Below are 257,101 nucleotides of genomic sequence, written 5' to 3' on the forward strand. Positions count from 1 at the left end.
ACTTCAAAAAAGGAGGAGGTTCTCAATTCGACCCGTATGTTTTTTTTTTTTTTTTTTTTTCTATGTTTGTTACGCGATAACTCCGCCAATTATGAACCGATTTGAACAAATCTTTTTTCAGCGTATAGGTAATACCTCAAGGGTGGTCCCATTTAAATCCCAACTAATATTATAAATGCGAAAGTAACTCTGTCTGTCTGTCTGTCTGTCTGTCTGTCTGTCTGTCTGTCTGTCTGTTACGCTTTCCCGCTTAAACCTCGCAACCGATTTTGATGAAATTTGGCATAGAGATAGTTTGAGTCCCGGGAAAGAACATAGGATAGTTTTTATCCCGGTTTTTGAAACAGGGACGCGCGCGATAAAGTTTTTCTGTGACAGACAAAATTCCACGCGGGCGAAGCCGCAGGCGGAAAGCTAGTTTAATAATAAAAAAAACAACCCCCAAGGGTGGAAAATTGGGGATGAACTTTTTTATACGCAATATCTCCGCCGATTATAAACCAATTTGAACGATTATTTTTTTGTTGAATAGGTATTATCAAAAGGGTGGTTTCATGCGAATTTGAAGAAAATATTTCACCCCCAACGGTGGAAAATTGGGGATGAACTTTTTTATACGCAATATCTCCGCCGATTATGAACCAATTTTTTTTGGTCTCAGTGTACTGCCTACCTTCAGTGGAAACATCAAGGTAATAATTAGTTAACTAAAAAGCAAGAAATAAGTAAAATTTTATAAAAAAAAATAAAACCGACTCCAAAAAACCTACACTAAAACGTAGAAAAATAATTACTAATTACCTACTTATTTATTAGGACGAATTATTAATATTTATGTAGGTATACCATGATTGATACTTTTGGAGTCGGTGCAGGCAAACTTTACATGTTTCATAATCTTGGCACCGACTCCAGAAGTATCAATCATGGTATACCTACATAAATATTAATAATTCGTCCTAATAAATAAGTAGGTAATTAGTAATTATTTTTCTACGTTTTAGTGTAGGTTTTTTGGAGTCGGTTTTATTTTTTTTTATAAAATTTTACTTATTAAATAACTTACCCGCTGTTTTATGTAGATTCTCGAATCTGCATGTTACGCGAACCTGGAACAAATACATAATAGTTATTTAATACTGACGGTATCGGCTATCGGATGAATGAGGATTATTTATTTGCCTTCCACTTTGCTTTTCTGTGCAATAAAATAAAATACTTTTATGAGTTCCGTATCTCAAAAGAGAAAAAATCTTTTATAGGATTACTTCGTTGTTCTTAACTATCAAAAGCTTATTTCTTAGGCTGAGTTGCACCACCTAACCACCTTTTATTATTTATTATAATTTTTTATTATTATAGTAATGTGTGTGAATACGGGCGTTAAACTTATGACCAATTTTTATATGAGTACCTAACCCACTCGTCGTTTCAGCCGAAAGACGTCCACTGCTGGACAAAGGCCTCCCCCAAGGATTTCCACAAAGACCGGTCCTGCGCCGCTTGCATCCAGGTACTTCCCGCGACCTTCACCAGATCGTCGGTCCACCTAGTGGGAGGCCTGCCCACGCTACGTCTTCCAGCTCGTGGTCGCCACTCAAGAACTTTCCTGCCCCAGCGGCCATCAGCTCGTCGAGGCTATGTGCCCCGCCCACTGCCACTTGATTTTAGCGATTCTGCGGGCTATGTCAGTCACTCTGGTTCTCCTACGGATCTCCTCATTTCTGATTCGATCACTCACCCACTCAATAGACGTTAATGTGTGTGCTTGTGCGTGCAGTATCGACATAACAAAGTTTGAAAGCGCTCTGATGCACTATTTGATAAAGCGACTGCCATGCAACCGTTCTTTTTTATCGCAAATCCAATTTGTCTCTGTTATTAATTATAAATAATTTAATTACTCACTCTTTTTTATTATGTAAAGGAAAGAACGTCATTAGTAAATAATAGGATCTCTAACTTCTTAACACATTTTAATTGTTTGTTGTTCAGAAGATAGGTACTTACTTACTATTGTAATAAGGATAATTGAATTGTTATTGCCCATAACGTCTTAACGTCATAACTCTGTGATTTCCTAATAACTTGGTGTTTTTTATCCTAATTATCTTCCAACCTTGATAAAGGTCGTAATTTTAGGATTGAATTAGTTGGACTTATTATACAAAAAAACCATCCGCGTAGTTTAATCGATACAATTTAGTTGTCATAGCTGTATAGATGACCCACGCTGAACTGTCCCGCCAAACTCAATGACAGGGGGGCGCTACTATCGTTCAACTATATGGTTTCCAACATGGCAAAAATCGGAACTACCGATCCGGTATTGACGGTGGCGCCCCACTGTCAATGTCATGCATAGGACAGTTCAGTATTTTGGAACTATAGTTGTATTGATATTTTGAACGTCACTGGCTTTGTCAATGCCGCGTCGGCTTATGACGGTGCATAATCGGTCGCACTATGGCAAGACCGCATGCATTTCCATTCTGGGCAGCCTGGCCGCCGGCGCCGCTCGCTCGGGCCTGGGAGAAGTAGAAACTGCGAAAAATACTCAAATGATTAAGGATAAACCAACCGGTTTCTTTATAAGACGATAATTTAATACCTAGTTATGTCAGGAAACCGTAATGATGTGCTGCTGTGGTGGGCTTAGTCTTTTCGAGGTTGAGAGTAAGTACGAACGAGGTAGCGGCTGTTCCAGGAAAATAATATGGCTTAACTTGTGTGGATTTGTAATTTGTCTAGTACATACTTAGGTACTTACTTCCCAAATTCCTAATGGTAATACGCGTACCTCCTACGCAACATACGGTTCTGAGCACATCATCGCATCTTGAAAAAATAACACAGCCCACGATTTCATAACACATTTTAATGCTACAATAATAATGTATTAAACTAACTATATTTTTATACCTATCTAACATACAAATATGAACAGCAATCTGATGTAAAATAAAACCGAGGATTTCCGCTTATTCTCCCAATCCCGTGATAAGGATATCCGTCTGTCAACTGCCGAAGTCAGATATAAAGCGAACGCGGGCGAAATCATAAACGCGCCTATTTGCATAACTTTGGAATAACATGTCGCTACTATCGTTACTAAAAGGGACGCCTGTGTTTAGACGCACGTTTCCAATATGATATCACTTACATTAACACCTTTTTTAGAACTTTTATACGAAATAGTTAACTACTTACTATTTCTAAGGTGTGCAATTAAAGTTAAACGTTTTTGCAGAAATACCTAACTCCCACGCTCAAAGCAAGTTAACTGCACCCAAAAAGTCTAACAATAGACGTTTGCAAATCTAGAGACAAAAATGATTATCATAACGAGGTCTAGGCCAGTCCACGGTCTACAACGGAAATGCCAGGCCCACGCTCTGCGCCTGCTCACTGTCAAAGTTGACATTCTAAAAGTCATTGTATTGGATACACTTTTACGGAGATTCCTGAGAAAGTTTTGTAACAGCTTAAGGGTACGTATCGATATAATAGCCTGCTACCTCGTCAATATATTTCTAACACTTCCTAAAGGGATTGTCGGTCAAGTTTTACACTAATTGTAAATTACTCTCGGCGGGTTGTTTAACATTAGCCCGTGAAAGATATAAAACTTTCTCCATGCCTATTTCACAGTATACATAATGTAGATGCACAAGTTCGGTCCCGCCTTAACAATTACATGTAATACATTATACACGATACTTGTTCTTGTGTACTTGCCCGCAACAATACGCCAACAGTGATAAGAAACGGTGTAGCGCTCACATTACAAACCAAAGTAGTGTTTCGTCAAATTATATGTGGCGATCGTCCGGACAAATCACCCTAGAGTTAATAATAGTTATTTGCTTAGTTTTTCTCGTTTCTAGAGCATTAAAATCAACTGAATTGTGCCAACCAAATATTATGAAGCGAAGCTTTGTTGTCTTTAAGTTAAACAGTAACAAACAGCGAAACGAAACGAGATTATAATAATACTGCTTAGTGAGGTATTGCTGGGTGTTGGTAAATAGGTAGGATCTACCTACTACTTTAACTTTGTGAGAGCGTAGGCAAACCGCGCCGCGCCGGTGGCATTATACGAGCTTAGGTTAATTAAACATGCAGTAAAAACTACGTAATTATTGTTCAACGTTCAACTCATAAATTGGCTATATCATAAGATTCAATTTATATCCCGAAATACAGTGACAAATAAGTACAGCGAAATGATTATTAGCTTCAGAAATCAGTCTTACTTAAGCTTTCAGAAAAATAAGTGAGTGTTAAAATAAGATGCCCTAACTCCACCACTTAAACATAAAATTTCGCCTGCCATTAAAAAAAAATATTGTGCTTTTGAGCAGAGATAAGTCAGCCCCAAAACTCGGTGATAAAGTTGATGTTTTGTCGCAAAAAATAATCGAGAGTCTTATCAATAACATAAAGTGTTTCAGTATCGCTCGAGAAAGTGTTGCTTGTGACTTGCAAAAATTGACCGACACGCGGATCTTGGCGTAAGATCGTTTGGCCGTCTCTAACAAATAATAGTGGCGTATATATTACAAACCTATTTCTATTTCTGTAGTGATGATCAGGCGCTTGAGATTTAAGAACCCATGCGACTGGAGTGGTCACTACCATTCCGATCATTCTAAAGACGTTTCATACCTAAACATTACAATAGTAATTTCGTAAATAAGTTACTCTTTAAATATTCCATAAAATCTACTGTTTCATTAATGAGCTTTTGGATGTATACTCAGTTTATTTTTGAGGTGAGGTGGCCTTTAGACCGTGCCGTGTCTTTTTTACCTCATGCCAAAAGTACTAGGAGGTGAGTGTTAATTTTAATTAATGTGAATATGCGACAATAATGATAACCATCTTTATAGCTCTCCCTAATGGAGACTTTTACCTTTAATACAGAAGAAAGGCAAACACAGTAAAGCAATTGGAGGTGGCTCAGCTCGTGCTGACATTAAGGCAGTAATTTGCAAATGTGCTGACTCGTGACCCGAATTCAGGCCACATGTGCGTAGAAAAGTTTGCAATGTGAGAGTGAGTAGCTAGTGTATTCTGAAATAGACAAATAATATGATCGGTTAATCAAGTTTAAAGCCGACCATGTATAAAATTCAGAGAGAAATGGAAAAGTAAATCGAGCAATGATCGTACTTCGAAACTTATTTTATGCTTCATAAAGTACCTAATGAAGTACCGATCCTGAAAACTGCAGGTACGCCCTTAGCTACAAGTAGCTTCTTGAGATTATTAAGGTAATTGACGGTGCAGTTAATGAGAAACGTTCTCGTCTTCTTGTGTTACCTGTACTTACATTAATTAGAGAAAATACGTCTGATAGTTCAAGACAATCGAACATTCCAGTCTTTAGTGCTTCGATCAACAAAACCAAGTAGATATCGGGTCAGCGCAAAAATGTGTCTCGGGAAATAACAGCGCACTTGAGAAGTGAGTTCTTATTTAATTAACGCCAACTCACAGTTAACGGGGTCTACCTACCTACATGGGAATTTTAAAGACTATAAAATATCAAATTAAATTGATGCCAGACGAAAAAAGAGATTAATCACAATAAAAGAACTCACTTTTCAAGTGCGCTCTTATTTTCCGAGATGTAATTTTTGTGCTGACTCGATATCTGTAGTTGGTGTGATCGAAGCTTGTGATATGAGAAGTTAAAACAAAACACTTCAGTGCTGCAGCAGTGTTTTTTTTCCATTTTCAAATAAATTGTCTTCGAAAAGTCGGTTTGTTGTCACGTAGGCGATTCCCGACCCGCGTCTTAACTGTTATACCAGCTAAAGTATTTACGAGCGCGGCGGTGCGTAGGATAGCCTGCCTGCCGCCTACTTTATTACAAAACTCTGACACCTATACACAAATTCCATTTCAATCGGTTCATTTATTTGGAAATACGATTCGTGATTTGTTGATCTACGAAGTTTGCGAGAGAATGGATAGGATTTGAACAAAATTTTAATTCACTGCATTTCTTTATTTTTTGACCATCCTTACATATCAACCTAAACTATGAAAGGTTCATATCTACTACTACACATACGAGTTCGTACTAAGTAGTTTTTTATGTATGAAAAACAATTTTGTGCCCCAATAAATCAGCAAACTTCCGTTTAATATATACAGTTTGTACATAAAGTAGATCTTCCTGAAGATATTGAATTATTTGGGAAAACTTACGTCTCACTTGGCAATATCATATTGGCAAACTTACAAAAAATCATATTCCTTATTTAGTTACATTTACCTACATCCGGAAAAAAGAGTCACATATTTTCACGTACCCAGAAACCCCGATAAAAGGACCGATACAAATTCAATCACACCTTTATTTGCGACCGACCGACACAGAGACTGCCGTGTGCCGTTAACCCTTAAATTGGCACTCATTGAACCCTTGCTTCAAAAATGGTCAAATTTGGGATTTAGGTATTGTTTTGATAGATTTAGAAAAAAATATTTACTTTTTGAAAAAAATTCAATTAGTATAGAAGTTATGACATGTCACTCAAAACGGACATTGCCAATTATTTAGCATTACAACCATGTCACTTAGGGCGGACATTGCCAGTTTAGAAAAACAAACGTAAAACAACTTTTCTTAATAACAATACAGGAATCCCTGATAATCATCCTCTGGCTAATCCAGCGCCTTTTGCAATCCATCTGGACTATTTATTGTTGATTTTACATAAATTTATCAAAAAATACCCTGACATATAAAAAACAGAAAGTGGCTGCCTGATTTATCAACATAAATCCCAAACCGGTGGGTATAAAGACACAAAGTTTGGCATGTAGGTTCCTTATTAGGGTCTAGGGGTGTTATCAGAAAGGATTTTTTCAAAATTACCCCCTAAGGGGGTGAAATGGGGGTCCAAAGTTTGTAGGGCGAAACAAAATTAGTTACACTATTCAATTCGAAACTTTACAGGATACATTCCTATCGATAAATGAATAAACACATGTTTCAGGTTATTTCAGAATTCAACCCCTAAAAGGGGGAAATTGGGTAAAAATGTCTAAAAATCAACATGAGTATTTATTACTGATACATGGCATTGTCCGTTTTAAGTGACATAACATTTGTAACCTTGAAATGAATGGAAAAAAATCGATAATTTTTTACAGTTTTGGCAATAACCGTCAGTTTTATTCGTTAATATTCTAAAATCAATCAATAAAGCACAAGAACAAGTGTAATACCTACAGTATTGCCACATTTATCAAGAGTGAAAACTTGACATTGCTATTGCATTTATTCAACTGTCTTTATTTTTAAAACTCGCGGCTTTTTATTGAACTACAGCCCCGTGTTTCACATAGAATATCATGCTTTTTATAAAATATGCCTTGAAAGTCGATAAATTGCTTTAATTTAGATTCTGTAAGCAATTATTTAACATGTCCTTTAAAACGGACAAAAACAATTTAAGGGTTAATAGTACCTATCTATCTCAGTCTATTTACATACATTTTCGTAAAGTTTCACAATCCAGTCGCGTCAAAGCCCTTGTTTGCAAAAATACTGACTTACGCAAAGGAAATTTTCATGTGAAAGTCTCTAAAACTCAGCTAAAAGTAGCTAGGAGCTCCTAAACGAGATGACATAATGAAATGAAAAATATTTCAATCCTCTTTCACTAACATATATATCAGAAATAAGGAGCAACATTAAAATCGTATCAGATAACTCGAGCGTACATCCGACGTTAACTCCTAGATATGAAGCTAATAAGTTCACAACGTCGCACAGCAATTTCACCCTTAATGCACTTTACCCATTTTTTCTCTAAGTAATGACTCAGCTCCGTTTTCTTATGTAGCATGCCTATTATTGCCTATTTGTAGACCTTTTAATTACATAAACTTCTCATTTCCTGCTTCTGTCTTAAGAGATTATTATCTAGCGGCATGATACATGTAAGAAATAAGAGCAATAATGTCAGTCTAGCTACGATCACAAAGTTATCGCTGTGAAATGTTTGAAAAAACGAGAATCGAAGTTAAAACGTATCGCAGGACTGCAGCTTTGCAGGAAAACAAATCAAGCTTTTCCACGTTTTCGTTTTTCTTTGGGTTTGTATTTCTCCACACAGCGCTGTGATTGTTTTTGATTAAAGAGGATTCGATTTTCATACTGATTCTTGCATGTGAAAAGAAAATTTTAACTCAAAGGGGCTGTAACTGAAAGCTTGATTGGTACAAACAAAGTAACAATTTGGAGTTTGATGAATCTGAAATTTTACACGTACGCGGCACATCAAAGATACTAGATATCTTGTTACATAAACATAGTCTGATATCTTTCAGAATTTTCATTAATCATGAAGTTAGGGTTATATGAACTGATCAGATACGAGTATTATGCTTTCAGTCAGTGCTTTCTGGGAAATATTTTTTGTTGTTGAAAATCAGCGAATTAAATATTTAAAAAATCGAAATAGACTAATGCCCGCCCACTGAGATGTTGGAGGCTGGAGCTTAAAAACCTGGAAGCTAGCTTACGTTTACCTTTATTTAAAAAAAATGCTATTAGACATATTATTATGCGCCAAAGCACACTGTGCGCCGCACCGCTTGTGTGCCAAGGATATGAGAATTTCTACGTAAGACGACCCAGCGACACCGCTCAGGCGTCGCACCGTCGCCGCGTCGCAACGCATCGTGTGCTTTGGATCTTAGCTTAATTAAGTATCACACTGGGACCACTTTTGTCGGTGTCTGTACGAGTGCGCGCATATCCTGTGATCGTGACTGGCGGTGGTCGTGATCGATGCGTCTCTACAACTATAGTGTTCGTTGTATCGATGTGGCAGAATCGAGTTAGAGCTAGAGAACTTGCGTAATGCTCCTTATGCCGTCAAATATTTCTAAGCTAGCCTCTAGCTGGTTGAAAATACGTGAGAGAAAAAAATTAAGCAGTTTTTAGGTCAAATTTTGGAAAAAATTAAATTTAAACAAAAATATCAATTATAAAAAAGTAGCTCACTTAGGGTCAAATGGGTACTTGTATTCTCAAAATGATCTTACCAATACACTCACGAAGTTTGTCTAACCTTCCGCCAATCACCCTGTAAGTTTAAACTCGTAACTCAAAGGTGACTGACTGACATAGGATCTATCAACGCACAGCCCAAACCACTGGACGGATCGGGCTGAAATTTGGCATGCAGGTAGATGTTAAGACGTAGGCATCCGCTAAGAAAGGATTTTACGAAACTCCACCCCTAAGGGGGTTAAACGGGATCCACGCGTACGAAGTCGCAGGCGGCCGCAAGGTCGTAGATTTATATGTATTTTCCCGATATATCGTAAAAACATTCATGCATTTTCCACGCTTTGTGATTTCACGAGAAAACACAATATTCTGATCGATCATAATAATTTTCATTAGAACTATTGAACCAAAACTAACAAGTACGAGTATACTAGGAAGTCTGCAATTCGCTGAAAGCATTCCAGTCGCGTTTCACAAAATAATAATCATATTCGCGACGTAATTAATGAACAATTTGGTTACCGATGTCCAATTTAATTAAAATAATCTGAGCTTATATTCTACGAATTGGTTTTTCATTACAAATTAAAAATTACCTATATTGATAATATTGCACAATGATGGACACAGGCTTATAGGCTCGGAAAATTTATTGAAGTATTTACATTCCATTCCTGGTAATTATTTACTGATACTTGATGTTTAACCTGCAATTAATATTGCACCATACTATAATAATCTTACTTATCCTTATCAAGCTGTCTGGTTGTATTATTCAGTTTAATGACGCAACAAAATTATTGAAGCTCGTTTGTTTTAATACAAATGTTTTATTTTTATAACTTGAAAATAACTATCTAGAAAAGTTTCCATGGGGTTTAGTACCCATCTAATGCCATAGGACTCTATTACTAAAGGCTTTGGCTTTTCTTGTAAGATTATAATATTTTTAATAATGACAGTAAAAACTTCAACCTTGTACGATGGTACACTTCTTCTTCACTACATCTATACAGGGTGTCCCGTAATGTAACGTCAAGCCGGAACTGGGTGTTGAGGCAAGTTGTGCTGGTTATCAGAAAAATATAAAAAAAAATCTATGTGGCATATTTTCAAAATAATAGGCATTTAAAAAAAATCTAAAAATTGTACTCCAGGTGACGGTCCTTTTACTCGTGTTGCCACAAATCTTCACTTTTTCTAAATTTTTTTTTTGTTATGTATCCCTGAATAATGCTTCTCTAAATTGTTATCAAAATTACAAAACCAGCTGCTCCAGCTTGGATGAAAAAAATACATTATTCCCAAAAAAAATTTCAAAATAAAAATTTTGCCTAGTTTAAACTGACTGTAATGAAAAAAAAATGTACTACGTGAGTGTGGCAAGTGACGTCATAATTTGGCGCATTTAGTAAGGATTCCAAAATGGTATAACACTTGGTAAATTTTTGCTGTAATTGTCGACAATTTTTGTTTTTTTGGAAATAATCCCGTTTTTAACTTTATCTACCTTGGTTAAAAATTATTATTCTAATGTGCCCAAAATTCAAGTTTCTGTGACTGACTACCGTGAAGTCAGTCACAGAAACTTTTGTCACTTTTGTGACAGCAATTAGTAGTTGACATACTGTGACAAAAGTAACCCGTGCGCGCGCGCCTTTACTACCTGCTCTGCCAGCACTTGTACTTGGTAACAGGGATATGTTGAAGTTGATGAAGTTTCGGTTATGGATACGGTTACGGATATTAGAATAATATTATACCGGTTTCGGATACGGTCACGGATATGAAATCATTTCAGATTATCCGAAAGTTTCGGATAATTTCGGTTACGGAATTATTAGAATTTCAAAAATGTAGGTATAATACTTACAAATAGCAAAATGCTGCTTGAGCGTGACCCACATAGCTACTTTATGTACCAACTAAGACGACACCTATGTATGATAAAGGTAAAACAGGCTGGCATATTAGATGGTGCCAGCGAATGCCAGACAAGTTGGTAACAAATATTAAGATTTAAGGTACAATTCCAAGACGGGCCGCAGACCGCAAACTGCAACCGCAAACTGCAAAACTATGAAATCGGCAGCGCGGCATTGCAGCTGCGGCGTGTATACTGCAGATTTCATAGAGTTTTGCATTTTGGAATGGTACCCTTAGACTCCGCCTTTATCCGAAACTATCCGTAACTTTTGAATCAGTTTCGGTTACGGTTATGGATATTTTTTTATTTCGGATATCCGATAGTTTCGGTTACGGTTACGGATATCCATAGCATCCCTGCTTGGTAAGATGGCCCTCTCCGTCCCGCTCATACCTTTCAAAATGGCTTCTCCACCTCACTTAAGCCAGAAACTTGAATTTTGGGCCCATTAGAATAATATTTTTAACCAAGATAGATAAAGTTAGAAACGGGATTATTTCCAATAAACAAAAATTGTCGACAATGAGGATCATTTCGATTTTTAGCTGTGAATGCAGATTTATAGGGCTAAGAAATCCTTATTACACAGTGCAAAAATTTTTGTTCTACGACAAAAATTTACGAAGTTATGGCCAAATTACTAAAAAAGTTCACTGACCGCCCGGCGCGGGGACGATGACGTCATTATATCCGATCCGAACGCTGCCGACGTACTGCGTGGATAGAAAATATTTTTTTCTAGCCAAATTATCAGTTTTAGAGAAAAACTTGTAATGACATTTATTCATCAGAATAAAGTAAGCTATCGATAGGTAATTTTTAAAAATAGAAATTGTGAAAAATAACGCAAAAAATCCATACGCTCATACGATTCAATGGCACGCAGAGACGCGATTGGGGTCTCCGCGGTAGTATATTTGGCGATTTATTCAAATAAAGTGTTCATAAGTGTTGTTAGAGTCATAAATATCTTCTTCCAAGTAAAATATAAAAATGTATAAGTATTAATTTATTTACTTCTAACAATAAGGTATGGTAAGGTGTGCCGTGTGGTGACGGCAGAGTAGAATACATTTGTCACCAACCCCTACTCTTCCCGCGGGTGTCGTAAGAGGCGACTTAGGGACTACACATCAAACAGAGAATGGGCAGCAGCGCTCTCTGAAAAACATCAATCTTTTAAACTGCGATCTCCAACCCGCCTGCCTAGCGTGGAGATTATGGCAAAACCCTCCACTATAGTGGAGGAGGCTCATAGTCCAGCAGTGGACTGTAAAGGGCTGTTGATGATGATGATGAACAATAAGGTATAGCTGAGGCAGATACACTCTGCCTAGGCTACAAGACATTGCTATGAAAATCATTTCGATGTACACGCAATACCTTCCTGTTATTTAGTTTTTCTGAGTTAAACCTACGCACCTACCTATCTATTCGCCGTTCCCATGGGCGGGCCAGCTGCTGCAGGAAAGGACAGCCGCTCCGTGCTGGAAATCTATTTAATCTTAGCCTAGAAGCTGGGTATGACTACCCCGCCCCTCTCCTCTCCCCAGGTCATAAGCTGGGCATGACTTCCCCCTCGGCCAGAAGTTCGGTATGATTTACCCCCCCCCCCACCCGGCCCGAAACTGGGTATTACTTGACCCCTCCCCCTCCCCCAGGCCATAAGCTGGGTAAGGCTAGCCCCTCCCCCCAGCCCATAGAAACTGGTTATGACTTGACCCCTCCCCCCCCTCTCCCCAAGCCAGAAGCTGGGTAAGGCTAGCCCCTTCCCCCAGTCCATAAGCATAAGCTAGGTATGACTCTCCCTCGGCCGGAAGCTGGGTATTACTTACCCCCTGAAGCTGGGTAAGGCTTGCCCCTCCCCCCAGGCTATAAGCTGGGTATGACTTATCCCCCCCCCCCCCCCAGGCCAGAAACTGGGTATTAGCATCATATTATGTATTATTATGTTTAATACAAACAATCATTAAGTTACACTCACCCCAACCGCGTCTCCGCATTGCATCGAATCCTATGAAAATGTGGTTTTTGGACATAGCAATACTTATTTTTCACAATTTTTATTTTTAAAAATTACTGGTCAATAGGTTACTTTATTTTGAAGAATAAATGTTATTAAGTTTTTTTCTAAAACTGATAGTTTAGCCGGAAAAAAATATTTTCCATCCCAATAGTACGCCGGCTGCGCTCGATTCGGATATAATGACGTCACGCGGCCTTGCGTACGTTGACTTTTAGCGGCAAAAACGGCCTATGTTTATTACTTAATATCTTCGTAAGTAATGGTCCGATTTGGATAATTCAAAAAGATATATCTTTCTTATGTCTTAAAGATTAACGTAGATACTAGTTTTATTGAATTTTCTACAACAGTACTGATCCTCATTACAGCAAGATTTTACAAATTGTTATACCATTTTGGAATCCTTACTAAATGCGCCAAATTATGACGTCACTTGCCACACTCGCGTAGTACAATTTTTTTTCAGTACAGTCAGTTTAAACTAGGAAAAGTTTTATTTTGTAATTTTTTTTGGGAATAATGTATTTTTTTCATCCAAGTTGGAGCAGCTGGTTTTGTAATTTTGATAACAATTTAGAGAAGCATTATTCAGGGTTACATAACAAAAAAAAAATTTGGAAAAAGTGAAGATTTGTGGCAACACGAGAAAAGACCGTCACCGGGAGTAGAATTTTTGGTTTTTTTTTAAATGCCTATTATTTTAACAAAATGCCACATAGATTTTTTTTATATTTTTCTGATAACCAGCATAACTTGCCTCAACATCCAGTTCCGGCTTGACGTTACATTACGGGACACCCTGTATACAACGTGTCCCAAAATTCAAGGATAACCCGACGCCACTGGATGGACATAGTCATGACTACTTTAGGAAAAATAAAGAAAAAAATCTATCTCAATTATTTTTTAACTTACACAATAAATTATGAAATTCGACGAAAATTGACACCCCTTATGATATTTTACATTACCACGATCACAATTTTTCGAATATTCCTGTTTTTCTGTTTATATCGGCAACTTAAGTAAGTAGTGCTGCTGTTCACCCCAACTCTTAAAACCCCCAGAATCTTTGCAGTTTTTACACAAAAGTTAATCAAAATAATATGTTATTTCCTTAAAATTTTGAACGATTTTTTTGTAAAAAAAAAGTATGAACACTACTGCGGCAAGTTTTTTATAAAGTTGACGCAACTATCCAAGATTACAAAATGGTATAATAATCTACGAAACCTAGTCGCAAAAAACCATTACCATTTTTACAAGCACTTCGCTTGTTAGTTAGTATGGGATAAATCTTGCAACTCGGTCATTCTCACGATCAGGCGTTCTCAGCCTAATTACCATATCATTTTTGAAAATTGGCTTAATTGACTTAAATGCATTTAAATATAAAACACATGAAAAGTACAAATTTAACAATCTTAAAGGCGTCAAATTATTCAAAGCGGTTTTCGCGTAAATGAGATCCAAAAATTTTATGGTCACGGTAATTAGATAAGGCTTATACTTAATCTAACGGTAATTAGAAAAGATATGTAAAATAGTAAAAAAAACATCTTGCATTGATAAATTTGTACACAAATATATAGCGTCATAAAAAACGCTGTAGGTACACTTAATAACCCTTTGCAAAAATAAAAACATTAATTTCTATTATTTATTGTATCAAGATATTTTCAGTATACTGCAAGAATCGAGGCTATAACAGGAACACTTAGTTTCAACAAGAAGGGGCTACGGGTCACATTTCAAATGAGAGCATTTAGCTGAATCAGAATCTTAATCATCATTTATTTGATTTAAATGTGGTACAAACGATAATTTAACGTACAGATAATGGATCAGGAAGTCTGACAAATTAGACTTTTCGGATATGCATATATTGAAAAAGTAATTAATGATACAAGTGATTTTTCCTCTTTTTAATCTTTCTGCGATCAGCTATCACCCATCATCAGATTAAATTGAATTTGTAATAATGACAGTTCCAGCTCTGCATATCCCATGATTTGTCATTCAGATTGATGCTATTCGCTTTCTCCTGAGCCTGAATGCAGAATTCTCAGAATTTAGAAGGGATGCAGCAAATAGATTTCATGACGGTCTAGCCTTTGTTTGTAAGCTTTACAGGAATTTTCTACACCCTATTTGACGTTTGGTATCACTTCAGTGGACTTTGTAAACCAAGGTGCACAGCTCAAGATTTTTAATACTTTATTTTTAAAACGTTAAAGTATTTCTACATTTGCGAGGCTGGGTCGATGCCATATGTCTACATGGGTCTTAGGATGCATTTGTATATAGTTTGTTCTCCAAGCTTCTTCTGCCCAGTATCCATTGCATATCACAAAGTTTTTTCTATGCATAACAAAGCAGTTAGGATGCAGTCTAGGATGGTACAAAGTGAATATACACTCTTGTCTTGAAAAGTCCCATTATCTGTTGATTTGTTCCTTTTTGTTCTTAATGTGATCACGCCAGGTAAGTGTTACTGTTGGACAATCTCATCTTCTTAGGGCAAAGGTAATATGGATCGATTTTAATGGTATTATATTAAAATTAATTAATGATTTAACATGTAAATATCAATGATATTAATAGTAAAAATAAGTATCTGGTACGAGACATGTTTCACGCAGGGGTGACATCTCCTGGCCATCAAGAAGCCCCGATTTCACTCCAGCTAACTTCTTTTTGTGGGGTTACCTTAGGGGTTAAAATATACTCTAAAATCCAACAACCATGCAGCAGCTGAAGCTGAACATTAGTCATGAAATCGAATCTATTTCGAGGTTACTCTAACGAAAGCTTTTCAAAATTTTGATGTCAGATTCGAAGAAGAAGTCCGTAAAGTTGTTATGCAAAAGTCTAGGTATATTTCATATTTTATCATCATACTTATTCAATCGTGAGTGCAATTTGTAGGTAATAATTTCATACAACGGTGATTATGAATATATGGTAATTAGTACATGGAAATTATAAAACGATAGTTTTTCTTCAAAATTTCCAAAATCTGCAGCGTATGCAAATACTGTCTTACTACAATGTATGAAGGCCAAAGTACTGATTCTATTTAAATTAACAACGTGGATCTACCTTCAAAAATCGAGTATAAAAATAAGGACATGGTAAGTAGAAAAATTGAAAACCAAAGATATGGTAATTATACTCTTACGCAATTCATCGACGGTACGCCAACGCAATAGACGTCTACTTGCTAACAGGTCTTAGAACTAACTAAGGGCTCGCGCTGCGCGCGTAAATGATGTGTCAAATATTATTATTTAGGCTTGTGTGCCCAAAAACAGAAAACGTCACGGGAATTAGGACTTTCGCTCGGACAAGCAGTTTTTTAATTCTAATTATTTACAGAATGGTTCTATTGAATAGATATTTTGCTATGCATAAGACAATCTTTTGTACTCTTTAAAATGTTGAATGGAGTGAACCAAATCTACACGACATAAAAATTACAGCCAACTTTTAACATTAAGTCGGTGTGCGGACGCGTAACGGTAATTAGAGAACAGAGGTTCATGAAATTAATTAAGTCACAAATACTTAAAATAGAGGCCTATGATTTAATGCACAACTGGATAGGGTTGTTAAGTAACATATAAAAATACTTGCATGTCTCTAATTTGTCATTTTAAACGATTTAACAGCCCGGACACGCAAAAACTAGCTCATCTGAGAATGGCCGAACTGAATTTAAAACCAGTTCTCCTCACCTGATTGAGCTGAAATTTGTATTTACGATGTAAGATTTGTAGGTACGATGAAAATGCAATATTCATACTTTTTTTTTACAAAACAATGAGTCAAAGTGGAGTGAAAGTAAAAATCGTTCAAAATTTTAAGGAAATAACATATTTTGATTAACTTTTGTGTAAAAACTGCAAGGATTCTGGGGGTTTTAAGAGTTGGGGTGGACAGCAACACTACTTAAGTTGCCGATACAAACAAAAAAACAGAAATATTTGAAAAATGGCGGTCGTGGTAATGTAAAATATCATAAGGGGTGTCAATTTTCGAAGATGTTCGTAATTTATTGTGTAACTTAAAAAATAATTGAGATAGATTTTTTTCCTTATTTTTCCTAAAGTAGTCATTACTATGTCTATCCTGCGGCGCCGGCTTATCCTTGAATTTTGGGACACGTTGTATATGTCGCAGGCAAATTGTATGATTCCGCATTTTACAAACGGCGTCGTCAATTCACAAACGCTCGCTGTTCTATGAAATGCCGAAGGCAAAATGTAAATTGCCTTGGCACTTTATAATATGCCAAAACATTTGATAGCCAATTCAATCGCTGTTTACAAAATGCCGCGGCAAATTGAAGTATTTAGTTCTTTTTCTCACCACGCGAGGCGCTGCTAATCAAAACAAGAAAAATGGCGTCGGATAGTGGTGTTGTGATACAGAAAACAGTCCAAATTCTACGTATTCAAAGGACTTTTCACAAAAAAAGACCTTTACTATACTTAGTGAATTAAGAAAATTATACGATTCACAAATAGGAGCAGTGAAAAAGCTATGGAAAAATAAAATAGTTTTTGAGGTTATTCGGCACGTAAAACACGCTAAGGTGACAATGGAATCTGGTGCTCGGAGGACTGCTGCGGAATATATTGGTATAAAAAATATTGTGTTATGTCTTCTAGACTTCTTCTTGGTATAATTAATATGTAAGACTTATCTAAAGGACTGACTATCGAAACTTATTTAATGTCATATTTTTATGTACCTACCTATAGGTACGTCAATAGTTTAAATTAGTCTAGTGTTGTTTTTGTTACGAAAATATTTTAATTACTTTAGGAGTAACAGTATTTTAGGTTTGTCTTACTTGAATAGATACCTACCTGATTTCTGAAATTATGTCTGATTTGTCCAACATGTGTTTTATGATGGTCACCCTATTGCAACAATCATAGTCGAAATTTTATCAATTGAACGAGTTGCCAATTTGCCTTCGGCATTTCATAGAACAGCGAGCGTTTGTAAATTGACGACGCCGTTTGTAAAATGCGGAATCATACAATTTGCCTGCGACATATACAGTGTGTCCGGGCTTGTAGTGATCAAACTTTAAGGGCGTAATCTATGGACAATTTTATCGATGAAAATACTTCAAATTTGGGGCCTGACCCATTTCTCGAAAAATTACATCGAATTAAGTTTTTAATTTTTGGTTTACACCTCTTCTTTAAAAAACAAGTGAAAGCGTAGGTATCTTAACATTAATAGCCAAATATTTTATATCATGCGATAGCCAATAAAATTATCTACTAGTAGAAGAAGAAAGCAGACAAAAGTTTCGTACATTTTATGGGAGTAAGAATGGATTTAATTAGAAAAATACATTACTTTTTTCACTTCTTTTTCAGTTATTTTCCAACACAAGAAAAACCAGGTCGTTAAGGTATGTTTTATTTGCATTTTATTATTAGCATTTGAGCTATTATACAAAACGAATGTAAATTTATTAGTCTACGTTTATTAGTTTCGACGTAATTGTTGAACAAAGATACCCCTTCCCAGCGGTTTCCATAGCGCACGCGACATGCGAAAATACACTGCCTGAAAGAATCACACAACCTGTTCCGATTACTATGGAAACCGCTGGGAAGGGGTATCTTTGTTCAACAATTACGTCAAAACTAATAGACGTAGACTAATAAATTTACATTCGTTTTGTAGAATAGCTCAAATACTAAAAATACAATGTAAATAAAACATACCTTAACGACCTGGTTTTTCTTGTGTTGGAAAATAACTGAAAAAGAAGTGAAAAAAGTAATGTATTTTTCTAATTAAATCCATTCCTACTCCCATAAAATGTATGAAACTTGTGTCTGTTTTCTTCTTCTACTAATAGATAATTTTATTGGCTATCGCATGATATAAAATATTTGCCTATTAACGTTAAGCTACCCACGCTTTCACTTGTTTTTTAAAGAAGAGGTGAAAACTAAAAATTAAAAACTTAAATCGATGTAATTTTTCGAGAAATGGGTCAGGCCCCAAATTTGAAGTATTTTTATCGATAAAATTGTCCATAGATTACGCCTTTAAAGTTTGATCACTACATGCCCGGACAAACTGTATAAAAGAAAGTCGTGTTAGTTACACCACTTATAACTCAAGAACGGCTGAACCGATTTAGCTGAAAATTGTCAGGGAGGTAGTTTAGAGCCAGGAGAAGGACATAGGATACTTTTTATCCCGTTCGAAATAAAAAAAAAAAAGTCTTTATTTATTGCCATTAAGGCGGAACAAAGTTCGCCGGGTCAGCTAGTAGTATAAATAAATCAGTACATAGTATAAAATAAAGTCGCTTCCCTGTCTGTCTGTGTCTATGTATGCATAAATCTTTAAAACTACACAACGGATTTTGATGCTTTTTTTTATGTGATAGGAGGCAAACGACGTTTTTTAACTACTTAGCGCCCCGTGCGAAACCGGAGCGCGTCGCTAGTATCCAATAAGTAAACTTTTTAGCGGTTAAGATTAAATACGTATTCAAAGTTACATAGGTTGGTAAGGTATATGAAACCTCGTTAGTGTTGAAATTTATTTCTGTAAGGAAAATACAAGAAACTTTCCCGACTTTCAGTGTTCACCAGGCTTCAATAAAACGTGACGCGTCTCTAAAGTCGCTACAAACTTGGTAACATTTGTATTTTTGTAACGAAGCCATATAAATTCAGAATAAAAGCCTCTTGGAAACTTCGTTGTTACCGTTACAGTTATCGTTTTCTTTGAAACGTTCGTATTTTGAAGGTCTTCTGTTCGTACCTCATTTCTAAATTCGTTCTTGGAATCTCTACGTTTCTTACTATTGCAGGATAATGTTTGCTTTACGTTATTGCTAGGTAGCTACTCTGTTGTCGATATACGTGCGATGAATACATAAACAAACAACACATGAACATTGTTATTATGCTGAACCAAAACACGAATCTCGGTGATTTGTCTTACGACATCAAAAACATTTGCCTCATAACTATCTCTAATACTTCAATATCATCCATATAATGATTGTAATAAAATGACACCTAAAACACCTTTGTGAAAGATAAAAACAAAGAAGTGCTGTGTCGGCATGAATATGAAAAAAAAAACGCATTGAAGAGTAAAGTGAGCTTTAGCGAAAAGCAAGCATTTTTCATTTCACTTTTCTGTTTAGAATAGAATAGAATAGGCATCTTTATTGTCATGAATCTGACGTATATGTGATACATTTGCGGCATAAAATTTTACTACTCATTAAAAAGGTATTATATTTATAGGTAACAATAATACCTACGAGTAAGTACATGAATTACCTAGAATCGCCAATTAAAGCAACTTTATCTTTAATCGAAAGTTGTTCACATTAAGTTTATAAAGGCATCCTAGAGTGGCGCAATAGCACGATAGCTAGCATAGCTATCTGGTTAAATCAAGAGATGCTATCCTAATGGCTGTTAATTATAAAAATATATGAGACGCTGAGCAGACTTAACTAGTTTTATACTTCGATTCACTATTGTTTGTAATGTATAAACTCATAAAAGTCATTTATTTTTACTAGAAGGCTTTTAAAAAGCACTTTCACACGTCACTGTATTAATTTATAGAAAATTATGTGGACTAGATTTCAGCGAGATGATTCGGCGATACTCGTTCTATTAAAGATCTGAATTTAAATTAGGTACATTAAAAAGCTTTATGTGGGTATATATATACCCACTATGGCATATACATATGATCTTTGAATACTGAAAGAACTTTGTACCTTCATTATTAAGTGTCATTAGAGTTCTGTCGACAGCATCTATATATTTTTGTCGCATAATCGTATCTATTTCTTTTTCTCTTTATTTGGGACAACAAACAAACAATCTATTACAACTACACAAGTGGTATCTGCTGTGCCGTTGCTGTACAAGTCACTGGTATGCCTGTGCAAGTAATTATTTTTATTTCAAGCTATGACATCGTTGTCAGGCAACAAGATGACCGGCAGTATCTAATTAAGATAGTACAACAATTTGGTGCGTCTCGTCCTTGTAACATATACGCGGTGGATCAATTGAGTTGGCTCTGTCGGTTATTAGCATAAAACATGTAGATGTCACGATGCGTGCTAGCAAAGCCCTCATATAAAGTTCCTCAAGTCTCTACTTTGACTCTATTTATCTCACTAAAGAATTTGCCAGGCTGAGTATAGATAATTATGGCAAAACGACATTCACAAGATCTGATTTGAAAGTACATATTATATAGTTTTGAGTATGCATGTGAAGTATAGTCATCATCATCATCAGCAGGTAGGTCGTAATACCAGGCCTACACTACCCATACGAGTTAGGGAGGCCATTCGCTATTTGTCTTTTAGTCGCCTTTATCGACATTTACAGGACAAGTGGGAATGATTCTATTAAACTATACCGGAACAACACGGCAACTTATGTTAAAAGAATAAAGACGAATTATCCTAAAGATTTCATAATCAAACTAATACACAGCAAAAATGGGTATGGGATGGGGGCTTGAGAGCGAAACTACATTCAAGGACTGCTCCGTTATACTCGGCACTTAAAGACAAAAGCATCTATAGATATTATCGGTATAGTTTTGCAAATGTCTATAGCATCACGTTCGCTCCGCCCCCGTCAGCTCACGAAGTAGGGTCATGTCGCCTTTTCGCGTCCAACCTACTCTACCTACCGATTTATGTATAGCTCGAACGCTGTCGTCTGCTGGACTTTTGCGGTGCGGTGAATCCACTCCTAACACAGGATAATGAATGCTACTTTAAACGCCACGCACTCTTGTAGCAGAGTTTTGGGCTGACACTGTGTAAGTTTGTTGTTGACATGACAAGAAAAAGACGATACACTTAGCCTGATAAGATTAATGGTACTATTAGTAATTTGTGTACAAGTTTTTTTCAAATTCGTTTGGATGCAAATTTAAAATGGACGAAAACAGGCGATAGGACCCTAGCCGTGTACCGTGCGTGTGCGTGTAGTGCTCATATCAAATACGATTTATTACAGTCGGAGCACGTCGTGATCGATTGTTCGCCGCCGAAACCGCCGGAAGGATGCCGCGGGGCGTGGGCTGCATCGCGCATCGACTAACCCTTTGAATAACAGGACTGCCTGACATCCAAATAACATAAACAGCTGCAGTTTTCTTGTTTTAAAAGATATTTTTGCTTTTTTGGACCGATTTCAGCCTTTGGGAGGCTTGGGTAAGCCGACTAAAATGAGACTCAAACTCTACATTTCACAAAAAAGATATGATGGGTATTTATTGATGCATTTTTCTTTGAAAAAGCACACCATTTTGCCTATGCAAGTGTACTACGTCTTGGCGAATCAAGAGATGATGAAAATGTACGTGAAAAATCAAAGTGATGCTCTCTGACTTCGCATAGAGAGTATCTATGTATTCCGGTCACATCATGACTAGAGCGTCATGATGTGACCGGAATCCGGATATTACGCACAACGTGTTTAGTAATAATAGACATCTGAACTATAAATCAGTGAATCTAGGTAATTATCCTTCTACATACCGACCTCTACTATAATTTCGACCAAGACTTCTCAGGGAATAAACACTATACTTAAAGCTGCGACATTTAAAGTACCTACTTTAATTGATATTAAACGCCGCGTCGATATTAAACTGGAACATCTGCGATTAGTATTATATGCCAACGATCACGATACAACCCGGGTATTTATTAGGACAACGTGAAATAACAAGTTTTATCTACGACGCGACGTTACCCATTGAAAAAGGCACGATAAAGGCCAAGCCCGGCCTCTAGACTCCTATGGGAACGTAAACATATGGTTATAGCTTTATGAATCGGCTGTCCGCTGCGTAATGGCGACGCAAATGAGCAGCGTATCGGCGTTCCATCTGCACGATTATAAACAGGTAACCGAGCGGTATACCGAGTGTGGAATCTGACGCATTAGTGCAATATTCTTTTTGTTTATGATGTAGGTACCGCCAGAAATGTCGTGAAAGTGTGTGCGTCGCGATAGATAATTTTATTACGGTCGGGACGACCACACGCATGCTCTCAAGTTCGCCGAACCCACACGCTTTTAGCTGTGCGTAAGCATTTCGACAGCAGTTTCTTGATGTGGAGAATATATTGGATCGCAGGCATACATTGTCATGTAACTATCGTTACCTCATTTCACACAATGGAGCAGCCGGAGATTGTGATAAGGCATGATTGCCAAGTCAGTCGCGCCGTCGCGCGGTGAACGATACGATCATACGATCGTCGCCTTGCCGACCTATTTTATCAATCATGTAATGATGCATGTAATTTTAATTTCGGTAAGTTAATGAAAGGAAATCTCTCTTGAGTGCAGATTTGGTACTTATGAATGTCAAAAAAAAAACTAAGTAACTCTACATCAATGTTTAAGTCCTACATAAGTACGAGTATCTGAAAAAATGGCCGCTCTATTTCCATGTAAACCTTTTTTATGGTATCATAATTTATTCAGACAAAGGCTGAGATGTGACAAGTGGCAAGCACCTACGCCATTTTTATTGGTGTTTTCGGTTTATTCGTTACTTTTGCGGTTTGCCAAGCTGAAAATTTATAAGCTTCAACACGATTGGACGACGATTTTCTAGTCTGATCAGACATGTGTTTACAAGTGATGTCAGACATTAACTCGCCATGATGCTGTGTGTTGTTATAAATAAAAATAATGACCCATTAACCTTTGAGGCCTAATGCGGCAACTTAGAAGTTGTTTCCTAAAGAAACATGGTTAACTTTGTGTATTAAATAATGCTTGTTTTATGCATATTTGTGAGTCTGAGTTATAAAACCGTCGTAAGAGTTTGGATGTCTTGTCACAGCTTATAGTTGCATTAAGGACGAAGCACACTTATCAACCCAGAAACGGATCGTAACCGTATCAATCAATCAACTCGAGGCGGTCAGTATTCTTTGTATGAAACTCCGCACTGCAACGCACACTAACACCTGTATTCACAAACATTACTATGAGGTCCCAGAAACCTATTCAGAGACAATACTTGAGTGGGTGTAACCCAATCACAGGGCTCTTATCAACGCTGTGCGTTCGACTTCGCATAACGTTACTGCTTCTCATAAACAAGTGTCGTATAAGAATACGGGTGTAATTATCCGCACCGTGACGTAAACGCCTCGCCTCGCTTCGCATTGCCTCGCTTCGCCTCGCGACGAAAGGTTGAACCCTTTCCAGGTTGATAAGTGTGCTATGACCTTTAAGACGGAGGGCTCCCGCCGGTCCGCCCACTCTGCGCGGGCGCCGGCCCTTTCACAGTCCGTAGAGCAGCGGGAGCTGGCTCCCAGAGTTGAGTTTACATGCTCACTCCTATAAATAATGCTTCTTACATTAAACCAAATTTAATGTAAGAAGCATATTTGGTAGAAGTTGGTACAATGACGTTTCTTCTTAGGCTTTATATCAGACTAGCTTTTATTTTAAAGCGAGCTTTTGTGACTATTTTTCTGACAAAACACTTGGATATGTTAAAACTTTGTGACGTTTACTCTGTATAAATCTGTGGTAATGTAAAAATCGTTTGGTTTCAATTCAAATGCCACTGCAAACGTCTGAAAGAACTAGTTACATTCAGGTAGAGCCAATTTATTAACTCATCAAACAGGATGAAGGTATTTAGTAATTAATTTTCAGCGTATTTTTGAATTTGTGCAGACATTTCCGGGCAGATTCGCCTAACTTTTAGACTAAACAAAGTTCGGCAGATCTGGATCCGGCGTAAATGTGCAAGAGCAAACTCCGCAGTCCGCACCAGGGATGTTATGGATATGAAGTTTCGGTTATGGATACGGTTACGGATATTAGAATAATATTATACCGGTTTCGGTTATAGTTACGGATATGAAATCATTTCGGACTATCCGTAAGTTTCGGATAATTTCATTTTTTTTTTAAATTCAAATACCAAGATGCTGCGCGAATCGCGATCCACAAAGCCACTTTAATTATGTACTATGACGGCATCTATGATAAAGGTAAAACAGGCGGGGATATCAGATGGTGCCAGAGAAAGCAGACAAGTAACAAATTTAAAAAAATATTTAGACTCCGCCTATATCCGAAACTATCCGAAACTTTTGAATCGGTTTCGGTTACGGATTTTTTTTTATTTCGGATACCTGATAGTTTCGGTTACGGTTACGCATATCCATAAAATCCCTGCTCTGCACGCGTAACCTCAGGAAGAACCAACTTATAATAACCGACAAAATACTCAGAGTGGAACTATTCCAGCAAATCCAAAACTTTGCATATGTGAGCAAAGTAATACAAACTTGTGACAACCATTAAGAAGTTTTGAATGTCTGAGGGAAGAGTCCTTTTGTTTCAAGATTGATTTCGACTGCCATTTTACAGCACTCATAATATTAAAAACGTTTAACGCATCAGCAGAGTAATGAATTTCGTAAACAAACCATGTTTTCACGTAAACCAACCGTTTCAGTAACATTAAAATATTTGTTTACACGCAGAAAACAAACACCCCCAAAACACTGCCACCTCAAAATATTACACAGTTATTTCATTTCAAAATGACAAAATGATATGCGGCCAGACGAATGAATGCTGTATTCCACGATGAAATCAATACCTTTCGGCGGCGTTAATTTTAAAATAAAGTTCATTTGTACTTAAATTGTAAAACCCGCATTTATACCATTAAAACTTTTTGCCCGCAAATCCTGCATGGAACGTGGAACGTCGGTCGGCTTGGTGTGGCTTATCGAGCGCCCGGTGTATTTATACTGGTATACATGTATTATCCCAGGATAAAGCCATAAAGGTATGGATTTTTCGCTATTCTGCAACTGCATTGTCTCGTCCGTTGTAGATCTACGATTCAGTTATTCGAAATCACGTCTACTCGGTGCGATCTATTAATAATACAGAATTGATTTTATGGATCGAGATTTGTTGTTTCTAAACTGTTTACCTTCTCACTTAGCCGAACCGATCTGTAGGCAAATTTTGTGCGTACAAATAAGTTCAGTGGTCGGGTAAACAAGTGGCGTGTACTAAGTTTATGAATGTTTAATGAGAGAACGAACTTCCTTCACGACGCAGTAAATTTATGGCGGCACCTCTGCCGCCCCCGCGCACGACTTAACATTTAATTTATTTAAATTCTTATAAATTTTGCTGGATATCATACGGGAAAATTTACCTTCGACGGGATTCGAATGAACGGTTTATACTTGTGGACTCCGAGGATGCTCTTTCTAAATTACGTCTAGAAAAGTGACTAGTTGCCTCACCTCAACCGCTACTTTCATACCAACCTATCTTATATTTGGAAACATTTATTGTTTTTGATTCAAGTATTTTTTTAAGTACACGCATGAAAACACTAATCCCACACATAAAAACCAACACTTTACACATCCAAACACAAATTTACCACATTATTACACACTTAGTAAATAACAAGATACAATTTTTACACACCAAAACACTTATTTACACAAACACTAATGAGCTATATTTAAAAAATTTAATAACAAATAACCTTGTAACTTTGGACATATTTTTGCACACACTCTGGTCTATAACTTATTCAAAATCAAATCATGCTTTTATACCAGTTGCATTCAAGCTGATCTTCGGTATAGCCTTAGTTTTTTGCGGATCGATAAAAATATTTATAATATGCTGGGTCATCTTGCATCTCAGTTTCCACCACATTTCTTCTTTGATATTTAATGTATGTGATGAAAGTTCTATTAATCGTAACAGGCCTTGAACAAATGACGAACAATATATCTGAGGATATTGATAATATTACTGTGGCGACAGCTCATCTTTGTGACACTGACTCATGCAGTAAAATAATTAAGGCAAAAGGTAATCATTCTTTAAACATTATCACTCAAAATATTCGTAGTATTTACAGGAATTTCAATGACTTTTGTGCTCACCTTGCCAGGCTTGATTTTGAAAATGATGTCATTGTTTTGACGGAATGCTGGCTTAGTGAACACAAATTGCCACCGACTCTTGATAACTATAAATGTTACTATTCTAAAAAATATTTGAACCAAAATGATGGAATTGTTATATACATAAAGGAAGATCTCAGATGTACTGTTGAAGAACCAGACCCGATTGGTGCTAACTTCATGGTGCTAAATATTGTCCCAGATATTGTCATAGTTTGTACTTATAGGTCACCATCTATATATAACACTGATGGTTTTCTTCAATCGCTAGAAAACATAATTATGCCATTACGTGCAGATAATATTGTCTTGATAGGCGATGTTAACATTGATATAAAGATAGGTAGCAGCGATAGAAATAGCTCCTCATATCTTAATCTTTCCGCTGAGCTTGGTCTACTTCCGGGACATTCCTTTCCAACAAGATTAAATAACTGCCTAGATCACATATTGATAAAATCCCGTATGTCAGCAACAGTAATTGTAATTAATTCCACAATAACTGATCACGCCTCAATTATACTCAATTTAGATAGGGAAAAATCTAAAATGTCTTTTAATCCTTACTCCATTAAATGTAACCTCGTGGATGCCTTAGATCATCTTAAACAGGTGGATTTCTCATTTGTAACATCATTCTCAAGTGTTGAAGAGATTGCACAATCATTTGTCGATAAGCTTTCTTTTGCTGTAACTAGTAATACGAGGGAAATTAGAATCCCTAGAAGAAAAAGAACTATAAAGCCCTGGATCACCCCGGGTTTGCTTAGATGCATCAAACATCGTGATAAACTACATGAAAGGGCCAGGGCCCATCCTAGTAGCACCGAAGCGGAAACCTGCTATAAGCGATACAGAAATTTCTGTAACTCGCTCATTAAGAAAGTCAAAACCCAATACGACAGATCTTTGATCTATACCGCTAAGAATAATAAACAAACCTGGTCTGCTATCAAATCAATTATTGACGCACCTAACAAAAAATCAAATCCTGACGAACTTTTACGCCTGTCTGATGACCCCGATAAATCTGTTAGTTGTGTCAATGGTTTCTTTGCAAGCATTGGTAAGGATTTGGCTGATAAAATTGCACGCCCGAAGGATACTGGAGATTTAACTTCTTTTAGAGCTTCATTTTTGGCCAATTCTATGGGAATGTTACCACCTGATGAAGCTGAAACTGAATCAATCATTTTAAATCTAAAGACTGACTGTGCGGTGGGGTATGATTCAATTCCTAATAAATTCTTAAAAATGGCAAAGGATATTATTATTCCACCACTTACTATTGTTCTGAGATTGTGCTTCGATCATGGTGTCTTCCCCAGAGCCTTTAAGAAAGCGCTTATTACACCAGTCCACAAGGGTGGGAGTCGAGACAGTGTTACGAATTATAGGCCAATATCAGTACTTACCTCATTGTCAAAAATTCTTGAAACTATGTTAAATAGGAGATTAATGTCGTTTTTGGAAAATAACAGAATTTTATCAGATTGTCAATTTGGATTCAGGCCTAAAAAAAGTACGGAAGATGCTGTGCGTACACTTGTAGATTTTGTTTCTCATAATTTGGATTGCAAACGTAAGTGTATTGGTATATTCCTGGACCTCGCCAAGGCTTTCGACACTGTTTCGATTCCTGGGCTTGTGGACAAGCTAGAGCGGATTGGAATAAGAGGTAACGCGCTTTCTATTTACTCTAGTTTCCTTCGTGACCGTGTCCAGCAGGTCAAGATAGGAAGATATATCAGCAGGGAAGAGTATGTGTCCTATGGAGTCCCGCAAGGTAGTATCCTGGGTCCGAGTCTATTCTTGATATACATCAATGATCTATGCCAAATGTCGCTTGATTCTGGCAAAGTCATCACATACGCTGATGACACGGCACTTGTGTTTCATGGATTGACTTGGGACGAGGTGCGGGGTAGGGCTGAGGTTGGGTTGCGCAAGGTGATTGAATGGCTTAATCGAAACTTGCTAACACTAAATCTTTCCAAAACTACCTTCTTACAATTTTCAGCCTCTAAGGTGCAATCTAGTGATTTAGTCATCAAAGCTCATTCTTGTGACGTTAAATTTGAGAATTCGTGCACATGCCTTTCTATTGTAAAATCCTCTTCCATTAAATACCTCGGTGTTTTACTAGATTACCGACTTAACTGGCAACAACATATTGAGCTACTTACATCACGTACTCGAAAACTCATTTGGGTTTTCAAGAGGCTAAGGTATGCGGCCAATTTAGACCTTTTGCGAAAAGTGTACTTTGCATTAGCACAATCAGTTCTTGGCTATTGTATTGTCGTTTGGGGAGGCGCCTGCAAATCTCACATGATCCAAATTGAAAGAGCACAGAGATCCTTGCTAAAAACAATGACTTTTAGCCCCTTCAGATTTTCGACTGTTGCCTTGTATCAAAAGTGTTCTGTCCTAACTGTAAGGCAACTATTCTTTTTGCGGACTATTACCAGACAACATCAATTCACTCCATACATCGCTGAGAGAACTAGTGGGAGGCGTGTAATCAAGAATGTAATTGAAGTGCCCAAGTGTCGAACTGCATTGGCCAGTCGACAAAGTTACTTTCTATCCATTTATTTATATAATCAAGCCAACAAACTTCTGAACTTTTATCCTGGTACTGTATATGAATGCAAAATTAAAGTAACAAACTGGCTGCTTACGCTTGACTACCAAAAGACTGAGGAACTTTTAAAAGTACGTTTTTAGCTCACACAGAAATAATTTGCTCTTACACACACACACACACACACCACACACACACACACACACACACACACACACACACACACACACACACACACACACCACACACACACACACACACACACACACCACACACACACGCACACTCACACCGATACACCTCAAACTCATACACCTCACAATGTACTATTTTATCAGTTTTTTTGTTTGTGAACATTGTTTAAGATTCAATCTTTATTAACACTTTTAATTTTTCTTTGTTTATGATCTGTGGAAGAGGGCGCTGATCTTCTGAGATACAGGTATTCTATACCTAGTTCGGAAATCAGAGTTCTTTTAAAGTCTCTGTATTATGTTACAATTAATAAAGAAATTTATTATTATTATTATTTATATCTTATTACTAAAAGATAAAATGGCTAATATTTTTATTATATAGAGAGCCTTCGAGCAGATGGCTTAATAAGAGCATTTTAAAAAAGCTATGTAAAAAAGTACAGGTTATTTTTTCTGATAGTTTGTTATACCTTTAGTTTGCTGATCAAAATTATTAAATAAACCTCTTTTGCCAACAAATTAGCAGGTTAATTGAAAGAGATGAATTTAATTTATGCAAACAAAGCGCGCGTTGTTTGAGGCCATTAGCGATGCGAAACCGCAGGTAGCGGCAAACCGCGACAAACATCGGTGCAGCGGCGCTAGTTTACAACGTTATCCGAATTTTTGAATGTTTCCATCCCTCTCACGCAAAGTTACAAGCATCATGAACGTGGCTGCGGGCACACAATACGAAACCATTGTCCAGCGTGTGACCAGCAGCGTGATAGTACACGCACGCGGACCAGATTCGCACGCGTGCCGAAATCCGCATCACAGGAAAAGGCACTAAGTGGCAGCGACATATTATAGACTCGCAACTGCAAACGTAAATTAGGGATTATGCCTATATGGTGTTGCGGTGACGCATACGTCAGATGGCATGCTGTGGTGAACAATCCGCGGTCGCCTTTATACTTAGCTAGGCTATGTATAGCGGTCGAAGTGAATACCTTCGGTTACCAAGACATTCCTAGGGCGTTCGACCTGTCGAGGCTGTCGCTGCAATAAGCCATAATCCGTCGCACCACTAATTGGAACACGCGAATGGTTTTAGTGAGTAAACTTAGCAACAGATGGCCGGTAGCGTTTTCACTTGTCTAGGGAGACCTTCGTAACTTATTGTCCCCACGGCGCGTATAGCATATCCTTCGCGTTAAAAATATAGGTATGGCTTCTGACTGAAACCAAAGGTTGCAATTTGCGTAAATACTTAAGCTTTAATTACAAACTCAAGTCGGTCATGCTTCATAGGCACTTACAGCAGCCAACATTTAGTTCCTTAACAATTAAGGTCAACTTATGCAACCGATTTTGGTTTTATTGTGCGTTGCAATTTGGCACTTTTTGTTTTACCCGTACAAACCGGTTTCTGCAAAACAATAGCGTTCAATTATTTAACTAGGTATCCGTTTTATTACGTGATTGTAAATGTCGCGCTCTTATTTTTAATTAGCGCGGTGAGATGTTTTGACTGGGCTTATTAATTAAATTATATTGCAGTTAGGACACAATCGTTTCAATCATTTCGTCATACTGTTACAAAATATTTATGTCATTGATTTCATGGACGAGACACCAATTTAGGTTAGAGATAAAAATAAATGTGAATCAGTAACATGGGAAATATTTATTTTAGTGTTAATCCAGAAACCTGGAAACGCTTTCATGAGCTTTCACGGATCTTAAATGATTATCTTGGTTGGTTACCTTTGAAATAGGGCTTAATATTGCCGCAATGTTGTCCATTAACGTGTTAACAGGAGCTTTGGTGGAAACCTAATAGCGCATGCACCGGACAATCTTGGCGCAATCCGTGCAGTAAGTGGGTTTGACTCTAGTGATGTACAAGTACAATGTTCGAACTTCGAGGCCTCCGAGTCCTTTTGTGTAGAGCTCGGTGTCGTTTACAGGGCTCTCGCCTCGTTTGTACGAAGCTCAACTACTTGGGAGTCTTTTTCAGAGCTCGAGCCTTTTTGAGAGCTAGATCGATTTTCCAATCGCGCTAGTCTTTTTCTGCGCTCTAGCTGTAATGGGCTGCTGACGAAGGATAATAAATAGAGGAAGAGCACAATAGATTAAGCATCTACGATGCTCTTTATGACATATTCATCGCTTAATTCTAACTTTGGATTTTATTGAAGCCTGGCGTTCATTTTAAACTCGAGCTCGTCTGAGGGCTTAAAACTTATAAAAATAATAAATACCTATCCTTGGACATTTTACACTACGCTTCTAGTCCCAAACTAATCCCAAGCTTGTACTATGGGTACTAGACAACGGATATAAACTCTTTAAGATTAAAGCTCTTTAAGATAGGTTCCCGCTCTTTTGAAGACTGGAACTCTTTTCAAACCTCTAGACATCGTGTCTCGATAAGGTTGGCGTGTTCGAGCCTACCGATCTCACGGAGTTCTGCCAATCCGCCTCGATTCTTCAAAAGTAAAACTCATCGCCTCGAGATTTGTACATCACTAGTTGGTTCGCAATCATCCCACTTGCGTTATTGATTGACAGGGGCGGGCATTAGCGCCGTGTGCCCCGCACTCTGCCCTTCGATCGCAAGTCAAGCTAATAATCAATGTATAATCTTATGTAGTTATAACAAGGGTTATTTTGCTACGAAATTGTATAGTTTGATGTGCTGTCGCATGTACACTCAACTAAGCTGGGTCGAGTGTCTCTTAGCATAAGGGTTTAATGCCACTGTCAAATATTGGGCAAATGTAACTAAAGATAGTGTACTACACACAGTTATGTAGATTTTGTTAGTTAGGCACTTAAACTAAAAGCTGTAAGCCTTAAAATCCGAGATGGAATTGGAAAAAATTACGTTCTTGTACGTATTATTATTACATACCTAGCCAATGTTTAATTTATAGGGAAACAGGTTTTTAAGATTTCCATGTTAATTCCATTGAAAGTCCTAAGTATTTATGTAAGTACCTACGACCTACGTAACCTATTTTATGAATGAAATATTCCATTGAAGAATGGGATATGTACAGGATGCCAGCCGTCAAGCAAATCAATACTTGATCGTAATTGTGATAGGTACTAATTCTTTTCGTGGAAACGTCCATTCGCGCTCATGTCTTTTCGCTCAAGTGTCCATGCGCGCAAATGTCTTTCGCGCTAGTGTCTTTCGCGCTCATGTCTTTTCGTTAATAGTCTAAATGCTGTCAGTGTTCTACTAACACTTTTCACATAAGAAGCATCTTGAGCTTTTTCTTCCTCCAAAGTCTTAACCAACTTATTCACTTTCGATTTTCCAATTAGGAATCCACTCGTAGTTAACTGCTAGGTAAGCCAGTTATTAGAGGGCGCTTATCGCGTCAGTCGTTGGTACGTCTGCCGGCCCCGTTGCACGGTCGTCGCCCTTGGCTATCGCGGGCAAACTAGCTTATCTCCCATTATAGGTAGGTACATGTTATGTAATGAATGAGGTATATTGGTTCTAAACTTCTAATTCGGTACACTAGGCCCAGTTTTTTGATTCATAGTTAAAATAACTAATTGTAAAATTTTGTTACTAATGGTTAAATATTAACAAAATGTAAACTAATAGTGAAAAAATGTACTAAAACTAACCATAGTAACCATAGTTCGAAAAACATTTTTTTCTGATATTTAACCACTTGTCATTTCACATCTGTCAAATTTGACTATTGGTTATTTTAACCACGAATCAAAAAACTGGGCCTAAGATCCTTTTACTTTACATTCATAATTCCTTTAGAGTAAATTGTATTGACCATCAGTGGACTTCATACTCGAAATTTCTTCCAAGCCAAGGTCCTCTCGGATACTGAAGTAATGTATGTGAGTATCACAACAACCCATCTGGCCAGCAGCGTGGATAGTGTAGGCCAAATCCTTTTGTTTCCAGTGCAGTAGAGACACAATGACTGACTAAAATTATATTTGAGTAACGTAATAGAGGTAAGTCTATATTATATCGAACTCCTCCTATACTCTTTTGATTTAATTAATAATGACAGTTAGCTATCCGTCGGCACTACTCAACCTTTACTGCTTGGTTTTCATTGGAAGCCAAGCTACAGATCCTGGCTATTCAGAAGTTACAGTGGTGGGAAAGTGTGGTCGGATAAATCCCGTAACGTTATAATAGAAAAACTCACACAATTTTTCTTCACGTTTATTTTAACACCAAACCCGTATAACAACATACCTACCTATAACTCATTTTATAGATCAAACGCATAGTGTCTCCATTTCTACAGAAGCCAATCGTAAGAACAGCGAGCGACATAGTGTAGATAATGAAAAGGAAGAATTAATTGATGTGCCCTAGATACCTTTTCATTGCGTCATTTATTATAACTAAGTAGGTATCACTTGTAATGGACTTACGACTATAGTAATGAGATCATTCATGACTATAATGAGATATCATTCATATTTGACATAATCGGAATTACCTAAGTTGATTGGCTCTTTTTAACCCTGATATTGTTTTTTACTAGGAAACGGGACAAACTAGCCCGTTAGACGCTTTTTTTCTAGTTTGTTTTGGATAAATAAGTAAACCTATAACCAGATGAGTCAGAAATAAAATATTTCTTATGTGTCTATTGAAATTATGTATTACTCTTCATATAACTTTACCCTGCTTTAATTTGGGTTTAGGTGAAGTACGATGCCGAAACAATTGATTGAAATTAATTTACTTGGTGACAATGATTAAGATTAACTTAATTTATGCAAATTAAGTAGGTTGTAATAATTATTAAATAATTAGTCACTTGGGGTTTTAGATAGATATTATTAGTAAATTCCAAACAATTAAACTCCTAATTTGTCAAAACAATAAGCGCAAATGCGGTTATTATTGTGTTATTGTTCCAATTCAATCTTGATTTTTCCTTAATTAATTTTATTAAAATAATTAAAACAGACCATTTTAATTAATTAATTATAATATCCTTACACAAGTTTAACTAAAACAACCTAATATCTCATTATGTAGAGTCTTTTTTTGCAATTTCCCTTTTTGTAAGTGGTTATTAAATATGAAATACCTTTACTTTTTCGGGGAATCAATTTCTTTTTCATATTTTTTCAGGTGCTGGTGCAATGACACTGAAAATAAGTACAAAATGTTTTTTGAATAGGCCACTATTTCCATTGAATGATTTTTTTTTGGAGCGGTTTTAGGGTTGATATCGAATCCTAGATTTTGCGGGCTGCCTCAACTTTTTGTGAAAATAAAGGTTTCGAATAAAAACAGTTTTTAGTTTATATTCTACTCCGTTCCGAGTCGAAATAAAAAATGAACGGTTCTCTAAATTCAAACCTTATTTTGCTATGAATATTTATGGACTATTCTCAGTTCTCATGAATGTTTTTCTTTTCGTAGGATAAGCATAATATAAAGTAGAATAGATACCTAATCGTAGGTACTTACATTTTCTTTTCAAGTAAAGCCCATTTCTATTTAAACAATCGGATTGTTTTCTATACTTTATTACAGTACCGTCTAATCTACCATATTACGCAATGAAGTACTATGATGTACTATAATCCATTACGTTTAAATTATGCATAAAACACTATTCTCTACCAACAATGACAGTCCTGGGCAACCCTGGCGTAAAGTAAGCCGTGATAATCCCGAACTGCGGGCACAGGCACACCACGTCCATTTTTGCAGAAATCCGTAGAAACCACCGATATATCGGATTTATTCCATCTATCTGAGCATGCACTAGTTCAATTGGATTTTTGTAACAAGCTTCTCTAGGGATCGCTTCTCACCTCTATCATCACAACAGATATTTTTTAATATCACGAATACCTACGTTGGGAACTGCCAAATTTAAGCTCTAACAAGCTCCGGGACCTGGGTGAACAGATCTGGAAATTAATTTCAAAGGACATTGTCAGAAACGGCCTTAGATTCCTGGGCACAGCAGTAAAGTATCAAAATTAATCTCTTACTTTTTGAATACATAAATATTAATTAGATTGTAATGGACACTTGAGGATTAGAAAATGAAATAATAAAAGTCTTTTATATGTATTCCATAATACTATGACGACATCCGGACATTTTAGGGCGTGGCCTGCTCCATATCCTATGAAGTTCCATAATTTGTGTCGATAAAATCTGTGTAAAATCGGCACAAGGCAATGCCGTACTTCATTGTTAGGAATCCAAGTAATAGTGATGTTGACTGCGGTCATCATAGACAATAAGATACCGATCTTGTAAATAAAATAAATCGTCCAAATTGCTACAGTATGACTAGATTTTAATTAAAAGTTAAAAATATATTGCACGATACTACAAGAAGCTATCTAATGTGTCCAACTGGTCTAAAAGGTCATGAATAAAATAAAAAGAATTGAAAAATCCAATGCCGCTTAAAGTGAGAGAAATGTCTAAAGTTCTAATAGAATTGAAAGTTTTATTCGCTCAAAATGCTTATAACAATAATTGGTAATAAATTTCAAATATTAAGTACCTTTATAATGTATCGATAGAACCAAAATGATGTCCTCTCAGCTTGGAAAGGGAAAACCCAGGATTGGGGGAGCGCTCCAGGCAATTTTCAGAACATTTCATAGGTGGTAGTAAATAATATTTATTTTATTATTAAAATTGAATATTTTTATATTGATCAAATTGCCATATACCTTTCGATTCAAATACCGAATATTTTTCAATCGATAAAAATTATCGAGAATTGTTAATAATATTCAATTAAAAGTTGTTCAATCCCTAGTCATGCATAGACTAAGACGGTAACCATGGAGATAGTTAGTTTGGTAAGTCACGTGTTAAATGTCAAGAGTGGAAAGTAAACATAGGATTCATGTTATTTATTTACGTGCAAAATGTAAGTAAGTAAATCATAAAAGTGGAACGCCGAGCTATTTCCAAAACCCGTCCAATATTATAATACAATTTGGCTGCGACAACTACAATTCAGAACATCTCCCAAATCGATGTGCATACAATATTATAATACAATACTAGTAAGTAAGTAGACCGTTCATTGTGGAAAACCTTGGGGGAGGCCTTTGTCCAGCAGTGGACGTCATTTGGCTGAAACGAAGAAGTAAGAGGTTATGATAACAATATTGCTAACAATACGTTTATAGAATTGGTCCGCCAGGAATAATTGTTCTTACATAAAGATTTGTGTCATTTAGAACCTAGAAAGTATTTTTTCGGCACTGTTGATCTAACGGCGAACAATGTATGGAGAACGAACATTGTCCTTTGGAAACAACAAAACAAAATAAAATTTTAAACAATTCGAAACAGTGGGTCAAACTCAAGTTGCGAGTTTTGTACCCCAGACAAAGTATTGGGTATCCTTCGGTTTTATTTCGTTTGGTATTGGCCCTCTGGGAGTACTTACGTTTCTATTGACACGAGCACGCCTACCTGTTGCCGGGAAGTTGATATTTGATTTACTGTTCGAATTTAATTTGTGGTATTGAAGACATACACGGAAAGCGCGAAGTACCTACGAAAGTGCAAAAGAACGCAGCGCCTACGCTCGCGGGCGTGGTGCAACCGCGTTCGGCCACCGCACTAAAAATAGAAGTCCATAAAAATAGCACCGATTCTATGAACTTCCGTTTACAGCTAGGGGAAACTACCATTTTTGAAGTTTTTGCATGCCTCGGGTATTTTTAAAACTGGTGAAGGGAGTTTGGTTGTTCAAATTTAGTGTTCCGCTGATGTGTTTGTTCAACGTTTGTCGAAAAGGAAAAGGATGCCACCACTGTGTGCTTGAGCGGATTACGGAGCAAGCCGTACACAATGAGTTTCTGATTCTTTTATGTCAACTCTTGGATGTTTATGAAGACGAGGTATTTTATACTGAAATCGATAGAGTAATGCAAATATAATTAGGAAATTACTTATTTAACCAATTTTTCATTTTCCTTTAAACATGCAAATAAATCAATTAAGCGCTCTATCCCGTAAGTGCACCTAACAATATTGGCTTTTATAAGACGGAGTAGGAATTGTAGTGGTTCTATCCTAGATTTTAAAAGTAAGAACTATCGTAAAGACTAAGTAGGTACCTAGATACCTAACACTCCGACAATGCAACCGGTAATGGCGTTTCCGTGTAGATCAAACTCTATGAAAGGACCATTTTTGTGAACTGTAGTCCGAAGTTTACTGGTTTTATACGGACAAAGAACTGTTATAAAAAGCCAGTTCATTACGTGTTATTGTCACAGTGACTGCTACTCGTTCCCAAAACGCAAACAATCGTGGTTGGTAGTCGTGTTTGGTGATACGGGCTCGAAATTAGACAATAGATACAAATAACATTATCAACCTAGGTGCTCCAAACTTTCTATGTCTGTCCTGTGGTAGACTGTTTTGGTCCTGTATTTGGCTAACAGTTCCTAAGGTTTAGTACATTGCCTATCTTCTGTCATAGATTGCTCAATGATGTTGAATAGGACCACTGAAAAGATTCTGATACTGCCTTCGGTAATATATGTATTTAGTGTGAAAAACTCACTTTAGCAAGCACTCACTTGAACGAAATGTACCAAGTTAAGGTACGTAACAGTCACATTGATATTCTACTCAGATAAGTACCTGTTCATGGTGTAGATTATTCATAATTGAGTCCGTAATGAATGGATATGAATATACAAGTAATAGTAATTGATGGAAGATTGATCAAAAGTAGGTTAAATAGTTGGTAAGAAATTCTAGTTTGAAATAAAAGACGCTTCTGATTTATGGGCAGTATGATCATGTGACAGTACTGGTTTGATCTTCAACTGACTGCAAAACTGGGTTGAATTGTTACAGGTAATTTCGTTTCGATTTATAATTCTGCATAGTTAATCTACTAAGGCTGAGTTGCATCACCTAACTTTAACCGTGACTATAACCACCGGTTGGTTTTGTGTGGAGTTTGACAGATTTTTGACGTTTGTTAAAGTCAAAATAAGATGGTGCAACCCAGCCTAAGGGTGGATAGTGAAGGGTGGCAGAATAAATCGTCAGTTATTCGACATTTTGACATATTTCCCATACTGAAACTATTAATGTGCCTTTTATCGGGCCTTAGGCCCGATTCGACCAAACTTTTATCCGAGAATAACTTTTGGTACATTGACAGTTTCAGTACGGGAAATAATTATCCCATCAAAAACAATACTTGTCAAAAAAACCAAGTCTCGCAACTCAGTTGTTCTACGGTAAAAAGTTGTGAGATCCATGTAATACCAAGTCCAGGCCAGGAAATCTTTAACGTTTTACATAAATATATTGACTTGGCCATCGCACTAAATAATTTAATTTACACGTGTTTTCATGCGATGGCCAAGTCAATATATTTATGTAAAACGTTAAAGATTTCCTGGCCTGGACTTGGTATTACATGGATCTCACAACTTTTTACCGTAGAACAACTGAGTTGCGAGACTTGGTTTTTTTGACAAGTATTGTTTTTGATGGGATCTCATTTCTTTTTGTATTTTGTAGACAGCAGTTATGTATCTAGAAAACTGGACCGAAATTGAAAAATTTTACTCGACTTGGCGGTTGCACTACCGTGCCCCCAAATATCATTTCTTTTTGTATTTTGTAGACAGCAGTTATGTATCTAGAAAACTGGACCGAAATTGAAAAATTTTACTCGACTTGGCGGTTGCACTACCGTGCCCCCAAATATTTTAGTTTTTCCTTGATTCATACACCAAACACTACTTATATTCCAAATTTGAAGCTTCTAGGTCTGCTAGAAGTGCCTTAGAGTTTTGATGATCGGTGAGTCAGTGAGTCAGTGAGTCAGTGAGTCAGTGAGTCAGTCAGTGAGTGACAAAATTAAGTAACTTTGACCCGTTATAATTCTTAAACTACTGGTTCAAATTGAATGAAATTTTAAATATACCGTGTCTTTACAATGCCTGCATAGCTAATGAAAATTCAGCCTTCTAGTTTTATCCACAACGAAGTTACAGGCGGTCGAAAATGGCCTGAATTGCTTCGAGAAAAGGATGGTACGGCCGTGCCGCTTTTTTGCTCGACTTGGTGGGGGCACTGCCGTGCCCCCAGATTTATGTCAAAATGACAAGTTTATTCTGAGATTAATATAATATTGTTTGGTCCAAACCACCCTAAAGAGGTAAGAAATCTCATGGATGACCACATCTCATGCGAACGGCTCGACCAAATTGGCCGATCGTACTAATTGGCAGGTTTAATAAGTAATAAATAATATTATTAGTATTCATAAAAATAAGAGCGTTGTAAAACATTTTTATGATAGAGTTTACATACAGGGTGGAATTTTGTAATGCCACCTGGAGGGAAAGTACTCTTAATACTGTAGATAGAAAATTTTACTGAAAGAAAACATTCCTTTATTTTTGAAAAGAAAGAGAACTGCATTCATAGATTTTCGAATTTTTTTCGAAAATTCACTACTATACCATACAATTTTCTGGAAATAATTAAGATGATTTAAGATTTCATGGGTTTCCTTTTATTTGATTTATCAAGTTTGTTGGACAGATTTAATTTTAATACTTAGGTAACCCTAAAGATCGATGCAATAAAAATACAGGGTGTAACTTTTAACAGATTTTAGTTGGTTCGATTCCCGGGTGTAGCAAGCAAATTTTTGAAAATCTAAATGCAGTTCTATTTCTTTTCAAAAATAAAGGAATGTTTTCTTTGAGATTTTTTTTATATCTACAATATTAAGAGTACTTTCCCTCCAGGTGGCATTACAAAATTCCACCCTGTATACATAGCCTGAACAAGATTAAAACAGAATGTTTCAGGCAAATTTTAAATCAAAGAAAGTTCTCGAATGATTTACCTACAGTAAAAGTCGAAAAGGGTGATGGTTTCTCAGGGAAAACTTTCAACGACTGTCGGATCAACTAGACTGAAACGAATTGAGCCAGCTAAGTAATATCTGAAACGAATGGCTGAAGTCCGCACGGATTTTCGCTCTCACGCACATACAGGGTGGAAACGATAAGTGATCTCACTCGATTATTTCTAAACTATACAAGATATCGAAAAACTGGTTATGGATCCTGAAAGAGCTTCACGAGCTCTTTCAAAAGGTATCAGTAATAGGTTACAGAATTAACTGGATCTATCCGAAAATTCAATGTTTTCAGGCTCCATACTAAATGTATGCCAGCCACACAATATTGGAAGTGTTAATTTTTTTTATTCAATAATAAACACTTGAATTGAACTCCAAATTGCATTCTTATTTAAAATTATTCATGAAAAACATTGGTTTTAGGCTTTAATTGCTATAATATTATCAAGACATGAGTGCCATGACTGTGGCAGTACTAAATGTATGGAAGCTGGAAACATTGAATTTTCGGACAGATCCGATTTATTTTGTAACCTATTATTAGTACCCTTGGATAGAGCTTCTGAAGCACTTTCAGGATCAGTAACCAGGTTTTGGATATCTTGTATAGTTTTTAATATTATGTGATTTTTCTAAATGTATGGAAGCCGGAAACATTGAATTTTCGGATAGATCCAGTTTATTTGGTAGCCTATTATTGGTACCGTTGGATAGAGCTCGTAAAGCACTTTCAGGATCAGTAACCAGTTTTTGGATATCTTGTATAGTTTAGAAATAATCGAGTGAGATCACTTATCGTTTCCACCCTGTATACATATCCCCATTCCAGCTTTTCTTCAAGAATACACCGTAATGAGTCAGCGAGGTGTGGCGGGTCCGGAAGCGCTTCCTGTACGTCGATGCGCCGTCGCAGCGATAATCCGCTGCTAATAAGGAAGTCTTAGGGGAGACCGGGGAGAGTTGTAACAGAGAATTGTCATAAACTCAATTTCTCTGAACCGATAACGCGGTCAAGTTAACTGCGCACCTCGCTGGATTGCAATTCTCCTTCGCACTCATTCGCGCATCTCCCCGCGTTCGCCCCGTCTCGAACCGAGCGTCAATGTGACGTCACGGCCTCCGGGTGCGCAGATAACCGAGTTGAAATACTGTTTATGGCACTAGCAACTTAGCAAATTCATTGCTCTTTCTACACTCCAGTTTGCGAGAAATTGACAGCTCGCTGTCATAGGCGCAGAGAAATCTTTGTGACAACTCACCTCTGTTACAACTCTCCTCGGTCTCCCCTACTCTCCACCACTCCACGGGGAATCTGGACTTTCTACGGATGTGTTAACTTATTTAGGATCGGGAGACAGATGTAATTATCTACAGGAAATCGCGAGTATTGTTACGGAAAACTTAGGTGTGTTATTGAAACGATTTCTCGCATTTTGATTGGCATTTTCATCGTTTTCTTTGAGATATTAGACATAATAAATAATTACAATAATAACCACTCTAAGCTGTAATCTGATAAAAAATCTTAGTCTTCTGAGAAAATAGCAATGTCATTGCGTAGTACTTAGGTACATCTGTCTACTTAGGTTACCTATCTTATAAGTAGGTCCAGTCAACTACGAGGGCTTTGTTACATATCGAAAAAGTATTATCCTTTGCAAGTATAAGAGTAAAAGTATCTTTATGATAGTCGCGTGACATAACATTCTCCATCTCTACGTGCCTGATGAAGTATGCATACCTTATGATACATCTCCAATCTCCATGTGTCTGTTGGTTGACGTGTACGTAGGCAGTTATTCCCAAGTAATCGCTCGGTAACCGCCACTCAGCCGCCAGAAATTGGTATCGTACGGCGCCGCCAATATCCGTCGCGCACCACACACGAATCGCTAACCGCTCCGGACGGACGGTGGCGAGCGAATTTACCCTAAATTCAGGTACTGTAACTCGCCGAAATGCATTTACAATTTTCTTCTTCTTCTTCTTCTTCTTCTTATTCTTATTCGTTTCATTCTTGGCCGAACGTGGTAACTTTGAATTTTAGAACCCTTATAACTTAATTAATACCTAACTCATTAAGTTCCTTATAAGTTATTAATGTTGACCTGGGGGAATTATTTATCTCGTAATTTAATTGAGAATGTAGAGCCATCGACCGAAAAATCTTATCCGTCTAAATAATTCTCGTAAATTAGGATTTTTAACTGTTTAATTATTTTTATAATCGATCATAATGCTTTACTTTTGATGGTAATTTAATTACTTTCTCAGACAAAAGACAAATCTGCTCGGCCAGTCAGTACAGATGGAGTACGTAAGTGTAGACGAAAAATCGATGAGAAAAAGGACCTTTGCTTCTATTTTTTATTTGATCAGAAAAAGCATCGATTTATGGAATTGCACGTAATGCTTTAGTTAATTTGCCTCAATAGCTGTGCACACGTCGCAAGTAGCACGCAGCGTCCTCGCGAGTAACTTTGTATCAACCAACGAGGTTTATCGTTTACCCAGCGCTCGCCTTAAGTGGTGTGCGCTGTCATCGAGTTTAATATCATAACTAGTGTTGCCTGAAGTCCCACTTTTGGCGGGATATCGTTTTTAGCCGTGCTAGAAGGCGTCTCGCTAACATAAGTGGGACGCTGAAAATACTGCTTTCTCAACAATTATTTTTTTACATAACAAAAGGCGAACTTAATTAAATAATCTTCCAGTATAAAGTAAGTACCTTTTTATGAGGGCCCGTTCATTTAATAGAAGTTTTTCTGAAGGATTGATTTACGTAGGCGACAGAAGGAGGGTTATAACTTTATACGTGTGTCCCGATTTTTTAAAGGGGCCTGGCAACGCTAATCATAACCCACTTCGTGCTGATGAGCAAAACAACTCGCACGCGTCCGAAGCGCGCGCGCACGTGGCCCGAAGGTGATACACTCGTGTGACTCCTTTCTTGTCAGCGAAAATTCTTGTGTCCAAATAAGAAGGTAACCCTATACAATGAATCTCACATTCTAGCGGACTTAATTTGTATATTTGTACATCTGCAATGTATCAAACATACCATCTACTTACATGACCCGACGAGCTTTTACCACCATGATCAGCAGTGGACGTCCTATGGCTGAAAATGATGATGATGACTCAACGGTACATACCTACGACCTCAATTTCAGTGTACTATACGAGTAATTTACACAAAATAATAACTTAAAAGTTAACGGTAATAAACTTACCTATTTACTCGTTTAGTTTTAGATATAAATCGCCAAATGTACGATTTTGAGGTAACTAATTGTATTCAGTCACGAAATATCAAAGCTAATGAGGATGATCATTCTAGCGAATAATGGCATTGAAACTCGTTTTATTTTTCTTCAGTATTAGAGAAAATGTCTATGAATTGGAACCCTATGTGCGAAGCCCCAAAGTAATAAATGTCGCGCTCTATTCGGGATCTAATGTAAATAGACACACAGCGGTCAGTGATAGAACTAGGATTACAGCAGCCGTCGCCGGACGGTCTTAAGCCAATATGATTGATGGGATCTCCTGCGTTATTCCAACTGACTTGTGCTCCAACACAGAACTATGCATGGCATGTATAGGGAAATGTATGGTTATCTGTATAACGATAACTTGTTTGCTTGTCACTGTTGACAAGCAAACAAATAGAGCGTCGGCATGAAATTGATGTCACCCGTTCCATTTGATTCATGCTCTCTACGAGTACATGCTCGCTGCAAGCCGTGCCGATGTTTCGTACTCAAAACCGAAACTAATATCCGTTCACGAATACATTTTCGGTAAGCATTGCGAAATTATGTTTAAAACTGTGCATAACAACCATTACTTTAATGTCTTGTCATTTGTCAGAGTATTATAAAATACTTGTTAAAAATATTACAACACGAAATGGGAGGACGAAGAGACAGCGGTGGTGATAAATGACAATATAGATAGGTAGGGTAAGTGTGCTAGTTTTCGTCCAATTATCGGAGTTGCCAACTTTGTAATGCGAAATGAATATCTTAAAATACCCTTACTCAAATGTATCATATGTCATTTTAGTCCTTATATAGTCTACTTTACGTTAATATTATATGACAATAAGTAAATACCACGGGTTTTTTTATAAAAAATATTTTATGCAAAAGAGGCGATTTCACTAGTTTTCGTCCAAAAAAATCAGTTTTCGTCCTAGTGTACGCTAGTTTTCGACCACTGTGCAGAAAAAAGGGTGCAGTTGAATTATTAACTTAAAACCAATTCTACAATACAGTAACTATGGATTGTGGTATATCATTTGAAAGGTAATTTTGTTAGCTTTCAAATGATATCAAAAAGATTTAAATAAGTTTCTTACCTAAATTTAGGAAAATATTGCAATAGGTCGAAGGACAAATGGACCAAAACTAATCTACAGGAATAGCTAATTTTGGTATTCGTCCACCCCAGTGCTTGCTCATGACGTCATGGACGAAAACACAACAACGTTTAAAGCTGTTTTTTGTTTTCGTCCACATCTTTTTAACGGTTTTTATGGGTTTATCACTGTTAAAAAGTGGACGTAAACTAAAATGTTTAATGTAATAGCAATAAAGATCATATTGGAAGAAAAAACATTTTATTTTGTAGGTCCATTGAAGTAAAATGATTATTAAAAATATTAACTAGGTGTCAGGGTTTCCGTCCACGTGGACGAAAACCAAAATCTTGCAAAATTGTTATGCTAGTATTAGTCCACTTAATTATCTAAGATTTCTATACAAAAACTTCATTAAACCCTTAAAATAGTGTTTATTATGCTAATAATTAGACATACGTCCCAAAAACATAACGTAAAGTAGCTAAAACAGTAATTTAACATACCATGAAAGTTCCCTACCGGCACGTTTTTTTTTTCTAACTTGACGACGTTTTCCATTCACCTGTGTGCAGCAGCAACTTCCGTAGATTTTTTTGGAGTTATTACTTGTCAAATTACATTTTCATGCAGGCAGAACTGTTACTTAGATATTATAGATTGTAACAAGTCCAAACTTGCACGGAAAGTTAGGTTTGTATTCTAATTTTCCGTATTTATTTGTGGCAAGTCGGTCAAATGGACGAAAACAGGAGCTGGACGGAAAACCGGCGCAATTACCCTATTACAGGAGTGCTTTTGCAAAATCAATCACTATCTTGTTGCAAATGTCCGCAGGTGGCCAGCGGTGATGACCAGTTTGCATATCATTACGACAATCGACGAAGGAAGGGTAGGTAGCCACTTAGATGTGTACAGTGGAGTGGGGAATATAGCGTTGCTTCTTCGCACTGTTATGGATATATTCGCGTCGAGTGCCGGGTCGTGGCCATCAATCATCGCTGACGTTTTAACACACGTTAAATGTGCCCATTTCCGGTGCGTGCGTCTGCTATTGTCGATACGCGGGTCAGGAGTTGACCTTTTGGTTCGGATATCGATAAGTGAGGCGCCGCGGCCGGTGCCATCGCTAATGTCCTCTACGTTTACAAACACTGCAGTCGTTCTGCGTCATTTCGGTGCCGTGTTGTGGCGAGCTCACACGAGAATTCGGACGTTTTTTAAACAATAATGTAACTTGTACGACAGAAGATACGATATATTTAAACTTATCCAGCAGCAGCATGATTATTTGTGCATTCAGGAAAGTAACTGAATCGCCCTTTAACTCAACGACTCTACAGCCTTGGTTAAATAAATGAAGTAATACATACTACTCGTAGAAGCGTTTACCGAACCAATCAGATCTCGGAATTGTGCTGCTGAGTGCTTTTCACTTAACTAACTAATGGCGTATTTGCGTTGAAATCGCGATAAATAAGGCAATTTCCGCGTCAAATAGTTGTTGAGGTTGCTTATTATTAAATCGAAGTCCAATCCAATCCTCTTCGTTTCGCTGGGGCGGGCGGAAGTCGGTCGCATGGCGCGGAGCCGTACGGCTCCCCCCGGCCGCTTTCCTAGGGCTGCCGTAACAAAATTGAAAGTTGAAAGCCGAAGCGGAGCGTTCCCTAATAAGCTCAGTCATTGCATTTATAACTAGAAAAAAATAAAAGAAAAGCTGGGTTGCATCAGTGATTTGAAAGGTTTCTAATAGCTCGGAGAGAACATAAAAAAGCCTTTAAAAGTATTTCCACAATTGTTGCACAGGATATCTAGATTTATTATTTTCTTGTTGAGTTTAGTAAAAAGGTTTTTCTGAGGATAAGTATTCTCAATGAGAATTTAATACCACCCTTGCATTTTAGTGCGCTTGTAGAAACACAACACAAATTAAAGTATCAAGCATTATCAAATCAAGTTTGCTCTGCTAACTTAGGCAAGTATGTAGCAAATCGCAATGTATCTCTATATTTTTGCATAGAGCTTTGACAGAGCCCAGTAAGTACGGGCTATCCGAAAATTTGGGCGGAGGGTAGCCCTGTGGTAGTGACGCGCCTAGCTCCATCTCCCCGAGGTGAATGAACGTCTTAAACAGCGGATTTCTATTACGCATATTGGGCACTAGGCGATTAAGTAAATGTAAGCAACACGTGCCGTTTAGGCTCGGGCCGAATGAGCGTAATTTGCGTCGCGTTTTTTTTGCGTAATTCACGATGCATTTGGTCTTAAAAGTTTCGTTAAGGGAACGCGAGCGACGTAAGACCTAATGTCGATTCAAAAATTAAGTAAACTTACAATTTAGTAAAGTAACCTACGTTGTTACGCCGAGGGCATTAATTAAATGCTATGTGTTTTATTATGGGAAAGTAAGGAATTATTTCCTTATTTTCCAGGTAATGCCTGATGATGATAATTAATTACCTATTAAATAATACTTAGATAGTTTTTTAATTATTAATAATAAAATAATTTAGAAACAAAAAAAATCAAAATCGAATATTATAAAAATTTTAAAAAGCGGTAACGTACTCAAGAAAACAGAAAACTAATCAATAAGTAGTCGATATGTAAATTACCAGGTATTTATACTCTTTAAATTATCTTACATGAACGAACTTGACTGATAAATCGCGTAGTTATGGTGTCTTCGATGGTGCGATTACCAAAATTACCCAATCTTTTTGGTTTGCGTGAAGTAACGGAGGGGGCACTCCCTGGCCCACAGGGGCACGGCGGTGACTCATCCGAATGTCAGCTGTAATAAATTCTCTTTCTAACGAATCATTCGTGTTCCGCCTTTGCTCCTATCTCCCCAACCCCATAGATTTGGCTTAAGCGTTACGTTACACATTCTCGCATTGAGAATGGATTATTTCATTGTCATTATCGAATGGATTAAAAACACTTACCTACTAGTTTGTGTTATTTATAAATTTATTATAAAATACTGAGCTATCGAAGTGATTTTTGTTAATTTCAAGGATGTATTATCAAATGAATTAATAATAACAGAAGGTTTTTCTAAGCAAAAGTTAACTGTGTGAATTTAAACACAAGTATAAAATCTATTGCTAAAATACCTAGTACCTACCTGATTTTTTTTATGTTATTTGTAAATTCATGCACGTTCGACGACACAATAATTATTTAAAAAAAAAACTACTTCAAGGACTTTAAAATAAAACAAAATTAGTGTAAAACATAATAATTAATTACATCCAAATACCCCTTTTGTTATCCATTTCATTATGATCTAAAATTAAATATCCTTAAAATTATTGAAGCGTACTTATTACATAATATTTATTTGCTTATACAAATGGGTAATTATCGTTAGTTATGTAGTAAACCAGTGCGAATGTGCGATGATACGGCGCGGCGTGGTCGCGGTCTGCGCCCCGTGTCAGGTTCCCTGTATCACATACGGCTTTTCACGGACAAACGTATATTATACGTAAAGATTTCTACTTGGCAGTTAGCACCACAGATCACAGAAACTACAGGGAGATGTGACAAGGGGGCGGGGCCGGTGTCGCGGCAATATGCCCAAAAACATAACACATTGCTTGTGAAAGCAATGATGACAGCAGCGACGTCATAATGTAAACAGTTTACATTGCTTGCGTAGTACCTACTAAAGAATAATCGAACGTTGAGTACTGATACCGCAGTAGATAATGAGCACGTATTTTGATTTTGTGTGTGTGAATTTCTAATGCGACACTGAGTTTTGAACTCAGCGCATTAGTTGGCATCTTTATGGTTAGCACGTTTGCCGACGAACCGGACACGGTTGGACAATGTGGTGAATATGCAGAAGCTAGCGGAACTATTTGACATACGCACTACATGTGACTACAATCACCCTTGATAGAGTTGAAAGACTTGAAAACCAAGACAAAAAATACAGTCGAATTGAGAACCTACAGCTTTTTTGAACTCGGTTAAAATTAAGACAGAAAAAGATCCGAAATGTAACTCTATTACCAATCTATCTGATATAGAGAAAAATAATTTTATTTGTAAGAAACAGCGGTGAAAATGCTGAAGCTAGCGGAACTATTCCACATAGGTACGTAATACATTATTATCTTAAGACAATTTTTTTAAAGAACTTATCGTATAATTAAGTAGTATTCCATCTATTTGAAGCTAATCTTACTTTTCGCCTTCAAAACTTTTGAAGGTGTTTAATCCGGCGCCCTATTGGAAGAACTTTCCACAAACTACGTTGGACACCTAACTTTAACAACAAACTTTACGCCAACTGCTATCTATCAATGGTTCCTAATCCTGGTAAAACTGTAAGACCTGTCTCTATTTACTAAAAAAAAAGTTAGGCGTTACAAGAAAATGCACACCACGTTTTACTTTAGTTTATCATCAAATCTATTGATTCATTAAAATTATAATTTGATTTTTTATCATGCAATTAGAAATATTAATTTATTGGACTCGCCGCAGTCTAAAAATTATGTAACATTTTATTCCGCAATTACTTGGCAGGCTCTTATGCACTTTCAGTGACTTCAGATCAATTATTGTTCTACTTTTATATTACGCGTTATTGCCATGTACCCGTTGCTAAATTGCTATTAATGAGTGAGCTAATAATACTGCGTTGGTGCGAGTAAATTTAGCTTATCACACGACTGCAGCTCGACGACGGAGACTCACTTAAACTGTCTAACTCGGTTCAATTTCAAAGTTTCTAGTTCTGTCCCAATTCTATATCTGTAGTTAAATGAAGACGGATTGCTGACGCCCGAGCGGGGTTTATTAGATACCAACTCGAATCATGCTCGAATCATATCACGCTTCACACTCGCCTCGGGCTAATTCATTTAAATGTAATGAATTCGAGCCTAGTACGAACTGGAGGCTCAAACTCAACTCGAATTCAGTTCGAAATGAATACTTAAGTACGTGGAATCCTTAATCCTAATCAGTTTTAGTGAAATTAACAATCTTCTGAAAGACCAGCTAAATAAGATTACTTTTCAGTTAATTAATCTTAGTCGTAATGATGTCAGAAGTTAAAAGTGCCAAAGGCGATTTCAGAGAAGGGTGCACTTGGAATTTTTAATTAAGTATCATCTATCTTTTCGAGGATAATATAATTTAATTATATTCCAATATCTCTTGAGATGAAAATCTAAAAGCATTTTTAATGAAAGTGTAATAATTTATTGGTAAGTAGCTCTAGCAATTGTTTTTATGGCTACTCAAATTCAGCGGCCCGACTGCTGAGTTGCTCAATGTAACTATAGGTACTAGGTAGAGTTCTCAAGGTTGTACATTGTACAGTGTACACCCAGGTGGATTGGCTTTAGTAGGTCCTAGCCTACGCCGGGTCTCAAAGGTGGCAGGAAATTGCGTAGTAGTTATAGCCAATTAAACGAGCCGTTGAACTCTTAGATTAAAATGACATACTGCATCTCAACGAGAGACCGAAGGCGCCAATGGGTAGGTGTACTAAACTGTGGGCGTACGTTCGCGATAAATCTTATCGTAAAAGGAAAATACATTTTCGATGCAGGCAGATACTCGAAATAAATGCTATGTTGTAGGTAGATGCCGTCAGTGTTGTCTATTTTCCTTTTATACGTAGAAAAGACTTCTCTAAGAAACTGATCGATAAGATAATACAAAGAACGCTAGACTCATTGTGTGTCCTAATATAACATTCTTTCTTCGATGTTGATATCCGATATAATGAAAAATGATATCATCTTCGGCCCTAATGGGCTTAATACATTCCGAGAAATGGATTACCTAGATCAAATTCACTATTCCATTAATTGAGGAAAATGAGTTGTTGCTTTAGGTAAGTAAAAGAGATAATTATCGGATAGCCTCGTTAAATCCTATGACTGGTGTATGTGTGTCATGATTACCAACATCGTTGACGTTTTTTGCATGCTTGTGTTTCGTAATTTGCCTATTCAGTTTTTACATGTCGTTTTATCTGTACCGTGAGATGAATACCAAATTAATTGGTAAGTAAAGTTTTGAAACTGCTTTGGATTTCGTCCCCTCAAAGGATCCGAGTCTGATAGAACCGTGATTATTTATTTACTAACTCTGCAACTAGCGTTAAAGGCAGAAAAAAAATATAATTCAAAATATTTCCAAAAGTTAGAAAAACTAAGAAGAAACCTCAGTACCTAACTCACCTAACTGTTCGTGTAGTCATATTATGTATCTTAAAGATCCAACGCGTATCTTTATAATTCATGTCAAAGTACACTAGTGGCAAAAGATAAATAGGAATACCTACCCTAGTAGAGTAGCGTTGGTACATAAGCATTAGGTTATTTGTCTATTGTATGGTAGAGCTTATTTCTTTTACTAATTTTTACCAATGTCCGACCTCTTGAAAAACGTTGCTTGCAGCGTCAGAAAATAAAGTTTTATTTTCCACGTTTACGCTAAATTCCTTGTAACTAGCCGTAACCAGCACATATTTTTAATACAAGTCTATCTGATTTCCATACTTGACGTTGTAACAAATTCCTAATTGCTGTAACTAGCAATTTACAACCCAGCAGTGATGTCAAATTGCATGTCGAATTTCCTATTCGTCGATTGAATGTTGCCGCAACCATTAACTCTACCTTTTGTTTTATTTGACGACTGCCGCAGATCTTTGCTGATTAAAGTTAAGGCTTGCACCACCTTAACTTTAACCATAACTGTAATTGTAACCGGTGTTCTTGTATGGAGTTCGTCAGACTTTTGACATAATTTGTTTATTAATGAAAGATTGTGCAACTCATGGTTAGAGTTGCTACGATTAAAAATACTTCATGGGGGCTTTTTTGTTAAAAAAATTACAGATTTATTAGTGACTGTAACACTTATTATTACTCTGTGCTGTAACATCTAGCTAACACAAAAATCATCTCAATATCATAAAAACAATTGAAAATCAGTGACACAATAAAGCCGAGAAGCGACAATGATTGCATCAGTTTGTGGAGGTTATTTTTTACCCGACAGCGTGCCGCAAAGGGAAATTATGTGTTTTCAGCCTATGTATGTAGTCAATAAGAATTTTAAATCGAACCTTTTCCTATTATGGGGTCCCGACTGTTAAAGTCAATTAAATACGAGTATTACTTACTTAACAGATATCTAGATTACTAGAGCGTAGCTATTTATTGTTCTGTTTTTATTCTAAGTTCATTTTTATCCGTTCCGATTGAATCCAAACCGGGAACATCGATGCAGCAAGGCACAGGTGCAGTCCTTGCATAATCTGGCCCACACTCCACCTCCCACCTCGATTCCTTGATAACGAGTTGGAGGTTCGAAAATTGCGCTATTTGTAAAAATCCCACGCTGAAATTGCGAGGAGCTCGAGGGAACATTGCGAATTATTCGAATACTTATTACTCAGTTCTGTTATTGTACAGATGACGAGCGACGATGAGATATCAGCGTACCTAACCATTTTGTGGCATCTAAATGTAGTTGAAATAAGCAGAATTTTGCGACGGAAATGTGTGTATTTTTGAATAATAGTTAGGTATGCATTTTATCTGGGGGCACGGCAGTGCCCCCACCAAGTCGAGCAAAAAAGCGGCACGGCCGTACCATCCTTTTCTCGAAGCAATTCAGGCCATTTTCGACCGCCTGTAACTTCGTTGTGGATAAAACTAGAAGGCTGAATTTTCATTAGCTATGCAGGCATTGTAAAGACACGGTATATTTAAAATTTCATTCAATTTGAACCAGTAGTTTAAGAATTATAACGGGTCAAAGTTACTTAATTTTGTCACTCACTGACTGACTCACTGACTGACTCACCGATCATCAAAATTCTAAGGCACTTCTAGCAGACCTAGAAGCTTCAAATTTGGAATATAAGTAGTGTTAGGTGTATGAATCAAGGAAAAACTAAAATATTTGGGGGCACGGTAGTGCAACCGCCAAGTCGAGTAAAATTTTTCAATTTCGGTCCAGTTTTCTAGATACATAACTGCTGTCTACAAAATACAAAAAGAAATGAGATTTGGGGGCACGGTAGTGCAACCGCCAAGTCGAGTAAAATTTTTCAATTTCGGTCCAGTTTTCTAGATACATAACTACTGTCTACAAAATACAAAAAGAAATGAGATCCCATCAAAAACAATACTTGTCAAAAAAACCAAGTCTCGCAACTCAGTTGTTCTACGGTAAAAAGTTGTGAGATCCATGTAATACCAAGTCCAGGCCAGGAAATCTTTAACGTTTTACATAAATATATTGACTTGGCCATCGCATGAAAACACGTGTAAATTAAATTATTTAGTGCGATGGCCAAGTCAATAATTTATGTAAAACGTTAAAGATTTCCTGGCCTGGACTTGGTATTACATGGATCTCACAACTTTTTACCGTAGAACAACTGAGTTGCGAGACTTGGTTTTTTTGACAAGTATTGTTTTTGATGGGATAGAATTGTCTTCAAAGCTTTATGTAAGGTTTATTTCCCTCTACACCGTCGTTAAAGTATTCATTTACTGGACTAGAAAAAGTAGTCTTGAAGGTACCTACAAGATCTTTTGGCCCATACCTTTTAAAAATCCTATTATCTATACTGCTTAATGAACATTGTTTAATATTATGGCTAGGGCTCGTTCTCTTGCATTGCAAGTAGGTAGGTAAAGTAGAGATTTGAGAAAGTTATAATCTCATAGGCTACGATCTGCGATAAGTTCGTGGCTCTACATAATATATGGGGCACGTGTGTCGTATGTTCGTAACAGATGTAATCAAAAATAAATTACGTATATTATGTATATGTATAAAGGACTTGCGATTCTACTGTAGCGAATAAATAAGATTTTCTGAGAATACAGAGGTGAAATACGTTATAATTAGAAAAAAATATTACGTTTTTGTAACAAAGATAGAGAATAACATAATATAAATAGAAAACAATACCCAGAAATGATAGAATACAAAATAAGGATCTATTTATCACGAGTAAATAAGAAATATGATTTTCGGATCTACTAGGCTCCTACGTAGTAAACGCCATTCGGATGTTATTAGAAAAAATACATACTCGTACGTTCTGGTAATAGAGCTAAATAATAACATAAATAGAGAACAATACGCAGAAAAGATAAAATAGAAATAAGGTACAATCCGTAGAATATGTAGAAAATAACTTACATTATATTTTTGGTTTCTTAGCCTTACTCGATAGGTAACTTATAAAATAGGGACAAATCGTAGTTAAGTGAGAACTTTTTTTCTAAACATAACTCAATACAACACTGAGAAAGTAATTAGAACCACCTTCGTGATATGATCTAGATAGATAATAGTCTTGCGTAATTTAACCTTTAGCTAACTAACATGTACAGTTTTATCACAACTTATAGCTCTACTTAACTACCTAATTAAAGTTGTTATTAACCGTGTTTACATAATAAACACAATTAAGAAGTGAATAACAAGTAATCAATTATAAACTAAGTAGGTACTCGTATGCAGGAATACGTACGTTTTGGCTTCACGAAAGTATATTAAAATATATTTTTTTGTAAAACTAACAGTTAATAATCCTTTTTAAGACATTAATACATGGATTCTAGTATAAATACATAATTTTAAATAGTCTAATAAGATTCATATTAGAACGCATGCAATGTTTTTCATTGTAGAGTTTCCGATGAAGATAAGTTTTGTTTACCGAGTAACTTTTATTCACATCCCAACACTGGGGCGTGATAATTGAAATAAAGTTCCGTAACAATTAAGAACACTTACCGATTAGCGCCAGCGATCTTGCTTTGTAGTAACGAGTTCGTCAAACAATTCCGTTTCAGTCTATAAACACTCCGAAAATCTTAGCTCTACCATCCAATAACAAAGTTAATTTCACTGGTGGAATGTGTTGAGAGTCAGAGAGGTGTCTTTTGTTTTTAAAAGTAAGCGACGCACATTCCGTGCACAACCATAATATCGCGTTCGCGTCCGATATGGTTGTCCCTAGGGCGAAGTCTGGGAGTCCGCGCCGGCCGCGCTCCGCCGGTATGGTACCGCGACGAGTGCCACAAACTCGTGTTGTAGGCGGAAGTGTACAGCACAGCTTGCAGCGGCAACACGCTCGGAATTCCTGACGACGCCATCTAGCGGAACGGTGCTCAAACTTTTCTTACGGTGCTGTTTAAAGCAAGGTGCCGATAAACTCCTCAACCCTTGAGTCAAAAATATTGATTTTTGGGGTTTACAGGGGTCTTACGTGTGTTTTTAAGCTGCTAATGTTTATAAAATTTGCAAATTGAGTTTGTTTAACGCTATCTTTAAAGAAATGGTGTGTCAACAGCTCTCTACCATCACGAATCTTTTTCCACGAATGTCTTTATTAATTGAATATCTAGAGCTACCTATATTAAATGCATTAATATGTAACTTTTATTGTTATCTTGTTATTATTCGTGAAAATATTTTTACATTTAGTTTTTGCATGCAAAGTGACATCTATAGCATATTGTTCTTATTAACTGCTTGCAATTATAGCCGCGAGAAAAACCAGCAATGTTTTCATGACAATTAGTTGACCTTTACTTACAACAGATGGAGCTAGTAGTTCCGTTGTTAATATTCACCCAGCTGACTCTACATAGTAAAGTTTTTTTAACGCAATCTTTAGGTAAATAGTGCTTGTTAACAAAGTGAAAAAAGTCATGTCCCGAGTGCAGACGAACAAAAAACACAAACTTTGCGTAACCCAGAGACTGATCGACTCTACCTAGTTTCTTGAATTACATGCGCTACTATTGGAAAGGAAATGAGACTAATAGTGGTGTCACCGTAAAATTGTGAATTCCGTCAGATTATAATCTGACGTAGTTAAATTACAATCTAACCTAACCTAACCCACTGTTAGTTTACAATCTAACGCGTTATATTATAAACTGACAGAGTTCACAATTTCACGTTGACAGTGGAACCACCACCGAGGCACTGCGCGCGGTCTGTAGCAGTAACAATGGTTTCCGACTTCTGAACCATTTTCATACGATTTCATATAAGCCATAATATAAGTAGAGTCTCTATGGTCACCAAGTCGTGATCTGTGGTAAGAATTTGCGGTCTGCGGTTGCAGGCTTTAAGTAGAGTAACTAATTAGTAAATCTGTGGCTATAGTCTATCTACTATACCTACTAAACTTTTGTAAGTGATGTTATAGGTAACCAAGCAATTTTTCTGAGACTTCACTTTTAACGTGGCTTTTTCAAGGAAAATTTTCTTGACGCTCAACGTAATATTTTAAGCTAAGCCACTGCTTAGCCATCTTATCGCAAATTGTGTTGGTTCAGTCAATAACTTCCAGTTTTAAAGGTACCACTAATATAAACTTGGTACGAGGATGCTTAATAAGTAGGTACAGTCAGCGTCAAAAAGTTCGTGACACCCAAAGTGACCAAAAACTTGATAACAGAACCTTATTAAATATTTTCTTTCTTTTTTTCTTATTCCAGTAACAAAGACTTGTTGGAAACTTATTGGCTACTTTGGGTGTCACGAACCATTTGACTCTGACTGTACCTGTAAGGTGAAAGTAGAGGCTATAACAATACAGGCTATTCGCAATACAATATACATAGTTTATAAGTTTAAAATAAACAATGCATTGTTACTGTTTCATGTTGAATCGCACAGTGTGAACATGTAAATCGAATGTTATATGACGAAGCACGCGCATACAGAAAACTACAATATTACTACAACTGTAGACAATAATAAATTGTCTGCAAAGTTCCTATAAACACCTTGGTGTACAATTTAAATATTTAAGTTGTGGCTTCGAATAAATGCAAAGAATGTTAAGCAAAACGCGTTCGGTATCAAGTTTATAATAATCATACAATAACGTTCGCAAATGGTAGAGAAAAACACATGACGATAACTCATCGAAGGAAACAGATTTAGGCTGGGTTGCAACATCTTACTTTAACTTTGACGATCGTCAAAAATCTGTCAAACTCCTTACAAAAACCACCGGTTATCATTATAGTCACGGTTAAGTTACGTGGTGTAACTCAGCCTTTAGACAGTGAAGTGAAGGTTGCATCATCATAAGTCTGTCAAACTTCATACAAAAACATGTTATAATTATGTATTAAGGCTTAAAGTCTTAAAGCCAAGTCTGCACTTAGCTAAAACATGGTTAACACAATGTAATTTACCATCCTAGTCTTCGTACTCTCCAGACTAAAGTTCAGCCGCAGGCGTAGATCCAAGCATTATTAACTACGTTACGAATTAAATTTGCAAAACTTTGTCACGTACTGCAACCTCATTCAATAATTCCTCAGACGTAAACTACTAACTTCCAGTAATCTTGTACACTTGTATCCCAAGATAGAAATGCTAGATGGTTATTATAGAATGCCAACTGTTGAATAAATTACATTTTTGGCGCTAAGTAATCAGTTATACAGGGGCAGCGCAAGACCGGTCGTTATGGAAAGCTTTGGGGGTGGCCTTTGTCCAGCAGTGGACGTCATTTGGCTGAAATTTTCAGCCAATTGTAACTCAAATATATTTTTTTAGATTTTAATGTTTGTTACTTCGTTACATTTTGACCTACAGTTTACGGCTTTATGGGAATGGCCAGTGGGTTTTGTGGGACTCTTCCCGCCTACCCACTAAAGGCGGGGCCTACCCACTAAAACCCGACGGTTTCCACCAGAGCCCAAAGTAACGGAGCCGCGAATTATTGTCCTAGTTGGACATTCGTCCGCAGCTCCGCCTCAGGCTAGAGGAGCGAGCCTCTCTGGCTTCGAGGGAACCCCCAATCCCCTCCTCCAGTTGTTTTTATAGAGGTTTTCTCCTCGCGGCCCTGGTACAACAGGACCCCCGGCCCGCAGTAGCGGGTTACGGTCTGCTCCATGCCGCTGCTCAGTCAGCTCTGCTGATCAGAGAAGTACCGAGAGCGGCCCTCGAAAGAATGAGCGCGGGCAAACGCCCCGCCAGCCCCCACCTGTGGGGGTTTTTAAAGATGTCCCCTGCATCGTGGCCCGGGCAAATGCCTCAACGGCCCCCGGCCCGCTCAATTGTGGGTTACGGGTTGCCGAGACCTGCCGCGCAGGTGAGAAATTAGCCGCCCGCGTGAACATTGCCCGCGTGAACAACGCGGACGTTGCCCAGGATGCACCACGAGGAGGTCCCTCACCATCGCACCCCACCTACAGTTTACCTATCGTCAGCTTTCTAATGAAGTTTATCTCTTAATGCGTAGCTGATTGCGATCAACGCCAAAGATCAACTCTTACTTTAGCTGATGGAAAAAAGTATGCATTCATACTGATGATTTGAAGCAGCAAATCGAACGCACAGCGTTGAATAGAGCTCTGTGAGACTGTGATTGGTTTGTGTGTCACCCTGTGAGACCTCATAGTAATGTTTGTGAATACGGGCGTTAGAATGTTTGCACAAAACTGGACAGGTAAATACATAGTCACGAGAAAAAATTTATAATAAACTTACGTTTTACTACTAGAGGAGAATTTATTAAAGTGTTTTTAATGCTTGTGCCTATGACTGTACAGTAGTCAAGATTAAAAATAAAATAAATAATATAGATGATCGCTGAAATGGTTCAGTATTGGTTTCAGTTGATTAAAATGATATTCAACTCTACATTCAAATCTTGTTAGCTAACTTTTTGTAAGAAACATTCTTATATTTTGCGATTGTTATTTTTTATTTGTGTAATATTCCTTATTGTACCTAATTACATATTCATATCGTAGGAAGAGCCTATAAATGCATAAAATACTAGGTAATAATAGTAAACAAAGGAAATACTAAGTAGGAAGTTTATAGAAATACAATTTGTGTTGTGGAGGTATACGAGCACGGTGCCATGAAGCAACATCCTTCATTTGTTTTAAAAAGAAACGAAAATGTTGCGATAGCTCAATTGATGATAGAGACTGTATAAAAACCGTTAAAGTACGAGTACCTACTTGCACTTGAAACAATGTTAAATATTATGCAGTTTTCATGACGCTTAAGTATACCTACCACTTAAGGTTTAGTTTCATTTGAACTAGCAACTAAGTATCAATGTAAGGTAAGAGTTATAACTTTGAGTACGTTCCTAGATTGAAAACTGCAAAATTGCACCTCCTGAAAAAAAATTAGACGCTTGACAACTTTTAGGCTGAATTGCACCACCTAACTTTAACGGTAACCACAATGATAACCGGTGCTTTTTGTATGGAGTTTGACAGATTTTTGACTTTTATTAAAGTTAAAGCAAAATGGTGCAACCCAGCTTAAGTTAATACAGATAAAAAGTGACTTGTGAATTTAGTGTACCTGTAAGAGCTTTAACCTCAACAAATATTTAACTGACTACGTTTAGTTTCGTGTTTTGTGCTGTTAGTTTTAAATGTTCAAATATTTGTGATGACAACTTACCTAGGCTATGAGAGGAGTACCAAGTGGAAATGGTATGTAACGTCGGCTAAAACGTAAGATGAGCGCTAATTATTGCATGATATGTTTTTCTATCAAACTTAATATTACTGTTCCTAACTTAGACATTAGGTTACTCACTAAGTTTGTAATTGCTATCACAACCTTTTTTAGTCGATCAAGATCGAGCGAGATGAGCAGATGTACCGCGAAAAGTTAATCCAGTCGACAAACTAATACCTACTTAGGCCCCGATTGCGCTCATAAAACTCATAAAACTCATTTATTTTTGCAAATAGGCTTTTCAAAAGCACTTTTACACGTCTCAATATTAACCCTACCACTGCTTCAGAATCTAATTCTAATTCTAATTATGTAATCGCTCAAATTCGTCTATTTCTCCATTTGCGTTTCATCTCCAGTTGAGCGTGAATTGCGCTCCAATTTCGTTACAGCTGAAGTACATACATAAAGTTCGGTTTCACGGTAAAGTTCACGTACTAACAAAGTCGAAACTACAGATTTTACATTAAAAGTCCGAGCACCTTATTTTTGCAATGTTCCCGAATTTGACTTGCGTTTGAGAAAAAGTTCTGTCAGCGTTTTCGTTAAAGTGCAATTGCGCTCCGTTTACGTTTCAGCTTCATTTGAACTAGCTGTCAAAACGATACCGCGATACGATTTATCAAAAAATCTGATTTTCGTTCGTCGTCCAATCGCGTTACAATTGAAAATTTTTAGCGCGATCGGGGCCCTACTCATATCATTTAATGAGGAAAAACGTCATTTCTATTTCCGTACGCATTTTGTTTTATTAGATTAGAAGTTACCCTGCGTTAGAGTAGGCGCACACCGTTGATTTTTCGTCGGCCGATAGTTTAGTCGGGTTGGGCAGTGGCGGATTTACGCCGCTAGTAGGCCATTCAATTTTTGCCGCCCCTACCTACTGACTTTTGAAATTGAATACGTTAGTTTAATCCCGTTATTAGTATGATTGTGAACTTAATGATATTTCTCTCAGTTACTAGATTATTATTGCAACCCGCTATGTAATGAAGAGTTTAATGTTGACCTAAAAACAGCAGTATGTACTAAATCCTAAGGTTAATTAATCCTAAGGTGGGCAAAGGCATGACTTAAAAATACCTACACTATATGAACACAGACAAAATAATGTGTGGTCAGTAAACATTGTTTTTGGTAAATATTTTTTATTGGACTTAACAGTTTAAAAACAATACAAACAATTTCTATTAAAATACATATAACATGTTAACAATTCAGTTAATGGTGACAGACAATGAGATCAAATAAGTTTTACATTATTTTCTTGCGAGATTTTAAATTTGCAAAATCATTATTTATATCGACGTATGAAATCTTTTTCATAAGTTTTAACTCTATGCACAAAAGAGATAAAGCATTAATAGGCTAGAAGAATTAGATTTTAAATCGGAAATAATTCCTACAAAAGATTTTATTGCTTTAATGGCTTCATTGGTTGCCCATTAAGACTCTCCTAGGTTTTCGACTTCGACGGAGTTGTGCTTAAGTGGTGGGGGCCCCCGAAAGGGGCGCTTTTTAGGTTAGGTTAGGTTAGGTTAGGCTTTACCGCGTAAAGGACTTACACTATCGAAAAGTGGTCTTCCTGACGGTTGAAGGGCATTTAATCTTGCATTAAATAAGACCAAATTCATATGTTTTGGACAAACCGTTCTCGTGCAAATGTTCGGCAAAGTAGAAAATATGTGTATAATTAATGACCCTCTCCACGTCCAATGGCTCGTTACCCGTAGGATCCCAAGCCTTGTAAAGGGTCGCGTTAACCAGCGTATCCCTGTCAAGGCTCACGAGTTGGATTCGCTTATCCTTGTTCGTCCCAGCCGTTCCTTAACTGCGGTTGCTGCACCTCTTCCTAGCACTCTCCTGAACGACTCTGTGTTACCTAATGTGGCTGCCACTCTTCCTTGTATCCTCCTGCTCCTATTCTTAATGTAACACCACAAAAAATAATTTTCTGGAGTGAGAACATGTGCTTCAACATGTCTCTTACCATCTAAATGCTCTCAGTTGAAGTGTGACACGTAGCCCCATCTTGATGAAACCAAGTGCTCCGGTCATAACCTTGCAAATCTTGCAGCTTTGAAATCAAAAAGCTTTTCAGCCTACCAGTATAGCGCTCTCAAAAATTAATCATCCTTTCAATGCAGCAAACCAATTAAGCAGTGGTGAAATCTCACTGCCTCTAAGAAGCGCTAATCTCATTCCAGCAGACTTCTTTTTGTGGGGTTACCTTATGAGCAGAGTATACTCTAATAATCCAAAAACTCTGCAGCATTCATCCATCCTAAATCCATTTTGAGGTAACTCTAAGGGCTCCTGCACACGACGCTGCCACCGCGCCGCCGCGTGGTGCTAGGCTCCGAAGATCCTGTTAAGAGTATTTATTTTATTTTTATTGAAAGGCTATTGGAATATTTTAAAATTCATGATCACATAAGTACCTAAGTATATATACATATAACAGTGCGTTTATTAATCGTTTATTTATATATGGATTGTGTTGTGTAGGTATACGTATAATTTTTTTTTTCCTGTAAAAAAAAATTTGCTAAATTTGCCGCCCCTCTAAATCTGCCGCCCTAGGCACTGGCCTACTTGGCCTATTGGTAAATCCGCCACTGGGTTGGGCTCTGAGTGCGCACACTGATTCAACTAAACAGTTGAATCGGGCGTGGGTGCGCAGACCATCGATTTAAAATCGGGCCGATTGCTTCATTCGATAGAGAGCTGTTGAAGAGATCAGTCGCGTGGAACGTTTCCTAGACATATTTTTTTTATACTTAACTAACTCATGCCTGCGGCTTCACCTGCATGAAATTCTGTTTGATACAACAAAGAAAAAAAGTTAAATAAAAATCAGCTCAAAATACATTTTTTTTTTCAATATTAGTAGGACATAAAAGGGAATTATCATGAAAAAGTGAAATCGAGAGTAATTACTACTTACATCAATTAATTAGTAATAAATTAGTTCGGTAATGTTTTATAATGACGACCTTTCCCGCCAAAAACGCGGAGCAAACTGAAGCTATCGGCCGAGTTGGATGACGAAAAATCTGTCAGTGTGCGCGCGCGTAAGGAGCGCGTACTGATCAAGCTATCGACCGATAGTTGGACGATACTTTAGTTGGAAGGCAGTTGGGAATCGCATTCAACTATTTAGTCGGGCAAATCGAATCGGCGTAGTGTGCGCACTCCCATACATGCCCATACTGATCAACTGCCGGACTAAACTATCGGCCGACGAAAAATCAACGGTGTGCGCCTACTCTTATGGACACAGCGTAAGTAATAAACATAAAAAGATAAATATCTTAAATGAATGACAAAAACACACATTTTGGCAAATTAAGTCGTAACTAAGTGCTAAAAACAAGATTATAATAATATCAAGTTACCTAATAATGGGGAATTGCGTGAACCTCAAAAACATTCAGAACATTTGAGAAACAAAGTTATAAAACTAATAATACTTAATTGGATTAATATTTATAGCTTGGTCAACAAGGTCCTTAAAAGTTTACCTTTTAGGGACGATTCATTGAAAACGGGTGGAAAGTTCTCAATTTTCGTACCGAAGGTTACCAATTTTCGCTACATTCTGACCAATTTCTAATTCATTCTAACTTTTGTTTCTAAACTTCATGTATAACTTCTAAGTATTAATATATTAATTTGCAGTTCAAACGCTGTTGCAACGTCGATGAGTTAATAGAAGTAATTTTGTACTTTTTGTAGCAATTTTAGTAGTAGGTAGGTACATAATTAGGTGTAATGACTATGATGCTTTATCAAAATTAATGATAGGCCCTATTTACGACTCTTGGGAGTTCAATAATTTAGGAATCAAAAACTACTCGTAAGCGAATTTGCTTATTAACAATTTCTAATTAAAAACTCGGTAGGTAGAGGTATCTACTTAACTTCTCTTAACTGAACTTAATCCTATTGAGGTAGGCAAATAAGAGATCTTGCTCGGTTTATTAATGAATTCATAAAATTTACTGTCACAAGCTGAACTCCACCTTGTGTTATTCTTCTGTGTAGTCATTTTCTCTTGTAGCCCATTTCGACGCCTTTGAAGTCGCTGGCACAGCAAGTTCCGTACCTAAGTAGTTTTACCATAGTAGGTTCTAAGACATTCATATAACGTAAATAGAAATAAATGTTGATATTCTTTAGATGCGACTCTATTGTTAGGTATCGAATACTAATCAGTCGCGTGGTATCACTTCCGGAAAACACGTCCAATAGTTTACTTGAAACGCAACTTTACTTCCAGCACGGAATGTCATTGATACTTGACTCATCATCATCTGTTTACTCTGTTTCCTTCACCTAAGAATCAAAAGCTGGAAAAGTAGAGTTGGTTTATTTACATCTATCTTAATCGGTGACAGGACTATCTTAAACATTGAAGGTGGACCCAGATACTGGAAGAGAAAGTATTTAAAAATACAATCCAGTGACCTGGCCCGTGTGCCAAGCTAAAAGTGGGCCAAGTCACTGGAAGACTCCCTTCGTTGGTTAGGTTTTTATTCTGTAGGTATCTAGTAGTAGATTTTGGATACCCAGAAGTTGTAGAGATAGGAACGAGAGGTGGGATTAATAGTCCCGCTAAGGAACCTTTTGGAAACAGAAATCGACTCGCTAAATGTAGGATGCCCATTGCCCATACGTAATAAGTAGGTAATATATGTACCTACTTACGTACTTTCAGATACTAGAAATTACTGCCAATGTTTAAATATCTTTGGACATGTATTAAAATGAGTAAAGGAAATGCTTAGCGCGATATGAATCGACATAAATTCGTAAACCCATAAAAACCATAATCAATACGCAATATCTACGTAGACCTCACTATCGCAATAGGTACCTACTATCACGAGTAGTAAGTATGATCACGTCACTAAATAGTGTTAGTAAGATTGAAGTATACTACCATGTTCATTTCATTACGTGATATGGAAAACAAATCGAAAAAAATCTTATTTTATACGCTGTTTACGAGGTACAGTGTGTTAAATTGCCTTTGTGTTAGTACACTGATTGAATTGGAGGCACGTATAAAGAAACGGAATTCAAAACTTGATTAAAGTTGAGTAAAATTCTGTCCTGAAACTGGTTTAATTGAAAAAAATCTTTGCTTGAGATTGTTTTGTGTTTTATGTGTTGTTTAGTAGTGTCTAATGGCCTTAGCGTGTATGTCATTGTTTAGGGTACCTCTCTAATACATATAAAAATCAGTTTACACCTACTGATGTAAGTAATTTAGATCAAGTATTTCAGTAAATGCCTTGAAGCGTTGCATATTCGAGGTTACGATGGCACTTGATGGATATCGATAAAATATGCAGACAGTGATTGATCGTAGCCCATCGCATAATGTATCGAGTAGCACTAATAAATCTGTATTTATTTATTAGATATTGATGATGATGATCCATCCGACCGATTTCGGCCATGGCGACCACTCCGACTCCTAGCTGTCTTGGCGGCGCTGGTGTGCCCGAAGATGGCTTACGTAGCCTATTTTCGCGGTAAAATCCCTCGCACATTGAGGGCATCTGAGCCTTGAGGGTACCTATAAAATTAGTACTATGATAAATGAAGTACCAACCGGCCAATCTGGTAATCATTATCTGGCCTATATTCAGCAGTGGACTTCTTTTGTCTGAAATGATGATGGTGATGTTTGAAGTCTGATCTTGAAACAATAAGGATGTTTCCTGTGTAATAAAACAACAATTTGAATTAGTCCGACAGCTCTTATCAAAAAATACTCGACAAGTATTTTTAACGTTTTCAAACTAATGAAATTAAAAAAAAAATTGTTCTTAAGAAGAGGCCCGCGACGTCAAAAAGTGCTAAAGTGTAGCACTTTTTGACGTCACACGGAACTTCAACACATTAACTTCGTAATTACTTGTTTGTTTGAAAAATAAAAATATACGTTTTCAATATTTTTTGATAATATAAATTGACGTTTAAAAGTTTTTTTAGGAAACTAGCCTATTTTGGTAACCGATATGGTATGATGATATTTTTTCATAGGTGGTATTTGTTGATTTATTCAGCATCTTACCTACATAACGAACGTTCTACTCGTATAAAACATTTGATTGAATATTGCTCATAGTTGATAATATCATCGGTCATCACAGTACCGTCGGAAATCGTTACGTACGCATTATTTATTCATTTCCACTATCGTAGCATTCCAAGGTTTATCTGTATTGCTTGGCATTGTCCTTTCATGTCGTTTTTAACCGACTTGGCATTGGAGGGTTATGTTTTTATCAGCATTAAGTATGTGCTTATTATGATATGGGTCGATTTGAATGTGGCGAACACCAGAAGTTAACAGGCGGTGGGACACTTTCCAAATGGGCCCTCTTCTAAGGCGACTTTTTGTCGCGCGTTTCGTACTTCAGCATCATCGTTACTACTAACGCGCGTTAGTCGCATTAGCAACGCACTACAGAAGTGCGACTGCATCGCTACAAAAAGTCGCCGTGGGCGAGGGCCCTTAATTATAAAAATAATAAATACTTTCATTTTTACTGACTGACTGTCCATCCAAGTTGTATTAGGAATTTAAGACCACAGGTAACTTATTAGGGTGTATTTCATTTGGTAAGTACTGGAAAAATTACTACCGATACAAAATGGATTGTTATTTTTGCAGCTATATGTCTAGCGCTTAACTCAGTCAGTCATTGATAAATTATGACGTGACAGAGCATACAAGTCTGAAGTCTCGCTGACATTTGACGTTCCAAAAACACCATCCCCCGCCGCGCCGCTCCTATAGTTCCGTAGATAGCAGGTGATAAGAAATACGCACGCAAGGTCGCGGGCTAAGTGGCTATCTTAAAAGAAAGTCAGGCTTTTGACCCATATCCCTACTTGTAATTCTGGTTTGACTTTACAGTCAAACCAGAATTACAGATCCAGAGTTACCTCTGGTATCAACACCGTTATAAGATCGTATTTACATAGACTGCAGATTCAGATTAGAATAACGGTCTGAATAATATTCGATTGAAGCTTCTTCTAAACTGGAAGAACGGCTTTTGTCGACACCTGGTAAGGTTTTTTGACCCCTTTATCGACCTACCCACTCACTTAGCTCGTGAACAATAATCATTTGTCAGGGAGTAACTATGCTGATACTCGGAGATTAATGATTCTTAATTCAGATATACTAACAGTAACAAAATAATAAATAAACGAAAATTACGGTCCCCACGATCAGTAAATGGATCGATTGACACACTACTACAAACAAGTATGGATTGCTAGGTATATCACTCAAATTAAATGATACCTAACAAGAAGATTTTCATAATCTATTTTACGTACGAGTAATACTTCTTAGTGCAAGTCTAAATAAACGATGGAACTTTCCAATCATGGTATGGATGATAGACGATTAGTAAGGTCTTAGTGAAAAACTTGTACTTACTAATAACTAGGATTTTTTTCAGGGCAGACATCTTATTATTTTCTTTTGTATGTACCTATGTATTAAGAAATCGTTCTTGATTTTATCGTGTTAAATAAAACACAATATTTGTTTAAAACATGATTTACACTTTGTTTTGTATTTAGCAGTTTTTTAACTGTCCAAACCTTGAGTCTGCATTGTAAAAATTCTTGGTCACCCTAGCAAAGGAACACTGTAGGGCGACTCTATGCGTTTTTACCTTGACATTATACTGTTTACCATCGATTCACCCTTGATATGTTTACTCCGGATCCATATAGTCAGGGAAGGAGGCGGCTTTCGACATAATTATGGTAAGACCGTCAAGTTAACAATAGATTGTGCACACGAGTTTAACGCTTCTATTATGCAAACGCATGCAGAGCATGCCAGTAAACAATTATTTAGATTTGCTTTAGACTGCACTCTAAACGTAACATAACCTTCTTGAGTAGAGTTCAAGTATGGTTCAAGTGTCAAATCTCTTCTAAACTCCCGAAGGTGTCAGAAGAATAGGGATTTATTTTGAAACTAGCTTTCCGCCTGCGGCTTCGCCCGCGTCGAATTTTGTCTGTCACAGAAAAATTTTATCGCGCGCGTCTCTGTTTCAAAAACCGGGATAAAAACTATCCTATGTCCTTTCCCGGGACAGACAGACAGACAGACAGACCGACAGACATACAGACAGACAGAGTTACTTTCGCATTTATAATATTAGTATAGATAGCGGTACTCGCGACTTCGTACTCGTGAAAATAATTTGAATAATATATCCCGTTTTTGCAACATTTTTCTTTACTGCTCCGCCCCTATTGGCTGTAGGGTGATGATATAGCCTAAAGCCTTCCTCGATCCTAAATTGGCTATCCAACAAAAGAATATTTTTCAAATCGGACAGAATACATAATATCCAGTAGTTTTTATTAGCGCGTTCAAGCAAAGAAACACAAAAACTCTTCAACTTTATAATATTAGTAAGTATAGATTCACGCAAGTAGCTACTCGTAGTCGTAACAGAACAAGCCTTTTTGGTCTAAATACTGAAATTTAATCAATCACACGTTGAAATTAAATCATGGTTCGAGCGTCCGCAGTTCGCACGTAAAACTGGCTAATCGTATCTAATGTGTTTTCCTATGATAGGTTTTGACTTATGCAATCATCGCGTCGTCGTGTCGTGTTAATCGTAATTACATATAACTACCTACTGCAAAAATATGACAATGGGTATCTTCTAATTTATTTCTATTGTTATTTTTTATAACATAAATTACCTAATATGGGTTTTGGTATCAAAGTCAAAGCAGTTTAATTTCGGTGAAATTTCAAAAAGATCTCCAGTATGGCAGAGCATCTCTTCAAAAGATGTGTGGGATAGTCAGTTATAAGTCATTATTATCATTATCATTACTCATTACACAGGTAAGTAGTATAAATAAAAATCGATTTCCTGTCTGTCCCTACTTATGTAATGCTTAAAACTATGCAACGGATTTTGATGCGGTTTTTATAGATAGAGTGATTCAAGAGGTAGGTTTATAAGTATACTTAGCATCCGTACGAAGTCGGGGCGAGTCGCTAGTATTGTATACTACACATCCAACAATACTTAGTCCTACTTCGTAAAAGGGAGGAAGCATTTCTCTTAGTATGACGAGCGAATTTAAGGCACTAGAACTATGATGAATCCGGTCTATATCAGTATGTTTGGACAGGTCAGGAAAATCTATATTTCGCTGACCTCTATTAATGGTCCGGTCATTGCACTTTACTTCGAAAAACGACATTAATCCAGTTTACTGGAAAACCGGTATCCCGGAAAACTGTTGGTAACATTATTTGGATTTCACGTGAAAACCATCCGGCTATCGAAAAGCTATCATGAGTTTGATATGAAAATTGTTAGCGTTACGTGGTTGCATTAATAAATTGTATGTAGTTTCATATTACGTTGTTATTTAATGTTCGTAATAATTTTCAAATGTTTAATAAGAATATAAGTCACGGCAAAACATTTAACATGCCTTACTGTAGGTATATTGGAATTATTGTCAAAGTCAACCATATCATAAATCTTATTTATAAACATAATTCATTTAAAAGACGTCCTATTAAATTTGTAATAGCTAATTTTCAGCCAACCGTGCCAATCATAAATAAGTAACTTTTGTCCGCGGTTTCGCCCACCTGAAATTTCAGTTGTCACAGAAATAGTAGCCTATGGCGCACCGCTCAGGAATAATGTTGCTTTCTATAGGTCGATTCATCCACAAAGACGCGCCCCACCAATTTTAGGTCGAGGGAAGCGTGGGGTGCGGGGAGTTTGATCCGAGCAATCCGAACGTCATTATTGTAGTGTGCGTGTGCACTGTGCACTCATTGATATAATTTAGCGTGTACCGATAACACTCAAACATTCGCGGAAGAATGGTGCAGCGCGTCTTCGTGGATGAAACGATCTTAAGTATACGCGCAAACATACACATTTTCATAATTAGTTCAGTACATAGGGGAGACCTAGGAGAGTTGTGACAGAGGTGAGTTGTGACAAGGACGATTTCTCCTTACTTAATATAGTTAGGAAGCTGGAAAAAATGCTTGTTTGTCGCTTTTAAGACGCTCTTCTTGACTAAGTACCTGCGGGCGGCGCACGAGGCACGGTTTCGTAAATATGACGTCTGTGTACTAAAAAATGCGAAAAGTAAGTTTTTCGTCAAAATTTTATTTCAATTTAAATCATGTTTTAGTATATGTGCAGTGTTGTGTTATTTTTTCTCAAATTTCATGGTTTTTCAGGTCTCAAAATGTAGCACTGATATTTTGTGTGCGCATCGTGTTTAGAAAATAAAAATTATTATACGAACCAAGTCGTCATTTTAAACACCTAGGAGAGTTGTGACAGCCTGTCACAACTCTCCTAGCTTATTCAATTTTTCTGATGGGCCATTTCCACAATGTTTTTAGATGTTTTTTTGTGTGTTAGTAGGTTCATAATTTGTTTAATTGCCTGCTGCTACTTTTTTGATTCTGAGTACCTAATAACTATACATGAATGCCATATAGAGGAACTGCTTGCTGGAGTCGAAATATAGGACCTGGCTTATGAAGTGATTAGGTTAAAAACGGTTAAAGTTTAAGATACGCTGCGACCTCTTTCAATCTAAACTTGTCAAGATATATTAAGAAGAAATAGGCTTATCAAGTAAACCCAGAAGGCGAAGCTCCTTCTATGGATTATACCACCGCGACTATTTTATTTTTACAAAAGAGGAAGAAAATATATTAAGTGACTATATTAGCTAAAAATATAATTTAAAAAATCCAGTGTCGTGGGAGAAAAATGAAAGCTGGAGAAATGTGGCTCAATCTGTGTAACGATATCCTATAACTGTTTGTTTTAATTGTTACTAAAGGATGATTAAAGTACTTTTTGCTAAAAAATCATATTTGATTGAGTATTATGGTATTTTTATATCTAATAGATGAAATACAATGCTGTCACAACTCACCTCGGTACCTGTCACAACTTACCTCGGTGCTAGGAGAGTTGTGACAGAGGGAGTGGTCTAAGATTTTGGTGATTTTCTTAGAAACCCTAATACTTTAGTTAACTTTGGTGATTGTTTTGAAAACAGAAGGAACGGCGCTACATTAATTTGTATGATTCATAGCTGTAGAATGTTTTTTGAGCGAGATATGGCCCCTAAAGTAAAAATTGTCACAACTCTCCTAGGTCTCCCCTACCTACATACATATATAATAAGCAGACTTACAAACTTTATTACTTTATACTAATAGTGGGTATAGTAGTGCTAAAATTCATACAATCCCGCTGGTCGTAACGCTCGTCAGTTGGCGGTTGGGTACCTACGGAGTGATAAATGATAAATTTAATTTCGCTTATTTATAATATCTAATACGAAGTTTTGTGCATTATGATACACCATTTGGATCGGGTTTCATCAACGACGGTTTTGACACGAGGAAAAGGAAGGTACTTACCAGTAATTCCACGGCATAAATACTGATATAACTGAAAACCATTCCAAAAGACTATGGCAAACTTGTGAATACCTGTTAATAACTATTACTTTTACATCACCCTGGATACGGTTTGGTGGTCAGGTCAAATGAACGCACCTGTCCTGTGCGTTCTTTGCTCGTGCGCGCACAGCTAGCAGATCGCATCAATACAAATGTATAGAGACCGACATTGTTGTTCATGAAGCGGGCTGTGTTCACTTTGATCAGACCGCAGACCTCAGAACGAATCTAGTATCCAACACATTAACGCCTGTATTCACAAACGATGCTTGCTTAAGTGAAGCAGCAAATCGAACGCACAGCGTTGAATAGAGCTCTGTGATTGGTTCATGTGTCACCCTGTGCGTCCACGCGCACTGCAAGACCTCATAGTAATGTTTGTGAATACGGGCATAAGGCCTTGTCCAGGAGGGCGAATTCGCCGCGAATGTCTTCGCGCGAACACGAGCGTATGTATGCGATTTACGCGCGAATTTTGTGGAAGTATTTGTAAGTACGCGGGAAGACATTCGCGGCAAATTCGCCCTCCTGGACAAGGCCTAAGTTGTTGCTGTTAGTGTAAGGCCTTGTCCAGGACAGCAAATTCGCCGCGAATCCCACACGCGTAGAATCATACGCGCGTTGGCGAGATACTAGCAGCCAATACATTGCGTCCACAAGGCACGCGCGAGTTGAAAATTGGCGCGTAGATCGCGTCATACAATACACGCTCGTGTTCGTGCGAAGACATTCGCATCGAATTCGCCCTCCTGGACAAGGCCTAAGTATCGATTAAACATAGCTGGGCATTAACTCGTTAATCCGTTAATCGTTAATTAACGAAGTTAACATTTCTATTAACGGATTAACTTTTAAGTTAACTTAAAAAAATGTTAACGGACTCGTTAACTTCCGTTAAATTATCCTAAGTCCGTTAATCGTTAATCCAGAACCTACTATTTACCAAAAGCACGACACACGTTCTGACAAGTATGTTCGGGCTTTCAGAACTTCCAGAACCCAAAACAACAGTTTTTGTAACCATATCACTAACGACACTTGTTAGTATGTGTGGGACAACTCTTGCAACTGAATTTAAGACCAGTTTTCCTCTATCGATTGAGCTGATGTAAGTACGATGACAATGCAATGTTATGGTACCATTGAGCTGGTCTGATGATGGAGTCATGAGGTGGCCATAGGAACTCCTAAATAAAACGGCGGCATCGCATCGAATTTGGGTTCGTTGGATTTGTCTTTTCGAGCACTTTAGATGATGCCCAGGGTCCTGATGATGGAGTCGGGAGGTGGCCATAGGAATTCCTAAACGAAATGGTGGAAACTTATCGAGTTTGAGTTTGCTGGATTTGTCTTTTCGAGCACTTTGATGCTAAATTGTATTGTAATTGAACCAAGGCTCTGAGATTGAGATACTACCACAGAATAATAATAAGTATAATAATAAGTACTACGTACAGAAGTTTTACTTCGCGAAGGTATTTAAAAAAATGTATGCTCAATGTCATTAACAATATGGTGCAATTTAGCCTGTCTCAAGAGTCAAGCACCATTTTGTTGACAAACGTCAGTGATCGGCTCTGAAGCTATAGGGCTGACTTCGGTAAAATAATGTGACGTGAGGTGCCAAACTGCGGAAAATGGCGGAGGAAAGACATGATTTAGCATGAATTATCATGAATAATATTAACTGCTTATATACCTCTCAGTGTCTTGAGGCAACTTAAAAAAGTACATTCTGTGTTTTTATTATTATTTAGGCAGTTAAATACTGCACAGTATTTAGTACACCATTTTCTTTATTTTCTTCCATCATACACAAGAATACGCGTGCGTGAGTCAATGTTCGCTCGTATGTGAGGCCTTGTCGAATAGTATCCTGTAGGTGAGCCATCGTGCGTGTTTTGTTTTCGATGTAAACTCGCGGAGATGAACAGGCCTGATACTACTAAAAAGTTTAAAATAAAATTATAACTTTTTTAAAAACAAGTTTTTATTCTGAAATGCAGTTGTACTGAAACGAAAAAAATAATTGTACTTATGCAAGGTTCAAATAATTTCGAAAGCTTGTAGCGCAAACAAAAAAAAATTGGCCAAGTGCGTGTCGTGCCACGCGCAGTGTAGGGTTCCGTAGTGGTCCGTCGTTACCACAGTATATTTCAGAATGGGGTTACCACAGTATATTTGGGGCGGGTCACTGTCTATGCTTTAATAGTTGCGTTGCCTAACTTGCACTTTGCTTCTGCTTTGCTGCTTGTCTAGTATAGATGCTGGCCTTCCTTATCCGCATCACTGCGGGTGAGGAGGCGAATGGTCTTGAGGGAGAGCGCAACGGTCGTGAAGATCCTCAAGGCAAGACTGAAGGATTGTCCTGCACGTGGTTGCCGCCCTGCTATTGGTCTAATTCCTTATGAAATAGACGTAACGGAAACCTTCTGTCGGAGTACCGCCGGGATGTCGAGGTCATGTCCTTGCGTGTCTATCATCAAAAAGACGATGGTAGATGGTAGAATGACCTCCTGCACCTAGGTCACACCCTGAGGGTCCATTCTCAGGGGGCAGGCCTGATGCCACCGGGATGCAGAAATCGGGCAGCTCATCTTGAAGGGTGCTGGGGAGCCAATGGCGTGGTATACCCCCAAGAAAAAGCGCTGTAACCTGATGATAGATGAGTCATAGCAACGAACTTTTATAGGGACCGCTGCTGAAACAAAAGTCCTAAGCTACCGAATCAATGGCGGTATAACCATTAACCAACCAGAGGTTGAGGAGGCGCGGGCGGCCTTGGATGGACACAGAAAGGACCCAACCGAACAGTGGCGGTATAACCACAACCGGCTACCACAAGCCATGCGATGGAAAATCTGAGCAAAAAGTGTGGCAGTGGTGCTAGGGGAGGCATCACGGGTTTCAAAAATATCCCCAAAAACCAACATGAGCGCAAAGGCAAAAATTGATTTACCCCAGGAGGGTACCAGCAAGGCTGGAGAATCCCTCCCTGAGCATCGCTCAGGCTGCCCTACGTATTCTGGGGGGGGCAAGCAATTGCGTGTTGGAGGAGCTGCAGGAGGCAGCAGGGGCCAGACCAAATTGGGAGGGCCAAAGGTCCCGAAAGGGATAAAGGCACCGAAAGGTGAAGTGGAGGGCGCACCAGGTGCAGGGAGTGGGGTGGCACCGTCGGGGAATGCTCCCCACATGGGGCGGGCACCTAAGCGGAGCGCTGAGAACCCACGGGGTCTCGTTGTGCGAAGCGAGGGCGGCCTGAACCAGGGGGGCGGCTCTGGCAGTGTGGCTCCACACAGTGCACCACCCGAGCAGCGACTGCCTGATGTGCGTGAGGCGCTAGGGCCGCAGGGTAACACCAGTGGCACTGCGCTTAATGCAGCGGAGGGCGGCGATCTGCAGGGGAGAAGGAGGCGCAAAAAGCGGTCGGGATGCCAAAGGAGGGTGAAGGCTGAGTTGCGGAGGCAACAGGCTGAGGACGCCACCTCAACGGCAGACCGGATTAAAAGGGCGAGGGAGATCAGCGGAGAGAGCCAAGTGTTGGTCAGCGCCAAGCGTGCTAAGACTGAGGAAACTCAGTCCTATGCCGCGGCTCTGAACATCTATAAGATGGCGATCACCGCTAAGGACTTTCCAGGGACCTGGCTAGGCGAGGAGGAGTATCTGGCGCTTCAGGGTATCATTTTTGATAAACTGGAGATCACGCCGGATCCCATCCCCGTCGTCAGCATGGGAAACCTGAAGTCAGGAGCGATTCTCTTCAGGTGTGAGGGGGAGAGCTCAATGAAGTGGCTTCGCACACTTGATGGCACTGCCGTCAATGGTGTGGAGCTTAGGGTGGTGGATGCTAAGAACCTCCCAAAGCCGGTGAAGATGGCCTGGAAATCCAGGAACGTCACGAGGCAGGACACAGGGCGGGTCATGAGGTTGCTGCAGAGGTTGCATCCGAGCCTGAAGACCTCGAACTGGAGCATTGTTGGCTCCACTGTAGAGGGGATGACGGTCAGGAGAATCGTCCTGATGGACGAGGCCTCTGCGGCGTACATCAAAGACCGCCAGTACATCCTGAACACTGGGATTGACCGGAGCATCTTCAAGCTTCTCGAGTACGATGTAAGGCGTGGGGATGAACCGGTCAGTGCCAGTGTGACGGCTGAACAGCGTGGGGATGCGGTGGCGGTCCCGGAAGACTGCCCGCGGACAGAGGAGCAGGCCTTGGAACCAATAGCGGGACCTAGTGCGAGTGAAGGGCTATCCGGAGGGACTGGGGGTGCGGGGGAGAAGCTGGTGGTAGATGAACCTGCTGCCGCTCTGTCTCCCGCATCCATAGGCTCGCTGGAGGCCATAGCTGACCTGGACCTGGGACGGTCCTCGCCGCTGGAGTATGATATCTCCGCGGATGAGGAGACCGAGCTCGGGGACAGAATTTGACGTCTGCAGCTCTCTTCGGGGGTTTAAGGTGCGTTCAAATTAATCTGCATCACTGCAAAGCGGCGACTGCCATCATGGCACGAGAGCTCAAGGTCAAAAGATATGATATCGCCTTAATCCAAGAGCCCTACCTGTACAAAGGTGAGGTGAAAGGACTCGGCGGCACAGGTGGAATATTAATATATAATTGTTCTACTAATGATACGAGGACTTGCATTTATGTCAGAAATGGGATAAGTGCGATTCCTCTATCCAGGTTTTCTTACAGGGATCTCACAGCAGTGAAGATCCAAAGGGAGGGGGATTTGCGAGGAGTGATAGTGGCATCGGCATATCTCCCATATGAAAAGGCAGATCCTGTGTCAAGGCAAATGCAGGATCTGATACAACACGGCAACCAAGAAGATCTGGAAACCATCATTGGCTGCGATGCGAATGCTCATCATGTTGTGTGGGGCAGCTCAAACAACAACGCCAGAGGAGAGAGGTTACTGGATTTTCTGGTGAGTTCTGAAACACATATTATTAACAAGGGTAACAAACCTACATTCTTCAATGCCCGGAGGGCAGAGGTGATTGACCTGACGCTTGCATGTAAGAAGGCAGTCCGGAAAATCACTAACTGGTATGTTTCGGACGAGATATCATTGTCTGACCATAACTATATATGCTTTAAGTATAATGCTCCTATAAGAAAAGACGCAATTAAAAGAAGGAATCCCAGGAACACTGATTGGGAAGACTTCAAACGGGACCTAAGGACGGAACTTAGTGAACCAAAATGCAAACTCAACTCTGTGCTTGAAATAGAGTTTGACGCTGATCGAATTACCAATGCCTTGAAGACTGCCTGGAGGGATAACTGCCCGGAACGCGAGGCGGGATCGAAGAAACTTCCATGGTGGACCAAGGAAATAGCCCTCTTACGAAGGGAGACAAGAAAGGCATTCAATATAGCAAGAGCTAGGAATGACTTTACAGAGTATAGAAGAGCACTGACGGAGTATAGCAAAGCGGTGCGAAAGGCAAAGAGGAAGGCATGGAGGGATCATTGTGAGATGATCAACTCAGTTCCCGAGGGCATGAGACTAACAAAGGCCATGTCAACAACCAAAGCGAACCCACTCACTACAGTATGGAGTGAGAGGGGGGGATATACGGAAGCAGGCAAAGATACGTTGAAAACAATGATAGCAACGCACTTTCCTGAATCACAGGTCCTAAACGATGATCAAGATCCAATCAGCGTGGAGGAACAAAATAGAACAACAAACAAGCTCGACTGGGTTACGGCTAAGAGAGTAGTGGATGAGACTAAGGTGAGATGGGCAATCGGGAGCTTTGAACCATACAAGGCACCAGGCCCAGATTCGATCTACCCAATTCTCTTGCAGCAAGGAATCTCCATTCTGACTCCTCATCTATGCAGGTTATACAAGGCCTGCATAGCATTTGGATACATACCTAAGGTATGGAGAGAAGTCAAAGTGATCTTTATACCTAAACCAGGTAGACCGGATTACAACGACCCTAAGGCATATAGGCCAATAAGTCTACAATCTTTTCTTCTCAAATCGCTTGAAAAACTTGTAGATAAGTACATAAGACAAGGACCACTAAAAAGATTTCCTCTACATGAGCTTCAATGTGCATACCAGGCAGGGAAATCTACAGAAACTGCGCTACACTATGTAACCGGCAGGGCGGAGGCGGCTCTTGAGAGTAGGGAGGTTACTGTTGGGACATTTGTCGACATAGAGGGGGCATTTGACCGCACTACCTTCTGCTCTATAGGAGCTGCTGCTTCTGACCACGGGGTACCACTACCTCTATGCCGGTGGATAGACTGTATGCTTAAAGGCAGGATTATTCAATCAGAACTGCAAGGAGAGTGCATGAGTGTAAGGACTGTCAAGGGCTGCCCGCAAGGGGGGGTACTCTCACCCTTGCTATGGAGCCTGGTCGTGGACTCACTACTTGTGAAACTAAACAAAGGACCACTCTACACGGTTGGATATGCAGATGATTTGGTAATTATGGTAAGGGGCAAGTTCCCAACTATTGTGACAGACATCATGCAAAGAGCCCTCAACACACTGGAAGAGTGGTGTGACAAAAACCACCTCTCGGTGAATCCGGGAAAAACGAATGCTATTGCATTTACAAAAATGAGAAATACAACAGGGCTAGGACATCTCTACCTTTATGGTAAGCAAATAACCTGGACCAATGAAGTGAAATATCTAGGGGTAATCCTAGATAAGGAACTTACATGGCGTAAACACCAAGATACGGTCATAGCTAAGGCTATGAGAGTGCTGGGAATGTGTCGTGGTGCATACGGGAAGGCATGGGGACTTAGTCCCAGAGTGATGAGGTGGATCTATATAACTATGGTGAGACCAATAATACTTTATGGCAGCATTGTCTGGTGGCCTAGAATTAGGTTACAGACGTGCAGAACGGCACTGGGCAAATTGCAAAGAACTGCATGCCTAGCAATAACGAGTGCGTTTAGAACTACGCCAACTGCAGCATTGGAAATTATTCTGGGATTGCCCCCACTGCACTTGGCGCTAGAAGTAGATGCAAGGAAGGCGCTGCACAGACTGAAGGGGGCGGGACTTTGGAGTACATCCAAACCTTGCACCAAGCACACAAGGATGGGGAGTGATCCTCAATTAGATGCAATAATGGACATGGGTTGTGATACAATGCAGCCTAGGTACATGTTTAGCAAGGATTTTAAAGTGTCTATACCAACAAGGGAAGACTGGAAAAGAGGACTAAAACGTCAACAAGACAGCCTGATCTGGTATACTGATGGCTCCAAGATGAACTCAGGAACAGGAGCGGGCGTCTACTCCAAACAATCTGAGCACAGTGAAAGCTTAAGGAGGTTTGCAACAGTGTTTCAAGCTGAAACCTATGCTATAATCATGTGCGCAGTAAGGAATATAGAACAGGCGCATAAAAAGCGTGACATTTACATATTAAGTGACAGTCAGGCAGCTCTCAAAGCCATTGCCTCAGTGAGGGTTGGATCCAGACTCGTTTTGGAGGCAATCTTGGCACTGAATAAACTTGGAAGGCACAACAGGGTGACCCTCATGTGGGTACCTGGACATACTGGAATCGAAGGCAATGAGAGAGCCGACAGTCTAGCGAGACAAGGGTCAGAGGCGGCACCTATTGGGCCAGAGCCGATAGTGCCCTTATCTATAAGCACTGTACACATGGCCATGAGGCAATATACATCCAGGAAGCACAGAGCTGAATGGGAAAGCTCCAACGGCATGAGCCACTCCAAACTATTCCTAGTTGGAAACACAAGATCATGGGAAAAGCTCATACTCAATGGAAACAGAAGGCAAGCCCGAGTGATTACGGGTGCGCTAACAGGACACTACACTACAAACCACATGCTCCACAAAATGGGCCTAACTACGGATGACAGCTGTCGAGCATGTGGAGAACATGCGGAGTCCATGAAACACCTACTCTGCGAATGTGACGCGCTAGCTAGAACTAGAATGGGTCTCCTGGGGTCGGCTTATCCGACGCCAGAAGAATATAGGTCCTTCTCACCCAAGCACTTGATCCACTATATGGATAGGATCTTTGTGGATGAGGGGGGATAAAGGTATAGGGAAGCACAAAAGATCCCAATGGGTCGACGTGCACTGCGCCCATGCGCGGCCCTAAAATAAGATAAGATATTTCAGAAGCAAGCAATTACTTCATCTACAGTCACTTTTTATATTTTCTTCTAAGGAATTTTCACTAGTTAACAAATTTTGTAATACATGAGTTAAATGATTATTTATTTATTTATTGATAAAGGTACACCAACAGCAATACACATTTAAGACATTATTATTACTCTCAAACTAATTGATGTATCTTAACCGCTATAGTTTTCCTTGAAAGTTCATGAATAGCAGTATTATCACGAATTTTTCCAGATTTTTCAAGCCAACATTACAGTTTAGTTTTTAGATGGGGGGGGGGGACGCCCTACTCGAACAAAAATTGGCACTTTAAACTTTAATAATTTGCAAACAGATCCCTAAATGGAAAAAAGTCTTAGGAACCCCTAAGCCATTTTAAAAGACCTATCCAACGATACCCCACACGATGGGGTCGAAGATGAAAAAAAAAATCATCCCAACTTTACATGTAATTTTTTTTTACAAAATTTTACTCAACCGTTTTGTCGGCGTGATTAATATACATATCTGTACAAAATTACAGCTCCCTAGTGCCAATAGTTTCCAAGCAAAACCTCGGACAGACAGACAGTCAGACAAATCGAAACTATGAGGGTTCCTTGTCAGGACTACGGAACCCTAAAAAAGAGGAATAAATTCCATGCGTGATACAAGCTTTCGAAATTATTTGAACCTTGCGTACCTACAATTATTTTTTTCGTTTTATTATCATGTGTTAACGGATTAACGATTAACGTTAACTTGCGTTAAATCTTGTGAAATGTAACGTTTTAACGTTTAACGAAGTTAATTTTTTTATTAACGGTTTAACGATTAACGAAGTTAACTATTTGATTAACGGTGCCCAGCTATGCGATTAAATAAATTGAATTAAATTGCAAAGCAATTAGACGAACAGTGATGGTATTAATACTGACACCCAAAATTGGGTTCCAGTAAATGGAGTACCTAGAGATAATAAAGTTTGTGTTATTTATTTTCATCAAAATGTCAGTCTCTTGGTACAAAACTACGTATTACATTACTTCATTGCAGCAAGTAACTTTACTATACCTATCTAGTTGCATTTTCAAAAAGTCACATCATATTGTTATACCTACTGTAAATTCGCATATAAACTCTTTTTGTTTGTTTGTTGCATCATAAAACCATTCTGCTGAAAACCGCTGAAGCAATTTATTGAAATAGATTGAATTGGTTGGACATACGAGAGGTTACATTTAGCCGCAACAAAAATTAAGGGGTGAAATACCAATCGAAGTTTAAATGGAAATATTGATTTGAAATTTAAAGGTGGTTTAAACGCTAGACTTGCTAACTGTATTTTTTTTTGTATACAATTTACAGTAAGTATCTTATAGGTAGATACACAGAATAGAATAGAATAGAATACCTATCATAACAAACGTTTAACTACTTATTTCAGAGAGTTCATAATACCATGTATTTTCCATCAAATCATGCTCACATTAATGAAAAACATTTATTATTATCACACGACATTCCACTGTAACTGCAAAGATATTACAGCAAAGCATGTTCATAGTTCATCTTGCAGTGATTTTTAATTTAAAATTAACTACTTAATAAAAATCTCAAACTTAAAATATGACCACAGCAATATCAATTTCAATCAGACTATTTGGGTCTCAGCAGCCATGTACAGTAGGTACAGACTACAGTACGTCAAGTTACTCTGTAGCAAAATATGTATGTTATGTACTATGTATGTATGTAGTTGCAATAGGTGCTACTGTACCTACAAAACCTTTACGCCCGTATTCACAAACATTACTATGAAGTCTCGTATACACGTAACGAACCAATCACAGAGCTCTATGCAACGCTGTGCGTTCGATTAGCTCATAGAGATATAGAGAGATGCCAACGCGCGCTGAGTTCGAAACCCAGTGTCGCGTTAGAAATTGTCACACACAAAGTAACTAAAAATGTGCTCATTATTCACTGCGGTGTCAGTACTCAACGTTCGAATAATCTTTAGTACTATGCAAGCAATGTACCTAAACTGTTTCATTATGACGTCTGCAGCAATGTGTTCTGTTTTTGGGCATATTGCTGAGACACCGGCCCCGCCCCCTTGGCACATCTCCCTTTAGTTTCTGTGATCTGTGGATTAGCTGCTTCACTTAAGCAAGCATCGTTTGTGAATACGGGCGTTATTGAGTGGCGATAGTGTAGATAGTTCTTTAGGGAAAGTTGTAGTTATTTAGAGCGGCTGCTTCAGCCCATATTAATAAAGTTCACATAAAATAGAACTTGTTAGGGCGGGTGAGGACGACTTCGGATGACCTTATCGGGACATTCCACTTAACTATAGTGTCAAACCAGTCAAACATATGTGTTTTAATTAGAAAACTCCCACTAAGGACTGTGGTAGCCCGTTATTACGGCAATTGAGTGGAAATAATCAATCTACAAATACGAGTAGTAGAGGCTAAGGTTAACTGAGTACAAGCGTTTTTGTATACATATATGTATAGTTGGTAATGTCACTTCACTGATGATGATATAAAATTGATATAATGACACTGAATATTTCTAACGAACTCTATAATATTGAAGCAAGATACTAAATACGGAACATTTTGTCTTCTATTTATAAAACAAACTAGAGATGAAACGGATAGTTGTTTGGCCGGATACCGGATACTGGATATCCGGCCAACTGCCAGGCCGGATAGCCGGATATCCGGCGGCCGGATAGTTGGCCCATTGTCTCGTTGCATATCGTGACAAGTTTAGCGCCGCACAGGCACGGTAATATTATCATACAGTATTGTAACTTCATATAAACGGACGAAACGCGAGCTTTCCTTCGAAATTCAAATCTCGGTATGCGCTCGAAATGCAAAAGTCGGGGGTGTCGCGAATGTGCCACAGTAATAAACGGACGATGTGTTGTTTTTGAAACAGTAAGCGCTGTTTTTTTTATAAAAATATTTACAACTACCTATTTATACAGGGTGTTATGTAAATAGGTTTATAAGCTGACACTAGCCCATGTAAACATATTATGCATATAAATGGTATGGTGAAGTCAGTGAAATATAAAATCAGATTTGTATGAAAATTAAAATTATTAAAATGATGATATCAATTTTCTGACTTCACTATACCATTTATGCACATGTTAACATGGGCTAGTGTCGGCTTATAAACCCATTTACCTAACAGCCTGTACAATAATCAAGCATTTTGTACACCTCAGTCAAGGCGCATACATTTTACGATCGCATAAGTTTTATTTCTAAATCTTAACTTAGGTATATAATGTCAGATTTTGCCACTTGTCTAGGGGGCAGATCAATTCGGGTGATTTCGGTTGCTATCGTGAGTAGCTATGTGATTGAATAGCGAAAATTAAATTACCTAGTTTACTTGCTGCGTAATCTGACTGAACTGCATGCATCATGTCACCAGACCATCAGTGAAAAAAAGATTACCTTTTTTATTTGGCAATATTTCGACATTAACAGATGTTTACTATTTATGTATTCGTCATTAGAGTGAATAGCCCAGAAAAAGTAATTAGTTTTTTTAAAGTCCTAAGGCCTTATATGGCTTTTTTGTAACTTTTTGGACTTTAAATAAAAGCCGTCATTATTATAAGCCATTTTATTGATATTTACCTCAAAGATTACCTAATGTATTTCATTTTGTTAATAGGATATTGTCGTAGTTTTTTAATATCCGGTATCCGGCCGGATAGTGAGTTACTATCCGGTATCCGGCCGGATAGTAAATTTAGGCCGGATATCCGGCCTACCGGATAGTTACCGGATATCCGTTTCATCTCTAAAACAAACCCATTCGTAAACCAAAATGGTTCCACGTATAATATTGGCAGTGGTAGGGTTACTGAGGTACAGTTACACTGCGAGGTTTTAAAAGCTTTTTTGCTGAAAAAAATTAACATTAGCAAAATAAGTGGTAAACTTAAGTAAAATATAAGGTTCGATGTTTAGAATTAACATTTTAGTAAAAATTACAATTACCATTAGACTTTTCCATATATCGCAACTTTCCCTGTACTAAAATGTTTAATATAATGTACCTAGTTGTAAAAATAAAAGAAACCCGTATTTGTCGATAAAATAGTTTATTGTTAGAATGAAATTTATTGTTACTTATTGTGCAATTAAAAACGAAATAAAGAGATACGTGATTGTGGGGACCTTTTAGCAGCACGTTATGAAGTAAACGAGGTTAGGATTTGCCACACTGGATGTGTTCTGCGGTCTGCGGTCAGGTCACAAAGTGAACGCAGCCCGAATCATGTATGAACAATGAACCGACAATGGTCGGTCAGGGCAATCATCGGTTCGGGCAAAACAATCTGTCAGTTTACACTAAGAGCGCTTTCACATTAGGGCGTTAGTAGCGCGACTGCAGCGCGGCAGCGGCATATTAATAATGTGAAGGCATGCATCCGCTGTCTGTCACATAGTATGAAATTTTTGGCAGCGCGTCTGTCGCGCAATTTTGTATCCATAATTTATGTAGCGCTGCAGTTTCGCGACATATTATGTATGGATACGAGTCGCGCTACTGCAGCGCGACTTAGAGGCGCTACAGTCGCGCGACAATAACGTCTATTATGTGAAAGCGCTTTAAAAGCTTCGTATTTTTTTTTGCTTTATGTTAATCTTTTACAATAATTTGTGTTAGCTAATAGTTTTTGTTTATAAATTCAGTGTTGTTAAGCTTCGAGAGGTGTTTTTGGCCTGGTGAAGTGTTATTGTATTTAAAATTTAAGTTATTATAGGTACTGTAAGGTATTATTTTTATAGTGTAACTGTTTAATATGTGTATTGCGTTCTTTGCGGGCACTACCGCACGGTCAGATCGCATCAATACAAAATGTATAGAGAATTAGAGACCAACAATGTTCATATATGATGCGGACTGCGTTCACTTTGACCTGACCTCTAACTGCAGAACGTATCCAGTGTGGCAAATCCTTAAAGGTATTACGTATTTACTCTACCTTTTTAAATTAAGGGGCAATATTCGTTGCCTTACTGAATTGCGTACCCAAAAAATAAAGCGTATTATAATCCCAATAGAAGCAAAAAAGGTATGAAGAAATATTCTCGTAGTGAATAAATTTTCGCTTTCATAGTTGGGTGAACATAATCTACAATATACAAATAACGATGTGTCTGTTGCGTAGCTTTAAAGCTACTAATACTTTTTTTATTTTTAACTACTAGCTTTTGCCCACGGCTTCGCCCGCGTGAAATTTAGCTTGTCACATATTGTTATTAATAGCCTATAATAAAATGTTATTTTGATGTATATAAACATAAACAATAATACTGTAAAGTTGCATCAAAATCCATTCAGTAGTTACGAAGGCAATGTTTACTCACACAGCACATACTCGACTACTCGTATTTACAAGCACTACGAGTATGTCACTAACTTTGACTTTGAGCTTATGTACTTAGTAAAACGGTTATGGAGAATATTCAACATAGATCATTACTAGAATAGCCGTAGACAAGTATCAACAACGAGCAAACTAGTACTTACATAAATTGATGAATAAAATGCAAATGGTACTTAATTTGGATTTTAGAACCATTTTTTTTAGTTAACACTAAACCAATAAAATAAATAATTCCAGAGAGAACAGTTTTAAGTTAATTCTAGCTCTAAAATAGTTAACTCTCAAAATAATAAACAGTTTTCTTTGTTACGTGGTAGTGATGAAGCCTGTAGCCCAAGGCACAGGATTTTCCTAGTTTGGGTACCAGTTTACCATATAAAGTACCATAGCATAGTAGTATATAAATATACTTATGTATTTAATAAATATTAGTAATAAGTTTGTTTTATATAGGAGAAAATAAATTTTATTATTAATTTTAATATGTATTGTATTGTATACTATAGATTTAATGAAAATTATGTAAGATATAATCCTCTTTAAACAACATTTTTGTCCTGAATATTCAATTGACTTAACTATATCGATGGTGAAAGTATCAATTAATGTAAGGGACATTTTGGCCAAAATGAGTTATATATACCAACGGATTCAGAATTTTCGGCTCTATCGATTGGTATACTTGAAATGTTGATATCTTTAAAAAAATGTCCCTTACCTTAAACATTTTTAGTCGTCTGAATACGACTTTTGGGGAAATAAATGATTTAAAGGACGGAAATTCCTTTTAATAATACAATTCAGCCCTTACCCTAAACTGTTGGTTTTAACTTTTGAACTCATTGAACCTTACTTCATTTTAAACTTTTTGATTTATAATAATTAGGCCCTTACGTTAATATGCTTGTAGGATATCAATTACTTTTTTTGGTGGTGATATGCATTTAATGCCTCCTACTCCTACTACACTTATGAACACTAAGTTGTCTTGTCTCTATCTTTTTTCTGTTCATTTTTACGCAGTTGGGTTTTTGACCGAGGGGCTGAAGGCTCTTCAGAAGCTGTTCAATTCCGTCATCCTCGAAGGAAAAACGCCTACGGTATGGCACAGAAGTGTGGTGATACTCTTCTTCAAAAAAGGCGACAAAACCTTGTTGAAGAATTATAGACCCATCTCACTTCTGAGCCATGTCTACAAGCTGTTTTCGAGAGTCATTACGAATCGTCTCGCTCGTAAGCTCGATGACTTCCAGCCTCTCAAACAAGCCGGTTTCCGAAAAGGCTTTAGTACACCACATACATACGCCACGGCAGATTATACAGAAGACCGAGGAGTATAGTCAGTCACTTTGCCTGGCGTTTGTGGACTATGAGAAAGCTTCGATCGAGACCTGGGCAGTACCTACTACAGTTTCTCCAACGGTGTCAAATTGACTATATCGATACATCGAAGTGTTGAAAGGCTTGTACGAAAACGACACAATGTCGTTCCGTCTTCAGGATCAAGACTCGAAACCAGTTGCAGCAGCAGACAGGGGGAACTGAAAACTCCGAAACTGTTCACCACCTGGAGAACTGCTTCTGGACTGGAACGGATTCGGCATAAATATCAACGGTGAGTAAATAACCCACCTTCGATTCGCACTCTAAAGGTTGGATACTCTACACTCGGCAGTTGTTGACAATTATATATACCTAGTACAAACAGTCCAGTTAGGCTGGTTATAGTGTCACGCGGACCGTCCAGTGCGGATCCGCTCCACACAGCCGATCTGTAAACTTCGAGGAAGCGTTTTAGAGTAATGCGGTCCGCAGGAATCGCTCGCTCCCTAGCAGTTCATACAGATTGGCTGTGCGGAGCGATCCGCACTGACGATCCGCGTGACACTAAAACCAGCCTTAGGTAGGTCCAACTTCGAGGAAGAGGTCAATCGTCGAATCCAACTCGGCTGGCAACGTTCAGGAAGCTTCGCGATATTCTCACGTCTGAAATATCGCACTGTCTCAAGACAAAAGTCTTTGATAACTTATGGATCTGAGACGGTCGCTTACTGTGGGCCTCATAAGAAGACTCAAGGTCAAAGGCGATGGAGCGTGCTATGCTCGTAGTGATTGAACCAGAAATGACGTGATCCGCAGGAGAACCAAAGTGACTGACATAGTCCGCAGAATCGCTAAAATCAAGTGGCAGTGAGTGGAGCTCGTAGCTTGCAAAGCTGATGGCCGCTGGGGCAGAAAAATTCTTGAGTGGCGACCACGAGCTGGAAGACGTAATGTGCTGCAGACCTCCACTAGGTCGACCGACGATCTGGTGAAGGTAGTAGGAGGTGCCTGGATGCGGGCGGCGCAGGACCGGTTGTTGTGGAAATCCTTGGGGGAAGACCTTTGTCCAGCAGTGGACGTCATTCGGCTAAAACGAACGAACGATGATTGAAAAAAAAACCTAACTGCGTAAAAATGAACAGAAAAAGATAGAAACAAGACAACTTGTTCACAAATGCAGACGTACGCATCATCAGTGACTAAATGTTTTGTTGGTGATGTGTATTTGATGCCTCCAACTGCATTTGTGAACACTAAGTTGTCTTGTTTCTATCTCTTCTCTTCGTTTTGTTAATGAAAACTCGAATGCAACCTCTACTTACATCAGGTTTCAATGTTAAAATTGTCAAGTTACAATAATATTACTGTCGTATTTATTCTTAAATGTACCTTACAACATACATGACATTCCATACTGTGAAATTTCAACATTGTAAGGTACAGTCAAGCTCGTTTCTTTAATGTAAGGGACGTGCTATCTTTTAAACTACCCGTTTTTCGAAAATTTAGCGTTTATATTATGAAAGAACAGAAAATTCTAAGAAACTTTGCCATACAAACTATTTAAATCGTAACATCACATAAAAAGATATTGAGGTATAAAGAAAAAAAAAATCGTTTTTTGGCTCTCCTGAAAAGTCGTGTTTTGTCCCTTACAGTAATTGATATTTCCACCATCGATATGTATATTTGACATAAGGTCGTGTCCCCTAGATGGGGTAGAAGGCGTCCACAACAGTCCTCCATCGCGTTCAGTCTTGAGCTTCGCGTTTGATCTCGCTCCAAGTCTTGCCGATTTTCTTCCGAAAATTCAATTAGCCAAAGCATATTGGTAGCGACATGTTTTGACAACTTGTAATTAGTTTGATGAAATCGACCGCGGAAGTTCCGATCTTACAACAAACGAAAGAAGAAAGCGAGTCATTCAAAACGTGGTTAAATAATAACAAACTGTTAGTTAAAACAATGCGAAGTACAGTTGACATTCGTGGCAGTAGAGGCGTCCGATATACTTACTTACCTACTGAAAATAATATTTCACCGAGTGTCCTACATTTAAACAGTGTCAGTATGTTTTCAAGACATCTTCGTTACGGTCTTTCAATATTTATATGTGCCTAAGTATGGTTTAGCACTAACAATAAGATTCTTGACTTTTTAAACATATTTCGATTTGAGTAAACAATTTTAAAAACCACTGAAGCGGTTACAACAAATTAAAGTATAATAAGTTATTAGCTACTGAAACATGCATTTTATTTTAAATAATATGTTAAATTTTGTAAGTAAAAAAATATTCTGACTGCTAACAACTCGATCGATAAGTCCAAAAAAGTTTTATACTTAATAGTCATAGGTAATTAAATCAGTGAAGTTTTTAAATAGCCAACCCCCAAAACATATAATTTTTAATTTATTAAAGTCTGTTTCAATATTAGGTATCTATATTTAAAAACTTAATTTTTTCTGCTCCACTAAAAACAAAAAGTACTAGAAGTACTGGAATATTATTAAAGTAAAAAGTTTCCTAACGGGTGAATCTTTCACCAACCCGGCAGAGTTCTTGACCCTAAACACCCTTTAGATAACGAAGTTTCAGCGGCTGAACGGCCGCGCCGGCAGCGGGTCGCCCGTAGCGGCTCCTTCCTGGAGCTCTTCGACGGGGAATTGCTTCCCCTACTCGGAGGGCTCGTCACTCCGCAGTAGGGGAAGCATATAAAAGTAAGCGCCGGGTGGGCGCGCGACTCAGTCGCACCGCGGTCGACGACGCAGCAGCGACCCGCACGGCAAAGGTGAGCGCTCGCGGTACTCCCGAAACTGATCACGGTCGACCTGTTAATTGTTGGTTATCCGGCGTGCTACGACGGTGCCGGCGGCGCCGACTCCTCGCCCGACAGCCGCTCGCGACGCCCGCGCCTCGCATGCCGACCGCTTAGGCTCGTACACACAACTCAACACTACCCCGGGTTCAATGAGGTCAGTACACAACTTTTCACATTTTCTTCCGCATGTTATGCTGCATATTGCGAGCTGATTACGCTTCACACTATTTCTTAGCCTTTTACAAATCCAAATGGTGAATTTCGCGCGCCCAAGTCCTTTCTAAGTTTTATTCCGCTTTTCTGTTTTTATTTCATTTATGGTGTCGTGTTGTAAATTATAGTGAGTGTTAACAATTTTAAATCAAGCATTAACAAGTGAAAACTGAGTTTACAGTAAACTAAGCTTTCAAGATCAAATTAAAAGTGACTTCATCGTGTTATTTACTTCGCTCTAAGTTAAAAAAATATAAACATGTACGCAATTAGATTCGCTTCACAACCATATCGTGAAATAATTAAATTTAAAATGACTTTTATCACGTTAGAAGAGTGATAATAACATGGGACATGCTAACTGGTTGTTTTGTTAGATAGATAAAGTTTATTCCAAACACGACGCAGCTCGGCGCCCTTCTTTAATATATGATAACGTATGTTTTCTGTTAATTCTCTCTCTCGTAAAGTACGCGAACGTGATATCGTGTTTCTTAAAGGGATAACAATTTTCACGTGATCCCGGGTTTATGCGATTACTTACACCTCTGTAAGCAGATCGCTCGCTACGCGCCCTAATTATCATTTCAATCAAAGTACTTTGCGTTCGAGAGGTGCTAACTCCTGCTTTATAAAAACCAGTTTCTCCCCAAATATTTTTCTTGTACTTGTGAACTGATCCTAAATTGCGTGCCAATGTGAATAGGTTTATGACGTAGAGAATAAAAAGTTACGAGTTACTATTTATAGGAAAATTGATTGAAAGCCACTGTTTCTTTGATATTACGAGAGCTATGCAATAATGTTAACACAAATGCACAATGTCTAAATATCAATTTCAAGTAACTTTGATTTTGAAGTAATTAGTTAGTTCACAATTTATGCAAAAAATATTGTCTTGTTTAGGTACTCTAAACATGACGTGATACAAGTTATCAAATATTTTTTAATAATGTTGTAGCTAAGTGATACTCCTATTTGCGATTATAAGACCGACAAAATGTAACATTATTCAAGATAGTTATGTATCTAAAAATAATGATTCAAATGTCAAAACGTGACTAATTGGTTATCGATAATTATTTATTTATACTTAAATTTAATTTTGATAGTACACGAAGATAACATTACTACGAATATCTTACGTCAGTATCTAAATGCTTTTTGTGGGTAGCAGTTACTTTTATGAATCGACAAAATATTTATTGAAAGTGAAGACCACTACTCGCACTATAAACACGCGCTGGCGATATAAAATAAATCAGTAAAGAATTTTATAGACATGGAGCCTTTATTCGAGCAGCGATGATAAAATCTTATTCAATGAAAATGTCATCGTTGTTGGTTATCGATACACTCAAGGTCAATAAAAATTACGTACCGAAATAAATCCGATGGAGATGTTATTTTCATTTCGCCACTTGAAGAATACGTCCTTGCACGATAAATTGCAAACAAGCTACTCTATGTTGTTACTCCTGAGTCAGTAATGCCTCTCTATTCGATCATAAAAATGTCTATATTTTCTAAAAGCAGTTCCATCATCGTAAAATCGTTGGTTGTAAAGGAGCTGTCATATAAACCAGTGAATCCGCGGAGTGGGATGCATACCTGTCTGATTTAAAGAAGGTGGTTTACAGTTAGTGTGGAACTGTGCTCTCTAATCCATTCAATTCGATTGAGGTCAATAGTTCCGTTTTAATGTCGCAAATATCCTACATCTCGAAGTCAGGTCAACTTTAGATTTTAGATAATACGGTATTAGGTATGTTTTATCCAAATAAACAAGATACCGTTCGTTTGGCAAACTTTTAAAATGTATTCGAGGAGGTTTGAAGAAACGCATCTTCGGATCGAGTTGCAGCGATGCACTACTTTAATAGTAAGGACGAAAGAGGCCTAGATTGCAGTGTGAGGGAGTGCCGGCAAGCTCAAAGAACCCACACAATAAATTGATAAGTAACCACGGTTTAATAGTAATTGTTTCTGCTCTACATGTTAGTTCAGATCGCACTTTTGCCATACATCTCTACATTTGGATCTCATGTCAAGTTAATAAACTTGCTAAAGATTATATTTTTAGTATAAATATATTTATTACCTATGGTGGAACGCAGAAATTATCATTCGTATTTGTATAGACGCAATTCCTTTCTATACAGGGTATACAATAAAAAAGTGCTCATCATAAAAAATATTACAGCGTTTTCTGTCATTCAGCTACTCTGGTGACTTTCTAGTTTGTAACAATAATATTCTCAACCTTGCCAAATGATAGTCTCGAACACTAGGGCAAAAATTATGCAATATGTTGTAGGTACACCTTAAAAGTGAGCCCTTAAGCATTTTGGTAAAGCATATATTATAATTTAAAAAACATATGTATCTTAATCTACACATAGTACGTGGTTTTTATTGAGTACCTACTTTGAATAAGCTCAGTTTTATTCAAACAATTAAAGTCAATAGTCTGAATTCACTGAATACTAAAGAGCCTATTGCTCTTTCTAGTTAACGTTAACGTATTAAATTTTAATATGTAGAATGTTATCAACGAAGAAAAAGGACGTCGCCATTCTTCATACACCCTGTATAGAATGCAATTAAGTGATGTTGTGAAGATTAGCTGATTGTCTAAGTATTATGCATTCCACATGTCAATACTAACCGCAATTAAATTGCCACACGTAATATAAACCGGTTTATTGTATCTAATTTATATTGCAGAGAAATTCTCGAGTAAAATTAAGTAAGGCGCAGTTTTTTGATCCGTAGTTAACATTACCAATTAGCAATACTACGGATCAAAAACTGGGCCTAAGTATTTGAAGTAAATCGATCCACAATTCCACATCCTTAGTTAATGCAATCACTTTTCAATTTAAGTTATTTTGGCACCCAACTATTAGGTTTTGGACTTAACTTAACTTTTAACTTCCAATAGTTATTTTATTAATTAAAATTAAATCTGCAACAACAGTTCGTCCGAAATATGATTAATTTATATGATAGTGAACACTTTTTAATTAACAATTAATTAAAAATGACTTAAGCTTAACAGTATTCCATTGCACACAAAAATTGATTTTGAAAAATATTATTCAGAAATTTTGGTTATCACCAAATTTTTTATTAAATATTCGTATGCATACTTATCTATTTAAAATATTAGCTTACACTAAAATTTAACAATTACAAAACTGTAATGTAATTAAGTTAACGCTTTACATAAGTATAAGTAAAGTCATTAATAAAATTGCGTGATACTTAATAATGATTAAAACTTTCCCAACTCACAATCGTAACAAGGTACAAATATTTTCAATAAATAACTATTTCAAAGATATGTTAAACAAATGTTTGTAGTCATATACTATGTGTGAAACGAATTAATTTCATACATCTCAATATTCACATTAATTTCAGTCGTGTCGGGATTAAATTTCCGAGGTAAGATTTTAATATTCAATATTCAAGATACAATGTTTGTGTATGGAATTACATTAGAATGTTATCTTTATTGGAATCTTTATCATGTGACTTTATATTAAAATGGGAAATATTTCAATATGTTTCCATCTTATTTTACTTTATAAGGACTTTTAGATCGACACGCAAAAGGTGCCTGTATTTTGATTGCCTGTGTTACAAGTAAAGTAGCTATTTATTAATATGTTCAAACCAAACTATTTTATTTATGATCTTTTAGAATCAGATTTTTATTACAAATTACATTTCTTTATTCGTTATTAATCAAAATCGCACAGCGTGCTATATTGAGAGGGCTATGCTCGGTGTTTCTTTATGAGATCGAATCAGAAATGAGGGGATCCGTAAACGAACTAAAGTCGCTGACATAACCCAACGGATTAGCAAGCTGAAGTGGCAATGGGCAGGGCACATAGTACGCAGAACTGACGGCTGATGGGGCAGCAAGGTTCTGGAGTGGAGGCCTCGTACCTCGTACCTCGTACACAAGGTGGACCGACGACCTCATAAAGGTAGCGGGAAGGCGCTGGATGCGAGCCGCCACCAACCGGACATTGTGAAAATCATTGAGGGAGGCCTATGTTCAGCAGTGGACGTCCTGTGGCTGAAAATGCTGATGATGATTCGTTATTATCATAGATGAAACACAAGTTGAAACATTAGCATACTGGGACAACTCTTAAAGGCGTGCGAAAATGCATTAGTTTTTATAATTGAGAATTAAGTGAAGTTTCCATTTTCTAAAATGGTGACATTGCATTGTATGCCCGTCTATATCATTGAAAAAGTTGTAGTCTTAACCAATCACAAGTCCCTACAACTTTTGACGCTAGTTGCAAGTACTTTAAGGCTAAGTTGCACCACCATATTTTAACCGTAACAATAACAATAATCGGTGTTTTTTGTATGGACTTTGACAGATTTTTGACGTATGTCAAAGTCACAGTAAGATGGTGCAACTCAGCCTGAGATTGGTTATGGGTTTTGGCGGCAACAGATAAAATTGACCAGGTTTCTATAATAATTGTCTGACTTTGGCCTTGTATCATTGATGGCGTTATTTCAACAATTCTACGATCGAAGATTTTGAGCAGCTCTATAGACAGCATGGAAGCACAACCAATGATTCATGTGTATCGGCGAAATGAGAGCCCTAAAACAACACCACTAGAAACGAATATCGCTCAAACTCTACATTAGCGGTAGTTACAGACGATGTGTCTGCTTCAATTGAACAATATTGTCGATCGCTTGACACTTAAATGTGATTTACAGTCCTATTTATGAAATTTGAATCGCAACATGCATTAGTATTAATGTTCTTGTATGAAACGCAAATAGATCTAAATCAAACACTGTTTTGGACAAGATTTACGAGTATCAAGAAGCAAAATACTAGTTTTTATTTCCGTTAAATTCCTGTTACTGCGATCAGATTGCAAAACTCAACAATGAGTTTGTCCGATGCTCAGGAGTTGAATATAGTAGGTAGGTATTTTCTTGGAAAATTTCGTACATTTTCCTATATTTTCTTTTAATATTAATTAATAATAGTTTAATAATAATGTTAACAAGTCGAATAATTGCTAAAATGGTTCTGCTGCTATAAATTAATTTATTTTAGTGATTTCTATGACCAATACGAAGGTATGTAGCAAAGTAAACTAAAATTTTTTCACAATCCAATAATTGAATCCATTGGAATACAAACTGAGTCGAATTCATTTTATAAAACAACATTAACATTGCACCTGTTATACTTAATTATCGATATTTTTTCTCGTTATTAAAATTCATGAATCATTCAGTCCGTCGTTATTCAATAAATAAATTAATTCAGTCCAGTGCTTAAGTAATTCATTACTTAAACATTCATTAGAAACCATTTTAGCCAATGATAATTTAATTAATTGAGCTTTTTTCAGACTTCGATAATACATACTATTACTAGATTAAAAAATATGACTCAGTGACTTATTCATGTGATTTGAAGATATTTTTGATAAATATTTCAAATCACGTAGAAAAATGCGAGAAAATAACAATAGCGTTCATGTCGATCTCATCAAACGAACGAGTGTTAGTCGATCAGTCTTCGCGCACGCATCCTCCTAGACAAAGTTACATTCGCTACAGTTTTAATTTCAAAATCGCTTCACGGAGCGAAGTAACTACAGAAAACATCGAAGCGAAGCGATTGCAGACATGCAAATTGTCACATTTGTAACTTTGTCATAGGAATCTGCTCTCTAGCTTTCAATCTATTAATTAACTGTGGATACGTTATCAACAACGTAAACTGGGTTGCACCATGTTACGTTAACGACAACAAACGTCCAAAGTCTGTCAAACTCCATACCAAGTCAAGTTACGGTTTAAAGTTAAGGTAGTGATATATCTAAGTTATCATACAGCCTTTAGTAGGTAGTGTAGGTAGAGAAGTCTATTATCACATCACAGATCGCAGTTAAACGCAGTTGTAGTAGATACTTATTCACAAGAAACATGAATCCCTTGATTTATATTAACACATACAATGTTGTCCTTACGTAAAATTACGACGTTTCGCACTGTGTGATTCACGTCTCGCACAATTGTGATCTTCCTTATTAATGGAGGGTAAAATTAATTGAGTCTTAGGCTGGGTTGCACCATCTTACTTTAACTTTAACAATCGTCAAAAATCTGTCAAACTCCATACAAAAAGCACCGGTTATCGATAAAGTTACCGTTAAAGTTAGGTGGTGCAACTCAGCCTTAATCTTCCCCGGTCATGGCCGCTGAACTCACCTGTGTTGCCAATAACCGTGAATCACGTGTCACTTAACCCTCCCTTGGTATGGTAGATTTTACATACGTAGTAACTTATGTTGTGGATTGGGCGGTCCTCCAAGCAAATTCTAACAATATGGATAAGTTTTCAAACTCCAGAATCAAAATATTTTATAAAGGTACCTAAACACAAAATTGTCGTTACTTTTTGGTATATTTTTAACTAACAAAAAAATATTCAATTTTTCTCCTAAAATATTAAATTTTATCATATGTATAGCATATATCAGAACCTAATAACTTTTAATACTGTATGTATATCATCCATTTGTTCAAAATTTTTTTTTTTTTCAACATACAAATAAATTCAGTTGCCAGAATGTGCTAATTTTACGAGATTACTTGAAATAGCAGCTGAGCTCAATAATTTAAAATATAGATTTCCTTTTTTAACCGACTTCAAAAAAGGAGGAGGTTATATGTTCGACTGTATGTATTTTTTTTTTCTATGTATGTTCACCGATTACTCCGTCAATTGTGGACCGATTTTCAAAATTCTTTTTTTGTTCGATAGGGTACACTTCTGAGGTGGTCCCATTGTCACCAAGTCAGGATCTGATGATGGGATCCTAGGGAAATCAAGGGCAACCCTCAAATTTTATAGGCACGTATATCGTTTTTTAAACTTTTTCTTAAGTTATTCAAGTATTTGCTCCTGGAAATCATCATCTCGTATTGATGAGCTGATGATAGAAGGTAAAACTCCTTAATGTTTAGGAGTTGGAGGATAATTATTTTAATTTTATAGATAAGTATAGTTTCTAAAGTTATTCAAGTGTTTACATCAGATATTCATCATCTCATCATGATGAATTGGTCATGGTAGGTACAACTCCTTAATGCTTTGGAGTTGGAGGATAATTCTTTAAATATTATAAGTACAAATTTAGACCAACAGTTGTATTCTTTCATGTTTTTAAGGTGGGCTGACGGTTTAAGGTCTTTTTAGGTTTCCTATATGGTAACCTGTATTTTGTAGGGAATATTATTTACACTAGACATGAAGAATATGGTGTCAATGTACTGCCTACCTTCAGTGGTAACATCAAGGTAATAACTAGTTAACTAAAAAGCAAGAAATAAGTAAAATTTTATTAAAAAAAATAAAACCGACTCCAAAAAACCTACACTAAAAAGTAGAAAAATAATTACTAATTTCCTACTTATTACCATGATTGATACTTTTGGAGTCGGTGCAGGCAAACTTTACATGTTTCATAATCTTGGCACCGACTCCAGAAGTATCAATCATGGTAATAAGTAGGAAATTAGTAATTATTTTTCTACTTTTTAGTGTAGGTTTTTTGGAGTCGGTTTTTCTCTAAAATATAACGCTTGGAGCCAATAAGAAGCCTCCACTATTCAAAGGGTTAATATTTTCCCCTGATAAAACTAACTACGAAATGTACTGAACGACTCTACGGTAGAGTGCGTTTAATTCTCACTCTACTACGTATTTGGACGTTGTTCTCTGCGCCCGTCATATATTGTGATTGCTATAGTTTGTTCAGTAATTTTCAGTAACTCGTTTAACTTAACCTTTTAGGAGCAAAGTTCAGTGTCAAGAGACACATTATTTTGTTATTTTTAATGTTGGAACGGTTTTGATGTGATGTGATTTAGCCCTCTTTTTACGCGTTAGATAATTAATCCATTATTAGGCTAGGCTAAAGGATTCTTGTAGTAAGTAAAATAAAATTAACTTGTAGTTTACGTATACATATTTATTTACTATTCAAAAATGGCATGCATAAATCGCAACACCATGTATCATCATCATCACATCATCATTTCAGCCATAGGACGTCCACTATTGAACATAGGCATCCCCCAATGATTTCCACAAAGGCCGGTTGATAGCGGCCTGCATCCAGCGCCTTCCTGCTACCTTTGTGAGGTCGTCGGCCACCTTGTAACCTTAATCGAAACTAGAAAAACGATAAATAATTACATAGTCTGTTATGTTTTGGAAAATCATCGTGTGAAATACTATTTATAATGTCGACTATTTTGTCAAAAAATACTACAATTTAGTATTCAAGAACCATAATATTAAACAAAAGTGCCGTGGACATGCTAGAGTAAGCATTAAAATGGGCTATGCATTTCATGTTTACAAAAAAACGACGCTGAAAAAGTATAAAACAAGATTTTCAGAATACTAAACTGAACAAAGTTGCTAATGTAGTTGCATAGTAATTTTCATGTTTGGAAAACCGCAGTCACACGTTGTCAAAGTGCTACGGTAGGTAGGTATACATATGTAACGTGTGACTACGCCTTTCCAAACATGAAAATTACTATGCAACTACATTAGCAACTTTGTTCAGTTTAGTATTCTGAAAATCTTGTTTTATACTTTTTCAGCGTCGTTTTTTGTCGTAGTTGGGTTTTAGTTTTTTTACTTTTTATTATTTGTACTATTTTGGTGATAAAGTGTATTTGTGAAAACAAAAGTTAAATTGATGAACTAATAAGTAGTAAAGAAGCTATGAACGAAAAGATGTGAATTATATGCAATTAGCCCATGAATACAGGTAAAGTCACAAGCAAATGCTAGTAATATATATATATTCAAAATGTACAAGTAAAGCGCTTTCAAATGATACCAAACACGGCATATTTATCTTAACTTTATTTTTTTACTCTGTATGTTTTGTCCGCTAGAGGGCGCCACATTAGATTTTGTGAAACCCCATATAGCCTATAACCAGCGGACAATTAAGACGCTTCTAATGATATGTCATTTGTCGAATTCTGATAAGTAGTTTAGAAGTTACGAGGGTACACATGAACTTACATACATACATACATACATACATACATACATACATAGCCTGTCAAAATCATAACCCTCCTTTTGCTTTGCCGTAGTCGGGTAAAAAGAAACTGATATAATTTACCTAAAACTAAACATACCTACTTACTGATGAGATCTCTGCCTGCGCTAAGTCCTTCAACTTTACATAAGGTAGGTACACCTATTTCCGTAACTAAACGCCGAAAATGACATGGTTGCGGTCAACACGCAAAATAACCTAAGTAATTAACTTTTGCAAATTCTCCCTTCGAAATAGAGTAGGCAATAGCCATGCAATTTTCGTTACTAAAGTAAAGTTGCAAATAAGTACTAATTACAGGCCTAAGTAAATTCAACGGTTAACTGCTAAATGCCTTATATTTTCGACCTTCACGTATGCTAAATTTAAATCGGTTTTTAGTGGATGTATAAAACAAAATTGCGAGTGCAGTAAACTAGGGCTCTCAAACAAGGTAAACTGATCGTCCCGATGCGTGTGCAGGCGCATCAAGTGCATTTAAGATCCACTTACAGCGAAGGAAACGTCGTACATGTTTCGAAGTAAAGTAGGAAACTACTCATTTAAAATCACCCTATTACTGATATTAGAAAACGTGTCTGGTCACGACCAGCCATTTATGTCACATCGATGTTTTCTTACACGTTTAACCGGACCCACCACAGTAATAGATTGGCTCTTTAATTAGCTGGTACAAATTTAGTACTTTTTCCCCTTCAGTATGTCAGCGAATCCTGTCTGCTCTATTGTTGTCCGAAATAATCAGTGGATATTGCATTATGCACAGTGCAATGACCGAGAAACACGATTCTTTGAAGGACCAATAGAATAGATCGTACTTCCTTTTACGTGCTTGCTAGTGGGACGTACTTTCACGCCTTTAGTCCGCAGCGGATCTGAGTAACAACTGACAACGCCAATTTTAAGGCTGAGTTGCACCATCCTACTTTAACTTTGACAAACGTCAAACTCCATACAGAAAGCATCGGTTATGTTGTTTTTACGGTTAAAGTAAGGTGGTACAACTCAGCTTAAGTTAGTCATTATGTGACAACATTAACGTCAGTGTTTTGTTGCAGTGGGGACGCAGAGTACATATCCACGAACTTCAACATGAGGAACAACGTCAAGTAAGTGACTCACGATTCATGTTTTTAAACATTTACGTTAAATTAAGAACATACAAAGTCATAAGCCAACCTACAAAGCTGTCATTTAAGTAGGTGCTAGTCCGAGTTACAATTGTATTTCAACTTTGATTCCGTTTTAATTTGCTATTTTTTTAATTATTACTGAAAATTTAATCCTTTTTCAAAATGTTATGAATTCTTGAATAAAATGCTCTCGGTTGAAAGAAGATTTAAGTATCGCAAGAAAATTCAATGGCACAAAAGTATTAAAGTTGGATTTTTAAGAGTTTGTGGGATATGATGTTCAACCACAATAAGGAAGCTAGATGTTAGTGCTTCCTTCCGAGCGGGTGTTATGCTCGGGGACCAAGGTCCAATTTACACCATCTTGGTTTGTCTATATATATTTGGCAGGATATAAAACTCCGTCACCGCGATGCAGGTTTGTATGAGCGGCGGAGTGTGCCATAGTGAAGTAGTGACAGCGCCATCTGTTGGTCACTAGTTTGTAGTGGCGTCGCCACACCACTCCCCCCGGAAGAACCGGAGGTGGATGACGTCAGGATGAGCTCAGCAGTCTGTGCGTGATGAGCTTACAAGTGCCAGTGTGCTCAAGTCTTCGGTGAGTCGAGACGAGCAGGTTGCGGTGCTCTATCCACGGTGAGTCGGGATAGTGAGCGGAGGCGTCTTCGATGGTCGGGCGTGGAGCTGGGCCAGAGCTGTACCCGTGACCAGTGAAGTGACGGTTGCTTGCTGCCGAGGAACCAGGAAGGTCGGTTGCGATCTGCGATGGTCCCTGAAGGCTGGATGCTGGCTTGTTGAAGACTGGAGCTGATGACGGAGTGGCGGAGATGGTGAGGATGGCGGAGGCTGATGCCGAAGATGGTGGTGATGGAGAAGGTTGCGTCTCACATCACGTCGGGGTCACCAATGAGGGATATGATGTTCAACCACAATAAGGAAGCTAGATGTTAGTGCTTCCTTCCGAGCGGGTGTTATGCTCGGGGACCAAGGTCCAATTTACACCATCTTGGTTTGTCTATATATATTTGGCAGGATATAAAACTCCGTCACCGCGATGCAGGTTTGTATGAGCGGCGGAGTGTGCCATAGTGAAGTAGTGACAGCGCCATCTGTTGGTCACTAGTTTGTAGTGGCGTCGCCACAAGTTAATTACAAAAGTTGAAACGAGCAACCATTTAATCAAATATTATGCCAAAAAAATCAAAGTAAGTTTACCTGAACTTGACTGCACTAATGCGCAAAACACTCGTACGTAGGTACGTACGTATAACTCTGATCGACGTATGACGTATGTACGTATGAAATGACTCTACAATACCTCAGAGAAATGTTTCAGTATTAGGTATGTGTCAACTTCACATAATATCTATCTATAACTTATACATGAAGTAAATCAGAAACTGAAGATTTTCCATGATACCTCAAGTGATTCACTTTTTAAAAAGGACCTTTTGAAAATGGAATAATACTTTTTTGCACAATTTCATTCGGCCGAAAACTTTAACAACCGCAAACGCATTAACTCATTGATAGCTCGTTATCGACGATTAATAATAAAACAATTGATTTTAATGTGTGTTCTGTTTTATGAGATCCGGGCTTATCCCGACCGCATCAACTTACTCGTAACATTAGTGCAGTCAAATACCGCGCTAGGCTAGTGCACTGATTAAAAGCATTGAAATGAGTTGTAAATATTATTATTTTTATTCCAATTACATAATGTAAATTCCTCATTTTCTATACATATTTTAATTATCCCGCTCCCACGTGATAAGGTTGCGTGTCATGTGCGTGACGAATCGCCTGAAATCACGCCTCTGCGCTTGGCAACGTGTGCTCGTCACTTTTAGATTTGATTATTTTATTCATACGCCAACGACCCGCCCTGCCTTCGCGCAGGTGTAATTTGAATGTTTTATGATACACATTAACCTTCCCCTAAAAATGTTTTGATTATTATAGTGAAAATAGTTCGATACCGGTAGAGGCAAAGTTTTAGGTTTTAAAGTCGGTAGTATTTTGTCAGAATGGATTTTGATTCTAACGTGTGCGTTGGTAGCGTTTCGTAGCGTAGTGTAGTAGTTTCGCGTTGCGTAGCGTTTGTCGTAGACATCGGACATCGCGTTTCGTTGACGAGAATGACGTATCTTTTCATTTTGTCTGACTTGGAATACCCGCAGACTACCGACTTTTAGTTGACCGAAAGTTGGAACGACTTCCAATTGTATGAGGAATCGGCCGGTGTAGTGTGTGTACTTCCATATACGTCCTATTAACAGCCCGACCCAACTATCGGCCGACAAAAAGTCGGTGGTCTGCATGCCAACGCCACCAGTCAAATGCTACCGGTTATACAGTGACATCGGCTTCCAGGGCCCCGATTACGCTAAAACTCATCTTCAACGTGCCCGGACGTCAGCTGTTTTGACAAATCCGTATCGCAGAATCGAAGAAATCGATGAAGCGCGTCTGTATTGGAGACGTTAACAATTGGCGTAATCGGGGCACAGGACCAATCCGTCACCCACACCAGTAACGGCACCGGTACTTGAGCAGATGAATTTGATTAGAGAATTACGATACTTGATTGTTGCTTTATTTCCCTAACTTTTGGTAATGGTGCAAATAAGTACTTATTTTATAAAGTTTGCCCTTAATAATCAAAGACTCATTTCTTTACTAGACTATTAATAAACCTTAAATTGGTTGATAACCTGTTGACTATACTACGTTTACAACAGGCTTCGTGATTTTTAGCACATCAGATCACAAAATAAACAAATTATTAAAGAATCTACAGGTGGGTTTCATTATTGCAAGAAAAGAGCTTGGTTAAATAGTTACAATTAGAAGATAATTTTTCCTTCTAATTAAATAACATAAGCGGGAATTTTTCTAAAATACTTTCTGCGACAAAATTAATTTCAAGGTAGCATACTTAGGTGGTGAGTCATTGATTAAAATTCTTGATTCAAACTTTTTTTTTATGGCGTGTAGTATGTGACATTATAGGAGAATAACGAGTAGAATAATTAAGCATTTTTTTAATTAAGTATTATCTACATTTCAAGATCAATTACCGCGCATAGAACTTATTCGTGTGTAGGTATAACAGTAGAACAGCAAATTGGCAAAATATCCTCGTGTACAAGAAATATCATACTTAGCGCCTTAACCGCATTTGTCCTGCCCTAATAAGGTACACACACACGTACAAATCATTAGCACTTTTTTATTAACCATAAGTACAATATCTTGCGTCATTGTTTTTGTAACGTCGCCAGCCGACGTGTAATATTTTGTAAATGATCCCCTTTAATGAAATGAAAACAGAATACCGGGTTTATAATCATAATATTATCTATTTTCGGTTATTCGACGAAGGCTTTTACCTCTATCGATGCTTTGATTTATAATTACCTAGTACCCTTATTCAACAAAGTCCTACAATATGAACATTGAACAACGACTTGTAATACAAGAAATTAAATAATTACTTTCTTGAAATTCGACGTGTAATTAAAATTAAACATAATTAAAATCATGATAAGATTTTATCAATTTCCAACTATATCGAAATGATATTAGGTAGGTACTCAGAAATTAGCCCGCCTTTGAACCAGGTTAGTCAGTATGTTGTAATTACAATAGTTTTATTCAAATGGTACGAAGTATTACGAAGTTATACGAGTATTATAGTCGACAGTTTGTTGTTTGATGCTCCGTCCGAAAAAATGACACTGAAGTAACAAAATAATAAAATGGATTGAGAATATTAAGAACTCTCTGATTTATACCTACTGTAGACTGAAAGGTCCAAAGAAAATTGGATTTATCTAAATAAATAACGCGCACATTTACAAATAACAAACACGAGAGAATATCACTATTCAAGTCTTGTGATATGTAAAGCTGTGGTAGGTATCCGTTGAAATCCGATAGTGTTCCGTAATAAGTAGGCTCTACCATACTATGATTAAACGTACGCATCATGGATACGAGGTTTTGTTTTTCTTAGCAGGTCTTTAACCTTTAACCGACGACGTGATTTTTTTGTCACGCCGTCTGCGACGTGCGGTCTGTGGGACCGCTATACTGTTTATTCAAAAAGTAATATTTTTTTGTATAAAAGTATATTGGTTTTATATTTTTTGAGAACATTATAGTATTACAAATAAACATACGTATAATTTACGAGGAATCAATGTATTTTTTTTATTTAAATATGGCTAAAACTTTTTTGACCCTTAATTTCATTGAAATTACACTAGAGCTCAATAATACCTATATAACTTGTAAATTTTAATCAAAGCAAGAAAAACTATACTCCTTCCTTAATATAGTGAACATAATGAATAAAATAAAAATAAATGACACGTAAATTACATGCACAAAAAAAAATTTACGTAGGGTAAACATCAGGCAAAATCAGGACATTTTTTTTACCGCATGCCAAGCATTTTCGGAATGCATAGGTAACACCTGTAAGATAATTTCGTTTTCAATTTAGGTGGACTAAAATATACGTCTTTTTTGCAGCTGGTGCAATGACATCAGGCTGATTTGGCATGTCAGAGCCTAGAATACATGTCACTGTTTGCTTTACCACCTGTTTCGCGGTATTTTTTTACAGACTACCATCTTTTACATAATATTATGTTCAAATATCAATATATCATTAGAAAATGTCTTTTCCTAGGTTGTGGTGGCCCAGGATCCATCATTTTTACGAAAAATTAGTCGTCTAAAACAAAAACGCCAGTTTCAGTATGGTACAAAAATGTCACGTAGTCTGCGACGTGCGGTCCCACAGACCGCTGTTGAACTTTAAATCGAATTATCTTATTAAAACTGCCCTCGTCGATGTAACCACTACCTGTAATGGCGTTTGGGCAACTAAACTCGAAGGTACTGAGACGCTCGGGACACGGGAGTAAGTAGAACATTGCAATCCAGAAATTTCAAAAACCGGAGCGGTCTGTGAGACCGCACCTCGTCGGTTAAAGGTTAAGTTACTTTAATAGTTTGAAAAGCGATTCAGACAATAATGATGATCATGACATAAAATCCTTTACCGTGTGTTTTCATGGCCTTGCAGCACGCAGCAATGTGAACGTCTACATAACCTGCGTACTTATATTGACCTAGACTTAGCGAGTCTATGTATTATTCTACTCAACCACACACTCCGAATAAGTACGATTCGTAAATCACATCACAATGCAGGCTTCGCAAGTGTTAATAGTACTGATAAGTTATCTAAACATCTTGCCGTCAGAGGCAGCATGATCGTAGTTGTTTTCCTTATAACGTAGAAATGAGTAGCCGAGCAAAAAGTGACGTTTATATTTATGCTCGCGCGGAACAAAAAATACAATATTATTTTGTTCAGTATACTATTTACCTACTTTACTACCGCGCGTTGCGAGCTCGAAAAAAATCATTTTACCAACACATAATGTAAATAAAACAAGTATAGATAATTGAGAATCAGTCGCGTTTTTCTTTAAAATGGCTGACAATGTTCATCTCAAAATAATACTTTGCTGATGCAAGGGATATTTTCATTTACGATGAGTAGGTATTACGAGAACAATTTAGATGCTATTACTTTAATCATTATATCCCCTATGTTCAAACTGTGGTAAATTGGTGTTTCCCACACAGTTTAATTAGTTAATTATTTTATTGCCTTAATATTGACTCATTCTTTAATACGAGTAAGTACCTATACTGTATTTGCCGCTACTTTTTGGGCGCCTAATAGAAGCGGTTGTTCACACACCGTAACTTTAACGAATTGTTTAGTGTTCGTTTATTCTAAGTCATAATATTTTATAATGAATTGCCTGTAATGTTATACCCACTTGATGTTTGCTCGTTTGGATATAAAACTGCTATTAAATGAGGTATTATTGAAGTAGGCAACGATTCTTCTTAACTACTTAGTTGGTAGAGGTACCAAAGGTCACGCAAACAAGTTCTAAAGTTCTGATGGGTTAATAACCATAAACATGGCAAAACGAGAGATAATTCATAGATAGATAGATACTAGATCGCCATAAAGAGTACTTATTAGATAAAGCTCTTAATTAGTCTCTAAAAATGTAGTCTATAAAGCAAGTTTAAACATGGGTTCTGACATGTCCACTAAAAACTCCATAAAATGCTTGTAGCGCTCAAGGTGTATCTACTGGTAATATTATAGAAAAAAATAAGATTAAAATTAATTTAATTTATGTGATAAATACCTAAGTAGTATTACATAATATTTTGTGGTGATACACCAGGAGAGAAAAGGCACACGCACACACAAACCTCATGTTTTGTTTATTTTTTCTCTAAAAATTATACATACATACCTAATAGAACATTTTACGAATGCAGTATTTGTATGCGAATGCGTGCTCACGAGTACTATGATAAGAGGTTTGCCATTTTCAGCTTACTAGGCATAGAGTTTTCGCAATAGGCTCTATAAATAAATAAATTTATGTTGTATAAGTAATATTCAGATAAATAAAAAGTATAATTCGTGTTTACCTACTGTCACCATCTGTAATCCTACTTTGAAATCAAATGTCTCAAAGTTCCAATACGAAATTGCTATGACAGTTCAATCTCTGATATAATAAAATCTTCATTTTTAAAAGTATATTAGAACTGGCTAGAAATAAGAAAGTGCTTGTAGCGCTAGTTACATAAGAAACTATTTTAAGTCAGCCCTCCCTTACTTTACTTACTTTGTATACAAGTAAAATGTAATCAGACTCATGGCACGAATGGGTGTATCTACAGTGTGAGTCACGTTAAAGTGTACATATGAAAATAGATGAAACTATACCTTAGTTCTTTAGAAATTTCCCTAAATGTAAACAAATATGGCCAACTGACATTGACGAATTTTTAGTCTATGTCAGTTGATCTACTAGTGATGCGACAAAATCTCTCGTTAATCGCAATTCTGTAAATGTCATGTACGGACGGACTGCAACAGACGATTATTAGATTTTCAAAGATCGTTTGTATTAATTATTAATATCAATCCCTCTTCTGATTGATGTTGAGATCAGTAATGGACATGGCGCACAATTTTTGTTGAAGATGCCAAAAAAAACTACAAAAAATTAGAATGAATACTGTATTTTTATTTTTTTGATATCTTTAAAAATGACTGAAATATTCAAGCTCAAAGTGCACTCTTCCGCTCGGAACGATTTTCCGCGCGGATTTTGAAAATGTGACGTAGTAACATGAAAAGCAGCATGCAAGATATTATCTGTGTACAATGGTTAGAATGGTTAGTAGGGGAGCCGAAGCGGGGATTTCGGGACTTACTAAAGAGTGGCAGACTAACATACAAGGAAATACTTTGTACCTGGTTGATTACCTCTAAGTATGAATTTTTGATATAAAACGGCATTAGTTCTTATGCCTCTCACCCAAAAAATACCTCAATTAAGCCCAAATTTGAGACCGCAGCCAAACTTTGAGTGACGATGGAAACTAGCCTAGATGGAGGTCACATGAAATTGAACTTCTGCTTCTTCATTGATAAAGACTTATCATTTACCATACCTTATCATTTTGTATTCCATTTTCAAGTCACTTTTTTTTCGCTCACTGTTTAATCAAAACGTGGGATTTTTTGAATCTCAGGTCTTTTGAACGCACATCTGAACGATGTCTGGTTTTAATTTCTTCAGTTACTCCGTGACCATGGCGCTTGCAACAGTGCCGAAATATTGGAAACTCAAAACTAAGGTACATGGTAGCAATCCCGTCAGTAATATAATAGGAAAATGTCTTGAAAAATAAGTAAATCGTATATTACTTTATGTAACTAATTTTATTATGTATCATACTTATAACTAATCACTTCATTCAGAACTAGAAAACGATTCCAAGGATTCCACTTTTCTTCAATAGATGATCAAGATAAAGAGTTATTTATTATAAATTGCTCTTCCACCATTTCAATTATTCTATCTTACATCTTACTTGATGAAATCTTTTTCAATTTTATTTACATGGTCATAACATTTTCACCATTCCTCTGCACCAATTTATGAGGTACACCTGAAACCCCCGATAAAGCAGCTATTTTAAGAATAATATTTAAAAAAACCCTCCTTCTGACGCAGTTAGGTAATAAACTAAATGTATCCAATTTCACTCCAACTTACTGTCAACTCAACGACGCGCTTTAAAATCAAAGATTGACTTTGAATTATGCCTTATTTTCCAACACACATTGAAAACAATGTAACTTGCTTGAGCTTTTTCGACTTTTTCACAAAAATAACAAATAGGCATGAAGAGATTACAAAATTTCTGCAGCGACTGACAGTTCACTTGATTTACGTTGACAGGTGACAATAAAGCCATAGACATTTGCCATATGAAAGACACACTTTTCCAATATTTTTGTTTGCCATGAGATTCTGGTACACCTATACCTATCATTTAATGAAAAGATAAACAAAATTTTTTCAGCACAACGAAAATCTGCTTTGGCGCGTAGCAATGCAACGTGACAACTACAGTTCGGACTTCTTTATGCGTCCACTACACATAATAAAATACGAACTATCGCACATTTTTTCTTTTTAATTCTAATTCAGTAAAAAATGTTTTTGAAACCTTCATTCAAAATTCAAAAGTTATTATCATATGACAGAACTTATGACCAGACTATGTACATTGAATAAAATATTTTTCTTTTTATCATCAAGCTTAGCAGTCTAATAAGTTACTATGACACTCAAGTTAATCCACATTCAGCACCATAGCCTCCCCTTCTACAAGGCCCTCTACAAATGTCAAAACGTCACTTAACCCTTTTAGCACCAGTTCTTTTGTTTTTGAGAAGATGTACCTACCCAATTTTTAAATCAATTTAATTATAGTCCAGTCGTTTGGTACAAATTAACGTGATTACCTGGAAAGTGTTCCGTGAGTTTTGAAAATTGGTGATTAAAATAGATTTCGCTATGCTCTCTGTTAGTCTGTTAGTTAAGTGTGATTGCCGCGCTCGTTGCGAAATTGGAAAAATGCTGCCTTAGAGAAGATTTTTGATATTTACATTCTTTCCTATTTCGTCGTTCCAAATGACGTTCACTGCTGGACAAAGGCGAGAGGCCTTTGGGTTTTCCATAGGTTTTTCATAATGAACAGTCCTGCGCTGCCCGCATTCAGGTTCTTCCCGCGACCTTTACCAGATCGTCGGTCCATCTAGTAGGAGGCCTGCCCACGCTACGTCTTGCAGCCCGTGGTCGCCACTCAAGAAAATTTCTGCCCCAATGGCCATCGTCTCTACGAGCTATGTGTCCCCACTGCCATTTGATTTTAGCAATTCTGCGTGCTATGTCGGTCACTTTGGTTCTCCTGCGGATCTCCTCATTTCTGATTCGATCACGCAGGGAAACCCCGAGCATAGCCCGCTCCATTACCCTTTGGGTGACCTTGAGCCTTCTTATGAGGCCCATAGTAAGCGACCACGTTTCAGAACCTTAAACTTTCCTATTTATTTCACTACTATCTTTTGCCTGCGGCTTCACCCGCGTGAAATTTAGTATCAGATCGGCATAAATTATAGCCTATATGTTAATCTGGGTTACAAACAATAATATTGTACAGTTTCAACAAAATCCGTTGAGCACTTTTTGCGTCAAAGAGTAACAAACCTGAGACACAGGAATCTTCCTAGTTCAGGTATCAACCCACCAACATTCTTACTTTTTGTTTTTCCTAATTGTTTGTTATCATAATATTACCTATCTGTTATGTTGGTGAGAAATAAACATTACTTTACTTTATTTTAAACTTCCAGACATCCAAACTTTCGCATTTATAATAATAGTAGGATACAATTATGTAATGTAGAAACAAACAAGACAAAAAAAATATATACTTCAGCAACGCGAATTTTTTTATACTTCAGCATATTTAGGACACCCGGCAGCGTGTCCTGCCATGATCAAAGAAAAAAGAACTCGCAATTTAGCAGGTACATTAATTTGACTGTTTCACAACTCTAAATCTATTTCACTTACATTACATGATCACATTTATCAAAGCTGTCTATGTCCCAAAAATTATAAAATGAAAAAAGTAGCTGTCAAAAACCTTTTTTAAGGCGGATTTTTTTCAATAAGGCGGGCGCGCGCGCGGCTATAAACGAGGTCACAAAATTCGGAAAGAACATAGCGAAATCTATTTATTCACCAATTTTCAAAAATTCCGGAAAACTTTCCAATAAAATTAACAAATAACTGGACTATTTACTCGTTATTGAGCACAGAGACACAAACTTGGTTATTTTAGTGCATAAATGTAAAAATGGCTTCATAGTGCACAAAATTGGCAATAGGTGGCATTAATAATGGTTACTTTTATAGCGCATAGTTTGAAATGTGATTGAACGATGACAACTAACAACAGTTGTCAGTTAGGTAAAATTTTATTTTACTTGGAAAAAGACAAAAAGTGGTAAATGGGTTAACGTGCGGGGGCTGCAAAATCATGTTGTGACGTCACGCGCGAATATTGGAAATTTTTGAAAATTTTAAAAAGTCCGTAAACTTCTCGAGGCTCTATCTTCGGTAATACTGGATGGATTGAGGTGAAATAAAAACTAGTGTAATGTGTGTGATCTAAACTTTAAATTAAGTCATAATTTAACTTAATATTACAACTTATGCGTGTTGTCCATTATACTGTGGGTCTAGACAAAGTGCACAATAAAATCATAAACCAGTTGAAAAGTGGTCGAAAGGCCTTTTCTATGTGACACTCGTCTGTATAATAAAGCTGAATTAAAAGACTTCTTCGCAAAGTGTGTCGTTGCATTCAATGAAGAAAAAATACTTTGTTGAATATAACCTCGTTTATATTTTATTTTAAATTAATATTATCAAAGTAATTGGTAATTGAAATAATTGAATACTTGAAATAAAATCGATAAAATTTACAGATTATTATCTATGAATATTGTCTATGACTTACAGATTTTCCAGAGATAGGACCTAAATTTAAACGTCAAATGTCGATTTGACATTTTAACATGAAGCACAAATTTTCACCATCCAAATATTTTGTTAAAATATTTATTTTCAATGTTAGATTTCATATTTGTTTCATCATGAGAATAAAGTTGGTTTCATGAGCTTGTGAAATAATGTGTATGATATTAAGAAAACGTGAGTATTATAGTGTAATTGTGTGCAGAAGTGTTTGTTTACATCGATGGAAATTTCTAAAGAATTTAGGATTAGACCTATTTTTATCGACAAAAAAGAGGTCAAAAATTTTTTGAGATTTTTTTATAATTTTTTATAGAATTTTTTTTTCTTCCAATTACTTATTGTAAAGAAAACGTAATAACTTTTAAACTAAGCAGTATATCCTGATAAAATAAAAACAGTAATAATGCTAAATAACAGGCGATACTAAAAAAATACATAAAATACACAAAAAAGGCCAACAAATAATAAAAAATGATACTTTTCGAAAAAAATCTGCTTAAAAATTCGTGTTTTTTTGGTTATTTCATAAATTTCCCAAAAAAATGCAACTATAACAGGTGGTTTTTCCTATTTTGTATTATTCTCTATCGTATTACCTTTGTAAAACCAAAAATCGCATGTCTCTATCCCTACCACAACATTTGCTATGATAGTTTGAACAAAGGCCTACCACAACATTATTCTCCGCTACAGGTAGGGACAATTTTAATTTTACCTAAAATGCTTATTTTGCTTAGAAATCTTTTGTTTTTATTTGAAATCTAACTTGTCTTTATCAAAATTACAAATCTGGAGCCATTTTCAGTTTCGTTGTTAACGAAGCGTTGAATGGCGCGCCCGGAGAGGCTTAGTTTAAACGATCATAGCAAATGTGGTGATAGGGATAGAGACATGCGATTTTTGGTTTTACAAAGGTAATACGATAGAGAATAATTCAAAGTAATAAAAACTACCTTTTATACGGGCATTTTTTGGAGAAATTTATCAAATAACCAAAAAAACACGAATTTTTAAGCAGATTTTTTTCAAAAAGTATCATTTTTTATTATTTGTTGGCATTTTCTGAGTATTTTATGTATTTTTTTAGTATCGTCTGTTGTTTAGTATTATTACTGTTTTTATTTTATCAGGATATACCTCTTAGTTTAAAAGTTATTACGTTTTCTTTACAATAAGTACTTGAAAGAAAAAAAATTCTATAAAAAATTAAAAAAAAATCTCAAAAAATTTTTGACTTCTTTTTTGTCGATAAAAATAGGTCTAGTTTCATCTATTTTCATATGTACACTTTAACGTGACTCACACTGTATATGTCTTACTTTACGACTGCTGATTTTGTCAGCTACTTACTTAAATTCATAGGTAAGACTCTCTAGGATAACTTTATATAACAATAAGTAGGCGATTGGCACCTTAGCCTTGATTCTGTTATGAATTAACTCTCGCACACGCACTCTACAATCAAGCGAAATTAATACTTTCAAGATGTCTCCAACAATTTATATGTACTCGTAAGTACCTAATTGGTGAGATGACACCATACACCATTAATTTCAGAGTACCAGCAATAAAACGAACGCATTAAATTTAACGTCTAAGATCTGGTTAATTTTAACAGTATTGTATAGTAACTCGAAAACTGCAGTATATTGGGGTAGTGAAGCATATGGCAGGAATCGCACTTAAGCTGAATAACGGAGCACCGGGATGTTTTTAGTGGTTATACCTTGTTCTTCTGACTTGGTGAGCCCCACATAACCTATCCTGTACCCGCAGGGTAGGTATGTAATTTTATTGTGCCTACCTTTAAGATGCGATATTCTGAAAAAATATCAATTTAGGGTACCTATCTGTACACAGCAGCGACCGAAGGCTCTCAAATTGAACATTTTAAGGAATATGGCCGGTAAATAGTGGCCGATAATGGACCATCACATTGTATCCGATTAAGTCGATAACTGTTGTCGTTCCAAAGTCGTTTGGCTCTTAAGTATGCCATATGGAAAGGAGGGGTAATTTGACTGGCGTTCAACGTCAAATTAAACATCTTTTTATTATAGTTTCGGAGGAAAATTGATAAATATGATCTGATAAAATTAAGGTATGACAGAAGCTCTTCGATGAACGCATTATTCAAGAAAAGCCGGGCGAGGAAAGTTCTAAGTGCAAGTTAATGTCAAGAGAGTTCAGCAATGGATTTATTTGGTAGAAATTAATGACTTTTAGGTAAAGAATGACACTTTTAAATGATGACCCACCTAAAAATAACACGACAAATGAATTCTTTAATTTGTGCCAGTGAAAAGTCTCACATTTTTGACACAACAATGATATCAAAGATCATATTCGACTCGAACGATGACCTTCGTACTCGACTGGTTTTTATTGTTGTTTTTTAAGTACACAAAAACAAAACAATGAACTCCTATCTATAGTTAGTGGTTTTTTTTTCGCTAAATTGGATTCTGAGTGACGAGCCGTAATATAAAAAATTACTTATCTCTTTTTCTATTATAATGTTACAGAAGTTATTAAGTGAACGTTTATTAAAACTTGTTATTTTTTCAACGTAATCTTTAAAAACAGAAACTTCGTATGGTAACGTGATTTGATCATAAAAATTTAATACTTACGTCCTCCTATTATAATAAAGCTAGTTCACTTAAGTGCATATTCTATACTATCGGATTATTTTAATGGAAACTATGAATTCTCTATTTACAGGTTAATAAAGAATTATGTACATTTGCCTACTTACTATTCCCAGCTGAAATAAACTATATTTACTATACAAAATAGAAAATAGTATTGGTGAAGAATCAAGTTAATCTTTGAGTTTAATTAATTATTCGCCATGGGCAATGCAGTTGGTAACAGTTCCCGTGATGGAGTTACAGTAAAGGCCTGATCATGCTCCGAACAATGTTCGTTCGCAGATGTTCGCCGATCTTTTTTTTGCATTTCCACTTAAACTTGGAATTACTTATTTATTATTCTGTGGTATTACGTGGACGTATTTCCCTCATTATTTCGCAGGTGTCTGCTTATGAGTATTGGCACTTAGCAAATACTTTTTGGTAAAGTCTACGACAAATCTTTGTTATTATCCATTTAAACATCCAATTCAATTGTTTTGTGCTTGTGTGATAATTTTAGCTATAATTTAACCTAGGCAATAAATGACATTTTAATAGTTTCATTGTTATGATTTTCTTTATCTTTGCTGACTTAATGATCGTCAAGGAAGGTATCCGTAGTCTAGTGATTGAAAAATTCGCTTGTCTCGATAAAAAAAATAAGGAAAAAATACATATTTCGTAGGTCGAAGGGCCGATACACGTCAGCTTTTAAGGTCTAAGAAATAATAAACCAACAATAACCTTTAAGGAAAAGAAGAAGCCTACTATAGATCTGTTTAATCTAGGTACCTACGGAACAGTGTCCACGCAAGGCCTCGCCTTGGAAGATGTTCATTCCTAATCAGTATCAAACACAAACGCCGGTTTGTGAATAATTTAGCATAAATAATCAACACCGCTATCCTCGTATATCAACTACTATTGTTGACAGTAAAATGATTGCTCAGTTCATTCAACTCTGAAGCTTATGTGCAATCGTATAACGGTGAAGCTGCCACTATTGTCCTGTCGTAATCCAGTCCTGAGACGTACCGTTCGAAACCGGTTTTGGCGGTCACGGGTCTCATTTTTTCTATCGGTGCTTTATCGGTATATGACCATGTGTCCTCATTTTTTCCAAACACCTTTAAGATCGAATATACAGGGTGTTAGGTAAATGGGTATATGAGCCGACACTAGTCCATGTTAACATGGGCATATAAATGGTATGGTGAAGTCAGAAATTTGATATCATCATTTTTTTTTAAATTTTCATACAAAATAAATTTTATAAAATCCGATTTGTATGAAAATTAAAATAATTAAAATGAAGTTAACAATTTTCTGACTTCACCATACCATTTATATGCCCATGTTAACATGGGCTAGTGTCGGCTCATATACCCATTTACCTAACACCCTGTATAATTTTTATTATCCTGTTCTATAGACTGTGCTTCTACTAAACACTAACTGGAGTACGTTTGACCAGTAGGTCTAAGAAAACGACGATGATAATATTTGATTTGATACGACGCAGAAAAAATTGTATTGTGTTACAGACAAAAGCGAGCTGCGAAGTACGTGAAAACAATTGACAGCTTTTTTTCCTTTTTTTCTTTTTTTTATAAAAAAAATATCGAATCAGCCAGTATGCTGAGCATGGAGGTATTAAACATACCCCCCCACTTGAAATCACTTAGGGATTTCAAAAAAAAGTAAATTAAACCTCTTCAAGAGGAAAAGAAGAAATAATAAAACACTGCACGCATTCTTACAGGGACAGTGAAAATTAAATTATATTGCACTCTAGCAACAACTTAAAAGTCGCAAGAATAAGCACCTGCATTAAAACAAAATGAACGAATTAATTAGTTAAGAAACAAAAATAAAACTTCCCTAGAACTATATACATAATACACCTCAAAGCGGGAAAAAAACCTTTGAGTTTCGTTAAGATACCGTTTCGCTCCTATGAAATTTCTACCGCAGTCACTGATTATGAGCCTGCACAGTCCACGGCGTGAAACAACCTATCAAGGGCTGCTATAAAGGCTGGAGTCGACAAGTCAGTAACAACCTCCAAATGAACAGCCTTAACTGCCAAGCAGACCATAATGCAAACGTAAGCCTTATAAGTGCGAGCGTTACGTCTAGTGCTTTCTTTGACAGTGAAAGGTCCGGCGAAATCTATTCCAATATTTTGAAAACAACGAGCTGGTTGTACTCTCGGGCCTAGAAGGTCTCCCATTAAGGGGTGTGCTGGTAATTGCTTGATCTTGAAGCATTGTGACACATTTCGCAAGTCTGGATCTTATCATGTTGCGAATACCAAGAATCCAGTATTTTCTTTGTTCCAATTCTGAAAGACACGCGGCCCACAGTGTAAGTATACCCGGTGGTAGTGATCAATAATTAGCTTCGACAAATGACAGTGCTTCGGAAGCAGAAATGAGTGAATCGCTGTTAATGGAAGCTGCGCATTAAGCAAACGCCCCCCCACACGCAGTAATCCAGCTTCATCAATGAATGGACTGAGCTTGAGCAGCGATTTGTTACATCTGGAACTGGAGTTGGTAGCGAAAGAGTCCAGAACTGCAGAAAAATGGCGTCTCTGTTCATTATGAATAAGAACAACCAGTGAGTTCTCAAGTTCCGTGGTAGTCAAATCCGTGTTATGTTCACGGTCGTCCCTTTTCTTTTTCAAGTTGCCGATGAACCGAAGGCACCATGCTAGAACTCGCTGAGAATGTAAAAAAGATGAAGATCTTTCCACAAGCTCGCTAATCGCATCAACATTAGTTTCCTTTGACGCAGTTAAGGTATGAGAAGCCGCCGGTTTCAATTCGGGTACAATATCTGGAGGGCTGATATCCGTTTGCACGGGCCACAACGATTTCTCAGTCGCAAGCCAAGCAGGACCATGCCACCAAACTTGGTGAGAAACAAGCTGGGAACAGCGAAATCCACGGCTGCATAAATCCGCAGGGTTATCATGCGTTGCTACGTGCTTCCAGTTATCAACACTGAGATCATCCGTAATTTTTACGACTCTGTGAGCAACGAACATTTTCAATTTGTGTGGTGCTGTATTCAACCATGTAGTTGAGTGAACTACTTGCCGAGGTATACTGATACTAGATAAATTTGTCAGTTTTCGTACGAAATCTTTCCATTTCTGTAACATTTCAGTAGAAACTGGTTCGTCCCAGTCCAGTTGTAGACGCCACAGTTCTTGTATAAACATCTTGGCCAATAGTACCACTGGCGTTAGCCATCCGAGTGGATCATAAATTCTTGCCACACTCGAGAGAACAATCCGCTTGGTACAAGCCGGGTTCATTTCTGAATGAGTGTAAGTAAACTTGTCATTGAGTGGGTCCCACTGAATGCCCAGAGTTTTGAGTGTACATTGATTTTCTTTATCACAAAACGCTTTAGGTGTTTGACAATGATCAGCTGGAAGATGTGAAAGAAAATCAAGAGAATTACTGCTCCATTTACGCAGCTCAAATTTTCCACAATCGAGTAAGTTTATTAGCTCGTCTTTTATTTCTAAGGCAACGTCCACCGACGGAGCTGTCACCACGATATCATCCATAAAGGTGTCTTTGAGCAATGCAGTTGCTGCACGAGGCCATTGCTCACCATGATCCTGAGCCAACTGATGAAGTGTACGAATAGCCAGATAAGGTGAGCTACTCACACCGTAAGTCACAGTGTTTAATTCAAATTCACTCACAGTCTCTTCCGGTGAGTCTCTCCAGAATATATGTTGATATTGTCTGTCCTCGGGACGCAGATCAATATTTCTGTACATCTTAGATATGTCAGCTGTAAAAACTATACCATCCAGCCGAAGTGCTGTGATAATATCAACAATGTCATTCTGTAGTTTCGGTCCAGTATAAACAATGTCATTTAATGATTTTCCATTTCCAGTCTTCGCGCTAGCATCAAAGACTACACGGAGTTTTGTGCTGCTGCTCTCCGGGCGAATCACACAATGATGTGGTATGATGTTTCCATTCGCACCTGAAGGTGAATCCACTAAAGTCATGTGTCCCAAATCAGAATACTCTTGCATGAACTGAACATAGTCAGCTTTCAACTGTTGGTGACGAATAAGTCGCTTTTCCAAATTATGCAAGCGAGACATAGACATTTGATGCGAATCACCCAATTCTTCAAGTGGATCCTTAAGCATTATAGGCACCACATAACGACCATCTGAGTTTCGCCTTACAAGATCAGAAAACATGTTTTCACACTTCACGTCTTCTGGGTTAACAATCTTTACTATAGGAGGTTCTTCAACTTCCCAGAAACGCTTGACTACATTGTCTAGGGCAAGTGTAGAAGCGAAGAGAGAGGTGGTTGAAGTTGGTGGTCGACAAGAAAGATCCAATTTTCCACTGATCACCCATCCGAATACGCTGTGAAGAGCTACTGGCAAGTCAGAGCCAAAAAACAAACGTTGGCCATCATAGATGTTATTAAATAACTCTGCTCCGAGCAACAGATCAATTTCTGCAGGTCTATCAAACTGATTATCAGCTAACACCAAGTGTCTAAAAGAATCTCGAACGTGTGAAGGTACTTGCGCTGTTGGCATTTTATTTGTAATGGTATCCATTACGATTGGTGAGATTTCAAACCGAGGTTCTTCAGATAAACAGGGGTGGATAACGCATGACGTCACACCTTTCACCTGGTGTACAGTATTTTGTCCTAGTCCAGCAACTGTAATTCTACAGCGCCGCAATGGCAAGCCAAGCCGCTGAGCGCACGAAGAAGTCATGAAACAATCTTGGGCTCCACTATCGATAAGGGCTCGAACCTTAATCACACCGCTGGGACCACGAGCTTGAACAACACATGTGCCTAAAATCACTTGCGATTGGCCATGAGTTACATGAGCACTAGCATTCACTGCATTCACTGAAGTATCAGTGTTAGGTAACTGCTTGACAGTCAAAGAGGTACTGGGGCAAGCAGTCACATCCTCATGAAGTAATGTGTGATGACGTTGCTTGCATTTTGAACAATTTGATTTAGAAAAACAATTATCTACCTGATGGTTCAGGCGTAAACAATTGCTGCAAAGGTTTTTTCTTTTAATAAAACTTAATTTATCAATGGTTGACATTCCATGAAAAACTGGACATTTGTAAATAGAATGATGAGAATAACCACAACATGAACAGTCAGGGAATTTATTTGATGCTGAATACACCCCTGTGTTCAAGTCTGGTTCGGAATTACAATCCTCCCCGTGATCATCAGAAGTCAAATACGGCCCTGTGCATGAGTTCGACCCTGTCTCTGAACACAATCCCGACTCAATAGGAAAAGAGGAAGATTTTTGATTATAATTTGTTTTAGGTTTTGCACCCTGGCCCTGCTTAGAATTTGAGTTTTGAAAATTGTTTGTTTTGGTAGAACGACCGCAGGCTTCTAAAATTTTGATGTAATTTAACAAAAATGTTTTTAAGTCTTCAAACTCAGGTACTATATTTCCAACCTTAAAGTTTTCACTCTCAAAACGCTCACGGGTTTGAGAATCTAATTTCTTGGATGCAAGATAGAATAAAATAAATTCACCCAAATTTGAAATTTTCATTGCTTTTAAAGCATTAACAGATTCTACTAGCAAGTTAGTTAACTTTTGCAATTCACTGAAACTATTTGTTTTCAATGGTGTGAAATTAAATATTTTTTCCAAGTAATTGACAGCTAAAATTCTTTTGTTATCATATCTTTCAATCAATGCATTGAAGACAATTTCATAATTATCAGCAATTACTGGTATGCTTTTAACCGTTGACAATGCAGATCCAGTGAGACAAGAAAGCAAATAATGATATTTCTCAATAGTACTGAGGTTTGCGTTTTCATGAATTAAAGAAAGATATGTGTCATAAAATGTTCGCCATAACTCAAGATTGCCATCGAATTTTGGTAGGTCGATTTTTGGCAAACGAACCTGAGGACATTGTTTTGGTGACGCGAGGTCACTGACCTTACTCACAGCCGCGGCAGAATTTGACACTAACGACGGCAACACCTCGTCAGCCACCGAAACAACGGAATAATACAACAAATCAAATGATTCTACCTTCTTGTAATCAATTTGTGTGTCTGGATTAATTGTTAAAATTAACCGGTTTATTTCGTCTGTAATTTCGACAAATTCAGTTCGAATAGCATCTATGCGCTTGAAACGACTTTTAAATATCGCAAGTGTGCTCCTGTCTGTGGTAATATGTTGAGATAAATCGTACAATATTTGAATCTCACGAAATACATACTCCCGACGAGTATTCAGTAAAGTTAACTTTGAATCATCATCCATTTTGGATATTGCCTATACGACAAAATGTTAAGTTATCAACGATGGAAATGAGTGTGAAATGACGAGTTATTATTACGATTTTACGATATAATTGACAAGTAAAACTGTGTTTGCTTGAGTCAACGTTTAAATAACGTAAAAGTAAAACAATAAAGATTGAATTGATCATGAATATTACCAATACGACATAATGTTCAAGTTTTCAACGATGAAAATTAGTGTGAAATGACGAGTTATTATTACGATTTTACGATATAATTGACAAGTAAAACTGTGTTTGCTTGAGTCAACGTTTAAATAACGTAAAAGTAATACAATAACGATTGAATTGATCATGAATATTGACAATACGACCTAATGTTCAAGTTTTCAACGATGAAAATGAGTTTGAAAAGACGAGTTATTTATTACGATTTTACGAAATAATTTAATTGACAAGTAAAACTGTGTTTGCTTGAGTCAACGTTTAAATAACGTAAAAGTAATACAATAAAGTTTGAATTTTCGACTTACGAAATTAACAATGGCGTGCTAAAAAGTGCTACCTGGAAATTTTAGAGTTTTCGATGAGCGTTTTTTATTGACTGTAAAATCCAAAGAGCTATTCGTGCTCGAAATGACCACAAAAAATATGGAGTACGTTTGACCAGTAGGTCTAAGAAAACGACGATGATAATATTTGATTTGATACGACGCAGAAAAAATTGTATTGTGTTACAGACAAAAGCGAGCTGCGAAGTACGTGAAAACAATTGACAGCTTTTTTTCCTTTTTTTCTTTTTTTTATAAAAAAAATATCGAATCAGCCAGTATGCTGAGCATGGAGGTATTAAACACTAACCATAGCAAAATAAATCTCTTCCTTAATGGTTTAACCACGTTTTATCTATGCGTTATCAGTACAGACAGAGATTGGTTGATAAGATTCGCGTAACCAATCATAGCAGTTAACTAAGCTGACCAAACAATTAACTCAGTTCAGAAACCCACGTTTAGAGAAGACAAGTGAACGTTTGAATTGAACCACTGTGAGTACGTACTTCTTTTGTCATCCAAACATGATTTTTGGCTCTTAATATAAATACAATGGAATTCAAAAGTAAGAGTGAGCACACAAATCACTTAACTTTGGCGCATACCACCGTTTGTTTGCGATTAAAAAGGATCATGAACCTCAATGAAGACAATGAACTTGTGTCAAACCGGTCTTGTGAGATGAGAGAAAAAACAGCTTTAATAGGTTGCGCTGAGAGTTATTATAGTTGCATAACAGCTATTGCGTACGCGCATAGCCGTGAAACTGGTTCGATTAATAATCATGCACGTTGGATTATGGTGCGGGAGTTAAATACTACGCTGTTTTATTTCAGCATCCTTTATAAGCTGTCAGGGAAAAACTAGAGTTATAGCGGTTGCACAAAAACTGTTGTAATATCCTATGCATAGGTAGTCGTAAGGCTAGACGTAAGGAAAAATTAAATGCTTAAATTTAAAAGAACTTTAAGCTGACTCAGATTCCAAAGGAGGAACGCATTGTTCAAATATTATTCCATTCGTAGTACTTGCACGTCGCTCTACATAAAGGAAACCATACATAATCATCAAACCAAAATACTTTCTTGACGCTGATTGATTTAACACAAAAAAGTTGCACGGTTATTTCACGGAATGTACTGTGCTTAACATTATGTACGAGGCAGAATACGCCTCGTATTGAGGCAAAAACCGAACCTGCAACAGATTATGGAATGCTGAAGCAGCCGCGTTCACCGAAGGTTTTCGACCCTCATCATAGCTTCGGCGAGGTAGTTCTACGAATCGCTACATATCGTTGATCGCTACACGAGTACTTGTTCATATTATTATGTATTGCATACTCTATAGAGGTTAATAAACTTACGTTGAACACCTGACTATTTTACTAATAGCGGCTGAATATTGTTTAATTATAAAATAATTAAGCATTGTTATTTCTTAAAGGGATTTTCTAACAAAACTTTCATAACATCGTAATCACAAATCAATACTTTAGCTTCCACACAACGAAGAGACTTGCATTTTTGTATGGATTATTTGATTATTTTCCTGATTCCCACAGTGAAAGTTTCAACAGTAGCCGACTCTGTAAATTACAGAAGTCGGGGTACACTCGGTTAGCAATTAAGGAAATGTTAGCCTTATGTGACAACAGCCTATTCATTTCCACCACTGCATTTCCAGTAAAAGCCAGGAACTATAACCTCTAATCAGCTGTCCTTCTAGGTTATTGTCTTGAAAGAGAACCCCGGCCAACTAACAAATGTAGAATTCCGTAACAATTTTACAAGATTATAGATAGCTGTGCCCGTGACTTCGTACGCGTGAAAATTGCTTGAATAATATTTCCCGTTTTTGCAGCATTTTTCTTTACTGCTCCTTCCTTGGACTACCCTACACAAAAAGATTTTTCAAATCGGACCAGTAGTTCCTGAAATTAGGGCGTTCAACCAAATAAACAGCTATATAATGCAAATATTTAGTAGGTAGGTATCAACTACCTACTTTAAATATAGTAACCAACTTAAATCGAACTGACATTTCCTAGGTATTTCGGTTCATCAAATGTAGATTATTGACAAGTAGACGGACAGCAATAGCATATTACTTAGGTACTTATTTAATAATATCTCGTTGGCACCTTTTCTTTATGGAACCCTAAAAGATTTAAATATTGTAATATTTAAGGTTTTCAAACGATGATTCACCAATCCATTCTACGTCATCGTGTTGACACGGAATCAATATAAACTTTTTGATTTAGAATATTGGCACAACATTTTTACCAATAAATATTTCGATGTAGGGTATTTTGGAGACGGATCAACAAGTAAAGATGTAGTAAACATACGAGTATAAAATTTGAAATTTGATTGCAATTTATCTTGTGAACGCAATAACGTAAAACACAATTTGATGTGTCCATTAGGTGTGAACGTGCTTCGCGATGTTACGAAATATAAATTGAGTTTGCTCACGAGGATCCTCCACACCTTGAATTTCAATTTGGAACCCTTTATCTCTATTCTGCTTATTTGGCTTTATTTGCCATTAATTTTGATTTGTGTTTAAACGATAAGCATAAATAAACATGCACCTTAAGTAGAACTAGCTGTGTCCGCGAATTTGTACGAGTAAAAATAGTTTGAATAAAATTTCCCGTTTTTGCAACATTTTCTCCTCCGGTGATGTTATACAGCCTAAATAAAGCCTTCTCGTTAATGGGCTATCCAATACAAAAATATTTTTTCAAATCGGACCAGTGTTCTTGAGATTAGCGCGTTCAAGTAAACTAGAAAATTACTCTTTAGCTTTATAATATTAGTATAGATGTAGGCAGTTACCTTAAGCGGCAAATATAACTTATTGATTTAATAAATACACGGTCCTATTCTATTAGTTGTTTTCCTTTTATATCACGACTTTTCTGATCAAATACAGCCTCCCCTTCGGAACCGAAATAGAAACAAATATTTTCTTATGGTTAAATAAGGGATATGTTATTTTTATGTAACATGATGGATGTTGGAATGATAGGAAAATTATTTGTATTGAAGCAGCAAAATAGGTCTGTTTGTGAAAGTTATGTACCTACCAACTACGATTGGCGCCTAAAATTGGTGCTTATATTTTAAATTAAGCATAACATATTATGCCTACTTCTTAAGGCACATTTTGTATTTGTGTTTAACTGTTTACTAATACTTATTTTAATCGCGAAAGATGATTTAACTCATTTGTACAAAAACTAGGCTTTAAATACCTATACTAGTTAGGCGTAGCGTAGTTATTTTTTATTGAAATCATCTACGCATATGGTTGCCAGGTCCAAAATCACAAAAGCCGGACTTTGTGCTTCATTTGGCCGGACATTTTACCCTAAAAGCCGGACATGTGACGGGGGGGGGGGGGTGAAATTAGTGTCTGCTTATGAGTGAGTACTATCATCATCGGTTGCTAACCAACATCCCGATGCGTGCGCTTCATATGATTCTGTGGCTCGACTTAAAAAGCCTAACAAAAGCCAGACAGGCCGGACAAGGCAATATTTGGCCGGACAAGTCCCTAAAAAGCCAAACATGTCCGGCTAAAGCCGGACGCCTGGCAACCTATCTACGCAGTCGACAGTCCCGGCCAAAAGCTAAATAGTATAATAATAATATTAAAAAGAGATAAAGTTAGTAAGTTTGAAATAAAGGTCAAAAATCTGTCAAACTCAATACAAAAAACATCGGTTATCGTTAAAGTTGCCGTCAAAGTTAGGTGGTGCAACTCAGCCTAAATCAATTTCGAAAATTCTTTCACCTTTAAAAGCTTTACTTAATATCTATCCCAGAATAGCTTCGCTTCTGTGGCAAATCGAAATTCACGCGGGTGCAGGCAATAAACACATAATACACGTAATGTTACGATTGCAACTAATTGCAAGTATTAACCAACACGTGCATAACGATATTACATATTCATTGCCCGCGAGTAGGTATTAACATGTTCATTCTGATAAAACGATAGCATCATAAAAAAGTCTGAAACTGTTAACGTGTTAGTTAACGCTACGTGGTTGGAGCAGGATGACATTAAGGAAATTTCCGTTTAACTTGATTTAACACTTTAGCGGGTAACTCGATTGATAGGTAATAGGTATAACCAGTTCGAACACACGCGCTAGCTACGAGTAACACTGTTACGTAGAGCACATCTGACTGATAATATTTGTTGCAATATAACACTTAATACAACTAAATAGAGTGACAGCGTGATTTTAGATGTGCGTACTCCTCACGTGTATCATAATTTATGTACGGTAACGTCTAAAGTCGTAAAAATACAGGATGAAGTTCACGAACAAATAAAAGAAATACTTGTAGGCATAATAAATCTAACCTTTTTTTTCTTTCATAGAAATAAGTTATGATGACCAATTAGTTTCATTTAAGGTATTATTAAAATTACTTGTACATAATTTAACTAAGCAATTTTATTTTATTTTAGTAAGCTTGCAGAGTAAACTTTTTAATACTTTCAGGAGCTAGTAACTTATTATTCTGTGCTAGTACTGAAAAGTTGCAGCGCAAAAAACGTCGAGTTAACAAGATTAGAGCGTCGCAGGTTCAATTAACATGTTTACACGCATTTTTTTACCTTTTTTCGTAGTTTTTCGTTAAAATAATATGGTGATGGGATAACTACTTACCTCTAAAGTTTACTCGTAGTGGTAATTTGGATTAAACATTTGCGCAATAATTTATTTATAATGTTATCAAGCTGATAATTTCAGATTGAAAAAATGTGTTTAAAGTTGTACCTCTTTATTTTTTGGTTTTGATATAAAAAATGGGGTTAAAAATTTCATTACTTTTTACGGCTTTTATAATATTAATTTTACGAAACATATTGTTTCATCGAACATATTTCTTAACTTAGCCGAGTATTTATGTGCGTTGCATAATAACAAATAAAACAATAACGATATTACCTACTCATAATAATTACAATGTTTTTCTAGCTCGGGAAAACTAATCACGGTTAAAATCGGTAGAGCCCGCTCGTTAATTCTTCGAGGTGTTGAAGGTAGTTGTCGAAGTTCCACTCGAATTCACTCGAACTAATCTATCTTGATCGATCATACTTGGGGAGCTGTAGTTGCTCGTTACGTAGCTAATGTGAATGAAAGGCGTTCGCCGCGAGACGCTTGGGTGTCGTAGGAGGGACATAGTAAAATCAAACAGTAAATCAACTTCATTTAAAACCTTCATTTCGCACAAATACAAATCGTGATCTATCAGATTTAGATCTTTTTAAGACACTTCAGCTGTCGTTACGTAGTTGAAAATGTATGTGAAAGGCAAACAATGTCTTTAACTCGTTCGATTAGCTATCGAAGGTTTTGGTTACGCTCGCACACGCACGTTTTTTATGTCCAAAAAGGGGCAATCGTAGAGGTTCTGCTTTTCCTTTTACTATGGCAGAGGTGGGCAAGATTGACTCATGACAACCGTGAAGTTCAATACATTGATCCGCCAGTCTTATTTTTCAATTTTCAGTCGATCGTAACAACGGAAGTGTAATTACATAATAATATCGTCTAGACATACGTGTACGTTTTTTTAATCTTCTTTCATCATACTTATATTTTAGTCTTCATTATACCCACAGAGATAATAAATACTATTGGACGAATTGACGAACTAATATTATTTTTAGAACCATCAATTCTCCGATCGGTCGACTCATGTTCTTGTTCATGGATGGTCGAGTTGACGAACCACTCATTTTTGTCGTGATAGGTTTGCTTTTGCTATTTCTTTTTTGCTTCGATTAATAGCTTTTCAGGTGTTTTTTTTTTCACACTTTGAATTACCTAACATTACTAAGTAGGTACTTATATGGTAATAGTACAACTATGTTTATTTAGCAAAACGTCTTGCCGTTAATTGATAGATTTTAATCACAATTTTATTACAACGCAACAAAACCTACCTAACCTATGAAACCTACAAAATGTAAAATTCATGAACGTTTACTTTTTAATCCCAGTTAATTTGAATTCAAGCTGAAAAAACAATACTGACCCGTCGGGAATTAACTCTCTAATCCCTTTCATGAGTAGGTAATTAATTTAGCAATTTTCATTGTATGGGGAATGGACACTTTTTAAACCTGTATCCAATCCAATGAAACATTGGTGTGACATATTTTGATTTTATGTATTTTCACACACATGAGTACACCATACATGATTTTTTCTATACTTGAAACAAAAAGACTTTCACTTGAAGTGAAAACTTTTATGGAAAGATTTTTTAAAATTATATTTGAACTCTGGTCCCTTGGGGAAAGTTGTTGCATTTGAGCACTAGAAGCAATCATTTTTGGTTTCTAGTTTAAAAATTACTCCCTGTACAAGGGCCAATAGACCTGAAGTTTCTAATGTGATATTTTACTTTCGCCGCAAACCCCTTTTTGTAACTTGCCAGCGTTCAAAACCTATAACCACTTTCTGTTTTACTATCGCGATAAAATAATTAAAGCCACTGAAAGAAGTCTACTGGAGGTATCATCTTGTCTCGTAATTAAATGGATTGGACACAGTCCAAAAAACTTTTCGCCGTTAATCAATTGGGAAGTATTATTGTTTACGCGACTAACTCGATCGGCAGCCCTCGAGGTCGCAACTGCCCAAAGTCAAGGAAATTGTCGATGATTGGAAGATTTTTATGAGAGTGCTCTGTTGTTATTGTTTGCGAAGTAAATTATTGTTATTATAAGAGCTAATATTGAGATTGAAGGCTGTGACGTGAAAAAACGTCTGCAAACAGCAAATTTTGCTTTTTAGCTGCAGAAGTCAAGCTTGTATGCTTGTAATTCAGCAATGTCAGGCGAATCTGTGTTGATTCTTAATTATTTAACTACACATCTGAATTCATGCTTCGGGATGTGAAGGAAAATGTGTGTTTAACTTTTTAATTCTAATAGTGTTTTGTAGCAATGTTAGCAATGTTTATTTGTGTTAGTAATGGATAAAAATTAACCTCAATTTCCTAATAACCATAAATTATTATGTTGTTAGCCGACAGTAACGCCGGCAGTATTGGAAATAAGTTGTAAAACTTGTAGTCTTGCAAAATTGGCACGCTGATGTAAAAGGTTTATAAAGGAAACTAATTTGCATGTAATTTATATTGTTGCTATACTTAAATCTTACTTAAAAATAAACATACAAACACACACACACATGTTTGCCCTCGCAAACTCACTCTTGCGACCTGAAATTTGAACACTAATTAATACCTATCGTATAACAAGATATTATTTTATTTTATTTAATAAAAAAGTGTAGCACAGTGGCTTGCGTTCAGCCGAAAATAGCGCTTGTTAGAAATTGTTAGCAAAATGGCGATCGAGTATGCTAAACAAGCACCTATACAACATAGGTGTCACAGACAGCCCACTGTGCAGGGGGTGCACGGAGGCAGAGGAAACACCGCAGCATGTGCTCATGGAGTGCAGTAGCGTGGAAGAACAACGGGCTCAATTTCTTCGATCACCATCGTCGCTACAGGAGGCCTGCAGCAGCCTAGACGGGCTGCTCGCCTTCTGGGGGGATCTGGGGTGGTTGGAGTAGGAAGATCAACCACAAATCGCGCACAATGGCCCAATCAGGAGGCTAAGTGCGGTATTCGATTGCCCTGCAAAACTAACTAACTAACTAACTATGGCGATCGCTATGGCAGCCGCTGAAAATTTAGCATGTTTTCAGGCTAGAAGAATACGTTTGCTAAACTTCAAAAGTGACGTTTTCCCATACATTTTTTTGACAGTGACAGTACTTACCGCTAAAATGACACTATTTTACTTGCTAGCGCTATTTTCGGCCATACGCCCCCAGTGTGACTTCCCACGGAAATTCAACACACCATGACTTGTAATTTACATGTTTGATTGACAAACAAAAATATTCGTGTCCAATATTTTTAACGGACTGAGTAAATGGTTTTTTTAGCAAATGTTTGGGCATCGGACTGTCAATTTTAGATGCAGCCAGTTCGTTCACACTACAATTATTGTGATGAATCCACTCTTAAAATATATTTAGCCTAATAACTTATGTGTCTTCGTTTGTTTTTCGTTTGTTATATTCCTTTGCTCTACTGACACGTGGAGGAAACTGCATCCCTAAGTGGGCGCGGAAACAGAAGGAAATGAGATCGGCACAGACCACTTCATTCATAGACAGGCCTCTACAATAATAATTATGTAACATAGAGTTCAGTATTTTTTTTTGTTTGTTTTAACTTTCTTAAACAGCTCTCGCCACAGTGCCGTAAGTTAACCGGTTTAACTAGATTTTTATGACCGGCTCTAATACAAGTGATCCTGAAAAATTTATATTTTTATTCATCAGTTTACAAGAACTCTATGTAAAAGAGTATCACGGAAGAGACAACATTTGACTGTTTCATTTGAGCCGCTCTATCTCTTCGGACGTCTGTGGCAATTCATACCTTACGATACTAGGATTATGTATAGCAACAGAATAATAATAAGTACTACGTACAGAAGTTTTACTTCGCCAAGGTATTTAAAAAAATGTATGCTCAATGTCAATAACAATATGGTGTAATTTAGCCTGTCACAAGAGTCAAGCACCATTTTGTTGACAAACGTCAGTGATCGGCACTGCGCCGAAGCTATAGGGCTGACTTCGGTAAAATGATGTGACGTGAGGTGCCAAACTGCGGAAAATGGCGGAGGAAATACATGATTTAGCACATTTAGCATGAATTATCATGAATAATATTAACTACTTATTTACCTCTCAGTGTCTTGAGGCAACTTAAAAAAGTACATTCTGTGTTTTTATTATTATTTAAGCAGTTAAATACTGCACAGTATTTAGTACACCATTTTCTTTATTTTCCTTCCATCATACACAAGAATACGCGTGCGTGAGTCAATGTTCGCTCGTATGTGAGGCCTTATCGAATAGTATCCTGTAGGTGGGCCATCGTGCGTGTTTTGTTTTCGATGTAAACTCGCGGAGATGAACAGGCCTGGTATAGCCCTCAAAAGACATAAGTTTTGGAAATATTTCATTGCTCGAGTGAAATTATCGGCCTTCAGAATCATTATCATTAAATATAATAAACGAGTCAAGAGCGTTACAAACGGAGCATTCCATTTTCATTTCCATTCTTATTATAATTATTTATTATGGCCTAGATTTAATTTAATATATTATTTCTAATGCATACCAACAATATTTATAACCTTTATATATTTATGACCTTTTGGATAGTAACACTTATTAGATAGAAAATATTAACACGATCGAAAGATGTATTTATGTACCAATATAATACATGTAGACATTAACAAAAATAGCGTGAAAAGAAACGTATCAGAAGCGTAATGTCTCTTTTAAGTAATTTTTAAGCCGCTTTTCGCAGAAAAAGCAAAAGAGAATTTTCTTTAAGACCCCTTATGAATGGATTAAATAGGGCTCCCTCGCGAGTTCTTTACGGTTAACACCAGAAAATTGAGGGTATACGAAAATTGGGTTACCAAAGCAAATTGAAAATATCGAAGCAATTTTCTCCTTCAAGAAATAAAACACTTTAGTTACCATTACACATTCATTGATCGATATGGCATTGGTGGCAGGGATGCCAGATGAAAATTGACGGGTAAGGTTTGAAGCGAGATGTAGATTTTTCATAAGGTAAATTAAAAGTAAAAGCAAGCGTGTGCGTTAAAGGTCGTTTTAAATTGAAATGATTTCGCCAATTATATTATTGGTATACCATGGCAGGGTATTAAGCAAATAATTTTTGTTTTATTGTTTTTATACCTATCAATCACTTACGTATTAAGTGAGTCCAATACGTGTTTTTACATTGGTAATTATGACATTTTTTTACAAGTTGTAGGTACCCTAATCCTTATTTCAGAGTGGAACGCAGCTGAATTTAAGACTAATTGTGTCCTTTGCTTCAGGCCTTCATTCTGGGGCCAGCGCTCCAAGCTGGAGAAGAGACTGATGGTGGTGGCCGGCGTCACCTCGGTGCTAGCCATCGCGTTCCTGGCTGCCTTCATCGCCAGCCTCCTCATGAAGACCACGGCCGACATAAGCAGTAAGCCTTCCAAACAACCAAAGCGCCAGGTCCTACCATCTCAAACTTCGAACTTGTTCTGTTTTCTTCTGATTCATTTTTTTCCTGGAAACCATTTTTTAAATATAACAAGTAAAACTTATAAACGGTTCAAACTAAAGTCGGAAATTGAGTCAGAATCGAACTTCATAATAATATAAATTAGACATCAAACAAAACAAAGCATTTGCGCTACCTTTTGCATTATTACTTAACTTACTTACAATCCAATCCAACAACTAAATGCACTTTGATATCTCTAATCCAAAATCCAAGTTACGAAGTTCTGAGAAGGCGGGATTTGTGTTCGGTTCAACTCCATTTACTTACCTTGAATTATTAATACAAAGAAATGTATTCAAGGGTCTCCGTACAGTAGCGGATAGGATTCCTACCACTCCACAAAGCTGGATTTTTGTAAATATACAAAAGAAAATTTAACATCAGCAACGAAAGCGTAGATGCTGCGGCTCTGATGTAGAATGTGCACCTCGCAAAATTAGCACTTCGTAGGTAAGTAAAATGCGCACTTTTTAACTACATAATAGAAAGTGCGCATTCTGCGAAGTGCACATTCTACGTCAATCCCATGTATGCTTTGTCGTATCTTGTGTTTCCGATGCTTAAATTACTTTCAGTAATTAAAATCCTTTATACTGTACGGAAACCCTTATTCAAAAAGCAGCATAGTGTATTTGCACGCATTAACGTGACTTCCAAACAATAACCCAGTACATTTCGCTCGACTTGGCACTCATTTTAACAAGTGGTTTATTAAATATTTATCGTCATTTAAAATTAAATTCAGGCTCGTTTCAAGTATTTCGCGTTAAAATTAATTCCACAAATTCCGTGTTAACTACGAGTACCAATTGCATTCCAATGATCCTTATTAAAAGTGTACATTAATTAAATGTCAATAAAATTAGTTAAGTGCAGCGCTTAATTGCCGATCCATGAGAGAACTGAAAAGGATCGAGGTAATAAACAATAATTTTCAATTAGCTATGTTATTGTCATGACAATTATTTGCAATAACTAATTCTCAAAATAATTTCGTAAGTTGTTAAAGGTTTTACAATAAACCATCTTACTTTAACTTTGACAAACGTCAAAAATCTGTCAAACTCCATACAAAAAGCACCGGTTATCGTCATAGTTACGGTCAAAGTTAGGTGGTGCAACTCAGCCTAAGTATTCGGTGAATAACCACAACAATGATTGTGAAGGCCTCGAGTGTTTATCGATGTATTTGTTATAAGAATGATAATAATTATAGACTGGCTATTGCGTTCTCATCCAACGTAACTAAAGGACCTTTTACTTATAATATAGGTACTACTACTAATACTTACTACAGCTTGTATTACCAACGTCACGAAACGACTCAAACTTAATTTAAGTCTGGGACTGAATCTACTTTTAAAACGTCTCTACTAAATATTCTTGAAACAAACTTTTTGTAAGTACAATTAATAGATTAATTTAAATCCGTTCTATACCTATTTATTTTAATATGTCATCTGAGTGGACTACGTCACTGACTTGAGGCTTAGGTATAATCTACTAAATCGTGCCAATAAAGTGATAATAAATAGTATTACTTACTGTATACAAAACATCTTTCTTCCCGAATCGAAGTCACGGTAAAATGAAATGACGACACTCAATCGAATTTTATTCGAATCCGTGTGTAACGAATACGCCATGAGTATCGATTCAACGCGAATGTTCACGGCATACGCAATTAGAGAAAATCAACGTCTGATTCAAGTATCATTGTTGCCGCTATACATAGAGCTGTTTGTTTAGTGTAGTTGTATTCCTATAACGAACTTTACTTACGAGCAAAAGAATGGAATAACCCACTTGTGTGTTGTTCAGAGCATCTGAAGAACTCATTTTCAATTTAATCTTCATTGTCATTTAGTTCTAAAGATCACTCGAAACTTCCATACTTTTGCTCGTGACTGTATTAGATTGGACCGCATTATGCCACATAATTTGAGAGTTACTTATATGTTCCGTATGTTTGTAGCAAAGAGAAGGATCGGGCGCCAAATAGTATCGTAGTAGTAATCGAGATAGAATAAAATAGTAGTAGTTACTTAGTACCTACCTACTAATTTCTTATTACATCAAACCAGATGTATTCTGAATTTAGAATGAGCAATTGGTTGGTTTGGACAGAATTTGTAGTCAGGTTTCTTTGTACTTAGAATCAACTAGACAAAAGACAATGAGTCAAAAGCTGTGAAAGTCACTTTCGCGCTTAACACTTGAACCAATGGAATCAGGGCAGTGAGTTTTCCTTATTCCGTTTAACTAACAAAGCCAATATATCAAGATTAAAGTCTGTAATAGGTCTGAATTGCAAATCAAAGTGTGCACCGTATCCTTGGCCTGGCTTATGTCTGATTTACATGATCCATGCAATCAGTCTTGAAAATGGAAAACTCTTTATAAAATGTGACTTGCGCTTTCTTCTAACTAACGATGTAGTATGTAGCGTGGCTCAAGGGCTTTCTCGTGACTAGAGGTGACTTGGTCACAATTTGCTAAGCATTAATTTGAGTTAAAGTAATGTTCCGTATGTACATACGGTACTTCTTGGTTCATGATTCGGCTTTCAGAGCCGACTAGCGGTAACTCTCTGACTCTACTCTTTAAAATGATTTCTTATAAAATTATGAGAAGCATGCCCGTTTTCACCATCAATATTTAATTTTAAGTGACCCCTTTGAAAACAAAATTCATGTTAAGTCTTACCTTAGGGGTTGGGGTCACTTAAACATTAGGGATTGATGGTTAAAATGGGCATGAGTCTCTTTTCACTAGAGACAATATCAGTTAGACCAAAAATCAGGCGATTTTAACGAACGATTTAAGATCACGGTAGGGATACCTATGACGTGGTTATCTTAGATAGCCCATTACTCAATTATCCAATAGAGTGCAAAGGTGATGTATGTATTTGGGTTACCTCGACACTCTGCCGATGGGCGTGATGAAAATCGCACTCTGGCCTTGCCTACCCATCCTGTGCCAGATTCACCAAAACCTATTGGTGATTTTATGAAACCAATAGATGAGAGAAGAAATCCTTTAGTAATATTTTAGATTTCGACTATTACTTACTGAAATTTGTGATCCTCATACCCTTATTAATATTTCAGTCGCCTCTATTAATACTAAAACATTTTTTTAAAGAAATAGACTTATAGTAATGCTCTTATAATACTTATGACGAACTTGTTTCGTTTCTTGCCGCCAACCTTTACGATCACGGCTAACCTTTTTGTTTGCCGCTGTAATAGACTATGCGGCAATCTTTAAAAAGGAAAGTGTATAAATAAAAACTTTGCACATTCCAGCAAACTAATAGCCCCATAAATGATGAAGATGACGGTGACACATCAAAAATAAGTAGCAATAAATACTCGTAATGACAACAAATTATTATCATTTCAAATCTCGTCGTAATTTTCTCATTGGAATCAAATGCAGAATATAACAATAATGAAACTCCATTAAAGTTTCTATTTTATTGGTTTAACGACAAGTAATGATTACTTTAGTTGTTGCAAAACACTTCACCTGTTGTCCCAAAACATTATACGCGTATTTTCTTACTAATATCCTGCAGACCTTTATACTGGAGCGGAATACAATGAGTGAGCCAAGAAATAAAACATAAATCCCGCTCTTCTTCCTATCCGCTCCACTGCGAGACAATTCCCATGTTTAATTTCCTGCGTTTTCCGGTGGGTATACCTAATTACCTACTGAAGTCAAATGTACGAGCAGGTATTTTAAATCGAATACCTAAAATGGGAAATTTTGCAGTGAACCTAAGTAATAAAGGAAGGAAGAAAAAAGTCATAGGAAGTCAATATAAACCTTTTTGTGGCTGTTTTGCGACGTTAGGTGTTTTTACTGTCTACTGGATTTCTTTTCAATATACGGATGATGGGCAAATGCTCGAGGCTCGTGCATTCCGAAAGCTTAAACTGAAGCCAGCCGAATGAGAAACGCGAAAACAACACAAAAGCTATTCACCTGGTAGGTTACGAGCATGCTTCCATAACGTCACCACTAGCAAAATATCCTTGAAACTGTGAACAATAGTAGACAAATATTTGAAAATTCACTTAGCTGAAAGTTTGTAGACATAACATATTGCTCATAACTTACTTTAAATCGTGAAAACATTTGTGATTTTATGCATCTCCTTTGTTTTATTGAATCATTTTTCCATCAGGAAGTGGCACCTGCGCGTTCCTTTAAAAATAAACTATGCACTAGGCGTAGCAGGTAGTTGGAAATTTCTATGCGGAGACGAGCTTCCTAAACTTATAAAATACTGCCGCAGCACACGTAAATGGAGCCTGTGGTAAGTGTAAGCAAATTTCGAGAGGCAATTCCCGCCCGCGCGCAACGGAATCCCTCGCACACCATGATTGAAATTTTCACATCACTGCGCCACTTGCGGAAACTAGAAACCAATTATGTGAAATTCAACAAGAAAAGTGTCACTTTATTGCAACCTTATTTGCTGTAAATCTACGGCAACACAACATTATACCTACGCTTACTAAATGTTAGATCACGCCGAGTGGCGAAATGGATACGCTCCGCCGCGCGCACTCGTGTCCCCATCTGGACACTGATATAATAATATACAACAATGAATAGAGGTCAATTTTCTCTGAAAGTTGGGTAAGCTCGATTGGGAAAGATCATGGACATAATGGCAATTGAATTCGGAATCGAAACACGTTTAATGGCACGTGAACGAGAGCACGAACTTGAGAAGTTAACTGTTGTATTCTAATTCAGGTATGAAAACGAAGGACTCTACAGTCTATTATGTCCTAAGTCTACCATTTACTTCTTGTAGTGCCTACTTTAAAACAGTTTAAAAGTGAATTTTAATTATATTCGTGTCTATCAAACACTATTTGAAAACATTACGAATTGGGCAACAAAATTTAAGATACTTTTTATAAGCTAAATGTAGAGGCAGACACATAACTTTACTATCAAACTAGCTGACCCGGCGAACTTTGTTCCGCCTTAATGGCAATAAATAAGAAGACTTTTTTTTTAATTTCGAACGGGATAAAAAGTATCCTATGTCCTTCTCCTGGCTCTAAACTACCTCCCTGACAATTTTCAGCTAAATCGGTTCAGCCGTTCTTGAGTTATAAGTGGAGTAACTAACACGACTTTCTTTTATATTATAGATCGTAATTATTTTGTCTCGAGTAGGTAATGAAGACAATTTTAGATTTACCTGCACGTGTTTTAAAAGTGACCGACTACAATTACAAGTGGCAATAGACCATTGGGAACGTAACTGCATTCAATGGTGGCGATGTAATTGGCGTACACCATTATTACCGTCCATTGCAAGTTCCACGGCACCATAGACTAGTAATTATCTTTTATGAATGCTACTACTTACAGCTCCTAAACAACTACCTTCGATTGATTTCCGTCCGCGCCCATTGTAGATTACTTTGTAACGTGTCTGTAATTCAGTTTTATTACTGAGTTGGAAAAGGAGTTTTTATGAAGTTTTTAATAAATTAAAGAATCTATAATTCGACCAGTGAGAGACTGAGAAGTGCCTTCTCATCTTAGGACTCAGGTTTAACAATAATAATTTGTATCTTCTTTACAATGGTCGGCCATTTGGTGTAGTGGTTCGGGACGGACTACTATTCCGAGAGGTCCCGGGTTCGATTCCCGGCCGGGCAAAAATTGAAATTTATATCCGTTGTCTAGTACCCATAGTACAAGCTGCTTAGTTTAGGACTAGGAGAGTAGTAATGTCCAGGGATATTTATTTATAAAAATCTGTGCACTGAGATATTTTAAACTACGCAACGGATTTTAATGCAGTTTTCAGCAATAGATAGAGTGATTCAACAGGAGAGTTTTTATGTAAATATAATACAATACATACCACCCATGCGAAGTCGGGGCGGGTCGCTAGTCAATAATAAAAAATACTTAGAATTTTAACCGTTTAACGTTTTGATTTTCGGTTTCTTGTTTTTAACCAGGAAAAATTGCAAGTCAATACAATTTTGAGGCCAAGTTCAGAGTGAATCGCGGTCAATACCAACAACACGCCAGCGGCCGCACGAAAGTACCACAGTGTAGTTACGGTGATGCCTTCCATACTAATATTACTCGTATAAGTGCGAAAGTTACCCAGTCTGTGTCTATTACCTTTTCACGGTAGTCACTAAACTGATTGAGATGATAATATGTGGTGAAAAGATAGTTTAGACCCGGGGAAAATGTCCTATAATTTTTGTCGCGGTTTTTGAAAAAGAAACTCGCGCGTGATGGAGTCTTTCAGTGACAGGCCGAAATTCAAGCGGGCGATGCCACGAGCAAAATATAGACTTGCTTAAAATAAACATTTTATGCTGAGCCATATAAATTACAAAAATGTCGAAATAAAGCAAATGTTACAAAAATGTTGAAGTCTCGGAAATGAAAAGCGCTCTCCAAATAACAGTGCGTTGCACATTCAAAATGAAAGGCTTTTCTCAGAAGCGTTTAATACTGAAACTTTCATGACGTGAGAGAAACAATAAACGTAACGTACTGTTCGTCAGGTCAACATGATACCCCTCACAACGCCATTCGTTGGAATATCTAAAGTAAAAAACCGAATTGTTAAATTGATATTTGTGGAAAGTTAACCGCCTCTGTGGTCTAGTTGTAAGATCACTTGCTTCAGATTCATACGTCCCGAGTTCGATTCCCAGTAGGGGAAAAAAATCTGCTCGGTTTGATTGATGCTTGGGCTCGATCGCAGCACGCCAGGCTGGCAACCACCATTATATGTACACATGTAGGTATGTCCCATGAAAACAACAGCATAGTTGTTTTCCGGCAGTTGAAGATAATATAGCCGGTTCCTCTGTGGTTAAGGCTTCCGGTTGAAGCTCGCTTCGACATTCGGCCTGATCATCACTTTCCATCAGATGAGATGCAGGCCAAGCTAGAACTTTCTTCTTTTGGATAAAAAAAAGTTCATGAACAGGCGACATTTATAATGTTGCAGTCGGATTGTATAATCTGCCGTATTACATTACGGCTAGCCGTTTTGAAATGCGGCGATTCAACGATTAGCCAGATTTAATGCGGCTGAATGGAAATCTGCCGGATTGTATTCGGCGCGATACGTTCTTCAACTATACAACCCGGTCGGGTTAACTGCGCACCTGGTAGTCGTGACGTCACATCGACGGTCTGATATGGACAGGGCGAACACGGGGAGGTGTGCGGGTGAGTGCAAGGGAGAGTCGCATTCCAGCGAGGTGCGCAGTTAGCTCGATCGGGATGTAAGCACCGACCCTTCTGTATCTTTGTGTTTGTGACTAAACGAGCAAACAGTGGCTGTCACAAATTACGCCTTGCCAGCGCGGTTAAGATTCACAAAACATGCGAACCTCGAATTGAGCGGGAAATCACTCCGTGTTCCTCAATTAGGCTAAGTACTTCAAGTAACATTTGCATAATTCAAATCATTAATTATGACAAAGTTTAACATTAACCTTCAGCATTTTCAGTCATAAACCTTAATGAGAAAAATTTTACAAGTCAAGATATAAATTAAATAAAATTTATAAATTAAATTAAGCAAATACGAGTCCCTTATTCCTATAACTGCACAATACTGACAAGAAAACGTTAACAGGTAACATACCGGCACAGTGAGATCTGCAAAATAAAATATTAATAAACAGCCTAAAAAAAGCCTTAGGCTGGGTTACACCATCTTACTTTAAATTTAACAAACGTCATTCATCTGTCAATATCCATACAAAAATCACCGGTTATTGCTATACTTACGGTTAAATTAATTTGGTGCAATTCAGTATTAACATGTTAAAACACTCGTCTGGAAGAATATTACAAATTAAATAACACAAAACGATGTGTGTCATTATCTACTCTGTCAACTTGTTAGGTAATCATCCAATTTATTAAAACGATAGCTGGTTAGTGCTTAACTGCTAACTGATAACTTCATAATTTAGTCATAATGTTTGTGTTTCTCAATGCCAAGGCGACTGAAGTTGCATGTTATTGTAGTTTAACATCTGTATAATTGAAATAATAAATTGTTATTTTCTCATGACCTCGAATGTAGGTAATAAACAAAAATTGCGACGTAAGTAAATAATAGTATTTGTTACATGCCCATAAAAATAAGAATCAAAGGGAAATTCAAAGCAAGTAATCATAAGGCTACGAATACAATAACAAATTGCGGCTATTAGTTAAAAAATTATACATGCATTTGGTATAATTAAATTATAATAATATGTATTTAAACATATGACGCGACATAAGGTTGCACGCAAAACGCGATGTAACGTAATTACCTACTTGTACTAACTGTAATTAAGCATTTTTATTTTAAAAGCACCTTTATTTTGAAGGGGAGAATACGGAAAAAATGTACCTTTACTAATAAATACTTCTCGTAGACAATTTAATAGCATAAAACTTTTTATGTAACGGATTACAAGTGAAAATGAAAATTTGACAAAATGGAGCACATTTCTAAAAAAAAATTCACAGATAACAAATTAAAAAAGATTTTAGTATGATATAAAAACGAATTATGTAGCTTGCAATAGCCAGTTCTGTCTGCTTTAAACGTGATGGACTAATCAGATCGGCCGACTCTTTCTTTGAGGCTCGTTAAATACAACGATAAACACGTTGCAGTGTGTTAGCATACAACACCTGCACTTAATAGTTTTTTCAAGGATATCAATTCTATTGTTCACGTTGCGTTAGCTAATAATAGTAAAAGTTATCGTATTTGTGTGGTCTCATTAATACTTTAGGGCTGGGTTGCACCATCTTACTTTAGCTTTGACAAACGTCAAAAATCAGTCAAACTCCATACAAAAAGCACCCGTTATCGTTATATTTATACCGTCAAAGTTAGGTGGTGCAACTCGGCCTAAGTATTTATGCACAGCATTTGTGTCACTTGTGCAAGTTTGAGCGAAATGTAATTTAGATACAAGCGGCACAGCCAAGAAACATCAAGAAAATAAGGTTCTTATTAGTTTAAAATATATGGTGCATATTACTGAGTTGAAGTTGATAATCTGTCCGCAGAAGTTAAGCATTTGTCACACTGCATGCGTTCTGTGGTCTGCGGTAAGGTCAAATGAACGCAGCCCGCACCTGTCAGTTTGCGTTCTTTGCTCATGCCTGCACTTTCGGATCGCAAGATACAAAATGTTTAAAGATTGACAATGTAGTTCATACATGATGCGGACTGCGGTCACTTTGACCTGTACCGAACAACGCAGAATGCATCCAGTGTGGCAATCCTATAACTTGTCACATCGGTCTATGAAATTTGCACTTTATGCATACAGGGTGGAAACGATAAGTGATCTCACTCGATTATTTCTAAATACAAGGTATTGAAGAACTGGTTACTAATCCTAAAAGTGCTTCACGAGCTCTTTCAAACGGTACCAATAATATTATAATAGGTTACAGAACAAACTGGATTTATCCGAAAATTCAATGTTTCTAGCTTCCATACTAAATATTATATGCCAACCACACAATATTATTAGAAGTGTATTTTTTTTTAATTATAAACTCGAAAATTGCATTTTAATTTTAAATTATTTATGGTAAACATTAGTTTTAGGCTTTACTTGCTTTAATACTAGTTATCAAGAGATGGGTGCCATGACTGTGGTAGTACTAAATGTATGGAAGATGGAAACATTGAATTTTCGGATAGATCCAGTTCATTCTGTAACCAGTTTTTCGACTACCTTGTATAGTTTAGAAATAATCGAGTGAAATAACTTGTCGTCTCCACCCTGTATAGTATTTGAACCTTAATTGCTTAATGCTACTGGTTCTGCGCCGCTGCAACTCACCCGAATGTCCCTGTGTGCCTGCATCGTGTGCATCGTACCACGCATTCATTTGCATGTGTCTGCATTTTAGACTTGCCACAGACTAGTGAACTGAGACTTTCTTCATCCATGCCGCCAGCCGTCGTCTCCAAGGGAGGTACCGATGTCAAAATATGCAGCAGTCCCGGGTGCATCCATACGGGTAAGATAATAATGTCCAGTTTCTTTATAGTAAAGACACAGATAATACAAATAATGTGATATTTACACAGCAGTCTTAGCCCTAAAGCGCAGAACACACTGAAGCGGTAATACTGAAAGAAGCGCTCGTATGAGCCTCCATGTTTCTATGGGCGTAGCAACTCGAACCTAACAAAATTCTCACCGCTTCCGGTATTTCCCGTACCACATGTGTGTTTTGCGCCTAAATGCTATGTGTAGCAATTAAATAGCTAGAGTGGATAAAAGAGCAATTTTCAGCCTGTATTTAGAATCAATTTAAACTAGCGATGACATTGAGTTACCTAACCCATATTTATGTTAGATTGATACATGTTTTAATTGCAGTTCTCCACATGTAGTTTAAACTCATGGTAGTTACAGGTTAGAATACAGGTTTTTAGATTACCTACTGTAAAAAAAGTATTTATCTATAAATTTCTTGAGTAGATTTTTATCTAGTAAAATCTATCTAGCCCGATATAACCACAGATATACCAGTCTAATCTAGATAGGGACGTGGGTTCAATTCCCATTCCCGTAAATCTTTGGAAACTGAATAACATAATCGCGTATTAAAGGTTAAATTTTTTACATTTTAAAATGGTCTTAGTTTAAGAGTTTTTAAAGTTATAAAGAACGTTATATACATAAATCTGTGTCTATTTGTCTTTTTTGCTCAACAGAGTTCTGTGTATCAGAATAAAGTCGTATGCAACTAGGTGTTATTTTGTACGTAGCGATGCGATCACGAACTCGAATTCAAACGAATACTACATTATCGACCAGTGATCAATCGTCATTGTTCACAGCGTCCAAACTCCTGATGAACCTGGATGAGAAGGTGGATCCTTGCGATGACTTCTACGACTTCGCGTGTGGTTCCTTCGTGAAGAACACCCGGATCCCCGACGACAAGACCTCGGTGAACACCTTCTCCATCATCACGGATCAGCTCCAGGAGCAGATCCGAGCGCTTCTCGACGAACCCATCACGACCTCCGAACCCAGGCCTTTCAGATTGGCCAAGACCCTGTACCAGGCCTGCATGAACCGAAGTAAGACACTAAGGATAACCCATCTACACTGGATCGCAAATAAAAAGGGTAGCTTAAAAAATCCTCAATATCTTCAAGCTTTATGAAATAAATGCAACATTAATTAAAAATTCGTAGTTTTTCCAGTAGGTATGTCTTATTTAGACAAGATTCTAACCTACCCTTTTTCTTTGCGGTCTAGTGTATTAACTTAGGCTGGGTTGCACCATGTTACTTTAACTTTGACAAACGTCAAAAATCTGTCAAGCTATGGAGTTAACCGTCTGTCAACCGTAACTATCTATATCGACAACGACGTTATAGTTACAATTAAAGTTAGGAGGTGCAACTCTGCCATAAAATAATGTAACGGTTTGGTTAATTAATTAGAACACTACATATTTACAGGACACATAAATATGTACCATACTATCCTAGATTGCATCTCACTTAACATCAGGTGCGATTGCGGTCATGTTCCAAATGAAACCTTGTTCAGTTAAAACATAGTTTTTGGTGTAAATAGCGATATTGAATCCGTTAGAAATAGTGTAATGAAATCCATTTTGCGAAACATGGTGATTTTTTGGAATTAATAAATTCGAGCCGATAAAACTGAAACGTTCAGGATTCGGTTCTTCCTGGAAAAATGGGTTTGAATTTCCTGAATGGCTGAGTGGCTCTTGTTTGTTCGGCTTGGTGACAGATTCGGATCAGTTTTTCAGCGAGGATACTGTTACAAATACGATATGTCAAGTAATGAGCCGAGTAAATGACAATTTATTGTTTGGTTCCACAATACAGTTTCCGCACAAAATATTCTGGTATTAGGTACCTACCTACCTACAGTCAGCGTCAAATAGTACGTAATTCAAAGCAGCCAAAAAGTTCGCAACACGTCTTTGTTACAATTGGAATAAGGTTGTGTTGTCAAGTTTTTGGCCACTTTGGGTGTCACAAACTATTTGACTCTGACTGTTCATTCAAAGTGATCAATAATTTCGTAAAAAACTCTCTGAACATTTTGGATGTTAACTAGGTAACTATATTGTTGCTAGTAATACAAACGACATAATTATTTTTATCCTTAATACTTTGGCACTGCAAATAAAAACAGAGAAGTTTAAGGCCCAGAACAGACGGTGACACGCAACTGCAACGAAACTGCAACTTTCTGATGATTCTGATGAATGAAACTGAAACTGAAAGTTTCAAACTGGTCGCGTCATGTGTAGTCTCTCAACGGACGCTATGGCAGAAACGTAGATGCAACTCAAAAGTAACTAGCAGTTGCAGTTTCGTTTCAGTTGCTTTTCACCGTCTGTTCTGGGCCTAACAGTAACTTTGTTGGTAAACGCATGCACTAGAGAATAGTTCTTCAAACTAAACTTAGTTTGACCTGTTTACGGCGCAATTTTCCGTTTGCTCATTAAAATTTACCCAATGCTCTCTTTTTCGTTTCTATACTCATTTAGCTGTCTAAAATTTAACAGGGAAATGGGATTACTAATGTTTGGCCAAAAAACGTTTAACTACCAAATTATCACATCGCAAACAACGTTTCGCAAATTTTCATTTGGCAAATTCTCATTTGGCAAAACAACTTATTGCAAACTTTTAATTCGCAAATGTCGTTTTTGGCATATTATTGTTTAGCAAATTATTGTTTGGCAAAGTATGTTTTGTCAAATGTTTCATTTGGCAAAAATATTTCACGATAAACTATTTACAAAATAATTTGATTGGTGCATAGAATGGAATACAAATTAGCTTGTGGTTATTATTTTGTTTAGTGGTTAGTGAATATAAAATTTGTTCTAAATTAATTTTTATATTTCATTTTTTTTATCGAAATTTTCCAAATTATTAATTAACAATAGAGGTGATTCTGACGTTAAGGGTCACTGTTCTAACCTAACCTAACCTACTATTTTCTGCAATACCTACTTTTTGCAACCATACTATTTTCTGCAATCTCTTTGTTTTACATAAAATTCTTGTGAAAACCATGATCATGTGCCTTATGCTTTGATTTGTGGGTAACGGTGGGTAAGTATGTTAAGTGTCAATTTGACCAAACAAATTATTTGGGATATAATATTTGGCAAAATAAAACATTTGCCAAGTAAAATTTTTCCAAATGATAATTTTACCAAATGAATTAGTTGCGAAAAGTACAGTTGCTATTGTTCATTTGGGAACTGAAACTTTGGCGATAAGTTGTTTGCGAAGTGAAATTTGGCGAAAAGCAATTTGGCCAAACGGAAGGATACCGGGAAATGTTATACACCGTGAAATTTTAGTGGTTGTTCAGTAAAATGATTCTATCTTACTAGTACAATAGATTAAGGAAGTTTTTGTTTATTCAAATAAAAAATTAGCCTGATCGGAGCGTGTGCGATTCAGTTTATGCTGTAGGTATTACCTATGGTATTACTTAGTACGAGAGCTTCTTTTACTTTAAATATTGATTTCGTGAGGCAGGCAGTATCCAAATACGTCACATTTTGTAAAAAAAGACTATTGATTCTTACGCTTTCGAGTTGATGATATTTTTTTGATTAGTAGAGAACATTTTTTTTTTCAAAAATACCTTGCACGATTCAATAGTACGAGTACTACTAAAGGTAAATCATTCGGCCGCGGGAAAACAACCACTAATATTTTACGGTGTATTAGGTAAATAAATTCTTGCGATCTCATTCGACTAACGAAATGTTAAAAAGTTCTCATCTTCTATAATATTTTCACTATATAATTTTCCTTTAAAACGGCGTAGTGCCATGAGAAAATGATTCCGAATCTAATTACGTAGCATAAATATCATATTAAACAATGCTTGCATCAGCAAGGCCTATTTCTACCAAAAAAATTGTCACACTGCACGCTAGTTCGTGACACTCAAAGTAGCCAAAAAGTTCGCAACACGTCTTTGTTACAATTGGAATATGGTTGTGTTGTCAAGTTTGGGTGGACACGAACTATACCTACTCAACATCAAATAAACCGCACCTTCCGGCTCACACGACCTCACTTTGGGCTCACCTCTAGGATCAATTAGACCAATTTTTATGGTTATAAAACAAAATAATGATCTCACGTGTCCTCTTTAACATATGGATAGCGATTAATCCCAACTTAACAGTTTTATAGCCCTAAAAGTTGGCTCAAGCGTAACTCCTATTTCTTGAAGAAGTGACTCTGGAGACAGATTTTTTGGGTAAAAACCTTTACTTTAATTAAATGAAGTTTAGAACTAGGTTTTTAAATGGTGTCAATATTGGTGGGAAGTGGGCATGCATACGTTTAAAAATGCTTGTCGCGGGAGGTGCGATTTATTTGATGTCGAGTGTATTTGACGCCGACTGTACAACAATGAAAATTAATTAACGACAAACGATGACAAATCACTCGTCCACTGTGTATCGCCAAAAAGCTGCCTTGGCCTTAATATCGTTGTACTTAATTCTCGTAACGTCAATTTAGTGCATAGTTTCATTTTAGCTCTTCGACATTAAACAACGTAATAAGTTGTTAACACCAATTAACAGTGCATTACATTCTCGCTTTCTTGATAAATCCTACTATAATATCATAAATGCGAAAGTTTGTATGGATGTCTGGATGTTTGTTACTTTTTCACGCAAAAACTACTAAACGGATTTTGATGAAACTTTACAGTGTTATTATTAACTCAGAATAACATATAGGTCATAATTTATGACGATATGTGACAAACTAAATTTCACGCGGGTGAAGCCGCGGGCAATAATTCATAATCCTTATGTAGTAATATTAGTAATTAATGTTCGTGGAAAGCAAATGTTATATCCGTACCGCGCGGGAATAACTTGACATCTCGACCTGCACTTTTTTTTTTTTATTAGCTTAAGCGCTTCCTCTACCTTATACCCTACTGGTATAAAAAACTCAACTCGAAATACCCAAAAATACTTGAAATACAGCTCTTGTTCATAAGTAAATATCTCTAATTTAGGCAATAAATATTTGACATAACGATATATCCAATTAATATTATTCTTACAAACATTTATATTTCGATTTATCAATGTATGTCAGAACATGTATTTATTAATATCTCGACTTATACATTTATGGATTTTCGTTTTTAATTTGACAAAAACAGTTATCAAGTTATGATCCACTCTGAGTACTAAACACATCCATGATATGTGCAGTTGTCTTGTTATGCACGTAGTCAAGAGTTTGGATATTTGGAGTTATCCAGCTATTACCTTCGTATAATCATATTTTTATATGTGTCATTAGCAGTTGTTAAAATATAACATTGTCAGGATTTCGAGCGTCTTTAAATATTTTTTACTTACCAACCCCTGAAAATATTTTTTTAATATATTTAAGCGTTAATTATTACTTTTATTACTATTTTCAATAGTTTAAAACTAAATTAACGTTTAAATAGCAAGTTGAAAGAAGAAGGATAAGTTTAGTCAATAGGCAGGTACTATCTACTAATGTTTTTTCATAACAGACTAATATTTCGTTTGACAACAGAATTTAAGTAAAAAATCTAATAATAAACTTTTAGGTCAATTTTAAGTTCCGGATAATTTTATTTTTATAGTCTATTTGACTTCAATGACATTATTTAGGAATAATGATGAGGTAAAAGTAAGTAGGGTCGATACGCCAGATCTCGTCCATTTAGTGAGTTGGTAGATTTGAGGAATAAAAATAATATACAATTTTTCGTAATCATTTTGAACGAAAAATTGTTGTAATTATGCTCCTTTTAGTCTTTATAAGTATAGTATTAAACTTGCTGTAAACCATTAGAAGTTTTAATAATTATCTTTGTAATATTAATAAAATATAGAAAAAATGCATTCAAAATCACTAATAATTAATAACAGAATGGAAATAAAAAAATATAAATAAACTGTTACTAATTGGTATTCAAAATATTTAGGTATCACACTTAATAATTATAAACATACATATATTTTAGTTTATTTAATTTTTTGAAATTTCAATAGTATGGCTCAATTTGCAATATGGTATCCTCTCTAGGCACAGTTTGCTTTTTAATATTATTTACAACGTCTGTATTTAGAAAATAGTCGTGATAATGTGGACGCAAATTGGCTATCACAAGGGTAAGCTACATTAAGAGCGTGTTTTAGCGTCCAGGAAAAGGCCTAAGTACTGAAAAAAATCTTTGTGTTCGATACGTCATGTAAATAACGTTTTACATGATAATAAAACATGCATTGTTTTGTATATTTTAATATCTTAGACCCAGTTAGACCAGACCGCGATCATTTCTGACGCAAAGTGGAAATTGCATTGTAGTAAATTCGCATCCACCTTATTTTAAGTGTCATTTAATAAAGTACAATCACCGATATCATTATCCGTATTGTATGGTTCATGGTTAAGGCTTATAGACTGCGGTAAATCCCAAACTAGACCTAAATATATTAAAAACTTACCTTGAAACACGCACCTGCTCATGTGGGATTTGTTTTTGGCAAAAACGGTAGCATGCTATAAGATTTTTTTAATGTGGGTTTACGTGTCATACATTCAGGGAATCATAGCAATAGCTTTCGTTCTAGAGTGATCCGTTATTTGGACGTGAACTGGACGGTGGACGCGAAAGGGCATGTCGTCCTTACGCAAAAATGTATCCAGCTAATTTTAATTATTTTAAGCTTAATGGTAAGCTTAAAATAATTAAAATTAATTGTGCTTGTTATGAAGCATGGCTTTTGTTCTTTTATTTGTCTTTTTTTAAATTTTAAGTAAACGTACAATTACCTGATCAAAAGCGATCATAATCTGCGATTATATTTGATTTTTCTAATAAATTTGCTACTATTTTATTGCAAAAGTGATAAAAATATGTCCTATTTTTATGTTTTGTTTTTTTACTTAAACTTCATTCAAAATAATTAACTTAAATCCAATTTTTACACCTTAAATATTTGTTTTTCTTTGGTGAATAACTTGACAAGTCGTCGGTACACAACTTGACAAGTCTTTTTTTTAATAGATTAAGAAGATAATTTAATCAAATTCTTACGCCAATCGAAAGATATGCATCAAATTAGCTTATTTCAATCATAAAAATATCAATTATCATTAATTCCGATTTACCAGGGAACTCTAAACTTTAAAATCGCTCCCCTGAAAAGTACGCAAAAATGACATGTCAAGTTATTCCCGCGCGGTACGGATATTAACGCGAAACTTGGAGAGGTCGAATTATAATGCAATTTATCAGCAGTTTATTGATAGGTACCTACATAACTTATTATACTAGTTATGTGAGTAGGATCAATTAGTTAGGTTAGCTTCGGTGTCTACTTCTTAAATCGCATGAGTTGTCTAAAGGAGTTCACAACTCTGGTGTCAGAATTTCTGAGCGCTTCTGATATGGCTTAATTTGTGTGATACTTTTCTGACGAAAAACAAAATCTTATCGAACAATAAATAGTAAATCGTATTTTATGAGCAATGAAAATAACTCGACACAACATCTTCAGGAATGGCGTTTATTATGACGCTTTTCAATACGTTTGTGTAACTATCTGCATCGGACTATAAGAGTAGACTGAAACTCATCTCCTTTCGCTGTGATTGTATTTCCTTTTTACGTCGTCATTTTTCTTGCGCCTAGTCTATGTCTTTGTTCGTATTCGTATTTATAGCTATGTATTTTTTATGGGACAGGAGGCCACCGAATGGACGGATGGTCCTTAAGAATTGAAAGAAAATATTTCAATAGCTGAGACGTGAAAATGCATCAAATAGACAGACCAAGTTACATTTTCGCGTTCATAACATTAAAGCTTGTAGACTAAGAGCTGGTGAACGCCAGACCTACGTCATTTTATAAAAGCTGAAAGTTTGTCAGCGTATGCGGGAATAGGATAGAATGTTGGTGAATCATGAAGTTTGGATCAGGGCAATAATTAGAAGTGGTTTCCTCATCAGCCAGACAGTTTTGACAGTTCCAACTAGTGTCCGACCGAATGTTCGGTTTCGGTTTCGTTTTCGGTTGAGTTTCGGTAAAAACACGAGTTTCGGTTTAGTTTCGTTTTCGGCGGCAAACTTGCCGAAACTACGACCGAAACCGAATGTGCATTCGGGAGTTTCCGCGCTGTTATCGGTCATGTTCGGCGCGTTGAATGAGTGAATGAATCCGATCAGAGCCAATGTCGTGATTCGCTCGCTTGTTTGTTTGCTGTTAGTTTTGTTTTGTTGTGGTGGTGAGTTTTCGAGTGATTTATTTTGAATTTGGTAAGTTTTATCTCGTTTTATGTCGTTATAACATAAGAGCGGGTAGTAAACATCAAAAATAAAAAAATCAATATGACTGATAAAAGTATAATCAAGTTTAATTTAACCCATAATTTTTTTTTTTGTTTCGCAAATCTATACGTAAACAAACATTAGTTAGGTAGTTAGTAATGACTATAGTGCATTTCATGGTGATAATATTATGGATTTAAAGTTTCAAAGTTCATTTTAGTATTTATCACCAAGGTATCCAAGTGGAAATTACAGTAGATAATAACTTACGTACTACCAATTTTGTTTTGAAAAATTATTAAGGTAAAAGACCCGACCATGGGACGGGTTATGTAGATGTCCTGAATATTGCGAGTATTTAAAAAAAATCTAGACTATAAATCCTTCTTTTTATTTTTCAATACATAATTTGATACCTTTTAGAGTAAAAAGACGCTTTATAAGTTCAATTTAATGCAATTTAAAGAGAAAACAATAAAGACTGACTGATTATAATAACGTTTTCTTTATTTTTCCCTCAAAATATGAGCCTTGTAAGGAAGTTTCGGTTTCGGTTTCGGTTTCGGCCTAAATAGACACCGTTGCCGAAATTCGTTTTCGGTTTCGGTTTCGGTCGTAAAACTAGTTTCGGTCGGACACTAGTTCCAACTCTTTGCCAGACAGTTTTTTTAGGATAGCTGCCAAAGCCACGATGATCCAAACGTCATGATTCACCAACATTCTATCCTATAATGGGAGCATACGCTGACAATCTGTCAGCTTTTATAAAATGACGTAGGTCTGGCGTTCACTAGCTCTTAGTCTGGTCTCATACGTAAGGACTTATTCGACAGGCATGTCTGTGCGTGTAGCACGAGTTATAGGCCTTAATTTGCGAGCGGCTCTATGTTGTATGAAAATGGAAACGAATCCGGATATTATGCTTCTGCCGTAACGAAAATCCCCGTCAACCATATCATCCATATCACATAACCAAATTGAATAAGTTACGGAAATATTACATTTTTGAAATAAATTGATTCGTGTTACACTCGCGCCGGCTGCGTGCATATGCGTAGTGATGGGGAGTGACGAACAATCTCATATCAAACTATTTTTTGATGGAATTATAGCACTTAATGCATCGATATAATATTAAAATGCTACAATGTTTACACAGTAGGTACATATACAGGGTGTTAGGTAAATGGGTATATGAGCTGACTCTAGCCCATGTTAACATGGGCATATAATAAATGGTATGGTAAAGTCAGAAAATTGAAATCTTCATTTTAATTATTTTAATTTTCATACAAATCGGATTTTATAATATATTATATGTATTTTGTATGAAAATTTAAAAAAATCAAATGATGATATCAAATTTCTGACTTTACCATACCATTTATATGGCCATGTTAACATGGGCTAGTGTCGGCTCATATACCCATTTACCTAACACCCTGTATATGATTTATCTACTGTGGTATTTACCTTTATAATACGTCGTCCATCCTACTTAAATTACCTAATAAAGATTTTGTTTAAGTATTTTGTTAAGAAGGCACTTATTCTCTTTGGTGTAATTGGCGTAAAATATTGCTAAATACTCTCAGTTCTCCAAAAAAACGATATCTAAGTATGTAAACAAATTACTACGTTGGGTGTAAACTCTAGATATTTCGGTATTCACGATATACCTGCTATTTGGACACATACAATACACACACAGTTCTGCTTTATCTCTTATTTTGGTTTAAAAATAGAGTATTCAATAAGAACCAGTAAATTCATTGAACTAAAAAACTTTGCCAATCATCGTTTCAGATGCCCGCTACATCGAGCAAAAACTGTAAAACGCAACATCTTGCAAAAACCACAAAATATTTGTGTTACAAGCAAATTTTCGCGATAAACTCACCTGTGGAAATAATTACGACAATTATTTAACTGTTGTTACTTAAACCAGTTATAGCTATAATGGGAGTGAAAGTGAACTAATGATGTTTCTTCCGCGATTTGCACAACTCGTGACGTAAGCGACGGATGAACGGACATCGCCTATAGGGATCCTTTGATTAATTAATAGTAATTATATTAGCTGAGAAGATTATTAGATTTATCTGTTAAAATATTTTGTAAGCTACTTATTTTTCCACATGAATGATTAAAAAAGATAAAAAATCGCATCTAAATCAATTCACCCGTTTATGAGATAAGAATAACACTCTCTAATTGCGTCAAAGGTTAAAAACCTAAAATAAAAAGTTTTCAAATTGTATCTAATAATAACTTCCAAGGTGTCTTCGTTCGTTCCATAAAAACAAGAACATTCTGCAGACAACCATTTCGCTAACATTATTAACCTAGATACTTAAATTGACACGTAAATAAATATGAGGCGGTTCTCCCTTTAATATTAACAAGGCGAAATAAATAATACGGCATCCTCGGGGCCAAATTGGCACTGATCAGGCACCGATATTTACATTTATATTTGCCAATTTGAGGGAGCTGTCGCTATAAATTTACGCAATGGACCGACGAATGCGACGCTAAGAAGTTCAGCCTCTTGGGGCCTTACTTCATGAAAACGGCAATATGACTGTTTGACATAGGCAGCTGTTACATAAAGAATTGACAATATTTCGCACTGAAATTTTCAATATGTATCTATTAAAGAACGCATGTGTGATGGGATGACTGTTTCGAAAATACGATTATAAAAATTTTGCTCGATATAAAAAATTCTTAAAGTTACCTCTAAAATTTTTTATAAAAGCTTAATATGACCGTGTTTACAACAAAAAATCCTATAAAATCACCAAGACATCGGTATTTATCTCTTCGATTTCCGGACTGTTTTAGATAAAAAAAAACTAAATATTTATTAATTTTCTGATAAAATGTGAATGGCGCTTACGATGTTTAGTTTCGATGAACACAGGCATGCATGACGTTTAAAAAATGGCTCGCTCGTTTTCATACTTTTCATTCTATTTATTTGACATGCGGTATCTATCCTATCTTTAACAGACTATGTACGGAAACGTCACGAAATCTGAATTTTCGCTGACCGCATAACGCGTTCGGATTCCAATTTTCTTACTTACTTTAGTACTAAGTATGCAATGAAATATTATGGACTTGTTCTTTTTAGTATGTTTTTAAAAGGCAAGAGCAACTTAGGATTTGGCAAGATTATTAATTTGTGCTCTGTCACGCACAAACAACTTGAATATTAGGATCTACGTCATCATCATATAGTAGACGGTTAATTTTAATGCAAACCTGTATCTCTATGATCGTAATATAGAGCCATTAAAATGTTATTTTAACCTAGTGTTAATATGGGAATGTACCTATTATTGATTAAGCATTTCCGAAATGACTCCTCTAAACAAGGTTTAAGCCCTAACATAGTTTTGTTACCTTAGTCCAATCACAGACTTTATACTTGAGAGTAGGTATATATTCATCTCCGCAAGCAGTGCTAGTAGTAATTTATCGTGTTACTTTCTAACAGCTGCTATCGAAGCTCGTGGAACCAAGCCTCTGCTGGACATGCTGCACCGACTGGGCGGCTGGCCTGTTCTGGATGGAGACTCCTGGAACGAGCGCGCCTTCTCCTGGGAGCAGTCCGTGTACAAATTCCGCTCCGCTGGTTACTCCGTCGATTACTTCCTGGACTTCTCCATCAGCGTCGACGTCAAGAACTCAACCAAACGGATCATCGATGTAAGCACTGCTATAGTTATACACGTCGGCCGACTAAGACTGTCTAGTTTTACGTAACCTTTCACTTCTTTTTGGCAATTTCACAAACTGCCAGAAGGAAGCAGCCGAGGCGAGTTTACGTGCATAGCGAATTTGCTGCAAATAAGCGAATGCGAGTAAATTACTTGTTAATGAGTGTATCGAATGTTGACTTTATCGACAGCTGGACCAAGCCTCGCTGGGACTCAGCCGAGAGTACTTGAACCGAGGGTTCAGCGACAAGCTCGTGCAAGCGTACTACGAGTACATGGTGGATATCGCAGTGCTTCTTGGAGCAGACCGCGCCCGCGCAGAAGTCGAGCTCAAGGACTCTTTGCAGTTTGAAATGAAACTGGCCAATGTAAGTATCCTAAGTCAGAAGTTAGTTACTTTGGTAAATATCGTAGGTTGTACGACCACCCAAACTTCAAACCGTCGCAAGGTTCCGCGGATTTTTCCTTAAGCTGTCGTTAAAGCCTTTAACCAAAATCAAGAACTGGGTCAATGATTCTTTATTACGTAACGTACTGTTATGTCGCATTGTGAATTTTAATACGTGTAGGTGACGTCAAAATAACGGCGGATATCGGCACGATTACAAAACAAAGCAACGACAAAAAATAATGTTAGTGTAACTAGCACAGTTATTTTAATGGTATTGTTTTTGTAAGAAAGTGTTTAAAGGAAGAGTATTGGGGTTGATATGCCAAAAGGTTCATAGAATCCGTGTTAGCGAGTGTCCGACACCATGGGGCCACCTAACCAGGCCTCACGTAAAACAATAACAGCTTTATGGGGCCACAAAGAAGTGAATTTTTACGAGCTTTGTTGACTTTAATGTAAAATGAATCACTGGTGAGGGCTATGAATACGTTTTTATAAAGGCTGTTTGTTTGTGTATAAACATTTCCTTCAAGGTTCCTTCACGTTACGAAAACATACCTAATTGTGTTATCGCAATAAAAAGTTTGAACTTTGAACAATGCTCGGCTTGTTGTACTAAAAGTTCTATAAATGCCTACAGTCGAAATTAATATAGAGACATTCCTATTAGTAAACTGAAGGTAATAAAATAATTATAGTGCTTAGTAGTACGTATTGAGACGCACATACTTACTTATTTGTCTTGACTTACTTGACTTATGGTCCTATGTCCCCTAGATGGGGCAGAGGGCGTCCACAACAGTCCTCCATCGCGTTCGGTCTTGAGCTATGTGTTTGATCTCGCTCCAAGTCTTGCCGATCTTCTTCGCCTCCTCTGCCACAGTGCGCCGCCAAGTTTGCTTGGGGCGACCACGTTTGCGTTTTCCTTGGGGGTTCCAATCCAGAGCCTGCTTGGGGATGTGATCGGGATCCCTTCGGAGAGTGTGGCCAATCCAGTTCCACTTGCGGCGCTTGATCTGCTGGTCGATCGGAGTTTCGTGGCAGCGTTCCAATAGCTCGACGTTGGAGATTTTCTCAGGCCAGTATATGCCGAGAATTCGGCGAAGGCAGCGGTTGACGAAGACCTGCAGCTGGTGCGAGATGACCTTGGTGACCTTCCACGTTTCACACCCATAGAGCAGCACGGATTTAACGTTGGACCGGAAGATTTTGATCTTGACCCTTCGGGTCAGTCTCCGTGACTGCCATACGGGGCGAAGTTGTGCAAAGGTGGCTCTAGCCTTGGCAATGCGCGAAGTGATGTCCTCTTCGGTACCTCTAGTCTCTGACACGACGCTCCCGAGGTAGGTAAAATTGTGGACACGTTCCACATCCTCTGCACCAATCCGTAATGGTGTGCAATTCCTCACTCCAGATCGCATCTCTTGGGTCTTCCGGCAATTAATTTTGAGCCCCGTGATGCCCGCCTCTCGATGTAGGTCATCAATTTTGGATTGCATATCGTGATGCGTGTGGCTCAGCAAACAGAGGTCATCGGCATAATCTAAGTCTTCTAAGACTCCGATTATACCCCACTCTATTCCACGCCGTTGGTTTTGATATGCACGCAGCACGACACATGACTCCATCCAAGACTACCAGAAAGAGAAGCGGCGAAAGCAGGCAGCCTTGCCGGACGCCCGCATGCACCTCAATGTCTTCGGAGATGAGGCCGTCGTGAGTGACTTTACAAGAATATTTCTTGTAGATGGCCTTCAGTAGATCGATAATTTTCGGCTTGCTTGCTACTTATTTGTGACTACATTAAAAACCATAGAATGGGAATTCAAAAAGATGCTCTACTGGCTCTACATTTATGTACCTACTAGATATTGATACGAAAATAAAAAGCTCTACTTATTATTTCATACTTGCCTAATGTTGAGAAGGTGTTGAAATACATCATCATGGTACTGTCCAAAATTATCGAGTTTTATGTCCATCTGACGCCCGTATTCACAAACATTACTATGAGGTCTCACAGTGCGCGTGGACGCACAGGGTGACACACGACCCAAACACAGAGCTCTATTCAACGCTGTGCTTTCGGTTTGCTGCTTCACTTAAGCAAGCATCGTTTGTGAATATGACCGTGAGCTTTTTACTTTGAGGGACGTTTAATAGATTGTGTGGTAGTGTTCTACAGTTATTTAAATATTTTTAGATCTCATTGCCACTGGAGAAACGTCGTAATGCCACCAGCCTGTACAACCCAATGACCATAGCTGAGCTGCAACAGAAGTTCCCCAAGTAAGTATCCATTTACTCTCAACTCTATGCTTAAACTGCAATAAACTGTGAAGATTAGGCACGAAATGCAGTGAACTCTGGGAGTCAAGAATAGGGGTGCAATTTTCAGCTTGTTCTCAACGAGTCACCCAAACAAGTAACACTGCATTTAGATATTCATTGGCAAATAACTTCCCAAGTCACTGTTACTTTTAGGACATTTGTTCACCTATATCATGTTTTTTTATGGGTGTGGTGGCTCGTTGGGAACAAGCGTAATTTTCAACTTTATCCATTTGAATACACCAACCCGCATTTCGATAGCACAATTTTTTCCAGTTGGGCAATTCCGCTTCGAATCAAATTCGTGTTTTCAGTCAGAACAAGTAAATATTTTGTGTTTTTAGGATTCCGTGGTTGGAATACATCAACAAGCTTCTGGCCCCTCATGTGAACGTTGGACTCGATGAAATCACCATCGTCAGTGTGCCTAAATACATTTCTGATCTTGAGGTTAGTTCAGTAGTTACAGCATAAATATTTCTAATTATTTTTAAGGTGCTTTAGGTTAGCAGCGCTAACACCAAACAGCAAATGCTTTAATCTGACCGACGCCGGCTTCACGTGTTCTCTGAAACACGATTCTAGTGGTTTGCGTATCAAACACTATGCCAGTGTTACGGGTTCGATCCCCGCACAAGTGAGAGCATGAACTGTACTTATAGTGAATATTAATAACTAATAAAAAGTACCTATACTATAGTAGTAATATTTAAATTACTTTACATCGTTGTCTGGTACCTGTAGATAGGTAAGTACTTACTTTGGGTCTAGAAACTAGATGGATTTGTCTTATTTTAAAGGGTGTCTGACTGAAGAGCGTCGGGGCAGATTTTCATTTAATTTTGTAGTCCGGGTTTATAATTTCAAATCTTGAGCCGACGCCCGGCGAAGGACTTTGTTTTAAAAAAAACTGTTTTAACTACATGAAATCGTGGCTTTTCACGCGTTCCTGTTTGTCTTTTCGATAAGATTTTTCTATAGAAGAGTAAAACATCCAAACTATTACTTTCAAAGGTTCTCTTAGCCAGCACCCCGGCGCGAGTGCAGGCCAACTACGTCATGTGGCGCGTAGCCGGCGCCTCCGTGTCATACCTGACCGACGACCTGCGCAGACGCCAGCTGGCCTACGTCACCGCGCTGTCAGGCAAGACGGAGCGCGAGAGCCGCTGGAAGGAGTGCGCTGACACCACCAGTGTTAGGTATGGCTATTGTATATCTACAGGGTTGAAACGATAAGTGATCTCACTCGATTATTTCTAAACTATACAAGATATCAAAAAAGTAGTTACTGAACCTGAAAGTGCTTTATGAGATCAGCTATCAAACGGTGTCAATAATAGGTTACAGAATAAACTGGATCTATCCGTAAATTCAATGTTTCCAGCTTCCATACATTTTGTAAAGCCACATAATATTAAAAACTACACAAGAATTATCTTAAAACTGGGTAAGTACTGATCCTAAAAGTGCTTCACGAGCTCTATCCGACGGTATCAACAATAGGTTACAAAATAAACTGGAACTATCCAAAAATTAAAATTTTCCATCTTCCATACATTTAGTGGTACTCATCTTTTGATAATATTATAGCAAGTAAAGCCTAAAACAAATGTTTTCCATAAATAATTTTAAATTAGGTGGAAAGCTAGTATAAATATAGTTGACTAAATGTATAGTTAGATCTTGTAGGCCCTTATCCACCAAGGCGAAGAGGAGCAAAGCGAGAAACGACCGTATAAGAGATTTTCTTTGGTATTTTACTCCCATACGGTCGTTACCGCCTGCTTCGACTGCATATCCTGTATTCGTCAATGAAACTGCAACTAGCTAAACAACCTAAATCACCTCGAGACTTTCGAATGCAATACGATTTTTGTTTGTCTCAAACTTTTGATTCAGGTCTTTAATTAAGTATAATACTTATTTAGATCAACCGCAATCTGGGCTTGAGTTTCAATTGAGTCTTAAACGTAGAAAATGCATGTTTTTAATTAAATTTAATTACTAATTGTGTTTTTAGCATGGCCATCGCTGTGGGAGCGCTCTACATCAGAAAATACTTCAACGAGAACTCCAAAGCCAACGCTCTGGAAATGGTGAATGATATCAGGTAAAATTTAATAAAATACGATAGTGTATATGATCGATCAGGTACTATGACTTTGTAGGGCAAAAAAACCCGTGGAATAAAAAATAAGGAGCCAATTAAGTATTACTTCGAAAAAATTTTGCTGACTAACGCCGGCCTAAATGTTTTTTGATAACCAAAACGTTGGGTTTTTCCTTGAACGGCTTAATTTATAACTAACTAACTGTCGTGGTAGAATGATCATATTTTAATTATGATCAGTAAAAAGTGGTGCTTAGTTAACGCACGAATAAATACGTTAGTGTTAATTTACTTAGGCTGAGTTCCACCATCTTACTTTAACTTTGTCAAACGTCAAAAATCTGTCAAACTCCATACAAAAACACCGGTTAACGTCATAGTTACGGTCAAAGATAGGTGGTGCAAACTTTTATCCGAGAATAATAACTCCTGGTATAACAAGCAAGCATGGGAAATTCAAATTGTCGATCTGACGATTTATTCTGATTGTTTGGTCGAATCCAACCTAAGTTATTCCCTGAGTTATTATTCTAATGAATTAGTTTTATTAGAGGCTTTTATACATAAATAGCTATGAGTAAAAGGAATATTTCAGCGACTTTAGTTCGATTTATCTTCATTTATAGAAGAGAGCGTAACTTCACCTTAAAGGCCGACAACGCACCTGCAACGCCCCTGGGTCTGCAGGTGTCTATGGGCGACGGTAATCACTTACCATCAGGTGATCCGTCTGCTCGTTTGCCTCCTGTCACATAAAAAAAAATCTGATTCGATCTCGTAAAGTAATTTTTGCTAACTCCATCTTCTGTTTAGACTGCAATTCCGCAAGACGTTGACCGAGGTGGACTGGATGGACGAGATGACCCGGAAGGCTGCCCTGGAGAAGGCAGACGCGATGGCCTCCCACATCGCTTACCCCAGCGAGATGCTTGACGACAACAAACTTACCGAGTTCTACGAGGGAGTAAGTTAATATTTGTATTTTTTTCATGTAATTCACCATAATTGATGATAAATGATAATGATAAGGATGCAATAAAGAATTGAGTATTGAGTATTGAATTAATCTAGGGGCGACCGAGGTTAGTTGTAACAGAGGAGAGTTGTGACACTGTCGATTTTGGAAACCTATTAACTATCAGCGAGCTCGCAACAGCGCGCATTTGTTAGCTAGAGACCCAAACTAAAAAACGCACACTGTTACTAGCGCGATAGTAGTCAATAAGTTTCAAAAAACTCGACAATTTCACAACTCTTCTCTGTTACAACTCACCTCGGTCTCCCCTACTTAACTACGAGTACTTACTATAATTTATACGATTTATTTCTATTCGCTAGAGTTGGCCCTATTTCAGATAATTATGTATACTTACTTAGAGATTCCTGGAAGCACTGTGATGCTGTGACACGTGTACTACCTAAATCGTTCGTATTTATCTTTGTGGTCTGGTTCAGACATGCGCGATTACCGCGCGGTTTCTGGATGGTTCTGATTGGATTGACACTGGGGCGGTAACCGTATGGTTAGGTATGTAAAATTTATGAGAACTGCCCAGCAGCTCCGCGATTATCGCTGTCTGAACTAGGCCTAATTAATTCATTTATTCTTTATTGAATAACTTATTTGAGAGTTTAAACTCTAGCCCCCTTACTTATTATTAAAAGTTACACCCTTGCCCTAGCTAGTTGAACTCTGGCTTAAGTTGTCATTTAGTATGGAAATTTCATTTTAATCCAGTGTTCATCCTAGGTGTAACTGTTTAAATAAGGGGGTAGCTATAACTTACTCGTATTGTATACGTCATGTGCCTAATTCCGGAAGTAGCTCCATGCTCCAATGTTTGCAGTTCAGATCCAGTCATAATCCTTTAGCTTTTCTTGTCTTGTTTAAGATTAAGAAGGAAGGTTACTAAATCGAAGTTAATTCCAGCTGGAGATGTCATCGGACATGCTGATGGAGTCTGTTCTCAACCTGACTTTGTTCGGCACCGAATACCTGTTCGGAAAGCTGCGCGAGCCCGTCAACAAGACCGACTGGATCACCCACGGACGCCCGGCCATCGTCAACGCCTTCTACTCTTCAATCGAGAACAGCATCCGTAAGTATTGAGTTCAGATCACCAGGGTTCTGGGCAGGGTCAACGACCTCATAAAAGACAAGACCGACTGGATCACCCACGGACGCCCGGCCATCGTCAACGCCTTCTACTCTTCAATCGAGAACAGCATCCGTAAGTATGAGTTCAGATCAGCAGGGTTCTGGGCAGGGTCAACGACCTCATAAAAGACAAGACCGACTGGATCACCCACGGACGCCCGGCCATCGTCAACGCCTTCTACTCTTCAATCGAGAACAACATCCGTAAGTATGAGTTCAGATCAGCAGGGTTCTGGGCAGGGTCAACGACCTCATAAAAGACAAGACCGACTGGATCACCCACGGACGCCCGGCCATCGTCAACGCCTTCTACTCTTCAATCGAGAACAGCATCCGTAAGTATCTGAGTTTAGATCAGCGAGGTTCTGGAGTGAAGGCCACGTGCTGGTAAAAGCAGCGTAAGACCGACAAGGTGAACAGACGTCCTCGTAAATGCCAATCTGGATTAATTCGGGGAATCAGTCATGTTCAGCAGTGGACGTTCTGTGACTGAAACGATGAATGAAATATCTGAGTATTCACAATGAGTACTTGAAGGCACCGACACATTCACTTCAACATTTGACTTCATTCACGTCGATTTTACACGACCACCGACAAGAACTAAGAACAGTACCTGCTACTTACTGTATCATCCATCACAGTCGCCGACAATCAAAACGTTTTTATCTAAATAGATCAAGAATAGGACATGGTTAAGTTCAACAGAAAAATAGGACTACTTACACGCACTCTTCCCGTGGAAGTGGTAATATCAGTCTTCCCACCGCTCACCATGTATCCAGCGTGGGGAGCGTCAGCCAAATAATTCTGTTTCCTAGTAGAGAGGGTCATCCTGCACGAACCTCTCTCTGTAGACTAGAGACTAAATGACCTGATGATGATGATTATACGACCTCAGCAGCACGCGTTATGTAAAATTTGTGTTCCTAAATACAGTGTAAACCAAATTTTAATACTACTTACAGTGTAAACCAAATTTTCAGAATTCCCCGCTGGTATCCTGCAAGGGGCCTTCTTCTCGGCAAAACGCCCCGCTTACATGAACTATGGCGCCATAGGCTTCGTAATCGGACACGAAATCACTCACGGATTTGACGACCAGGTATTAACGGATATTGCAAAACGATAATGTCACAGTACTAGACCGTCATTTGTTACTCTGTTTAATAAATGTCTTCTTTCAGGGTCGACAATTCGACAAGAACGGCAACCTTGTGGACTGGTGGCAAGAAGTTACCAAGCAAAAGTATTTGGAGAAAGCCAAATGTATTATTGATCAGTATTCCAACTACACCGTTAAGGAAGTGGGCATGAAGGTTGGTTTCATATTAAAAACAGTATCACGAGCCACTAAACAATAAGAAACACGACAGCACGCGCCTCTCTACTGGAATATTAATTTATTTCACATCAATAATTATCAAAGCCACGATTTTGCGCTTATGTAAACACAGTGAGCGATAGCCTTGAGGATGCGTGTAGGGAGAATTTCTTTAGAATTTTCTAAATGTGTCTTCTGTTCATACTTGCAGAATCTATGCCATAGCACACAGGTCAAGTCACGCCATATAAAAAAATGCTATACATTCATTGTTATTTTTAAGGACTTCTTTTTTTTCAAGACTTTTTTACTTGTTCATTTACACTTTTTAATACGACAACTGTAACTGGATGTAACTATGATACATAAGCATTGGTAAAAGATAAAATTAACCATGACAGGTTAACGTTTATCTATGCGCTAGCTAATATATTTCCAAACTGTAACCTTAGTGACGTCGTAACATGTTTAAATGTAAAATTCCAGCTGAACGGCGTGAACACGCAAGGTGAGAACATCGCTGACAACGGTGGCATCAAAGAGGCGTACTACGCGTACCAGGCCTGGACGCAGCGGCATGGCGAGGAGACCAGGCTGCCTGGACTGGAGAAATACACTCCACGGCAGGTAAGAACTTGGATCCACCTTCTTAGGATAACTCCTGGGCCATACACATAGCGATAACCCGAAGATTCGCGCTATTGCGATGTGTACTTTTTTGCATAGTTTCATAACTTCGCTCCGCTGTCAAAGGACTATCGTCTGACGTCTGAGGGCTAGTGAGCGCGTAAAAACAATAAATGTATGACGGATTGTACAGCGCCTCTAGCGGAAACTTTCAAGAACTAATATTTTCATATATTTTTTTAACGCGCTCACTAGCGAGGTTGTTCGATGTAAACTCACACTAAGCCCTCTGATCGATTAAAAAGGCTGACATACTGATTGTGTTTTGTTTAGCTGTTCTGGCTGAGCGCCGCCAACACCTGGTGCGCGGTGTACCGCAACGAGGCCATAAAGCTGCGCATCACGACCGGCTTCCACGCGCCCGGCCGCTTCCGCGTCGTCGGGCCCATGTCCAACATGGAGGAATTCGCCGCAGACTTCCAGTGTCCCCTCGGATCCCCCATGAACCCCGACAACAAGTGTAAAGTTTGGTAGTGCCTACCCGATTACCCCCTCGAAATCCGACAGGCCCTATGCAGCCTCACCTAACGGATTCGCCTGATGAGCTATTCACATTAATTTTCTCTCTATTTTAAGGCACTTTTGACAGACCTCGTATTTATAGCTCCAATTTTTCTTACCGACGAGGCTCTCAACCCATCACTCGCAAATGTGGACGGCACTCAGGCTTAGTGAAAAAACACTATTTTATAGCACTTATACTTCTTATTGATGAACTGTAAGTTCAGTATTTACTACTGTTAGATGTAATTCGATGCCGGCGCCCCATGGGGCGCCGGCGCCCGCGCACGCCGCGGTTAGAGCGAGTCTGAATGTTGAATGTTTAGGTGTCATCAGATATATCGATGTTGTTTAACTTGTAAATAGAATTAGCTGAATTGTGTTTTAGATAGTAACGTCAATATGTCACGATCATAAGGTTACAATATTTACCTTGGGTGAGATTTTAGACTGAGCACGTTACATTGTTAATCGCTACGGGCAAAATTCTACTCGAGGCTCTTACTGTCAACTTTACATGAATCTTAGATCTGTATCATGAATCCTTACATTGTAAATCGAGCGCAGGGGCGTTTGCGTGTACATCACAAGTACAAACCAGTATAAAACAAAAGTAGGAAATTGCCCGACGATGTTTGTGCTGCCTAACATCTAGTTGTTAATATAAGCGTTGGATTGTCACAAGTATTCGTATTTATTGTCTGGGCGGGCGCACCGCGGCGCATCCCTCGACGAATTTACTACTTTGGGCGCAGCGGCTGTCGCCAGCTCGTCGTGTATTTATCTATGCTGTATCGAATCTCACTCTATGTGACTATGAAACGAACAGTGATAATTTAATTGTAGTTATTAAGTACTTTAAGTGTAACACTTTTGGATACAATCATATTGTTGTAAAGCATTAAAAACACCAATATAAAATCTTTTTATCAAGTGTATGAGTTTTACTTCCTTCTCAATGTTTTAAATAAGTACGTAGTTGACTAACGATGTTTTCAAAACTACTATAATATCTAAAGACTGTAGCAATTCACATGTACTTGAATACGGACATTGTAAATATTATGAAAAAAACAACCATTATGAACTAAGTTACATATTTTTGGTAATAAAATAACACTTAGTTTATTACAAACAATTCCATAAGATACCACTGTATTATGTCTCTCTAAACACAATGACTTATTAAATAAACGTAAAGATAAGTTTTTGGTTTGGTAAATTGTTATAAAACACTGCGTAAGTAAAGTTCGTTTATTTGTTCCAAAAATAATACAGAATAAGGAACTTACTATTAGGTACTTTGAACGAATAATGATACATAACGCATGCATACATAATAAATATCCAAAGAATTCAGTCAGTTTCACATAAGCAGCCTCGATACTAAGAATACATCACTCTGGTATTGCATTAGCCTACACGAGTAATTTGGCCACGTCATTAATATTTCAACATGACCAAATAACAGTAGACTATAATAAATTAACGCTAAGCACTGGAGAGAATACTGCCAACAACATATACACCATATCTACTTAACTATACAATGAGTGAAATAAATATTCGATTGAGATATCCAATTAATTTGTAATGTGGACTTGTCGAGCGGTTACATATTATTATTATTACATTTACTTGTATTTCCAATATTATTATTCACTTGCTTATACAATTACCACATTAAAATATTTATATTTGTATTACGTATAGCAGTATCTACCGTTAAAAGGTCCCCGTAGACTTATAGGACTACACAAATCGTGGGTCGAATCACGAAAAGGCGTAACTGATTTTTATCAATTTTTCAGGAGCGACGTTTAAAGATAATTTGAAGTATGGAAAAATGCATTTCGGGCCCTTTTTACTTGTCAATACTGGCGTCAGTTACGATCTTTTGTGAGGTTATAAAATGCGTGTTTTTAATAACATGGTGTGTTTTAACTCAATATGTCAATTTTGTTAGATCTATACGCCTTTTCGCGATTCGACGCACGAAATATGATAATGGATGAACGCTCGACTTGTCATGCCACTGCTTTAACTGCGTTGTATCACGTCGATTTATTGAAAGTTTTTCACGACATCTGTACCACACATATCCCAAGAAATAATAACTTAGAATTATTGTCTTGAATAAAAAATGTGTGGCTACTTTTGTAGATAGGCAGACCACACTTGACGTGTTAAAAAGCAGGTAGAGTCGTAGCATTATATCAGTATTATAAGAGCTGGCTATATGGGAACATTTATCGAATAAAATACCCTTGACGAATCACTTCATACGGGCTCATCTATAGAATTAGTTTACAAAAGGGTCAACCCGATGTATACGAGTCACTCGTACTCTACTGGATAATAACAATCACGACATGGTGTCCGTTGAAATAGCGATCACTATGTAAGGTAGATATTATAAATTTGAAAGAGATTTATTGTCCTACAAGAGTATCCAATAAAATATACATGTATTACACAATATAAAATAAATCTGTACATTAAACTAATGTTCCTTTGAATAAAAGGCCTAACAATTCTATGAACATATAGTAGCCTTATGAGGTCGTAAAGAATATCTCACAAAAATATTTATTAATAAACAAATATTTTTTGTATACAAATAATTCACAATAATGTTAAAATAAATAGTGTTAAGAATCCAAATAAAAATAGTACAGGTACATAATTCAATAACGTTAAAGACGGTTGACCAATTAATTAATTTAGAATATTGATCAGGTGATGATTTATAGTGAAGTACTGATAAAGTGATACGGGAATTTCGCCTCTATGCAGTACTGCGCACTCATACGCGACTTGGTCGCTGACCTAGTGTCAATATGACACCTCTACTAATGTACAGCGATCACTCACGCGGAGCATATCACAAACCCGTGTGGATATATCACTAAGAATATTATTAAAATTGTTATACATTTTAAAACCTACTATCGATAAATAATATTTTTGATCTGTATACTTCTATAAATATTAAACGCCTCACCGAGATACGTTGACAATAATATCGAGTGAGTCGGAATTAAGAGCAGGCAGCACCACAAGAACTGTGGTAACATAATTTAGCTTAGTTCAAATAGCTATCAAGCAAAGCTAGAGATATAGATGACCCACGCTGAACTGTCCCACCAAACTCAATGACAGGGGGGCGCTACCATCGTACAACTATATGGTTTCCAACATGGCAACAATCGGAACCAGCGATCCGGTATTGACAGTGGCGCCCCGCTGTCAATGTCATGGATAGGACAGTTCAGTATTTTGGAACTATAGCTTAATATGGATGAAAGGAGTTTGGCATGCAAATAACAAAGACATCATTTAGATTGGTGGATTGAGATTAGCAGAAGAGCTAAAGACTCTGCTAAGTTACATACCTTTCAAATTCAATTAGCTCAAATAATATCAACACTATTGCTTGCGGTGTGAATCCAAGTTCAACAAAAGCTACTTTAATTTTAATGATCTTGTGGTGCGACCTGCACTTCAATACATTAGCTAAAACAAAATGTATAACACAAACCTTAGCCAGCGTAATATCTGAGATCACAAAAATAATGAGCTTAAAGTACGTTACACTAATAAAGCATGTGGAGTTGACGCGTGGGGACTAAATCGACTGTACGTAAAATATCATTTTAATACTTATTAAGACAACCTGCTTGTGCCCCTTACAGTACAGCAAATAGATCATGTTCTGGAATTTGTATGCATGGTGGCTTACTCGTCTAAACTCGGAGGGTTGTCATCTATGAACACCATCGGGGACCTCAGGTAAATCAGGAATGCTAGCAGCCGATCGTTTTCTGCCTCAGACCCCCTGAAAGGTAAAATATTATTTTATACAAAGCTGGCAAAGTATTAAGAGTTGCAAAACTCAAGCAATTATAGTTTTTTTTTTAATTTCGGCTACCGATATCACATTTAATGTAATCAAAAGTACCTAGTAAATAAAATAATTCAGTACTTAAATATTAATATTACCTAGACCGAAGATTACTCATCAGCCTCGTGTGGGCTACATCGTGTCTACAAAGTATTGAATTATTATAACAATCTCAATAAAAACAAAACTTACTCTACATCAATTTCGATGGCCAATACAGTATTGTGTGGTTTTCCTTCTTCATCGAACCATCTGAAAAAAGATTACGGGATCAACATGATAAAAGGTGTATTGATGGGACACTTTCATGTTAGGCGTTTTGAGCAGGATGTCGTCATGCGTACACAGGAAAATATATGACAACTGCGTTAGGATGAAAATATCAATTACCAACAGTTATAATGCAAACGCAAAAATATTTTAAAGAGCCCATAAAGCTAATCACTTCGTTTCGCCTCGTCTCGTCCGATTTTCTAAAATTGTCGGTAAATGCGCCTCAGTCAAAGAGACTATAGTCGTAAATCAAAGTCACTCACACGTCGAGCGCAGCAGCGGGCGCGATGGTAGGCCCTAGGGCTCTAGCCTAATGTCGCGCTATAGCGCCGAACTGTGTAGGCAGGATGTGGATATATTTATGTCAAACAGTGCCGCTTCCATCTTCGGCCTGATCGTCACTTACCATCAGGTGAGATAAAGGCCAAGAGCTTCCTCGTTGTGGATAAAAAAAATATTAACGCTATACCGCAGTGACAGGTATACGTTCTTCTTGAGGAAGCCTTCAATGCTTCAATACTCACACGTCGAGCGCGGCGGCGGGAGCGGTTGTAGGCGCGGGAGCGAGCGAGCGCGGGCGGCGCGCGGGCGCGTCGGCGGCGGCCGCCTGCGCCGAGCCCAGCGTCGAGCGGACCACGTGCCAGAAGGCGCTAGAGCTCAAGCTTGGGTCGCGCTATAGCGCCGAATGTTGTTGGCAGAGGAGGTGAGGCGTCTTGTATCGCTAAGGAGTATAGTCGTCTAGCAAACCAATACCCACACGTCGAGCGCGGCGGCGGGCGGGCGGCTCGGCGGCGGCCTGCGCCGAGCCCAGGGTCGAGCGGATCACGTGCCAGAAAGCGCCAGAGCTCACAGTTAACGTCGCGCTATAGCGCCGAATTTTGTTGGTAAAGGAGGTGAGGCGTCTTGTGTCGCTAAGGAGTATAGTCGTCTAGCAAATCAATACTCACACGTCGAGAGCGGGCGGCTCGCGGGCGGCTCGGCGGCGGCCTGCGCCGAGCCCAGGGTCGAGCGGATCACGTGCCAGAAAGCGCCAGAGCTCACAGTTAACGTCGCGCTATAGCGCCGAATTTTGTTGGTAAAGGAGGTGAGGCGTCTTGTGTCGCTAAGGAGTATAGTCGTCTAGCAAACCAACACTCACACGTCGAGCGCGGCGGCGGGCGCGGTGGTAGGCGCTAGGGCTCTAGCCTAATGTCGCGCTATAGCGCCGAACTGTGTAGGCAGGATGTGGATAATATTTATGTCAAACAGTGCTACATGGCAGGTGAGTACCCTGCCTTCAATACTCACACGTCGAGCGCGGCGCGGCGGGAGCGGTAGTAGGCGCGGGAGCGAGAGAGCGCGGACGGCTCGCGGGCGGCTCGGCGGCAGCCTGCACCGAGCCCAGGGTCGAGCGGACCACGTGCCAGAAAGCGCCAGAGCTCACAGTTAACGTCGCGCCATAGCGCCGAATTTTGTTGGTAGAGGAGGTGAGGCGTCTTGTGTCGCTAAGGAGTATAGTCGTCTAGCAAACCAATACTCACACGTCGAGCGCGGCGGCGGGCGCGGTGGTAGGCGCTAGGGCTCTAGCCTAATGTCGCGCTATAGCGCCGAACTGTGTAGGCAGGATGTGGATATATTTATGTCAAACAGTGCCGCTTCCATCTTCAGCCTGATCGTCACTTACCATCAGGTGAGATAAAGGCCAAGAGCTTCCTCGTTGTGGATAAAAAAAATATTAACGCTATACCGCAGTGACAGGTATACGTTCTTCTTGAGGAAGCCTTCAATGCTTCAATACTCACACGTCGAGCGCGGCAGCGGGAGCGGTTGTAGGCGCGGGAGCGAGCGAGCGCGGGCGGCGCGCGGGCGCGTCGGCGGCGGCGGCCTGCGCCGAGCCCAGCGTCGAGCGGACCACGTGCCAGAAAGCGCGCTGCGCGGCGCCCACGCCGTCGATGCGCTCGATTCGCACCCAGCCTGTCGGAGATGCAGTTATTATGAATTGAGTACAACCAGGCCTGTTCATTTTCGCGAGTTTACATCGAAAATAAAACACGCACGATGGCCCACCTACAGGATACTATTCGACAAGGCCTCACATACGAGCGAACATTGACTCACGCACGCGTATTCTTGTGTATGATGGAAGAAAATAAAGAAAATGGTGTACTAAATACTGTGCAGTATTTAACTGCCTAAATAATAATAAAAACACAGAATGTACTTTTTTAAGTTGCCTCAAGACACTGAGAGGTAAATAAGTAGTTAATATTATTCATGATAATTCATGCTAAATCATGTATTTCCTCCGCCATTTTCCGCAGTTTGGCACCTCACGTAGCATCATTTTACCGAAGTCAGCCCTATAGCTTCGGCGTAGTGCCGATCACTGACGTTTGTCAACAAAATGGTGCTTGACTCTTGAGACAGGCTAAATTACACCATATTGTTAGTGACATTGAGCATACATTTTTTTAAATACCTTCGCGAAGTACAACTTCTGTACGTAGTACTTATTATTATTCTGTGGTACAACACACTAACAATATGACATACTTTTTACAGCGGTTTCAAACTACCGTTTTTGGAAGCGTATGCGGCATAAGCGCTCCTTTTGCCACACGCACTACTCGTACGAGCGTTGATTTTAGCTCGTATGAGCGTCGAAACGTCGAAGTATATCCGTGTACGCCAGTGAAGCAACGCTATGCCTGCCTCTGTGTGAAGTCGCTGATAACCAATATGAGTGCGAGAGAAAACGTGATATGCACTAGTTTATTTTTACACCGCCTACCACGAGTCTTTGCGTCGAGTTCAGTATGTAAACGTTCTTAGGAACTGTCAAAATGTTATGTAGAAAAAAAAATATGTGCAAAAAAATATAATTCTGCACCTGCACCGTGGGGAACAGTTCAATCAACGTTTGTCTATTGCAAAACATAAGCCTTTAACAATGTTTGCAGGTAATTTCACATTATATTTATTACAATCCCTCAAATGAAAATGATATTTAGAACTTACCCGCAAGTGGTGGTTCCGCATCAGGTTGGCAGTTACTACAGTAGCACTTGACTTGACCCCACGACACCGCCTGTCTCAGCTCGGGGTACGGCAAAGCAAGGAAGTTCCAGTATTTCAGCACCAAATGCAAGTGCTCGCAGCCTTCGCCCGAGGCTTCCCACTCGGCCTCAAGGCTTTGCCCTTCGGCGCCTTCTTGATCGAAACACAACAAACGGTTCAAATAATGCAAATTCTCCGCGGATAATGTCTCCGTCCAAAAGTCGTGCCGTGTCGAGTCATCCAACGACGAAGATTGCTCCTCACTAAGATCAGGCAAATTCCCGGTTTCGAGCGTCAACGCATCCATGATTTCATTATCCAAATTATCGACATCGCTAGCCTCAGGGTAGCGGTCGTTGTGTCGAATATTCGTATCACGTTCAGTATCACCGCCAACTCTAGACCCAACGCTGTGTGTGTGCCGTAAAGATCCTTTTATTTCGCTATCAAAAATATTATCATCGGCGACTTGAAAGCTGTGAGAGGAATGACTTTTACGTATGCAGCGATTGACGGCCTCATTGTTGTTGATGGGGGTGGAAGTTTTTGCTGGCTGGAGTATCAGGCTCTGGTGCAGGGCTACCCCGCTAGTGGTAGGGCTAGCTTTCGATGGCTCTGGTTCAGGATCTGGCATTTGTACTACTTGTTTGACGAAGGGAACACAAGGGGAGATCGGCGGGATCCAGATCGGGCTCTCTGGATCCGGGTATGAGCTGGGGCCGGGTTGAACGAATATGGGATCTAAATCGTCTTCCACAAGGTTGTCTTGGCTGTACGCTTTTATTTGGCGCTTGGGGCGTATATCAGGAATGTGCATATAGTCGCTGAAGCTGCCTCGATCGTCGTCATCGTCGTCTAAATCGAGCTCGGCGAGGGATTCTTCCCGAAGATTTTCAGTTATGATGGGGAGATCGAGAGAATTCCCGCTCGCTACCACGTAGGGGTGTAGCAGGACTGATACCTGAAGTCAAAGATAAAAACAAAAAGATTAGTTCATTGAACCAGGTGTCCGGGTACAATACAAAGATTAGTCAGGCTGCCCTGAGCTAAAATACCGACTAAGATAGGATGTTATTGCTATCAGAAACTAATTTAGTAGATCGCGTGTCCGCAAAAGAGATTAATGTGCGTCTTACATTATTACCCGACTGCGCCAGAAAGAGGGTCATGTTTTTCGGCTTCACCCGTTTAAAATTTAGTGTCACAGATCGGCATAAATTATAGCCTATATTATGTTAATCTGGGTTATAAAGAATAATACTGTAAAGTTTCAACAAAATCCGTTCGGTAGTTTTTGCGTGAAAGAGTAACAAACGTCCAGACATCACGACATCCAGACATCCAAACTTTCGCCTTTATAATATTAGTAGGATTATTTAATCTGTGATTTGAAGTTATTAAAACTGGCATCTTATGCAGTCGCATTAAGTACGATTTTACTTCAAAAACTATCCTTACTTGTGTTACGCGACCATATAGGTCGATCATAGGGTAAACGTGGCTGAAGGAGCGCGGAACAGGCCCGAGCATGCCCACCACCTGGCCGTCCAGGTCTACCACCAGCTCGCTGTTGAACCTGAAGTGGACCGTCAGCACGGACTGCTCGCCCAACTCCTCTAGTGCTGATGCCATGCTGGTCTTTTTCTGAAAAATAAAAAGGCCTATTAACGCCACGTATGCCTAAGTGCTGATCAGAGCGAGACAAATATTTTTACTTTAGGCGATTATCACACTATACCGCGCTCCGCCGCGGTCCGCGTGGCGACCATATAACGAATCCCGCGCGCAAACGCGTTGTCAGTGTGTTGTGCCGCGCGTGTTTTCTATACAAACTGAGGTACTTGCATATAATGATTAAATCTGTTGTCCCGCGTACAGTGTGATAATCGCCTTACTAGACAGTAATCAGAATCCTGGCATGCGACCGGTTAAAAAGTATACGATTATAAAGGCACGTTTTAGTCCAGGATCAGTCAAATAATTATGGGGTTGCCAACTTTCCTTTTCATAACAGTTAGATAGGTTTATTATTATGATGAACTTATAACTTAACTATAAGATTGTCATCTCAAAACAGATGCCAATCCAAGATGGCAGATATTGAGATTTGAGATATTACCATAATTAAAGAAGGATTCATCCAATTTCAGACGGCCCACAGCGGGGGTTCCAGGTTCATAGCGAAGGCTGGCAGGTTGTCAAAACGGAGACGCTACCAGTGGCCTAATTCACGCATTTTGACAGTCAAGATCTCGCTGACGTTCAGAAGTCGTCCCATTGAAAAACAGTTCTAAATCCGTATTCACAAGGGTCATTTTTATAGAATGATTACTCGATAGGATCGCAACGCAACTCAGCGATTTGTTGTCATTGACGTTTTGTTACGTCGTCCCATTGAAAAACAGTTCTAAATCCGTATTCATAAGGATCATTTCGATAGAAGATTACTCGATAGAATCGCATTCAGCGATTTTTTGTCGTTGAAGTTTTGTTACGTGAATGAGGCTACTGGCCATTGTCATAATACTCACGAAGGTCCCGTTGTCGTGCACCAGGTCGCTGGAGACTGCCCACAGCGGGGGCTCCAGGTTCATAGCGCAGGCCGGCAGGTTGTCCGCCGGCAGAGTCCCCAAAGCCCCGATGGAGACGCTACCAGACCACTCCCCACCCACTTTGTCCACGCGGAACTGTGGACAACGAGACACACCTTCTATTGTTAAGGGTTCTTTCAAAAATCGGGTTGTATTGCTCAAAACGATAGAAAATAAAACGGAAATAAAAAAAAACAGCACATTGACAGTTTCTGATTATATTGATCTTCCAGGTAAAAGTAATTGAAAAATCAGGTCTATAATAACTATTGTGGGATCACATACCTAAGCTACTGCACGTTTATGCCCTTTCTCTATACATAAGCACTGTTTACAGCTAGATGAACTTTAGCCCTATTGATACAAATGCAAGGTCAGCTGTGCTTGCGGGTTCAAATCTCGCATTGGGCAAATTTTAGTTAGACGTATAGAGACGTCTATTTGTATTAATTCTTTGTCTGGTCGCCATAGCTTTGTTTTGTTTGGGGCGAAGTTTCAATTTACAGCTTAGTAAGCAACCGCAGAGCAAAAGTTGTAGTTATGTAACTAGCATATTGCAATTCTTTAACTTATGCACTAATTTAAAGCATAAACATGCTTTGATTTGAATAAGAACTATTGGTATGTACACATAGTTATTAGGAGACTATGATCAGTACTGTATTTTTAATTTATTAGTCTTTTACAAACGTCTTTTGGTAAATTCATGTCTTGGAAATCGCTTAGCAAATTCGCAATAGGCTAATAAGAACTCGTTTACAGAACTATCAATATATGAAATGTACGTGCGTGTGCGTATTATACTCATCATTGCAGCGCTTTTAACAATCGCGATGGCTCAGTCCAACACCTTTTTTTTTAATTAGTAATTTGTCAGTACAATATCTCGTTAACCCCTCGTGGTAAGCTAATAAATATAAATAATAATAAATAACGCTTGTTATACAAGTGGGTTCAAAACAATAGTTCAGCGGCGGCAGGGTTCGAACCGGCGTTACTCGGATCTAGTCGACATTTATGCATACGGTAACCTCACATTACAAATGTAAATGTATTTTATGCAGTAGCATGTTTTCGCCAGCTTAATATCATGAAATCTACCTTATAACAACTTAAGCCCTTAATAAAAAACGTGTTAAGTTTATTTGTCCATGACAGGATTTGAACCCGCAAGCGCTTAATAATTTTTAAATACTATTCTGAAGATTCTTTTAAAAGTGGTAAACCATCTTAATAATTTAATTAGTGTATGTGCATTAAAATATACCAAAAAATAACGAAATGAACATGTAATAAAATCAATAAAACAGAGCAAAAACAAATAAAAATAAGCTGTGTGATAATCACACCATAAATTGCATTTCCATCCCACTTACGCAAAATGCAAACTCAGCCAAATCAAGCCAAAAAAAAATCTAAAAGAAATTATTAAAGAAAATTGGGTCAATTGAACTTGAAACTTTTTACCCAATAAAACACAGCGCGGCAACTAAAAGCTGGTAAAAATAATAAAGAAAACATATCAAATTAAAGAAAGAAACACGAAAGATAGCGCTTTACGAGTAAAAATATTTTCATATGGCCACCTACCCTAAAATTGTTTCCCCTTCTTAGCGGTTGACTAACTATAGCGATACCATCTTTATATCCTGTCGTGCGCACAGCAACGGTGTCTGAAAAGATTGTTCATCAAACGTCAAGATTGAAGCATCAACAAATATTTGAAAAGCAAAATATTTTTATTGGATACACATCTATGGTGTGGTGTGTCGTGGTGGCAAGCCCTCGCTAAGATAGATAGGTACAACAGGTACATACACTATGAACTCTGTAGAAAAACAACATACTTAATTTTGTCTATTTGAAGAGGAGGCAAAATAAATTATGAGGATTCTGACACGACACAACACAACACAGATGTGTTTCTCATTCAACTCATGTCAAAATCAAATGAATTCAAAACAATGACCAGCATTAACATGAAATAAAATATTAGATGTGCAAAAGATCTCACCTGAACTGCACAGCTTGATATTCTTTCCGTGGACGTAATGAAATGTGTACGGTAGGGGGCGTCGCTTTTTCTTCGGCTCCGTATTCGCCGGTACAGCAGTGGAGGTACTGGCTTCTGCTTCATCGCCAGTCTCAGCCGCTGCTGTCTCTTGTTCAGCGGACGCTGGTTCGTTTGACAGTGGAAGTTCAGGGACTTCACCTTCGCTGGTAGACGCTTCAGCTTGACCAGCGCTATTTCCTTCGCCGTTTGCATCAACTGCTGGTTTTACGTCATCGTTCGGAACTGTGAATGAGAATGATTTGGTTTATAGTGATGTATTTTAAACGGATAAGTAGTAAGTAAGCAATGTAATAGGATAACAGATATCTTACTTGTTCGTTGCAAAAACGCTCTGACTAGACATCCCCTGCTGACTGCTTGTATTTTTGTGACGTTGCCAAACAACTCCATGAGGACATAAACTCTCTGTAACAAAGTCAGCGAATATACATTAAATTATTTGATTATGAAATAATTTATCTGTATATCAATATCAATAATCAATCTTCAATCTTATATGAGTTGTGGCATTAGCAATCTATTAGAATCTGTAATCGTGCTACTTTAAGGCGTGTACACAAAACTGCGATGCGACGTCGCATCGTAGAAATTCGTGTCTCAGTTTGTTTGCGTTGCAAATCCGCATCGCGCCGATTTTAAGTTTTGTGTACAATCCCTTATTCTTAGCTTACATCAGGAACTTTTTCGAAAGCCATGTCCAATAGCTCCATGTTGTAGTATATTAGCACACGGTTATCTGTAGTCTTCTTGAACCCGATGCGATCGCCAGGGCGCAGCCACTCGAACGACGGCAAGAAGGAATAGATGTCGTGCCCTCGCGAACCCAATCGAGTGTACTTCATGTACTTGCCTGGAATGAAAAGGGTGATAATTTGAATAGGATGTATGAAAGAGAGTAAAGTAATATGCGATAGCGCACCATTTCGGTTCAATGCTCGTTAGTGTCGTCATCGTTTCGTTACTACAAAAAATATTGTATAACAGATTAGTAAAGAACAGTGAGTTTTTTCACCTTACGCCCATGTGACGACAGCGAAACGGCCATGCCACATGTTTTGACTGAGGTGTAGAGTTAGAACTTTAGCTCTACATGAGATCTGATAACTTTTTCACAATGAGCCATAACGTTGGTCTTGGCAACATTTAGCTTAGGCGCAGACCACCAACTTTTAGTTGGCCGATAGTTGGATCGGGCTGTTAATCAGTACAGAGATGTATGAAAGGGAAAGAGAACCGATTTGGTATCGGACGATTCTTCATACAAATTAAAATCGGGCTCAACTATCAGGCAACTAAAAATCGATGTCGATCGAGAATGTTTTTGGTGGGATCATTTATTGCGAATCAATACGTCATGAATGACACATAATCCTTCAAGCTCCGCGAATCTAGACACAATAGATAATCAATTGTTATGACATTAATTAATGCCGTCTGGGACTCAATCGGTTAATGGCGTTTGTGCTAGTAGCGCCCTCTGCAGCGAATTCTGCGTATAGGTCGCGCAACGAATGTTGAGGCGAGCACATACTGATGTAATGTTTGAACAGAGAATACACACAATACATTCGAGTCCAAATATCGAATACACTAGCTGCCACGCTTTTGCTAATTGTGTGCAAGCGAGACAGAAAGCATACCAGTCAGGGTAAGCAACAAGACGTCAGCGACAAGCGTATACAAATAATTGCTTTTGTTGATCGCCTGAACTCTTGCTGTGCGACCTATAAACCTATGATGTAATGGGAAGAAAAATATATTTGTGGATTATAACAAGTACATACTAACCGTCAACAAAGGCCGTGTAGTGAGGCAAGTACAACGCTGACGGTGGGAAGCTACTGTTCACGTGAGCGTTCAGTATGTTGATGTCAGTCACGCCCATGCGAAAGCTACCCGCGTAACTATGGTTGGTTTCCATTATCTTGATCTGCAATATTATTTGTCATTTGACAACATCAAAGTACAACATATTACAAGAAAGTGATAAGAGATCTACGATATCGAGATTTATATTATTGTAGGTAGCTGGTGAAGACAAAAATGTTAAGAGTGGAAAGCCATTACTTCTACTTGATAAAATAGACACATCTTTTGCTATACTACACTCGGCATCAAATAAATCGCACCTCCCGCGACAAGCACTTATCAAACGTATGCATCCCCACTTCCCACCAACATTGGTACCATTTGAAAGCCTAGTTCTAAACTTCATTTCATTAAAGGAAAGGTTTTTACTCCAAAAATGTGTCTTTACAAGGATCCAGACACACTTCTTCAAAAAATAGGTAGTTACGCTATAGCCATTTTTTATGACTATAAAACTGTTAAGTTGGGATTAATCGCTATCCATCTGTTAAAGAGGACACGTGAGATCTTTATTTGGTTTTATAACCATAAAAATTGGTCTAATTGATCCCAGAGGTGAGCCCAAGTGAGGTCTATTTTCAAGTCACATTTATGGTAAATGTTAATCATTTATTTAGAAATTAAATGTATTTTTCTTTAAGGATATTTATTGGGCTTTCAAATAACACCAATATTGTTGGGGTGCCATGATTGTGTCAGAAGAAAATCTTGAAAGTTCGCGTCGCGGAAGGTGCGGTTTATTTGATGTTGAGTGTAGTTGCAAAAAAGCGAACTCAGTTGATTGAAAATTTGTTGATTTCAAAGATACTAAAACCGCCAATCGAAAACAAGGGGGCGCGTGCGCACGAGTGTCTTTTGTCACCGTGACAGTATGTTTCTCCATAGAGGAATAAGTCCAACGTTGTCTCTCTTTTCCTCTTTATAAAAGTTTAAAAGAGAAAGATATGCTTGTCACGGTGACAAAAGTCACCCGTGAGTGTGCGTCCTAACTCGGTTTTCAGGGCTAGATTGAAGTATTTAAAAAAAGAAGGTATCATGGAATAAAATTGTTTGTTATTATTTGTGTCTAATTTTTGTGGCATACCTCGAACATCTCTCCAATAGCAAGATGCGTGGAGCTGAAGACCAATCCTGCCATCGGGTCCGGCGTGTATCGCTTAGCGAACGAACACTCTTTCATGAGGCAGACATTGTCACCGCAGTAGTCGGAAAAACACCTACGGAATCAAAAATAGTTCAATATAAAAGCAAAAGGTCACTGACTGTCTCACTCATTGCGAAATCACAGAAACTACAAGTGCTAGGAGTCTCCAAGTTTCCATGCGGGTTCCTTTTAGAACATAGGTGATCACTAAGACGGGAGTTTGCAAAATGCAACCCCTAAGGGGAAACGTGACCCACGCGTGCGAAGTCGCGGGCGGCCGCTAGTAGTTAAATATTTTCAAAAACACCTCCACTTCTAAATCTAGCATTTTTACTAACTTACCAATATGGCGGAGGCGGCGAAATGTAATTTCTTGCTTCCAATAATGAATTGTCAGAATTATTGCATCCGTTGTAATTGAATGCTCTTTCTTCATTTTTCATTATTGTCACCTATGGAAAACGAAGTGATGAAAATGAAATATTTTCTGGTTATAAAAGATATGTATAGCAAAAATGGCCCTTTAATTCAATAAATTAGGTCTACTATAAAACACGGTTAAAATACGAGAGCTCCTTTTTAGTTTTCAGATAGATGATTAAATAATTGATCTAATTTGATATAGATCGTTTCATCCACGAAGATGCGCCCCAACATTCTTCCTCTAATGTTTGAGTGTTATCGGTACACGCTAAATTATCCATGCATGAGTGCACACGCACACTACAATAACGACGCTCGGATTGCTCGGATTAAACTCCCCGCACCCCGCGCTAACCTCGACCAAAAATTGATGGTGCGCGTCTTCGTGGATGAAACGATCTATATTCGACGGCATCGGTGTTAAGCTTGTGAAGTGAAGCCGATAGCACATCAGACCACTATAGGTATAAGATGTTGTGTTACACTTGATGTGCTGTCGTCTTTATATGAACAAATACTAACTTGAGTGCACTGGCCATAGAGATCCACCACGGCGTATATGTTGAGATGGGGCACGTACCACGCCTTGCCCATATCCATGCCGTCAAGGTAGTAATGCAAGCTGCGGTCAGCGTGCCACATAATGCCTGCAGGAGATACATGAAATAGAACTGTTATTAAAAGATGTAGAAAAGTTTCAAGATACGTTATACGTCGCACAACGAAAGTTGAGGCGAACACTTAGTCACACTAGTAATATTTGTAACTGTAACTAAAGTAATATTTGAATACAGAACAATGGATCAGAATACACAAGAAGTCATCAGCGCGACAAGCATATAAAGATACAAATCTTTGCACATGTTGATCGCCTCAACTCTTGCTGCGCGACCTATAAATTGTTAATAGCAGAACTGAACTATGTGAATGAGATTATGTATCAATTAAATATACTAAAGTGAGACCACATGAGCGTATTACACAGAATATTAAATTTTGTTTAGTATAAACAAAACCAAGAGACTGCGCCGATTAAGATGTGTACTGCGACCTTCGCACTGTCCATTCAGTGTGCGCAGTCCTGTTACGACTATGCTTACACTATGAGCGTGTTGAGATTAAGTAAGTACCCGCTTCTGCCGCTTTAGATGTCTTTCAAAGATAGATGCTAAGATGTTACCATCTATGATGGTGCTGCTAAAGTCTCTTAATATTAGACTCATATTTTTTATTTTCTTTCATAATAAATAATAAATAAATATCCTTGGACATTTTACACTGCGCTTCTAGTCCCAAACTAAGCAAAGCTTGTACTATGGGTACTAGACAACGGATATAAACATACTTAAATACTTTTTTTTTGTAAATACATATGTACATATACATAGAAAACACCCAGTCTAATACAAACAAATATGTTCATGCACACAAATGTTTGTACTGTGCGGGAATCGAACCCGCTACCTCCGGAATAGTAGTCCGTTTCGAACCACTACACCGAACGGCCGACATAAGTACTAAAATATACTATAGCCTGACCAGGAACATAAAAACCCTGGCATAGAGGCGCGTCAATCGCATTTGATAGTGCAACACTGAGTACAGTCGTACCTGTGTTAAATTAATAGGCTAACTTTATGTATCAAGATTTAGGATTACGGGCTAATTTGATATTTTCATAAATTAACGAAAAAATATTATTATAGGTAACCTGGTTTTAATCAATTAAATGAAACCATCAATCGAGCTAGTAGGATTTATTTTATTATTCATCAATAATCAAATTCAGAACTTGAATATTCAACTGCAATGTCTGCTCATGAACGCTTCAAACTCTGTACTTCTTTCCCAATTCCATAAAATTCAACACTTAGAAAGTGACAAAAAAAATTAAAATAGGTAGTTGAAACAAACCACAGCACAGCTAATTTTCATAGTGGACTGTACTATACGATACACATGTCAGTCAATTTGACAACCTTTGTCGGAAACATTATTCAATGAAAATATGTCCGAACCCTTAGTATTTCTCTTCGACAAATACTTTAACACGTTGTGAACCACTTTTCTTTCACGACTATAAAAAGATTTAAGCAATTTAATTCACAAAATTAATTGCGCACATTTAAAATAAAGTTTGTTTACACTTTGACAGCAATAGACTGACATGCACGGTGACATGTCAATGAAGTTTTCAGTTACTGTTGCCATTAAAAGAAAATTAGTACCATTAGTTTTCCGCAACATGGCGAGGGTTTTTATGTTCCTGGTCAGGCTATAAATATAATACTTCACTGGGTCTACTTTACTCACCAACTCTGCTTCCCACGGTGAGCGTGTCCAGATCAAGCGGGTACCCGCTCCTGACGCATTCCCCGTCTTTCATCATGGCGGCGCCGCTCAATATGTACGTGTCCCAGCTGAGATCTGTCGCAGTCCCTGCTAAGGCCCCCACGCCACCGTTGCTTTCAAGGTCCTCTGGACGTATAGCTGTTACCCCTGCCAAGCAAAATTCAGAGTTTTTGACAACTTGAATGTTAGGTATCAATCATCTTATCTAATCATCAATTTATAATTAGAAAAAGAAACTTGAATTTCACCAGACAAGATTCGCCAACCATGCCATAAAATATAAAGTATTTATGAACCAAAAACCATTGTTGTTTACTTTTTAGGAAAGAAATAAAGAAGTAAGGGCTGGAAATTCTTGAAAGATTAGAAGACTACGAAGATAGCCTCAAAAATGTTGACAGTCTTATCGCAAATGATTTTAAATTAAACAATTTGGGGCGTTATTCATACTTAGAAAAAATATAGCTTTATAACTAACCAATCTCAAGACTGCCGATCCAACAGTCGACCATTTTGTCTATTCGAAGTTCGAACATGTCGCATTCCCGTAACGGTCTCGAGCTGAACAGCACAGCGTCGTTGAATTCCGAGTACACGGTTCCTCGGTACGCCGTCGTTCTAGCTCGGTTAAGGTACGCGTTCCGTCCGTGCACTCGATGGAAACATATCTCGCTGTGGAACAAGCGCAGACAATGACGTCACAAGACACTAAGGCCAGGCGTACACAGACTGCTTCAAGCAGTTGAGACCATAGAAATATAGAGATGCCAATCAATGTGGTGTAAACTCAGTGTCGCATTAGAATTGCACACACAGAATAAAAACAATACGTCGCGAAGAGTGTGTGTCATGCACACATCGCATTCAGAGCTACTATTCGTTCACCTACCAGGTTGCAAGTAATGTACGTACAGCACCACTACATACGCAGTGACGTGCGATTGAATTCATTCTGTTAGTTTGAATGTGGTCATTATCCACTGCGGTATCAGTACTCAAAGTTCGAATAATCTTTAGTACTACGCAAGCAATGTTAACTGTTACTTAAATAACGTCGCTGCTGTCATCATTGCTGTTACGAGCAATGTGTTCTGTTTTTGGGCATATTGCTGCGACACTGGCCCCGCCCCTTGTCACATCTCCCTTTAGTTTCTGTGATCTGTGGTTGAGACCGAGTGCTTGAAGCCGCGACCGCGCGGTGAACTACACATTCATTCGCTGCCGTACACACTCGAGCAGTCCTATAGTTCACCGCGCGATCGCGGCTTCAAGCAGTCGGTCTCAACTGCTTGAAGCAGTCCGTGTACGGCTGGCCTAATACAGGATGTTATAGAATTAACGCTGATTTTCTTATGATTGTATTGCAACAACTTTTATTATAGCACCAACAAAAACTCCCAATTGTAACTATTACAAATTGAATGAAGAATTTATTACTTAAGATTTTTTAAGACCGTAAACGCTTGTTCATATTCAATTTGTAAGGCTGGTTTTAGTGTCACGCGGATCGTCCGGTGCGGACCCGCTCCGCACGGCCAATCTGTATGAACTTCTAGGAAGCGTTTTAGAGTAATGCGGTCCGGAGGAACCGCTCCGCTCCCTAGCAGTTCATACAAATCGGCTGTGCAGAGCGATCCGCACTGACAGTCCGCGTGACACTAAAACCAGCCTAAGCGCATAAAACCAAGACTGAGTTGCACCATCTTACTTTAATTACATGTGCATTACTTTAACAAAATTTCATACCCGAGCAGTGACACAATTTTTGAGCGTAACAAGCATACAATTTGATCTGATAATGGCATTACGTGTTAGGCAGTGTTCGTTTTTTGGCACGTGTGAAATGGTTTGTAAAATTGTAAAGTGAATTTACAAATAAACAAATGTATGAGTTTTATGAGTGCCATTATGATTTCATTATTTTTATGGTATTTTTGTTTAAAACAAACTTTACTTAGTGTGAAATAGATATTAGCACGAAACTAAAAGTATTGTTGACATGAATATTAATTCAATTTGAGAATATTGTGAAATCCAAACAATGATAAATTTCCACAAAGAACCTTCACTTATTCCGATTCATAGTAAAATTGACTTTGTTAACTAGCCCTATTAATCTATGGACAACTATAAAATAAACTTACTTTTTTTTCGCTGCGGCATATGAGTAATTTGTTCTAACATCATCACGTATGCTACAGAAACAATTTGTACAGTTTTACTTATCAGGACAGAAGTATTATGTATGTTTATGACTATGTATAGGTACAGTCGCCAGCACACCAAACATTTTATTGCAAATTAGCACCTATTCCAAGTGAATAAGATGCCAGTAATGAGCTTGATGTGCCGTCGTCGGTACAAGCGGAGCTAGGCGTGGAATACAAAGCTAAGCGTGAAGCAGACTGAAGTTAGTTAATTTATTTATATAAAAGCTAGTGACAAAAGCCTTTAAACTTCATTATTAATCATTTTAATTGGTGTGAATCAATCATTTTTAGCTCAAAATGTAGCATTATAAACAACTTACGGGTAAACAGTTGCGTTAGATTCAGTAGATATAGGAGATTCGGGTGAGAACGGTGGTGGCATGTAACACTCCACTATTGTAGCCTGCGCGACTCGCCCGTACAGATCTATAGATACAAAAAGTAAAATGAAATATTTTTCAGATACGAGTGAACATAACATAACAATCAAACCCTAAAGTTTTAAGTTATCAGACTGTCGATTTCAGAAGACGCAGAAGAAATTCCTATTTCCCGCCAGACGTTTATGAGAAACCCATCCTTTACATCTTAATAATATTTTCGTGGAAATGTTAACGGATCAACTGTTTTAACTATCCGCCTCTCACTTATATTCCTGTGTAGCCAAGTTCTACAATTAAACCAATATCGCCAATAATACCCAACCAATATGGACTGACTCTATCCCAAGGGAAAGCGAATCTGTCATTAAACCATGACTGTTCATTTACACCAATGCCAAATAATATACAACATCTACAAAAGCGGTTCAATAAAGGGAACTGTAGGAACCACTGTTCCCGTTGGAACTCCTGTGTAAGAAATTAGTTCACTTACCAATAATACCAAACACGTGTTCTGGTATGTTGAACGCAGCAGGACCTTGGTCGACGCCATTCACAAAAAAATGCAGGATGCCCATGTCCTTTCGCATCACGCCAACTGTATCCCCCTCCTGAAAAGTAAAAAAGAAATATATTGCATAGCACTTCTAAGAGAATAGAGAAGCGAGCGCTAAAATTATAATAACAAGTTTTTTTAAGAACATGTAAAAAATGGTTTAGTTTAGTCTCGCCTGTACAAGCACGGCTTTCTCTGATTTACCAGAGTTAAAATATGAAAGTTCGTAATATCATTAGTGTAAAAAATAAATTGATATTTGTATAAATCTTAACAAGAGGTACTTATCTGGACAAGAGGTGTTCTTCTGCTATTTTATTTTAATATTTACAATTCACGAAGTTCATTACAAAATACAAATTAGATACATACCACTAATCTGTTGAGATTCCTGACATACTGAGGTATAATTATTGTCCCGTCTCTAATCACGTCTTCTCCGGTCATTGCCCAAGTGCCGGATCTGTCAGAAAACGTTAAAAAATATACTAACAATTACTATTAAACGAGACACCAACATTTAATAAAAAAGACAAAATGCCTCTAAAAGTCTTTCACGGATAAAAACTCAAATAAAACTGTTGTCGCAGTCCTGTAATTGTCTGATGATGCGTCACATATTAGAATCCCAACATTATATCGTTTATTGTCGAACTACTCAGTCAAACACAATAAACAGCACATTAGGTATTGTATTTTAGTTACAAAATCACATGGATTACAAAATAATTAGGTGCCACAAAACGATTAAGTCCTGTTGTATGTTCAAAGTTATATGAAGTCAATGTTTACTCAGGCATGCAACTGAGGTGTTAAGAAAAGAACTAATAAATTACGTTTCAATAAAGTTTCCTAATTTCGCAAGTCTCATTTTATGAAATATCTAAATAATAAAGAAGTATTCACTCACTTTTCATTGCTCATTTTGAATGGAAATTTAATATCATTAGAAGAATGCTGCGTGACTCCAATCTCAATGCTTCCGGCCCACTTGGGGATGACTAGGTCGAGCCGCACTTGGAAAAGCTCGCCAGTCCTGAGGGTCCTGTTGGTCATTACGATTCCGTTGTTGAAGTATTCGAAAGCACTGAAACAAAAAAAATAATAATTGATACATTCTTACTTCAGCACTTGATAAATGATTTTGTAGGGTAGTTGACACCACCAGTTTATTGATGATCTTGAGAACTCTCAAAATGCAATTCACCCATCTTTTGTACAGACTACAGCAAAACACTACACATTTTTATTGTAATATCACCCCTATTACGACTGCACAAAACACTGCACTGTCTTGCATTTTGAGAGCTCTCAAGAACATCAAGAAACTGATGGTGTCAACTACCTAATAAAAATGGAAAAAATATACTCACTTAGGCCTATGAGCAGTCTTACCATCATTAATAATAATAACATTCGAATCACGCAGCGTATGAAATAAAAGTGTATGTTCGTCTATAGCCGGCCTATATCGACCTGAAACATTAATGGAAAGTTAAACAGTCTAGCTAGAATAATATTTAACATAAAACCCAACTGAAATTGCTAAGCTTTTCGATTTTGTTTATGTAGAAGAAAGATAACTTACACAGTGGTACTGGAAATGGATATCTGCAAGGGACAATAGCCGGTGGATTAATGTTGCTATCTATGTCCTCACAGGGGTCAACTATGGTGACCTGTAAAAGAAATATTCCTTGTAAACCTGAGAATATCACTTACCGAGATACCACGTTATTTTAAGTGAAGATATAAACTTTCCTCCTCCATTTTCACACTTCACTGCACAGCTGAGCCAGCCAGGTGATATTAATATTATATACGCAGAAAAACTACCACACGTGTAGACAAGATCTCAGAGCAGTGTCTACTGATAAAAGTCGAGGCACAATGGAACACCTACAGACGGTTAGGTACAGTCATCTACAAAAAATAGTTGACACAAAAACCGCTATCGATTTGTCGCACACGACTTATATTTATAAAAAGAGGATTAATTTCGCTTTAAGACTTAACATAATGTCATCTTAAGGTAATCGTGATTATTATTATCTTTCTGATCTATGAAGTTCACCGTGAGATATTATTATGAATTTATTATTTTGTGAAAATCTATTAAGTTGTCCGTTGCCGGCAGTTCTCTCGCGGCAAGATTGTCGGTAACATTCCCTAAGTTACAGGCAACATTCACCGAACACTGCTAGTGTAGTTAAGTTTGCCGGGCTGATTATACCCAGGACCAAAATAGAAGAAGGTGAAAAGGGTGAGATGCAAGGTGATCGTATATTTTGACGCACTCAGCTAGACAGCCTGCGCAGCTTCAGTTGTATCGCGATCCTGAACATTATGCTGTTAAAACGTCGGGATAAAAGGTATTTTAATTTGATTCACTTAAAAAAATCTAGTGGCTACGTAAACATTCTTTTTTTCATAACTGTCGGATTAAGTTTCTTAAAATAATAAAATTTCAATGTACTTATAATAACTTAAATTCAGCATTATGAATTAAAACTTTTGAAAACAACCGTTTTTTACTTGCATGAGTAAAGAAGGTGACTCACAATAATTAAATATAAACAACGAGCGCTTCGTATTACGCGTGCAAACAGTTTAAATATTTTTTCAGTTTTGCAAAATTTTACATTGATGCTCTGCTCCCTATTGCTTTTAGCGTGATGGTATAGCCTAAACCTTTCTCGTTAAATGGGCTAACCAAAAAGATTCTTTCTAATCTGACCAGTGGTTTTTGAGATTACAGGTTCAGAAAATCCTAATGAAAAAAGGATACTATAAAGTAAACGATTTTATATAACAAGAGTGCGTGGACTTTACCTACCTAGCTGGCACTTATTACGTGTCATGTAAGTTATAAATTGCTGTATTTGATTGAAAAAGAGGCTGACAAAGGTGACTGAGTTTCTTCCGCCACTTCTTATCAGCACCAGCCCATATGTTGTCCCGAAATGGTGGCAGGGCAAGCTATATTAGAACGTGTATAAGTGCCCTATAAAGGGCCTACGTACCGAATAAACTATTTGAATTTGACCGCGTACAACCAAACAAACTCATCAATACTGTATTACAGTGTTTTTCAATCTGTGGGTCGCGACACCCCAAGGGGTCACACTATACACATACATGTGTGATACACTATAGGGGTTCTATAGGAGGTTCGCGAAAGGTCGTAAAAACTACCTCAGTAAAAAAACAGTAAAGTATAAGTAAGTAAGATAGATTTATCCGAAAACTAATTATGCAAATTAATTGTGTGGATTGAAAAACTCGGTTCCTACAACATCTATGAAACCTTAAAAAATGCGCGAAAAAGAAAGCGAAAGGTCGGGGTGTCGCAAAATATTTTTTCATACTAGGGGGGTTGTGCATGAAAAAGGTTGATAAACACTGGTATCACATACCTTCACAGTCATGCCGTAAAGGTCTACAACGCCCCACACTTGGGGCTCCACCTTGTCCGTAGCGACCCCCTGGTCGACGCCGTTTATGAAGTAGTGCAGCTTGCCGTCAGTCTTCCTCATCATGCCAACTGTATCACCCTCCTAGGGAAGTAAATGACAGGATATACAGATATTTTTCCTATGAAATCACCTATTTTGTGTGTAGATTGATGTGCAGATAACATTATGCATCTAATAGTTTTCATTATGATGGGCGCCATTTTAGACAAACGTGAAATTGATTTATTATTGAAATCAATAAGTAATCAAAATAGGTATTAAAGTACTGAAACTATGAAGTCAACAATAAATCATCTACATATTTTCTGCCAATAGACATTTTGTCAATTTCATAAAAGAAATCTTATTATTTATTAATAACATCCAAAACAAACAAACATTGAAACTTATTAAAAGTTATCCAATAAACCTTACCCGCAATTCGTCTAAATTGAAGTTCCCATATTCCATGCAAGTGCCGTTCCCGTTGAGCAGAACTTTGCATCCAGACATCATGATGGTTCCGGAGTCCATGTTGGTCATGGTGGACGGAAACCTCACTGTTGCTGGGTTGTGTGTAGTCACCCCCACCTTGACATGTTTAATAGAGATTAGTCGTATCAAGTCTGCAACTGATACGCCATTAGTTCATTACGTAACAGAATTACTAGGGATTATCTATTGTACTTTACGTTAATCTCTATCCTACTCTGTATTTGACTGACTGGTGCAATTTTTTTAATAAAAAAATGTTAGTGTACAAATAAGTCCCATTTAATGAAATGGCTCAAGTATTTATCTACGCTCAAGAAAATATTCTATTTAAGTCTGAGAATGGTATAAAATATAAATTGAACTAATCAAAGCCTGAATCTAAGGTAGAGTTCGAATCGAGTGTTCGTTGTAATTTCATAATATAGGCCAAATAGAGGGTGGTAAAGACAAATTTTGTTTAACTTTAACAGTCACAGGCATCCATGGGAATACTTTGGTATTGAATACCTCAATACTGCCACTCCATTTGTCGACGAGGCGATCTATACGAATCTCGAACAGTTCATTGTCGTACAATGGCCGATGTGTCATCACAACACCATTATTGTAATCATCCAGAGGCCTCGCTCTTTCAGCAGACCTGTGGAATACATTATTAGCTGACCTATTTACAAAAATTACATCATCAACCTATTATTATTATTATGTTTCATGGCTTCAATGGTGCGTATTTGAAGCACACTGGTTTCACCAATGTCGAGACACGGTGGACAGTGGAATTTGAAGTTTGACCGGTGATAATTTAATAATCAACCTAAAAGAATGGAATGCATAGCTTACATACGTTACAGTACGCTAGTTAAATAATTGCATGATTATTTACGTAATCTTGAATTATTGCGTCTAATAAGCAGAAGTAGCGGTCAAGCCCAATGCATGATTTTTTTTATAGCCTGACCAGGAACATAAAAACCCTGGCATCGAGGCGCGACAATTGCATTTGATAGTGCAACACTGAGTACAGTCGTACCTGTGTTAAATTAATTGGCTAACTTTATGTATCAGGATTCAGGATTACGGGCTAATTTGATATTTTCATAAATTAACGAAAAAATATTATTATAGGTAACCTGGTTTAAATAAATTAAATGAAACCATCAATCGAGCTAGTAGGATTTATTTTATTAATCATGAATAATCAAATTCAGGACTTGAATATTCAACTGCAATGTCTGCTCATGAACGCATCAAACTCGGTACTTCTTTCCCAATTCCATAAAATTCAACACTTAGAAAGTGACAAAAATTTTTAAAATAGGTAGTTGAAACAAACCACATCTAATTTTCATAGTGGACTGTACTATACGATAAACATGTCAGTCAATTTGACAACCTTTGTCGGAAACATTATTCGAGTATTTCTCAAAAAAAATGTACATTTTGAAAAAAAAAAGTGTGCTTTGAAACAGTTCAAAAGTTTTATATTTATAAATCATCACACAAAAAAAACACAGACACAATTTTGAAGGATGAATATTAATCTTTAAGATAACGAAGAATTATAGCTATAATCCTACTTATTACCAAATATTTAGATATTTTAAAAATAGTCCTTTTTTACCTTTCATACAAAAACCTGTTTGCCACCCTAGCTTTTTCATGTATTTTTGTTTCATAAAATGCGATACGTAACTAAATTATTGTAAATTTCTTTGTATTATCGTTCTACAGTAATCGCAGTTTCTGTATCAAATTGATTTTCTATGGGGTGTCATAATGAATTGGCAATTTAAAGCAAAAAAACAAAATGAGTTGCTCTCATTTACTATTTCGTTATTTACTCTTTAGTTACGATTTATTTCTACTTTCCCATGGTTTCTGAACAATTCCGTATTTATTTTACACGGACAACAATAGCTGCACTCTGAATGGCTGTTGGCCTGACGTCTCCGCCATAACATCTATCGCGAAAATTAGTGAAAACGTGTGTGTTTTGTGGGATTACTTTTTCGTAACAGGCAGTAAAATCAGCGATTTTATATAGAACGGTAAGTCTTCATTTAACCATTTTTTGTAATACGTGTGGTACGAACATTTAGTAAGCTTTTATATTTGCTGTAACAAATTTTATCAAAAAAATACTTGTTTCTGATCTCATTTTGTCTAATATTTCGTTACGTTTTTTACGAATTTCGTTACGTTACGAAAAAGTACAACATAATGCTGAGTGTATACTGTTATTACCTGACTAAGCATAGTAATATTCACTACTTAATTTATTTCAAAAAATATAGAGCGTTAATAACAAAAGGATTGGATACTATCTGCTTTACAGAAGTGCCACCAGCAAAAAATTATCAAATCATTTAGATTACGTTTTTATGTGATTACTTCTTTTGTTTTTTTAGGAATGCCGCCAAAAACCAATGCCGAAAGGCAAAAAGCTTACAGAGAACGACTCAAAATGGATAAACATGATGGAACAAAAATAATTTTATTAAAATAGTATGAATGATTACTCCCTTATTTTATTTCTAACCCCTTAATATTACCCCGTATTTGGGTGCATACTTACAAATATTTCGAATTGAATAAATGAAGAGCATTCACAATATTTCGCCAATGTATAACAAGCCTTATGGCCTTACTATTTCGTTACTACCGTTTCAATACGTACATTTTTTTTGAGAAATACTCATTCAATGAAAATATTGTCCGAACCCTTAGTATTTCTCTTCGACAAATACTTTAACACATTGTGAACCACTTTTCTTTCACGACTATAAAAAGATTTAAGCAATTTAATTCACAAAATCAATTGCGCACATTTAAAATAAAGTTTGTTTACACTTTGACAGCAATAGACTGACATGCAAGGTGACATGTCAATGAAGTTTTCAGTTATAGTTCCAAAATACTGAACTGTCCTATGCATGACATTGACAGTGGGGCGCCACCGCCAATACCGGATCGCTGGTTCCGATTTTTGCCATGTTGGAAACCATATAGTTGAACGATGGTAGCGCCCCCCTGTCATTGAGTTTGGTGGGACAGTTCAGCTTGGGTCATCTATACTGTTGCCATTAAAAGAAATTAGTACCATTTGTTTTCCGCAACATGGCGAGGGTTTTTATGTTCCTGGTCGGGCTATACATCAATTATTATCTCAACGGTAATGTACAAAATTACTAGAAGAAATAAGTTTTTTACTTTATACATATTTCACACTTACTTATTATTACTGGACAGCTTGACTAGTATGCCACACCTCGGATGAAATCGTAATCGTTCTTGAGTCGCTGCAAAAACGAAATCACATAAAAATTTTGTTAATAATCAAAAACTTGTTGCTTTTCAGATAATGCCGTCAATGCAGTGAGGTCATCAACTTCGATGACGTGGTGGACAACGAACAAGCAACTTCGCGTCGCAAATAATTTCTGAGGTTCCTGCGTTGGTTGGCTAGTTGCCTGATCGGGGCATATAAAGTGGTGAATCAACAACCTTCAAGTTTGATTACGTCTGACCTAGGTAGATTAAAATTTAAAACAGCTGCCAGTTTCAATTAAATTGTGTATGTGCCCTGTACACAATATATGTATGTAACTCAGTTTTACTTTACAATACAATATACTAAGGGCCTCGTTCACCATCTACGAGAACAAGTGGAGTATTCGCTGCTTAGTCACAAGTAGCAATTTATCGAATTTCACCATCTCTGAATAACGCTAAATACTTCTTATTTTACTTGCTAAGTAGTGGTAATTAGGAAGAATGTAACTAATTGGAACTTTACTCGGAGATAGTGAAAGAGGCCCTAAGACTTACCTAGAGCAGAAGCTCCATCAGAAACCATTGGAATGTAAACATGCGGGAGTGACGGTAAATCCTTTGGGACTGGTTCTGCAGGCCCGACTGCCCCTTCCAACTCACTCGACGTCAAAGTATCGTCATTGTTTGGGTCCTCTTCAATCTGAAATGAGACATATTTTCTAGGCATCTTCAAAGTGAAATTGATAATTAAAAGATAAGCTCAAAGTGGAATGCGTTGTAATTACTGCATTCTGTGGGCGGCGTAAGTAGGGGGTGGTGGGGTGCGATAAGTAATCATAGCTCATGACTTCGTACTAACACTAACATATGTCGTCTTCGAAACGGTACCAAAAATCCTGGGGGGCACCAGACTCTGGGGTGCCCTGGCCCCACTTAGGGACTTATGGGGTGGGGGGGTCGCCCCGGGTGCCACAACACGGCCGGTCCTATGATGCCTGGTGGCTATCCAGGTATTTCCTTCCACTAACCCAACCCAAACCAAAACACAAATAAAATAATGGTAATGTACCTGATCTAAGCTGCTCTCCATTATAGGTCTCATACCATTGGAATTAGTAATAGAAACTTGCACACATTGTCCGTAAAGATCTATTACGGCAAACACTTTAGGAGGCAATTCCGTTGCTGCTATGCCTAGGCATCTCCCATTGATATAAAACATTAACTCAGCCTGTTGAAGGAAATTAATATCTTTAAAGTAATTTTAAAAAAATAGTAATAGTAATGTGTTAACATTTGCAAGTATTGAACATTCTGAAGGTCTTGTCTTAATAAAATTGTACTAAAAACAGTGCTAATGTTAAACTTTAATAAAAAAATCTAAAATCAGATGGTTTTGGAATTTTCTATGTTTATCTAACATTATGCATGCTTCAGATTTTTCATGATTGTTTCCATATTTTCAATAAAAGACCATTAACACTAAAGAAAGATTGATGAAGGTAAATTATGAAGGATAATAAATAAAAATCTACTTACTTTACTGGAGCGCATAACACCCAAACAATCTCCTTCTCGGAGAGTGTCAAGTTCTGGTCCATAGGAGTTGACTACAGTTACACCATCTTTAACTATAGAACTCCCAGACATAATCTAGAAAATTAACACCTTAATGCCACATGGGTCGCACACAATGGGGTTTAACATTGCTAAGTGACCCTCGGCATTTAACAGTTAATTAGAGCAAACAAATATCTAAATTAAAGCACACTACTATAATTTCTATAAAATAAGATGGTTTTAAATAACTAAAAAGTCCAAACCCAAAACTAAATCTATAAATTATAATGAAATGTTATTAAAATAAGTAATAGTGTAAATACCCAAGCAGTATTTCGAAGCTTAGTGGCTGTGGCTGGAAGTTCCATATACTCCGGATCCAACGTTGTAACACCAATTTCGAGTGACCCATTCCAAACATTCACCTAACAAATTTTTTTTATTCTTATTAGACATTTTAAACTTCCGACTCAGATATTCTATTGATTGTATAATTGATTTTTTTTACGTAACATTAGAAAGGAAGGAGACCCAAGATGATATTTTATAATAATACCCACATAATTATATTTTTCTTGTAACCAGCTCAACCTTTACCAGGTATTTGTTTATAAACCAAAATTAATGAGGTAAATAAAGCATACTCTGCAATGTAATTGTAAGACAAGCTCTATATGCCCCAAAAACCATAAGTAAACAATATGAATAAGGAGATTCTGTGCATATCTTATTCATATTTTAATAAAGTTTGCTTTGCAAATAAACCTTGTACTTAAAAGCATTTGTGCTTTGTTTAAAATAACAAAGCCTATATTATAGTAGTTGCAATACTGTGTTTTTATTAATTTTTCTATGTATTTGGGATGCTTTTACTTTGGGCCTATAAGAACCTGAACTGACAAGATTATGTGAAATATTATAACTAACTTGTATGGGTATTCGAATTGTATTAAATGTGATTACTATGTCATTTAAAATGTACATGCATTTTAAGAAAATACTTTAATCATAAGAAAAACTGTATTGCTTGCTAGTCTTAAAACAAAGGAAGGGGCATAGTTAAAACTACAGAAGTTAGGTGTACAGGTGCTTACCTTTCTATCAATGCACACTTCAAACATAAGATCATCTTTCAGAGGCTCTGCGCTTAGTATCAGGCCGTGATTAAATTCTACAAAATTTCGAATAGCAGTCGAATTGTCGTTGAGGAGCGTGACCCTGTCACCGCACCTCCTGTGGAACCTCATTGTTCTAACTAAACCACGGGCACCACTTAAAACTTTATATCGAAGCTTAATAGGACTAATATCATTTTCACAGTCTTTTTTCCGCACTCCATTATTCTTTATTTATTCAGACCACTTAGCACCCATTTATGTGTTAATTACTTTTAAATCAAACGAAAAAGCCCTCTCTACGCATAGATTTTTTTTTCCAATATTATAAATATAACACCCAATTATATTCATTATTAAAAAGACATAGTTTAATTAATTTAGAAGAAAGAAACTAAATAATTTCCTCGATGAATTAAATTTTACGAACAGACAGACATGACGGTTCGATGAACTTCAGTCAGAGACAGATTAGCAAACTTCATTCCCTGACACATAGTGTTGTCCCTACAATGTTAGTCGAATAAATTTTTAAATAATTTTCGAAAAGTTTAGTCATTGTAGTTATAGCCTGACCAGGAACATAAAAACCCTGAGCCCCGATTACGGTATTTTTTAACGTCAACAATCCAGACACGCTTCTCGATTCTGCGATACGATTGGTCGTTCAACAGCGTACGTCAGCTGTTTTGACCAATCGTATTGCAGAATCAGAAACGCGTCTGGATTGTAGACGTTAAAAGTTACCGTAATCGGGGCTCTGGCATAGAGGCGCGTCAATTGCATTTGATAGTGCAACACTGAGTACAGTCGTACCTGTGTTAAATTAATAGGCTAACTTTATGTATCAGGATTCAGGATTACGGGCTAATTTGATATTTTCATAAATTAACGAAAAAATATTATTATAGGTAACCTGGTTTAAATAAATTAAATGAAACCATCAATCGAGTTAGTAGGATTTATTTTATTATTCATCAATAATCAAATTCAGAACTTGAATATTCAACTGCAATGTCTGCTCATGAACGCTTCAAACTCGGTACTTCTTTCCCAATTCCATAAAATTCAACACTTGAAAGTGCCAAAAACTTTAAAATAGGTAGTTGAAACAAACCGCAGCTAATTTTCATAGTGGACTGTACTATACGATAAACATGTCAGTCAATTTGACAACCTTTGTCGAAAACATTATTCAATGAAAATATTGTCCGAACCCTTAGTATTTCTCTTCGACAAATACTTTAACACATTGTGAACCACTTTTCTTTCACGACTATAAAAAGATTTTAGCAATTTAATTCACAAAATCAATTGCGCACATTGAAAATAAAGTTTGTTTATACTTTGACAGCAATAGACTGACATGCAAGGTGACATGTCAATGAAGTTTTCAGTTACTGTTGCCATTAAAAGAAATTAGTACCATTAGTTTTCCGCAACATGGCGAGGGTTTTTATGTTCCTGGTCAGGCTATAAGCCAATAAATTAATTATAGCCCGACCAGGAACATAAAAACCCTCGCCATGTTGCGGAAAACTAATGGTACTAATTTCTTTTAATGGCAACAGTAACTGGAAACTTCATTGACATGTCATCTTGCATGTCAAAAATTAACTGTCTATTGATGTCAAAGAGTAAACAAACTTTATTTTAAATGTGTGCAATTGATTTTGTGAATTAAATTGCTAAAAACTTTTTATAGTCGTGAAAGAAAAGTGGTTCACAATGTGTTAAAGTATTTGTCGAAGAGAAATACTAAGGGTTCGGACATTATTTTCATTGAATAATGTTTCCGACAAAGGTTGTCAAATTGACTGACATGTTTATCGTATAGTACAGTCCACTATGAAAATTAGCTGTGGTTTGTTTCAACTATAGTTCCAAAATACTGGACTGTCCTGTCGATGACATTGACAGTGGGGCGCCACCGTCAATACCGGATCGCTGGTTCAGATTTTTGCCATGTTGGAAACCATATAGTTGAACGATGGTAGCGCCCCCCTGTCATTGAGTTTGGCGGGACAGTTCAGCGTGGGTCATCTATAGTACCTATTTTAAAGTTTTTTGTCACTTTGTAAGTGTTGACTTTTATGGAATTGGGAAAGAAGTATCAAGTTTGTAGCGTTCATGAGCAGACATTGTAGTTGAATATTCAAGTTCTGATTGATTATTGATGAATAATAAAATAAATCCTACTAGCTCGATTGATGGTTTCATTTAATTTATTTAAACCAGGTTACCTATAATATAATCTTTTTCGTTAATTTATAAAAATATCAAATTAGCCCGTAATCTTGATACATAAAGTTAGCCTATTAATTTAACACAGGTACGACTGTACTCAGTGTTGCACTATCAAATGCAATTGACGCGCCTCTATGCCAGGGTTTTTATGTTCCTGGTCAGGCTATAAATAGTATATCAATGCAATTAAAATTGTTGCACACCTCGATGTCAATACGATTCAATGGACCATAGACACTCCAGACAGTTGTGGTTGGCATTTAGAAGATTGCCCAAGGCTGTGTTTATAATTTAAAAACCTCAACGGTTGTCTTTGGTACCTAATGTGTTAAGTGATATTCTGCCACTAGATGGCGATACTGGTCTTTGAAAATCTTCGGTTAGAGTTTGGCGGTAAACATGAAAACGGCGAGCGTCGTTCAAGTGACATCCGAGGAAACGACCATGCCCAAACCACGCCCAAACCCAAACCACGGCCCAAACCTGCCCAAACTAATGATTTAATTCTTAACATTAAAATAATATTTAGATTAATTTGTTGTATACAATTCTAATTTTTCACTTAAAAATGCTAACTGTAATTTTAACTATTGTTTAAGTACGTATTACACTCATAAAAGCAGCAATATTTGTTAGACTTGTATTCCAGCAAGATCCAAACCCCCCACCGAAACACAAAATTTGTCTTTCCAAAAAAATTGCGAAGTCTTTTATTTTCAATTTTTTTTTAAACAAGTAATTTACAAACTACTCGTACTTAGCTAAAAACTATACAGGGTGTTAGGTAAATGGGTATATGAGCCGACACTAGCCCATGTTAACATGGGCATATAAATGGTATGGTGAAGTCAGAAAATTGATATCATCATTTTAATTTATTTAATTTTCATACAAAATAAATTTTATAAAATCCGATTAATAAACTTAAAAAATTGGCCAAGTGCGTGTCGTGTGACGCGCAGTGTAGGGTTAGACGTTTTTTTTACAATAAGTATTGAAAGAAAAATAATTCTATAAAAAAAATTAATAAATGTCAGATATTTTTTGACATGTTTTTCTTCGATAAAATATGTCTTGTTTCACATATTTTCATATGTGCACTCTATCGTGACTCACACTGTATTAAAAGTTTCTGTGTACCTATACTTATTGATTGTAATAAACAAATACTAAATAAGTAGGTACCTACTATCGGCAACAGTGTTAACACAGTAGATAAATCAAACAGTACGGAAGCTTCATACAAACGCTCGAAATCAGACTCACGCACACAGACGCACGCTTTACACGAGCTCTAAGCGAACCTCGCAGTCCATCCGTCGCGAGTGTCGCGCGCGTTGTGTTTTTAATAATAATTTTATTGCATGCACTGTCCGCTGTATTTTTAAAAAACATGCCACGAGTGTATTGCGTAGTATACGGCTGCTTGAACTCTGCATCTTCAAAACCAGAACTTTCCTTTTTTTAAACTTCGTAATAATTCGGAATTGTAAAAATGATTAAATATTACTTTTTAAATAAAGTGCTTACATCTGATTTTGTAATATGTAGTTCTTTTTAAATTACGTAATTACGCTTTTTAACAATTTATGTGTTCTATTTGATAAAGTAATTTGCTCCGCGCGCTTTTGTACCTACTAAGTGATGAAATGTATTTAAAATGAGGCAATAGCTATGTGAAAGTAAGTATCCGGTATTTTATTTATGAGAATAGAATATCTTTTACCGGCCTAGAGGCCGTAATCAATTTATTCGATTATGTATTCGATCATTATAGAACCTAATTAACGTTTTATTTTTTTGTTAACTACTTAGTCAATTAATTTATTCCATTAGGTATTTGATAATTAAAAAAACCTAAATAAACGTTTTAATAAATAAGTAAGTCAGAACCTTATTAATTTTATAAAGATTAAGAGTGCCAACCCTAACACTCAGTCGAAGTGTAGGTATTTAACTCGCCGAAAGGGCTAAGTTTCCGTACTGCTTTAGCTCATATATCTACTGTGGTGTTAACTACCCATTGCTGGTCATATTGTCTCGTTCTATCGCAAAGAATCACCAATTTTATTGATGATAAGTAGTTAACACAGTGGCTGATGTGCTTAACTCACCGCGCTGAAACCGAGGAGTTAAGTGCTTGCTTAAGTGCTTCATAAGTTGACAGAACACGGCGTTTGTCAACTTAAGGTTAAACTTACAATAGTTTCCTAGTTACCTACTTCGAACTTACAGAACTGAGATTCGCAAGAAACTACAACCACAGAATAAGTAATAGTACAGGTACAGAAGGATTACTCCGCAAGACGATTTAAATAAATGCGAGTCTTGCTACGACGCGATACAGTGGAATTCAGCTCGCACAGCACTACGTACCTACAATTTTATTCACCTACAAGTTTTGTCTCTTTCTATCGCGTGCCTCTGAACTCTTCTTACGCTGTTAGGGTTGCTGTCTAGTGAAAAAATAATTAATCTACTTATTTGTATTGAAGTACGTATGTAGGTAAGTATGCATTCATTATGGAAAACCTTGGGAGAGACCTTTGTCCAGCAGTGGACGTCATTTGGCTGAAACGAACGAACGCATTCTGAGCAGTAGTATAAGGTTAGGTTCCTATACTATCCTAAGAATTATTGATTACCTATATGGCCAACATACCTTTCAGCATCTTTGTGAAGCGAAAAAAGAAGATAAATCCGGTAGATTTCTTTTCGAATTTAAACACCCGAACGCCGCACAATATTTCTTTCTCTTTATGTCCATTTTTAAATAATACTTCGATCATAGAATTATAATCATACTACAACGCACGCCAGCGTCCTGACGGGCGCGAGCGTGACACTCGACTGATATAATACCCGCCGGCGGGGCGCTTCGCTGTAGGTAATTATCGGATGTACCGCGCGGAGTGAGCCAGGCCTGCTACAACGCAAGTAAGTAGTTACTTAGCTAGCTGCTAGACAAAGAGTAGGTAAAGCTCTCTCTTATGACATGAATAAGTATAGGTACCTACTGTAACCAAAGTAGCTAGGTAGGTAGGTACTTAAAAACTCAAATGAAGTAATACCTGCCTACTCCATTAGACCTAAGATTCAGGAAGTGGGGAATTTCGTTGTAGGTAAGTAAGTATATTTCTATTGTTTGTGTAGAGTTGCTATCTTGAAAGATTCTCCGTTTGCATCTCTAAAGTAGGTCTACGTAAGTAAGTAGGTGCCAGTATTTTATAGCTTCGTTATTTAATTTTCAGCCCGCGGCGTCACTCACGTTAAACTCGTATATCGCAACAATATCGCATTTTTTACGCAACCACGAAATTCGCTTTTTAAATTCGTCGAATACAAAATGAATTTTATGAATCACCATGTTATCTTTTACAAACATTTTAACCAAAAAATAAATATTATTTTATTAAAGGTGCCGCAGCGAACAAGACAACGAGTGTATGTTTTTAATTCCTGGAATTCAAAATGATTATTATAAAATCGACGCAGTTGCTACACCTCGGGTGATTGCTTTGCATTTTTAATTAACATTTTTTATGAAATTCGACCTAGTTGCAAAAGTGCTACTTTTACCTTGTTTTAATCCAATTAAAGGTATTGTAATCTGGTTTATGACACACAATTTACATTGGGAACATAGACATTTTAGAAATGACACACACAAGATGTTCCTTGATTTAAATGTAGCACATAGAAAATGTGCCATTGTACCAGGGAGCAGATCTCATTAATTATTAATGTAGGTACACATTAATCAGAGTAATAAATTAACTCCATGAATGAACAGAGCGTATTGAGAGCGTCCTGCGTTCCCACATCATTGCCCAATACAATCAACAATAGAAAACAATAGTTATACTGTTCCTTGTATGTGTCGGCGGCTGAGCCCGCCAGTTTTATTTTAGTCGCAATTACACCTTTAAAGAAATCACATCTGCCTGACACGCAGAAGGTGATAAGGTGTCGTGCGCAATTTGTGTATTCCCAAATATTTCATTAACTGTCTAAAAAGATCACTTTCAAATTGTCTACCCTGGTCGCTGGTAAGCTTTGAAGGGCATCCAAAACGAGATATCCAACCCTCAAACACTATTCTAGCGATAGTCTCCGCTGTAATGTTTTGAACAGGAAATGCTTCGGGCCATCCGGTACATCGGTCTATCATCGTTACACAGAATCTATAACCGTCAGCCGAAATTGGTAAAGGCCCTACTATATCTATGTGTAAATGCTGGAAACGATCAGGTCGCCCAAACTGTCCTACATCAGATACAGTATGTTATTTTTTGGCCAGATATGAATCGAGATATATCAAAATGGGCTCGTGCATGTATTAACTGTCAAAAAGTAAAAATTACGAGACATACTGTATCTGATGTAGGACAGTTTGGGCGACCTGATCGTTTCCTTAATTAAAATAAAAAACTTGCAGTGGAAGTAATTAATCACAAATTACTTAAGTACTGCGCTGCGAGGGATGCCTAGAATTTTTAAATTAATATCTCTGTAGCGAAGTAAGTGCTTGACTGTTAAATGTTCTGATTTCATTGTTAAGTTAAGACTGGTGCTCGGTTCATTAATGTTATTAAAAAGAACTGTTAATAAAAAGCATTCAATTCATTCTGTTTTAAATGGAACACAGATAAATAATGTAGGTACTTTTTTATTCCTTAAACTAGCTTCTGCCTGCGGATTCGTCCGCGTGGAATAGTTACTTGTCTTAGCGCGATGATATAGTTCATATAGTAGAGTCTTAAAGCCTTCTTCGACCGGGCCATCTAACACCGAAAGATTTTTTCAAATGGCAGCTACTTTGTTACTGAGATTAGCGCGCCCAAGCCAAGAAGCAAACTCTTCAGCTTTATAATATTAGTTTAGATAACAAATTTATATAGAATATGTTTGCATATGAAGAGCAGTCAGATCCTTAACACTTTGATGTCAGACTCCCAGAAAGCAAAAATCTTCATTATTCTTCATGTCCTGGTTAAAAAATATATTTTTATAATCATAATAATATGCAATCATAAAATGCCACTTTATATTTAATTGCAAAACTAAAAGAAGCAAAACACAACCCATTTACATAGGTATTTCCAACTTCTGCAGAGTAGAGCGGAAGCTTTAACTCAATTTAAATCCCATTCGGTGGTTAAATGCTAGCCTCTCTACGCATAAACATTGAAAGGAAACTTTGCTAAGCGCTGTGGCAGTCTGGTTGTCAGTTGCGTTTCAATCGCGTTCCACGAGCTAGCCGAGTCTGCTAATAAATGCGGTTAAATTGTTACGTTCAATCGTCTGAAACAATATATACCAATAGCCGCTTTCACGGTGATTGTAGTGAGTTCCAATACGAGTTGGTAACACGCTTGCGAACTAATATTTGGGGATTTATTTGACAGAACTCTCTATTTGATTTAATAGATGTATTTTATATCAAACAGAGATAGCATGTGCATGGGAACCATGAGGATAAGGTACAAAATACGACTAACATGTTATTATTTATACATAGATTGGTATTATCAGTCTAAAGCTAAACAATTAAACATTCATCTAAAGAAGTGTACCCTATTTTGAATTTACTGAAGAAGTGACGTAAGAACATACGAAGTCGATTTAAAGTAGCTGGTAGATAATTAACTAAGTTTTGATTATTCTGTGTTCTAACAAAGTTTCGTCCAAAATGACACAGGTTGGTCTTAAGTTTCCTACAGTTGTGAGGAAACTGGAAACAGAACCGAAAACAAGTCTCAAGCTTCAGAACTTAAAAACCAACTTCGAGTACAAAAACAATATTTCCCTTAACGTCACCCACAAAAAGACATTCTGTGTACGCCTCTGTCTAGCTAGACTCGATATTTGCGGTAAAACGTGGGCAACCTAGATTGCTTGCATTGTTCAAAACCGGCGTTTTGGTAAATTATTTTCATAAACTAAATACCAACCACATTCCAGCACGGCTGTTATGTGCTACAGAATATTCTGAATATTAATCCTTTTGGGCAGATCGTATAAAGTATTTAATAGGGAATTTTGATAATTTTAGGCGTCCATTATACCATGTAGAATGTAGAAAATGCAACTCCGTCAAATCGTAATTCAATCGAGTAAACATTTTATAGTAAGTATAGTAACGGTGTAGATCCACGTACCACGTCCAAAAATTCCTCACCTAAAAATATTTCACTTTATGCCTTTTGTCCAGCAGTTGACGTCATTTGGCTGAAACGAACGAATGATGTCTATGAAAGTTCTCGATTGGCGACCATGGGCCGGATGACGTAGTGTGGGCAGGCCCCTCACTAGATGGACCGACGATCTGGTGAAGGTCACGGGAAGTGCCGGGATTGTGGAAATCCTTGGGAGAGGGCTTGTCCAGCAGTGGACGTCATTCGGCTGAAAAGAACGGACGTCGGAAAGGACGTCTATGAACACTTATTAGATCTACGAATTAATTTGAACTTGATAAGTCACTTCAGTTTAAACCTAGCAAAACTCAGTAAAAACTCAGTAAAACTCATTTATTTCTGTAAGTAGGCTTTAAAAAAGCACTTTTACACGTCCCAGTATTAACCCTACCACTGCTTCAGGACAATAAATGGGCCAGTGCTGAGAAGAAGCAGCGCAAGAAACTCAGACACTATTGTCAGCCTCTTTTTCAAAGGTTTACAGGTTTTCAAAATACATAGTTATAAATATTTATGCGAGCTAGGCAGTTACGCATCCCAAACATTTTTATCTTTTAAATAATCATCGACTTTATAGTAGCCCTTTAATATGTGCTTTGAATTTATGAATGGTAGTAGTTCTACAACAGTTTGTGGTAATTTATTAAATAATTTAATGAATTCCCAATCTTATGCAGTCTGAAACTTGGAACGGCAAGTTTATTTTTGTTTCTTGTATTAAAGTTATGCAAATCGCTCTTTTTCGTGAATTGCTCTATATTTTTGCGAACATATAAAAGGTTTTCATAAATGAACTACTTTAATGTTAAGATCGAAGTACCTGATCTAATTCATTTTATTTATTGCGTGGGTACCTAGGTACTGAATAAATAGTCATAGTCATAGTCATAAATGTTTATAAATAATTAATAGTACCTAATGGATAGTTATTAATTCTAATCCCAAATGTAATGTAAAAATACGCGATATTTAAATTGATTGGCCAGATGCTTTTTTGTTAATGTTAGATAAGTATTGGCAAAGCTACCGCCAAGACTAACTGATGTATAGGTGCATTATTTTTGGAACCCGATAATGATATACCTAAGTTAATTAACATTCTAATACTGTTCAGAATAGAATAAGAATGGACGATTCAGACTAAATCGAGTTCTGTGGTGAACCATCAAGCAACAGACCTAAAATTAGTTTTAGGTAGGCCTAGTTGGACAATTCTATTTCTAATTTATTCAGTTTTAGCTCAGACAAAAGTTACCGCAGGAATCAGCCCTATGGATGTGCTTAGAGCCGAATCACGACTGCTCTAAAATATTAACGAACCGTTCGTTTATTAAGCAAACAAGAAATAAACCCTACTAGTGTTTACACAGCTATATTGAAATTCATTATTAACAAGTATGGAAGGATTAAGTCTGGTCCCTTGAAAGAGAGGTAGTAGGTATTCTTTGACTTTTCACAACTACAATTTTTCCAACATCTTGCAAATACCTACCAGGCAGGATATATTACACCAAGTTAGACTTTTGATTGACGGCTCTGCCACCGTACCTTCCTTTCCCTTTGATGATCAGGGCGAAGGTGAAATCGAGCTTCACCCGGAATCCGCCACCACAGAGGAACAGTAACTTTCTTCCAACTACCAGAACACAATAATGCCGATATCGCGACAGACTTAGGTACGATGGTGGTCATGGTGATAGCCAGCCAAGCTTAGAAAAATCCCCCCACTGGAAATCTAACGGGTTTGCTGGTTACTGCTATACTATATCGTCAAGCAAAAGCTTGGAGCTTGCCGCTTGCTAATTAAATGCGTTCAAACATGCAGATGTGGCATTTGCACGGCCTTTCTGGTGGGAGAACAAACGTGACAATTCGTCCTGTTTATGCTAGGTCACAGTTCAATATATGCTAAGTGCTTAATTAAATATAAGTAGACGTAAAAATTTTGACAGTTCGAACAAGGAATCGATCAGAGTCTTAACAGAATGTGGAGATCGAATCGGAAAATTAAAACATTTTAGCATTACTGTGGCGACTTTAGCTCTTAGTCAGACGCTCAGGTTACACTTGTAATTATAGTATCAGCCTTACCCTCCGGGCTTCCCTGCGAATGAGAGTGTGTGCCAGGCGCTTCCCTATTCCTACATACGTATACGTATACTACTACTATTACAACCTGTATACGTACCTACCACAGAGCTCTACATCGGCTCTTTAGCACTTTTAACTATTTACGAAACTATTAAAACTTAAGTAATAATTAGATTATTTTAAAAAGATGATTAGTTAGTGGCTACAGTCCTTAACCCATTTGTAAATTAGAAAGAGCGTACTCCTACAGTAAAGACCACTTAGTCTCTACTACACGAGCCACTTGCTATGATGATGATGATTCAAGTACCTACCTAATTTGTCTACTTGAGAATTTCAATTCTTAAGCAAAACGAATAAAGTAGATACCTACTCAATAATGTGGAATATTGTAGTCTCTAAAAATAGGTGTCTTGGAAAATGGCTAGACAATAATGCTAAGACGTACAAGAAAACGTCAAACCCTAAGGTGGGTGATAAATAATGTATATTCCGCTGGGACACGTTGACATGTGCGTCCAACCGCGAGTGCACGTCACGTCAATGTGGATACTGTTTGTGGGGTAAATTGAGAACGCAGGGCTTAAATGATGCGGGCTTAGGTAGGTACTTGAAGTACGAGGGCGCTTAGAATTGAATTCAGAAGACTATGTATCTAGGTATACTAATATTAAAAAGCTGAAACTGTTTACTTGATCGCGCTAATATCAATATACTGGTCCGATTTCAAAAACTCTTTTTGTGTTGGATAGTTCAATAAACATCATCCTATAGACAATAGGGGATAGAACAATAAAGAAAATGTTGCTATTATTCAAACTGTTTTCACGCGTACGAAGTCGCGGGCAGAGCTAGTTAAAAAATATGTTTGGAGTTCTAATTGTTATGTCGTCAGTCTCCGTCTAATGTATTCATAAATCGTGTTGAAGTAAACAGTGGAAATTTCCACATTTTTCACAGAATGTATTTAATAATTTCTAATTGCTGCACAAATTACAATAATTAAAAAAGGGGTCGGTTAGAAAATTCTCAATATCTTATAAAGTACCTACCTGATCTAGCTCTATAAAGTAAAGACTAAATTAATTCAAGCTTTTTATTTTTCATACTTACTCGTAAATGTAAAATATGCTTTGATTTCAAATTAAAATTAATATATTTTGCAAGTAGGCTTTTAAAAAGCTCTTTTGCAAATATTTCATAAAGGTTGGTTATCAGGGTACTTTTGAAGACAAACAGATTTTCCAATCGGCCCTTTCTTTGCGGTCTAGTGTATAAGTAAAGGGAGCTCTTTCACATTTTTGTCTATTCAGAATCCAGTTCTCCTTATTAGAAAGTAAGAAAATCCATAGTCTTCAATCGTTTCGTGTGAGAATTCGAAACGAACAAAAATGAACGTCAATAAAAAATCCCCTACAAATACAAACAAGCTCGGCTAACATCACACAATAAGTCCACTGGATGAGATAAGTCCCTTTAACGTTTTAGTGGATAAAAAGTGCGCTTTTTTACCTCTACTCGGCATCGAGCAATCCTTTATCCCCGTAAAGAACAATGTGCTCATTGTTTTTGCGGAAATGAAGCAATCTTAAAGTATTAATTGATGCTTTTGCTTTCTGTCATCGTGTACTGAGTCTTCAAACGAGTCCTAACATAAGTTGGCTAGGGTGGTTTTAGGAGTTTATTTTAATTGACTTTAAGTATTTGTAATAATACTATGGACGTCCGAAGAATATTAGTTGGTTTTATCTTTAAGTAAAGTCTATTATTACATTATATAATGTAATAATAGACTTTATAATTTTTTGGAACTTTCCAACTGCTTGTATTTATAAGAAAAAACCTCGCTCTTTAAAAACTTTCCACTCTTTAAAAAAGTTTTCCCATAAGTAAGCAGGTAGTTCTCATCCTGAAACTTTTTAGGAAGTAGTTGATAGTAAATGCGATCGGATTAATCTTGTTTAGAAATATTCGGTTTAATATCTGCCAATGTCAAGTGCCCGACTCTAAAGCGTTACAGAACTTTAATTCTAATCGACTACGAAGGATGAACGCAAATGAAATAAGAAGAGTTTAAAGCAAGAAGGCATGTGTCTCCCAGTACCTCATTGGTTCCAGGTGTGAAATATCTTCAACCCTTTGCAGGTGTGCCGACTAGGGACCTTATTTGTATGAGCGCAGAAAAGTTATTAGAGGGCGCGACCAGTAGTCGAAAAGCCGTCGGGACTTGAAGCAAAAGGTCGCAAGGACGGCGCTCCTGTGCGTTTCGGGATCGAACTTAGAGTACTCTTTGCGAAGTTAGGCTGTTATGATTCAAATGGTGGAATTTCATGTGGGCGGGGTATCGATCGGCGCGAGCGAGCGCGCACGGAGCCCGCTCGCCAGTAAACACGCCACGCTCGCTGCGTGCTCACTGTGAACACCGCGCCTCCGGGATGCACTCGCTGGTGCCGCTGCTCTTCGCTGCAGTTGCAGTGTGCGCGCGCCCTCCCGGTACGTCAAAACTTTACTTTATAAAAACTCATGAATGACTGCCAACTCACACACAACACACACAGCCAAGCCTGTTGCTGTTATCAGCACTGATAACGCGTTTCCCGCGACATTGACATTAATGGCGAATTTTTTTTAAACACTATTTATTATGTCAAAGCTGGCGTTATTGTACTGTATTTTTGCTAATTGAATTCTAAACGATATTCCTTATTTTCGTAATTTTTACATCGCCGGAAAGTGTACGAATACAAACTTTTCTCGGACACCTGTTACGCTCTGCATTTGAAGTGGTAGGTATAGGCACATTTCATTCTATATTTTTATGAAACCAATTGTTGATTCACAACAGGTTTGAGAATGTATAAAAGATGATAGTTTTAATTACAAACTACGACAAGCTAAGTATTTTGTAAGAATTTGTTTTGCTGAGCTGCTAGCTAGGCTTATTGTCTCGCTCTCGATGCCTTGGGATTTTGTGCGTGTCTGTATTATATTTTTGACGTAGAGTCCTTTGACTAGCCATAAATAACGTAAAGAAAATGGAGATATTTGGTGCTACGGTTGGCTTTTTGGGTTTAAAACGAGAGGTTAAAAACCCTCAATCGTTGCAGATACCAAATGTGGTGTGCACAATACATGTATACGGGTGTCTATTAGGTTTACGAGGCAATAAAACCATTTTATCACGTTATCGATATGATAAATGTTCAGCTAAAGAACGATTGTTAGTAATTAATACACTTTTATCCACGGGAACCTAATTTACAACATTGTTATGCTGTGAATTTTTTTAACACATACCTAATGCACATTAAAAATATTTTTTGTCGCTGAATTCTAAAATCATCAAAAAAATAAATCAAAGATTTTTAAACAAATTCCGTGTTCAGATTAAAATGTCCTATTCCAACAAATGGTAGTTAGTCAACTTGTTTAAAAATAAACTTGACTCCTTTAGAGTCCCGGGAAATTTATATGAATCCCGCGATTCTTGTAAACTAATCCTCAATAACAGGAAAAGTAGGATTTCCTCGGTAGTATTAGTCCAGTCAATGAATGCCTTAACGACGGTGTAGAGAGAAATCCGTGGAACACAATTTCTGACCTCGGGACTTTATTTAGCCTAGTTAGGAGGTGAACATAGCAAAAGTCCCCGCCCTTAGCCCTTGAGCCGGCGGGGAGAGGGGGGTTTAAAGGTACCACTTTTCGGTTTTTCGCTTAATCCTCGGAAACTATGAGTCCTAGTGACATGACTACTATGAACCAAAAAAAGCTTATTCAATTCGCTACAGGTGAGACCGTCAAGTTTTTCTATATCTTGTATAGTTTTTGCGGCATCTGCTCTAGAAGGTCTGTAAAATTGGAAATTTTATTGTTGTCTTACATGTTCCTTTCAGGAGAAAATCGACTAAATCAACATTGAGCAAACACTATAGACATGCGGGAGCATGTTAAGCCTAGTTACATGGAGGGGACTGCACCGTGCGTATATTTAGACGAACCAATTAGAGCCACTTTTGACTCCTCATCATTCAAAAACTACTGTGCATTAACACTTCAAATTTGGCTCATGTATTGAGACTTGCAAGATGTACATCAGCTTCAAATTTCATAAATATACCTCAAACGGTTATTTAGGTATTGACGTTCAAAAATCGATATTTAGCGCACTACTATCTATCTATCACATGTGAAATGTTAAAATTTACTGGTTTTTTATTTGTTCCTTTGTATTTACATAACTACCTTTCTAGATGCCAAATTTGAACCTTCGAGGTCATCTGGAAGTGGTTAGAATTTGGTCTATAGGTCAGACATGTAGATTTTTGGACGTCAATATCTTAAGAACCGTTTGAGGTATATTAATGAAATTTGAAACTGATGTATATCTTGTAAGTTTCAACACATGAGCCAAATTTGAAGTGTTAATGCCGAGTAGTTTTTGAGTGATGAGGATTCAAAAGTGGCTTAAAGTGATTCGTCTAAATATACGCACGGTGTAGTCCCATCACTGGAACTAGGCTTAACATGCTCCCGCATGTCTAGAATGATTGCTCAATGTTGATTTAGTCGATTTTCTCCTGATGGGAACATGTAAGACAAAAATAAAATTTCCAATATTACAGACCTTCTAGAGCAGATGCCGCGAAAACTGTATAATTTATAGAAAAACTTGTCTATCTCATCTGTAGCAAATTGAATATGCTTTTTTTGGTTCAAAGCAGTCATGTCACTAGGACGCATAGTTTCCGAGGATTAAGCGAAAAACCGAAAAGTGGCACCTTTAAACCCCCCTCTCCCCGTCGGCTCAAGGGCTAAGGGCGGGGACTTTTGCTATGTTAACCTCCTAACTAGTCTAAATAAAGTCCTGAAGTCAGAAATTGTGTTCTACGGTTTTCCATCTATAATGCTTTATTGACTGGACTATATTGAGAAACTCCGGATTTTGCTAGAAATCGCTTCGAGGAGAACTTTTAAACTTAGACTAACTACACATTACGTATTAATAAACGACATCGAAGTCTTTAAAACCTAATAACTGAAAAATATGAATTTCAGTAAATTCATCTTCGAATACCTAATGAATTAAAATGAGCACATTCACACAAATCTGCCAATTACAAGAAATACAAATATTAAGAGCAAATACCACTTTTTATTAAAGCTTTCATTTCTGAACGTTCATTTTCAGTTTCGGTGCAATTGATATCGAAATAAATCTCTCTTAATCAGTATTAAAATACCACGAAAACTGATACATTGAAGTAACAATAATATTACCTACGTTAATATTCATTATGATTTACAAATCCAACAAAGTAGTTAAGTAGTTAAGCCGTAATATTATGTTTCACTGTAATTCATAATGCGGGTTATGATTTTATAATAACAAGCAATAAGTACATACGCGAATTGAATTCATTTTCCAACAAGTTAAACATCATTTAGGTATATAATTAAAATCCACCGAGAACAAAGCCAGAGAACCGCAGAATCCGCTTTCTCTATGAAAAACATTTTCATACTAAAAATATACCGTTCCAGCTGGATTTACCTACTCGTAATTCATTAAAAACTTCCTTTGTATTTAGACGATGCTTGGAAAGCTTATTAATTACAGTTTAACTTTAAAGTTAAGCGTTTTACCGTAACACCATGTAACAAAGGAAAAATGTGGAAAAAACATGATACCTTCGAAGCGCCACCAACAATTTCCCGGAATATCGGGAAAATGTCTACACATTGATAGTCAGGTGCGAACATAAAAAGTGCTCGCGATCGCCCTCAACATCGTATTTTCAGCGAGAAAATGTAAAAGAGAATTTCGTTAATTACTGAATGCCTGAATGATACTTACACTTTTTTGTGAGCATTTATTCTATTACAGTTACCGTACAATATTTCTCAGTAAATTTAAGAATACCTAACATTCGAAGTACGTTTTTAGTACTTTTATTTGATCATTTTTTCTTCTAAAAACTACCTAAACCAATTTATTTATGAGACCTAAGTAATTTAATTTGCTCAGAATTAGACAATTTTATTTTCCTATCCACTGTAGAGACTATAATAAATACCAAAAACTGCCAAAAATATACTTTGCAGATAGTTTATTGTCCTATCAAACATAAAACAAACCACAGTCAAATAATTCTCACCAACATAAAATAACAACAGTCTAGACGAAATAATTCAATGATACACAAACAAAGTTACCACTACCCATTTTATAGATAGTTCCATTGTAAGGGACGGGCCTCACCTGGTCAGTTTCCTGAAGAAGCGAAAAAGGTAAGTGAGCATCTCATCCCACAGCTGCCAGCGTGAGCAATCCGGTTGTCAATAAAGTCACTAGTCATGCCTGCGCATAGGTATGGAGTTCGCATCAAAACAGCATCGAGGGACATGAAGGCGCAATCGCAAGCAGGATCATTAGTAAGCTAGCATCAAAATGCTGCAACAATTTAGTCGTCATAGGTGCCGCTCAATATAGCAGTCAGAGCTACGTCCAAAGGTAATCAGCAGATCACACCGCGAAGCGTGAGAGTGTTAGTAGCAGTCTTGGGAAAAACTAGCAAACCACGCAAACGCTCTGTAACTACCGTGTCAAAGAGACCCTAGGTAGTTGCAGCCTACTAATCCGACGCAACGACATTAGAAAAAATATCAAGGTATGCATCATACGATTCTTGATTTGTCTAGGTAGGGGGGCGTCCATAAATTACGTGAGACTTTTAAGGGGGGGAGGGGGTCAACGAAAACCTCACTAAATCTCACGTGGGGGAGAGGGGGGGTCTCGGAAAATATCACGTAATTTTTCCCGCAAGAAATAGAGTAAAATTGCCACAAAACTGGCAATTTTAAACTGGCATAATGACAATTACCGTCTAATCAAATTAAACTAAAAATGCCTTCATCTGCATTTGTGAACACTAAAGATGCAGAATAAATGACGAAATTAAGAAAATTCAAAATTTAAAAAAATCGTCATCGGCGTCGCTATTGCGTAAAAAATTGGCCAAGTTCGTGTCGTGTCACGCGCAGTGTAGGGTTCCGTAGTTGTCTGTCGTTACCACAATATATTTCAGAAGCAAGCCATTACTTCATCTAAAGTCACTTTTCATATTTTCTTCTAAGGATTTTTTACTGGTTAAGAAATTTTATAATACACTAGCTTTCCGCCCGCGGCTTCGCGCGCGTGGAACACATTATCTACATATTTTACGGAATCCTATTTTTTTCCAAAATAAAATTTAGCCTATGTTACTCGTGGATAATGTAGGTTTCGAATGGTGAAAGAATTTTTTAAAACGGTCCAGTAGTTTTTGAGCCTATTCATTACAACCAAACAAACAAACAAAGTTTTCCTCTTTATAATATTAGTGTAGATGAGTCAAATGACTATTACTTTTAAACTAAGTAATGTATCTTAACCGTTATAGTTTTCCTTGAAAAAATTCATCCCCATTTTACATGCAGGGGAGCTCCCTAGAATTTTTGTTTTTTCAAAATTTTATTTTACCGTTTTGTCGGCGTGATTAATATATCACAAAATTACAGCTCCCCAGTGCCAATAGTTTCCAAGCGAAACCTCTGACAGACAGACAGACATATCGAAACTATAAGGGTTCCTTGTCAGGACTACGGAACCCTAAAAAATGACATTACATACGTATGAAAATTTTATGTAATAAGCTTAGATTTTATTAATCTAAGGTAATAAGTTAAAGTAACCAATAGTAAAATTTGACAGATGTCAAATGACAAGTGGTTAAATAACAGAAAAAATGTTTTTATAACAATGTTTAACTTGACTTTTAGTACATTTTTTAACTATTAGTTTACATTTTATTAATATTTAACCATTAGTAGCAAAATTTAACGATTAGTTATTTTAACTATGAATCAAAAAACTGGTCCTAATAGGTTGAAGCAATTGCTTGTCTTACTAAACGACGGGAAGCTACGGAACCCTGCACTGTGCGTGGCACGACGACACTGGGTTACTGATTTTTTCATATAAATCTAATAGAATCGAAGTATAGACATTGCAAAATAGGCATTTTATTAAATATCACGTGAGATTAGGGGGGTGGGGGAGGGGGTCAGGAAAAATCTCACCTAATCTCACCAAGGGGGGCGGGGGGGGTTGAAAAATGGCCAAAATTGTCTCACGTAATTTATAGACGCCCCCTAGGGTATGCAATTCAATGCATTTTTACCACCTAAAAAAAGGCATTGCTCGTAGGTACCACTCAATACAGCAGTTAGAGCTCCAAAGGTATTCAGCAAATCTCTCTGTGAGGCTTTAGAAGGCTACTGCCTACTATACGAGTTGAGGATCCAGTCTCAAGCAGCAAGAATCAGCAATATTGGGAAAACTAGCGAACCACGCACACGCTCTGTAATTGCCGTGTCAAAAAGATGGGTCGAAAAGGTGCAGTACCAAACTGACGTAACAGCATTGGAAGAACAGCAAGAAATACGTCAACCTCAATATAGTAGTAGGAGTCACGCCCAAAGATGATCAGCAGTTCACGGTAAAGCGACGGACTATGCTGACAAGGGATCTAATCTAAAGCAGCAACCTTGGAGAAAACCACTAACACGCTCTTCATCGATATCATATCGAAGAACCGCTCAAGAATTTGTCCAACCTAGGCAGAATGCTGACCAGCTGGTCTTCAAATCAGGCGGTAGCTGCAGCAACATAGGTAACGGAAGAAGGTAACTCATACCGTATTTCTAATTTCATCAGCAGCAGTAACCTGAAAGGTGTGCATGATTTTGTTAAGAAAAAGCTTATGGAGCTGTTTGAAGCGTCCATGACTTTCATCTGGTGTAGCAACTTCTACATATAGCACGACGGTTTGTAATTGTTATTTAAAAAAGCAAAGTGTATGTTACAATTTTTTGCCACTTTGGATAGAAGTTAAAAGTGATCCTAATTGCGGTCAAATACCTGCCTTGTCCAGCATGAAAAAAAATCTATGATATGAAGGAAGGACTCAGAACGGAGCGTTTTCGTCATATTGTTTCCGTAGTTCTGCGTGTCTGCCTTTTTTCCCGATTACGGTTTCCCAATTTTTCTCACCATAGAAAAATTATAAGTAATTTTATGCTAAGGCATTTCCATTTTCTTTAGCTTTATGCAAAAACAAATATAGATATCCCAATAAAATCTAAGTGTGTTCACAGAATCGATCCACTGCTTAAGATCTCTTGACTCATTCTTTGGTGAGGCGCATCTAGAGTCAAAGCAAACGCATTAAATTGTCACAGCCATTTATATTCCTAATTTATTTACACCACCGTTAAATACACGACTATTCAGATAAACCGGCTCAATTTATAAATTTTGGCAAACTATTTAACGCTTGAGAGAAATGTTATTTAATTGTCCCGGTTTTATGAATTTGTATTTAATTTAATTTTGAATTGAATTCCAAATGGTATGATAGAGAAATAGAAAACGCTGAGTTGAGTGCTTAGAAATATCACGAAGCTTCCAACACGGAGCTGTCTCAGTGATTATTTACTGAGGTGTTATGAAAATATCTGCTCCAACGAGTTTTCCCGTTCCTTTGTTCAGAGCATTAAAAATAAATTGGAAATCTCATAAATGCATCAACATGGCGACCGTGTTCCAAACATAATGCAAAGTTTCATACGAACGAACGCTCGGAAATTGAAAGCCTTTGTTTTTCAAAATTAAGTCACAAATGCGGAGAGTGCTTCAAACACGAATTTCCTTTATTTGATTCAGGTTGTGACCTTTATTAATTAAAAACAAAAATGTGTAGGTCCTACAACAAATACATTTAACAGCACTGTTTTAAAAGTTTAACAATGTACCTAATAACTTTATGTTTTGTTTGTTCCTTTTTATCACTCGCATATTAGATAAAATGTTACTTTAAATAGGTAAAACGATGTATAATTGTACTGTTCTCAGTCGATGAATTAAGCCGGTCAAAAGTCTGCTAAATTACCCGTACATTTTATCTCAGATTTGAACAATTGTAATCCTATTTAGAAACATTTTCCCACAAATTCCTGGCGTTTAGTTCGACGTTTGTGTTTGATTTGGTCAGCAAAGGCCACCGAAGTGTCGCAATGCTAGCAATGGCATATCGCAGCATCAACGCTATCTGTATTGACATTTTGCATTGCCTTTCTCGGTCGGCTATCCTTGTACGAGTAAAACCATTCGTTTGGTAGAAGCTTTTCGTTGAAACGGAACTTTTGATTTTTATTAGGCACTATTGTAATCACAATCATCTTTATCATCATTAGAAAAGTATTTTGTGTTGAATGCTCAAAAGATCACTTTTATCAATACAACGGGTAAAATGTTCTTGAAAACGTTTAGTGCACGATTTCAAACATTACTTTAATAGTGTCTTAAGAGCATTACAATGTTTAGTGTACAGACGACGCGGCACTTCAAGCTAAGCTTGTTCACTTCAAGATAGTTGTATTATGAGCTATTTTGCAACAAAATGTATAGTTTGATGCGCTGCCGTCTGTACTAAAGTCTCTGTACTAAGTCTAGACCAACAATTTCGCATTTGATGTGGGTAGGTATGTGTTTAAGTTTCCCTGCGATGTGCTTACACCCCGCCCTAATGAGATCACTATCCTCATCGAGGAATTACGTTCAGTAAACGGAAAAAGAGAGTAGGGGAGGAAAGTTATATATAGAAATAAGAATTTCTTTATTATAATCTTGCCATGTTTGAGTAGAAAAAATATTTAAATGACATAAAACGTATCAGGTTTTTATTGCCTAAGCAGCGTTTCTTTCTTAAATATTATTAATACTCGGATAGTAAGACATAGGTACGACTAAAATGCTGTATTTTTAACCTACTCGTACATAATAAAATTGTTAGACCCTATAAGCTCTACCACAAAAGTTTTCACAAAAAGATAATTGGAAAAATGCTAATCCCTGCTTAGCACGAAGATTTGCTCAAGGAGAAAGGATCGCATTATTTTCTAAGATTCAAAGAAATCTTCAATGCGATGTATTCAAGAAAATGCAGCATTTCTTTCTGAAAGATTCCGATCTACGCGTATGAGATTACCTCCAACAGCCACTACTTTCTTTATAAACTGATATTCTAAGGGTATCGTATGATTCCCAGTTCCAAGAAATTTTTGCATCATATCGAAATATTTTATCTAGGAATTCTGTAAAACTCAGTACAACATTTATTCCTAAGTTGGTTTCAGTTACGCTTATCTACCTATACGAAACCTAAAAACAGTTTGTTCAGAATTAAGTAATACCTAATGAGTAGTGATTGCAATAGGTATTTTTTGTTTAGTGTTATATCTTGTGGAACCCTGAGTTGTCACATGAGACCGCGGTAACAACAATTGATTTATATTGTGTCTATTCTCGATTCACTTGAAGGGATGTTTTGACAGAGCTTTCGTTAACGCTTAACGGGGGTAGAAAACACCTATTGTCTTAGATTAATAAAACCTAGATGGATAGTCTTCATACAAACGCTTCGTCAAGAGTGAGGCAAAAATCTTATGTCATTAGTGTCAATTTTGTTGGGGAGTGTAGACAGTGAAGGCGATTTTCCCGAAAGTAGGGAAATTTTTAATACGTTTTTAATTAGGTATTTTATAATTAACAAAAACAAAACGCATCATATACTTACTTATTTATTGAATTCAAAGTACCTACCTAATTACAATAAGATAAATCGACTTAAAAGTCTCGATTTCATAAAAAAGGAAGTGTATTTGTACGGCGAACAATTGGGAAATAAATTTTCTTGTTACTGGTATCATTCCCGTATTTAATTTTTGAAAGCCAAATTCAAGCAAAATACGCGTCGAATCGTAGTACTTACATATGAAATGTAACACTGGTCACTTTCTTTCCTTTTTCTGATGTATTTAGACACCCTTTCACAGCACAAACCGTCTTAATTAATTAAAAGTCGTCGGACGTATTTACCAATTTTTCACTTTGACAGTTCATGTGACGTTTACGAGTGAGCCATTCAGGCTTACTAAAATCTGCCTCACCTTTCGTGCACTGACTATCTATCTAGGTTTTATTAATCTAAGCCTATTGTAGAAATCCATAGAAATGGCAAAAACATTTGCTGTATGTAGAGATAACGTATCCCCGAACAAAACTTGCCAGTGTAATGAAAGTTTTTGTCAATAACAAATATCATCAATAAACCAAGCGCAAGCGCATCTTCGTGAGATAAATATACCTAAGGAATACTATTATGTTTTTTTACTGATTTGGCTCATGTGTCACCTTTAGCATTCTGGTTCGCGAAAGCTTTTTCTTTTGCTTCACCTTATTCCGTTGCGCGGGGTCGGCTTTCCCAATCATGGGCCGCCATTTAATCCCGTTGTATCTCGAAGTTCTCGAGCATCTTGTTCGTGGAGTCCTAATACTTTTATGTCCATTTGGACATTCGTCATCCATTTGAAACCTTCCTTTTCCCCTCTGTTTTATTTCTAAATTCTGGATCGCTCTAAAACGATATTAAATATCTAACTAACTTTTAATGTCTGTAATCTACCAATAAATAATAAGTACGCTGTGAAAATCGTTTCCAGTTAACAGCAATTAATAGCAATTAACCTGATCGATTAGCATTATCGTGACCCCTTTCTGTGGGACGGACAGCTATAAAACCTCAAATGCATAATTTGAGCTGATCAAATATGCTTTCCAATGCCGATAACAAAGTCTGTCAGGGTCGCTGGTTCTAAAAGCTCTATTAAATTACACACTGCCGACCAAAGTAATTACTGCCCAAGGTGGGAAATGAACAGTGCAACGAATATCATTTAATATGCAATAATGGTCCGTTTACGCCCTTACCTTCAGTACTCGTGATGTTTACCGTCCATGGTCGGTCAATAAGTATGAGTATTAAAATAATAGGTCTTTAATTGATTGTTTGTTGTCACTGCCTTTTCCTTTTGTCTTATTCCCGTTGTCCCCCATTATTTGTCCCTCACTGGCGGCCATCGGGAAAAAAATATCCAACGAGATATTATTAATTCTGTCTTAGGGATCATGCGGCACAGCAACGGATTCTGATCTGCGTTTTCATTTCACTAAGCTTAGCTATAGCAACGTAGCCCTGACCTCTTTACTGGACGCAGTTCCAGCTAAAGAGATGCCGAGCTTGATTGGAAAGCAATATAATCATGCCGAGGCCCTACTCTGGAAAATTAAATCAGCATGGCCGGGCTGATTGGTGGGTTTATATGGATTTAATTTTAAATCTCATCCTTGCCTCTCGACCTATGGACTTAAAATAAAATTTGTATTTTTCTATGGGTATTACTGAGAATACCTAATACCTAAAGTTAATTGTGTTTTAATAAAGAATAAGGTAACTTGTCTATCTAGTTGGTCACTAAAGGCGGGGCCTACCCACTAAAACCCGACAGTGTCCACTAGAGCCCAAAGAAACGGAGCCGCACAACAGGACCCCCGGCACGCCGTAGCGGGTTAAGGTCTGCTCCATGCCGTTATTCTTCACCTCAATTTGCATATATTTGGTTGTTTGTTTGTTTGTATTGAATAAGCTCCGAAACTATAGGACCAATTTAAAACAATTTCTTTGACCATTAGAATCCTATTTTTTAAAATGTTTGTTAAATAGGTACTTATATCTACCCATGCAAAGCTAGGGCGGGCCGCTAGTTATACAATAATCGTCTAAAACAAATCTGCATCGGGTCAGTTTCTACGTTTCGGTACTGCACTATTGCGGTTACGAAGCCTATCTTCAGATTAATCTGACTGATATCCACTTACCCTGTCGATCGACTGCGCCGCAAATCGCCGACTAATCGGTGCACGTGCGTAATCGCGTCAATCGCATCGCAGACCATTCGAATGCACGTTGTAATTTCGATACAGAGCAATCGGTTGTGTCGTTAATTTGATGGATTGACTAATTCACTATGTTGTAAATGTGGAATTTGTCCTAGGTGTTCTAAGATAGTAAAACCGAAAGCGCGGAAACTGTCTATAAAAACATCAATTATATTGATTAGTCTAATCCAAAAGTCCTACGAACGAATTTTAGTAGACGGCTTGTTACAAGCGACTATTCGAAGAAGCACACTTTTTCTCGTAAACTGGCTTTTACTCCTACGCTATTAGGTTCATTACGAAGCTTGTTCATAAATAATATCAAATATCTACCGCGCTGGTTAAATTGTTTTGAATTTGTCTAGCACAATTTATTTGAGTAAACCAACTGTTTTAATTACCTCACGGTAATTGAGCCTTTTATTTCATGAAAATAATTATTTTCTATGCAAAAGAGACATGGATTCGTAATGTAAATACACAAACACTGAATTTGTTATGTTTCATTAGGCCTATTAAAATCATATTTTGTATAATTAATTGGCAGGACACATTGTCTGAAAAATTTCATGCTCCATTTTTCAATTAGGTGATAGTAATAAATCAATTGGGAGCATACCTACTTCTGAATAGTTTACAGCTGTGTCCTCGCATGTTTGTAAAAAGTAGTCTCTTGTAAGGTTATTATCCTTACTCTCCGAGAACTCTACGAGTACTTCGTCAAACGCTCTCATAGTCGGCTACTTCGAATTTAAGAACTTAGGATTCGTCTGGGTGTTCATTGGCTAGATCCCCGTGACGAATTTAATTCCTAGCTAAAAGATACTTAAAAAATCTTATCCTAAAATGAAGTTACATTAAAGTATCGTTTCCAGGGCCAACGCAAACACCGGACCCGCCGATATCGCAGTCCCAGCAGGTGGTCTCCAAGATCTCCCATGGCCTGCTCGGGGACTACTCGCTGCCTCGCATTCTCATCCCCCAGTATCTCGGCTACGAAGGCAGCCCTCGGCTTGCCTCACCGCCACGCGATGATTGGCTCAATAAGGTAAGCATGATTTAACAAAATAGGCACGATTTTAGGAAGGCGGAATTCGTGCTAACAACAGTCAGCGTGAAATTACCTGGTTAACTTATTGGGAATTGAGGGGTCAGACAGAACACAAAGAAGAGCCATTTTATTTATTTATTTTTATTTTATTTGTTTCAACAGCAACCATGCCAATGTATTGCCTAAAATACTGCGGCAACAGTTATTCTCAGCAAGATCGGCTATTTGTCGAATATCACATAGAAGAAGATCACTTAGTTCGTAATACAAAATGGTAATTCAAAAAAGTGCCCCGATCCAATTACGTCTGCGTGAACTACGTTTTATAGTCACATTTCACAGGACTTATTCAATTTACCAAAGATATATGTAATCGGTAAAAGAAACTTTAAGCAAGTCTTTCTTCAAAGTTTGAAGTTGAAACGCTTAAAAGAATATTACGAGCGATTTTGTATTATGTAGTCACAAATAGATCCAGAACAAGTTACTACGAGTATAACGGATCTTAAAGTTACGGCAAGATATCTTGAAAGCCGCCCCGGCTGCCGACACCTTTCATTATTAGTTCAGTGTTGGAAATGCTGGAACTTGCTTCCTTGGGAATTTAATTTTAAATTGATATCGCTTTTGCCGCAAACAAGCTTATAATCTAAATCAATTCCTTGGGAGCCGGCAGAGCTACACTGCATCTAATTTTCTCAGACGCATCTAGCAATATTGAATAATGACGGTCCTTGTTCTTGTCGGATGCATCAAGTTGCATGTTGAGCCAATGATACTGCAAGGATGTGATTACTTATGCGTTGTAAAACAATTGACTGCAATTTTGTAATTGATACAGTACGATTTTATAGGTAACAACGCAAGTCTACAAGTAGGCACAAGCAAGAAAAAGCTTTGCTTTATTTTCGTGCCTCCGAAAATAAAATCTCCCACTCATTTCCAAGATATCTATGTATTATCACACTTTGACACTAATGTAGTACTTTTGTATTATCTGCAAGACTATATTAAATCGAGATACTTTCTTATTTATAAAGTGAAAATTGAAGTAGCCTTTCTACAAGTTGTCGTGTCTTCAGGGTTGCATCGATCAATCCAAGGACCTTAATGAAAGCTCTGTGCATAATTTACGTCGAGGTAACCGATCACAGCAATTTAAAATCATATCATTACATATGATTACCCTACTTAAACGTGATTTTGATGTTGAACTGGCCACTTTTTATGTCATCGTGGTGGATACTATGAAAATGACCAACGTATTTTGTAATAAGCAAACTCTACATAAAATGTAAGCCGCTCAAACCGCAGCGTGGATTAACCACTCAAGTGCAGCGGGCACTCTGGTCATGCCAGAGGTAATTAATTTTCAATTTAATGTGGGAACATACAACACAAACAAGGACTAGGTACATTGTGCGAGTAATTTTGTTAAAAAATACGATGGACTTTACTCATAAGTAAAGCCTCGCCTGCTAAGACTCATAAATAATATGCACTCAGCTAACAGCGTAAATTTCACTTGCGTTGCTTGTATTGAGGACGTAGCAAACTGATAACAAAATCGGAACTACGAGGTAAACAACGTTAAAATATAAGGCCCAGAACAGCAAACTATAAACGCTTATTACACACATCCTGTACGTAAATTCATTAAAATCGGTAATCAAATTGGGGCACAACATCATTCCGTGCAATATACGAGCTTGTAAAATAATTGAATTATTATGCTCGTTCATTTACGGTAAAAATTCGTAAGTTTCGACGTAGTTTGTAAACGTGAGAGTCCCAAATGTATTTACGAGAGGGCGCGATTTGATTAGCTTCCCGGAGCATTCGGAGCCAGCGCCGCTTTATGTTGTTATCAGCAACCCGGCCGGAGCCGGCACTGCATTGGTTAAGTGAAACACGAGAGATCTGTCTAATATGTAAATTCGGGTACCATCTTTCATTTTAAGAGCAGCTTACGTAATTCAGTTTGTGATTTAATAATTTTATATGAAACTAGCGGCCGCCCGCGACTTCGTACGCGTGGATCTCGTTTTACCCCCCCTTCATCTATTTACGCGGTTCAGATTTTTTCATACAATTTTTTTTTCCCGCTAACTCCCGTTCCCGTGGGAATTTTGCAATATCCTGTTGTAACTAAGCTTTAAGTTTACTAAGGTACCTGCATGCCAAATTTCAAGCGTCTATCTTACGCGGTTTAGATTTTTTCATACAAATGTTTTTTCCCGCTAACTCCCGTTCTCGTGGGAATTTTGCAATATCCTGTTGTAACTAAGCTTTAAGTTTACTAAGATACCTGCATGCCAAATTTCAAGAGTCTATCTTATGCGGTTTAGATTTTTACATACAAATGTTTTTTTCCCGCTAACTCCCGTTCCCGTGGGAATTTTGCAATATCCTGTTGTAACTAAGCTTCAAGTTTACTAAGGTACCTGCATGCCAAATTTCAAGCGTCTAACTTAAGCGGTTTAGATTTTTCATACAAATGTTTTTTCCCGCTAACTCCCGTTCCCGTGGGAATTTTGTAATATCCTGTTGTAACTAAGCTTTAAGTTTACTAAGGTACCTGCATGTCAAATTTCAAGCGTCTAACTTAAGCGGTTTAGATTTTTCATACAAAAGGATTTTCCCGCTAATTCCCGTTCCCGTGGGAATTCTTAAGTATGCTATAACCTGCCCAGGAGTATGAAAAATAATTGTACCAAGTTTCGTTAAAATCCGTCGAGTAGTTTTTGTTTCTATAAGGAACATACAGACAGACAGACAGACAGACAGATAGACAAAAATTTTACTGATTGCATTTTTGGCATCAGTATCGATCATTAATCACCCCCTGATAGTTATTTTGAAAATATATTTAATGTACAGAATTGACCTCTCTACAGATTTATTATAAGTATAGATATGTTACTTAACTTCTTACAAGAAACTATTTGATGTATTTAAATTGCAATACTTACTTAACTATTTACTCGAACATAAAGGCGTGTCCGCTTACTACCTAAATTAATTAATTGCGGTTACTTAGTACGGTAAATACAATACGTACGTTTTATAATAATGTAGGTACATGTTTAATGTTTATCCCAAAATAATAAGTTTTATTAATAAAATGCTCCACTCAAATTCGAGCGAAGGCTTGACGACGTTGTAAATTAACTGGATTCGAGCGCTGGTGCGTAAACGGTAAACCCGACTGCAGGCAAATTATTGCCCAGGAAATGCTATACTTCTATTAGTGTAGCTGTAGGTGCGCCCTGGGCAAATGTTGACGGCTGAAGGGTTTATTTTCATTGTACACAATCGACTCCTGGGATGCAAACAATCCCGGCTGCTTCGAGAAAGCTTCAGCGTACTATTACTAACTTGCTTTAAATTGCACTGAAGTATGTAAGTAATCTTCTAACGGAATCGTGTTAGCGAAATTTAGAGCTTCTGTGCGGTCCTCCAAATACCGTGCTATCAAGAAATTGTGGTAAAATAATGAAATGCTATTTTTTTTTAATTAGTTTCCGTAATTCAAAGAGCTTAATAGTATGTTTTTCGGTAAGATGCTCGTACAAAAATACATTGTTACCTATTCCTATTTCTATTGGGTACTAGTTGTGAGTAGACATAATATCTGAAAGGGCAGTTATGTAGGGCTTACATGAAATAGAGGCCTTTACCTGGCAATCTAATGACATGTTATTAGCCGGCATAACAGAGCACTACACCCACATAATTCATCCTTTGTGACTCGAATTCTGTTTGAGCTTTAAAAGAGAGAAATATTATTTTACTCAGAAATCCATTCATTGGAAAACAAACGTAAATTATTTCGTGCCGATCAGATATTTCCATTTACTTAAAACAAATTGGGTCACGCGTCAATTAACATGCATGCATTCAGTCGCGTAATTTTAAAATAAATACGTGGTCATACAGGGTTGTGGTTTTTGTACCACTTTACACAATACGTTTACGCTCTTACAAACATTGAAATTATTATTCAATGTAAACATTAGAACTAGCAACCCTCATAGATGATAGGATCACTAAGTAAATACCCGAGTATTTGAATAAAATATTTAAATAGACATACCCAGTTTTTTCCAAAGGAGCAATCTGATACAGGGGGTGATGATGACGTAGGGCAAAATCATCTAAGTCTGATTTTTAAATAGATTTAGAGGTTTATAACTTTTCCAGACGGGCAGCTGCCCTTCCCTGTCCGCGCCTAGGTACACCCATGTAAATAGACAATGAGTCCTTACCTTCCCATGTTTTATGCAGGAAATAGATAGAATCAATGGGATGGAGGAGCCGTCAGATGCTATGGGCACATACGAGAAGGATATCGCGCGGATGATCGTAGACGAGCCATACTTCATGAAGATGTTCGTCAGCCCGGTGATGGAGCGAATGCAGCCCGACATCCCCGACCCGCGCCCCAACGAACCGCTGCCACCCAGTGCCTTGATCCAAGAAAACCCTACGGAGACCGAAATAAAACCCCAGGAGAATGTTGAAAACGACAAGGAAGAGATGCCGAAAGATTTCGCTTATACACCATACCAGACGGGATACTTTGCGCCGTACTCTACCAAAGCCGCCTATAAACGTGAGTATTAATTTTTAAAATATATCCAGTACTCGTAATTCCATGCTATGGAGTCTTTTGAGCTCTACCAATTTTGTAGAACAAGCATACATACATATATTATGACTACACGTATGTCGTATACTTAATCTGGAGAAAGACAGCAGAATATCTATCATCTATCTTAATAAAAGTTATATCTTTCAGAGATCTTACGAACACAATTTTTATTTACAATTTTATATCCACCTACAATACGAAACAGTCCTCCAAAAAGTATGTATTATTTAATTACAGTATGAGTGGGAAAACCAATAAATATTGCATTTACACACCGTCAACCCTTACTCAGCACTTTATACAGTTCCAAGAACTGCCATTTTGCCTTGTAATAAATAATAGGATAATAATAATTTTGATATAATCGAAGCTTCGATGCGGCTAATGGCAGGGTGCATGTGAAAGAGCAAATGTTTTTATGGCCGTGCGCGGACATCCAACATTCTATCAGCCTTGTTACCTTACCCTCCACTTACTACAAAGTAGCGACTCTTAACTTCAGTTAATTGTCTCTTTAATGCATAAATGAAAAGGCCACGTCGAAGCTTTTCCTGTAAAATTTAAAATGCATTGACGAAGGTTACAAATCAGCTTTTAATAGATACTCAATTAATTATTGCATCCATAATGTTATAGAGTTGGTGTGGTATCATTTTAGATACAATTATGGACCCCGTCTTTATTATTTTATTTAATAACAATTTGTTAAAATCAAGTCATGTCGTAAATGTATTAAAATCAATTTTATTTTTAGCTGATATGAAAATCGGAGGCTTACCCGAAAGCGGTTACCAACCATCCGTGCAAATTGAAAAGCCTAGGCAAATACGACAGAACCCAAATCTAAGTCGCACTAAAACACTAATCGCCGAAAATTTAGATAAATTGAGAATCGGGCTGTAAGTATATTTTCATGTTTCTGATGGGTAATTACAAATTAATGAAATACAATTTAGTTATTAAGGTAAAAGTCTAACAAATTGAATCCTGACCGCCAGGCCCTTCAAACTTCAAAGCGTTGATAAAAAACGAAGCCTCCTAGACTCATAGTTTTTCCTGACAACGTTACGGATTTTAAAAATTCATAAGTCTGAAAATTCCATGTTATCTACCTATTAGGATTACTAGTTACCTAATTGATAACAGGGATTTCACGGACATTTGATCCTTATATTCAAGCAATGTCTTTATTGCTGAAATGTTTCACAATCATGCTGCAGTAAGGTAACAGTTTAACAATTCAGACAAATTAAAGGGACGTGACTCAGGATTCAAATTGGTGGAATCTACATAGAGTCTAGAGATGCGCCGTGTATTCATTTATTATTCCGTATACGTATTCGATCGAAAATTCTGCGTACCTATTTGACAAATACGCTTAATTCAATATTAAAATACCATAATCAAATATTTATAATATAAAATAATAAGTATACCCATCGAATGAGTCAATTCGATGGGTATACGACCTATTGTTCTTATTAATATACTCGTATCAAAAATTAAGAGATTATATTTGATGCTTACTAAGTTTTCAGTTATCATTTTTAAACTGAAAATGTGGTAACAACCTTTTTCTATTTAGCAAAGAATAGTGGGTTTTGAAAAGGCAAGTCTATTCGATTTACGTCAAAACGGTCAATGACGTGCTTTTAGTGACGTCGTTACTATTTGAAGGTGATAGCGGAGAAAGGCGAGGTTCCCCCGCGTTTCAGTGACAGGTGCAAACCTGTTGTGCGATCGCTCGCTCGCGGAACGAATAATTTGGCCGAATATTTTGTTCGGCACATACCTACCCGATAATATTCAACATTCGTTGTTCGGCTAGCAAAATTTTCCGGCGCATCTCTAGTACATATCTCAAATATCTATAGATAATGAAAGTAAGTCATAAGATAAGAAATAATGCAGCCTGTCACATACTGAGAAGATATCTACAGGGTGTTAGGTAAATGGGTATTTTATTTTTCATACAAATCGGCTTTTATAAAATTTATTTAGTATGAAAATTAAAAAAATTAAAATGATAATATCAAATTTCTGACTTCACCATACCATTTATATGCCCATGTTAACATGGGCTAGTGTCGGCTCATATACCCATTTACCTAACACCCTGTATAAAGGAGAATGGATTATGGAAAACTGATGGAAAAATGATGCCATAATATATAGTAGAGTGTTGGAAAGACCACATAATACTTCTTATGAAGCATAGAAATACAGTGCCTGAGTTACTTGCGACGTATTATTTTCATACCCACTACGTAAAGAGAATGTCACACGTCACTACAATTTATGCATATTCATCTGACCGTAAACTGAGTGAGAAGCGGTAATTATCATAAAAGCTTGATGTTTGTGTTAACTCCGCAGTGGACTAATACAGTACTTATTATTATTCTGTGCTAATACTACGAATAAGTAACATAAACATTTATTTATTTGTTTAAACTTTTGCACATAAAAGTTCTCAATCTGAAATAATAATAAAACATAATCTGAAATGTTATTTTAACGTGTAGGTAGTTGCATAATATGTATAGCCGCCTTACGAAAAAATAATATAAAAGAGTCCTATGTTTGATACTAAAGCCCTAATATTATTGATCACCGTCATAAAGTTTATCGGATGAGGGTTTAGTCGCTTGTGAAATTTTTAACAAGAGAAAAACGAGCCACTTTAATACGATTATCGTAGTCCCGCAACACTTTCCGAGCGGAAAAACGACGTTGTATCGGAAAACTAGTTTAACGCGCTCCAGGGGTGTGATGCAGGATGCAATGCATCTTGTCACCGGGCTATTTATTTATTTATCTAGTGCACATAAAAGTTAAAACACACTACATAAGTTTGCCGGCCTAGTTTTAATAACCATTTGGGGCAATTACCTACAAAGTAACACTTGTAACAAAATGAGTGAAGTGACTTTATAGAACATGACAATGAAGAGAAATATATTTAGAGAACCTACCTGAAAACGTTTCTTGGCTTGAAATTGCATTTAAAGAAGAATTTATATTGCGTTTACCTCCTTATTGTTCTGGAACCAACAAGCCACTTTATTCATTAGAGGGTAGGATAGGATTCCAGATATTCTTTTATTATCTCGAGTAAGTGGTCTAGCTACACCTTTGATGGAATCTGTTCATTGATCGTTTAAGAAATGAAAACGGTAGCCTCTTTGTGCAGTTGAAGCAATTGCACCGCAAAAATGTACGATGAAATGCTGCTGGCGGGATGGCACTTAGCTGGCGACGAAAGTAAATGCAATAACGTCCGCCAGTTATTTAGAAGGAAAAGAAATGCTTAAGTTAGCTGTTGCCAAGTTAAACAATGTAAGGCATTCTAACTAATAATAATTATATAGATTTAAAAGATGAGGTAAAGAGAATGTGGAAGTTAAATGAGGTAAACATTGTGCCAATTGTGCTATCCACCACAGGCGTTATTCCAAAGCAGCTACACCAATCACTTTCCACCCTAAACATCCCAGAACTTACATATATTTCACTTCAGAAAGCAGTCATTTTAAATACTTGCCGAATAGTTCGCAAATTTCTTCAGGACCATGATCATCCTCGCCAACCGACTTAAATCACTATTTGTATTGGGTGGGAATGTACTTGGCTTAGGCCCGTACATTCCTGAAATACCGGCTTAAAACTGAGACACTTAAGTGTAAAAACTAAAATAATAATAATAATAAATCTTTTGGACAATTTCACACAGCGCCCAGCTAGCCCCAAAGTAAGCAACTCAATGCTTGTGTTATGGGTGCTAGCTTAACGGATATACTACTTATATACTTTTTTTTTATTAAATACATACATATTATACATATTTACACCCAGACCCGTCACAGAAATTAAAATTCATCATTTCAATTTCTGCCCGGCCAGGAATCGAACCCGGGACCTCTCGGCATAGTAGTCCGTTCTGAACCACTACACCAAACTGTGTCGAATGCAGTCTTTTTACATTTATATTTTAGAAAAAAGTTTTATGAATTCCTTTCGTCATACCGAATGTTCCAACTGCCAAATACTACCCAATTATTATAATGGGTCTTTTACTTTTCTACGATTTTTTTACACTTAACATCGCGTTCCATTTACCGGCTGTCTGTAAAATGGAAAGACGGTAATCAAATATAGTGGTGTTTTTAAAAAAACACGTTTAACAAAGCACGTGTAACACAAAGGGCCTGTAAAAAAGAATCTAACTCATGCACACACTTCGCCTTTGATGCAATTTAATTTACAGCATGAATTTGCATGCAGCCACGGATAACTTTGAAACCGAATTTAGGACGGGGTTCGGATAGATTTTGAACTAGTTTTTAGCACAGATGGTTTTTGTCGCTAACTGCGTAATTGAACTACCCTAGCTACATACGCTTTGGCCCGTAAATTGTTCGACATAGTATTACTCGGTCGTTGTGGATTTCCGATGCATCAAATCGTTTTTGCGCGTCAATTAAGTTAACGCAATAGCTTTATTGGCTTACCGCAATATTGGAATATTGGATCGGTTAACGGAACTAACTTCATTATACTCACAAGCAATTAACACGTTAACGGCCACACAAAGAGTGGTTGAGCTTTACTCAATCTCCACTTAGGAGTAGCCTTTAGATTTATCTTTGCAAAGAGCCTGTAAGCGAAGCTTAAGCGCAGCAAAGTTTGCGTTAATTATGTGAGTTAACTGAGAACATTCATTATTTTTCACGGAGTTCAAGTTTCAGATGCTTAAGAATTTTAATTATAAATAATGATGCGCATGCAGATGAGAATTTTGGCTTAATGAATGAAATATCTGTTTCTTTTTATAACAGAACTAAATAATTTTAATCATGAACTTCATTTATTTCTGCACTTTTATGTAGGTGCCTACTATGTAGTTGCAACTGAATGAATTTGACTCGACAGTCTGTGGTGACTTTACTTAGATTTTATCGTACCTTTGAGAGTAAGTAAGCATCTCTTTGTGCGGCAGTAAGAACAGTATTAGTGTAGAAGAAGAGAAGAATCTAAACCTTCATAATTATACGTTTTAATGCTTGATTACCTAAATCCATTAATGGGACACAGCCAGGTACCCAGATATTTACGTTCCGCCGCAGATGCAGCGTTGTCCGCGCTAATAGCTGGGTGGTAAAGCTATTTAATGCGATCAGATGTGATTCCAAGTGGTGGTTTTAGCGCTAAAAGCATCACAAATAAAAACCAGGGCACGAGACTAAAAGGGATCAATTACAGTAATATCTCGTAAAGCTCAATTTAATACTTGATTGTTAAAGCTACTTTACCTTCTAAAAAGACTTTAATTTAAGTAGGTACTTTTAAAGCGAGTTTCTAAAATACTTTAACATTATTTACCCCAAGTCATTATCTATTGAGAATTCGCAGTAAATTGCAACTATAAATGTAAAGTTGTGTGTATCTAATCCCCAGATTTCAGATGACGCTTACTGGATTTCAAAAGATAAAAGTTAAATAAAGATCTAACCCCACCCTAGCCTACGGGCGGCAAAACTGTAAATCCGCCACTGGCGCAACCGAGCAAAGCAATAGAGATATTTCAAAAGTTTCAAATGTGTATTTAACCGACCATCGATGTCCTCAATACTCCTGGAACGACCGATTCATAGATCCGATTCCAGTTGATAGGAAAAATATTTCATTTCAAAGTAAACGAACGCTACTTTTGTAGGTAACACATCTAGTCCCGCAATAAAAGAAGTAAATAAAACTTGTAGCGGTTGAGTGTAGGTACTCGTATGTACTATAGTACAGATATTTATTTCTCTGGTATTTATTCTTAAGTACTTTATCAATATACATGTTAGACTCTTTGAGCGAATCAATAGCAAACTGTAATTTAGAACTTAATGTTAACAGAATTTAGAATACAGTAAGTATGCATGTCACGGTTAGGTACCTATCTGTTTAACATATAATGCAAATTTAGGTCAGAAACCAATAGTCCAATCAATCAATGTAACAATACATAAGCTCTTTGATTCAATTTCAATTGAAATGGTAATTGTAGGTGTTACGATTAAGGCAATAAAACAGTACCTACTCAGTAGGACCAGGCATCTAAATAGGTAGGTTTGTATATTTTGTAATTTTTACAAAGCTGATCTCGCAAAGATCGAGTAGTACCTTACTGATATTTTGATTCGCTTCGTCATCGACAAATGATAATCGTCATATTGGAATTTTGACCAATATTTTTTCTAGGAATTGGCGCAGGACTATGTATACTACTTATACCCTTCGCTCGTACCTACCCACCGTAGCCAGGATAGATCTACAGCTTGACCGCCAATAAATACCCAACCGATGAATTTCAAGTTCCCGGGGGAAAGTTTAAACTGTCATTGGACCCGCAACGTTTTTTAACGAATCTAGGAATTGGCAGTCGAAATGTCACAATACTGACTTAATTGACTAAACTTTTTATGTGACAGGTTAGCATTATAATTACTCTTATTATTATTTTGTTCTATTTGAATAAAATTATGACTCCTATTACATACGAGTTACCTACTTTATGACTTACTTTCTTATCCATATTTTGTGTATAATTTGATTAACTTACATTTCTTAGTTAATATTACAATGTGCAAATAAGCCATAAGGAACAGTACAACCATTGTAAGGAATTGCTTCCATGATCCACTGAAATTGCCACTTAATTTCCAATCAAGAACAAAATAAAGGTTAACGTTGCCTATTTAGAGCTTCGGCCATATTGTAACAATGGATCTCCATGAACAAAAGCGTATTTTAGGAATCAAGGCTGCGAATCCTTTAACAATGGGCGACCTCTTTCTACAAGAGTTAGAAAAGTCAACAGTATAGTGTCTATTCCAGGGCTAATAAACAATATAGGATTCCCGTGTCGTTAATGCCATCTAATCTACGGTGGTTAAAAATTAGTCCTACAGAATCTGACGAGGAAAGGTGACCATCTAGGATTTATTACTCTGCATTGATCTTCCACCGTTCCCGCAAGTCTGTTAGATGCAGCAGTTGGAGGCAGCCGCCGTCGAATGCCGCGCTGATCATCATAGTGTTTCTCAACAACCAAACCTTTAGATAGATGCGCACCTGATAATCGATTCATTTGTTTCTCACCTCGTTTGTCTGTCCATTTGTCGGTAGTCGGTACCAGTTAGATGCTCTTGCTATGAATTAATTGTGGCCTACCCTATATCCAATTTCAAGCCGGTGTCTGTGTATTTTAGGTCCCTGTGTACAGCATGTCCTTTGTGAATCCATCCAATACGTATTGTTTTAAGTCCGCTTATAGATTGATCCCTCGATTCTAATTATAACAGCATGACGTTTTTGTGTGATTATTATTCCAGACGATTGCAAACTTGCTTTGTATGAAAATAACTTTGCTAATTTAAAATAACCTTCATTATGGAGATTATTTTAACACAGGTTGAATTTGAAAACAGTTGATTATATTTAACGGGTCCAAATTGTTAAGTAAATTCACATGTAAAATACTTTCGGGATTGATAAAGTGTTATAAAAACTTTACGATACTTATGTCCCGACTCAACTAATTAATAGAGCGCTCTCATCAGATTATTTAGGTCATTAATAGACAATTTTCTTTTAACCTCACAACATACGAGGTATAGGTAGGTAGGTATGTATTGATAAAAGCTCACCCCTCAAAGTTCGTCAATTGTTTTCGACTTCACCCTGTAATGTTGAAAATTTTGTGAACGTTTACATAACAATGTTCGATTATGCTATAGGGTGGTCTAATCATGTGGAAATACATTAACATTTATAATAAATCGGCGCTTCTTCGAAGTGACTACCAGGCCGTGAAAGCTATATTATTTTACGTTGAATAATTAAAAGTATTTGCTAGAGTTCTCGTTAGTCTGCGATATTATTTCTCGTAATAGCAAAGTGTAGAAGCGCTTGCTGATCAAATAATCTTAATGAACTTACGTACTTTAAAATATCTCACTTTGAACAATCCCTTCAATATTCAACCCTTATAAATAATTTACTAGAATATTTTAGATAAAAAGATCTAGAATCAGCTCGATATAGCCCTCGACTTTTTCATGACCTGATAGTTCAACCAGAAGAGCCATCTAAAAATGATTCTTAGTACAGAATCTCGAGTTAGTGAAGAATTGTATCTCCCCATCAAATATCACAAAAATATATGGATCGGTAGATTAGAACTAGATAGATTTCATCTAGTATAATAATAATTCATCGCATCTTATTACAATTACGTAACAGTAGAGTTACTCTCCTTTCTAGAATTCTGTTCCTCTGATACCCTAACTGTCCCATCTGTACTAAAGTTGTCTTTGATTAGTCTTTGGTTGAGCAAAAGTCCCAAACTTATCACTCTGGTCTTATGTTACGTTGTTAAAATTGATTTTTCGTTTCATTAATTTGTCAATTATTGTGCAATGGATGCAGACTATCGAATTAAGGGTGTTGCCAAACCAATCGATCGTAAATCGATTTATCTATCGACCATGTATTTCAGTGGGAGAGCGAGGGCATGTTGTAACAATGATTTTTTTTTTATAATAAACTCTAAACTCACGTAATTTGTAACATAGCTTTTTGGAGCATCCTAATAACGTTATCTTAATGATAGTGAACTTAAGAGTACGTATTTTTGAACGGAAAACTAGACTAGAAAGCATCTCCGGTTTAATTTTATTACTAAAGATAAATCACTTCTTTTCATTTATGATTTGCGGATCAGAATGACCCCTAAAAAGTTTTTAACTTCTTTTTCTTAATTAGTGCGTTTGTGCGTTTAGACAACGCACTTTTAAGTTGAAACTGTTAATTTGTATTAACTCAAAGATTTTGTTACAACTTGTCTCACAAATAAATATAATATTTCATATGTACCATTATTAGAATTCATATGAACACACAATATCACTCTTGCATCTATTTATCGTAGGTCCTACCTTTCTATGCACAATAAGTAACATGGATTTATATTTGATTCAAACTGTTGAGAAAAAAAATATATCTGTATTATCAGGATACAGGGTCATTTCTTCTTAAAAAAAAAAACGATTACCTATGTAGTATAGTATACCTAGTACATACTTGCCAAAGTCTATCGGCAGGCTAATGCTTATTTCATTTTATTCCACAGTCGATTGATAGCGTCGATGTATAAATCGATCGATTGGTTTGGTAAACGCCGTCGCACATACTCCTTTTCATACTCGTTTGTCTTGTTCAGCCAATCCAAAGTCCTATTCCTGTTGTTCGTTTACACAGATCACAGCTACCCAATGAATGAATGCATCAATCAATCAAGAGTGAATATTCACCTGGTTTAAAAAAATGTTTAGTTTGTTTCACTGCAAATCATTTTAACTAAAAGCTGTCGGCACTTTTGTGTGTTATTGTGTAGCAAGTCTTGTGGTAATTAGTGCCTGTGTGTAGGCAGCGAATGTGCACTTTTAGTGTTGGCGTGCTCAGGGGTCGTATGCACGAGCCGATCCTCTCGACTCGAGTGATCTATCATCCAAATTCAAAATTAACCGAGAAACGGAGAAGACAAGCCTCGACGCGCAACCGTGTCTTGAGACACGCACCAATTGGACAAAACATTGGCATGACATAAAACAAAATTAATCGTGATCATAAGTCCCCCTTGATCACATGTTTGACGTATTTTGGAGCTTGCGAACTTTGGTAAATTTTCGTGCAATTAACTCATATTCTTACGATTCAGCTCTGGTGATGATTCTGGAACAACGGATAAATCTATTCATTTGATGGAACCCGCCACGATGGAAACTGACCATTCTATTTACGGAGTGGCAGTCATAACCGCTACTACAACTATTGTCACTCTGGTTATAATTTCGCTTGGATTCGTCTGGTACCAGTGAGTAATGCAAAACGTGTTTTATTTTATTTAAGTACATTTAATTTAGTAAAAATATACAAGAGTGCCAAAAACACCCTCAAATAGGTAGAGCGTTGTAAGTAACGGAGTACTGGGGTCATTCCTTTTCGGATCTGACTGTTTTTTTATTAAAACTTACTACTACACTATAATTATATTTGGTTCCTAAGAGAATGTTTTACACAATTTGCGTTTATCAGGATGTCTAAGAAAGCTAAGATGGCCGCTGACGTGGACTACCCGGCCTACGGGGTGACCGGGCCCACTCCCGACATGTCCGGGGACCGCAAGCTGGCCCACTCGGCCCACATGTACCACTACCAGCACCAGAAGCAGCAGATCATAGCCATGGAAAGGTAAGTAGATTCATCAACCTATAGACTTTGGTTGCAACATCTAATGGTTCAGCCAAAGTTTAAAATTTGTAGCGATGAGTTCTCATCAACGCGTTAGTTTGACTGAAGCTTTTACATCCACATAGGTGTGTGATCACCTCGATGTGATGTCATCTGTACCCATTCCAGCTCAATGCACAAACATGGTTTACCGCCGGTCTTGGGAGTTCGTAGATGCCTGTCAATAAAACTCAAACTAAAATAACAATGCTGGCCGCGACTTCTCTTGCGTGAATTCCTGTCTTTCACAGAAAACCTTTATCGCCCGTCACGCGATCTGAATGCGGCAGTAAAACTAGTTGTAAAATTTCTATTTTTAAACAGCTTTTTCAATTCTGGTTTGAGCTATGTGAGGTTTCCTATACTAATTTACAATTCACCCCCGACGTACAAGTTTGGTGGTTAAAACTTAACAAAACAAGCAAACAGGCACATTTTGTATTATGAGCTATAAAAAGTATCCCAGTCAGCTCACCTAACCAAACGTAAAATACAACTCTACAATTGATTAACAAATTGCTTTATGTGTGCCTGGTATATGTAGATGTAGGTACCTAATTGCCAGCAATTTGCGAGATGTCCTAACCAAATTCCAGCTACACGACGCTTATTACTAATTGCATTTACAAAGACAGAGAGTAATTTCGTATGCCATTGCGCATCTAACGAGTAACTGCATACACACTGTCATATCAACTGTGTACCTATCACCTATGATGAATAATGTGATTTGATTTGATTTCAAAAGTGTAATGAACTTAATCATTAAAGCAGTCATTTTCATCTAAGGATAATACTCGTAAACAAAGGAAACCAGAGTGTGTGCTAAATCAAAACATACAACAATTATTATGGGTATTACCATGCAGTGGAGGTTTTATTATTTTCCATTTAAAGTTGGCAATAGAACAAAAGGAAAAATATTCCAGGTTAAACAAAGGTAAGGAACGTTTTTAAAGCAAAACTCGCGTTTGTTGTTTGCTACAAAAATATTTTCATCCAGCTACAATTCTAACAGAATTTTCAAAGTGAATGTGGAGCTGTATTTTTCATTCTGCATCGTTCGTGGAATAATGGTGTCCCTTAACTAGCTTGTGTCAAAATTCGAGAGCGAGCACCATTGTATTCGCTAACGAGCACCGAATTACCGCCATCCGAATTTCAAAATGGAATCAAACTTGCTCTTTGACATACTCAAGCTTTGCTCAACGAATCACTCAATATTCGATTTTCATCCAATGACTGCACACGAATACTGTCGTCGTGGAGCAAAGCAATGGAGCGTTCATGCAGATTATTATATTTTTCTATACCCACAAACACTTTTTCACGGCTTTGGTATTTATTCTCTAGAAACGTTTTCTAAGTCTTCTCGTTCCATGCGTTTATCGGCTTCAAAGGAGTATAGTATAGTACAATTACGAGTATATTTCCACGAGATAGCAGCAAAGAAAATTAAAGTGGAAAAATTCCGTTCAGTCAATTCAAACTCCAGCATGGAATGCATGAAAGGGTTTCGATACACGTGCTACGTGCCGACATTACAGCACGAAAACGAGAAATGTTTCGTTTCCAATTTCCATATTTGACTAAGTATTTCTAAGTGGATAGGTTTCAAAGTGTGAAATGTTTGCCGCTGTGAAAAATCGGGGAATTCATTCATTTGTTTTCTTTGTTGATTCGTTGCTGCGTTTCAAAGATAGCTTAAGCTTTTGATTTAGTTTATAAGTCATTCGCTCGATTCGATCCATGTGTGCTTTATATATCATAGAGCACAAAAAATTGAAGCTGTTAACAACGAGTATCTCAATAAAAGAGTCGATAGAAGAATTCCTTCTTTAAACGCCCTATATCAACTCTATTCTAGTATGAGTTCTGACTGACAGACATTCTGATATAAAATATCTTGATCGAAAACACAATCCTGATTTAACCCACTTTATCTGTCTTTTTGGTCCAGTTACTCCAGTCATTATAATTTTTTGCCCGACATAAGGTGGACAGTCAAATGTTTTCATTTGCATAGATTAAGTATAGACTATTTTTTATTTATTTATTACGAATAACCACAGCCGATGTAAAATATGTTAGTCATGAAAAAAGATTTCGACCTCGAGGGGTCAGACAGAGCGTTGGCCGCCATCTTGAGTTAAAGGGCCTAAAATTCGTTCTTTATTACCTAATGCTTGAATAGTTGACTTTATGATATCCTTTTATTATCTCTAATGGTTTAAGTAAAAAAGAAAACACTTTTCCCTTTTTGCTTCTTTTCACTTTGCCAATATTACCAATTTTTTTAATGAAAAAGTAAAAAGTTTGTACTTGAACTGAATTCGCCATACGACTACGAGTATCATGCGTTCTTGCAAACGTCCATTTTTACATTTGTGTAACTTTTTATCTACGCGACGCGACGATATGTAAATAAAAATTACTGAAATCCATTAGGTAAGAAAGAACTTTGGGCCCTTTAACTCAAGCTAACGCTCTGACCCCTCAGGGTCAAAAACTTATATTTTTCATGACTAGACTTTACTTCATCAATACATGTCAAAAAATTTTACTTTCCACCTTTTGTAGGGCAAGCCTGTTTTCGTTATAAAAATTTAGCTGTTTATTAAAATGTTAACTATTTTCTAAAAATTAACGCTCTGCTTTAACTAAACTTGAAATGGGTGTGACACTTTAAGGCTGAGTTGTACCTTTTTACTTTAAAACACTAACAAACGTCAAGCCTAAGTGCCTCTATTTATGGAACTGTTATTACGTTCCAATAAATAATGTTAAGAAATGCACTTGGCATTATGCTTGCTAAGATAGGCTTTACAGCGTCGACAGTAAGTAACAAGAACTGAGCAGAACAGTGTAAAATTATTTTAGAAAATACAGTTATTTCTCATGCAATACTTTACTCTTATAGTGAAGATATTTTAAACTTGAACATTAAGAGGTTTACCATCCATTACGTCATGTTTTCGATTTCACCTTTTAGAAGATTTTAAAGTAGTGACCTGTCTATTTTAATATGTATTATTGGCGACAAGGTCCGAGCTCCATTAAATTTAGCTCTTCATTTATTTTTTGAAGGTTAATTGGGTTTTTTCAAATGTAGGAACGGGATGGAGCAACGCAGCGGATCGGTGTCTGACCCTGAATCTGAGGAGGAGAACGAGGAGGGCGACTACACTGTCTACGAGTGCCCTGGATTTGCCACGGTGATGTATAATTTGAATTATTCCTTTTTCTTTGCATATTTGTCGCTTTCCTTCCTTCTATTACTCCATGTCACACTTTGGCTAAGTATGTCTGCAACTCTGCCACAAGTCACATTAACCCTTCAAGAACAATCTCTATACAAAATTTTCGTTCAACGCTACCTGTCGTAGAATGGTTCGACGACTGCATTTCCACATACAAAGAAATCTTGTAGGTAAATACCTAGTTATAAAATCGCAGACATTTTGGTTTGTTGGCTTCGTATACCGTAGTGCAGAGTTCCGTTGTTCAAGATATTACATTATGTGACTAAATAATTTCATTGCGACGCGAGCGTGGAACGCTCCGCTTACTTACTTGCCACGTGTAAAGAACATGCATTCATTTGCGAACGGGCGCGCTGGCACGTGCTAATATGAATACCGAAGCCAGTGCCGTATTATCCATAAGGCACTTTAGGCCAGTGCCTAGGGGCCCACTATGGCCAGGGGCCCACTATGACCAGGGGCCCAGCACTCCCGAAAAAAAAATGAAAAAAAAAATGTTAAAGATTATTTTTATGCAACAATATTCAAACCACCTCAAAACTTCGCCTCATTTTGGTTTACACATTCAATCGTCATATTTCGATATTGTGGAACCTAATTAATTTCGTGACGTTGGCATTACTGCTTTGGTTTACATGACAGCTCAACGGTTGACGCCCTTCAGAGGCTAAAAAGCCTCACTGTGGAGGCTAGGGAGAGGGCTGAGGGTGTGTTGGCTGTATCATTCGATATAGCCAACGCTTTCAATACCATCCCTCATCCCACCATACTGTAGGCACTTCAAAATCACAGAGTGCCTCAGTACGTTTGAGCGCTGCTGGGCGATTACTTACGGGACCGCGAAGTCCTGTATGTAACAGAGACGGCCAGCTCAAACGGCGCGGCGTAGCCAGCGGGGTTCCGCAGGGTTCGGTGCTCGGTCCACTCTTGTGGAACCTAGGCTTCAACTGGCTCCTCCGGGGCGTCCTTCTCGCGGGCATGAGTGTCACATGCTATGCGGATGACACTCTGGTCACTGCCCGAAGAAGACATTTGGGGCCGCGGCACGGCTGGCGTCGGCGGGCGGCACATTAGTCGCTCGCAGAATATGACGCCTCGGCCTGAAATTCGCGCTGGAGTAGACTGAGGCCCTCTTTTTCCCCGGGCCAGCGCGACCCTCCCGACGCGTTGAGGACGTTAGGATTGACGTCAAAGGCCAAATGAAATATCTGGGCCTCACGCTTGACGGGAGGTGGCATTTTAGTCCGCACTTCAACGGGCTAGCGCCACGCCTTCTCAAGGCAGCCAGCGCACTGAGTTGGCTCCTCCCGAATTTGGGAGGGCCACAAACGAGCTGTCGTCGACTTTATGCCGGCGTTCTGAGGAGCATGGCGCTGTATGGGCGGACACACTCAACAAGAGGGAGAATGCTGCCCTTCTGCGCAGACCCCAGCCGGCCATAGCGCAAAGGGTCGCAAGGACCTACCTCACGGTAGGGCACGCTGCGGCGTGCGTCCTCACTGGTACTCCTCCTTGGGAGCTAGAAGCTGGGGTCTTGTCTATCATCTATCACTGGATGGCAGACCAGAAGGCGCGTAGATAGCGCCCGGCCCCGGACCGGTGCGGCGCCGTCACGAAGACATGACTCGCGCGCAGTTTGGCCGCCATTGGGCCTGTTCTGGACGGTACGACCGCACGGGTTCCTCACGTTCCGTCTGGCGCAGGTGCTGACCGGGCATGGCTGGAATCCCCGTGTGCCACAAATGCGGCGCGGCGAATGACACGGTGCAGCACACCCTCGCGGTCTGCACAGGCTGGGAGGAGCAGCGCCGTGTCCTCACTGCGGTCGTGGGCCGGGATCTTTCGCTTCCGAGCCTGGTCATCGCCATGCTGGGAAGTGAAGGATGCTGGAAGGTGGTCGCCTCCTTTTGCGAAGAGGTCATCCTTCAGAAGGAGGCAGCGGAGCGCGAGCGGGACAACGATCCTCTCGCCCTATCGCTCCGTCTCTCGCTCCATCAGAAGGCGGTTGTACGACCGTTCTACTCTGCCCCCAGGTGGCGGCCAGCAGGCCGGGGGTGCGGGGGCACCGTTGTCACCTCCGTCTGACGGGAACGGCTTGGCGTTTCGGGCATTCCCGTCGGACCCCCACAAGGGGGGCGTGTAGGGTCCGCCGTGTAGGCGAGCTGTCGCTTTAGCGTGGTGTCGCGGAAGTCTAAGGCTACGGCCGGATACTCGCGACACCCCCACTCGGGCTACGACGGAACGCCGCGGAGGTTTTAGTAGATAAAACCCGTCCTTTTCCCTTTTTAGGGCGCCGAGAGTCCCACACACCACCCTGTCCTCCGGCAGTGGTGACAGTGCGCAAATCATATCCTCAGCGACAAAAAAAAGGGGGCCCAAAAGGAGCTGTGCCTAGGGGCCCCGAGATGGTTAATCCGGCCCTGACCGAAGCGACTGGGTGGGAAAACTCTAAATCCTAACTGGTCTTATCTCTTATCTTATCATTATATCCCCTTATTAATATAAAGATACTGTTTCCGATGTATTCCGCATCACCAAAATAGACATAGGTACATTTATAAGCTCGGAACATTCTTCCATAGATTTTTTATCGCAATGCAAACAAGAATGACGTCACTTGTTTGCCTACTCATTGACTTCTTTCAAGAAGACTTAAAATCTAATTTCACAGTTCAATGAAAATTAATTGAGTTTTCAGGGCTAGAATTAAGAATATTTAGAGATTTTATTCGTGAATGATGTCAGCTCCCCAATTTATCATCATATTGTTGCGAAAAACATGTCCAACGTACGTCCCACGGAGCAAACTTCATTATAGCCCCTTAACCCTTCAACCTTTACCCGTGGATTGACACAATAGAAATCAATTGTTACCTTCGATCTCATGCGACCACTTAGGGTTACACAAGTTAATGTTATTTTGTGCGCATCAGACTGGTGACATGGAGGTGAAGAACCCGATGTTCACCGAGGAGCCGACCCCGGCCACCCCCGGCAAGTGCGAGATAGTGAAGCCGCAGCCCAAGGATTAACTGGCCCTCGCCGCGCCAACCCCGCGCGCGCCTGCCCTCGCGCCGAACCTCCTCCAACCCTGGCGCTACATCCTCGTGCTACTCTTCAAAATCATCTCTTTCTTCATCCCTGGATTCTAATTTTACCCTCACTGTGTGCCACGATCTATCACCTACAAAATCCCCAATGGACAATTAAACCTAGCAATTAACAGTTCAATTGACAAACACCGTGTTAAAACCACTGCATCCACACTTAGACCACATGTTCGTATTTCGACGACATGTTAAGCACGTTTTCGGATCCAAAATGGTTTGTTAGTTAGTAACTAATGAAAACTTCGTAGGTAATGCGTCAGTTTAAGCATCGTGTTTAGGTGAGCTCAACTTAGAGCGTTTAAAGCGGATTTAACATGTTTAGTAGTCAGGTAAATGTAGTAAGATGTCAATATGATGACTCGTCCATCAACACCGAGAGCATTCTGTAACGATCAAAGACTTCAACCTTCGCTTTCTATTGACAAAACCCCTTCAGCTATTCTTAATGCCGTTAAAATGGCGTAAAGAGTTAGATGCATTTACATACAAATAAGGCCTAAAATCTTAAACGGCTTACAGTGTCACCATTAAGATATGAAAATACTTTACATTTCAACTAGTTTTTATTACCTATCACAGTTGTTTCCACGGGCTAATAAATCGGACCAGTCGAGGGTCTGACTGACACCGGCAAAAAGGGTACATAACTGAAGTAACAGATCTCGACTCGTAGTTTAAAGTAATAATTCTCACATACGATTCCGGGAACAAAATTTTTAGCTTTGATGTGGTTGTGCAGACAACAGGCAATTCGCGTGTTGACATGGCAAAAAGATCTTTTAGGTGGTCGATCGCAAACAGAACTGCGGACCGTACAAAGGCCAGTAAAAACAAGCCGAAATCCAATCCGTGCACGACACCTGCCCATGACAAACAAAGGGCCCACTTTCCCGGCCCTTGTCTGTTATCTGCGCTACTCGATCCATTTTGGTAACTATTATTACTACCCGTTCTTTTACTCGGCCTATATTGAATATCATCGAGCGCATTATATTTAGCGCATACTTAGCTTAACAATATGGATATCGTCAATAGAGAATAATAAATTACAAAAAAAAAACTAAAAATAACCGGATGCAATGGTATATTTGAAAGAGCATAATAAATTGGGAAGTGTAAAATGTGCAAGAGCAGAAATAACTAAATTAGACAGGGGTAAGTAACGCGACACCTGTACGTGTTACACTATGTAAACGAATATTAGAGCACGCTCGACGAAACTAACTAAAGAGTTAAAGACCTAATCGTGGTATTCGTGGTGTCTGGAATTGTGTTGGATCATCCCATTTTTGTAAATGTTCTGCAACTTGAGAACCTGGGAAAGTTTGTTTAGTAAAACAGTGTGTTGGCAAATTCCATACTCATACATAGCAACTATTATAAGCAACCAAATTATACGAATATCTAAAGAAATATATTATAATTACTAAAGGATTTAAATAATTTTGATTTGTATATCATATTATTAATATTATATTTATATTTACACGTAACTATACATTATCCTGATACATATCTTATCGATTCTGCCACGGAAGTGTATATAGAGTTCAAGTTACCTACTTACCCGTACTGAATTGTTAGCTAAATAATGTTTATGTAATGAAATCTCGATTTATTCTGTAAGCACATTACCAAAGAACTAAAAGTTTAAGGCCTTACAAAGTTGAGTTTACTCTATTATGTATCTCTATGAAGTCTTTGGCAGCATATTTGCAGGCTCACAAAACGCAATATAGCGTTCGAATTAAACGGTCATTGTTATAAAAACTGATAAAAATAAGTAATAGTATTTAGAAGGAAGTATTTCAAGATTTTCTGCACTATATTATGATGCATACACACTAATGCAACTATGTATTCGTATAGTCAATGTTACCAAAGATGAAGACAGTAGAGAAACATAATATCACACTATTAACAGTGTAACTAGGTACTGTTTAAGGAAATACACATTTTATCAATGTTTAAGAAGTAGATCTGATTACATTACTCGAAAAATATTTAATGGATGTTAAATGTATTTTAAAGCTACTAATTCTAATAGTTGATTACTGCATTTCAAGATAAAACCAGATTCTAAATACCTATGCTGAAATAGTTAAGAATTTAAGACTCCAAAGAACTTATGTTACGTAACAGAATATATATTATATAATATTGTGTCTCATATAACCGGTCAGGTCTGACCTGACAGTAGCGAATTATTTTTTGAATCATTTACGTGTTAAAGTAATTATAAATAGAGATCTCAGTCAATTGATATTGACACTCTCACTGTGCCACGTAGTAGTTGCAGAAAATAGGAATTTATTGAAAGTTATGTAGCTTCACCAAATACAGCCATATTTACAACTTATGATCACAGTAATAGATATGATAATAAAACAGATTCTAAATATACGCACATCAGAGTTGAATATATTTAAATAGAAATGATAAACGACACATTTTAGTTAGAGTTAAAATATAAATGTATGTTATTTTATGTATACTCGTGTATTGCTCTGCAAATTGTTTAGTTAGACTGATCAATGTTAAATATATATATGTATACACTGCAAGTGTTTTTTTTATTAAAACCTTTTTCCTTTTTCCCCTCTATCCCATCTCCACCTCTGGATTTAAAATTACACATATTTCAATAAATTGTGAATCTACAGTACTTAATAAAGAACTCTGTCAAGTGCGAGTAGTCTACCAGTCATGGATAGTAGTCACGAGTAATAAAATCCTTAAAAACCTTTATTAAGACTATTTCAAATGTTGTGAGTACATCACACAATTGATAGCTATTATCTCCAAAGTACTAATTACAGCACCTGGTTCAAAATACACTCGGCATCAAATAAATCGCATCTCCCGCGGCAATAACTTTAAAGCTTTTCTTCTGACACAATCATGGTACCCCACCAATACTGGTCTTATTAAAAATTCCAATAATTTATAAACTAAAAGAAAAACACATATTATATGTAGCTATATTTTTTTATAAACAATTAACAGGTACTATAAATGTGACTTGAAAAAAGCCTCACTTGGGTGGGGCTCACCTGTGGGACCAATTAGACCAAATTTTGTGGTTATAAAACCTAACAAGTAATGATCTCACGTGTCCTCTTTAACAGATGGATAGCGATTAATCCCAATTTAACAGTTTTATAACCATAAAAGTTGGCTCAAGCGAAACTACCTGTCGCTTTAAGAAGTGACACTAGATCCTTCTAAAGACACATTTTTGGGGTAAAAACCTTTCCTTTAATGAAGTTTAGAACTAGGCTTTCAAATGGTACCAATATTGGTGGGAAGTGGGGATGCATACCTTTGAAAGTGCTTGTCGCGGGAGGTGCGATTTATTTGATGCCTAATAGGTATTCTTATCTTTATAGTTACCTAAATGAGTCTTGAGTAAGTGTTGAATAATTAGAAGTTTGCCGTATTATACAATGTATATTAAGTACCTAACCTATTAATATTTTTGTTCAGCATAAAGTAAGTCAATTACAAAACCCCGAAATGGAATTCGTGTTAATTCAATTGGACACATAACAGGCGTAAAAATGTTGGTGACACAACTCCGTTTTATGCAGGCTTCCCCGTAAATACCACGTGACATCAAACAAACAAAAAATAACCGAAGTGTTGCCCAACCAGCCCGGCAGCTGCCAATATAAAAGGATTCGTAAACATTCGCTCGCAAAAGCAATCAGTTTCAAAAGGCCAAGCCGATAACTGGGTTTTCATCAAAAATCTCCAGTTCGGAGATTTCAATCAAATCCCTCTACAATATTTGGAATTTATCAATTAACCCAGTTTTGTGTAGCTACAAGGTTTATGAAAAGATACTTCAATTTATCAAGAATTTCAGGTAAAAAATCAAAAGGTATTTATCAGCCAATTTTATGAAATAGCTTCCATGGTAGGCAAACTATTCAAGGATTTTGTTATGTGACCTAGATTCTAAAGGTTGCTGATGTACCAAGTACCAACCTAAGCAAAAATGTATAGTTTTTTTGATAGGACATCGCAAGAAAGGCCTCGCACCGAACGAAAGTTTCCTTTGCCCTTTAATTCTAATAGCTTCTAATTTAGATCGAACTAAAACATTTTGAAAGTTGAAAACTGTAGTTTCTGTGTGACCTATTTTAAAAATCCTTGAAATACCCGATAAATAAGTACTACCTATTGCTTAGAAACGTATATTAGATGAGGGCCATATGTTGGCCTCCCTAGACAAATTGCTGTTGACTTTATTATACTTTATGCATCAGCACCATGACCCAATGCAATTCAAACCAATTTACTAGATATCCATGGTCAAATGGAAAATAGATCAAAGCTTTCTTTGATTGAATACTAGCCTTCGCCCGTCCTTCGATACAGCGAGCCCTCTGTATCTAGGAGCTCTACTTTTGTAGAATAAAATATACATACTTGGAAATTGTGTTTCATCTGGTAAAAGAGTATTCATAATCGGATTAGAGATACAGAAATGTTTACACGTACAAACATTTTTAACGGGTAATAGCAATTTTTTGCTTTCGAATTTGTTTCTCGCAGTTTGCATGCCACTGTTAGAAAAAGTAGAGTTAAGTAGTACCTAGTTTTCAAACTAAGCTTTTAGACGACTGGGCAGCTCAATTATTACTGTTAATTCTATTACCCAGTGGGGATTTATTTTAGTCTATTTTTCAATATCCATTAGCTAATCGGGTTAAAGGTGAGATTTATCTAAATTTACTCACTAGTCTCAATCGTTATAGTTACTTAGGTACTTATTAAGTTAAGGCAAAGAAAATAGAATTGGAATCGAATTCGAGCTATTACAGAATAGACCCTATACAATGTGTCCGGGCATGTAGTGATCAAACTTTAAGGGCGTGATCTATGGACAATTTTCAATTTTATCGATGAAAATACTTCAAATTTGGGGCTTGACCCATTTCTCAAAAAATTACAAGGCTTTAAGTTTTTAATTTTGAGAATTCACCTCTTCCTTCAAAAACAAATGATTGCGTGGGCACCTTAACACTAATAAGCAAAAATTTTAAATCATGCGATAGCCAATAAAATTATTAGTAGAAGTAAAAAACAAACACAAGTTTTATACATGCCCGGACACACTGTATAAAAGGAGAAACTGACTGACTGACATATCAACGCACAGCCTAAACGGCTAAACGTAGGCACTTGAAATTTGGAAGGGACGTAGCTTAGGTACCGTAGAGGTGCACTCAGAAAGGAATTCCCGAAATTCCCACGGGAACGGGAATTAGCGAGAAAATCCTTTTGTATGAAAAATCTAAACCGCTTAAGTTAGACGCTTGCAATTTGGCATGCAGGTACCTTAGTAAACTTAAAGCTTAGTTACAACAGGATATTGCAAAATTCCCACGGGAACGGGAGGTAGCGGGAAAAAACATTTGTATGAAAAAATCTAAACCGCGTAAGATAGATGAAGGGAGTAAAACGGGATCCACGCGTACGAAGTCGCGGGCGGCCGCTAGTTTAAAATACTATTTTCGGTCTGATGTGGCTCAAAGATTAAGGGTTTAAAGTAGAAATGTAGGATATTACGCCTAATACTGGGAGATTACCTATTCAGATTGGTTCATAGTGAGTTCGTGTCTCAGCATCATAAACAAGATTGCTATTACTCTGACGACACCTAGTAGGTATCGTTTGAGCCGTTCTCTTTCTATTGTTGCTTTGTGTGATAGGCAGCATTATATTCCGCAATTATTATTTTTTTCAATCCAATGTTTGTCTACGAGTAGGCAAGGTTATAATGTAACGCATACGAGGTGTTTTCGTAGGTTATTTAGGTCTTTTCATTCTAAGACACAAATCAAAATACACATCATACCTAAGCTGTAATAACCTTTTTATTCATAGAGCAAGAACTACTTTGCCATTGCTTCGTTATTTTTATAAAAGCCGAAAGCATTTCCAATCTCCGTATTTTATCTTAGAACTAGCGGCCGCCCGCGACTTCGTACGCGTGGTTCCAGTTTTACCCCTTTAGGGGTGGAGTTTCGTAAAATCCTTTCTTAGCGGATGCCTATGTCATAACATCTACCTTCATGCCAAATTTTGAGCCCGATTCGTCCAGTGGTTTGGACTGTGCGTTGATAGATCACCATGTCAGTCAGTCAGTCAGTCAGTCAGTCACCTTTGAGTTATATTTTTAGATTAGGCTTCTTCAAATCTAAATGAAGAGAAAGATTTACTTCAATATTGCAGTCATTAAGTTACGAGTATGTCACTTGAAATGAAATTTCAGTGGTCTGAAACTAAAAGGCTGAACTGAAGCTAAGAACTAAAAGCTTGTCTTCTCCGAAAAGCAGTATTTTAGTAAGCGGACGGCAACGCGTTGTGCACTTACGTTTTTGCGCTTGTAATTAAGGTTTTGACCTACATGGACTAAGCGCTGCCTCTGGGAGCTTTTCTCTTGTACTGGGTGACAAGGGGCTTGTAGAAAGTAAGAAGCGTCCTTCAAGCTTAGGCTGAGTTGCACCATATTAATTTAACTTTGACAAACGTCAAAAATCTATCAAACTCCATACAAAAGCTCCGGCTATTGTCATAAGTTACGGATAAAGTAAGTGAGTGCAACTCAACCTTATTAATGTTTATGAAATGAAACACAATTATTATTGAGCTAAAATTTAATAGTGATAAACACGAACAAGAAGATGTCGAAACGATGTCTACGTAACAACTTTATATGTTTCTGTTAATTTGATGTCTTAATTAACTTTAATATTAGTTAAATGTAAATATATGTATTTCAATAACAATGTTGCTTGGTGTTTTGAATTACATCAGGTATTTGTGTAGTGCCATGATTGCAATATCATACTAACGGATAATATTATTAATGTGTATTCCATCATAATCTGTCGTACTTTAAGCGATATACAATTTGTGTAATCACTAATAACAAACTTTTCTTAGCACTAGTACAAAAAATAAACTGTCGAATACAACAAATATTCCTTATTATAAACTTTATTTTCGAACGCTGTTTAAGTTTAAGTAGTACTAAAAATAAATGCTATTTAATTTGTTTCTTTTTAAATCTAGCGAGAGGAAATTGACTAGTAGCTGGGGCAAACTCGGGACGTCCTGAAAAGCACACCTACTAATAGGTACCTACATAATAATAAATGACACGCATTTTGTGCTACTTCATGAACCAATGATGCTTTGATACATCGCACCCTTAGAATGAAAGTGACTTAACTCAAAATTCCTGTTACTCTCGATTTCACCATAAACTGACCTTATAAAGCATGCTCTATATCCCTGTATAGATAAAGTGACCTATCTCTTAGTAAAAGCTGAGCAACGCATACTTCGGTCTCTTTCACTTGTCCCGCTTTTCATGTATGCATATTGTGTGAAAGAGGCAGAACTAGTTTTACGTCGGCGGTGCTTGCGAGTGTACGTGTAAAACATCGGCGGATCTCGAATTATATCTGTTTATTACAAAAATACTGTAAAGGTAAGTTCATGATTTTTTTGTCATAAAGTGACCTTTTAATAAATAGGTCTGTATTTAAACTAAATATGTTAGAGTATTCAGTGTTCATTTATGGATTCGGTCTGGTTAGTTAAAAATATAAATGAAGGATACACGACACTTTTACGAATAGGACTATTTATGACTGAACTAACCTAATTTAGTTTTGTTATTTTTGATATTGCGCCTGTGTAGAAGAAAAAATAAAAAGGACCGATTAACATATTTTTGGAATATGTCGCTTTAATATAAAATTTGTTTAAGATATGCATAAATTTATGTACTTAAGAGTTTATTAAGTTGTGTTGTTTCAGACTTTACTTCACAAGTTTACTAGTAAACTAAGAGCTAGTGAACGCCAGACCTACGTCATTTTATAAAAGCTGAAAGTTTGTCAGCGTATGCTCCCAATATAGGTTATAATTTTGGTGAATTATGAAGTTTGGGTCATCGTGGCTTTGGGAGCTTTAGAGCTACCCGAAAAAACTGTCTGGCAAGGAGTTGGAACTATCAAAACTGTGTGAGTGTTGGGGAAAATATTTCTAATTATTGCCAAAATATGATTACATAAAAAATCAGATTTTATAATATATCCTATATTGGGAGCATACGCTGACAAACTTTCAGCTTTTATAAAATGACGTAGGTCTGGCGTTCACTAGCTCTTACTCTATAGTCAAAATAACATCAAGACGAGTTAGTTCAAGATATGTTTAGTTTGATGGGGATAACACCTCCGAACATGCAAACTGATAATGAAAACAAAGACAGGGAGCTTTTTTTCCCTCGGGGATGACGGAGTCAAACAGCTTCTGAAGAGCCTTTAGTGCCAGCGCTCCACCTGCTTTCAGAAGCTCAGCCGTGATTCCATCATCACCCTGTACCTTGTTGTTTTTCAGGTGTTTGAGAGCCACTCTAATCTCGCACAGACTGACGTCCGAGATATTTTATAGTGTCGGGTCAATCTAGCTCTTGGGTCTTCGGCTAGATTTGTGATCAGGTGTGCGTACACTCGTGATAATTTTCCGTAGAACCTCAACCTCTTCCAATATCTCAGGCCCCGACGAGATGACTCTGCCATCCTCGGTCTTTAGCTTGGTCAGTTGGCTTTGGCCAACAGACAGATCTCTTTGCTATAGAGCCCTTGTTACGCTCAGTCGCCTCTTTAATTGGGTCTGTATCAAATTGGCGTAGGTTGCGAGTTGAGTATACTTGCAGAACCAAGTTTCTTGTCTCTTCCATAAGTTTATTGGTGAGGTCAGAGATCTTTTTGATTCCTTTTGAACGACGGGTTTTAAAGAACTTAGACCCAGTCGTTTGGACAATTCCCACGAACCTTTCATTGCATTCGTCCACATTTCCGTAGTCTCCTAGGCATTTAAAAAGATTTCGAGATAAAAGATTTCGCAATTCGAGATAAAAGATTTCGGGGTTTTGGAGCTGGATGAGCGCTGGGCAGAGCGAAGACTTCATCACCTTCATTGGATTCGCGGAAGATATCGTAGTCATGCTCGATGGCTTCTCGATGGATGAAGAGCTTCTCAACAAATGGTTCTTAAAATGAACATGGACAAGACAAAAATCATGTCAAATATCCGTGTTGTAACACACACCTGTGAAAGTTGGAGACTACACTTGTTGTTGACAATTAAGTGTACCTGGGACAATCCAGTTAGGTAGGTCCAACTTCGAGAAAGAGGTCTGAGCTGAGGCTGGGCTGCGTTCGGGAAGCTTCGCAATATTCTCACGTCCGAAATGCCGCAGTGTCTCAAAACAAAAGTCTTTGACCAGTGTGTGTTGCCAGTGACTACTTAAGGATCTGAGACGTGGTCGCTTTCTATGGGCCTCATAAGAAGGGCGATGGAGCGTGCTATTCTCGGAGTCTCCCTGCGCGATCGAATCAGAAATGAGAAGATCCGCAGTAGAACCAAAGTGACATAGCCCGCAGAATCGCTAAAATCATGAGTGGCAGTGGGCGGGGCACATAGCTTACAGAGTTGATGAGCCGCTGGGGCAAAAAAGTTCTCGAGTGGCGACCACGAGTTGGAAGACGTAGTGGCAGGCCCTCCACTAGGTGGATCGACGATCTGGTGAAGGTCGCGGGAGGTGCCTATGCGGGCGGCACAGGACCGGTCGTTTTGGAAATCTTTGGAGTAGGTAGGCCTTTGTCCAGCAATAAGTAAACGTCATTCGGCTGAAACGAACGACTAAGAAGCAAACTATACCCTTGGGCTATACCTCGGTTAGGTTTTTTCATACAAAAAGGCTACCTTATAGCACCCAATATCTGAATGTGTAATTCGAATTATCCAACACTGTCTTATTGCTCACCTACCTACACCAAGAAATCTTTCACCCAAAAAGTAGTTGGTAGTGTACATCGTATTGTAGTTAGTACCTAGATAATTATTTTTTTAGGTTTGGTTAGGTAACTGACAAGTTAGAGCACTTGCCCCACCCTGCCCCACCGTGGCTACGCCCATATTCACTACCTTATATTCACATAACATTCAGTATAGTAATGACTTATGTCAACAGATTCATTTGCAATATGCGTCATAAACAGACTTAATTAATAAAAAATCTCATCAGTTTCAAAAGTATTTTGTAATAAAGTGACTTAATTTAGAAGTACTTTATATTTTATGTCAAAATATATACTAAATAAAGTATAATTACAAAAAATACTCTGCCAATGTTAACTCAAAAGGTTAATCCATAAATCTACTTAAAATCAATCAAATGCGACAGAACACGAAAGAGATATAGTAAAATGTATTCAAGACTACACTTTTTTGAAGACTTTCTTGATCATTTACCACAAATTGCATTTTTTGGATTCGGTCACTTTCATTCTAAGGGTGCGACATGTCATTACTGCGTGGTAATGGAATGGGAGCATGCCACTACCCTACTGACTCTGTCTCTACCATATTTATATTTTCATTTAAAATTATGCTATCATAAATCCGCATGCAATATTATATCTACCACACGCAAACAATGATTTAAAAGTACAGTTATTTATTAACATTGAGGTACAGTGTGACCTACAGATTTATTTTATAACATTAATGAAATCCTTTCCCGTTCGTGAATTTATATTCCGACACCGGTCACCGGCAACGATACGGGCGGCACCGACAGGCATGAAACGTTGTTTTCCATACATTTTCAATGAGTTGTCATAGAGATACACACATTAAAAATTACTGCGCCGTGTCCGGGGTCGGAATAATGCCTAAAAATATGACAGTTTTAATTCCACGCAGCACAACTACTACAGAACCTTTATATCTGAGGACCACGCAAAAAGACCATTTAACAGTCATGATGACCCTTATTACATCTAAACTAATTAGGTACTTGCAAAGTTACAAACCAAGTCCTAGAAAGAGATAATCACTTGGAGAACGCTTTTAACGCATGAACACATAATGAAACATAGACTACGATACGTCAATGTTCTAATCATTGGCGACACTCACGGCCATTCTTCGGTCTTTCTGTCTGGACTGACCTCTGAATCTCTCCAATACCATATCTTCGAAACAGCGTTCGTTTTCACAACCACGATGGGATGGCGATGACAACTATACATAATGAACAATATGATGTTTTTTCAGTCAGCAGCTGAAGGGTACTCTTTGATTTGTAGATGGAAGATACAAATGGCACTGGCTCCGCAATCTCGGTCACTAAATTAAATTGAGTAGGTACGTATAAGATTTATTATATTTAAAATTAAGGATAAAACGGCAGTTATCAAATCAGCTGACATTATTTTTAAAATTATTATCTGAGAAATATATTGTCCATGAAGGTAAAGGTGGAACGGATGATTCTCTGACTATCCATGTACATTGCAAAAGAATAGCAAAAGTACCAAATATAAACCTAAGAATAGCATTCTTTAGACACTCAAATATGACTAATATGCTTGAGTAAGAATCAGTTTCAATAAAGTTTTGAGTGACATTTTATAATACGAAGTCTTAAGATTAAACTGCCGTTCTAAGCGACACAATCGCCTAGATCCATCTTCTTTGACCTAATATAAATCCTTGCGTACCCTCTATCTCCGAGTGCAGGCACTTTTAAAATACTCGGCTATACGGCTTTAGACGAGCTACTAACTAGTACCTATGTTCTAAGGTGAGAGAGAATTTTCGACTCTTCCTCAGCCTTTAAAATAAAATAAGCTTCTCATAACTGTGTGAATTCATAAAGTATTTTTCTGTCGAAACTGCAGTTCTTATTTTCTTTGAACATGTCACGTGGAACATGGTTAAGATACACACACATGTCATTTGCTTTGGTTACTTAGAACAGTATCTGGTTTAAACAAACATATCAATTACCTACGACGACTGTAATTATCGTATCTAACATCCATTTTTTATCCATCAGCAGCTATGATTCTGTCTGGTCTAATTGGATTTTTGTTCCATAATTAGACCAGAGAGAAACAAACTACCAACCGGAATAATATGCCCAAACACCTTTAATTCCGGAATAGTTCATGTAAATCTCAAAATTACCTCGTTAATTAATTACAAACTTGTTAGCGCTGCTGGTGAGAATTCTGGGAAAACGTTTTGCATTCATATTTAGCTGTAAAAGTTTAAAACAATATTTACGTATGTCTCGCCCAACTTGTAGTCGGATTCGTTGAGTTTATCGTGACCGTCTGCGACCCGTCAGCTGCTGCTTCAAAATAAATTAAAGCTTTAAGCTGACAAACAATGCACTTTGCATACCCAAAGAATGCATTCCAGGTAATAGAAATAACGTAAATGTTATGGTCTAGAGAATCACCCGTTTATGCAGGAATTATTTGTTTAAAGGCGAACTCTACGGCGACAGTGCTGCCTTTTTGGACTAAATAAAAATATTTTTTTTCTTTCTTTCTTTCTTTTTAGTGTTTCTAATGACTGGGAATTTATTAGATACAATATCGGTCCTTTTCATTAAGATAGTTAGGTTATTAGGTAGCTTTAAAGGAATTCAAACCACATAAAATTACAAATAAATAATGAATTAGTATAAAAAGCACACGTCAATATCATGCAAAAAACATTTAAATATGTTTCAGGCAGCACACCAGTAATCGCCTTAACACTCGTGACAATTCGACTTTTATTGTAAAAAGCAGTTCGTAAATAATTTAATCTCTTGCATTCCATTTATTTTTTAATATTATCGAAATATTTTTCAAATTGAATTGAAAGCCATTCCAAATCGCCACGAGTGTTACTAACAAATGAAAAAATATTTAAACTTAATTTGTACTTATATTGGTGTTAAACTATTCCATATAAAAAGTAATTAGCCTTAAATTATGCATTAAATTGTAAATATGTATAGAACAGATTTGGCAGCATTTTCGGACGAATCCTTTACAAAATAAACATCACCTATCTACTTAAATATATTACTTATACTTAAAATTAAAATACATGCATAAAACTTATAATAATTATACATGTTGTACCTATTACAGAATGAGAAAATGACCTGATTATGAAACAAGAAATCGCTACAATAGAAAGATGCGAGTATATGCGAAATTGTAACTTCATAGTTATGACAGTGACTGAATTTCTGTTATTTAGTAGCGTACCATTTTGAAACATGCGTACACGGTCCAATAAGCTTCTATTGTGTATAGACAGGTATAGATCGTTTCATCCACGAAGACGCGCCCCACCAATTTTTGGTCGAGGGAAGCGCGGGTTGCGGGAAGTTTTATCCGAGCAATCCGAGCACTCGGCCTCGTCGGCACGCGCACCGACGATCGCCAAACGGCTAGAGTACCTTCTGTACTCGCCACTCTGCCCGGTAAAGCTGGAAAAGCTCCTCAAGCTACAAGCGCGCGTCCCTTCAAAAAAAAAAAAAAAACGCTGAGCGTCATTATTTTAGTGTCTGTATGCATGAATGCACATGCATGTATAATTTAGCGTGTACCGGTAACACTCAACTCACTCAACATTAGCGGAATAATGGTGGGGCGCGTCTTCGTGGATAAAACGATCTCTCGTATATAAAAATACCTACTTTAAACATAATAGCCAGTTGTTTCTGACTAGACTAGAGATGGGTATCTCAGCACTTGCATCACCTCAGTAACAAGAAATTCTAACTTGCGGCATGGTGTAATAAAATGGAACTGTTAATATAATCATAGTTTCCCGATTCCATTCTTCGTGGGAAAGAGCCCTTAACTGGGTTTACGTATTGCGTTACCCATCACTAGATTAGACACCTTGTTTGTGAGCCACGCTAGTAATATTAGTCGAATCTAATCATCGAACCATTAAATAGTTATCATCCAATAACCCACAGTTCCCAACTTGCCTCCGTACGAACCAACATCGCAAGTTTCAATGCACAAGTTAACCTAATGATATTAACTATACTAACATCCCAGACACTGATATGTTTACAAACCACTACTACTTACTAGAACCAATTAGATGGATGTACAGAAATACAGTAATTTGTATAGATATTACACTTAACGTAGTAGAGTATTTGAAACATCAGTACAACGTGCTAGGAAATAAAAACACACAGCTCATATCACTAGCTATTTAATATAGCATATAAATATAACTTCTATTTAATATTGTCGTACAAAACGAATATCAAGCAGACTGTAAATGCTTTCGAGAAAATTATTTTGCTTATTTTATTTAGAATACTAACACACCATATTTAAAACTATCCGGATTAAGCCCCAGCTTTACACAAAACATTTTATGACCAAAACGAGAAAACATAATATCAACACACAGATTTAAAAGTTCTAATATTTTATCTATATTGTAATATAATGCATCTTTTATACTTTTGTTACAATTTAGGACACTATTTATTGTACTGCAATGAACTATAACATTTTCTCGGCTGAGAATTGTTTAAATAGAATTCTATTGGATAAAATCTACTGTAGTTAGGCACGTAGCGAACATTATCTTGAATTTTAATCGAATGTTGTGTTGACAAGCACCAGATTTTTATTGCTGAAAAATTGTGAACAAATCCAATTATTTCAGTAAACTTTGCTCAAAATAATAACCTCGTTGGGGTAAATTTTCAACCGGCCAGCGTAAATAAAGCTGGCTTTACTCTACCATTGATATTTTGGAGGCATGTATCGTTTAATAAGCGCATCAAAAGCCTTATAACCGTAAGCTCCGCGCGTGCATGACCACGTACAAAGCTCTAGTCGAGCTTACCACGTCGTAAAATACACAAAACATAATTCCAGCTTTTGTCAATTTGACGCTTACAACCTGTATTGTGTATTTGGTTCTGAGCACAGTTCTGAGTAACAATATCAATCCGACATAAATCAGCAAACCGTTTATCATTTGTTAGAAAAAACTAACATCGCTGTCTCTATCGGTTTCAAGATCTACGACAAACAATCACAAATTAAGTACATGTTAATTAATGTTACATTGAAATCTGTAAGCTGTTGATGTCCCTAATAAATAAATAAATAAATTATTAAGGCTGAGTTGCACCACCTAACTTTAACCGTAACTGTAACGATAAGCGTTGCTTTTTGTATGGAGTTCGACAGATTTTTGACGGTTGTTAAAGTTAAAGTACGATGGAGCGACCCAGCCTATGAATTTTTCACAGGGCTGCATTAAAAATAAAAATAAACTTGATGGTGGCAGCTCTTTAGCGTCAGTAATGGTCTTTAAATATGTCCCCGAGCTCAAAGTACCTGCTAATAGAATCATGTAATTAATTAGGTTTTTATGAAGACTTTCTTTATACCTCTTAACCGTTTCTTGTTACTTACTTCTTATTTTTTACTCTCTTTTACACTCTATATTAAAATAACAAGTAGGTACCTATTCGGTTAATATTATTTATTGACAGTAACTGAATACAAATTAAATATGTAATATCATTAATTTGAACAATATTGGAAATAAATCTATACCTAGACTTTTCATAAGAACTTTATGTAAATACCTTACACATTTATATTATTTCATCATTATCATCATCATTTCAGCCCCATGGCTGCCATTTCATATTATTTAACTTACGTATAACAACTTGTAAAATATGTCAACTTTAAATCACTCTACTTAATATCAACATTTCTATATTAATTTACTAATAACTACGCTAACCCATGCAAAGTAAAATAAGCCTTACCAACACGTATGTTACTAAGAATTTAGTGAATTTTGAGAAGTGAAGTATTAAAATATTTTTAGTTCGTCACTATGGGATTAAAACCGTAGTAGTTATATTTTACATTTATTTTTAACATAAGTTACTTATTTAATGACACATTCAACCTATTCACTGAATAAGAGAAGTCACCTGAAAATAGACCATTAAAAAAGAAACAGAATTCATATATTATTTTAATTTTTATTTTTCCATGAGTGCACTAAGGCAGGATCTCTTTCGAATTCCATTTCTAGCAGCACGGGGAAGAGTTTGCACGAAAGTTGCTAACGGAAACTTACTTTACGGAATGGAAAATTGCAGACGGAGTTTATTTATCCTTGAATTAATGTTTATCATCGCTTAGTTAGTGCTCTAACTCCGGCGGCTAAGAATTTATTTCCGAGAGCTCACCTTTGATAGTTATAATAGTTATAAATGAATCTTCAAAGTTACTAAAATTGTTGTCATTTTCTCGGACAAGCCTTGTTCTGCAAAAACGAAAGTCATCAACACACACAAAACTACAATTTTTACTGATTGGTATTCTTAAATTCCTATTCACTTTAAAAATACGCTCAAAAGCTTTGAAAATTCTTGCTGCAGATGCAAAAACATAGTATTTTGCTACCTTCTGATAAAAACGTACGTGAAACATTAATTCCAAAATATCATAACTATCTATCAATTATTGAAAATAAATAAGTGAACAACAAACCAATCTACTGAATGCCTTGTTCGTTGATGCGACAATATTGGATTAATTAATTGCGTGTATAATTATTGCACCCCAATTAAATTCAGCTTAATTACACTTCTGTTTCCAGTGATCTGTATCATCTGATAAGTGATGAGTAGATCGATTAGATCGACCGCAAGCTATTTCACTAATCCTGATAGTGTGAAATTATCAGAGTATATGTATAGTACCTAAATACATACAGGGTAGTCCAGACCAGACGGACATTTTGTTTTAGAAATTGGTTTAGGGACCAATTAGACCCCGGTGCGCCAGGACAAAAGTCGCTTTCCATCCGATTATGAGTTATGATTTTATTAAATATCTCTTTTTTGTTAGCTAATGCTAATTCCAGTTTTATTGCAACTTAGATACTGCATTCTCTCAAAATAAAAATCTGATTGATATGCAGCAAGATAATTCTGGAAAAGTGACTTTGTTCGAACTCTACGGATTTGTTTAAACTCCCTGAATTATGAAATGAAGTGATTCTCAGCACTATTTTCCGGTGGGATCCGATAGATCCCTAAACCAACTTTCTAAAAAAATGTATATCCACCTGGTCTGGACCACCCTGTATAATCAATGGCGGTCTGTCCGGCATTACGATACCATAATAGGCTTAAATATTGACCCCGATGACGTGTCCGCCCTACTTAAATATCTGACTATAGTGTTTACTATGGGGCTTCATTGGACACATGGACATTAAATTGTACGAAAGCTTTATAGTAGGTAAGTGTGCCGTTCACTCGTGGAAGACTGCGGAATATTGCAGCACAAAACTATTTAAACTGTCGAAGCTCGATTTTATATGTATTAAATCGCGCTTTCGATAAATCGCAACAAATTCGGATCAAACGGAATCTATTAGGTATTACTTACTTGTTCACCAATTTACTAATATAATTTTAAATCCAAAGATATAAAGTGTTTTATAACTATTCTATTATAATTATTGGTTAATGCCTATCATCAACCCAACTGTCGCAATTTAGTAGGTAGGTACCAAACCTTAAGTAGGTACCTACTTTACGTACCAAATTTTTCAGCAGACAAGAATTTTTCATACGTGATGGGGATCAAAAATAACGATCAGAAAAATAGAGTTACGTGATATTAACGATACAGAAAGTGGAATACTTGTAAGTTTATTTTCCAATTTCAGGTCCGGAGCAGGAATCCTCCCATGATATGCACGTATAAATACTACAATACGAGTACCTACAGCATCCAATATAGCGTGCCGAGTGCTTGTGACATCCGTGATATGATCGCAACGAGAGCGGAGTTTACTAGATTAAACGGCAGATTTCCCC

The 257,101-nt window shown here is 37.4% G+C and overlaps 4 protein-coding genes across 5 annotated transcripts; 3 read left to right on the forward strand and 1 right to left on the reverse strand.

The window, feature by feature from the left end:
* The first annotated feature begins 74,069 nt into the window (after window positions 1–74,069).
* On the forward strand, window positions 74,070–78,457 carry LOC135087088 (uncharacterized). Its single transcript, XM_063981929.1, has 2 exons — window positions 74,070–75,597; window positions 75,838–78,457. The coding sequence occupies exon 1, from the start codon at window positions 74,070–74,072 to the stop codon at window positions 75,567–75,569; it is 1,500 nt and encodes a 499-aa protein (XP_063837999.1). The 3' UTR covers window positions 75,570–75,597; window positions 75,838–78,457.
* A 10,339-nt stretch (window positions 78,458–88,796) lies between these two features.
* Window positions 88,797–162,707, forward strand: LOC135086583 (neprilysin-2). The gene is made up of 17 exons (XM_063981336.1): window positions 88,797–89,012; window positions 99,291–99,341; window positions 129,902–130,038; window positions 140,080–140,190; window positions 141,020–141,265; window positions 152,049–152,260; window positions 152,463–152,639; window positions 154,866–154,951; window positions 155,338–155,443; window positions 156,008–156,192; window positions 157,014–157,103; window positions 157,917–158,067; window positions 159,034–159,202; window positions 160,248–160,366; window positions 160,449–160,580; window positions 161,072–161,212; window positions 161,546–162,707. The coding sequence occupies exons 1-17, from the start codon at window positions 89,008–89,010 to the stop codon at window positions 161,744–161,746; spliced, it is 2,319 nt and encodes a 772-aa protein (XP_063837406.1). The 5' UTR covers window positions 88,797–89,007; the 3' UTR covers window positions 161,747–162,707.
* A 306-nt stretch (window positions 162,708–163,013) lies between these two features.
* On the reverse strand, window positions 163,014–192,935 carry LOC135087090 (neuralized-like protein 4). The gene is made up of 35 exons (XM_063981932.1): window positions 192,466–192,935; window positions 191,695–191,796; window positions 191,351–191,464; window positions 190,881–191,042; window positions 190,367–190,511; window positions 189,771–189,837; window positions 187,046–187,178; window positions 186,479–186,634; window positions 186,005–186,145; window positions 184,177–184,267; window positions 183,962–184,064; window positions 183,499–183,675; window positions 182,961–183,051; window positions 182,526–182,643; window positions 181,970–182,075; window positions 181,584–181,634; window positions 179,918–180,111; window positions 179,401–179,586; window positions 177,610–177,734; window positions 177,007–177,116; window positions 176,605–176,737; window positions 175,440–175,581; window positions 174,323–174,501; window positions 173,963–174,056; window positions 173,592–173,873; window positions 173,168–173,250; window positions 171,518–171,673; window positions 170,445–170,630; window positions 168,948–169,947; window positions 167,734–167,903; window positions 167,238–167,434; window positions 166,708–166,861; window positions 166,475–166,623; window positions 165,870–165,929; window positions 163,014–165,611 (listed from the first exon to the last, which is right to left on the reverse strand). The coding sequence occupies exons 1-35, from the start codon at window positions 192,616–192,618 to the stop codon at window positions 165,512–165,514; spliced, it is 5,610 nt and encodes a 1,869-aa protein (XP_063838002.1). The 5' UTR covers window positions 192,619–192,935; the 3' UTR covers window positions 163,014–165,511.
* A 12,492-nt stretch (window positions 192,936–205,427) lies between these two features.
* On the forward strand, window positions 205,428–241,880 carry LOC135086582 (uncharacterized). 2 transcript variants are annotated; one of them, XM_063981334.1, is made up of 9 exons: window positions 205,428–205,514; window positions 217,773–217,945; window positions 222,236–222,563; window positions 223,357–223,501; window positions 229,488–229,577; window positions 232,372–232,527; window positions 232,749–232,904; window positions 236,056–236,158; window positions 239,140–241,880. In XM_063981334.1, the coding sequence occupies exons 1-9, from the start codon at window positions 205,457–205,459 to the stop codon at window positions 239,236–239,238; spliced, it is 1,308 nt and encodes a 435-aa protein (XP_063837404.1). In that variant the 5' UTR covers window positions 205,428–205,456; the 3' UTR covers window positions 239,239–241,880. The 2 variants fall into 2 exon arrangements, with proteins under 2 accessions (XP_063837404.1, XP_063837405.1); XM_063981335.1 differs by lacking the exon at window positions 229,488–229,577.
* Window positions 241,881–257,101: the final 15,221 nt, after the last annotated feature.

Source organism: Ostrinia nubilalis, chromosome Z (assembly GCF_963855985.1).
Source record: "Ostrinia nubilalis chromosome Z, ilOstNubi1.1, whole genome shotgun sequence".
Taxonomy (NCBI): domain Eukaryota; kingdom Metazoa; phylum Arthropoda; class Insecta; order Lepidoptera; family Crambidae; genus Ostrinia; species Ostrinia nubilalis.

Excerpts from the sequence above, each read along its gene's own strand:
- LOC135087088 (XM_063981929.1), top strand. The coding sequence starts at position 74,070 with ATGAGCGCAAAGGCAAAAATTGATTTACCCCAGGAGGGTACCAGCAAG.
- LOC135086582 (XM_063981334.1), top strand. The coding sequence starts at position 205,457 with ATGCACTCGCTGGTGCCGCTGCTCTTCGCTGCAGTTGCAGTGTGCGCG. Across the intron at positions 222,564-223,356 it reads TACCAAAGCCGCCTATAAAC|CTGATATGAAAATCGGAGGC; the intron begins GTGAGTATTAAT and ends TTTTATTTTTAG. Across the intron at positions 236,159-239,139 it reads AGTGCCCTGGATTTGCCACG|ACTGGTGACATGGAGGTGAA; the intron begins GTGATGTATAAT and ends TGTGCGCATCAG.
- LOC135087090 (XM_063981932.1), bottom strand. The coding sequence starts at position 192,618 with ATGAGGTTCCACAGGAGGTGCGGTGACAGGGTCACGCTCCTCAACGAC. Across the intron at positions 167,435-167,733 it reads CTCCCGCTGCCGCGCTCGAC|CGACACAAGACGCCTCACCT; the intron begins GTGTGAGTATTG and ends TATACTCCTTAG. Across the intron at positions 166,624-166,707 it reads CCCGCCGCCGCGCTCGACGT|CGCGACCCAAGCTTGAGCTC; the intron begins GTGGGTATTGGT and ends TCGGCGCTATAG.
- LOC135086583 (XM_063981336.1), top strand. Across the intron at positions 141,266-152,048 it reads CCAGGCCTGCATGAACCGAA|CTGCTATCGAAGCTCGTGGA; the intron begins GTAAGACACTAA and ends ACTTTCTAACAG. Across the intron at positions 160,581-161,071 it reads TTAAGGAAGTGGGCATGAAG|CTGAACGGCGTGAACACGCA; the intron begins GTTGGTTTCATA and ends GTAAAATTCCAG.